Source organism: Vipera berus (assembly GCF_964194415.1).
Source record: "Vipera berus genome assembly, chromosome: 3".
In the NCBI taxonomy this organism is placed as follows: domain Eukaryota; kingdom Metazoa; phylum Chordata; class Lepidosauria; order Squamata; family Viperidae; genus Vipera; species Vipera berus.
Genome location: NC_138204.1, coordinates 37,065,437 through 37,353,794, shown reverse-complemented (window position 1 = coordinate 37,353,794; position 288,358 = coordinate 37,065,437). Strand labels below are relative to the sequence as shown.

Sequence of the window (288,358 nt, the reverse complement as noted above, 5' to 3'; positions counted from 1 at the left end):
ATAGTGGAGGTGGTTAATCGATTAACACAGATCCCACCTCCTCTCCCCATCCTGCTCCCGCCCTCCCCATCTTTTTATTGTGTTGCAGTGTTTGACTTTTTGTACTAACTTATGTGTATATATAATATTTATTAGATGCTGCTTCCTGCATATCTGATTGCTAAGTAAAGTATTAATCGGAGCCATTTGTTTCCATCCTTGGTTTCAGGCCGTATCTTTTAAACCAGGGGTGTCAAACTCGCAACGTCACGTGATGTGTTATGACGTATCGCGTCTTTTTTGCCATTGCCAGCAATGGGGTGGGCAGTTTTGCTATGATGCATCTGGCCCGCAGGCCGGCAGTTTGACGCCCGTTTCAAACTGTAGGTGATTATGTGCCATCAAGTCATTTTCAACTCTTAGTGACCACATACATTTTCTCCATGACTATCAATCCCTAACCTCGTCTTTCAGGTTTTCCAATCATGCACTCATCCCCATTGTAACTGAGGCCATCTGTCTTGCTGTTGGCTGTCATTTTATATCTTCCACTTTTTTTCAGCATGAAAGCCGGCTGGATAATCTTGGGCGTCACTCTCTCTCAGACCAAATCACGTCACAGGGTGTTGTTTGTGGAGAAAATGTAGGGGTGTGGGTCTATACATATGTTGTATATGGTATGTTTTAGGTGTGTGTCATGTATGTTTCACTTTGAGAGCGGGCAACGAAATTTCAGTTTTGATGTGTGCTGTTGTGCCCACAGTAAAAAAATGACAATAAAGATTATCTTATCTAAAATAGGAAATGGAAGGCATATTAAATAGCATACTGATGTTTCTTGTCCTGTATATCAGAGGTCCCCAGCCCCTGGTCTGTGGACCAGTACCGGGCCGTGGCATGGCAGCAACTGGTCTGCACAAAGCCCCATCTGTGAGATGCAGGCAGCACACAAAACCACGCACCCTCCAGTCTGCGGAAAAACCTCTCTGCATGGAACCAGTCCCTGGTGTCCAAAAGGTTGGGGACCTCTGCTGTATATAACTTTTTCATGTGGTCAATGAGTTGTTCTGGAACTTCCATTATTTTTTAAGGAGTAAGAATCTGAAATTTACCTATCCTACAAAGTGACATTTAGAAAAGAAAAAAATAGAGTTGGTGGAACATACGTTTTCTTTTTCTTTTTTGATAGAAATGTATATTTCTGCCATACTACAATACCAACAATATATTTTTAAGATTCCAAATATTTAGCTAAAGATCTGTGACTAACTACAAGACTTGGGACAGCTTTACTGAACAATCTAGGGATCTGACTAGCCCAAATGTACTGTAATTATTCATATATCTTCAGGTGTTTTTGAAAATGGTTCACTCATTTGAAAAAGATTCACCTTGTAATAGTTACAGGTAATTATAAATTACCCACATTTTAAAATACAAAGTAGGGGATGTTGTTTCTGAACCAATTACTGAACAAACACACTAAAGAAATATTTATGTATTTTAGGGAAAAAACAAGTGTTTGCTTAAACACATTTAAAAATGATTACATTACAATGGAATTAGATTTAGTGCTTTGACAATATGTCAACCTTTAACATTTAATGGTCTGGAAATCCAGAGAGTAAGTTCTTGAAATACCATACATTGGAAGGATGGTCCATTTTTTTTTTATCCACACAGCATCTATTGTGCCATATTAACTCTGGTATTCAGCTATGTCAGATCTAGAAATAAGCATAACTAAAAGTAAAATCAGATGTTACAGCAAATATAGCATTCTTAAAACAAATCACTTTGTCATCCAAATAAACATGAAGTGATATCAGCTCCAGAAGTTAAAAATTATTTTTAGCTGCCTCTGAATTATGTATGATCAGAATATTGACTTCATTGTTTCATCAATAATGGCCTTCACTGATATTCACAGCATCTTGCAATTCATTCTTGTTTTGTCCATGGAAAATAAGAGCCTAACCATGTCTAGGTTCTATCATATATTATATAGATGAGTCAGGACTTGCAATACACAATGATATTTTATGCAAACATAAAAAAGATGGAATTTTAAAGTCTCTCTAGTGAAGTTTGACTCCTGATGACTATATGGAATAGTATGAAGGTTGGTGAAAGGGGAATGATTTGTTAGATTTTTTTTTGTCCATAAATAGTCTTGTGATAGATACTAACTTCATTCAATCCTGCTTAGCTTTTCCAAAATCAGACAAAATTGGCAAATTGCTGTTACTTGCTATGATTGGGAATTTCTAATTGTACATACATTTCTAGGAATTCAAATGTGTTAGGCAACAAAGGCACTTTTTGCTTTCAAACAGTCGTTTAGAGAAATATATATATATATCAGGTAACACAAGAAACTGACCATAAGTTTCAGTGTATCAATTACATTTTCATACGGGCACAAATACTTCTGAAACAGTTAGTACAGTATATTAAACATTCTGAAACATTAAAAAAGACAATCCACACGACACAGCAGGCAACTTACAGAAGCCATTCATCCTATAAAGAAAACCATTTCCTTTAAAAAGGATCAACACTTTGTCCACGTTTGCATACTATTATCTGCTGTATCAGGAATATCCTTTTAGTAATGGAAAATGTTTAAAAATATTAAGCAGATTAAACACTGTAATCTTGTTTTCTATTCAGCAGTCCAGTAAATATGTATGGCATCTACAGCAAATTATTAGTGTAATTTTAACAGCATTATTATAATTGGTTAGAGGAAAAACGAGGACTGGTAACTGGAAGCCCAGCTTGCAATAATTTTTTTCTCATACCTAAATTTTAATTTGTTAGCAGAGTAAACTAAAAATCCAACTTGTTTTGGAAAGGACTTCTGCAGAATTAAATAAATCAGTGAGATTCTTTCCTAAAATAAAAGCAAAGATATCCCTGGTCAGCTGAGGAACATGGTTGTAAAAGTTATTTTAAAACATTATTTTTTAAAATCTGCAACCAACAGACACTATCTGCATGTACCACACTCTTATTCAAGACTATGCACTTATTTTACTTATACATCTGTTCATGATAATTTGTGAGCAACAATTCTATACAAATCTGTGTGCTTGCTTTCCTAAATTTCCTAATATAGGTGGTCCTCAACTTACAACCATTCGTTTAGTGACTATTTGTAAGTAACTGTTCAAAGTTACAACAGCACTGGAAAAAGTTACTTATGACTTTCTTAACTGCCTTGCTTAGCAATAGAAATTTTGGGCTCAGCTGAGGCTGTAAGTCAAGGACTATCTGTACGTGAGATTTAGCTTCATATTTGTCACTGCTGTGCATTTCAAATGTTCTGTTGAATCCTTTTTTTCTTAACGCTACAGAAAGATGAACAGTGATCTGGAAAAGACAGCAGACCATCAGGAATAATATATTGTTGTGGCCCAGGTTAACCACTACAACATCCTCTGCAAATGTAAATGCAGGAAATTTCAAGAATTGAAAGAAGGCAAGAATTACAAATGTTACCAACTGTGCTTCTCAGATTCATTGGCAAATATGCAGAACACAGAGCCAAAAATGACACTTAATATTCAGGCTCTTGGAATTACAATTTCTAAACTGCAAATGCTAACCAAGAAGTGTGATTTCTCAATAATTCTTTTAAGCCCAACAATTCACTGTACTTCTTTTTAAGTGGTCCCATGTTCTGTAGTAGTGCTTCTGTAATTTACACAGCTGGCCGACTTATAGAGATCAAGCAAATTTCACTATCTACCAGTGTATATGCCACATATCTACCACAGAACAAAGGAACCACACTAAGAAAAAATTGAATGCTATGTAGCATTGAGCAAAATGCAAGGGACTTTAAACAGTATCAATTTATTGCTCAGCTGACATCAATTTCTTGAGAAAATAAGCTCTGTTTTCCTTGTTTAATATTAACACATTAGGCAGCAGTAAAGCATATGAACACATTATTGTATGGTCCTATGTAATGCTGTATGAAATTAGCTTCAGATCAAGTATGTCTGAAATGATCCACTAAGTTATATATTTAGGAAATAATATGCCAACTTTCTTACGTGATGATTAGATAGTTTGGATTAGACTGGATAGTGGTTTTCTACCCAACTTGGAATGTATGCAGTAAAATGGCAATATTGTAAACTAGTAAACCACCACAAACAACCACAAACTCAATTTCTATTGAAGTCATTTCTGTCCTTCAATCAACCACATCAATCAGATACGTAAAACAGTCAAACAGACAGCTTTTATACACCTCACATTTTAACATCTACTTTTAGTGAAGGCAGTTCACTCACTCACTTGCAAGTGGGATGATACATGGGATGCAGGACTAGATTTTGGATATATAATATAAATAGTAATCCAATCAACTACTCCTCGGCATTAGAGAAAGGAAAACTCACAGCTCCTTTTCTTTTATGATAGAGGTACGGAAGCTACTGAGGAATCCAGCTCCAAATTTGTAAGGATAAATGTACAGTATCAGTTTAATCCTGCTATTAAGCAGCAGGAAAAATTAAATTCACCCTCTACTCCTCTAGTTCCATTTTATACTAGCTCTTCCCCTCTGGTTTCACTGCACAGCAGTAGCCTGGAGAGCTTTCAAAATGAACAATGCTAATTATTGATTCCCTAAATACATTTCTTCACTAGTAAGCCTAAAAACACTGTGCTTGACAAAGATATCAAATGAGTAAATAAGTTTAACTAAAAATAGAAGTGCAGAAATAGCTGGGATAGAACAGATTTTTTTTTCTACACAAACCTCATACGGCCATGTTTTATGACTGATAATGGAGTAACAGCTGTTGACAATATCCACAGCTAATGTGGTCCTGATGAAAATACCAGTACCTTCAAGCACAAGGTAAACGGAATGTATTGTATTTAAAAATAAATAGCAGTTAACTGCTATTTCCTCAGGAGAATCTTAATCTCAAAGTGCCTTTCAGTCAATGATGCAAAGAACTCTGACAACAAAGCCCAGTGATAGTAAATATTTTCTGCAAAAGTTCCCATATACAGTTCATTGGGAAGCCCAAATAGAATACAATAAAGCCAAGCATAGTTAATACTGGGTTACACAGATCAATGTAAGGAGTCAGCTTCAAACATTCAAGATGGGTCAGCTAGGAACCAGAGCTGCAACCTGCATGATAAGGATTAAGGTCTAGCTTGCCTTTGTAAAGAGGCACTTGATAAGCAAATAATTTTACTTTTGTTATAAAAAAGGGGCCAGAATTAAAGATGTTAGACTAGGTGTGATTAGTCTAATGTACAACAGGAATTTTTTACATAGGATAGGAAATGTGACAAATATTATCCTGGTTTAAAACGGTGTACAGGAAATCAAGCATGTTACCATACAATGCTGTGTAATGGCTTTTTTGGAATAGCATGATCATAATTCATTCCAGCCTTCTTTCCAGAAAATGAGATGTTATTTTTTTCAAGGCATTTGGCCTCTATAGTTCCCATATAATCAGTTTCTCTGTTTGAACCTACCCAAGAAAGAAAAGTGAAAAATTCCACACATAACGTATGAGATTTTCTTTGCATGCTCAACTGAGCAAAGAGGTAGATGTTCAGAAACAGTATCTTCTGGTGCTGATAGAATGTTTTAGTATTGATCAGTTGGCAAGTTGCACGATACTGGCCAAGGCATCGTCATGAAATGCAACACAGTGGAATTAAGATTCAACTTTGAACTTGGATGGATGATTCAAAGGCAGCTGAAATAAATGAATGTTTTGTTAGTTCTGTTCTATTAGACATAAAATATTATTAGTGCAGATTTATCTCAGAACGTCTCTCCAAAATCCAAGAAGAGCTACACATTTAATTCTGATTTCCAGAGACTGACAATATAAAGTACAGACAAATGAAATTACAGAGGCCAGTAGGCTTACAAGCACACGTCTTTTCATCAGGAGTGTTCTATAAAAACTGCAAGAACTTTCATTTTTATAAAATATAATGCAGAGACTTGGTACCAATTGCATCCATCAACTTCAATTGATCTGCAACATAATAAAGCAACATTCTCTACCAGTAATTATGAGAGTACCAAGTTACTTTTTGCTAAATCCTTTAACATAAATGAGTTTTGTAGAGTCATATCCAAGGTCTTATCAGCTTGATGGCAGAAAAGGATATAAATTTACAAATTGCCTTTAAAATACCTAATAGTTCAAAAATGTTATACTGTACCTCAGTGTTTCTCAACCTTGGTGACTTTAAGAACTGTGGACTTCAACTCTCAGAATGTGCTGGCTGTGGAATTCTGGGAATTGAACCCACAGATCTTAAGGTTTGCCAAGGTTGAGAAACACCGCTGTACCATATTTGTCAAACATAAGCTATCAGCTAGTCTAATCCTACCTCATCACATCACAAGACACGACACCCCCATGCAGCCTTGATTCCCATCTTCATTACAGTTGAGCCTTTTCATTCGATACTGACGGATTTCTCTAACCAATGTATAAAAAGCATCTTCAACACCCTGAATGGAAAGTTGAGAAACATATGGTCTTAAGTGAATTATTTCCTATACTTTATTTTCTCACATTCCTCCTGAAAAACTCTGTACTGAATTTACCAATAATGTTCTTCATTAATGTTAAAAATCCTCTATTCTTAAAGAATTAGGATTTTGCATCCCAAACATAAACTGCTTCTTACACAGCTATTCACAATTAAAAGAAATCTAAATGCCATAAGAACTTATTAAGTTCCATGCAGGTCTGTAACAGGAAAAATGTAGGAAAGTGGACTGCACTTCTTCAAAATTCAGCTGCTAGATTGGTAATTAATATAAATATGCAAATAGGACTAGGCAGTGTGGCTCTTAGAAATTAAAAACTGAAATGGCCCACAAGATGGCTGCGCCTACCCATAGGTGCTAATGTTTTCCTTCTCAATCAGATTTGTCCATATACCTAACAATAACTCTAGCTATTTTCTTGAGATATGAGCAGAAATACAAGAATTCATTACCTGTCTTGTTTTGGCAGATGTTTCAATGAATGGAATGCCATAGCTCTTTGCTACTTCGTGAGCCTGCTTAGTGTCTACTGTTCGTGTTGGTAAATCACATTTGTTTCCCACTAATACCATTGGTACATCTTCTGAATCTTTCACTCTTTTAATTTGCTCTCTGGGGAAAGATATGATGGGGAAAATGAAACTTTCTGGGAAAAGATATGATGGGGTATGTTAATGGAAGAGACAACACATACCTTCTGTGCTTCTTTCTGACATGTTTATGCTGTCATTGATGAACAGACCAACTAAGATAAAACTGATACCTGCCTTTGACTAGTGAAAAGGCTTGCAATCCTGAGGGAATTATTCTGCCAAAATAATGCCCTCTTCTCTATTGGGGGAATTAAATCCAATATTATATTGTATTATTTTCTAGACAAAAGGGGATAGAAATGAAATCAAATTATGTTAGTAAAAGATTTAGGTTGAAAAGATGTTCTTCAAGTCTATCTTATGCTTATTTTAATCAAGGGGTGCCCAACACCTGGGCCACAGCTTGTTCAAAAGTGGGCCATGCGAGCGATGGGCAAGCGTGCACGCGATGCTCCACTCGAGCGTGCGTGAAGCTCCACTTGCACAATGGAATGGAGTTTTGCACATAAGCACTCTCCTTGCACGAATGCAGGTTTGTGTGCGAACACTCTCCGCTAAAGCGCTCTCCTTTCGTGCAACTGGTTTCACGCACAAGCGCCTGCTGCTCACATGAGAGGTTTCGTGCGTGAGCCCAAGTGCCCTTCGCTTGCAAGCAAAGCTCCAATTGTGCGAGTGAAGGGCGCATGCCCCTCACATCAATGGAGTGGTGCACGTGTGCGCCTTCTACCAGTGTTACCCTGAAAATAGGACCGGGTCTTTTTTTTTTCCTTTCCAAAAGAGGCACCAGGTCTTATTTTCAGGGGATGTCTTACTCACCTCTGGCACCGACAGCCCTGACAGCTGGTCCACTTCTTCTGGGGCCAAAGGAACAGCTGCATTCTGCAGATGCATTCCGGCCTGCATTTTGCAGTCAGGCCTTTCCAGAAGTCCTATGCAGCTGAGTACTGAGCTATGGATTCAATCCATAGCTTGGCTCTTGGCTGTAGAGATTTTGCAGAGCAGAGCTATGGATTCAATCCATAGCTCAGTTCTTGGATGCAGTGGCCTTCCGGAAAGGCCTGTGACTGAGAAATGCAGGCCTGGCTGCAGAAAAAGCCGCAGAAGAAGTGGGCCAGCGAGGAAAGGCCTGGCTGCAAGATAAGTGGATGGGGGGGCAGATCCATACCCCCACCCTAGCTTGATTTTTAAGTGTGTGCCTCACCCCAAAACTAGGGCTTATTTTTGGAGTAAGGCTTATATTAAGCCCACCCCCAAAAAATCAAGCTAGGGCTTATTTTCGGGGTAGGCCTTACTTTTGGGAAAACACGGTACTTACATGTCCCCCGCCTGTGCTGGGCCAGGTCACCAAGGTGGAAAAGTTGGGGACTGCTGTTCTAATCCATTTAGTAATCAGATGTGCTTAATGTATCACTAGTGTCTGGTACATTTTCAAAGTTGCATTTGGCACTGATATACAGTATTAAGTAAAAAATCTTAGCAGTTACTAATCATTGCCTTACTAATCATCTCTCTTTTAAAACTATGACAAATACTAGACAATGTGCCACTCAATCTTATCTCTTGACACTAATATGGAGAACCTACCTGTAAAGATTTATATCTGCAAATGATTTGCTGTTGTTAATGGCGAACACACAAAGAAAGCCTTCCCCAGTTCTCATATATTGGTCCCTCATGGCACTATATTCCTCCTGTCCTGCCGTATCCAGGATGTCTAGCAAACAAGTCTCTCCATCAATAACAACTTGTTTACGGTAAGAATCCTATGGAAAATCAATGCAGTTTCAAAAGTAAATATCCAATCATTCAATGTTAATGAGCAAAACTATTTTTGAAATTATAATTGAGATAAGATGAGAAAGGGTAGAGAATCATAGTATCTTAAATTTTAAAAATTCAGTAATCTTATTAAACATATTCATATTTAATTTTCTCCCTATTTAATTTTTTTATACATCACCTAGCTTCTTTTGTGACATGGCTTATAACATCAAAGCTTAATATGGCTCATCCTTACTTTTATCCTACAATATCTTCTGCCGCATGCTTCCTAGCAAGTCTTTTCCAATTAATTTTTCAAGGCAGTGAAAATAAATATGAGACCAGCAACCGACAGCAAAAAGTGATAAACAACATGTTTAAGAATAAGTACAGCTTCCATAAACAGAATGAAAAGTAAAGTCTTTTCTGGATTATAACATGATAGGAAGGACAAAATGGTTTTACGTTTGAATTACATAGCAGTATATACATATACGTAAAACCTGAGTACTGAAACAAAAAACTAAAAAAGATGGGTGGATACTGGTAACTGTGTATATCTATAATTTATTATCTAGAAAAACATGCTTCTGGAGCACTGTAGCAGTAAAGAAAACAACATACACTCAGTATGCTAAGATATTAATATTCTCAAAACCTTACCTCAATAGTAGGATCATATTCATCTACAAAGTGATTCTGGATAAGCTGGATGGTCAGGGCACTTTTTCCAACACCCCCAGCTCCTACTACCACCAATTTGTACTCAGTCATTGCCTTCCTCAGGACCCTGTTAGTAACACAAATATATATTACTCTAGGTACAAATCACCCTCCGTTAAAATATCCTAGGGGCATATAACAATTATTATATATACTGCACCATGAGATGAGTGGCATATAAATTTGATAAAAATATATACTTCAATATTACATTTTTTTAAAAAGTAATTAGGAACAATATAGTTAACAAAATAAAACACAATTCACTTATCCAATCATAAGTAACAATGACCATCTTCATTACAAGGATCTGCAATGAATATATAAACAATTTTAGCAATTCATCACCTTCTCTTAAAATACAAAAAAAACCCTCATCTCATCTTTTCCTATACTACTTTTTTTCTTTTTATTCTCTTATTTTCTTAATCTCTTATCTCTGCAGTTTGTATTAAGTCTCTCTCTCTCTGTCTCTGGCCATGTTGGCACAGACACATGTCTTGGATAGACTGGAGTAAAAAGGGATTAATTTATATATCCAGGTCTTCCATTCTTTTAGGACAGATATGGAAAATATGCAGTCTACAAACTGTATTGTAGTACCCGAAAATTATCCCATCAAGATTCAATGCAAAATGATTTATTTTCAGTGATGCAACATTTTTATTTTACAGAATTATGCATGAGAATGGAAGCAAAAAGCTTAAACCAAAAAAGAAAAACAAAGAAAAATAAGGATCATATTGTTAAGAGATTGTCCATTCCAAATGTGGATGTTAAAAAGTATTGATATAGAACAACATTCCTTAGGACCAGTGCTTTTTTTGTAAAAGAAAAAGGTGCCGGAACTCACACACGTCATACAACCCGCCTTGCCTACCCTACAAGGTTCCATCCAAAAAAGGTGCCGGAACTCCGTTCTGAGTGTTCTATGAGAAAAAAAGCCCTGCTTAGGACTATATGGCACAAGTTTCATGAAGAGTTCAGATGTACCTTGTCACTTACTGGGCAGATCCTGAAAGTAGGATAAAAAAATTTGTGTCCTAAATTCCCAAACCTGAATCAATTCAAGTGATGGTCAATATCAAAAGTTCCTTTTGATATTAGGATACATGCTTCCTATCGCTCTCCTGGCAATTAAATTTCTATCAGGATAACTATTTCAACAGTAAAGGAAATAGATCACAGTCCTGGATTTATTGCTGAAATGGTTATTCTGATAGGAATTTGATAAATAGATAAATTTAATAGATAGTCCTATTTTCTCAAGATGTTCCAGAGTTCTCCAAATGGGGGCAGCACCTGTCCTAAAGTTCTGGGACAGCTTCTTTTTTATTTAAGCATGTATACACCACAACTAATGTGCTAAGCACACTGATTTGTGCTTTAGATTGTAAGCCACCCTGAGTCTTCGGAGAAGGGCGGGATATAAATGGGATTTTTTTTTAGAAAAAAACTTTATTCAAGATTTTGGGACCTCCTCTCTTCATCAAAGAGTCATCAATCTATCTAATCCATCCAGTCAATCCCATCATCCCTAATTAAGTACTGCCATTTATGAAGATTTTTTTCTCTCTCTGTCCTAGCACTAATATAATGCCTTAAATTCAGATCCTAAATCCCAGCAAAATAAATTATCCCTTTCCGCCCCAGCTACTCAGACTGGCATAACTGTGCCAAGTTACTCCCAACCAAAACAAATGTGCTATTCAAGACTACATTTGCAAAGTTTTAATAAGCACCCAAGAAAAAAATAATACTTTTGACATTTGGTGTAAGGTAAAGACTGAAAGATAACACATGAACAACTGATCTGAACCCAATTCTTAACTGTAAGGGCTACCACATACATTATTAGCCTTTCTGCTAAATAGGTATGTAAATGAGAAGTGTACATTGTATTGAACATGATATTATAACTTCTATGCCACCATGTCACCAGTGACTATAGGCAGTTTACATATATCAGATTGCACAGATGGTAAAATGATTCAAATTCATATTATGTAAAGAAAGAAAATTATTCAGTGGCCTTGTGTAAATTAGCAATCCCACATATTTTGTAGGATTGTTCCCACGGCAGGAAATCCCGTTTCCTTAATAAGACAAGGAACTTTAAAAAAGCAAACCATATTTTACCTTAGGGCTGTCTATGAAGCTAGCCACAATGGCTTGTAAACCACAGCTTATTATTGAGAATCATGCCAGCTATGGTTTGCTCTATAAACCATAGTTAAATAAAACCTGATGACGTGTGTGACTAGACTAGAGCACAAGCCAGCCTTACCGACCAGCTCCTGGCAGCTGGTAAGACTGCACTAAACCCTCAAGATCCTAGTTAGAGAATAACAAGCCTCGCAGGACCACCTCCATTCTGCCTCCCTCCCTCCACATGCAGCTGAATTGAACGCCCTGCCCTGGGATATATACTCCTTAAAGGGCATCAAGCACATATATATACTCCTTAAAGGGCATCAAGCACATCGGGCACACATCGAGGACAGGGAGATGGGATTCGAGCGGGAGCGACGGACACACCCAGCTCTGGTAGCAAATACCTTCCAAGGCAGCGCCTCCCAACAGCGGGTGGGGATCGACGAGAGACCGCGGTCTCTCCTGACCAGGGCACGCAGTTTTCACGCCTCCTCCCACCCCAGACTTGGAGAGAAAGGACTTCAAGGACACACGCACACGCACACATACACACTCCCTGCCCAACGGCTAGCAAGTTAAGTATGAACCTCTTACTTCACTTCCAGGCTTCGCGGTCGCCGGAACGCCCTTCCGACGTAGCACAGCGCTGGCGTCATCAACCGGTGCCGAACGTCTCGGGAGGGAGCTGTGCCTGGAGAGAGCTGGGGTCTGGCTACGGTCTAATAAAGGCAGCATCCGAACCCATTCTCTAGGCACCAGGGGTAGGCAACCTCGGCTCTTTTATGACTCATGGACTTCAACTCCCAGAATTCCTGAGTCAGCTATGCTGGCTCAGGAATTCTGGGAGTTGAAGTCCATGAGTCATAAAAGAGCCGAGGTTGCCTACCCCTGACCTAGGGAATCCTACCCGTCGCCGCCCTTCAGTGGTCCTTTTCTGCAGGGAAAGGATGACTTGCTACAATGACGAAGTGAAAGAAACTGTGGAAAAGAAATAGAATTATAGCAAAAAAATGAAATACTCTGTATTAGGGTCTACACCAGGGGTATTCAACCTCGGCTCTTTTATGACTCATGGACTTCAACTCCCAGAATTCCTGAGTCAGCTATGCTGACTCAGGAATTCTGGGAGTTGAAGTCCATGAGTCATAAAAGAGCCGAGGTTGCCTACCCCTGCTAGGCACCATACGAAGGCTTAGGACTCGCTGTCCAAGTTGGAGAGGTTAGGGGTATATTCCTGAAAGCAGCCTTGGGAAAAAAGTTTTTCTGGTCTCCAGTTACAAGTTCCCCTGCTGTCTTTCTTCAGTTTATGACAGAGTTCTCCAGGCTGCTCTGCATGCCTGGCTAGAATTCCCAACTAACACGGATCAGATTTGGAGGTACAATACAAAGATTATGGAGTCGTCTTATTGTGGGTCAGTCCGTTGCCCATGAAACCCAATACTATGAGTTCAATAAAGTCCGAGGAGCGTGTTCTGAGTGTGTAAATGCACCGCACGTATATCGGAGCTCATGGGATCTTGGTAATATACCGGTAGCATGTTGGTTTGCCGAGTAGTATTACAGTTCTTAGCTTGCAAAGAACAGCGTTAAGGATGCTTGAAATAAAACTACGCATTGCTTGTGCTTGTAGTATATTAGCCGAAAGGTGGCAAAAATGACTGGTAATATTTTCTTCTCTTTAGCAGGGAATATTCTATGTAGTAGTGATACAACTAAAGCCAGTAGTCTAGGCTATGCATTGTGCCATGCAATGGTTAGTGGGAACCCATCTGGTGAAGATTATGGCAAATGGAAAATTTATAAAATATATATTGAGAGAATCTGGATTGAAAGATGAGTGGAGGACCCAGATTGTTGGGGGCAATAAGCTGACTTTGTAATAATGCCGCTTGGGGTGTGTGTGTGAAAGCCCTAATAAGCAGGCATATACATAGAATGAAGGCTACTGCTAAGCTTGTAAGCCGCCCTGAGTCTTCGGAGGGCGGGATATAAATGGAATTTTAAAAAAAAATTGAAAACATCAGTAATCTGTGATATTCTGATGACAATGCTCTGGTCCCTGAAAATGTTAATTATCTGCAAGCTCAAATAATAAAAGTCAGGGAGCACAGTAAAAAGTGGGACTAAGATTAGATACAAGAAAATGAATGTCTACAGCAACCAGTCTTAGAATTAAAGTGCTGGATAGCGTCTTTTTTGGGATCAACCATTAACAGTTAAGGAACTATCAGTCATGAAACACACTACTGAGTATTCCTTGGTAGCATAGCAATGAATTCTTGCAAAGATAATTCAATGGCCTTGTTTCCATAGCTAAAGACCAGAATTGTGCAGGGAATGGTTTTCCTATGACACTCTGGAAGTTGGGCTTTGAACAAGAAAATAGAGTATTGATACTTTTGAACAACAAAAAACTCCTGAGAACAGCATGGAAAGCCAAGAAAACAAATGAACATCAAAGAAATCAGCCCAGGATACTCACTTAAGGTACAAGTGGGGTTAAAATTATAAGAACTTTGGAGATATAATGCAAAGACCTACCTCTCTGGGAAAATTGACAATATTGGAAAGGTGGCAAGAAAGAGACAAGCAGGAGGGTGGATGGACTCAGTTACAAGTAGCAATGGGTGCATTATTTGAAGACCCGAAGGACCAGGTTGGTGACAGATCCTTTTGGAGAATATTTGTATAGTTACTAAGAATCAACATCAACTTGATGGCACATAAGTAAATCTAATCAATGGGAATGATACTAATATGTCAAAGATGAAATTGAAATCAGTGCTTTCAATACTAATCTCTGTGTACGTCATAAATATTGGGAGAATGTTGAAAATTGTGACACTGTAATTGAAGATAATGGAATAGTTGTGTAGTTTATTTAATGTATGTGTAAAAACTTTATCCTATGTCCAGTGATTTGATAAGTGTTTCTTTTTACTAAAAGAAAAATTATATCAGGCCCCAAAACCAAGAAAGACATCCGGTTGTTCCAAGCAGAATTCTTTATTGTTCCACACCTAGACAGAATCTTGCCAAACTGAAGCACTGTTATTTACATCAGGCATATCTGGGAACTATTAGGGAGGGGGCTGTCTTCATCCTCTTTCTCACCAAATATCTGGACTGAGCTGTCTCTTATCCCTTCTCTCTTGTAATCTTGTAGTATTCAGACCACCTTATTCCTGGACACCCTCTTTCTTGTAATCTTGTAGTATTCAGACTACTACATTCCATCACAATTAGCAAGGGTATATAGAAAAATTATAGCTGGATATGTTACACTGAAAGGGAACAAGAGAACAGTGATCAATATTTGGGAAGACGAATGTTGCTTTATTTCAAATGGTAGGCAGTTTAGGGGCTATTTTCCTCTTTAGGTCATGGAGAAATGTGTGACTGAGAAAGTGTATAACACTAGGTTTGAATTTTGGAACATTTTGTGCAATTCAACAGTGAATAGGGAGGAAGAGGTACGTTGTTCTTTGGTTGTGCACAGGTAGTCCTTGTTCAATGACCACTTGTTTAGCGATCAGTTACAGCAGTGCTGAATGAGACTTATGATTGGTCCTCACGCTTGCCACCATGGAAGGATCCTTGCAGTTGCACGATCATGATTCAGGTACTTGGCAACCTGTTTGTAATTACATTGCAGCACTCCAGGTAGTGATCACTATTTGCAACCTTCACTGCCCCTTTCCAACAAGGAAGATCAACAGGGAAGCTGGCAAGAGGTCGCAAATGGCGATTGTGATATTGCAACTAACAACCATATGGGATTCCCTCAATGTCAACAACTGGAACTACCAAAATTGCTGGAATCACTGTAGTTGCATGACATGTTTTATGACTGCATTACTTAATGCAGACTATCAGGTTCAAATTACTGTTGTTAACTAAGGACTACCTGTATTACATGTAACAGTAAATAAGTAACAAATGCTTGTACTGAGATTAGAGATATGTTGACTGGGGATATAAATATGCATGTACTTTCACCTGTAGATGGTACTGGATAGTCCTTGACTTACAACAGTTCGTTTAGTGAACATTCAAAGTTTCAACAGCACTTCAAAATGTGAGTTATGACTGGTTTTTACACAACTGTTGCAGCATCTCCATGATCACATGATCAAAATTCAGACATTTGGCAACTGGCATGTATTTATGATGGTTACAATATCCTGGGGTCATATGACCTTTTGCAATCTTCTGACAAGCAAAATGAATGGGAAAGCCAGGCTCACTCAGTATCTAACAACTGCAGTGATTCACTTAGCAACTGTGGCAAGAAAGATCGTAAAATGGGGCAAAATTCATTTAACAAATGTCTTGCTTAGCAATAGAAATTTTGGGCTCAATTGTGGTTGTACATCTAGGACTAACTGTATTGTTGACTGAAAATCTGCATGATTTTCACCAGATGCTTGATGGATTTTATATGTAAAATAAATGACATGGTGTAATATGTTGTGTTGTTCATCTGAGGTTACATTTACCTACTTTTAAGAACTGCAAAGCACCTGATGATTTTTACTATGTCCTGATACATAAAACCATAGAACTCAAAAGATGTACTCAAAGGTGTATATATATTTATGGGTTATTGGCAGAACCATCCCCAATACATTGGCCTGCCTCACCTGGTTAGGCAGACCCTTTCAGTTCAAAGACTTTCAACTGGTAGGGTCCAGGAAGAGATCCTACTCTGCTTCTGCACCCGCCCTTTGGAATTTTCCCCAAGAGGTGAGGTAGGCCCCTACTCGCCTGGCCTTTTGGAAGTATCTGAAGACCTGACTCTGCCAACTCACCTGGGTTTCTCAGAGAAGCACACATGCAAATAGATGGGATATATTTACATTTTTTTAATTGTACGCTATCCAGGATCACACTGCGAGATGGGCAGTTTCTAAATTTGATGTATAAAATAAATTCCTGTTCCTGCACACTTTGAAACTATCTTTCTGGTACTGAATCCAAAGCACAATCCTATTAAATTAGCTTCAGGCTTGATCCAGAATTATTTTGATTTGGGATAAACATCTACAAACTCAATTATTGTAGCAAAAATCAGTATTCAATTTTTAATACTAACAATAAAGGTAAAGGTTCCCCCGCACATGCGTGCTAGTCGTTTCCAACTCTAGGGGCCGGTGTTCATCTCCGTTTCAAAGCCGAAGAGGCAGTGCTTGTCTGAGGACATCTCCGTGGTCATGTGGCTGGCATGACTAGACGCCAAAGGTGCACGGAACGCTGTTACCTTCCCACCGCAGTGGTCCTTATTTTTCTACTTGCATTTTTACGTGCTTTCGAACTGCTAGGTTGGCAGAAGCTGGGACGAGTAACAGGCGCTCACTCTGCTACGCGGCACTCGGGATTCGGCCCGCCAAACTGCCGACCTTCTGATCGACAAGCTCAGTGTCCTAACCCACTGAGCCACCGCGTCCCTTCCATACTAACAATACTAAGCCAGAAATTTGGATTATAGGTCGTAATTAGTGCAAGTTCAAATAATGGAAATTTGGTTGAGTGTGAATTGTAAATTGATACCAAGTCATGTTTAATACCCAATAACCCAATATTCAGTTAATCGGATGCTAGTGCATGTGCAAATGTGGTTGGAATTTTAGATGTTAATTTTCATGCGTGCAAAATGGAGTACAGGAAGACTAAGAAAATGTTATAAGTTTTAAAAAGAGTTTCATTAAGAGTTACATTGCCTGGTCATAAAAATGGGGGAAAGTCTCATTTTTTATTCAGGATCTTGAACATCTTCTAAAAACATAGAAATTGGCCAAGGAGGAAAGTAGGTGGGAGATATTTATGAAAAAGTTAGAAGACAGAGGCAAATTTTCAAAATCAGTAAAACTTTATTCTATTTCCATTCTTTGCCATTAACAGAAAAATTGGAGAAAGCAATGTTTGTTTTACAAAGATAATGCATCTCCCAGAGAAGAAAAACCCTAAATTGAGAATAGAGGTAACATGGAAAAAACACAGTACTGCCCTCTATTCAAAGTAAATAACTCCTGATCTTTTTGGTTAAAGTAATACTTAGACCAATCATTCAGTTTGCTTGCTTGATAAAGTGTGGCTGAGGGAAGGAAGGTATGGGGACGGGCTGGAAGGAGGGGAGAAAAAAAAAAGCACACAGACATCAACTATTTCACCTTGATGAAAGTCTCAATACAGCTATGGAAAGCCTAAGTATTCTTTTACAGTACACTGGGTGTTGGCTGCAAAAAAAATGTATTCACTTCAGGCACAACTTTTTATTTTTTGTTTTTTTAATCAGTAAAATAAACCGGGTTTAGAAGCTGCAGTGTTGTAAGCAGCAAATTGTGCATTGTTTTAAATATCTTTAAGTTACCACACTGATGGCACACTTTATCCTTATGAAATTCTGCACTATGCATGCTAATTGCAATTTTTAAAAAAAACTAGTAGTCTACTTTGGAAAATATGTTCAATGAGATCTAGGAGATAATGTTGCTTGCTAAATGGATCTGAATTTAAATGAGACATAAAAAAACATTAACATTTGGCCATCAAATAAATGTTTGAGTACTCATATAGGATTCTATATAATACGGTTACTGTATCTATCCTCACGAGTCTCAAAACTGGATGAAAATGAACAGAAAATCAGCCTTCCCTGCCTTGGTGAGGACAAAATAATTGAGACCTAAGGCATAGTAATACCTTGGCAAAATTGAATCAAGGAAAATATATGCATGTTGTGTCTATATATATATTTCTTTTCAGTGCAGAATTTCATAAGGTCTTCCAGAATAGAACTGTCTATAATATTTAAAGAGGCAAAGTAGATTTGCAGTTACCAGTTGCTTTAAATGCACCATTCAAAAAGCTTCTAAAATGTGTTAATATAAGGCGCCATCTTAGGTTCTCCAGGATGCAACTGTGCATATTTTAAAACTGTTTCATAAATTTATTTTTAAACATAACATGAGGAAGGTGTTAAAACTGGTGTAATAGCTCCTTAGATTTTGGAAGGGATGAATACAAGGATATTCAATACCCTTCACCAGACCCCACCCATATTCCAATATTAGTTGCTTTGAGACCAGTTAGTCGATAACACCAGCTTGACGAATCTTTCTCTCTGTACCAAATCCCTGTAAATGGCAAAATATATCATGAGTTTAAATTGGATGTTGAAATGAATGACAATGAAAGTAGACAGTTATAGGCATCACATACATTTTGCTACTGAGGTCACATTTTTCCCCATTTTGCTCTTATTTGTATTTATGCTATCTTCTAAAATGCCTCAACGCAATTTGTGGACCTGATATTTCCTACAATTAACCAAAAATGAATATAGAATGTTCCACACATTCCTATTTGCAGGTCCTACTTAGTGTATTATTTTCAACGGTCCAAAAAAATAAAGCATTGCACACCAAAGTCCTGACTAAAACCTAATTTGCCTATACTGGGCAAATAAATTCTGGTCAAGAACTAGTAACTTATTTCTAATTGAAAATCTTTGAATTGTCATTTGTGAATATATGCAGAAAGATTGTACTGAGCTTTATTGGAAACGTACAGCTTATAGAACTTTTTGCTAGAACAAGCCTTTTCCAATATATCATGCCAGTGTATATGTAAAAATGCAAATAAAAAATTAAATAAAACAGTATTTAATATCAGAGTTCAAGGACAAATATACTGTTTGATAGACACAGAAACAAAATAAGTTTGGCAGAAGCCAGATTAGTCACATGGTAGATGTAGAAGACAGTGCTCCGCAAATAATTCTATAAGTTCTAGAACATTCTGAACACACTCTACACAGTTGCATAACTCTTTACCTGTGACTCAAAGGGACTACAATAAGCAACTGCAAATTATTAACAAAAACAGTATCTCTAGAAATGTGAAAAATATCAAGAAAGAGCAAAACAAAATAGTATATTGGAATGGAATGTTTTCAGTGAATATAAAGAATCTGTCCACCTGAGGTGAGTTTTGATGGTCCTCTTTAACAGTTACTATTCCGTCAGATGTGGAAAAAGGACACAAAGAGATGCACGTCCTGTCTCAAAGGTCCCCTATTGTGGAACCAGGAAACCTCAGAAATAAGACCCACATCCTCATTATATCCTTATACTTAGCTATTATATCTATTTTTTGTTATTTTGAAGAACAAGATACCTTAAACTATGTTAATTACCACCTTCTGTGATATGAATGTTTATTTTAAAATAAGTCAAAGATTTTAAACCCTAACCCTTGCTGAAAACATACCCCTCAACAAATGGTGCAACTTCTTTTTCTTCAAATTTCTTCTCAAAACCATTTCCTCCTTTATCTGAAAACTCTTATTCAATTATGTTAGATAACTCCTGTCTACTCATGATCATACTTCTTTGTCTTTTTACTCCTACCCTTCCAAACAGCAATCATATTATTATGGGCTTAAGCTCTGGCTATTCTGGATTTAATCTCTCTGATACCCTAGCCCAGGGGTAGGTAACCGTGGCTCTTTTATGACTCATGGACTTCAACTCCCAGAATTCCTGAGCCAGCTGTTGAAGTCCACGAGTCATAAAAGAGCCGAAGTTGCCTACCCCTGCCCTAGCCCAATAAAGTGCTATATCAATGTTTATTCATCAACCATCACAAAATGTTTATTTACTGCTTTATGCTAGCTTCATTTTTCAGTCCCATCTGATTCTTCATTACCTTGATGGACATCACTTTGCCAAGAATATTTAGATTACTGCATAACACCAATTTGTTCCAGCAAAATAGCTAATATTAAAGGATTATAAGAATTATAGTTTAAAATGTTTCAACACTAAATTGTGTATTCCCATCCCATGTATACACTGGTCCATTTCAAATAGGAAATGTAAGAAGTTCATAAATTTATATCATTCCAATGACGTGGCCATCAGAAATAATGTCATTCTGTCATAGAAGCTGAAATTCCAATATTATGAAATATGGGCAAATTTCCTGTAACATACCTTTGTATTATCCGGTCCCCTTGGCTGACGAAGCACAGTTAGACGAGGAGCACTGGCATCATCCAAATTAATGCTCTTTAAACGATTAACAAGTCTGTCAGGGCGTGGAGCAGCTACAACTTTAGCACCTTCACTGTTAATAGAAACCAACCAAATCAATGGGAGAATGAGGGGAGGAGGGGAACAGAATTAACACATAAAAATACTATGGCTTTTGGTTTCTCCTTCTATAAAATCCTAAATGATTACTAAGTGGAGTAGTAAGATGAAAATCAGAATATTTGATCAAAGAAATGTCAAATTATTCTGTAATTCTAATAGAACCACCTTTGCAATAAGCATAATTGAACTGCCACCTTCACGTTTAAAATTTCAATAAAAGCACAAATAAGTGAAAAACAGATTAATTTTAAAAAAGACTACCGTATTTTCCAGCGTATAAGACGACTGGGCATATAAGACGACCCCCTACATTTCCTGTTAAATTATAGGGTTTGGGCTATACTCGCCGTATAAGACTACCCCTCTTCCAACGCACACCAAATAAAAATTTAAAAACATCAGATTTGATTTTAATGGCACAATAAAGAATGTTCTTCCTGCGTCAATTCAAGAAGTTCAAACTGTACCAGGAGTTGTTGATACAGTTTTACAGAGGAATTATTGAGTCTGTCATATGTACTTCTGTAACTGGTTTGGGACAGCAATCAAACTCCAACCAATAGTTAAGACTGCAGAAAGAATAACTGCAAGCAGCCTGACTTCCATAAAAGACTTGTATATTGTGAAGGGCAGAAAGAGGGCTGAGAAGGTATCTGTAGACCTCTCATATCCTGGACATAAACTGTTTCAACTCTTCCCCTGAAGATGATGCTATATAGGGCATTGCATGCCAAAGCAACTGGACAAAGAGGTTTTTTTTCTCTCATGCTGAACACCTAATTCTTACAGTGCTAATGTCTATTTATATTTACCCATGTAGTATGGCTTCATACTGAGTGCTTCTGTACACAAATTCCTTGTGTTTCTAATCACACACAAATAAAGATCAATTCAATTTGATTTGGAGACAAATTGCCTATCTGATATAAAAAGATAATCAAAGCAATGACTGAAAAGAAATGGTTACATTGCATAATCTAAATTGGTCATTTGAAGTAATGAGAAGTGAATATTGCTGTATATCTTTCTACCCCGATACCAGGGAGAAATATCTGATAGCATCTGTGGGAACTAACGAATGGTTGACTATGACAGTATTTTGCAGGATAAGAATTTTGTCAATGGGTGCACTAGGAATTTTGAAAGAATGTTGTATTAGCGGGCCTCTCAAAAGAAAAAAATATAATCAAGTAGAAGGCAGGATGCTTTCCTATATACTTGTTTTCAAAAGATGTGATGCTTTCTTGAAACATCACAACAATCAATGTTATATTTATCAGCGAATAAGTGAATTAAACAGAATATACTTTTTGTAAGCAAAAAAACATGCATTAATGCTGGTATCTATTAATCCACCCAAACTGATATAATGCTGCCAAGAAACGAACAGCTAATGAAATATTTTTGTAACATTTCCGAAATCAGGATTACCGTATATACTTGAGTATAAGCCGACTCGAGTATAAGCCGAGACCCCCAATTTCACCCCCAAAAACTGGAAAAAGTTATTGACTCGAGTATAAGCCGATCCGCCGTTCTGCAAGCCTCCGCCGCCGGCGGAGGCTGGATCCGCGCTCTGCAAGCCTCTGCCGCCAGCAGAGGCTCGATCCGCCATTTTGCAAGCCTGAATACACAGGAATACCCTGTGTGGCCGCGGCTCTCGGGGAAGCCCTGGCTGTCCGCTTCCTCGCTCCATGCTGCCATTCGGGGCCCGCGCGTTCCCCGGGCAAATCGCGGCACCCAGCAGGCGAGGAAACACGCCCGCTCCAGTCGCCCCCCCTTCCCTCAGGAGACGCGAAGCAAGTGACCGCCCGGAGCTTACCGAGGACTTGCGCGCGGCCGAGGCTTCGGTGCTTCCAGGATCGCGCGCACCTCTCCCAAGCCGCCGCCGTCCGGAGACCTGCCGAAGTTTGGGGAGGTTTGGGGAGGTGCGCGCGCACCTCCCCAAACGTCGGCAGGTCTCCGGACCTCCGCGCCCTGCCTGCCTGCTTCTTTCCGCTGCGGAAAGAAGCAGGCAGGCAGGGTGCGGAGGTCCGGAGACCAAACCTCCCCAAACGTCGGCAGGTCTCCGGACCTCCGCGCCCTGCCTGCCTGCTTCTTTCCGCAGCGGAAAGAAGCAGGCAGGCAGGGCGCGGAGGTCTGGAGACCTGCCGACGTTTGGGGAGGTTTGGGGAGGTGCGCGCGCACCTCCCCAAACCTCGGCAGGTCTCCGGACGGCGGTGGCTTGGGAGAGGTGCGCGCGATCCCGGAAGCACCAAAGCCTCGGCCGCGCACAAGTCCTCGGTAAGTTTTTTTGTTGACTGGAGTATAAGCCGAAGTGGAATTTTTCAGCCCAAAAAGTGGGCTGAAAAATTCGGCTTATACTCAAGTATATACGGTACTTAATTTGTTTCTGTGAAAAGAACAATACTGCTAATGATTAGCAGTTTCTTACCTAACACGCCACACATTACAGGCACTGAATTTCTGTGTGCGTTGATTGAAAATGACTGAAAACTCTACTTCATCACCAGCCTGCAATTCCACTCCATCCTGAACTTCTTTCACATGAAAAAAGAGTTTTTTGCTGTCACCCACTTCATAGTTTATGAAACCAAACTGAAAGAGGAAAGCAGGAACAGAAATAATCTTATTAATTGCACTATGTAAGCAATGTTTTCTACAAATGTTTCCCATACCCTTCAGAATGCCAATTTTGTTTTCCTAACATGACACATTTTAAGATATTTAGTAAAGGGCTTCATATCATAATAATTTCATACTTCCATCCAAATTAAAAATGTTAAATCTAGCTAAAAAAAGGAGACTTAAACAAAAGTATTCAAACTATTGTACAACATTCTTAATATAACATGCTAGCAAAATACTTAGAATTAACCAATACAGATTTTAGAATCCTACATGCTAGAGGGAGACGCTAGATGGTCAAGCTGGTTTTAGAAAAAGCAATAGGAGACATTAATTGCTAATGAACAGTAGATACCCCAAGAACACCCCCTGAAAAAATAAATATGTGTTTTATTGATAACAAAGGTATTTGTTCATATTGACCATGACTTTTTGCAGAATGTCTTTAGGACTCCAGGCAAAAAATGGCATATTGTAGATAGCTCTGTGAAAATCAGAGTCGATTACCATAGCAGAATGAAGGAGCAGCAAGCAGACCAGCTCTCCAATAATTCTTACTTGAATTACTGCCCACAAGTGCTCCAGTCAACTGCTCCTTGTGAGTAAATCACAAGAGTTAATTACTAAAAGTGTTTATACTTGTGATGAAAGGGAAAGTTACTTCATATGTTAAATTTCTTTTTCTTTACTATATGCTATTTTTTCTTTTCTATACGTTCTTTTTTTAGTTTGCATTATTTTTATTGCTGTAATTGTAATCTTTAATAAAATTACTATTTGGGAATAAGCAGGCATATACATAGAATGAAGGCTATTGCTAAGCACATTGATTTGTGCTTAGATTGTAAGCTGCCCTGAGTCTTCGAAGAAGGGCGGGATATAAATGGGATTAAAAAAAATATAAAAAATCTATATACAGGTCAGAAAGCAACAATCTGAATGCGACATTATGCATAGGTCAGCAAACAAGTTGTATACTTTCTCTATATTTATTCAACCTATTTCCTGAAAATACTGAGGGAAGCTGGATTGGAGGAAGAGAGGTATGACTTTAAAACTAGAGGAAGAAACATCAACAATCTAAACTGACAGCCGAAAATGCAAATGAGTGCATTGACAGCAAAGATACTGAAGAGCTGGATACCATCTGCTTTTTACAATCAACTATCAACAGTAAAAGAATCAGCAGTCCTGAAATACTCCACAGTATTTGGTAGAGAGGCAATGAAGACTTGGAAAATATATTCAGATATCAGAATATGCCTTAAATATGCATTGAAAACTTCAGAATCATACAAGTAATGGTTTTCCTTCAGATACTGTTTGGAAGTAAAAGTAAAAGCAAATTGGCTTTCTAGTTTGAACTTTGGGGCCAAGAAATCTCTTTAAAATACCATCAACAGCCAAAAAAAAACAGAACAAAAAAATGGATCACAGAACAAATTAATCCAGAGTTTTTATTAAAGGTAGTGCTCTTAACATAAGGCAGTTGTTAAGTGAGTTTTGCCCTTTACAACTTTTTTTTGCCACAGTTGTTAAATGAATCACTGAAGATTTGCAGGGCAATTAAGTAAATCACATTGTTATTAAATGAATCCAGCTGCCCCATTGACTTTGCATGTCAGGTTACAAATAGGGATCACATGACCCTGGGACAGTGCAACTGTCATAAATATATGCCAGTTGCTGAGTGCCCAAATTTGGATCATGTGACCATGGGGGTGCTGCAATGGTTGTTAAGTATGAAAAACAGTCATAAGTCACTTTTTTCAGTGCTGCTGCAACTTTGAACGGTCACTAAACACTAAAGTCACTAAACGGTCACTTTAAGTCAAGGACTACCTGTGCAGGCAGTATTTAACCATTATTTGAGTTAGCTTTAACCAAGTTACATTGATTTATTATGGAGGTTATTTTTAATGAAAAAACTTGAATAGAATATTTACTAATAAATATATGGTGCTTTGATGAAGAAATTAACAACATTATCATACATGTTTTCTATTTTTTCCATGTACTTTGTTTACTATGCAATCAAGGAAAACGTTTTTCACTATCTTAATAATTAATCCTGAGACAAAAATGCAGAGGCATAAATGCCTGCAAGTTCAAGCAGAGGTTTGGGAGTGCTGCAAAATTAATCTTTTTTCAGCTCTCTAGATGTGTTGGAATTAAATTTATTAATTTTCAACTAGTATGTCAAAGGCTGAATGAACTGGGAATTACTGAAATTAGCATTTGGGTTTGCTCTGTGGTAGCTGACCTATTATAGACTATATCTTGTACTGTGGATTATGTCTAAGGGAGAAAAAATAACCAAAATATAATATTACCATACATCTGTTCATATACCAGAAGTAGTAGCATTAACTTTCATATTTCGGTTAGGCTAGAGGAACAGGGCAGAGAACATATCCAACCACATCAGTAAGATGTTATCAGCTATTCATCAAGTTTAGTGTCTCTGCAGAAGCTTATGATCCCACATTACATGCTATCATCCATTTTCTCTCCCACATAACTGCAGGATAAGGAATCGTTATTTTATTATTTCTTTCCTTGTATGAAATCAAAATTGATATTATATAGCAAAAAATTCCTTCCAATTACTGTGCTCTAATTTGGCAGGCTTTCGGCGAAGGGGTGGCTCTACAATGCTTTCCTTCTTCATGATCTTGTACAAAAAAAGAAGGAAATACACCTTTTCAGACTAATGATAAGTTACAAAGGCTCATTCCACTTTCACATAAAATTACCTGTCTAAAATTTGGTAAGTAGTATCCTAATAAAAGGAAAAACTATACCTGATAATGACATCCAATTATGGCAATTAGATGCCAAAGTAAGCTATAAGTATTTCAAAAAAATAAAATAACTAGTAGAAAGCACTTAAATATGCTAGGCAACACTGGCCACAGCAAGAGCTATTATATACCTGAAAAAAATAATTCATCTAAGCAAGTAACATTTGAGTAGCAGTTTGGCTTTAATTAGGGACGCGGTGGCTCAGTGGGTTAGGACGCTGAGCTTGTCGATCAGAAGGTCGGCAGTTTGGTGGGTCGAATCCTGGTGCCACGTAGCAGAGTGAACGCCTGTTACTCGTCCCAGCTTCTGCCAACCTAGCAGTTCGAAAGCATGTAAAAATGCAAGTAGAAAAATAGGGACCGCTACGGTGAGAAGGTAACAGCATTCCGTGCCCCTTTGGCATCTAGTCATGCCGGCCACATGACCATGGAGGCGTCCTCGGACAAACGCTGGCTCTTCGGCTTTGAAACGGAGATGAGCACCGGCCCCTAGAGTCAGAAACAACTAGCACGCATGTGCGGGGGAACCTTTACCTTTACCTTTTTTTGGCTTTAATTTGATTATAGGAAGAAAACCCCACACAAACTAGCACTGATGTTACCTAGTCGGGTAATTAAATGTCTGCAAGCAAACAATCAAGCTCAAGGAATGCCAAGGACTCCATAGTTCAATGCTGAACTAAATATATTGTCTTTGGAATATATGTACCAAAATTGGAATATATACAACACAAGCTATGCATAAAGAATTATCTTACCTGTTCTTTCACACATTCTACAGTAGCTCTACGGAAAGATGTTATGTTGCAAGCCATTGTTTGCCCATTCTGACCAAAGATACAAAGCTGGAATTTCACGGTCTCTCCTTTCTGCAGACAGTCCCCTTTATTTGCCATGCCAACAATTCCAAAAGGATAGACCTCACCTTTCATTTCTCCTAGAAAAAAACAAAAAACAAAGATGTGCTTTCATTAAAAAAGTAGCTAATACAGATAGTCCTGAATTTATGACAATTGAGCCCAAAATTTCTTTTGCTGAGACAAAAGAATTTTGCTCCATTTTACAACCTTTTTGCCATAGTGATTCACTGCAGTTGTTAAGTTAGTAACATGGTTATTAAGTGAATCTGAGTTCCCCATTGACTTTGTCAGAAAGTTGCAAACATGATGATCACATGATCTCAAGACACTGAAACCTTCTTTAATAAGAGTCAATTGCCAAGCCCCTGAATTTTGATCATGAGGTTGTAAGTGTGAAGAATAAGACACTTTTTTCAGTGCTGCTGTAACTTCCAATGGTCACTAAATGAACTGTTATCAGTTGAGAACTACCTGTATTCTAAATAAATACTAAGTTCTGTGAATTTGTAGTTAGAGAATAGCATGCAAATCCTATTACAACTAATGCATATACCCAGAACAACATATTAAAGTTACAGTGAGGATACATATTACATACCATCCTCCATGACTTCAATCATTCCTTGGTATTCCGTTTGGCTAGGATCTACACTCCTGAGAGAGCGAATTACTTTACCCGTGTAACAAGTTGGGTCAGCTTCATCTGTGATGCCATTTACTGCAATAAAAGATCAATGACGCCATTTACTGCAATAAAATTACCAAGTTTGGCAAAAAAAAATCTGTATAATTTGATTGCATTGTTTTAACTTACTGACATAATGAAACAACTCAAAAAAACATTGAAATCTATGTTGAATGTGCTTATTAGTACTTTCCATCAAGTGTAAGGTCTGCTTTTAAAAAAAAATTCTGTTGCAACAGAAATTGACTGACTGACTGGCTTGTTGCCTGAGCCTGATATCATGGGCTAAGAGAGAATGACTGGCCCATAGTCAACCAGGGGGCTTTCAAGCTTAAAGTGGGAATAAACTCAGTCTTCTGATCTCTAGCCTGAGGGTTTAACTAGATCAAACTGGCTCTCAAGAACTACCGTATATACTTGAGTATAAGCCGACTCGAGTATAAGCCGAGACCCCCAATTTCACCCCCAAAAACTGGGAAAAGTTGTTGACTCGAGTATAAGCCGATCCGCCGTTCTGCATGCCTCGGAGGCTGGATCCGCGCTCTGCAAGCCTCTGGGATCCTGGGAGGCCTAATGCAAGCACCAGCCCGCCTGCCTCAGGTCTCCCCCACCCCCAGATACTGGGCTTCAGCACAGCTGGCTGTCTTGCCAAAGAGAAACATCTGGGAAGGAAAACCCTGTCTTACCTCTTTCCCAATTCTGCCTCTGCCCTTCCTCCTACCAAGGTGTTCTGGGACTAGTTCCCTAGCCTTTTGGAGCTTTTGGTGTTCGCCCATCAGCTGTCTACGGGGAGGCAACAAAGCTGCCTCTCTAGGCTTTGAGAAAAGGCCCCTTGCACAAAAGGCAGCTTCAGGATGAGCTTCCAAAAACCCTTTCCTTCCTTAACGCCCTCCCCACCTTCCCCCAGAAAGCCATATTTCTTTTTTTTTTATTGAAAATTTTTATTGAAGTTACAATATTATCCCCTCCCCAACCCACCCCAGAACCCCTCCCCCTCCCCCATATTTCTTCAATAACAAAAACATAAAAAGCTGGTTGGGATGTACTCGCTGATTTCCCCCCCCTTTTTTTAGATGCTAAAACTAAACTCTCCCTCTGCCTTCCAACCAATATCCCTTTTTAAAATCTTACCTTGGCTCCAGATGGAAGAGTAGAGGAACTAAGCTAGTAAGGAGAGAATTTTTTTCTGCAACTTTTTACTCCTGAAGTAGTAGTAGTAGTAATAGTAGTAGTAGGGATAATAATAATAAATCCCTAAAAGTTGTGCCAGAAAATGGAGGACGCTGGGTCTTTGCAAGTTTTAGCTGTCTGTCAGACTGCCTGAAAAGGGCGGCCTTCAGGCAGCCAGGCAGACAGCTAAAGCTTGCAAAGACCCAGCGTCCTCCATTTTCTGGCATAACCTTCGGAGATTACTTTAAAAAAAAAAAACAAAAAAAACCTTCAGAGGAAAAACAGCTGCAGAAACATTTTGTCTCCTTGCTGGCTTGGTTCATCTACTCTTCAGCCAGGAGGGAGTCCAAGGCCTAGAGAAGGAGAGCTTTGCAGCATCCCTATGGACAGCTGATGGGCAGACAGCTGAAAGAAGCAGGCAGGCAGGGCGCGGAGGAACGGAGACCTGCAGGTCTCGGACGGCGGTGGCTTGGGAGAGGTGCGCGCGATCCCGGAAGCACCAAAGCCTCGGCCGCGCACAAGTCCTCGGTAAGTTTTTTTGTTGACTGGAGTATAAGCCGAAGTGGAATTTTTCAGCCCAAAAAGTGGGCTGAAAAATTCGGCTTATACTCAAGTATATACGGTAGATAAAAACGGCTCTATTTCCTATTTACCGTAATAAAAAAACACTGGGCAGCTTAATTATTCTATTTATGTAATAATAAATGATAATTCAAATTTCCAAGATCTCTGATTAACAATATTTTATTAATAAGCCATCCAACAAATATTTCCTGACAGAAATTAATTTTCTTCCAGCTTTAACAACTCACTGGCCAAAACAAGGGCCTAAACTAGGAAAATTCTGTAGGCAACCTCCAAAAGTAGCCCTATTTAAATAACTATGTAAGGTAATCAAATATATTAGGTTAGAGAAAATCCACTATGAAGAAACTGCTTTTTAATCGGGGGTAAAAATGTCCCAACTTTCTCACAATACCAGAGCCTGGGGTCATACTAATAAGTTCAATAATTTAGGGAGGATTCAGGACATACTACAGTAAAACATACTAACTTTTAAAAATACAACACATTGCTAAATTGCGTAGATATAGTTACTGCAGAGAACTTGAACAGGTAAGACATACATACTGATGCTCATTTCAAAGCAAGTTTTAGCCTTTGAAGTGTACACACACACACACACACTACATAAATATGAATATATCCTAAGCAAAAAGGTTCCTCCCAACCTCCAAGTGAGTTGGTCTCTAGTTTACTGCAATGGAAAATCAGAAGTTTGCAGCTAGAATGGCTGTGGAAAGAATAGTTCACCATTTCATCCTTCATCCTCTTCATAATCATAAATTTACAAGTTTCTCTTTTTTAATGTCAGTAAAAAGAAAACAGCAGCAAAAGACAAATATTTCCTCCTGAGTAGAAAGATCCCTTATCCCCCCAGACTATTTGTTTAAAACAAAAAGCAAAAAAAAAGAGGGAACTTCACCTGCATGTGTCTTGTTCACTTTCTCTGCACTGACTTTGCTTCCTTTGCCTTTTGATAAACTGTATTCAACCATGTCTCCAAGTTCCAAGCTATCGATATCACCACAGAATTCACTGGAAACAATCACACAAAAATCTTGAATATGCATAAATACCTCCAGCAAAACAGCCGAACATTTAAAGTATAACGTGGAAATCAGCCACTAAGTTGTGCTTAGTGTTTTCTCAGGAAGCATCAATATTCAACTGTTACATAAATTTACATTTTAGAGCAGGGGTCTTCAAACTTGGCCCTTTTATGACTTGCGGACTTTATTGTTGTGAGCCGCCCTGAGTCCTTCGGGAGATAGGGCGGCATATAAGTCCCATAAATAAATAAATAAACTCCCAGAATTCCTCAGTGGGGCACGCTGGCTGAGGAATTCTGGGAGTTGAAGTCCACAAGTCATAAAGGGGCCAAGTTTGAAGACCCGTTTTAGAGAAATAGAATTTATAGACAAGTACCTTAAAGAACCTATTTTTGAAGCATTATTTCCAGTATCTTGATCTTATTCAGAAATATTAACCTATACCCTATACAATCATGCGAAAAAGTAATTATACCCATTTTCTTTTTTTAACCTACATGGACATAATATTTTATCTTCATTGAAAACAGTATATCAAAATAAAAATGACATAATCTAACAAAAACATGAAAACATGTTGAATAAATAATTGCAAACTCAATTTAGCAGAGATGCTGTTTTTTTAATGAAAAAAAAGTTAAGCACACCCTTGACTGCAATATTTGGTATTTGCGCCCTCAAGGAGGTTTATCTTATGCCTGTCAGTTTCTCACATCGAGGGAAGGATTTTCCCCCCCCCACTGCTTCAAGCACAATTTTTCAGCTATGGGATGTATAAGGGTTGGTGCATGCAAGGCCCATTTCAAGTCACCCCCAAGCATCTTGGTGAAATTTAATCCTCTCTCCACCCACCCCCCAGCCATTCCTTGGTGGATTTACTGAAATCTTTAGGGTCACTTATCATATTACACAATCCATTTTTCGTTGAGTTTCAATCTTCTAACAGATGGTCTCACATTATCCTCAAATATCCTCTGGCACAATGAAGAATTCATAGTAGATTCTGCGATGGTGAGCTGCTTGGGTCCTGAATGCAGCTAAGTAGCCATAAACCATAACATTTCCAACAATATGCTTTACATTTTGTATCAAGTTCTTCCGATGAAGTGCTGTCTTTAACAAAAGTGGCCAAACAACTCTATCGTTGCCTATGTTCAGAGCACATTATTCCAGAAGCCCTGGCTTTTAATCTTGCCCTGATGTTCTTTCTGGGCAGCAAAGGTTTCCTCCTGACACACCAACCATGTAGATCTGATTTGTGCAGCTTCTTTCTAATGGTAGACTCATGCACTTTGGTAGCAATAATAGCTATTGGTCATATGATAAAAGGGCCTCTCTTTAGAATTTTGCATTCTGCTCTTGGGTTGAACTTTCTGCGATGTCCTGGCCTGGCCAAGTTGGCAATTGTTTGAAATCTTTTCCTCTTATAGATGATCTTCCAGACAACAGAATGATTGGTGTTCAACTATTTGATGTCTTTAAATTCCTTCCCAGATTTGTAGGTATCTATAACTTTATTTCTGAAGGCCTCAGAGGCATTCAGAAATAAAATTTCAATGTAGGCATGATTATATCATACAGTTCAACAAGAACAAATCAACTGAATATCTGAGATTTTAAAGTACATTGTCCCTCCCAGATCCCCTAATACTGAACTTGGTCTAATCATCTGCACAGAATCTGGTGTACCTGATTATTTTAAATATTTCAGGTAGTGATAAATTTAGGGTGTACTTAATTTTCCCACATGCGAAATTTGCATTTATGTTTAAATTACACAACAAACCATAAAATGTAAATAGTGCATTTGTTTATTTATTGGCCACTCATCTTACCTCAGGGTAACTCTGAGTGCATGAAATTAGTTATATTATATCCTCTTTGTTAATATTGTTGAAATGAAGATCACAAGTATTTGTATGTTGAAATATGTTGAAAAGTCACAATGTCAATGGGGTCTGCTTTTTCACATGATTATACAAGTCACATGCAAATTCAACATGAAAGCCATTTTTGTATTATTTTCTCTTGCTACAATAATGTTTTCATTAATCAATCCAGTGTTTTACAGAACTAAGCCAATACACTGAATACTAGAGCATTCCGATTTAAAGGAGAAACAATTCTTAAAAGTAAGAATGCTCATACAGCAATTATCAGCAACTCCATAAAGCTGTATGTTTTTCAAGGATCTCCTCACCTAGGATTTGTATATTTTTACAATTTTTTTTCAAGTGTTTTTTTATATCTTTTATATAGTTGTTTTTATGCATGGTTTCATCCGGTTGTTGTTTGCTACCCAGAGTTGCCTTTGGCAAGATTGGTGGATATATAAATTATAAATAAATAATGTCATGTATGAAGCTTTACATGACATCTATCAGATTTCTGTATATTACATGGTATATATTCTGTGTGATATTTTTTATTTATACAGACTACCAAAAAAGAATATCTAAATTTTTGTCTATATTAAGGTTCAGTCGCATCCATGTTCAACTGTTATGTACAGTTGACAAATCCTAACATGGGATAAAATCAGACACATATTACCTCCTGATTTTAAGCTTCTGTTTCACAGCAGAATGTACGTATGCAATTATTTTGAGTCAATATTCCAATCCAGTATTAGCATTAGAAAAAACAAAATAGGCGGCTTGTTTTTTAACTAAAAAAGGAACAGACAAATCACTGCATAAAACAGTATCAATTCTAGATATATTATCTGTGGCTAAATTTGTGAATAATCCAATGAATATAAATCCACAGGCATTATGTTAGTGAATATTTACTTTATATATAACTGGTAAAAGTTTTGTCATTAAATCCTACTGAATTGTTTCCTGAAATATGCAAATGTTATATACTTTTCAAAAGAAATATTGTAGCTTTAAAAAACCGTCTTGTAAAGAGATTCTTTGTGGTATGTAAGAGATGCCACAAAGACTACATTTTCACATAATATAGTCAATCTTTACTAGTATCACTTGCCTGTAATGGAAGAAGATCTCCTTATCGTGATTGGCTGTTTCAATAAACCCAAAGTTATCCTTGAGAGTTGCAACATATCCCAAAAGTCTTTTTGAACTATAGTTTCTACCAAGCAGTCGAACAGAAGTAGCTGTTTGCAACCCAGTTCTTTTTACTTCACTGACTGTAAATTCAACCTGTATAAAAAATGTACCTATTAACAATAATAATGCTTTCTGGAAGGGTTAGACAGGTTACATGTACTTTATTGTAGTTTATCTCTATATGTTTCCTGCCTTCTGAAATAAAATGGCATATGGTCCTATTAGATCTTTCATGACTATTCCCACACTTTTTTTTACCATTAAAATATCAACAAGGAAAAGTTAAAGGAAGCCGCTTGTCTTACCATTTAACTCTATCAAAACAAGAGGGGTATTTTTATACAGACCAACTTTTACAATTTAATTTTTTATTAAAGAAGCTCATATAATTTGAAGATATTAGTAAAATCTAATTTTTATCTACACTTAATGTACACATTTATATATAGACCACTGTCTTATAATTTTAACTTTTATGTGAAACAATAAGAAACATAGGATTGACAATATTTTAAAGATATAAAATTAAAATAGCCTTGATTAGTTATTAGCAATACTGGTACAGAACAAATTACAAAAAATATTCCAATAATTACTTATGAATATATTACCTTATCTCCTATCTGAGGAGAAGTAGATCCTTCCACATCTTTAGCCTGATAGGGAATAGTCAATTTTTCTCTACAATCATCATAAGCAATTATTCCCTCTTCAGCTTCCTAAAAGGGGGAGAAACAAGAATGTCAGAAGTATTGTTCTTCAATTCATCCACTTGGCCAGAGTCTAATAATAAAAACATGGTTTAGTAACAAAATTATTCAGTACCAAGACAAAAAATGCAATTCGGGATATTCATTTATTTTTATATGACCTTTATTCTATAACAAGTATCTTTACTGCTAACAAGAATACACTAACATTGAAAACGTATCGTACATTTAGCCTGATCATCCAGGTAATTAAAAAAATCTGGTTCTGAAAAATAGATTACTAGTTTTCTTTGATAAATTGAACCTTTTAAATTAAAAAAGCGTTACATAAACAATTGCAAAGAAAACAAAATCTTATTCACGTTTTTTTCTTGCACTGTAACCATGAAACATCGACTTAGAAAAGGACAATTATCAAATGAGAAATGGGTTTATTTATTTAAATTAAACTATCATTATGGCTAAGGTAAACTTCTAAAGCTGAAATTAAAAATACTGTTCCACTTTGCTCTGTCTCAATTCTCTGAGGCAATATGTTTAAACAAGTATTTCTGACACATTAAATATGATACTGCAGTGTAATGTATTTATAGTACAATATAAGCTATGCACTTAAACTTATATTATTGGTTTATTAATTTGGGAGAAGAATCCTGATCTGAAGCATCACCACCACCAATCAAGACCATTCATTAGATGTAATATACATTTATGACAAGCATAGCTTTTGTGTCTATATACAAGAAAGCTGCAATGAACAAGAGGCATTAGACTACCTAGATTTGTGGTAATAGTGGGGGCAATATCAAGCTTTCATCATTTTTGCATATTAAATCTTTTCTGAACGGCAATTATACAGTTTGAAGAGTAGGAATAAAACAGAGGTACCTTTTCTTTGCCTTTATTGGGACTAGTGGATTTGACAGAAGTGGCTTCTTTTTCTATAGTGCCAATAAAACGATGATCTGATTGGGTGTGGAATGAAACTGTGCCCTTTGGTAGTTTTTTAATTCTTATAGCATGATTTCTTTGAGTAGACAGCGTATCCTGAATGGAAGAAGCAAGTTATTACCCAAAGAAGCAAAGCTTCCCAAAGCTTCCTAAATTCTACATAATTATGATTTTACTTACAGGAACAACAGTAAATTCCACTTCATCTGAAATGTGGAGCTGGTTACAATCTAAAATTTCACTGAAGTGAAAGAACATGCGGGCATCTCTATCAACACATTTAATGAAACCAAAGCCATCCCTCATTGCAGCAATCACACCCTATAAAACAACAGAGATATTGTTTATCACTATGACACATTCTTAGAGGATAAAGGCATTTGGCCAAATATCAATTCATACTGAAAATGAAGCAAAGTAAGACAATTTAGTTAAAAAGCTAGGATAAAAACCGTGACATAAAAAAGCCCATACCTTTAGTTTTACAGGCTTAGGCTTAAGGCCTATGAACACTGTTATGTCCCTAAGTTAAGTGTCCTTTGTGTCCTTACTAAGCTCCTAATTTAAGCATTTTTTAAAAAAATATTCTTGATGTTAATAGACTAACAGTCTCAATGCTGTATTTATGTCTAAGAATATATCTGGGGCCCAGAGGCATTCTTAGGAAATAAAAATGATTGGTGACTGTATCCCAGCTCCTTGTTGTGAAGCATATACAGCTGACTAGAAAGAAGGAAAATGAACAAATAAGGATGATCATGACCTAGGGCAGGGGTGGACAATTAATTTTCTCAAGGGATAACTTGAGAACCTAGGACAGCTGTGGAAGGCTGCCATCGCCCTCCCATCCCTGACCACCACTGCCACAAGCCAGACGATGACAACCAAAAAGGCTAGATATGGCTCGCGGCCCATAAAATGCTCAGGTCTATCCTAGGGTAACTAAGTTTTTACCAAGGCTGTTTGTATATATCATGATTTCAAAAAACCTGCAAAGAAAGCCAGTTTTATTATCCAACAATACACCTAAGCCGAAGCTAGAAGGATGTTGCTTAATGACAATCAGAGAAAAGTGTCACAAGCAGTCTTCCCAATTTGAATCTAATCTCCTAACCTGTGCAGTATACCAGCTCTCCAGTAGCCACACATTTTTACTATGTTCAATTCAATCCTAATTATATAGGGCCATTTATTTCAAATTACATTGCTTCTTTAGAACCCAGTTAAGACTAGTGAGCTAAATAGGTGGCAATACATCCATGCAAATAAAGAAAAAATACACATCCATCTCACAAATTATACTATAGTGCAGGGGTGTCAAACTGCCGGCCCACAGGCTGGATGCATCACGTGGAAGTCGCGCCCACCCCATTGCCAGCAATGGAGAAAAAGCTCCGATACATTGTGTGATGTCACGTGACGTCGCGAGTTTGACATGTCTGTTATAGTGGAGTGGGTAAAAACCATTAAAAAAGGATGAAGACATGTAATGGAATGCTTATTATTCTAAAAGGATGCAAAGCAAAGCACATTTTATAGCAAGACTTTAATTTGCAGTTTAGACACTGATAAAACTCCCTGGTGCTCTCTGAGCTTGGTTGTTGTCTTGCAGATGTTTCATTACCCAAATTAGATAACATCATCAGTGCTACTGATCAGCTACTGATGATGTTACGTAGCTTAGATAATGAAATATCTGCAAGAAAACAAGCAAGCTCGGAGAGCAGCATGGACCCCTCATTTCAACCCTGAGCTACCCTCCTTTATTGATACTTATAAACTCCATGCTTCAATTTTTTGTAACTTCTGCTCAAGTGCACAGCAATGCATCCTAGCAGATATTTCCTTAAGAATAAAAGAACCCTGAATTTATAAGTTGTTTTCCTGACCTCATCACTACAATCATCACTGTAAGAAATTTGGCACCATGATACAATCCTAGTAATACATCACCCAACATAGCTAAAAGGTATTATGCATTACATTTCCAGCTTCATTCTGCCACATTTCTTATTAACTGCTTACCATTTCTCTAGCCTCATTAGTGACTTGAAAAGTATTGGGAAGAACTTCAATATTAGTGGCTCGTTCCAATTTGTCACGCCGATCTGTTGAAATGTTGAATCTAACGTGGTCACCTTCCAAAAGTGTCACCTTTGATTTTGTATCTTTGTCCCCAAATGGAAGTTCTTTAGGAATCACAAAATCAACTTTTATGCGTCCAGGTAATGGATCATTCTAATTATAACACAGAAGAAATTGAGATAATGCTGATTGTACTCAACTTTCTTTTTCAACTATTCCCTTTTAAAAAATGTTTTCCCAAATAGCAAGCGTAATTCACTAGTCACTATTACCACATTTATCAGTCCATTATAACACACATTTAAAGTGTTTACCTGATTTTTGTTGGATGCTTTTGGAATTACTTTTGTTACAGTTCCCTCAAAGTGTTCAATGCTAATATCTTCAAAAATAACAGTCCCTTGAGGCAAAAGCCTTACATCAGTTGCAACTTCTTTACCCTATTAAAAGAACATTATTTATTTATTTGCCTTTATTGTTTTTATAAGTAACTCAAAGTGATGAATATACCCAATATTCTTTCCTTCTATTTTCCCTACAACAACCCTGTGAAGTGGGCTGGGCTGAGAGTGATTGGCTCAAAGTCACAATCAGCTTTCATGCCTAAGGCAGTACTAAAACTCAAAGTCTCTGCCTCCTGGTTTCTAACCTTGTGCCTTAACCATTAGACTTAACTGGCTCTCACTGAGATCATTAAGAAAAAATGATCAAACTCATGCAAAGCATACAAACTCTAGCAATAAGTCACACACGCATGTATATGTGTGCGTATACATACACACATATAAACCAGCAAATTGTATTAAGTTTAATTTTTAATTGTATTAAGTTTAATATAATTTAAATGTATGAAATTTACTCTTACATTTCTGTCTTTGATTGTGAACTCCACATCATCACCAGGCTGTAAGGCTTCTAGGTCACCTTTAAATTCACTATAGTGAAAGAATATCTCCTTTACAACATCACCTCTCTCAATGAATCCAAAGGCTTCCTAAAGGAAGATCACAATTATTTAGCCAAAATGCCTTCAAACATTTGTTAAGTTACCTGATACATCTAGTCACTACAGGTAGTCCTCAACTTATGACCATTTATTTAACAATCTTTCAAAGTTATGACAGCGATGAAAAAAGTGGCTCATTGGTCCTTGCACATATGAGTGTCACAATGTCCCTGCAGTCATATGATCAACATTTGCTTAATGGCTGTGGCAAAAAAGATTGTAAAATTAGGCACAATTCACTTAACGGCCACATCACTTAGCGACAATTCTGGTCCCAATTGTGGTCATTAGTTACTTAGTAATCAAAGAGAAAATGATTTTTAAAAAGATCCACAGCTAGAGAACATGTATGTATGATCTCAAACTCCAATGAACATTGGAGCTACATTACGTAAAATGCAATAATCAGTGGATGACATTCATACACGTGCACAAAAGTAACAGCTATATTAACATTAACTATTAATTTACAATGTTGTATACAATGAAAAAAGTAAAATACTGTATAATCATGGATGTAATCTCTGAACTATCTATAGTCCCTCATCTTACTGTGTTCTGTAGGCATTAGCAAGGACAAATGACAAGTTACTGGCAACATTACTTCTGCAGCAATCACATGCTGGCACAGTATCTGCAACAAGGTAGAACAGTGGCAGGGGAGATTGGGATTTTTCACTCACTGGAGTCACTCTAGTGGATTTGAGATCTGGCAATGCCCTAAACGTCTGAGTCATCATGGGCTGCACAAAAGAACCCAGTGGGCTACATGTATGAAACCCTTGCATGGTAAAAGGCATAAAGGAAGCTTTGTTGGATACAATACAGCTTATTTCCAAGCAAGGATATATAGGACTTACAGCTTTAGAAGAGATAAAATAAAAAATCAATTTTCTTCAAATTTCTGTGGCTAGTACAAGCATATCAGAATTATTTAATTCTATTACATGTAACTAAACTTAGTAAAGCATACCTTCATGGCACAAACTACTCCTTGACATCGAGCTTGTTTCTTTTTCAAAAGCATAATATTCCGAGCACTTACAGCACCAGTACTAGGAAGAAGTTAAGAAATATAAATATGAGTGCAACTCACTTATCTTATCAACTACAGAGAATCCTTAATTTTGTATACAAAATCCAGATTTAGAAACAACCTCGTTATAATCTTCAAAAGGAAATCCTGCTGCTAATCGAAATCTTTATTTACAAGATCAACAAATGTATTATGAAATAATCTCTTACGGAATATAGTATGGTTAAGAGAAAAGCATTCTAAATTTAAAATAAAATGCTTTGTGTTTGGGGAGGTTTGGGGGGGAACAGCACAAAAGGTTGTTTTATTTTCAGTTTGTGAATCTGTTGGAACTAACCATAATACATTTTTATTTAGAAATATTTATCTTTTGATTTTAATGCTTTTAATGCTGTAAGCCATCCAGAGTCACTTTGAAATGAGATGGGTGGCAAATAACTAAAATAAATAAAAATTCTGCAATAGCAGTCTCTGATGATGGCAACCTGTGTCAAGGAACAGCAGACTTCAATGATGGTTAGAGTGTGTACGTTAATGATTGGACAGGACCACTCAAACAGCTACATAAACGTCATTGCATTGGTTAGAATTTCTAACTTAACCTACTCCATTAAGAGAGTTATCCTAGGACAGGAATCAGCAATCATCTTCTGCGTAGAAGACCAAAGCCATGTCATTGTGATCTCTTCCTCATGGCTTGCTCTAGCCAGCACCAAGCAGGGCATTTGTTTCATCCACACTTAGGCAACTAGTAAAAACATTATCAAATGCCTGGCTGAAGAGATTATGAGTGCTTAGAAAAGCAGCCAAATGGACAATTTTTCTCTCCCTTTCTCTCACAGGCTGGGTGGATATATTTGTTTTTGGGACTATGGGTAGCCTGATTTTGGATAGCAGTTACATCTAGCCTTCAGGCTAAGTTGCTGACTCTTATTTGGTTTCATACATCTTTTCTAAAAGCAAATGTTGGTTCAGCGTTTGCAATACAAATATGACATAGTACACAGTTTGGGATACTATTTCTTTACTCATCTTCTCTTTATTCATAAATAAGGCGTACATGAAGTTCTAGTCACATTTTAAAATAAAATCCTGCAAGATTATAGATAGTCCTAAAAGATTCACAAACTGAGCTTTGGAACAAACCAGTCATTTCCTATGATTAGAAAGCTTAGAACGAACCAGAAGACGTCACATTGCTAGATCTTTGTTTGAAAATTATATTCTAAGTTTGCATCTAACAAGAACTCTAGACCCAGACTGAGATTACCTCAGTTACCCTTGAAACAGACAATAAATGTGCTTTATCAATTACTGTTCCAAAATACACAGTACTATACCCAAAAGATGAATGTTTCAGTTTATTAACCATGTTTCAAGTAAAAATACATTTTAAAAAAGAAATCTTAGCATTCCATCTAAAAATGATTTAGTACAATATAAGTTATCCACTTACTGTTTATTTGTATCAATTATAAAGTTTATTTTGTCTCCAGTTTCCAACTGAACATTTCCTTCAACATCTTCTGGGGTGTAGGTTAAGTAGAAGACTTCCTGTAAATTATAATTTGGTTGCATGAATATTTCACAACCATATTTAAAGTGAGAGAAATTATAATCTCCAGGTTAGTTTAAACATTATTATTATTATTATTATTATTATTATTATTATTATTATTATTATTATTATTATTAATTTTATTTATATACCGCCCTTCTCCCGAAGGACTCAGGGCGGTGAACAGGGCAAATGTATAAAATACAAAAAATACAAAAGTTAAAAGGAATTAAACATAATGCCCAAGGTAAAAAACAATAAATTTTGGAATTTAGAAAGTGGTCAGAAATTAACAATATTATAGAATTTTATAATAAATTTCAACAATGGAGTTGTTTTGCTAATGTTTTAACTGACCTTATATTTTAATATGTATTTTGAAAATATTTCATAATTATAATCAGTATGCTAAACTTTATGCATTTACATATCAATAGATTAATAAGCAATTTAAACCTTTGAAAGGAAATACATCTTTAACTGTCTATTTTGGTAAGTATTTTAGTTTAAACTACACTGGAGGATCAGTGAAACATTTTTTAGTAAATACATAATTTTTACCCCATTACGTTCGTAGCATACACTCCCTGTTGGACTCTGACCCGGGGCAGCTGGAGATTTACTCTCTAAGTTGTGAGGAACAGCACACACAACCTACCAGTCAAAAAAAAAAATCCATTTCTAATTATTTCTAGAGGCACCATTATGCATCAGACTTCTATAACACACTCAGGGATGCATTTAACAGGTAACCCATAACAGAATGCCATGCTGCAAAGCTTTTATCTTACAGTACTTTTATCAACTGTAAGAATTGTTCCTGGTTAGGTAAATTTCTTAATTTTTATGTGCTTACCAAAAGGAGGAAAAAAAGTTTATTTGAAAAAAATATTTAATGCAACTAAGGAGAGGCATGCTACATTTAATTCTATCCTTTTGATTGACCACAGCAGCTGAAAATGGCATGCATATTGAAAAGAAAACTAAAAAAACCCCTAAGAATAGGCACTAACTTGTCCATTTATTCGTTCTTCAGGTAAGGTCTCTGTTTTTATCTTCACCAGTTTAATTGCAATCGGTTTTCCAGTTCGCCGGTCAGAAGATACTTCAAATTCAACATCATCTGTAAACAAATTATATTTATAATGTATAGGCTTCAATTTAGTGGTAAAACCATGTCAAGATAACTTCTAAGTCAATAAAACACACACTTTCAAAAAATAACAATTAAAAAAATATTCTAATTTGAATATTTAATAGCAACTAAAATCACATAATATAATAAGGCTTCATAGGTTCATTTACACTTAGTTAATATGAAAAGCAAATGTGATTTTCAAAATAACATCTATACTGTTTGTTTTAACTTTCTGATTCCAGGGAATTTGTTTCTCATTAAGTTGTATACAAAAAATGTTGCATAATGTAAAAAAAATAAAAACAAAAATAGCAGATACCACATAGCTCAAATTTCACTAGTCAACATGTCCCATAATATGCATTCTAATACAATTCAAAATCCTGACTCAAAGGCTAAAAGCCTTGGTGGAGCAGTGGGCTAATGCCTCCTTAAGTAACACCAGCTGCCTGCAATTAGTGCAGGTTCGCATCCCACCAGGCTCAAGGTTGACTCAGCCTTCCATCCTTCCGAGGTAGGTAAAATGAGGACCCAGATTGTTGGGGGCAATTAAGCTGACTTTGTAATAATGCCGCTTGGGGTGTGTGTGAAAGCCCTAATAAGCAGGCATATACATAGAATGAAGGCTACTGCTAAGCTTGTAAGCCGCCCTGAGTCTTCGGAGAAGGGCGGGATATAAATGGAATTAAAATAAATAAATAAAATAAAATAAAACCTATGTTGCAATGCACATGTGTCCAGAACTCCCAAGTGTTTCTTCCTAGTTACCTAGATGACATGCCCTATCCTCCACAGCTGAATGCAAGCTCAAGGCATATTTAAGGTGTTCCCAAGAAATGTAACCTGTGCTTTCAAGTTGCTTTAAATCATACTTTGTCCTTTGAATCTTTGCACAGTCCTAATATATAACTGTTTCTTGAAGCTGCAGAGTGAAAGATACTAATATGCAAAACTATTGCCATTTCTCATCTTCTCACTTAGAAATCCTAAACATTCTAGAATGCTCTCTCCAACATGCAGTATGAAGAATAACTTTTTAGAAGATGTGTTCTTTCATATGATTAATCTGATCTCATTATATTTGAATTGAAATTGGATTTCACTTCCATTATCTGGCTGATGGTTCAGCCACCACTGTTTAGAGTAGCAATGTGTCTCTACAAGAAATTAGCTTTCTCACATACAAGGACAAACCTCTACTAGTTAATTAATTACCTCCTACTTTAAGCTCCTGTAGATTGCCATTATACTGTGAACTGTGGAAGAACAGTCTAGCTTGCCGTTCTGAACACTGAATGAATCCATAGGAGGCCAACAGTTTTTCAATAACCCCAGTTTCGCGCAATCCTGCAGAAGTACCATTGGGGTACCCGTTGTGTCCATTGTTATGGAGAAGGTTTGGATCAAAGCTCATCTGGAATTAAAAAGAAATGTGTAAATTCCTCTAAGGATATTCTCTTTTCCTTTCATACTGTTACTTGTTAGTTCTGGAAAAATATAATGTAAAAGCCGATGCTTAAACATTATCAAATAGGTATGTACGCTTCTAGCAATTTGAACAGATTTTGTGTGATGCTTTTCAACACCACATCCAAATAATAACTTTGCACTGAAAGTTATTTGCTGATATATTTCACATTTACACATAATATTAAAAACGAATTTCAAGTTATCCATTAACATCATTTGACTTTGCCAATGGAAGTAACCAAGAAAGCAAAGCCACAATGGTTACTAACAAATGCAATTTTAAGACATTTTCCAAATCAAATTAATATCAAGGCAATTTCCATAATTTACTCTGAACATAGCTAGCAGCTTAGTATTTATTAAATTTCAAAGCTAATTGTTAAGTTCACTGAATTTAAATACTTTTCTATCCATGGAGATTCATTAAACCCACAGAATATAACAAAAGTTTGAAATGTTAAGTTCTCATCAACATGTTACAATATTTTTTTAAAAATCACACTTTCAAAAAAACTTCAATCTCTTTGGCTATCAAGTTAAATTAAGTTCAAAAAGACGTTAGTATCAGAAGCTCCCTGTAAATATTTACAGTAACCATCTCATGCAAGTCAGAGTTCAAGGCAAAGCAGTGCCAAAATCATGCATACAGTTCCTCTGTATTTTACGCAGTTTCCTGTGTATCTGTTTAAGAAAACAAACTAACATTCCTATAACCATAAGGAGCTATTAAGTATTCAGAATTGTAAACATAAGCAGCTTTGAAATCTATTTGATGAATAGTCAATTATTCATTAAACTGAGACTGATCAAATTTAGGTTTTTTTAAATATTTCATTTTAAAGGAGAGGGTTGTCTTTACAGACAATGCTATGGATTAATTTGGGATGCAACTGCTGCAGATACAAAGATCCCACAACACAGAAATATTTAAATCTCTTCAAAAGCATAGAACTTTCTGATTTAGTGTACCTTGGAGAGTTGAAACAAATCTTTTTTTTTAGTTGAATAGTATAGGAACTGGTGATAATGTTAAATGCTATTGTCAAAATGTAAGAACAGAAAGCCCCCATACATAACATAAAATTACTAATCAAACTAAAAACCACAAATGTATAACTTACAATTCAGGAATAGCATCGTAAGATGCAACTTTTTCCTATGGAAATCATTGTTTACAATTTTGGCACCATCTTATTGTTTCCTATTATAAATATATCAAACAGACTTTAAGCCATTTGGCAATTTCAGAGATGGTGTGATTTTTGTAGAAGTTAATCTGCTGAATTAAAAAAAACCTGATATTTGACAAATGGTCCCATTTAATCCAGAACAGCATGAGCTGGATTAAACTTCATACCACCTCCAGAATGACATGACTGACATCATCTAGAGGAGAAAAACAATAATCATTTTTGCATAAGCTTAGGACAGAGGTCTGTTCATTTTGTTCACATCTGTAAGCCAATAAATTTTAACATCTTTGAATGCATAAAATGAAAATACAATCAACGTGTGTGCAAGAATACCAGGCTTTCAAAAAGTTTCTAAAACAGATACAGGAAAGCAAAATTTGAGAACTCAGCAAGTTTGCTCATTGGTTTAGATGAATTATACTCCTTAACCTGTTGAGATTTAATACCAGTGAGGTTAGAAGTGAGAACATATGCAGAGAAGAGTTAAATGCTAAGGATTCCCATGCTAAGATGGCATGTCTGTCAATAGGTGCCCTGACTTACAGATCTCTGATAAAGGGGGGTCCTCTTCGGTTTTTTAGACCCGGATGAAGTAGATGAAGAAAAAGGTAAAGGATGAGAAGGAGGGGGAGCTGCAGGAGGGGGGAGAGGATCTGATGACACAGTATAATGGTTCTCCATCTCATACAGCTGTGATAACATAGTACACAGTATAACTAGTCAATAATTAGACATCTTTAGCAATATCCAATAATTATTAAATCCATGTTTCAAGAGACTTAGCTGGAAATCAAAAGCAGTCAATTTAGATATCCTTATTGATCTGGTATTAGTGAAAATGTATGAATAAGCTCTATTTCTAGGTCAGTAATTTCTTTCCAACAATATTCTAGTTTGTTTATATTTTCAAAAATCCAACATGTGTCACTGGGAAGAAATATATGCAAGTAGTGGATTGAGCTAAAAGCTGTACCACCACTTCAAATATCCTTGCAGTATGGCAAATAATATATTCATTATTATTTTTCTTTTCCATTTTAACTATGAATTTGAGAACCATTATTAATTTTACTGGGCTACAAAAAACCCCAAACAAAAACAAACACATACTTATTATAAAAGTTGTGGCTGAATTTTTTCAACTGAATAAAAATCTCAAAGACTTCAGTAAGTGATAAACAGTGTAATTGAAGGGTTATAATTTATTATTTAGAATTAAGATACTAGTCTATTTTCACATCACTATAGAGACTATCATTCCTATTTCCTCAATCCTTAATTTAGGGGACAAATCATAGAAGAAACTTAGTATCAGGTACAAGCACTTTAAATTTGGTTAATTGAATTTAGTCTTAGGAAGAATGGCAAGTTAACAGCAAATCTCAGTTCTTCAGCAGCTTAAATATACACAGTATTAAGCAAATATCAATTGTATTGCACATAGATGAATTCAAGGGACAATGCTGTATCACTTATTTATGGCCTAGATACTAGTGAATGTATCATAGTAGTAATATTAAATCATACAAATTTGTTGGTCATGTGTTTGTATGCCAAAGTCCATAATATAAGACGTTTCTACATACATATGCAACATAAATTTTTAAAAAGATTAGGTCAGTAAATGAGGCAAAGGCCTATATCCTAGAATGATCCTTGTATTAAAACTATGAAGCTGCTTTATACCAAGTCAGACCCTTGCCCAAGCTAGCCCAGTGCTGTGTATTTTGACTGGTAACAGCATCCATGATCCTGAGCAAAGGTCTTTCCAAGTCCTCTGCCAGATGTTTTTAACCAGGAGATATCAGAGACTAAACAGTCATTTTCATGTGCTCTATCTCTAAGCTAAGATTCCCCCCCACACACACTTCTGAAAGTTCAGTTTCAACAGTTCTCAACTATTAGTAAATAAAGTACTAAGAAAGGTTTCTCATATACTTCAGGGTCATGACTATCTTATAACATTCAGAAATGTTAAGACAGCTAGCTCCCTCTACAATGTTTTCATACACCAAACATAAAAACCAAAATGCACCTCTTAGATGAAGGCTATCACCACCGCACTACATTTTAGTGATTACTGGCCAATTTTAAGAAGCTTGCTGGAGAACCAGCATAATTTCTGTACTTATAAAGGACCATGATACAAAAGGATTAAATAATTAGAAATATATTTGTTAAGAGGTAAAATTCCTATATAAGCAAATTTGACAGGTGTGGGCACTGCCTATTTTCAATTGGATACTTTTAAATTTTGAATCTGCATAGCATGTGACATCTATGTTCCAGGGTAGCTTTGCCTTTAAACAGCTGGAGAGGTAACCAATTGCCCTCAAACAGGAACTACGCCTGGCACAATGACCAATGAAAAGAATGATTGGGAAAGAGGAGTGAGTGTGAAATGATTCAAACCTGAAGCTAAGGATATTTTAGTCTACTCATAACTCTGGCAGGATTAAAAGGAGGCTCAGAGGTTGCAAAATGAGCAGAATTTTCTGCTATCTGCAAATTGGCCACACTTTTTATTTTGCTCAAATGTTGTTATATCACACCATCTGAGCTAATTTGGCTTTACCCTTAAGAATATTGCTAGTATGGCAAAAGAACTTACTGATTGGCCATAAGGTGATAAATTCAGTCCGACTGGAGATGCATTGCCCAGGTTGGCACTAACGTATGCAGTAGGGGGAGAAGACGGCATGGAAAATTCAACAAATTCTTTCCAGGTGCTTGCCATATTTTTACGCCTGTTTCAACTTAATTTTATAATGCTGCATGTAACAAAATCAAACAAGACAACCTTGTCAATGTATATCTGCCACTTATCCAGTGTCATAAAAAAAGCTGCCATTGTGGCAGCTTCCTAGAATATTAAGGGACTGATGTGCTAGTTAAGAAAGCATTAGGTTTTTGGTTTTTAGAGGGATTCTGAAATGAACAACACAAGCTGGTTGCTAACTGAACTCATGATTACTATTAATGAGTTATCTTCACAGCAGAAAATTCACATTTAGCCTACCAGCTTATGAAATGGAGACTCACTGACCGATACCAGTAACTGGGAGAAGGATATGGAGAAAGTTTGAGATCCAGATTTATAGCATTAGAGTAAACTGATTTCAAAAGCGAGAAACTGGAAAATAGTAGCAGAAAGCTTAATGAAATAGTTACAATAATAAGACTGCATTCCATGGTTAGCTCAACAAATACAACAAAATGGCACTTCTAAGGAATTTCAATAATTTAAAAAGTCAAGCATCATAGCCAAATGTTAAGATATGCTTTGATATTTTGACCAATGAAGACAAGATTTAAACAAAATGATTATTTAACTCATTTTATATGGCACTTTTAATTTGAAATATATTGCTGTTCAACACAGTACATGGACCAACCTCGCAGTGATATTCTAATATTGCACTTTCAGTAGTATTTGCCGATTCTTCGTTTCAGCACACGTTTCAAAGTTTGAAGATTGCTATTGTTAAAAAAAAAAAGAAATAGCAAGAGACAAGTGATCTATCAAGCTAATAAAGAATAACTGGTGCTGCACTGGGCAATTTCAGCACAGTACTGAAGAAAACAAATACTAGCAGCGTTGGGACGTGCTCTTTTGAAGCTGTTGAGTAGGCACAAACTTCTTGTTTCAGATCAAGTGTTGTGTCTTCAGTGTAAAGTTTACTCTTCTTTGGTCTTGTTTTGTTGTTACGATGTAATGTGTTCCTTTCCTGATCTGAACTTGAAGCAGCAGTTTCAGGTGGTAAATTCTATTCTGTTACACTTCATACTGGAGGAGAAAAAGGATAAACAAGTTTATTATGATATACTTTTTAGATGTTTCTGTACCCCATGAACATGATTCCACCTCTGAGAAGAAAAGTTTCTCACAAGAATTTCAGACATTACTAGTGTTTTAACCAAACTTCATGGAATTCAATTAAAAGCAAGTGTTGCCATTGCACTGAATATAAAACCAATTTTAAAAAGCATGTTTTACTGATACATATAGAACATTTACCCCAAGAAGCTAAAGGCATATTGCTCTAAACTCTCATTTTAAACTCATGTCAGCAGATTGGGCAAATGTATAATGACTGATCCAAAGTCACATGCTAAGTTTCGCGACTGAATTGGAATTTAACTTACATCTTGCCAATTCCCATCTATCACACTATCAGGATTTTTAGGTGAATTTTGCTATTTACTAAGTATGGTTATGGATCACAATTTTCTTATTTGAAATTTAAATGTCCACTTTTTCAGCATAACAGGTAAAAACAAGAGTAATTATAAATTTGAAACATTTTCTAGAGTCAATAAATGTAGTATCTATCAGAATCCAGGTAAGTGCAGATACCCAATCCTGTTTTTATAAAGCACTCAACTAACTACGATCATCTACAACTTAGCCATGATTGATTTTCTTTTTTAAAAGTGTCTTGTTTGGGACCTTATGTTTGGTTCATCAAGGCCTTAGAAATATCAGTATAAAAAGAAACTTTCGAAAAGATTTAAATTGAACCTCCGTTTTGTAACATGGAATGGCTTGATATTTAGGGAAGGTCTCCCCTAAATAATAAGAGAAGGGTAGAATATTGGTAATAATATAAATAGGAGACAGAATTAATGGTAATAGCACTAATGAATAAACCTCAAGTTCTATATATAAATATATATAGTTCAAGACATACATTTTAATACTGCAGACAGCTACTGAGATAGTCAGAGAAAATTCAGAAGCTGTTTACAAAAACTGGAAGCAGGGGCAGAAGTATTCCTTGAGCTCTGAGAAAGAAGGCAGCATTAGGCTGGCTTCTCACTGAGATACTTGGTTGTAAGAGTAAGGGGAGAGAAAAAACAGTCAGTTAATTAACAAAATTAATTTCTGTAGCGGCATACATTTTCTGTACTTATAAAATTAGTTAAAGCTTTATCTGTGTTTAATGTTTAGGTCGCTGGACAAGTTATTGATCTTCCAGCTATTGTAGTTTTTCTATAAAATGGGTATCTTCTGTTTGAATGTGTACAGCGATAGCAGTTTTGTGAAAAATAAAGACCTTTATGGCATCCTTCTCATATTCTAAATCCCAAATGTACAGAAAGTCTGGGGACATCTAATGCTTTAAAAAATAAATCTATTTTCTTCAGAGAAAACAGTTGATCTGAAAATGCTGATGTTCAGTCTGCAATGTACTATTATTGGCTATTATAGATACTAATAAATATTACAAAAAATCATAACTAAGAAGCAATCTGAATATAAATATCTTTTAACCTAATCCCTGTACTTAATATAGGTAAATAAAGTTTACCAATACATTTAACTAGTAAAATGCTTTCCTAAAAATAGTTTTTATGCTGTGATTCTATATTCAAACAGGGGGCAATGGTATTACAGATAATTTTATTGTCAAAATCTATGTCCCAGAAAAATAATATTTTAAAAGAGCAGCCCTTCAGAAACTGTTTACAAATTTTCTCTCCCATGCAACTACATTTTTCTTATACTCTATGTAAAGAACAGGATGCAGGATAGGATAAATTATGTTTAATATCAAAGGAGTTTTCCAAGCACCCAACAATCAACTGAGCAAGTAATAACTGAGCTGTTAAGAAACAACTGAGTCATTTAGCCAAAGGAAAAGGTAAAATATTTAAGATTATAATTTGGAAACAGAAGTAATCAGAAACAAATGCTAGGGAACAGGAAAGAAGAAAGAGGAATGACATCCTTATATCTTTTTCTATAAGCTCTGCTTAGTCCACTTATTTTGGGAAGCCGATAACATTTCCAATTGGAACTGTTTCATATGTTACTGAAGAAATGCCAGAACAGCATGCTTTAAAAACAATCCCAATAATTAAAACTGAAAAGTACCCATCTTCATATTTTATTTATCCCACCTTTATTACTTTTTAAGTAACTCAAGGGGAAAACATACATATTTCTACCTCCTATTTTCCCCATAGCAACAATCCTGTCAGGTGGGTTGGGCTGAAAGTGATCGGCCCAAAGACACACAGCAGGCTTTCATGCCTAAAACGGGACTAGAACTGTTTCCTGGTTTCTAAGCCAGTACCTTAACCACTATATCAAGATTGCTTAAACATTGTATAGGAATAGGAACTTAGACTAGACAGATCTTTTTAATGAAAATTCTATCTAGAACAGATGGGTCAAACTTGCGACGTCACGTGACATCACGCGACATATCGGAGCTTTTTCTCCATTGCCGGCAATGGGGCACAATTTCCTGGTGACGCTTCTGGTCCATGGGCCAGCAGTTTGGCACCCTTGATGTAGAAGGCGGCAAAATCTCAAAGGTGCTTTTTTCAGGAAAAAAAACTTATTTAGGGAAAAATTAAAGTAAGTGATTCTTACTTCATAGAAGTAGTCTTAGAATCAGAAAATCCTTCCTGCTGAATACAGAAAACAGAAGCCTAATCCCCTATATATTTACTAAGAGATAAATGTTTATGCCTAAATTCACCAGGGTTTGCCTCTAAGAAATATGACAACATAAATTATTTCCAAATACTTCCCACATCCGATGAACAAATCCAATGTTTTCTCAAAGCTGCAAAACCTTAGAAGAGCTTTCTGAACTTGTGCCTCTATTTTAAATTCTTTACTTTTAAACTCAGCAGCTATAAATATTCCTCTTGATGGTAAACACCCAGTGCAGTTGCCAAGCTTTCATTCAATTCAGTAGTCTCTAATACAACATGTGATCTTGAAGGATTAGCACATCAGTCAGAGAAGAGAGAAAGTTCAGACTTTTTCCCTTCTGAATATTATTTGATTCTGAGCCATGGATATTGATTTTATACCTATCTGCATAAGTAAATTAAATAATAGTATTGCTGATATGAAAAAGTTTTTCTGGGCATAGTATTCTTAAAGACAAATATATTTAGCTTAAATTACTTTAAAATATTTTTCAAAATATCCACCAAGAGCCTTGGTGGAGCAGTGGGCTAATGCCTCCTTAAGTAACACCAGCTGCCTGCAATTAGTGCAGGTTTGCATCCCACCAGACTCAAGGTTGACTCAGCCTTCCATCCTTCCAAGGTAGGTAAAATGAGGACCCAGATTGTTGGGGGCAATAAGCTGACTTTGTAAAAATGCGGGGGGGGGGGGGGGAAGCCCTAATAAGCAGGCATATAGGCATATACATAGAATGAAGGCTATTGCTAAGCTTGTAAGCCGCCCTGAGTCTTCGGAGAAGGACAGGATATAAATGGGATTTTAAAAAAAAATCCTTTTATTTGCAGTCTAAGTATGCTATTTGATATTACTTTATATAAATGAATAAATATGAAAAGTCTGTTAGGAATAAATGTAACTTTATTAAAGCGAGATAGCAAAAGCAAAAGCCTCTAAACTCCTATCCTATACTTAATTGGGAGTTAACTCCCATAGAATTCAGTAAGGCTTACATTGGAATAATCACACATGGGATTGTGCAATAAGGGTGTAACCATGGCCCACTGAATTCAGGGAGATTCGCTTTTAAATATAGCTGCATAGGAATCAGCTGTAATTAGATTACATGACTTTGAAAACAGGGCATTAGACTCTTTTCCCACTGGAAAAACCAGCAGAATTAGAGCCTCTGGCTTGGAAACAAAGTTAAACAAACTAACTCATCAACAAGAATGGAGAAAAATCTATTCTTTAAAATGGCAGCAAATTTCAACTTGTACTTAGAAATCATTTTCGGTCTACAAAAAATGTCCTTACCAATATATCTGGCATTTTTTAAAAAAGGTATATTGCAATAAAGTCTCAATAATTTGCTGTAAAATTAAAATCTTCTTGGAATTAGATTCCCAGGCCCCCAAATCTAGTGGCTTCCACCCAGCTGGTGTTCTGGAAAGCCATAAAGCCTTGGTTGTTCTCACAGGCCTTGGCTAAGAGGGTTGAAGCTTCTGAATGCTAAAATCCTGGATGTTAAATGGGAAGTTTGAGTGTCTGCTGGGTTTGCCATCTTGTTATTTTTTTTCTTTTTAGTGTTTGGTTTTCGTTGTTTATTATATTGCTTTTATCTTGCTCGTTATATTGTGAGCCACTCACACACAAATTGAATAATCAAATGATTACAAATTTCAGTAAGTGATCAATGTCCAATTGTATTAGTAGCATTCAGGTGGGAATCTTAACATTTTGAAAAAAAAACAGTTTCAACATTTACATTAAAGAAAATAAGGGAAACGTGAGTTACCACCCCATTTCCCCCTGTAGATTTACAAAGACGTGCAGCCACAGAATGTAGTCCTTAGGCAGCAAGATGGTGGCTCTTGTTACTAAGGGGCGATAAGATTAGGCTTTATATCCGTATAGTACAAAAGCCTTGCTTCCAGCAATTATGCTGCTGTTGAGAAACGTAGAGCGGAATCTAGAAATGAACATTCCGCTGCTAGCTACATAGTAGCTACTACCCCAACCGGAGATATTTTCCTCAAGTATCTGAGGCGTGTCCACTATTTACTCCCCTCCCCGACCAAGATATGGGGGGGGGGAGGGAGAGAGAGAGAGAGAGAGAGAGAGAGAGAGGAAAATGGCGGCCGCTGCCCCTCACACAAAGGAAGATTGACCGCCCCTTCCCCTCCCCACGTCCGCACGCTGCATGCTGGGAGAGGTAGTCTGCACGGCTAACTTCGCTCCGTAGACTGTAAAATACCAAGAACTCCATCCCCCAGCAGGCCTTGTAGCCTAATCTTTCAGAGGCATCACGATGGGAATTGGAGTGTTTTTCATCGCCATCGCCGCCACCAACACCGCACCCTTAAACTCAATCCCCCATCGGCCCCTGCGGGAAAAAAAAAAGGCAAAACGCGTCGCGCACACTGGGAAGCGTAGTAATGTCGAGCCTTGGGCCCACTCGTTTTCCGTCTCTCTCTCTCGGCCCTGCCTAAGGGCGAACCGAGGGGTTGGTGAAGAGAGCGAGCTTGTCTCGGCAACGTTCCTTTTTTTCTCTCTCTCGCTCCCTCTTGCTGTCAAATCAGCAGGCACTCCGTGGGTGGGGGAGGGGTCCCACCCGCACTAGACCGTTGGTCCCAGGGACTGTGACAGGAGACGTTCCAAGTCACTCCAAGATCCCCGTCTGTCCTCCACAAAGCCGCGATGCAGGACAAGAAAGGCCATTAGTCTTCCTCTCAAAGAACCTCACTTACCCCAACAGCTCAGCGCCCCCGCTCCAGCGCCGCCATGAGCAGCACGGCACAGCACGTAGGAATAAATCCCGGCTTCTCGCGAGACTCGCAGGGGGAAAGCAGGGTCGATGCACGCATGCGTAGGAATCCAGGCCAGGAAAAGAGGCAGGGGGAGCGAAGCGCAGAGGGTTCGTGTAAGTAGGAACATAGGGCGCATGCGTACAGTGCCGTTTGCAGAAGTAGCGCTGTTCTCGAGGAAGTTTTAACGCCCGCTGGTCGACTTAAGCATCTATTGATTGCTAAGCCGAAAATGGCAAGTCACAATATACTGAGCCACAAAGCGAGACTATATTTTGAACCAGTGTCTTACACTATCGTTTGCAAACATGGTTTCACTAAATCATTTGGTGATCACCAGTGAACAGTTTGAAAACGTTGACAGGTCATTAAAAAAAAGCACCACCTCAAAGAGCAGGTTCTCGGTCTTCGGGGAAGCTGTAAATTGTTAGGAACTTGCTATATTTTTTGTGGGGGTTTGTAAAGACTGAAGAAATGTTGAGCTTCCATCTGCCCAATTTAGGATCTATAGGTTTTGAAAATGCCTGTTTACATGTGAGAAATGCTCTTTGCTTTTCTACCTTGCCTTAGTTGGCAAAATGTATTAGATTTAAAATTGCAACACGGCTGTAATTAATAATTATGTGAGGCAGCTTATCCTAGGGCTTAATGCAAGGATCAGTTGGTAGTTATAATAATAATAGTAATAATAATGATAATAAGTTGGAAGGGACCTTGGAGGTCATCTAGTCCAACCCCCTGCTCAGGCAGGAAACCCTATACCATTTCAGGCAAATGGCTGTCCAGTCTCTTCTTAAAAACCTCCAGTGTTGGAGCATTCACCACCTCTGGAGGCAGGTTGTTCCACTGGTTAATTGTTCTAACTGTCAGGAAGTATCTCCTTAGTTCTAGGTTGCTTCTCTCCTTGACTAGTTTCCATTGTTGCTTCTTGTCCTGCTTTCAGGTGCTTTGGAGAATAGCTTGACTCCCTCTTCTTTGTGGCAGCCCCTGAGATATTGGATCACTGCTATCATGTCACCCCTCACCCTTCTCTTCGTTAAACTACACATACCCAATTCCAGCAACCGTTCCCTATATGTTTTAGTCTCCAGTCCCCCAATCATCTTTGTTGCTCTTCTCTGTACCCTTTCTAGAGTCTCCACATCTTTTTTACATCGTGGTGACCAAAACTGGATGCAGTATTCCAGGTGTGGCCTTACCAAGGCATTATAAAGTGGTATTAGTACTTCACTTGATCTTGATTCTATCCCTCTGTTAATGCAGCCTACCTAGCACTGTGTTGGCTTTTTTGGCAGCTGCAGCACACTGCTGGCTCATATTGAAGTGATTGTCTACTAGGACTCCGAGATCCCTTTCACAGTTACTACTATTGAACAAGGTACCAGCTATACTATACCTGTGCATTTGATTTTTCCTGCCTAAATGTAGAACCTTACTTTTTTCACCATTGAATTTCATTTTCTTAGATAGCACCCAGTGTTCCAGTCTGTCCAGATCCTCCTGTATTTTAAGCCTATCTTCTGGAGTATTGGCTATTCCTGCCAGCTTGGTGTTGTCTGCAAATTTGATGAGTTCCCCATCTATCCCCTCATCCAAATCGTTAATGAAGATATTGAAGAGTACTGGGCCCAGAACAGAGCCCTGGGGCACCCCACTACACACTTCCTTCCATGTAGATGCGGTTCCATTGAGGACCACACGCTGAGTACGGCCTGTCGGTCAGCTACAAATCCATCTGGTGGTAATGCTATCTAACCCACATTTTTCTATCTTATCAAGTAGTAGGTTGTGATCTACTATCAAATGCCTTACTGAGAGCCTTGGTGGAGCAGTGGGCTAATGCCTCCTTAAGTAACACCAGCTGCCTGCAATTAGTGCAGGTTCGAGTCCCACCAGGCTCAAGGTTGACTCAGCCTTCCATCCTTCCGAGGTAGGTAAAATGAGGACCCAGATTGTTGGGGGCAATAAGCTGACTTTGTAATAATGCCGCTTGGGGGGGGGGAAAGCCCTAATAAGCAGGAATATACATAGAATGAAGGCTATTGCTAAGCACATTGATTTGTGCTTTAAATTGTAAGCCGCCCTGAGTCTTCGGAGAAGGGCGGGATATAAATGGGATTAATATAATATAATAATAGATGCAGTTCCATTGAGGACCACACGCTGAGTACGGCCTGTCAGCCAGCTACAAATCCATCTGGTGGTGATGCTATCTAACCCACATTTTTCCATCTTATCAAGTAGTAGGTTGTGATCTACTTTATCAAATGCCTTACTGAAGTCCAAGTAAATTATATCTACAGCATTCCTCTGGTCCACTAATTTTTTCACTTGGTCAAAGAATGTGATAAGATTTGTCTGGCATGATCTGTTTTTGACAAACCCATGTTGACTTTTAGTGATAACTTTGCATCTAGGTGTTCGCTGATTTGTTGTTTGATTATCTTTTCCAGAATCTTCCCAGGTATTGAGGTCAGGCTGATAGGTCTGTAGTTTCCAGAATCTATTTTTTTCCCTTTTTTGAAGATGGGAACTACATCAGCTCTCTTCCAGTCCTCTGTTAGTTCCCCAGTGCTCCAGGATCTTTGAAAAATATAGTTCAGTGGTTCTGAGATCATGTCTGCCAGTTCCTTGAGAACTTTGGGGTGTAATCCATCTGGTCCTGGTGATTTGAACTTGTCTAGGCTGGACAGGTGCTCACTTACCATTTTTTTTCCTATCTTAACTTGCGTTTCTATTCTGTTTTTGATGGCACTGGTTTTGGTAGGTTGGACTGTTTTTTCCCTTTGTGTAAAGACAGATGCAAAAAACAAGTTAAATAGTTCTGCTTTCTCCCTATTGCTTGTCACCTTCTTGCCACTTTCCCCCACTAATGGACCAATCATTTCCTTCACTTTTTTCTTGTTTTTTATCATTTTTTGTTATTTTTGACTTTGGTTGCAAGCCTTAGTTCATTTTGAGCCTTAGCTTTCCTGACTTCATCTTTGCAGGCACGGGCTATTTGCTGATATTCTGACTTAGTTATGTGCCCCTCTTTCCAATTCTTATACTTGTCCTTTTTATCTTTCAATTTATCAGAGAGTTCTTTATGCAGCCATGCTGGTTTCTTTTGAGAGCTGTTATTTTTCTTCTTTGTTGGTATTGTACTAGACTGGGCCTTTATTATCTCACTTTTCAAACTTTCCCAAGCTTCTTGAGTTGTTTTCCCCTTTAGGATTCTCATCCATGGAATTCTTCCCATGGTCTCTCTAAGTTTATTGAAATTAGCTCTTTTAAAGTCCAAGACTCTAGTTTGGCTGTGTTCTATTGCTTGTGCCTCCAGAATGTTGAATTCCAATATTGCATGATCACTTCCCCCCAAGGTTCCTGTGGCTTCGACATTTTCTATCATTTCATCTCTGTTTGTGAGAATTAAATCCAATATGGCTAATCCCCTAGTTCCCTTCTCTACTTTTTGGGAGAGAAAGTTGTCTGCTAGGTTTGTCAGTAATCTGTTTGATCTTCCATTTGGTGCAGAGTTTGTCTCCCAGTTTATATCAGGGTAATTAAAGTCCCCCATTACTATTGTGATGTGCTTCTTACATACCTTAGTTAGCTGACTAGCAAAAAGTTCATCTATTTCCTCCGCTTGGTTGGGCGGCCTATAGTATACACCTATGGCAATGTCATTTTTTCCCCTTTTATATTGACCCAAATGTATTCAATTTTACAGTTTTCGTCATTGTGCTCTATTTCTGTAGAGATAACGTTATTTCTTATATATAGAGCAACTCCACCTCCTCTTTTGTTTAGTCTGTTTCTTTTAAATAGTTTAAATCCCTCTAGCTGTGTGTTCCATTTGTAGGTTTCGTCCCACCATGTTTCCGTAATGGCAACAATATCATATCTGCCCTCATTTACCTGAATTTCTAGTTCACCCTGCTTACTGTTCATACTCTGTGCATTAGTGTATAGACATTTGAGTCCTTTATGACTGACCCTGTGTTTACTTGCTGCATAACTTGTGGTGCCTGGCTTCCCCTATTTTCTTAGATTGCCGGGGACAGTGATGTTCTGTATCAATTAACTCACTGTCCCCATTGTTTAGTTTAAATGTTACTTCATTCTTGGGAAATCTCTGAACATAAAGGCAACAGCTTTAGAACACGTTGGCTAAATTCACACAATATGCTAAGGCAAAATGTTTGTTTTTGGCTTAGTGTACCTATAGTGAACCTATATAGTGGTTAAGACATTGGACTTGTGCTGCAGAGACTTGATTAAGCCAGTAACACTGTTATTTTAGGGATAAAATTAGAGACAGCCCCACATGCTGAGACTGTAGAGGAAAAGCAACTAGTCAATGAAAAAAAACTTGTAAAGTGTCAGCTATAAATTATGACAAAGGAAACTTGGTGCCAATGGCTCCATCACAAAAGCAAGTTTAGCACTGAAACTACGTTGCAAGCATGGATTTTTGGTGGCACTGTAGCCTTTTTCCCCCCTTCTCAAGTTTTTTTTAATGAACTAGGCGTCTAGGAGGCATAATGCAAGTATTTTGAATCCTAAGATTCCCACCATCGCCAAATGAATTTTTTAATCTAAATGAAAGTTTTGATCTGGTGTTAGATATCCCATAGTGGTAATTGCTTAAACTCTATTCAGATGATATTCATGATTTCAATTCTGCATGAAATATAAGAGCAAGGAGTCCTTTCCCTTTGCTCAGTTTCTCTGACAGTGTCTGCAGCTATCGTGTGAGCGTAGCACAATTGTCACAACAGGAATTCCAGCTCAAAAAGAAAACCACCATGTCCATACAAAGGTTTTGTCTTGCAAATAATTGTTTTATGTCTGCATTCAATTGTTCATACAGATGTTATCACTTGAAAAGAGTTTCTGTTAAAATATATGTAAACAGTTCTTAAAATATGGCTTATTTCAGTTCTTAAAATTTATGTACAATTATTTGGTTAAGTGTGGAAAAACAAGTTGCTTAGAAAAAAAATGCAAGCCCCTGTGTTACCTTCCCCTACTATTTGAGCTTTCCCCCCCAGCTTAGAAAAGCAGAGTTGTCAATAAACATAAAACCTTGAAACGGGTGTGGGAGAATGGAGTAGATGTCTGTATTGGAAGCTCTTCAGCCATCAGCAGACAGAAAAAATAGCCAAATAAAAGAAGGGATTTTCTTTTTCCTTCAAAGGGAGTGGATGGTCCAGAAGAAAAAGAAATGTAGAAGCACAGCAAAGCGTAACTATGTTGATGTGAACACTATGAGCCAAAAGAGCAAATAAAAAAATAAATAAAAATTAAAGACAGTCAAGCACAAAGAGCTGATTTGTGAGATCAAGAACAAAGTAATAATCTGTGATAACAACTGATAAGTTTCACATGAGAAAGATTTATGAACTGAGAAAGGGAAATTGCTATCAGGCTTCTCCTGATAACAGCAGAGTTAAAAGCTTCAATAATTAAAATTTGCCAGCAATTCTTATTTAAGCTAAGAAAGTGAGGAGTTTCTTCACAGCACTGTGATAGCAAAAAAACAAAAAAACCTCATCATGATCCAGAAATGAAATTCCAGTATATTAAATGTTAGCAAAAAGCAGAAAAACTAGTGATTACAGCTTTTGGGATGCAGATGGATTCTCTGGATTTCCTTGAACCTGGTCTGCACTAGGTTCACTACAATATTCAAAATTTTGAAACAAGGATTAAGCAGAGCTTGGAAGCATAGAAAATTTTTGCTGCACTATGAAAACTTTAGGGCTCACACTTCACAAGCAACCCAAGAGGCAGCTGTGAAATTTGATTTTGGTGTCTTATCTGCCATTTAGCCCCATATACATTCCCACTTTTCCCAAAATGAAGCAATACCCTCACAGGCATATATTTGACTTGGATGAAGAAGTGGAAAGGACTGTTAAGATTTGATTAAAGAAAAAAAGTAGTTATTTTGTGATGGCTTTAAAAAATATTGTTCCATGTTGGCAGAAGTGTGATTATGTAGAGAAATAAATACAGGTAACCAAATAGTTAATATGAAGGATTGTTTTTCTGCCTATGGAGATTCTGAGTCATCCAGATCATAGTTATCCCAAAAATGCCTTTTCACAAGGCAACCGGACTTTCTTATTTTTCTTTCTTTTTAAAATATTTAAACTATAGTTACAGTGCAGGTATAATTTTTCATTCCTAGCTTGTATCTGATAAAGTTCTTCCTGAGCTGTTAAAACGTACAGGCTACTTTTATAAAGTGCTGTTTTTGAGCTTCTGTCCACTTCAGAGTAGTGGCACAAAGCATTTGATGGGATAACAAACTCAGTTCATGGTACACCTTCAAGTTATTCTGGAAGCCCTGATATTCTATGGATCATATTTTAAGAAATAGTGATCATATTTTAAGAAACACTTTATCTTAGTGTGCTATGCAAATCCAGCTCCACCGGTTAATTTGTTGTTCAGCACATGAAAATGAGAGAAAATGTGGCTAATCAAGTAAACTGTGATGAAGTTATCACCATTATGTACACCATGAGCTATAGTCAATATCATGTGGGAGATTACTTCTAGACTGACACTAGGGAATAAAAATCCTGAAGTAAATAAAATTAATCAAATCAGAATATTGCATCGTATTTTACTTACAACTCTAACAAAGAGTAACCAAACATGTATATGGCAAACTTAAACTTGAAGAAAGCATCATAACAGTTTGACAGAATACTATATCCAATAATGACTGCTACTGATATAGGGTAGAGTAGTAATGCTCTTGGGCACCATTTTGACCCAAGATACTTCCATCAATACTCAGTGGCTCTCTGCTCCATCTCTTTTTGAAAAAAAATCTGGCCTATGAGCCAACATAATTCTAGCACTATAATTTATGGAAATGACAGTGGAAAAACTGGGATGGCAGATAATATAGTGGGAGCTACCTAACATCGAACAAATGATTTTTTTGATTAGCCATCTCTCCGTGGTAACTATTTTATAAGTAGGCAATCACCCATTAGAGCCATTTGTTTTTTAAATCCATTTAGAAGTGGTTGTCCTCTTCTTTATCATCAGGCTTCTCTATCCCTATTGCCTCCATCCTATCTAGATTCCTTATAATTTTATTTCTCTAGATCAGTCCTAAAGATCAATCCTGTAACTCTGTCCAGAAACAAGATGCAATGAGTAGCCATCCTTTCTACAAGCTTAATAAGATTATCTCCACAAATTCAGAAGCCACTGCTTCTGCTTAATCTTTAGCATTGGCTTTCTATAAATATGGTCTGTTACTGTGGGAAAAGCAGAAAATAAACAGTGCATAACTAAACATGCTATATGTTGGGTCTGAGCCATTATGACAATTATAAAATAGGCAACTGCAATGTGAGCCATTAATTGAATTTTCTACTTTCTGAGATACAGTTTTATTCTAGGAGTAGCCTAGTTACTGCAAAGTAATGCTTAGGTGCACGCTTATAAAAATGTAGGCAAACCTGCTTCTTGGGTGGCAGGAAGGATGTGTAGCTGGTTGCTTACAGGATGTGAAGAAAATAATTTGATACATAATATAAGGCAATGATAAATTTATTAGTGGCCATATGAAAGAATATCTTTCTGCTCTAAGTTATAATATGGCTTGTTTGTTTTTGGCTTGGTAAATAAAAAAGGGTTAAAACACTACATGAATCTAGCAGGCTTTTATACTTGCAAACTGGAATTTACAAGTTGATCACATTATTTGAGGAGTGTTCTATTGGTCCTCAATTCAGAGTCACATACCATTTTCAGAAATGTGAAGCTACAGCATCTCTTTAATAAATTTAATTTATAAATTGAATATAATTCTTAATGTCCAAGGATTTGACAAAAAACATTGATCTCAGTCAAATTTAAAATATGTCCAAAAACATCAAAGAAGAGAGAACCTATGGCCCTTTTCGTTGAAAAACTACTGTTTCAATATCCCAAATTATCAGCCATGATGGCTGGGGCTGTACAACAACATCTAAATGGCCAATAGTTTCTACTCCTCTGCCATAAATAATTCTCTGTACAAAAGTGTCTTAGCGCACAATACTACCTCAAGACATTTTATTTCAAGAAAATAATGAGCCAATATACATATTTAATAAAATGCGAGGTAAAGAGAATATTTTTAATTTACTGAATAGAATAGGCTGATAGTACAGCACCTCTGTAGATAATTACATTTACATCCTACGTGATATTTACAAAATAATCCAAAGTTTATAAAAAGACTGGGCAAATTGCAGTTCATTACAAGAGCTTATTGATTCTGAAGATGGCACTGAAGGCATATATTTAAGGCATAACGCTGCAAAGATATTGAGTTTGTTCAGCTGATTGCATTATGCAAATAGGGCCCACATTTTCAGAGTTTATTATCTGCTCAGTCTTTAAAGTAAAATTTTCAATCTGAGAACCTGAAAAAAACCCAAATGAATTTGATCAATTAGCCTATCACTCCTTTCCCCAAAACGTATGGGGCAAGAAGGAAATAGGCAAAATGACATAAATTGACTAGTTATGTTCCTAAAACTTAGTTGAACCAGGAAATGTGCATAGTACGTATAAATTTCATAGATTCTGTTTTACCATCAGAGAACAGATGCCCAAGAAATTTTAAGAGACATTGGTAATCTTCAATTACCAATCTTTCAAGAAAAATAATTTTTAAAATATTGGCAGGTGCTTGCAAAAAAGTAAATTCATCTTTTACAGGATTAATATGTATGACGTTTGTGCAAATGCCTACACACAAAGTAATCTTTATAGGATATAACAGAGACTTGTTTCCACGCATCTCTCCCTCTTGACATCCATGCACAGGGGCTTAATGTGGCTATAAGAAATTAGAAACAGATTCCTTGATCAAGTAGATATTGACAAAGACAGAAAAATAACTATTGTGGTTATGCCCCTAATGGATTATCATACTCACTGAACATTCTAGGTAGGCAGATATACCAGACTTTGTTATAACCCACAGAGACATCTCCTATGTGAAATAGTCATAGGCATGGGGACTCAACACTTTGGCATTGTATGTTACTTTCTGTATTTGTTTATTTATTTTATTTATTAAATTTCTGTGCTGCCCATCTCCCCTACAACGTGATTCGGGTGGCTTGGTTGATATTAAAAAATAGGTAATATGACAGTATATTTTTAAATGATACAATAAATGCAGCACCAAAAACAATGCTAGAAGCAGAAATTCTAGCATTAAAGTAGGAGTGCCTAAGCTTTGTACAACAGTGTATCCTAAACATAGTTAAGAACTGAATTCCAATGCAATTTAAGGCATGCTAAAATACTTCGTTATTTGCTCACACTAGAAAAGTTAAGATGATCCTTGCTCTATCCAACTGAGATTTCTAAAATCATGGGTAACCTAAAGAAAACGTTTATTTCACTCTTCTGCATGATTAAGCAAAACAAATATTAATCAAAGAAGGGGCCATTACAATATCCCTAACCTAAGCACAGAACTTACAATATAGTAACAGGCTTGGAATGGTTTCCAAGAGAAGACTAAAGGGAATTAAAGGAAAGTTCAGAAAGAAGCATACTCATTCCTGCAATAGAGTTTCCAATGTCCAGGATCAACTGTTCCAGGACTGAGGTTTTGTAACTTGAGATGCAACATCAGGTAATTCTTGCCTCACTTCAACAGGCTCTCTACTGATTGATAATAATTTTCGCAATTCTTTATTTTCAAGCTGAAAATTAAAATAATAATGTGTGATGTTAGTGACAAGAAATAATATAATCAGTGCCATAAAAATGTAATTTTGGGGACATCCATAATTACTTCCCATATATCACTCCTATCATCTTTCCATGCTGCTTTTTAAAAGATTTATCATCAGATAAATGTCCAACACCACCTATAAGCGCCATGGAAAGCAGACACATCGCTGGCTTTTCTTAGCTAGCAAGACAACTTTGTGAGGGGAATTTTACTGTTGGATGCTGGATCCAAGTCAATGTAATCTTTCTGGAACAAAGGATTGTTGAGCTCATCCTTGGGATTCCATAGCTGCTCTTCATGAGTAAAGCACCGAAACTGTCATTTTTTGTGATTGGCTTCTGAGTGAAGTAGCTGAGAGTCAAGATTTACATCAAACTCACTCACAAAGCAATCATTATGGACATTAAGCTGGAGCGAGCCTTATATCTTAAATCACTTTTTGGGGTTTTAAAAAATTCATTGCATATTGTAGAGATTAAGATTCTTCAGACTGGCAAAGTTTTTCATTAGATGATAACTGTAAGTTTAATTTTAAAAGTTTTATAGACGTGCTTGGTACATGGATTTTGGAAAATTAATAATGGATTAAGGGGTCAAAGGAATTTGGAACAATAGCTTTGATTTATTTAGAAGATACATTCTCGTAGGAAAATGAAATTGTTTTCATATTTTTATGACAAGGAAATTGTGAAAGCTAGATCCCAGAGCCAGAGGAGAAAGAAAATGGAGCAAAAATCCTTATTGCAAAATTTTGAATACCTTTCAGTTAAACTTTTGGACAGCATGGATCAGATGCTTGATAAAATTGACAGATCATATCCTAATGAAGTTGTAAAACAAGAACAAGCTGCAGTGGATGTTTATGAAATTAATTTGGAGGGGGATCTGAATGTAATACAAATGAATCTGATGGAGACTTAGAGATGAACAAACATTAGGAAACTGACTTGGATAATTTTTTTCTTCTGTATATACAAAAGAGCTCTGCTAAGGTTCGAAAGCACTTTTAAGAAATGGCAAATTAAAGAATACATTTTATTTATGGATGTAAGAAAAACCTATTAAAATTCTAAAGAATGTTTGCTTTGAAACACAGATGAGTAGCAAATTCTCTCTGGAATTCTTTTTGGAGGGGTCAAATAATATTTTTTTAAAAACAGGAAAGCTTTATAAGTTTGTCTTCTTTGTTCAAGGTTAAAAGAAGAAAATGTCTATATCTGATTTCCCTTACTGGATTTTTGTTGACAAAGATTGACGGAGTATTTACAATTGGTTCTTATATAGGAGATGAACTATGAGGAGATAAGAGATTGTTTTATTTAAAGACAGTGATAAGCTATTAACATTGTTTTTACCCACTGGGATGAAGGGAAAAGTTTTTTTTCCTGGATTATTTAATTATTTAATACAGCTTAAAAGTCATTATTTAAAATGTTGCATGATTCCAGCTTTTTGAATTATTACTTTGCTTTCAAAGCTATCCAAAGCACCTGAAAGTAGGATGAGAAGTAATGGATGGAATCTAATCCAGGAGAGAATCAATCCATAACTAAGGAGAAATTTCCTGACATTTAGAACAATAAATCAGTGGAATGACTTGCCTCCAGAAGTTGTGAAAGCTCGAACACTCTTTAAGAAGAGAATGGCCAATCATTTGTCTGAAATGTTATAGTTTTCTGCTTGAGCAGGGGGTCAGACTAGAAGATCTCCAAGGTCCTTTCCAACTCTTGTTATTCATTCTCTACAACTATGAAGCTACTTCAGTCTGGTGCATGTAATAGCCCTTAATAGAGAACAATCAATGCTCCTTTGGATGCTGAAAAATCACAAATACCTTCCTTTTTCAACAATCCCACACTTCACAGTAGTTCAGCACTTACCTCTAACTGTGCTAGCTTTTCTTGTATTTTATAATACTGGTCACTGTCAACATTAACTGCTTTTCTCATAACCTCTCCCATTTCACAGATCATGTCAATCTGACTCTCAATCTCCTGCAGATAGATTTGAAAACAAAATTATTCTCAATTAAAACACAGAAACAAATATTCATCATGAACACAAATCAAAAATTCTATTGTGAAGAAAGAGAAAAATAATGCTAGGTTGTAGGAATCGTCTTAATTAAATTCATGTTTGTCAACAAGGGGTAAACGGAGGATATTGTAACTAGGCTTCAATAAACCTTTTCACTAGACTGAGTTGTTGAAATCTTTCAGATTATAAAAATACCCTTAAATTGATGCAATTTATTAGAGAAAGTAAAATGAATGCTGCAGACAAGCAGTATACTCTAAACCAGGGCTTTTCAACCTTTTCACCTATTGTGCCACTTTTAGGGTATGGCAACATCCGAGTACCACCAGTAGCCTAGCAAGGTGTCAAAAACTTGATGACCAAAAAAAAAAGGAAAAAAAGTGATGAAATATAGGTAGTCCTCAACTTACAACAGTTTGCTTAGTGACTGTTCGAAGTTACAATGGCACTGAAAAAAGCACCCCCCAAGCCACAGCCAAGCAAGACACCTGCCTGCCCGACGGCGCTCTTCCTCCTGTCCAAGGTTTTCATTGTTGTGAGCATTTCTGTTGAGGATTGGCAGCAGGGGTGGGATGGGGGGTGTTTGGTTTTTATTCCCCAGGTCTGCTGGGTGGTTGCAGCAGGTTTGGTCACTTCACATGACCCTGGGACACTGTGACCGTCATAAATATGAATCAGTTGCCAAGCATCTGAATATAAATCACAAGCCCCTGGAGATGCTGCAACATTCCAGCTGATCAGTGCTTCTTCCGGGCTCAGAAGCACCAGGATCAGCACCGAGCTCCAGCTGGAGTCTGGCGCTGATCCTGGCGCTTTTGCTGAGCCCTGACAGCCCTGAAGAAGCGCTGATCCTGGTGCTTCCGCTGAACCCTTACAGCCCTGCAGCTCCAGCCGTCTCTCGCTTAGGCTTGTGTGGTGCTGCCACCGGTTCAGCTCATTCCCCTCCCCCACTACCACTTTTATAGGATAGTCGCGTACCACCTGCCAGGTGCCAATGTACCACAAATGGTACCCATACCACTGGTTGAAAAGCCTTGCTCTTAACAATAATCAGTCCAATATAAGGTTGTAAAAAAGTATCTGTAATCAGAAAAGTCCACCCAAGTCAAGAAAATTTTTAATGAATGACTCTGGTGAACTCTAAAGGGCTAATTTTAAGTAATCCATTTCTATTACATTTTATTTACAGTATATTTTACATTTTTAATATGCAGCACCATGACAGATTTGTGTCTTGGAACTACAGCAATTAAATAGGAACCATTGCCATCATACTCTTTCTAAATAATCCCGTCATTCTGCAATTCTGTTAAAATATATTTTAATTTTCTGGAAAACAGCTTTAAGACAGGCCCTATTATTATTATGTTTATTATTATTATCATTTTGCCCTGAAATATTTCTAATAGGTGCTTTGCTTATAAAGAATGTGGTCATGATCCAGTCTCGTCATTCAGTACCAATATACTCCATTTCCACTTAAGAGCTCAAGAGACCTACGGTATTTCTTCTTCACTGCAGTATCCACACATATTGCACAACCCCCAATTTTTTTTTGCAATGCATGCATGCATATTTGTATCCTCTTATAGCAAGGACATTTGGTTCAGGATATAGGATTGCAACTAATATGATACTCCAATTATTAATACTGCACTGACTATGTAACCATACATAAAGAACATTTATATTCTACAACCTAGTCTTGTTACCTCTCTTTAGCTCCATGACTGTTATTGTATACACCAGTTTAGGAGCAAACTGGAAAACAGGAAGGCTCTGGATCCAGCAGACGGGCACCCTCTCTTGTACATCTATTTTGCTTTCATGTTTTCCATAAGAAAATTCAAATATCCTGTGGTATATGGAATGCTGAGGAGTCATAGGTTTATAGCCACTTACTTTGAGGCAGGAATGTAATGAAATTTGGTAGTTTTTGTGGTATAAAAATAATTAACCATCCATGGTATTTACAGTTATTTGCTTTATAATAATGGCTCAGCTGCAATGTTCTTTCCTAGAAAGAAAAGGCACTTCCGAGATATTTCAGACCGTCATAAATATGAATCAGTTGCCAAGCATCTGAATATAAATCACAAGACTCTTGAGGAAAAAGTGAGAGTCAGAAGCAGACACTATAGGAACAGAGCACACATCCAAGCAACTCTACTAAATCTATTGTAATTTCTTACCGCAGACTGAGTCTGATGTACTTGCAAAACTGATTGGGCATCCACATCTTTTCTTTTCATCATGAGCTGCAGCATATGTTTTCTGTATTTGCTCATAATAAGTTCCAGTGCATCTTGATGCTCTTCCAAAGAGATCCATAGCTCTGAAAAAAGTGTAATTCCATGGTGTAACTATATTTGTAGTATACACATTGGTTCCTACTATTTGTTTGGTTACACTTCCATTTCAAATTCTTTCCCTGATGAGAGAGCATGGAAAGCAACTAGTCTTCTTTGATCAATGCACACTCTGGATCAGTATTTTATAATCAGGCAAATTTAGTTTATAGTCTAATCCTATGCATTTATTTGGGGACAAATTTCTGTTTTTCACTGAAACGTATTATGTAAATGTGTGGCAGGCTGTCATTTATATAACACAAGTTAATCAGTACGGTTACAATCCATTTTTCAAATAAGATACAGATTGAATATAACTTGAATAAAATTTGGGAGGTTTTTTGTTTTGGCATCCTTATACAACCAGCATATAATACCACGAAGAACACCAATAATAAAATGATTTTAAGCCAATATTTTTACATGGTTTGTTGTATAAATAAGAAATAACAAACTGAAATATGGCTCGAATTATACCCATTTTATCAAAGGTATTTTTTATCCCAGATCTCACGATACTTCCACTCTCAGAACATTCCTAAGATATTCTAAATTAAGCTCTGAAGTAAAACCCTTAATTAAATCATTACTTCTATAAAAATCATTCTAGCTCACAATTACTTCATTAGGATAATGCTCACCTCTATTTTCCTGTTGCAGATCTCTGATCTGAGTGTTTTCCTGAGATAAGAGAATGTGAGGTTTATATTTAGAGAGATCCTTTAGCTCAGCTGCATCTTCTTGATACTTGTAAAAGAAAAATGTTTTCTATGAGAACTTGTATACACAACAGCATCCATTAACTTGCATTGCCAATCAATTTGTGCCATTAACAAATGTGCACTCTCACCTTGTTTGAAAGAGTTGTACCAGCTTCTTTCATGGCTACTACTTTCTTATGCAACATAGTGGACTGATCAATGAGAGACTCAGCAGCATTATCATGATCTTTCAGCCTGTCCAGCAATGTCTTTGCATCTGTCAAGATCTTTTCTATTGTGCAGGCCATTTTCTGAGAAGACAGGAGAGAAAGAGAGAGAGAGAGAGAGAGAGAGAGAGAGACGAGATTCCAAGCTGACAGGATGCTATTTGGTGAGGGGAGGATTAAGAAATGAACAAATAACTTACACGCATTTGCTAAGAGATCTAAGCTTACATCAGGTTGTAGAACAACCCTGAATAAGAAAGTAGGAAGATCGCGCCACTGTTGCCCCAATTCAAGGCTTTAGGCTCAGGTATTAGTTACAACTCAGGACAACAGCACTTTCTATCTTTGGCCTGTACGACTCTAAGAGCGGAGGGGGAGAGACGAAGGAAAGGGAATAATGAGAAGGCTGTTCCCGACCGCTCACCTGGAAATAACGAGGCACCGCGTTAAACCCCCTTCCCCGCGATGTCCTCTCTCTTCCGGGCACACACCTGTGTGTCAGCCCAGAGCACCCGCTTGGCCACCCAATGTTGTATCTTAGCTGAAGGAACGAGGCATGGGTAAGAGAACCGCTAGAGGGCGCGGAGGTCACGGGCTAGTCCCTGAACCGTCGTCGTTTCCGGTGTAACGTTGGGTTTCTGAAACGAAGGACGTCACGGTTCTCCAAAGGCACTTCCGCTCCCCGATGATCCGGGTGAAGGGAAGGCGAAAAGGAGATACGAGCGTGGCATTATAATGTATACGCGCAGGCTGGGGATTCTTCTGGCGTAGCCTGCGTTTATTAGTAGCGATGGGGAAGGTTAGTGTCTGTACAGTAATACAATATCTCCAAAGTCATTGAAAAGCCCCCAAAGTAGCAGCCCCGGACGGATGTCTAAAGCGGACAAGCAATTGAGCCCGAGTAGAAGCAGATATAATGGTTCTGATGTGCACGTGGCAGCCTAATCAAGAGCAGAGTTAAAGTAACTCTTTAACTTTGATTAAATAAAATAAAAGTGCTGGCTAAACCGAAATGTTCTCTTGGTATATATATGAACACAGAGGAAGTGGATTTCAATGAATTATACTTCCAGGTAAATAGATAACAGAAATATAGTTGTGCTTGAGAAGCTTTAAATTTATATGACAAATTTGTCTGCAATATTCTTTGGGATGTAAGCTGTTGTATTTTACTGTCTTTATCCCAAGTATGTAATAAGACAAAATATTAAACTGAATCTCATTTCAGATAACTTTATTAATCAAATCTATGAATCACCAGAATCCCAAAGGATTATCAGTCGCTTGCGAGATAAAGTACACAATTAACAGGATACAATAAAAGTGCATAAATAAAACTGAAAACCATTAAAAAGAATAACATTAAATAAAACCAATGATAATCCATTCAAAATTGAATCGCAGCCCAAATGTTATTCAGAAGAGCTTGGTTCAAGTTGTTTTCAAAAGGCAGTCAGTTCCACCCAACTGATAGGCTAGTCTAAAGTTTAGTGCCACCACCGCAAAAGAAAGCCATATGAGCCTTAGCCTACTTCACTGCCCTTATGTGGGAGACAACTAGTAGTTTTTCCTAGGTAAGCTGAATTAGTTGGGCCAATTCCAGTGGGAGAATCTGGCCCTACAGATATGGTGCCAAGCTATGTAGGGCTTTATAAATTAGCACTAGCACTTTAAATAGCATCCAGAAGCTAGTAGCAACCATTGTGGAGCTTACATATAAGCCATAGGTAAATAAAGGTATTTGTCTGGCTGATACTAAGTATAAACCAATTGCAGCCTCCAAGTGATTGAAGGCAGCTTCAGGTAGAGTGTGTTACAGTAATCTAAATCGGTGGCAATGAAAGCATGTGTTAGTTGTAGTTTAAGGTACAATGACACACTTGCTATAGAAATTAAGACACTCCAATTGTCTAGGCAATATAGGAACCTCTAATTCTTTCTTCCACTCATTTTTTAACTTTTGCATATCAAGTTGATTTACTGATAAGAAATGTATAATAGGTTTTTTTTAGTTTTAAAAGATTTACCCAGTTATTCTCATATCACAGGTGTCTCAAAAGCTGAAAATGCTGCTGATAACACACAAAGTTAACCTATGTTGTAGCGATAAATATTGTCACTGAGTTACATCTGATAGATAGTTGTATCTTGGCATGGTGTATGTTAAAAATTCATCATCATCATCATCTTCAGTTGGTCCAAAGTCAATATTGCTGCTTTCATTCAATTTTTTCTTCACATTATTTTCCCCAATTTTTGATCTTGGATTTCCCCATAAAGTCGATTTAACATGGGAATAAGAATCAAATCTGGTTTTATTAGACATTACACTCAATAGCTTTATAATTGATATATTGTTTGGAGAGATACTAGAGTTATATTATATTTAGATCCTAATATCCATTCAATCAAAAGTGCTATATATGTATATCCCAAAATTGCCCAAATCAGAAAATTAACACCAATTGTTGGCTTCCAGTATTTAATACTTGATAATATGTAAGCTTGATAATATAGCTCCAGAGTCGAAAAACCAAATCGTCCCTCATTAATAGGTAATTTCATTTTCTATAAATATATTCTTCGAATCAAAGCTGAAAATATTTTCTGGATATTTGAACAGGAATTCCTCTCAGGATATAAATTAATGTGAGAATAATATTCATTTTGAGATCATTCATTTTCCTGAAAGGGTGAGTTTTAGTGAATTTCATTTATTCATATATATCAATATTTTAAGTTACAAAATATCTGATAAATCCTATCTAAGAATTAAATGTTGTTTCAGGATAATGGCCCAGAATATACACTTGCAATAAAAGAGATCCAGAAATCCAAATCAATTTCATATTCTATTAAAACCAGATGGTATTGGTGGTAATGAAATAAAAAAATACCAAGAAATTGAATTTTGATGTCCTTTCTAAGCAATAAATCTTAATGACCTACTGTAACCTACAGTACCATCATATATTTAAAATACAAACAAAAATATAAAATTTCTGTCAACTAAGTATCAGAGTAATAGTATAGATAGATATAATAATAAAAGTTATAACACCTTAAAACCAAGTAAAGAAGGAAGGAGAATCCCACAGTTTGGGTGCTGTTCCAAAAAGCACTTGTTCCATGCTTTAGCAATCTTGTGTGTCTTGGTGGCTGGCCAGTTAGAAGTCAAATTGAATAAAAAGACAGACTGACAGCATGCATGGACACACACAAACACATTCACTCTAATACAAAATGTTTTTAGAGTCATTTGGTCTGGAATGTTCAGTCCCCCACCCCTCAACCTGAATAAACAGGTTCATTATGGAATTGAAGACCGCAAGAAGTTTGTTGATTATTAGAATAAATATATACTCCTGAGCTACTAGCTTTATGTTTGTGTCCTTGTACTTTCTCATGCTGTATTGATTTGTTTTCCTCCTGTAACATTAAAAGCTGTGAAGTGCATAAATTATGAAAACTTTGTATATTCATTTGTTGAGTAAAATCAACTAAAAGTTTCTGAATAAATGTATACAAGACTGTAAACATACTATAGAAAAACTCTAGTGTAATGTCTTGGTGTCTTGCTTGAATTACATATGCTGTAAATGCTAAGCATATATATTCCTGTTGGGAAATATCATCAAAGAGTCATTTCAAGGGAAAATGTCTGCCTTAAAGCTAGTCTCAATGTCTGTATAATAGCAAATGATTTAACAAGGTGCTAAACAATTTGCCCGGATTAAAGTAAACCATTTTGCTTGCCTATTTTCCATCTAAAGACTTGGATCATATATTAAATTATTACATGCTTAACCATGGTTTATAAAATAAAAACAATTAGTTTGTTTAGAATGCTAAATCATAAACAACAGTTTTCAAACCACCAGAGTTCGATTCACCCAGTACACATTAGGTCAAAAACTAAACAAGTCTTATTATGATACAGCATCATGTATGAACCTGACTAAAATCTACCCAGATATTAAATTATCCTAAAGTACAAGGGTTACAGACCACAATTGTCCAGATATTGCTATGCATATTTATTTGATATTTTTATTAATCACTGAGGCTTACACTTTAGTAAATTGACATATACTAAATCTATTAAGTCAGCCAGTAACCAGGTCAATCTCATTGCATTATGATATGGTTTGTTTCATCATGGTTTGTTGAATAAGGTAACAGTTTTTGGCTTAAACAATACACTAAGCCATACACCATTGTTTATAATCTACAATAGCTAGGTTTCACATAATTCTTAATTAAAACCAAGCAAACTACTGAGATTATAGCAGCTGGAGTGTAAGCAATTAAAAGAATCTGCCCAATACACATTTGCAAGATTGTACTATGTACCTCATCTCTAATAGGGTCTTCTTTCTCCACCACAATTTATATTAGAGTGGCCTGTTCATGGAAGGAATGAGTTTGATGATGTAAGGAATGCTGTTTTTAAACCATTATGATGCCAAGAAACAAAAATTTGGCAAATTAAACATTTCTGTAAACAAAGATTTATAAACAGATCCCACTGCTCTATGTTCTCATTTGCTGTTGTATCTGAGGAGTTGATATGGCAAGTATTTTGCAAAAAAAGATGGCCTGAAATCTCTTCATTGCTTTGACTGTAAAAGCTTGTGTACAATTGTTCAGGGTTTTTTTTGAATAACTTGGGGACAAAAATTTTTGAAATAATCAAATGTTTCTCAGACAATAATGAGGGAGCATTTCTTTTCCATTAAATATAAAAGCATTGCTTTGTTAGCTTGAACATATGAATAAAAATATTTCCCATTTTGATTACAGCTCATAATTTCTTTGCTGAGTCCTCTGTGACTTAGTGTAGGAACCCTTTTGACCTGGCTCTGTATTTAAATGCAAGTGCGCATCATGGATTGAAGAACAATCACAGAAGTATGTGACAGAAACTGAAACAGTCATCTTTACTCAAAAGACAAAATACATAAACTATGGTCTATGTTCTTATTTTATATAACTTAAACATGGTTTACTCAACCCAGTTTTCTGGGTCCCTGTGAACACTAATGACTAGGTTCTCACAAATAGCCAACTTATGACACTAATGGCTAGGTTCACATTATGCTAGAATAAAAGGTGATTAGTTTTTTGGCTCAGTATGTCAAGTTAGCACGGCTAAAGAACTACCCCATTAGAATTTTTAATTTTATTTAACAATGTAATATGTCTTCTTCACAGAAAAGCGTCATCTGAAACAGTTCAAGTTTCTATATATGCTAAACAACAATTATTTGGGATTACACAGAGTATTTAGCCCAAACCACATTGTAGATTAATATATTGTATGACTTTTGTCACTGAGAGACACTTCACAGTAAGTTTCATAACTGAACAGGGATTTCGGTGCAAACTGAAGACTCAGCTAATTCAACCAGCATTATGAATCTTTGGTTCTGCAATTCTTGAAGAAAAGCAGTAGTCAGTGTGGCCAATGGGAGCAATAAGAACATCTCTAAATGCCTGATTACCCACCTGATCTAATCATTACAGCATGTGTGTACTGTTTACAAAACTGACCTACATTTGTTCATGCTCTAACTTGTGCCATTTCAAATGTTTTCAGAACCCTAATAATAAAAACCACTGAGCCTCTTATAGAGAAGCAGTGGGAGATAGAAATGAATTTCATTCAAATGAACTTTTATGAAAGACTTTGCTTTAGTCTTTCACAAAATCCTATCAAGTTCTTGCAGAACTCTAAGGATCCATGGAACATAATTTAAAACAGCCGTCTTAACTCTCAGCATTAGTTGAATTGTACCTGATTCACTGTTCTTATGGTAGGTACTGTATATAGCTGGATTGGTGTATTTACATGGCATGTCGGATCTTATCCTTGACCTGATAGGCCCTGGTTATCTATTTAAATACCATCTGGAATAGTGTTTAATGAATTCCAGGCTGAGATTTGTCAATATGTCTTCTTATCTAATATTCTTATTTGTTCCTTTTCATAGCAGACCTTTCTATTCCATTTAAAACACATTCATTCCAGACATTCTGTAACATGGACTGGAAACTTTGTTACTTATTTGCTAAGAGAAGATACTGTTACAGATTTGATGTCCTTGAAGCTTAATCTGACTTTGATCACTGACTGCTTTTTTCTTTATTTGTAATTACTCAAAACTATTTGTCTTTTAAAATAGTATGACTAAACCTTGAATCAAAAATTGCTCCAGCTTTAGACTACAGGGGTTTCATTCAAGCTGATTTTTAACAAAATTTTGTAGAATTTGATAGCCTACCATCCTTAAAAGAGTACAGAAAGTTATTTATTCATCACATTTCTACATCTGCCATCTCACCTAAGTGAATCAATTAGAAATTTAAATTATTCATGACTAATCTCAATCCCCAAGTCCCACTGATTTCAAATGGTCTGTTCTAAGACTGGATAAAACATGGGTTATTGAAACATAAATCATTGAATAAGCTACAGTTAGATTATTTGTACAACAATGTAAGTCAGCACCAAATCCATTTGGTTTAGCAAAATATGTGAAGTGAAGTTAATAAATTACAGGTAATTTTCAGTTAATAATGGTAATTGAAACCAGAATATATATATACACATATATACATACACACACACACACACACACACACACACACACACACATATATGCATTCACACACACACACATATATGCAAGTGCATTCAGAATACACTTGCTTAGTCCCAGACACGGAACAAATCTTATTTCCTGTTTCAGCCTAGCCCAAGGCCATCTACAGGCAGTAGCCACAGCAGTGGCAGCTCATATTTGTGTAAAAAAAATTTTTTTTTTAGCAAGCCAAAAAATTTTTTACACACACATACATATATATGAACCAGAATACGTGTGTGTGTGTGTGTATTATATCTATATCTATATATCTATATATCTATATATCTATATCTATATCTATCTATTTATCTATCTATCTATCTATCTATCTATCTATCTATCTATCTATCTATCTATCTATCTATAGGTATTGGCGTATTCGGTCTTTTCCTATGTAGGATTGAGGGTGTCTTGGTGACGTTTTGACGAGGTCCCACTCGTCATCTTCAGGCTGGTGTCATCGGTTTCGTGCTTGTGCAAAACCGAAGACACCAGCCTGAAGATGACGAGTGGGACCTCGTCGAAACGTCGCCAAGACACCCTCAATCCTACATGGGAAAAGACCGAATACGCCAAGACCTACATACCTATACCTGTGAAAATCTACGAAAACATATAGATAGATAGATAGATAGATAGATAGATAGATAGATAGATAGATAGATAGATAGATAGATAGATAGATAGATAGATAGATAGATAGATAGATAGAGATAGATAGAGATAGATATAGATATAGATAGATACACACACACACATACAAATACACACATACAAATACACACACACACACACACACATATATATATATAAAACTAACACAAACCAAGAGAGAATAAACAAGAGAGAAACAAAGTACAGAAATAAAAAGAAATAGAAAGAAGCTTCAAATTCTCTTTGCAGCAAATGTAAGTATGATTACCAAATTATCTCTTACACAGTAAAAAAAACCTCTTTTTTTAAATCCTCAAAAGCACAAGTCATAAGTGCATGTTTTCTGTTTCATGCAAAAAGTCTGCAAGGGGTTTCCAGTCAGCCATAGATGTAGATGCTGCCTCTTCTCTAATCAAGGAAATCAATTGAGCCATCTCTGCAAGTTCCATCATTTTGAGCAACCATTTTTCTATTGTAGGTAGTGTCAACTGAGACCAGAATTTCTGTCACTAAGTGATACCATTGTAAAGTATGATGTCGTGATCCCATCACTTAGCAACAGCAATCCCAGCAGTCCCTGTTGCTATTGTTAAGCAATTACTATGGGCTATTAAAGAGCTTTTTCTGTTTTTTGCTTATTGTACCCTTGGTGTAAACCAGAGGGAATGTAGAAAATTGACTTCTCCAAGTTTTTTCTGTTTAACTCCAAGAAGCAAATAGTTTGAAAGGGGAAAATATTTTCAAAATAGCATGGGTCATTGTTGGGAAGAATCAGTTATAGTTGTTGGTATTTTGATGTTTCAGTTGTAGCCATACTATGTTACAATTGAAAAAGCAGACAAATGCTTTTTTTTATTTATACAAAATAAAAAATTACTAAGCAGTACAACATTCAACTTTAAAAATATGTTGTGAAATTGATGTATATTTTTTCATGCTTCAGACATAGCACCTTATGTACATACATCCATACATTTCCTGGCACTTTTGAAGAAATCTTTGCATATAGAAATCATAGTATATATCCAGAAATTTGCCTGTGTCAAACTAACCCATATCCATGAGCCAGTTTAAACATATTACTACTTATGAGGCAAAAATAAGTATTTTATGCATACTGCTTTCTTCTGTCTTTTGCTTATCATACCCTTGTGTAAACCAGAGGGAATGTAGAAAGTTGACTTCTCCAAGTTTTCTCTGTTTAAATCCAGTTCGATTAAATCCTTATGGAAGTGTACAAAGTGAAAAATGAGGTTATGAGAGGTTAATGCTTTAATGCTTTTAATAACTTTTAGCCACTTGGCTGTGTTTTGTCAAATAAAGCACAAAGCTGTCTGAAGAAGAAAAATACAGATAGGAACAAACTAACTAATGCTTCCTCCAAAAAGGGCAAAACTACTATATGTTGGGGAAAAATATGTAACCTGGTAGTGAACTAAACACAGTTAACATCTTTTCTCTGTGTGCATTATACCACATATAGAAACTGTATGGCAGGCAACAGAATAAGGCTCATCAGTCTCAATAGTTCAGATGTTAAAGTTAATTCATATAATTGATTTTACTTCATTATAAAGCTAACAACGTACTTATTACAACTTATTCAGGGTGATCTCCAAAACCATGTTTGATTTTGACATACTTTCTTTTTCATTCTGGTGTGTCGGGTATTGATTGTTTTTAATGAACTAAACCAAATAAAACAGCAATGTTTGGTGTTATTTGTTTAGTCAGTCTCTATTTATATATCTGTATGATTCACATGAAGCTCTGTTAAGATTCAGTGGTAAAATTAACAAAACTCAGAAACTCAAAAACGATGAATACTTCTTCAAAAAGCTGTTTTTATTGTACAAAATGTGTGTGTGTGTGTGTGTGTGTGTGTGTGTGTGTTTAGAGAGAGAGAGAGTATATAACGACTTTGATGTAATATTAGAAACACAATAAACTCTCCCTGAATTTATGATAATTCTTCCTGGAATTACTTTGCTGTCAAAAATTTTGTTGTCAGGTTAAAAAATTACATTTCTTTATATATAACATTTTATTTATAAATTGCATTTATCAATAAATAAAATTATAAATTGCTCTGTTCATCCAATTTTGTGATTCTTTTAACAAACTGAGATACAGAACTATACTGGAATAACTGATCCTACTTTTGCACTGCTTTTGAATAGTATTCGAAGGGCCATATTCCCCAAAATAGTATGGCCAGTACTAAAAATAAAATTGATTTTATTGGATCACATTGGCATTTAACTAAAATTAGATATACATATCTACATAGATATCCATCAAACTATTCCCTCTTGGAGTATACAAGACTATGATGAGGATAGCAATAAAACAAAATTAAGGTATAAAAAACATAGTTAAATGAGTTTATACACCATTTTTTATATTTTTTAAAACTGATAAACTATGTCCACATGTGAATTCATATATTATTAAAATTATCACATCTTTGTTGATCTCATGACTTTTTCAGTTTTCCCTTCCTTTTCATCCAGTCACTCTTTGTATATATATTTTGGGATTGCATCCTTATTTATTCTACATGACCAAACCATATTGACTTCATCATACTGGTAAATTACTTTTGTATTAACACATTTGTTCATCACTCACTCACTCTTGATTCTATCTCTTCTTTTGTCACTACATATATTTTAAATACCCCATTCTGATTTAATGTTTATATTTCATTTGATAAACCCAACTCTCACTTCCATAGAACAAAGTGGGCAGAAGCATACTCATAGACAGTATTTTTTTTTTGCTTCTGACAGTCAGTTATTCCTCACAACAGACTATATGTTACCTAATACCTTTCTATAGCATTTGTACATCTTAAAATTTCTCCATTTCTCTACAATTTTCCAAAGCTGAAGAAAGAAGAGCAGATAGGACTGTTGTGATAAATATTGTTTGCATATGCCTTAAATGTGTCCATGCTAAATGAGATCCCACTAAGTGTAATTAAGTGAGTACAAACTTCAGATTGAGGAAAATGAAAGGAATTTTAAAATTGTAATCACATATTCACAAATGAAACCATATGTGCAAAATTAAGCGTATATGGAAGAATGTGCCACTGAATTAAATTTACAAAACAAAGAATCAGATTTATTGGATGCATTAATGCTTTCATGGACAACAGTCTGCAAGGAAATTAGGAATCTGGTAGCACCCCTTTCAATGTATCTACTTCTGAGTAGACCTGCATAGAATTGTATTGCATGTCTAGAATGTGGAACCCGTGAATATTTTAAAAGAGCTTTAAGAATCAAATATTCATTCCACGGAATTTCATTTTTCCAGCTAATTTAGAACAGGGTGACTTTTCAGATGTTTTTGAGTTCAACATCTAGCATATCTAACCAATGGTACTTTTACTTCAGTAATATGTGGAGGACCACAGGCTGCTTACCAATCAGGTAAGAGGAAAGATAGAATTTGCTTTAAGCATTACTTACTTAATCATTATTCAAGCTTTTACATAGAACTCAAAGTTCAGTAAGCATGTTCTGATTGTGACACAAATACTGGCACCCATGCATTGGTAGAACAGGCATGCCCATATAAAAGTGAATAGCTTTTGGAATGTGTGGTTTCATTCAAATTATGCTTAAGCTAGCAGCTTTTGAGTGATGTTTCAGGTTTCCTTTTGAAATCTAGAGGTACAAAAGAACAAAATCTTTTTCCTGAACAATTTACACTTTAAACAGAGAAACAGTGTATTACATTTCCCGAAAATGCAATTGCATAATAATTAAATATTCCAATCACAGTATGTACACTGTTTATTTTTGCACAGGTAGAATCTGAATGTAGAGTAAAAATGATAAATTAGTTCATTTTGCAACTTCAGATGTTTAGAAGCTATTGTTTCATAGTGTTTCCTGTAGCAGCTAAAGGAATTTTCCAACTGTCCATTCAACTAAGATATTCTCGGTACTAGTATGCCCATTGTGACTGGACTCATACACATGACTGTAAATCATAGCTTGTTTTATTTAGTACAAATTTAATGCGTTGTGTAAATCCTGCTAATTGGGGCTTAGTCAACAAATCAAGCTTCAGAAAATATTCGAGTCAGTCACATGAAATGGTTGCCATGTGGGCAATCACAAGTACCTAGCTACCAAAATACAAACAAAACTTTGATCTCTGACCCCTCCCCCATTTTATTCTTTCACAATGCTTTGGAAGAATCTGTGAGAAAGACATTGGAAACCCAGTATTTTCCTCTGTAGCATACTACCATCTTGTTTTTTAAATTAAAAAGAATCTAAAAAAAGTAAAATAGAAAACTTGTCTGAGTGCCAAGAAGCATTTCTGGCAGAATATGGCAGACCAGGTTCTTTTTTTTATGTTAAATCATTGTATATAGCTAAAATAAATATTGTTTCAGTGTCTTTTCCCCTCAAACCTATCCATGAGGTACAAAGACAGTCTACACTATGACATCAAATATCCACTGAAACATACCGGTAATAGAACACAGTTATAAAACCATATTAAACAGAGACTTTGGCTTATCTGTATTTGAATGTTTTAAATATATCTGACTTCTCTCTCCCCTCTTAGTTCTTGTGTTAATAAAATTTCGAAAAATATGTGATCCCTTCAAACTGAACACAAATATAATTTCAGAATGACTGTATCACATAGGATTCTTGACAGCGTCCCCGCTGTCTCCAAGCGGTGATGTGCTCCGACTCTCTGGTTTCAACCCGTGGTTCCGGGAACGAGGGTGAGCAGCCACCTGAGCTTAGGCTTCTGTATTTTAACGCCAGGTCCGTAGTTAATAAGGCTCATCCAAGATTTGGTTGAGGAGGAGCGTGCGGACCTGGCTTGCATTATGGAGACCTGGTTGGGCCCAGAGGGTGGTGTCCCTCTGACTGAACTCTGCCCTCCAGGTTTCCGGGTGCTCCACCGGCCTCGGGCTCAGGGTAGGGGCGGGGGTGTGGCGGTGGTTGTGAGGGAGACCTTATGTCCGCAGGAGGCCACCGTTGTCCAGATATCCGGGTGTGAGTCACTCCTCCTGAGATGTGGCCCTAGGGCTCAGTTGGGCTTGCTGATGGTGTACCTTTTGCCCAATCACGTAGCAGCAGCCCTGCCTGAACTTCTCGATATCCTCTCGGGTTTGGTGATTGAATTCTCCAAACTTATGATTTTGGGGGACTTTAACCTGCCATCCCTGGGGGGATCATCAGAGTTGGCTTCCATGACGGCCATGGACCTGATGCAAGTAATTCAGGGCCCAACTCATGGGGGGGGGGTCACACGCTCGATTTTGTTTTTCTATCTGGACGGTGGTTAGATGATCTGGGTGGGGGTTCTCCAATTATTATGCCCCTGTCATGGACCGATCATCATCTCCTGCGGCTGGCCTTCTGTTTCTCCACCCCCTGTTGCTGGGCCATGGAACCAACAAGATGGTTCCGCCCCAGGCGCCTAATGAACCTTGAGGAGTTTCAGGTGGCACTTGGGTCCCCGCCTGCCGCCTTCGCTCACAGCCCGGCCGATGCCTTGGTGGAAGCCTGGGAAAGGGCAGCCACGGAGGCACTCGACCGTGTTGTACCCATGCGGCCCCTGACCCGGCGCAGATCACAGTGGGCTCCATGGTTTTCCGTTGAGCTCTGGGAGATGAAGCGTCGGAGACAGGGCCTAGAGAGCTGTTGGAGATCCAGCCGGTCTGAATCCAACCGATTGCAACTAAGGTCCTCTACGAGGTCTTATCTCGCGGCGATGAGGGCAGCAAAGTCTAATTACTTTGCTGCCGTCATCGCATCCGCCCTGTTCAGGGTGACCCGCTCCCTCCTTAATCAGGAGGTGAGGGAGGAGCCCTTGCAGGGTCATGCCGAGGAGTTTAGCCAACATCTGGCGGACAAAATCGCTTGGATTCGGGCTGGTCTGGACTCCAACTGGGCAGAGTCTGACGGAGGTGACACGAGCAGTCTTGGTGATGTTATCTGGGAAGAGTTCGACCCTGTGACTCTGGAAGATGTGGACAGGATCATGGGGAAGCTGAGCTCCACCACGTGTTTATTGGACCCGTGCCCCTCCTGGCTGGTCTATGCGGCTCGTGAGGGGACACAAGGCTGGCTCCAGGCAGTGATAACTGCTTCTTTGAGTGAGGGTAGCTTTCCTGCCACCTTGAAGGAGGCAGTGGTGAGGCCCCTCCTCAAGAAGCCTGCCCTGGACCCGACTATTTTGAATAACTATCGTCCAGTCTCCAACCTTCGCTTTCTTGCAAAGGTTGTTGAGAGCGTGGTGGCGCATCAGCTCCCTCTGTTCCTGGAGGAAGTGGATTATCTGGACCCGTACCAATCGGGCTTTAGGCCCGGGTACAGCACAGAGATTGCATTTGTCGCGCTGGTGAATGATCTCTGGCGGGCTCGGGACAGGGGTTGTTCCTCTGTCCTAGTCCTATTAGACCTCTCAGCGGCTTTCGATACCATCGACCATGGTATCTTACTGCGACGCCTCAGGGGGTTGGGAGTGGGGGGCACTGTTCTCCAGTGGTTCTCCTCCTACCTCCTGGGACGTTCGCAGTCGGTGCTGACAGGAGGGCAGACGTCGGCCTCGAGGCCTCTCGTTTGTGGAGTTCCTCAGGGGTCGGTCCTCTCACCTCTCCTGTTCAACATCTATATGAAGCCGCTGGGTGAGATCATTCGTGGTTTTGGAGTGGGGTATCATCAGTACGCCAATGATACCCAGCTTTTTATTTCAACCCCAAACCACCCCAGTGATGCCCTCGATGTGATGTCCCGTTGCCTAGAGGTGGTTCGGGTCTGGATGGGGAGGAACAGGCTTCGGCTCAATCCCGACAAGACCGAGTGGTTGTACGTTCCGGCATCTTGGGAAATTCAGTCCATTCCATCTTTATCCATGGGGGGTGAGGTGTTACCCCCCGTAGATAGGGCTTGCAACTTGAGTGTCCTCCTGGATTCACAGCTCAGTTTGGAAGACCATGTAGGAGCTGTGACCAGGGGGGCTTTTGCCCAGGTTCACCTGGTGCGCCAGTTGCGACCCTATCTGCACCGAGATGCCCTGTGTACAGTCACTCATGTGCTCGTGACCTCTCGTATAGACTACTGCAATGCTCTGTACATGGGGCTGCCCTTGAGGACCACTCGGAGGCTTCAGCTGGTGCAGAATGTGGCCGCGCGAGTTGTGATGGGGGTCTCCCGATACTCCCATGTAACACCTCTTCTCTGCAAGCTACATTGGCTTCCAGTTGCCCTCCGGGTGAGATTCAAGGTGCTGGTGATTACCTATAAAGCCCTAAATGGCATGGGTCCGGATTACTTACGGGAGCACCTGCTGCCGGCGTCATCTTCCCTTCATCCTGTTTGCTCCCACAGAGAGGGCCTCCTCAGGGTGCCGTCGGTCAGAGAGTGTCGGCTTGCGGCCCCCAGGGGGAGAGCATTCTCTGTGGGCACGCCAGCCCTTTGGAATCAATTACCGGTTGAGCTCTGGATGGCTCCCGACCTTCACTCTTTCCGCCGTGATCTGAAAACCTATTTATTTGAACAGGCCGGCCTGGTTTAAGGGTTTGGGGTATTTTTAATTATTTATTGATAGGGCTTAATTAATTTTATTTTATTTTAAATTTTGTATGTAATGCTTTTATTGCCCTGTACACCGCCCTGAGTCCTTCGGGAGAAGGGCGGTATAGAAATTCAATAAATAAATAAATAAATAAATAAATAAATAAATAAATAAATAAATAAATAAATATGAAATTAACTTTTAAAGATTATAATGTATTTAATCATATATTTCTGACACATTGCATGAGTTCAACAGAGCCCAAAGTGTTTTGGTTCATTTGAAAAATACTTAATTTAGTGTAAGGTGTAAATTCAGCCATTCTACTAAAAAGAGTAAGGCATCTCTAAAATGTCCACATCTGTGTAGATTTGCTGTAGTTCTGTAATTTTCTAAGATCTTCCCCTTTCTTGAGTACTTCTACCTATGCTTATTATAAAGTTTATGCCTATTCTGAGAACAAAACTGGGACTAAAAAAATCCAGAAATAGTGTTTCATGTTCATATTAGTTAATTACTCTTCATAAACCTGGGAAGCATTTTAGCATGGTATTATTTATGACTTTAATATTCCTTGCACTGGTCAAACAAAGTTCTCCAAGATGAATTGTTTTAAAAAAGCTTATGCCTTATCTTTGATAAATGGAAGAATTAGAAATCCATCAACTTAGCTTGCTGACAGCTTTATTCTAATCTATTTTTTATAAAATGCTGACAAAATTATAATTTTACAGTAAAGTGTGAGTATTGATCTACACAGCCTTTACAGAAAACAGGTATGAAACTGGATAAATACTTCAAGTATGTTTGGAAAGAGTCAGTAAGAGCTGAGAATCCTCTCTAGCACCATGCCAACCCCACTCTCTCTGTTCACATATTAGAAGTATTCCCTTGTTCCCATCATCTTCCCATTATCTCCAGACATCCCCATTCTGCCTGGATGTTCCCCATCCTTCCAGAACAGTTTTGTGGTTGGGAATAATTTCTACTGGCTGACTGACAGCATTGAATATAACTCTGAGTGTTTTAAAGCTCTAGAATCAGCAGTGTTGCATCTGTTTACAATGGAGCATATTTTTATCTACTGTGCACTTTAAGGAAGTGCAGACATTCACCCACAAATGATTAGGAAAATCTGGTTATTTAATTTTTGACTCAAGTGAACAGAACCTCATACACTTTAATATCACGTGGTTCAACACTTGCTGCAGCACTGGAACAAACATTCACAATTCCAACAAGCCAAAGTCAAGTGGTTAGGCCAATTCGATTTAATGATTTACCCCTGTTGTATTCTGATACTCCACTATAACAGGAGGACTGTATAATGTAAGAAAGAACACAAGTTCTCTGTCTCACATTTATTAAATATTGAACAGATGACCTTGTAATGAGTCAAAAATTTCAGTAAACTAAATGGATCATAAGAACCAACTTTACACTGAAGTTAGAGCACTGGTCCTTTAATCCAATTATCTGGGTTCTCATACCACATATCCATAATGTGATTTGCTTGTTTGGGCTCAGCATATTTGCTATTTATCCACTTAGATCACACAACTCTCTTTCAGGTCAAACAGCATAAGGCTAAATGCAGAAAAGAGGTGAAAAAAGAAATTAAAAGAAAAAAGATAAAAGTAAAAAACCTCTATAAGTAAATACATATGTCCCTCAATAAACCATCTCTGCTTCCACAATGTCTGCATATTGTTTCATACATTGACTTTAAGTCTTTAAACACCTTTCCAGTTTTTTGGACCATTTTGTAGTTTATAGTTGATAAGAGGAAGACCACAAATTATTTGATCTTCCCCTTATAAACCAAGGTACTTTAGCAATCTGATATTCCTTCCTTCCATGTGGACAATCATTTCAAATTGTTTCTTTTGTACTAGTCACTCTTGCACTCAATCTACATTCATTTGGCCTCAATTTATTCAGCCCTAGACCTAATAGGCTTTTGCTTCTATATAACAAAATGGGTATTATTTATTTATAGCATTGTAATTTTGTCACGTACAGCCTGCATCTGCCTAGCTACAGAATATATAATAGAATAACAGAGTTGGAAGGGAACTTGGAGGTTTCTAGCCGAAGACCCTATACTAGGGGTCTGCAACCTTGACAGCTTTAAGACTTATGGACTTCAGCTCCCAGAATCCCTCAGCCAGCTATGTCTTAAAGTCTTAAAGTTGTCAAGGTTGCAGACCCCTGCCCTATACCATTTCAGACAAATAATTGCCCAATCTCTTCTTAAAAACCTCTATTATTGGAGCACCCACAAATTCTGGAGGCAAGTCATTCCATTGATTAATTGTTCTAACTATCAAAAAATTTCTCCTTAGTTTTAGGTTGATTCTCTCCTTCATTATTTTTCATCCATTGCTTCTTGTCCTGCCCTAAAGGGCTGCCAGAAAGAAGAGGGGGTCAACCTATGCTCCGAAGGATGGAAGGCTGAATCAACCTTGAGCCAGTGAGAATCAAACTGCTAAACTGCAGCCAGCCAGCAGTTAGCAGAATTAGCCTGCAGTAGTGCACTCTAACCACTGCGCCACCACAGCAACATTGTTGCTAAGTGAATCTGATTTCCCTGTTGATTTTAATTGTCAGAAGGTTGCAAAAGGGGATTACCTGACTCTGGGATTCTGCAACCGTCATAAATATGAACCAGTTGCCAATTGACTGAATTTTGATCACATGACCATGGGAATGCTGCAACAGTTGTGTGAAAAACAGTCATAAGTCACATTTTTCAGTGCTGTTGTAACTTTGAACGGTCACTAAATGAACTGTTGTAAGTCGAGGACTACCTGTACAAGATTCCAACTGTGGCCCTCTATTCGTTAACATAGGAGAATCTATTGCTCTATTAGGAAATTCTATGTTTAATCAATCCCCCCTTTCTGAAACCCCTGTGTTCATCATCTGGACATACAGAAATGAATCTATTATCAAATTCCATCATGAGTTCAACAGTTTCCATTCCACAATGAATCTCAACCTCAACTTATCTATGCAACAAGTCCACTTTGCAACAAGTCACCATAAATAAGCCATGTTATAACGGAAACTCTAGAAAGCTGGGAATACCTAGATTCCAAATGCTTCCAGATTTCACTTAAAATGAACTACCAAATCTGTCATCTACAGTCAGGCTATATCCTACAAATGTATTTATTCTAACCCATTTAACATATAAGAATAGAATAGAATAGAATAGAATAGAATAGAATAGAATAGAATAGAATAGAATAGAACAGAACAGAATAGAATATCTTTATTGTCATTGTGTAACTCACAACAAAATTAAGTGCTGTCCACAGTGCACATTGCACACAAGTATAAACCACAAATAGGAACATACATTATATACTCACATCCTTCACATTCTGTTCACCATTGTGTTGCCCCTAATATTGCACTTCAATGTTGCACTATACAGTGGTATTTAATATGGTTACAGTTCTGGGATAAAAACTATTTTTCAGCCTATTCGTGTTTGTTTTTATTATCTTGTACCATCTACCAGAGGGTAATAGTTCAAAAAAAGAATGTCCAGGATGAGATGAGTCTTTAAGAAAATTTTGAGCTTTTCTAAGACAATGGGAACTATACAGTTTGTCCGGGGGGGGGGGGGAGGAGAGGGCAGCCAATAATCCTCTGGGTAATAGTAATGAGCCCCTGGAGCGTTTTGCTATCTTCTACTGTTGCTCAACTGATGTAATTAAACCACACATTCAGAAAAACGAACAACTTACCTTACAAGATCAATAAGCAAATCAATAGAGCCAAATCAATTCCCAGGGGTAACCTATTTAAAAACTGACCACAGAAATAGAACACCACTGGTTGTCATCTACAGCTCACAACATAAACCATTCAAATATATTATTAATAAGCCACTATCCTTACTGAAAAATAGCACTATACTTTCTGCGTATGTGAGTATAGCAGGCTCATATTTTTGAATACAACTACAGAATCTGAAGCAGAGTCTTACTAGCAATAAGAAACAACACAACAATTATCCTATGAGAATTAGATGTTTTAACCGAGTAGATGTCTACTTTGTTCCCACTGATATCTTCACATGGTTTTCCTCTAATGTGATATACTTTATACCATTATCAGTCACCACCCAAGGCACTGTTTTGCAGACTTCAAAACTACCATCTTTGTAAAAACAAAATATTAACAGTATCATTGAGCAAGAGATTGCTGAACTCATATTAAAAGGTTTCAGGCAATCACAAAAAATAAACAAAATGTTCTTTTTTAAAAAAAAAGCACATTACAGTTGTTAATTAATAAAATGAGGGCAATCTGTCTCACATGTAACCTGCATCTGTATAACCAACTGATATAATGAGTCTTGCCACAATTAAAATTCTACATCAGTCTAGCCAACCTATGCACCATGAGATTTTATAATTTGTTGTTTAGAAAATGTGCTACTGGATTCCTTCTGATTCTCCACCCCTAGCCTTTGGTCTTTTTATTTTATATAACTATAGTGTTACCTTGGATTCCAATCTATGGAGCAGCCAAGAACAGATTTATATCAACATCCTTTTGGCAACCACTCAAATATTTTAAGATGGTAAATGAAGTTTTCTTATGGGCCCATTTCTATTCATTTTACCAGTTGACTCAGCTTTCCATCCTTCTGAGGTCATTAAACTAAGGACCCAGATTGTTGGGCACAATATGCTGACTCTGTAAACCACTTAGAGAGGGCTATAAAGCACTGTGAAGCGGTATATAAGTCTAAGTGCTATTGCTAATTGTTATTTATTGTTCAAATTCTTTTAGTTGTTTAAAGTTATCCAGTGCTGAGTCTTTGATGATATAAACTGGGGTGCATTTTGATAACTAACTTTCTGGATGTGGAGCCCAGTGGTCTTCCAATCCCAGAAAGTGGTCTTAGAGTGAATAATGAGCAGACTAAATAGCCTAGCACCACCATTTGAACTTCATCCCAGTTGCAAGTGAAGAGAAAGTCTTTTAAGGAAGTATATGTGAGCTTTGGTCTCATCTTATTTTTATAGTTAAATAATTTATAGTTAAGAGTTGAAACACCAGTCTTTTGCAGGGGACTGGGCTAGTGGGAGGGAAAGGGACAATGTGATTTCCCAAATTACTCTTTTAAATGATAGATTACAGCTGGATTCTTGGTGGGTTACCAAGACCAATAGATTAGGATATAATTTAATTTTTTGAAAGAAATATTTGTAATGAAAAACAACAAAATGACCACCAGTAATCAGTCTCCAGTAGCTGTGGAAAGCTTGCTACTTTGCTGAGATTTTGCCCTGGGTTTAAATGTTTGACAAGAGCTTTATAAATGAGCAGGAGAGGTGGTTTATGTTTCATTAATGAGGCTGATAGTGGTTAATTACCAAAGTGGCTGTAAACAAATCCACTACCAGATCAGGCAAGAAGGGTCAGTTATGCAGAGAAAAGATCCAGCTGGACTGAAAGAGTTTTCATTAACTCTTTAAGTACCAAATCTAAGAGCATATTCTATTGCCTATTATTGAAAGAATTCAGAAGCAGTCACATTACAGTGAACACATGGTGAGTTCAGACATCAGAATCTTTTCTAGAAAGTAAGGAAGGTAACTTTTAATATGATAAGTTAGGAAAGAAAATTTGTGAAAAATCAATCAAAACTAGCCCTGATGATATTACCTAGTTTGGGTAATGAGACATCTGCAAGAAAACAACCAAGCTCAGAAGTCAGCAAGGAGCCCTCAGGTCAAATCTCTGAGATGAGTAGCTTGGAGTTTAAATTTCCATTTTTCAGAGAAAGAGGATTTGTTTGCTTGTTTATGAACTAACTAAATTATTTTGAATTGAGATCTCAGCCCATTAGATTTATATTCTACTATTGTTCTACGATGTTACATTTTCATGTTACACTGAAAATGGACAATAAATTCACTGCCACTACTCAAAATGTTTCTCTTTCATTGTACTTCATTAACATAAATTCAAAGTATCATGAATTAAAAAAATCGTAAAAACTGAAACAAAAAGATAAAACACTCAACTTTAAAACAATTGCAATAAAATAGCTTTGAGAACCTCTTTAAAACAGGCAAAGGAAGCTATTTTATTGTTCAGGCACTTCCCCTGAAAAAGCCACTTCTCTTGTCCTCATAAACCCTTCTTCTAGCAAAAGGATAATAAAGAAAACCTTCAGAACTAAATGCAGGTATCATGAAAATTCATAATGGAGAAAAAGAAATGGTTAGGTCTCTAATGCCTGGGTGGGGTTACTCCAACATCACAACCCCTTTCATGGACAGACCATTATCTCCTGCGGTTGGGCCTCCGTCATGTCACCCCCCGCTGTCAGGAGGCAGAACCGACCAGGTGGTTCCGCCCCAGGCGCCTGATGGACCCAGATAAATTCCAGATGGCGCTTGGACCGATTCCCACCTCCCTCTCCCACAACCCGGTCGAGTCCTTAGTTAATGCCTGGCAACAGGCTGCTTCGGAGGCTCTCGACCGCGTTGTCCCTTTGCGGCCTCTGACCCGGCGCAAGTCCCGACTCGCTCCTTGGTTCTCCAAGGACCTGCGGGAGATGAAACGCCAGAGAAGGGGCCTAGAGAGCATTTGGAGAACCAGTCAGTCTGAGTCTGACCGAACACAGTTAAGATCCTTTTCTAGATCTTATCTTGTGGCAATGAGGGTGGCAAAGCGCGCCTACTTCACCACCCTCATTGCGTCCGCAGATAACCGCCCGGCCGCCCTATTTAGAGTGGTCCGCTCCCTTTTAAATCAAGAGACGGGAGAGGACCCCCTACATGGACGGGCTGAGGAATTTAGTAAATATCTGGTGGACAAAATTGCTCAGATTCGGGCTGGTCTGGACTCTGACTGGGCAGTATCTGACAAGAGGAAAACGATGAATTTGGCCGAGTACATTTGGGAAGAGTTCGATCCTGTGACTCCGGATGAAGTGGACAAGATCATGGGGAAACTAAGTGCCGCCACATGTTTGTTGGACCCATGTCCCTCCTGGCTAGTCTATGCATCTCGGGAGGTTACACGAGGCTGGCTCCTAGCAGTTATCAATGCCTCACTGAGTGAGGGGTACTTCCCTGCAACCTTGAAAGAGGCGGTGGTAAGGCCCCTCCTCAAGAAACCGGCATTGGACCCAGCTGTTTTAAACAACTTCTGTCCTGTCTCCAACCTTCGCTTCCTGGCGAAGGTCGTTGAGAGCGTGGTGGCACAACAGCTCCCTTTGAACCTGGAGGAAGCTGAATATCTAGATCCGTACCAATCGGGTTTCAGACCCGGGCATAGCACGGAGACGGCATTGGTAGCACTGGTGAATGATCTCTGGCGGGCCCGAGATAGAGGTTATTCCTCTGTCCTGGTCCTATTAGATCTCTCAGCGGCTTTTGATACCATTGACCACAGTATCTTACTGCGTCGTCTTGAGGGGCTGGGAGTGGGAGGCACTGTTCTGCGGTGGTTCTCCTCCTACCTCTCGGACCGTTCGCAGACGGTGTTGGCAGGAGGACAGAGGTCAAGCCCTAGGCCTCTTAGTTGTGGAGTGCCTCAGGGATCGGTGCTCTCGCCCCTCCTGTTCAACATCTATATGAAGCCGCTGGGAGAGATCATCCGTGGCTTTGGGGTGAAATATCATCAATATGCTGATGATACCCAGCTATTCATCTCCACCCCGAACCAACCCAGTGATGCCCTCGATGTGATGTCCCGTTGCCTGGAAGCGGTACAGATCTGGATGGGAGAAAACAGGCTTCGACTCAACCTGGCCAAGACTGAGTGGCTGTACATACCGTCATCTCGTTTAGTCCAAGAGGTTCCATCTTTGACTATAGGAGGAGAGATGTTACCTCCCATTGATAGAGCACGCAATCTGGGCGTCCTCCTAGATTCACGACTCAGTTTTGAAGATCATATTGGAGTCGTGGCTAGGGGGGCATTTGCACAGATTCGCCTTATATACCAATTGCGCCCCTTTTTGGACCGAGATGCCCTACGTACAGTCACCCACGCACTCGTTACCTCCCATATAAATTACTGTAATGCTCTCTACATGGGGCTGCCCTTGAAGACCACCTGGAGGCTTCAGCTGGTGCAGAATGCAGCTGCACGGGTTGTGATGGGAGCACCCCGATACTCCCATATTACACCCCTCCTGCGTGAGCTGCATTGGCTACCGGTTGCCCTCCGGGTGAGATTTAAGGTGCTGGTACTTACCTTTAAAGCCCTACATGGCTTAGGCCCGGGATACTTGCAGGACCATCTGCTGCCGGGAACAAATTCCCATCGTCCAGTACGCTCACACAGAGAAGGCCCCCTCAGGGTACCGTCAGCTAGGGTGGCGACCCCCAGGGGGAGGGCCTTCTCTGTGGGAGCGCCAGCCCTATGGAACCAACTCCCCCCTGAGCTTCGGATGGCCCAAAATCTCCAATCCTTTCGCCGCGGCCTCAAAACACTCCTTTTCCACCAGGCTGACCTGGACTGACAGGCATTTTAATTAATTATATTTAGAATTTTTAATTTATTTTTAGTTTTTAATTTTAATTTATTGCACAGATGATTTTAATTTTATTTTTATCTTGATTTCTGTACTTATTATATGTTTTGTTGTTAGCCGCCCTGAGTCCTTTGGGAGATAGGGCGGGATATAAATCCCATCAATAAATAAATAAATAAATTTAGAAGTTGAAAAGAAAACACTTTTCTCTTAGCCTAGAGAAACTCACCAAAGAAACCTATATAGAGGATAATAAAAAACACATACAGGTAATCCTCAATGTATGATCACAATGTATGAGCCCAAAATTTTATATTGTTAAGTGAGAAATTTGTTTGTTTATAACTTTTCTTGCCACATTTGTTAAGTAAATCACTGAAGTTGTTCAGTTAGTAACCTGGTTGTTAAGTGAATCTGGTTTCCCCATTGACTTTGCTTGTCAGAAAGTTGCAAAAGGGGATCACATGACGCTTGGACACTGTAACCGTCATAAATGTGAGTCAGCTGTCAAGCATCTGAATGTAAATCATGTGACTATGGGGATGCTGCAACGGTCATGAGTGTGAAAAATGGTCACAAGTCACTTTTTCAGTGCCATTGTAATTTCAAACAGTCACTAAGTGAACTGTTGTAAGTTGACTACCTGTATCTGACTTTTTCAGAAAAAAGGAGGCTAGTAAATCAGAGTTCATAGTAATCGAAACTATGTAGCTAAGCAGTTATATATGCTGAGGTTTCAGATGGCTCTCATTTAGTGTCATATTACCCAAAAGAAGGAGAGTAGAGTGTTTTTAATAGATGCATAATAATACAATTTCTTATAACTGTATGTGTCTATCTATCTGGGAAAGGGAAATTAACTTAGGTAATAAGGAAGGGTCTTTTTATCTAAAGAGAAGTTGCAGATTAATTTTCGATGTCTTGTGGAGATTCTTTCCAAGTACTGGGACTTCAAACAAACAAATAAAATATCAGGTAGATATTCAGATTTTTTTGCCTGAAATATAGAAAATACATACCTCTAATAGAGAGATAGCTCTACTCTTAAAAAGAGCTTCTCATCTCCATATAGATCTAGATTATAAAGGCTCTAATAACTGAATCAGCACACTAAAAAGCAGAGACATCACCCTGCCAACGAAAGTGCGTATAGTCAAGGCTATGGTCTTCCCAGTTGCAATGTATGGCTGTGAAAGTTGGACCATAAGAAAGGCTGAGCGCCAAAGAATTGAGGCCTTTGAACTATGGTGCAGGAGAAGACTTCTGCGAGTCCCTTGGACTGCAAGGCATTCAAGCCGGTCAGTCCTAGAGGAGATCAACCCTGACTGTTCCTTAGAAGGCCAGATCCTGAAGTTGAAACTCAAATACTTTGGCTACCTAATGAGAAGGAAGGACTCACTGGAGAAGAGCCTAATGCTGGGAAAGGTTGAGGGCAAGAGAAGAAGGGGATGACAGAGAATGAGGTGGCTGGATGGAATCACTGAAGCAGTAGGCATGAGCCTAAATGGACTCCAGAAGATGGTAGAGGACAGGAAGGCCTGGAGGAACGTTGTCCATGGGGTCGCGATGGGTCACACATGACTTTGCAACTAACAACAACAATAACTGAATAGTTATTAGGAGATGAAGTAAGGCATTTGATAAAGTAGATCACAACCTACTACTCGATAACATAGAAAAATGTGGGTTAGACAGCATCACCACCAGATGGATTCGTAGCTGGCTGACCGGCCGTACTCAGTATGTGGTCCTCAATGGAACCGCATCTACATGGAGGGAAGTGTGTAGTGGGGTGCCCCAGGGCTCTGTTCTGGGCCCAGTGCTCTTCAACATCTTCATCAATAATTTGGACGAGGGGATAGATGGGGAACTCATCAAATCTGCAGACGACACCAAGTTGGCAGGAATAGCCAACACTCCAGGAGACAGGCTTAAAATACAGGAGGATCTGGACAGACTTGAACACTGGGTGCTATCTAACAAAGTGAAATTCAATGGTGAAAAAAGTAAGGTTCTACATTTAGGCAAGAAAAACCAAATGTACAGTTACAGTATATGGGGTACCTTGCTCAGTGGTAGTAACTGTGAGAGGGATCTTGGAGTCCTAGTGGACAATCACTTGGATATGAACCGGCGGTGTGCTGCGGCTGCCAAAAAAGCCAACACAGTGCTAGGCTGCATTAACAGAGGGATAGAATCAAGATGACGTGAAGTACTAATACCACTTTACAATGCCTTGGTAAGGCCACACTTGGAATACTGCATCCAGTTTTGGTCACCACGATGTAAAAAAGATGTTGAGACTCTAGAAAGAGTACAGAGAAGAGCAACAAAGATGATTAGGGGACTGGAGGCTAAAACATATAAGGAACAGTTGCTGTAATTGGGTATGTCTAGTTTAATGAAGAGAAGGATGAGGGGGACATGATAGCAGTGTTCCAATATTTCGGGGGCTGTCACAAAGAGGAGGGAGTCAAGCTATTTTCCAAAGCACCTGAAGGCAGGACAAGAAGCAACAGATGGAAACCAATCAAGGAGAGAAGCAACCTAGAACTAAGGAGAAACTTCCTGACAGTTAGAACAATTAACCAGTGGAACAACCTGCCTCCAGAAGCGGTGAATGCTCCAACACTGGAAGTTTTTAAGAAGAGATTGGACAGCCATTTGTCCTAAATGGTATAGGGTTTCCTGCCTGAGCAGGAAGTTGGACTATATTACCTCCAAGATCCCTTCCAACTTTATTATTATTATAAAACTTTTATCCATAAAACATGATACTCAGTCTACTGAACACTCAAATTGACTGGCACTAATGGTTGACACAGGTTGCTGCCAGCATCCTAGGTATCAACCAGGTATCTCCTTAAAATGTAAGATCTTCCGAGTAGCACAGTTTTTTGTAGCTTTGCTGGAGTTATTGAAGGAAGCTGCAATTTCTTGATGTATTTTGCAAGGTTTTTGGACATAGTTCCCAGTGCCCCGATGACAATGGGTATCACTGTTACACATTTCATCCATAATCGTGCAGTTTTGATGGCCAGGTCATGATATTTCATAATTTTTTCCAGTTCCTTTTCTTCTACTCTGGCATCTCCTGGTACAGCAATATCAATCAACTGTATGCTTCGGTTCTCTATGACTGCGATATCTGGCATGTTGTGTTCCAAATGGCGATCTGTCTGTATTCGGAAGTCCCACAAGATCTTCACCCTCTCATTCTTGACAACTTTTTCCACCGTATGTTCCCACGACTTTTTGGACACAGGCAAGTCGTATTTTTTACACCAGGGCTTTTCAACCTTTTCACCCATTGTACCACTTTTAGGATATGGCAACATCCGAGTACCACCAGTTGCCTAGCAAGGTGTCAAAAACCTGATGACCAAAAAAAAGAGGAAAAAGTGATGAAGTACAGGTAGTCCTCGACTTACAATAGTTCGCTTAGTGACTGTTTGAAGTTACAATGGCACTGAAAAAATGCCCCACAAGCCACAGCTGAGCAAGACACCTGCCTGCCCACCCGGCGGCACTCTTCTTCCTGTCCAAGGTTTTCATTGTTGTGAGCATTTCTGTTGAGGATTGGCAGTGGGGGTGGGGTGATGGGAGGTTTGGTTTTTATCCCCCCCTCGTCTGCTGGGTGGTTGCAGCAGGTTTTGGTCACTTCACATGACCCTGGGACACTGAGACTGTCATAAATATGAATCAGTTGCCAAGCATCTGAATGTAAATCACAAGACCCTGGAGATGCTGCAACATTCCAGCTGATTGGTGCTTTTTCTGGGCTCAGCAGAAGCACTGGGATCAGCACCAAGCTTCAGCTGGTGCCTGGCACTGATCCTGGCACTTCTGCTGAGTGCTGACAGCCCAGAAGAAGCTTTCACTGAGCCCTGACAGCCTTGCATTTCCAGCCATCTCTCGCTTAGGTTTGTACGGTGCTGACACTGGTTCAGCTCATTCCCCTCCCCCGCTACCACTTTTCTATGATGGTCGCGTACTGCCTGCCAGGTGTCAATGTACCACAGGTGGTACCCATACCACTGGTTGAAAAGCCCTGTTTTACACAATACCCAGTGGATTAGTTTAGCAACTAGGTCATGTGTAGCTTTGTAATCAGTTTGCGCGATTTTGCTGCACTCACATATTAAATGTGAAACAGTTTCAACTTTGTTGTTGCAAAGTCAGCAATTTGGATTGTCAGTAGATTTGTGTATCTTTGCTTTCATGGCATTAGTTTGTAGTGCTTGTTCTTGAGCAGCCAGTATTAACCCTTCCATTTCTTTCTTGATGGTTCCCATCTTAAGCCATGCCCATGTCAAGTTGTTATCACATTTTCCTTCAATGTTTTTCAAATGCTGTCCATGCATAGCTTGGGTTTTCCATCTATTTAATCTGTCATCCAGCCGTTTTCCCTTATATTCTGCCTTTGTTTCTATTATTTTTATAATGCTCTCTGTTTTCACAGCCTGCATCAATTTTTCTGTACTTTGATTTATGTAGTGATTCAAACTTCATTTTTCTTCTTCTACAGTTTGGTGGATTTGCAGTAGCAAATTATTATTATTATTATTATTATTATTATTATTATTATTATTGTTGTTGTTGTTGTTGTTGTTGTTGTTGTTGTTGTTGTTGTTGTTGTATAACATCAGATGGTAGAAATTTACCTCACTGTCACATACTGATGTTTCAATTGTGTGTTCCAAATTTAGGGAAAACATCACGTTTGTGAATTCTGTTAATATGGTTGAATTAGCATTGTTTTATTTCCTCAATTTTCTTGGCTTACACCATATACCAAACCATAAACTAGCCTCAGGTGGCTCAATTTATGTAACATGCCAGGACAAAATATGACTAGCTAGCTTGCAATATGGTGTGTCATCCAAAAAGAACCTTAAGGTCATTCCATTAGGTCACATAATTGTACCCTAGTGCAATTATTCCACAAATTCCCTCTCTATAGGAACACCACTTAGAGTGGGGCAATACTATTGCTCTTACTCCCTTAATAGCTGGCTTCAGAGCAAAAGGGATGATTACAACTTCCAAAAAGAAAAAGATAAAAGCAAAAGAGATGATCATAACTTCCAAAAAGAAAAAGATACAGTTTCAAAGTGAAACACTCAAGTTGAAATTTTTAAAAATTTGTTATGGAAAAAGCACCTTCACCATTACTGTGTAATTTACTATTTCCATATAATGTTGAATTATGGGATTTCAAGCATTTTGGTAAGGATATGGGTACTAAAATAAAGTCTGTTGAGGTTAGTGAGCCTTCCTCCTAAGATTATAAATTACAACTTCAGTTATCATTATTTTAAGTCATATGTCTAGTACAAAGTACATGAAGTTGCTATTTTCAATTGTTTTGCTATTATTTTTTCCCATTCATTCTTTTTACCATAACATTAATGAAAAATATCAGAACTACATGGAGTATAGATAAAACATTCTGTAGTTCAAGAAACATAAATAAACATAGAGGAATAAAAAAGAAATAGTTAAGGTTTCATGGAAAGATGCAGTCTATTTTAATCATAGTACAGAAGAAAATGTGAAGTGACTTTAGTTTGTAATAATATGAAATATATTAGAGCAGTGGTCCCCACCTTTGTGGGGCCCAGTTGTGGGGGGTAGAGAGGAAGCGTGTCACCTGAGCAGTGGGCTGGCGTGCATGCATACACAGCTCAATTTGCACAATGGGTTGTGCTCGTGTGTGGCTCACTGCTAGCCTGCTGCTCGTGCAAGTCAAATTGCGTGTGCACAAGTGCATGCTGGAATGCCACTACATGGGCCAGTTCCAAATAGGCCATGTCCCAGTAGTGGGCTGCAGCCTGAATGTTGGAGACCCCATGTTAGAGTAATATGCAAAAAAATATCACTGAATATTTTTATTCCTGCCCCTCTTTAAACAATCTCCATCTTTGGTGAACATGTCATAAAGTCTCAGCTTCCGATTATCTATGTATCCTGAATAAGATTTAACTCTGGCACCCTATTGTTATTCTTTTGTAATTATTAAGGAATGAAATAGGATAATAATCTGATTTAACAAAATATTTGAAAATCTTCCATTATAATAAATGACATACACACACAAAAAAAAATCTAATGAAGTTATTGCACTGTTAAATGTTAAAATAATTAACATAGAGGAATTTTGAAAGTAATTATCTAAACTCCAATTTACAGATGGAAACATCTGTAAAATGTTTGGACATCTCTGCACACATGTAACATTCCTCTTTTCACCAAAAGGTGTACATTGAAAGCCTTGTTTCCAACTAACAGATTAATTTACATTGCAGTAGGGTGTCCGGAAACAGCTATATTATCAACCTGACTTGTCTGTTTTTCAGAATGTTAACCAACGTTAAGAACATACCACTCTCAGTGGATGCTCACGAAGATTAATTTTTTTTTATAGAGATACAGGAGGATTGTGACATTTCTGTGACAGTAATTTTTACAAAAACATATATTGAACTTCAGTATATTATGCATGCTCACAGTTAACACTGCAATAAATTTCTGTTTAGTATCAGAGTTGTAGGACAACAGTTATGATACCACAGAACATGATGCCAAATAACAAAGCCAGTAGTAGCTTCATTTTCAAATCTAGCTGCTCCACTGACTACAGTATAACTAAACTACAGTATATACAGAGATTAATTTGAAGAAACATGAATCGCTTGCAGACATGACCTTACCTGAAGACAAACCGAGATGGCTTGAGAAATTATGAAATATTGTTTCTGCTGGATTTTGAAATACTGGGAGTGTTTATATATTCTCTATATTGAGATACCCACACTTCTGCCCATCACCTTTGACTCTGTGTCATCTTAACTTAGAAATTCTGCCACCTTGATAAGTCTATATTACTTCATCTATCCATGCCTCCTGGAACTCCATGAAAAATCTTACTGTTCAGAGAGATAAAATATGAATGTGGTGGCCCTTTAAAGTATTTGACCCCAAAACATTTAAAATTATAAAGTTTTAAAACAACAGTTTAAATGAGGGTCACAAAATAAGTTGACAGCTGACCATCTTGATGAAGAATTGATGCAATTATCTATCTATCTATCTATCTATCTATCTATCTATCTATCTATCTATCTATCTATCTATCTATCTATCCATCTAACCTCTGGAACATTACATGTTATGCATTGTCAGGAATTTCAGCTACATTGAAGCAACTGTTATGACTAGTCTGGATATCACCAGGTATTTTTTTCAGATATATAGCTTCTAAGATTCCCAACTGAAAATCATCTATTCCATCTTCAACAAGATCATTTGATAAAAAGTTGTATGAAAAGAAAATAAGTAGAAGAAGAAATAAGAGAAGGGTTCAAAGTGGAGATAACATTATTTCTAGAACTCTATAAATGGAAAAATACACCATACTAAACCATCTTGAAGATGTTTAAGTTTGATTTAAACATATGTTAAGTTAGTGCATGGTGCAAACTAGCCCACTGTGGCTTATTAAACAAGCCATGTTTAAGAAAACATGTATAAGGAAAATCTATGAATGGGACAGGATAATATTAAAAGAGCATGGCAGGAATAAGTATTTTGTTATTTATTACATTTTTAATCCTCTGTTCATTGTAAAGAAACAGATGGTTTCCCCACCTCCTTCAACTCTGAATGGTACTATGAAATAAATAACAATTAGCCCAATGTTATCTGAGTAGAAGTCAGAATCCTGCCTTGTCTATTTCTAGTCTTAAATTCTGTCCACTATATTGCATGCTGCTTGCTGTTTGCCTTTCCATGAGAAGGTACAGACAGTCTGTGCTGGTAACGTGCAATGTTAACAGTGTGAAGCAATCAAAATGAGCATATGTCAAACTCTGAATCAGGACAACAGAAAAGTTGAGAGAGCTGGCTCCAGAGATTGCTGGGAAAATGTGACGTGTGGATCCCGATGGCCTCTGTCCCTGATGATTCAGTTATTGTTTGATTTATGTGATCTTGCAGCTGCCCTTGCTTTGACCCTGTGGATGGCTATGTGGGAAGCTTGTGTCTCTAAGATAGAGTGAAGTGCCGCTCTGTAATGCATTTGGAGCCAAAGTGAGTGCAAAGAAAGAGATAAATACAGAAAACCCTCTTTGCTTCAGATGGACTGAAAAGAAGGACGATAAGAGGACAGTTCCCTGGAACAAAGTGGTGTAAGTAATTTTATTCACTTATGCCCGAGAATTGTCCAATTATTTTTTTAAAATGCTATACTTTAAAGTCATTATGTCAAGTTTGTCATGTGACTTTCAAAATGCAGAACTTAATTACCGTATGATGAAAGATTCAGCTATTCATTTGCTTTTACTTTCTTTTCATTTTATTTTAATTATTTTCTTGGTTAGAAATAGTGTGGGAATGTGAGAATCTACGTCTCTCTCTCTCCCTCTATATCTATCTACAGAAGCAGGGTTTTCAACTTTACTTAATGGGCACATCATCTATGTTCTCATTGGATGAAAAGACTGCTGGAACATATTTAATTTTCACTCACATATGAATTACTTGTCTTGTCTCCTATTATTTGAGAATTGGATATTGAGGTATATAACATTGACATAATGAACATTCTAGTCTTTTAATGACAAGATATTTTGATTACTTTTTAAGTTACTCTGCTTGTCCTGTTCCGTTTTCTGGAACAGAGTGAATTAGTAAATTAACCATAGTAATATTATGTTTAATAATAAATTCATTAAACACACTGAAAAGAAAAATGGTGCATCTTTCCATTCTAAACCAACAATGAAATACACGAACTAATTTTGGTAAATAGAATTATTAGATACAAACATGGGATTACAACATGTAGACACTCACATTTTGTGATAGTAAATAAAATGGTGGCAATATTTATATTTCTATTTTAAAAAGATGTCTTTAGAAAACATTACAATGGAAATATTTTGGGATGTTCTTCCTAATATAAAATCTAAACTAAATTATGATGGAATGTCCAAATAAAAAAACAAAGATTTTTTTTCACTGGAACATTTCACTTTCATTTCATTTGGTTACACTTTCCATCTCTAAACTTTTGATAACTACTTTTCTCCAGAGTGACGACTTTAAAAAAATGGTAGAAAAGTATATGAAAATTTGGCATCATAATGACCATATTACGGTAACCACTGTGTTTTTGATAGCTATAAGTGAGCAGAATCTGTCTGTCTGTCTGTCTGTCTGTCTGTCTGTCTATCTATCTATCTATCTATCTATCTATCTATCTATCTATCTATCTATCTATCTATCGATATAGATTGATATAGATATAGATTATATAGATAGATAGATAGATAGATAGATAGATAGATAGATAGGTATAGATATATAGATATATATATTGATATCTTATTGATTGCAGGAGTCAGATAAATATATTTATCAGCATGTTCACTATTAATAAAACCAGCTGGAAAGCATCCTTAGAGTATATAAAATGGATGCAATAATGTTTCTATTTTACTAAAACTACTGGGCAATTATTACATGGAGAGAAAGCAAGAGAAATCTCATATGTGAAATGTATTGTAGTATAGTCATAAATACAGACAGTTATGGATGTGTTCAGTTAATTTATTCCTTATTATTAACATATTTGCTTTAAGGCAAAGTTTGCTGAGGACTCTTTTAAATGTACAAAAATTGAGAAAATGTGTTTGCTGATGTATTTTATGTACTTTATGCATGTATGTAATGTTTACTACAAACCATTACATACAAGAAGTGTGTGTGTACATGTATGAGAAAGAAGTTGCCATGTATGACAGGTCATATAGATTTATTTTATTTCTACAGATAATTCTCTATGTAGATTTTCCTTCATTTCAAATTACTCAAATCTTCAGAGGAATTCATTCCAAATATATGTTTTTATAATACTAATCTTAATTTTAGTCATATTTTAAAGTTTTAAAAGTCTTAATAGCATGTAAAGGAAAATATAGCAAAGTAATTAAACAACGCAAAACAACAAGTTCTTGAAACATTATTGATGACATATTGATCAGTTCTTCATATTTCTGTTGTCATTATGAAGCTTTAATGCTAAAGCACCAAAAAAAAACCTTAAAGTCTGAAATAATCAAAGTTGTCTATGTAAAATTAAATGTTTACATGATGGCAATAGTTTCAGTTATTTTTGTACATCAGGGTCTGAAGAAAGAGTTAGGACAAGTTCAAATCAAGATTTGAATCTTTTGCCCAAATCTGATGGTTTTGCAACTATAGTTTTTTCTTCCCAGGAAATAAGTACCCTACAGAAATGCAGGAAGACTTTCAGCTCAAATTCCTAAAATTCTCTCTGGTCAAGAAATTTCCCTTTTGACACTACTGTCAAAATATTTACGATAGATGTTAATGTACTATCAGTTCAAACATTCTGAAATACTCCCTGGGGGGTCTCCTGTGAGGCCTATGCTCTACATTGTGCAATAAAGCAAGCATTACATTTTTATTGCCAGTTATAATAGTTAACAGCTGCACAGTATCTTTGCAAAAAATTAAATAATTTTAGCCATAAAGTTTTAGTAATATTCATTACTTTTGAATGCTAAAATATTAAGGCTAGTATAGAATAAACAGCTTTTGACTTCCTTTGTATGAAAATGAATGGATCCTGCTATTTAACCTGTAAGAGACTTACTTTATTTTGTAAACTTCCGACATGAATATGTCCAATTGCACCCTATACCCTTATCACAACTATATCCATCTTTACTTAAAGCAAATTTAAAGCCATTGTTTTGTGAACCCTACTTACAAATGCAGAAATGCCAATAAATGTTTCCTTTGATGGCAAAGCAAGAGACAGCTTTTCACAATTTTCCCCTTCCCAGTTTAGTTCCCTGTATCAGCTTCACCACCCAGCTCTAGTATTGATTTCTGGGACTTATATTACAGGAGAATAAGAGTGGAGTAGGAAGAGAGACTCTGTGGCACTTGTTCTCCTCATGCATGAGATCTCTCCATTTAGCCACTAGGTTTAGCAGTAGCTTTAATTGCCTTTAAAATCAAAAGTAATTCTTTCATGGACTCCTCAGAAACAATGGAGGAAAGTTAGATATAAATTTATTAAGAAGATTATACAGAATGAAAATATTACTTGGAAAATCAGTTTCCAAAGAAAAGCTATTTTGGCTTGGGCAGCAGGAAGTGTCGGGTATTCAGTTCCTTGCCTGTGTGATGAATATGGTTCACAGAGCAACAGTCAAGAATTATACAGGCTATATAACTACATGGATCTAATGGTCCCATGTATGACAGCTAGATACATGCAGAAAGAAAAGCCCCTGACAGGCAGTTTGTACAGTAAGTAGTACTGTCTGAGGGAATTCTTCATAAACATCACATAACTTCTCTCCATTTAAGACAGTGCTATGATGCCTTGCAATTTGCTTTCTTTCAAGGCGGTTTTCAAGATGACAATTGGGGATTATTTTTTTCTCCTTTCCTAGCTTTTTTTGTACCCTTTCACTTCTTTTACCCACTCCTTCCCCTACTCCTTTCAGGGCTTGAAACCATGATGGTAGAAAAAGAAGTAGTGGAAAAGATGAACCTTCCCAGTCAACCATCCCATGGTCCATGAGAATTGGGTGACAAGATAATAACCCAGTGCTATTTACTGGGAAATTGTTTATCTTTTGGGACGTGATCCATTGAGTTGAGTACTGTAGATGGAAGTTGCCCAATACTGTAAAGTAGACTCTCCAAGTGATGTATGAAGTAGGCAATGGCTTTGGTAAAGGACCTGTCCTATTTTCCTCTATCAATTCCATAGATCAGAATTTGACAGAAGGTTAAAGCCATGAGTTGAACAATCTATCAAAACTCCCACCAACAGAGACAGCAACAGGGCAATGGTTTTTTTTTTCTATTGGCAGGAAATCAACAAATTGTTTTGACTTGTTTTACATTAAATTTGTAAGAGGAGCAGCACACACTGGCTTGATATTCGTCAAGATTAGAGCCCAGCTGTTGTAATAGAGTACATTATTGTTGTATACTTTTATGCTGTTTCATGGACCAGAGGAATCTATTTTAAAATAGTTGTTAACTGATACAGTGTCAATTATGCCAACTACTCAAATTGCCATTTCAAACACAGCATAAATTTGTTAACTGGCAAAATATTGATCTAAAATTCAGTATTTTGAAGGCTGTCCCTGCTACTTACTGCAAAGTATTTGGATTGTGGAAGAATTACAAAGTAGCTCCTTACTTTCCACCCATCCATTCTACTCCCAGATACTCAGAAAAAGGACACTTATAGTTACTTCGATTTTGCCACAAATGGATAGACAAGATTGGCAATTAAACACAAACTTAAAAACAATGGTCAGCTATGGTTTACAACTACACACCAAACCAATCAATCTCAGTCAATCTCCTTCTCTTCTGGCACAACTATTAGATGTTTTTGTAAACTTGCTTCTGTTTTAAATTAACAACCATTTCTTACTATATGTAAACCCAGAACTGTGATTACTTTTAATTAGGGATTCAAATTTAAGACATAAAGCAGAATTAAAAAATTCTCTAAAAAACCAGCAACACAGTCATCTTCCAGATAGTCTCATCTTCTAGATAGTCTGCATTTGGAACCCTGTGCACCTATTCCATCATTTCAGCCTGTCATAAATGATATTTTGATTTTTAAAAATGGAACTACTAGTGAAAAATAAAAAAAGTTCCTGTATAAAATTCCTTGTTTTAGGCAGGCCAAATCTACAGTAAAAACTTGTTTAAAAGACAATTTGTCCAAGTCTGTATGTAATACATCCCAGAAAGTTTGTTGATAATGGAAACAAGATTCTGGGCTTCTTTTTAAGGTCACAAAGAAGCAAGACAAAAATTTTCTTTGTCCCCTGTCCACTTCTCATTTTTTTCCTTTTAGTCTGAAAAATAAAAGTGGCCTTTGAGTAATTTTTCAAGCTCCACATTTCAAAAAATATGTATTTTCCTCCAGTCACATTAAAAGTATAATTTATGGCAATTATTGGAGACTCTTTGGTGTTTGCACTGAAGGTGGTGATCACATCTAACCTCTGAGCAGCAATCCATGAATCCTATCTTATGGAGAAAAGAATTGATCAATTCAGCTAGGAGTTCTTATCCTTTATAAGTCTTTCCGTTATATTCTGTATACATAATTAGCATTTTTGTTTCTCTCAGGCTTTATGGTGATTTTTTCTAAGTATAGGAATGTTAACCAGGATATTTTCTTAACTTCCAAATTAAACCTATGTTGGCCTTTTCCATTTCCTGTGGCAGTTTTAAAAATTATTGTGACCAGGGTGTTTAATTCTCTTTTTCTTTCTCTCTGGTAGCTAATATCAGGCATCTAAAGATTGGTTAACATCACCAGAATGGGAGGAGGTAGAACTGTTTATCTGCTACCACTGTCATGGGTGGTCTGTTGTTTTTGGTTTTTTTAAGCAAACTAGGCACATTACACTATAAAATATCAATTCCATTCGAGACCCTTATGACCCATGTCAGTTTATTACCAAATTTTAGCAGCAGAATTTCTGGGATAGAGGTTTCCAAGAATCATAAAATACCAACCCTATAAGCATGACTTGAGAAGGGAATTTATTAGAAAGGGATTGTGTAGAAAGAGGTCTTTTTGAAGAACAAAAATAGGTTATATTACATAAATTATATTTCCAACATACTTGGTTTAAACTTTTACAAGCAATATATAACAAAACAACATGCTGTGATCTCTGTATGCTCACTTTGCAATGAAATGATGTTCTCATAGTTCATCTACACACACACACAATTTACACAGAACAGTTTTCAATGGGGGCCTGATAAAGATTTTAATCAAATGTATTTGGTTGACTAAATTATACTTTAGAACCCCAAAGTTGCTTTTTCATGAGGCAACTGGACTTTCTTGTTTTCCTTTAGAGCCCTTCAGAGGATTGCTTTTTCCATTTCTTCTTTTCAGCATGTTTTATCTCTATAAATTGCTTCTAGAAAGTTTTCATTTTTGCAGCAAACCTTAGCTCTTGAACTTCAAAATAATTAAATGCAATCCTTTTCCTCAGGTCTGATTTTTTTTTTGAATGAAGCAGTGGGAACTGGAACAGAGCATGGCAAATACCTTTGTAACAGTATCTGATGGATACTGCCTTAGTGAGCCAATACAGTATTATGGTAAGTAAAAAAGAGAAATTACCAATAAAATATGGGTGTTAGTAAAAACAAGAATTTATGCAATTGTTAAATACATGTTCTGGGTCATATAAGAAGACTATTGAAAGGTTATTTAGGATGCCATTTTAGATTTGAGGGAATCAAAAATAAATTCCCCCTCCCTCCCAATACACAATCAATTCAAAGAAAGATTAAAAAATCATGTAGGTTCTTCAGATGATGAATTTAGTGAATATTTTAAGGCATTAATTCTTCTTAAAATCTTTTATGAATGTCATTTTTGTACTTGAAAATGCTGCATTATCCTCCAGATGTTTAGTCAATATCAATATCAAGGTCCTTCCTAGATTATATTCTTTAAATCACTGGGGATTGAATCTCCTTCAAGTATAGGACACTTTTAAACAGAAGATTCTCTTCCCATAGCCCTTCAATAGAACAGTGTTCCTGGGAAAATTGATTACATGACCACAAGAATGGTTACTAAGGGGCAAGTATTTCAGAGTAAATGGTTGTACTGTAAAATTCAGCTTACTTTAATTAAAAAAATAATAAAGATGAAAAGGATGTATTGTTTACAGTAGTTTCTAAAAGCACATTCCAAATCTGAAAATAATTCTAGCAATATACTTAATTTCCAGTTGGTCATTATAAAATGACAGTTTCGTTCACTCTGTTTCTTCCTTTTTTTTAAACTTTTGTCTCTTGGAATGTGTTTTCTATATTGTTAACTTCAACTATTAGAGTCATTGGATACAAGAAGGGTGGCAAATAAATTTGATAAATAATAAATTAATTAATTAACTTATGTTTTCACTGTTCATATGTAACCCAGATGTGGAGGTTGGTTTTTTTTTTAAATCAAATAGCAAAATTTTAATTGATATAGAAATATTACAATAGTTTACAATTAAACATGTGAAATTCTAAATTGTGATTTTTTTCAAAATAAACCAGATGTCTTACCAGACCATATCAGTTATCCAGTGCAAGACCTTGACTTCCAAGCTGCTCCTTACTGCCAATATTCAACTGTTCAGTTCCCTCCAGTATTACAGACACCATCTCCACAGACTCATTACAATTCATATAGTTTGGACTCTCAGTTCAGCGATGGTCAATACATCATCAATAATTGTGAATTTAGTAAACCCACCTGCATGGGTGCCCATCATGATGGGGCAGGATACCTTGGACAGAAACGACCTAGGCTTAATCATTCTGCCTTACGAATAAAAGGGCAAGAAGAGCTCTGTGTAGTCTGTGGAGACAAGGCTTCAGGATATCATTACAATGCGCTCACCTGCGAAGGCTGTAAAGGTAACAAGAAAATAATATTGTATCTTAAGTGGGACTGGCTTATGAAAAGCTTAAGAATGTGGTGCCAAATATTTATTATTTAAAATATTGGAGATGAGTTAAGAAGATAATGGGCAGAAATTGGTGCTGGAAATAGCAGGATTGTTAAGTACCATATGTTATAGAAAGTAAATTATGTTCTGTTCAATTGGAAATGACATAATTGGTAAAAATAGAGGCCTTTAGACAGTTTGATGGTATTAGAGTTGCAGGAGTAAAAAATCAAAACCAGGAATTTGGCGGCTATTCAGAAAATAAGTGAGCATACTGAAGATAAATAAACATTAATCTGGTGATTGTCAGATATTCCCCCCGCCCCCCCAATACAATCTTCAGCAATCAGTTCCCTGCCAGTTGTACTGATCAGGCCTAGTACTGACATGCAAGTGTTTAAATTTACATCACCTTTGAAGTTCAATAAGCAAATTTTCTTACTGAATTTCAAGGGGTGTGTGTGAACTTTTGTATTGAGAGGGAAGTATCAGATAATCTTCAGATTAAGTTTTTAATGAACGTTCTCAGAAATTCAGCCTAATCTATTCATGTGGTGATGGTGAGGGGATAGATAGGCCTTTCTAAGCTATTTAAAATCTAACCTGTTATAAATCATTGTAAGTTATAAAGCATAATTGTAAATAATTACCTTAATAACAATATTATCATATCCTACTTATAATATCCATGTAATTCAAAAGTAAGACCCCTTGAGTTCAATGGAACTCATTTCCTTCTAAGAAATTCTGTTTTAGATTTGTAAAAAAACTGTCATCTTATTTGTTGACATGCTATTTTTTTTGCAATATATTACCTTAGTATATTGCCGTTTGGGGCGTGTGTGAAAGCCCTAATAAGCAGGCATATACATAGAATGAAGGCTACTGCTAAGTTTGTAAGCCGCCCTGAGTCTTCGGAGAAGGGCGGGATATAAATGGAATTAAAATAAAAATAAAATAAAAAAATTCAAATACAGTAAGTTGATGATGTATAGTTTCTTTATTATTTGTCATAATCTGAAATAATTGTTGCCAGGATTTTTTCGACGGAGCATCACCAAAAATGCAATATACAGATGCAAGAGTGGAGGTCATTGTGAAATGGATATGTATATGAGGAGGAAGTGTCAGGAATGTCGTCTAAAGAAATGTAAAGCTGTGGGAATGCTGGCTGAATGTGAGTGCCAAAACTACTTTTCTCTTGTTTCTGATGTGCTACTTAGTTTAGGAACATTTCTGATAAGTTGTATATCATGGAATAGAATAAACTAACCAAATGTAGTAGTTGTTAATACAATTTCAATTTATGTGGTTTACAAAAGTGCCACAAATTTTACAACATAACTTAAATATCAACATAGTTCTTAAATATGCTTATGAATTTTGGTATAAAATTTTATAGGTTTGCTAACTGAAGTCCAATGTAAATCAAAACGACTTAGAAAAAAAAGTAGTTTCCTTTGCAACATCAAAATGGAAGACGAGGGAATGGACAGCAAGCATGTATCTTCTACAACCAAACCTTTAAAAGTAGAGTCATATCTTATATTTTTATTATTGAATTTAATTATAGTATTTAGCATTGAAGTAAAGCCTACTTTTTTTTTTCAAAGGTCCAGGAGAGAATGGAATTTACTCCTGCAGAACATGAACTCATTGATCATATATTGGCTGCTCACCAAAAATGCACAATTCCAATGGAGGAAGGAAAAAAGTTTGTATGTGCTTATAAATTAATATTACCAAGATTTCTTTTTTGAGAAGGGCATGATAGCTCAGCAGTTAAAGACTCTGAGCTCATCATTTGGAAAGCTGACAGCCTGGGTTTTGAGACCCAAGCACCACACAATGGGGTGAGCTCCTGTTATTTGCCCCAGCTCTTGCCTACCTAGCAGTTTGAAGACATGGAAATGCAAGTAAATAAATAGGTACAACTTCAGTAGGAAAGTAAAGGTAACAGTGTTCCATGCCCCTCAGCCACATGATCATGGAAATGTCTTTTGACAATGCTGGCTCCCTCGACTAAGGAATGGAGATGAGCATCGCCCTCTAGAGTTGGACACAAGTGGAAAGGGGAAACCTTTACCTTTATTTTTTGAAAAATGTGGTATTCCAAATTTAAATGGCTTATAGGCTCATTTTAAATATTTTAATTAGTTACAGAAAAGTGCTAATCCTGAAGAGAATTTTTTACGTCTTTCGGAAACAGCAATGGTTCATGTGCAGATCCTAGTAGATTTTACAAAAAGACTCCCAGGTAATACTTTTTAATACAGCATTTCACAAACTAGTTCTGATCAATCTATTTAGCTGACTCAAAATATGTACTAACTTTGGGTATATTACTTTATGCCAATTTAATCTCTATGGCCCCAGTGGCAGCACTTGGATAACTGGATTTGGAAGGAGAGAAATTACCAAAACGTCCTAGAGCACAGTGGCAAACTACTTACTTCATGCACATTTATTTTATTTGGAAAAAAAAATGTTTTCTGCCTGCATAAACAATTTGCATCAAAAATCTGAAAACATATACTTTTTTCCAAATCCACTTGAACATCTTCTTATCCACTTTTTTCTGCCCATCTGTTTACCATCGTGTTCTGTATTCATTCTAACTGTTTGTCCTATCTTCCACTTACTTCTGTTCCTGCAAATAGCCACTACTATTACTATGTAATTAAAATGCCCATCTACGTCTTGGCCATTAGATCTTAAATTGTCACTGATACCATGCATCTACTAGTGGCATTGATAGGGCATTCAAAAAAGTCAAGATAGTGCTTATGGCAGTGTAATCAAGGCCACATCCCTTTATATATGTATGCAGTATCAATGCATTTTAAAAAGCTTCAATTGTGGTGCAGTCTTGACTTTTCAACACTTCCTCTGGACACTGCTGCTCTATTGCAAGAATAAGTTTGGACCCAACTGAAAATACCATTAATTGATCTAATTAGCATTCCCCATTTTTTGATATTTTATGGATTATGCTTTTTATAACTATTGACCCAGGATATGTTGCAAAACAATATTTGTGGTCAAAGATGGGACCCAAAGTAGACAAAGATATCAAAATCAGTTTAAATATGTACCATCCCTATCCATTTCAATGAGCCTGGCCAACTTTAACCTACTGCTGTATCTGGATGTTCTTCTGGTGCTTTGATCATGGCAGTGCTACTGTCTACTTTTCCACTTTCTGCAAATCAGTAGCCCCTGGCATATTCATAAACTTCTTAAGCATTTGGAATTCCTTTCAACTCTACATTTAAATTTTATGTAGTACTGTGTTGCCCTGAAAATGAGACCTGGTCATATTTTTTTTCTTGCCTCCAAAAGAGGCAGGTCTTATTTTCAGGGGATGTCTTATTTTTCCCCCGATACCTCCCTTGCCTTGCGGTGGCGGCACCAACAGCCCCATTCAGCTGGAGTCCTCATGGCTGTTGGCCCACTTCTGCGGCTAGAACCTTCGTCTGCTTATAAATACAGTGCCTGGAGATGGAGCGAATTGCTTAGGTTCTAAACCTCCCATTCATAAGCAGACAAAGGTTCCAATCTCCTTCTGAGTGAAAAGTGCGAGGCACATCTGGATCACTGGTCTCCCCCCACCTCTGCCTCCATGCTCAGACTTACCTGCACTGCACCAAGGGGCTGGCGGGCTATGGCTGGACACCGTCTACCCCCCACATACTCATCTCTGCTTGTGCTGGCCACACCCACCTTCCCAGACTTATTTTTGGGGTAAGGCTTATATTAGGCCCACCTCAAAAATCAGGCTAGGGCTTATTTTTGGGGTGGATCTTATTTTCGGGAAAACACAGTAGCTACAGTATAAAATTACACAGGCAACTTGCCATTTTACATTTTCACAATGCACAATAATTTTAAAAATATTTGAAATATCTGCAATGATCTTATTTAGATTGTCACAGCATTCAGTATCAGAGCTTCTAAGATTACTACAGTTCTGGATGATTCACATTGGCTAAGTGGGACTGAGAAGTAATTTCTATTCTTTTTTTCCTTCTTCAAATTACAAGTGAAGAATGTTTCTGGGCTCTGGAAAGTTCATGGACCCCCCCCCTTTGATCTCTCCAACATAGAACTTTTATGATGGGAAAGCAGAACATTTCCAGTAACAATTTTCATATCTGAGGCTGTAAAAACTTAAGAGATGGAATCTAAAAAAATCCTTGAGATACTTTTCCAGACCACAGAATTACAGTCTTCAATAATAAAAAAACTTTTTTTCAGAAAAGGTAAGTAAATGGTAAATTATCCTTGGTGTAATTTTACCTTTTTTATGTTATAGGATTTGAAAGCTTAGCCAATGATGATCAGATTGCACTATTAAAAGGTTCTACAATTGAAGCCATGTTTTTACGCTTAGCACAATTATACAATGAACAAGGGATTGAATATCAGATACCATTTAATGAAAGTAAGTTTTAATAATAGCATTTTTATTTTATGTATATAATGAAGTGGCCCAATGCTTGCTATAAAGCTTGTCCCATCAGTGCCCTTTCTTTTGAATAACCCTTTCCTCTAACATTGTATTAAGGAATATTTTTTGTAATCCAACTTATTCTGTTAAAATATTTTTAAAAGAATATTTGGTTATTTTGTTCTTTACTGTAGATCATATAAAATTTTCTGATCATACTCTATGTGGCCAAAATAAAAGTGCTTATCCCACAGAAATGTCTCATACAGAAGAAAGTCCAACATCTACTAGTACAACAGGTAACTGGGCCTTGTGATATATTTAGTAAATAACTAAATAATTAATTTAAATATATCTAGTTTCAGAAAAGTAATTAAAATAACTTGAAAATTCTTCTACTGAATTTTTAATAGTGAAGTATCTCCCTGTCATGTTTTTGATTTCATCCAATTCGCTATTTGGATTTAGTGTTTTGATATCACCACCATGTACATTTTTACTTTTTTGAACCCTGGAATCATCTTTGGCTACTTCAACCTTTATTTGCCTTTTTTATAGTGTCTATTTTACTTTGTTAAATGTTTCCGTTATTTCACACCCTTGTTTCTCACATGGTTCATCACCCCAATTGTTAATATGTTCCGTGATCTACTCTTTTTTACTGACTTCTTAAAATTACCATTATACAATTAATAAACTATTTTTTTCTTGTTCTTATCATTATACAATTAATAAACCATTTAGTGGTTTTTTTCTTGTTCTTCCCACAATAGTGGATGAGTGGACAGTATGGGTGTTATTATTTTATGTTCATATAACTTTGAAGAACTTCCAATACATTTTCTCAAGTTTAACTTTGGAATATTTTTCTTGTTATTCACTATCTGGAGAACCCATTGTGTTTTACATTTTTTAAAATAGTTTGCTTCTTCATTTTTCATTTAAGCTTTTTCTTTAAGTTTTAAAAGTCTTACCTTTTGCCTTTTTTCTCTCAATATACTAATTTTCACTGGTTAATTTAGCCACCAATCTGATTCCTCTAACACAATTCTTTCTTATATTCATTGTGTCTACCACCATTAACCTATTTAAAATGCCAACAAACTTCCTCACAAAAATGTTTCTGAATTAATTTTACCCATTTATATTTAACTCAATATTTGTTTTAAAAATGAATCAATGATATATTATTTAGCTATCATCTCATATTTTCTGTTGTTTTTATAGGTATAACTGAGGAGTTTATCACTGCATTATTTTATTTCTACAGAAGCATGGGAGAACTTAATGTGACCGCAACAGAATATGCATTACTTGTTGCAACTACTGTGTATTTTTCAGGTAATTTTAGCAATTACTTAAAACAAAGTTCAAATTTTAAGAATGAGAACAGAAGTTTGATTTTTTCCCTTTTAGGACTACTATAGTTTTTCCATATTTTAATACACGTTTGATAAGATTTTTTCCAAATTAAGTAGTTTCTTTAAGATACAATACCATATTATCCCTATTCTGCTGAAATTAGCAGAAACATTAGTGTAAAAACCTGAATGGGGCTAAGACCTTTCTGGGAAATCTATAGCCAACAGCACAAGAATATATACAGTAGTATTGTCATACAAAACATGATTTCTACTAAAGAATCCAACACTGTCTTCTGGTAGCTGTCTTCTGATATTGCCTGGTAGCTGACATTGTGTCATAAAGACAAGCTGATTTTGGGTTTAGCTGCTCTGTAATTTTGAAACATCCTAACCACAGTTCAAGTAGTTATTATTTTACACAAAGTAGTAATACAAAATAATACACAAGTTATTTATTTTACACAAAATCATGTGTATTTTTATGTAAAATCATGCTCATATTTTTCAGATCGACCACTCCTAAAAAACAAGCAACATGTAGAAAAACTCCAGGAACCTTTTTTAGGAATTCTGTACAAATATTCAAAAATATATCACCCTGAGGAACCGCAACATTTTGCCCGTCTCATAGGGCGGCTCACTGAACTCAGAACACTTAATCATAACCACTCAGAAGTACTAGTAACTTGGAGAACAAGGGATCCTAAGCTGACTTCTTTACTTTGTGAAATGTGGGACTTGCACTGAAAAATTGCTAATTATATGAATTGTTACAAGGACATTTTTCTCAAACATGCTGTTCCTTAATTCTTACACTTTTATTTTAAGAAATCATTTATGTTAAATGGCTTATAGTTCATAAATCTGTTATGATGACTATTCAAAATATTAGCTTGTATTGTGAAAGCACCCACATACATTTTTGGGTAAGCAAAAATATTAAAATGTGTATGATTTATTGACAGTGTTATTGCCATATCTGAAGGATATATGTAAAAACAACTGTTTAAACTGTTGTCATAATGCATTCAGTTCTTTATATGAGCCATTCAGACCTCTAGTAACAGGTGGGTTGATTTTCCATATGGATATAGATTGGCCCTTAATGTAGTACTGACATTATTCTATTCCATGAATAAAGAAATAAAATGGGGTTATAGATAGAATGTTTTATACTGTAGTCCACGCATACATGGATACTGCAAATGTATTGACCTTGCAATAATTACAATCTGTAACTTATCTGAATACACTGCATAATTGTTAAATTTCCCATTATATATATATGTATTTGTATATATGCACGTCCCCAAGCCATGTCATTCACATCCATTATAATTCATCTTATTTGCCAAAGTGAATACTTATAATTAAATATTAACATTTATTAACATTATTTCACCTCTGTGAAATCATGTTGTAGATGGACCATTTTAGAACTATATTTTAGAACTGAAATGCCAACTTTTGTGTACTCCACTGAAAGTTTAAATTAAAAGAACTTCATTTCAATACAGCTAAGATTTCTAGTGAATTTGAAAAGGATACTGTACATAATTTTTTTAAAAAAATTGAGTTGAACTTAACTCCTGGAGAGTACTGTGGACAAAAACATTTCTTTCTCAGCAGTAAATGGAAGTGTCTTGTCACTACATTCCAGTTACTGCATTCTTCTGGGATGTTATTTTCACTGGGGCTTTTCTGGTCTCCCATCCAAAAACTAAGCAGGTTCCATCCTGCTTACCCTTTATTAACATCAGTCATGTGTGATTAGACACTGCCATCTGTATGGATTTTATACTGGATGGGTAATTCTGACTAGTATTAATGATATTAATATTAATTATTCCCAAACTTTTCATTTTATTTAATTACTCATTTGAAGTTTCCTGATAATTTCTATTATTGTAACTTTGAAAATATATATCTTAAAATTTTGCTGTTTTATATTGGAGATATATTTGCATGTTAAGAATTATTATTCATATTTAAAATATTATGTAAATGACATCTGAATATAAATCTAATATTTTAAATTTTGTTTAGTGCAATATTTTTCGGGTATATATTTAAGTCTAATAAATGCACTATCAGTCTGATTTTCTGCAGCAAATGAATTGATTTTATATGCTTAATTGGGTCAGAAATCTTTATTTCTAAAATACATTTGTACACGTTTAAAATAGTAGTCCTCTAATTTAAAGTCATATTGCGTTATTTCAAAATCTGGAAGAAATAAAACAGACCAAAAGCAGAACATTTTGTAATACTAGTTTCACAACTAGTACTGTAGCACAGAAAACTGCTGCTGGATGGTACTTTGAGGTTCCGTTAGTCCCCAGTTGAAATTTTTGCGAATAAACACCACCTAATTGCTCTTTTTGTTGGTAGAAAATACATTCACTGCACATCTTCATTATCCTGTCTGATTTGGTTGCGCGCAGATTCTCTAATGCTTCCCAATTCGGCGTCAATGAAATCGGCTTGCTCCGTTTCTAGATGCAAGTGGTGGCGAGACCTTCATTACTTTCTTTACACCATTTGCGAATGTTGAGTAGCCTTACCCATCTGAAAGGTAGTTAATCCTGACTAGCTATCGGCGGCTTTTCAGAACTGAATTCGGGACGGGCATCTGTTTGCGAAGCCACAGTTCTTTATGTCTAATAACGTATTTCCCCCCCCCCCAGTGCTTATCACAATGAGTCCAATTCGCTACATAGCTTTCAGTTTAGGTTTTGTGAGGACTTCGGGTTGTCTTCATCAACAAAACCGGGGCCAACTGTTCGAAAAGGATCGCGGCAGGATAATATACCTGCAAGGCGGCCAGATGATCTTCTGATTAACGAGATACCGATCATTCTTTATCTTTTAGGCAGACGCCCCGCCCCCTTCTCTCCCCCCTGAATTAACTTCAAACAAAAAGCGTTAAACCGTAGATCTGCGGCTCGCGCTTTTGCACACGGCTCTGGATCGATTTATTTCCCGCCTTTTCCTTCTAGATTTGCTCCAGTGCTTGGGTCGTTCCGCTCGGTGCTGCTGTTTGAGGTAATGGTCCATTCACGCACGGCTCTCCTGGGCTGGCCTAAGGGGCTGTATTTCCATCTCGCTTTCTCAGCGCCTCGCAACCTCCTTTGGTCACTTGTCTTAACGTATGATGTATTCGAGAGTAACATTTTATCGTGGCTGAGAACGGGATCCTATACCTGTGATTTTTATGCATGATTTTAGAGTATTTTTTTTAGAGTTTTTCGGTTATAGATGTTATTGCACTATAAAATAAATGTTTAATAATAAAAATATTTGATCGTTATTGTAACTTGAATGTGCCAATCAATAGCGAAATGCATAAACTATCAAGTTAAACTTGATGTTAGTAATGTACTATTTGGTATTTGCATTCATTGTCGTTGGAATGTAAAATGTACATTTGGTTTCATCAATAATGTTGACAAATGACACACTGTCTCAGACTAAAATATTACCTGAACATTATTATTTTTATGCTGATGGCTTTTCAAAATGATGAGAGATTGACACTTGATCTAGAAACCCGTGTCCTAGAGAGAGTAAAGCAAGAGGAGAGAAATATAGATAAGTAGAAAAGAAGTACATTTGTTTACATTACACATATTCCTAAACATATTGATACAAAAGTTTCTGAATATATTGGGAGTCATTTACAGGTAAATAGCTGTGGTTTTAGTTACTCTCCTGTTACTATACTTTAAATAAACACTTTATAAATTAATCATTTCTTGACAGTTTTGTTATTATATTTTGATTTAAAATAAGTTTTTGTACTTGCATCTTTTCCTCTAGTCTAGATAATGTTTAGACTTTGTGGTGTTATGTCCTTTCTGTCTGCTTCACCAGAATCAGTCTTGCTGAATTTGAAAACTACTTTTCTATTTTATTGGCACTATAATATTCTTCATTAAAATATTGAGAAAAATAGCAATCCTATGGAGATTTTTCATATATACTAATGAAACCTATGCAAAATTAACAACTTTATCCAGAAAAATACTTTCTAAATAGCTTTAATACCAGCTAAACATTTTACCATTTATTTTTATGTTTGTTAATTTATTCCATTTGTATGCTTTTGAATCTGCCAGAGACTCCAATGGTTTACAAAAATAAATCAACAATGAAAACATCTATGGTAAAACATTTTCCTTAACTTGAATTATTATAATAAAAATTCAGTATAATAAAACACTAGATTAGAAATAATGTTTTGTATTAAGAAATTAAAAGAACATATTTAGGCAATTCAAAAGCTGAGGTTCTAAACTAAGGAGATAGTATAGCTAAATGTATGTATCTCAGAAAAGTGGCTTACTATGATCTTATGTTCTAAGATCTTATGTTCTATGTTCTATGTATATGTTTATTTAATTGAAATTAGCTTTTTAAGCAATATATATTTTCTTATTTTTTATTCCAACTATTAAGTAGTAATAATTCTACTGCGTAATATTAGTCTACTATCTAGTAGTTGATTGTATAAGAGCTCATACTGATCTGCAGAGTATGAAAAGTTCAAAGAGAAGCAATCTGATACAATATATGCAATAAAGCATAAAACATTGCTAAATGTTATTTTGAGATTTGAGCCTGGTGTCTTTTTAGAGTGAGAAAGAAGAGAAATCTTTTAAATTTACATTGTTTGTACCACCAAGACTGAGTAACACCCAGGTGTCTGCAGTCAAACCACAAACAAGTACACGGGATGAGGGTTTCTTTCAGGTAAATATGAAAATATCCTTTTTTCTAAGTAGATGCAGAAAAATGTTAGTTTATCTTATAAAAACTGAAATATATTTGAATAGAAAAAAGCTTTTTTTTAAAAAAAATCAACACTTATTAAATATTTTGTGTGAAAACTTTGGAAATGAAATAAAGTATTTTGAAATTAAAAATTAACATACTCAATTACTAAATATTTGTCCCTAAACAGAAGTTTTCAATCAGTTCCCAAAAGTTTTCCTTCATAACCTGAAACTGCTTATCAGACAGAGGCAGCACGCTGGGTTAGAAAAATGAAGCTTGGATCCCAAAAATCCAGGCTTCCTTTTCCAGCCCAATGTGCCATTCTTCCTCTCCTCTGTGAGCTAGTCTTTCTAGTCTTTAGAAATGCTGCTTTCGCCAGCTTTCTGGCAATCTTTCTGAAAGGTGGACAGGCTGGAAAATCTTGTTATGCTTCAGAAAGATCCTTTTTGCTGAGTTTTGTTGATCAATAGAGAGTTGTGTATCAGAGATCAGAGGTGTGGAAAAGTTAGCATGTGTACTATTTCAATGGACTTAAATGCATTTAATATTAGATTGGATCCAGATCTATTATTACATTTTCTGAGACTTTAATAGTTCTAAACTTGTCCTGTGAAGGAATAATTCATTTTAACTGACTTTTTCATTCTGAATCATAATTTAATAGCAAGTCCTATTGTTTTCATGTTTATATATTTCAAAGCAGTATGCCTGTGAGTTACTATGTTATAATATATTACTATTTTCATATTTTTTTCAGAATTTTACTAATGGAACAGAAGAATATTATAACTCATCTTATGGGATGAAAAATATTTCAAAGCATATAGAAGTCATTGGTATGTTAAAGGATAGATTACTGGATTTAAAATTGCATTGTTTTATATATGTAATTGATAGATTTCCTATTGCATTTCTATTTTCTATATCTCGTTTTATTTTTCATTTATGGTTTATGGTAATCAGATGAACATATGCCCAGCAGGAAATATATATTGTAGTGTGTAGTATGTACTATAGTGTACACATACTATAGTATAATTAGTATCTTCATTCAATAGTATTTTAGTTCATTAATTTATTACATATACTAGATATACATATATTTTCCTTTTATCATGATTCTGAGAGTTTACAAACATAAAGCTGATAAAACCCATGAAACTTAGAATATAAACAAAATCCACTATATCAGATCTGACAAATACTATTAACAGATAAAATTACAAATAAAAATGGTAGCCCATTATTTAATAAGTGTTGAATTTTTAAAAAAACTTTTTTCTATTCAAATATTTTGTATTTTTTTATATATATATATATATGTATAATTTTTCTTAGTTTGTAGTTTTTATCTTTGTAATGGTAAACTAATGAAATTTATATATATATATATAGAATGGTAAAAAAATGTCTCATTTTACAGATCCTTCTCCACAGAAAGTAAAACTTGTTCCTGATGTAGATCAAGAGGTCAGTTAAGTATATAATACAAAAGTTGTATTAAAATTGGATTGCATTAATTTGGGAGTTTGGTTATGTAAGCAGTTGAAGAACTTCCCTTTATACACCTGTAGTGCACCCCTATTTTGGTACAGTATAGATATACAATTGTATACAGTATACAATTTCCTGAAAGGTAGTACTAAGAAATCATCACCTACAAGAAAAAAATAATTAGCTATAGAAAATTACTGTCATCTCATTTTTTTTGTTAGTAGTTCAATGTCCTTAATAATTTATGTAGTTTTGAATAACTGAGATGAGAAAACTATTTTACTGATAATCTTATGGTTTTTATGTTGCATATTTTTTTTGTATATCCAAGGCTAGGTTTAATGGCACATGTGAGTATAAAGACTAGATAATATGTACTTAACTAATTGTTGTTTATTACATTGGAACCTACTTTTGTAGAATATGGAGACAATGAATGAACTTTATTCAAGGCTTTATAAAGAAGCAGAAAAGATCAAGAGATGGAAAGTCAGTGTACAATATGAATTAAAGGAAAAAGAGAAAAAATTGCAAGAAAATAGAAAGATTATTGAAGCATTGCGTAAAGCCATTCAAGAATTACAGGCAAGTGTTTATTGTATTTTGAAATAGAATTCAAAATAAAGTAATAAAATAAAAATTCTAAAAACTTAATGTTTAAGATATTATGCAATTTTAAGATAAATTCTGTGAAAGTTTTATCATTTCTCCATTGTATGTTAGGGTAATTGCAGACAACTAATCTTTCTGTTTCTCAACTCATTCAAAAGTTCAGAGATTTGTCAAAGCTCTTTTTACTGATTGCACACAACAAGACACTATGATCATGGATATGTTTATATATTTTTGATTCTATAAAATTCACAGAAAAATGACAGTAAGACTTACCCTTTTCTACCAAGAGTGAACATAGAAAATTGTTAAATAATCTTTGTTTGCTGGGCTATCTCAGTTTCACACAAACATACATGATTTCTCCCCCACCCACCCACCTAGTTTTAAAAAAAGTTTGTATTTTTAACTTCGCCATGGTGCTATAATTTCATTCTTTCTGGCTTCTCTGCTATAGTAAGGTAGTTTTTAGGTCATATTGTCATGTCATTGCACTGGGATCCTAGAAGCTGGTAAGTGAAATGAATTGGCCATTCATCTCTAATTCTTTTTGCTTTTATGATAATTGCAGCTTGAAATATAATTTCCATGCTGATAAATAAGTCAACAGTGATGCAAGAATTTGCAAATAATGATAAGACTATTGCTACACAATAATAACATTAATTATATGATGCCATAACTGGATACAATGATGAGTATACAGTTATAGTACATACCGGCATCTCGGGTTAGCCAGGTCGTTCCATCATTAATGATGGGGGGTGAGGTGTTACCCCCCGTCGATAGGGCTTGCAACTTGGGCGTCCTCTTGGATTCACAGCTCAATTTTGAAGACCATATAGGAGCCGTGACCAGGAGGGCTTTTGCCCAGCTTCGCCTGGTGCGCCAGTTGCGGCCCTATCTGGACCGAGATGCCCTACCCACAGTCACCCATGCGCTCGTGACCTCCCGTTTAGACTACTGCAACGCTCTCTACATGGGGCTGCCCTTGAGGACCACTCGGAGGCTTCAACTGGTGCAGAATGTAGCCGTGCAAGTTGTTATGGGAGTTTCCCGATACTCCCGTGTAACACCTCTTCTCCGTGAGCTGCATTGGCTTCCGGTTGCCCTCCGGGTGAGATTCAAGGTGCTGGTAATGACCTATAAAGCCCTAAATGGCTTGGGTCCGGATTATCTAAGGGAACACCTGCTGCCGGCATCAACTTCCCATCCTGTGCGCTCCCACAGGGAGGGCCTTCTCAGGGTACCGCCAGTTAAGGAATGCCGGCGGGTTATTCCCAGGGGAAGGGCGTTCTCTGTGGGCGCGCCGGCCCTATGGAACCAACTTCCCACGGAACTCAGGACTGCCCCCGACCTTCGCTCATTTCGCCGGGATTTGAAAACCTGGTTCTTCGAGCTGTTTGGCCCAGACCAAGGGGTTTTAGTTTACTTTAATTTAATTGGGTTTTAGTTTAACTTCAGGGACTGTAATTTAATTAATAGTTTTAATTGATTTTAATTTTGTATACTATGTATTTTAATTTTCCCTGTAAGCCGCCCTGAGTCCTACGGGAATAGGGCGGTATATAAATTTAAATAATAAATAAATAAATAAATAAATAAATAAATAAATAAATAAATAGTATCAAAATCAGTAGATCGTTCATTACACTTCATTCTTGGGATTTCCCACCATTTTCATACAGTCTGGAAGAGCTTTTAAAGTATAAGCTTTGTTGAAAAGAAATGTGAATATGTTTTATTATATTCACCCACAATATTTGCTAAATTAAAATTAATCAGAATAACTTGTAGAAGTCAATCATAAGATACATATTTTTCAGGCACTGATTAACCCCAAAAAGAAATAATGGGATGGATATCCATGAATGCATTTATGTATTAATTTTACATATTAAAATGTTACAAGAATTCTAGCTTCTAGTTTGTTTCTATCAGCTAAAGTTTCAAATTAATTTGAAGATACATAAATGCATGTTGAGAAAACTGGCGTGGAGTTTCACAGCCTATTAACTGTGGCATAAAGACTCCATGTCAACCATTTTTAGACGATATTTCCTCATGACACAGCCTTCATCACAACCATACTGAGCCCACTGGAGCTGGTTTACATTACATTTCTCTTTAGCTGTTTCAGTTTTAAATCCATGTTTTCTCTTATTGTTTTGCTACATGTTTTGTCATATGCTTTTTCCTTGACACTTCACTGTTGATGTTGACAATGATTTAATTTATTTATTTGTTACATTTATATGGCTGCCCATCTTACTTGCAATTTTAATAAGTAAAAGCTACATATAAAAATAAAATGGGAATATGGTTTAACTACATACAAAATAATCATTTAATGGGCACCATAATTGAGATCTCCAAGCCCAATGGAAATTCAAAATTTTGATTGGTCAAGTGCTCCTACTAGCCATTTTCATTTGCTACGAAGACACATGCCCTCTCTCATTGCCCAGTACAACTGTCTATGGTAATTTTGGCTTGGTCTGCAAGAGAGAGATGGCATTTGAATTTCACAGAGACATGATACTTGGTGGGTATTTTGCTATGATCTGAGTTCCACATATACACGGCATTAGCATTTTCTAAAGTGCTATTAGACCTGTTTTTAAACATCTCTTTAATGGTACTTTGAAAGAACAATAGAACTATATTTAAAACAAGATTAGTACTGGGTTCTAAGATCTGGGTTTTAGCTATGTATTGCTGGTTCTTCCCCAAAAGAATACCTTACAGGTTTTCCTTTGTTTCTCCTATGAGGGTTATACACAGCCAGATTTTCTACTGATTGGAGAAACGGAGTGCTATTTGTATATCCCGAAGTAATTTGTGTTCTTAAAGGGTAGTTCCAGTGCTGACAACCATGGTTATTCACTGCCACTATTCTCTTTTACTACTGTAGCAATACTTATGGATTTGGAATATTTGGGAACCTGAGTAAAAGTGTTAATAGTCTGCTGGTTTCTATTTCTAGCCTGATTGACAAGTCACAGGCATAGCTCAGAAGTAAGGCTGAGGCAGAAGGGAATGGTCCATTACTCCTTGGAAGATGTATTCAGAAGTAGTCCAAGTGATAGGTTACTTATTGGTGTGGAACAACACCAAACCAGCAACTGTCACTAAGGGAACCTGTAAGCTGTCTAAAGTCTTTGCTCTCTACACGTATAACAAAATCTGGCCTATCACTTATTAAGGAAGTAATTGGTGGTAGTTTTGGATGTTATGTTGGAAGGAGAAATAAAGATTGTCTTCAGAGCAGCATAAATTGTACTAGCATACTTTCTGTCAACTTGAGGACTGAAAAAATGTACATTAACAGTCATGAAGAAATTTATATTTGGCAGTGACAATTTACTCAGACTAAAACATATCCTTTGCATCTTTATGACTTTAGTTTGAAAATGAAAAATTAAGCCTAAAACTTGAAGATGAAATACATGAAAACAATGAACTTCTAAAAGAGTAAGTAATATTAGTAAAACATTACTAAAATAAATTACTAATAAAATAATTTATGGAACTTAAATAATTATATTGTAGCAAATGGCAATACCCTTCTGATATTGGCTGATTTCAAACAAAGCTAAGTAATATATGAAAGCTAATCCTTGACTTCAAACCACAAATGGGACTGGAATTTGTCATTGCGGTTTTAAGTTGAATCTGATAGTACCATTTTTATGATCATTAAGTGAATCACTGCGGTAAAAGAACACTATAGTCGTAAGTGCAAACCCATTCTTCAAAATGTCACAAATCATGATCACATTACTGCAACACACTGCAGTTGATTAAAAATGCAAGCCAGTTGCCAAGAGTCCAAGTTGCAATCACATTAACATGGAGATGGTGCAATAGTCATAACTGCAAGGACTATTATAAGTGCAAGGACTACCTTTTTCAGCACCTTCATAACTTCAAATGATTGCTAAGTGTATGGTCATAAATCAAGGACTATCTGTAGTTAAATCAGAATGGAGCTGGAAGAGACCTTGGAGGTTTTCTAGTCCAACCCCCTGCTCAAGCAGGAGACTACCATTTTAGACAAGTGACTGTCCAGTCTCTTCTTAAGTTCGTGATGAAGAGCTCACAAATTCTGAAAGCAAGATGTTCCACTGATTAATTGTCCTCACTATTAGGAAGTTTCTCCTTAATTCCAGGTTGTTTCTCTCCTTGATCAGTTTGCATCCATTGTTTCTTGTCCTGCCCTCTGGTGCTTTGGAAAATAAGTTGGCCCCTCCTCTCTGTGGCAACCTCACAAATATTGGAATACTGCTATCATGTCCCTCCTAGTCCTTCTTTTCTCTAGAGTTGAATGGGAAATCATCAGGAAATCCTAGGGCTGTGGGATAGTTGAAGTGGTGAGAAAAATTCCTCACGAAAGTACACTATCGTTAATTTGTTATCAAGGAAAGACATAAATGTGTCCAGATGGTACCAGAAGTTAACCAAAAGTCACAGTGACATATCTTGCCAATTTCATTCATTCATTCATTCATTCATTCATTCATTCATTCATTCATTCATTCATTCATTCATTCATGTATGCTGCCATCTCATTAAAAGCAACCCAATTTAGGCTGTTTTGAAGTGATAAACCTACAACTTGACCAACATCTATCTCACCTATCTCTAATCACAATTTTTTTTTATTTTAATCTCATTTATATCCCGCCCTTCTCTGAAGACTCAGGGCGGCTTACAATTTAAGCACAAACCAATGTGCTTAGCAATAGCCTTCATTTTATGTATATGCCTGCTTTATTCGGGCTTTCGTCCCCCCCCAGCAGCATTATTTACAAAGTCAGCTTATTGCCCCAAATGAATCTGATATCTTGCATTTATCTCAAAGGCTATCTAATGAAATGCTTCTATTTTTAAAATATTTTTTCCCTCTTGCCAAAAGTGAAAAATTGTATTTAGTGAATTATTGTTTGTTTTCTTAATAAGTTTAATTTAATTTTAATTAACAATTTAATTATCTTAGATTTTAATTTGTTATGCATGATTCATCTACTTTTTAATGATTATTTTACAGACATTTTTGTGACTTAATATTGACCACATTGTATGCACAGTGTGTTTACTTTCTTTGCAAAGAAAAGAAAGTTTCTTCTGCGGCAGAAGAAACAGCTGCTCCAATTTCAGATTAATAATTCTTGCATGTGGAATGGGCTTCATTTTCTCAAACCATCAAGCATCATAGGATCAGATAGGGCTGGAAATGTTTCTGGTCTGGGATGTTCTCATTCCATGCTAAAAGGTTTTCTCTACTTTGGGGTGCCTTCTATTGGATTTGAGGGGGGAGAGATATTACAGACCACACTTAAGTAAACAGGTCTCTCTCTCTCTCTCTCTCTCTGTGTGTGTGTGTGTGTGTGTAGTATAGAACAGTGGTTCTCAACCTGTGTCCGTGGACCTATGAGGGGTGCGATTCACAGGGGGACCGTGCTTGAAAAAAAGTTATGATTTAAATCTTGAGTTAAGTCTTGGAGGTCTTAAAACATATTTAAAGGGGGCTGTGGTGAAGAAAAGGTTGAGAACCACTGGTATGGAGCAACCACAACACTTCAATTTTTAAAATAAATAATTTGTTATTGCTGAACAAGCCAATTACTTTCTACTCTCATGAAACCATGAAATCAAATCATGCCCTAATAGCATATTCTTTTTGATGTGTTGTTGTTTTCATCTCAGCATAGCCCATGAGTAAAGTAACCTCTACCTGATCTTAACTATTCTGGTGTTAAACTAGCATTTTGTCTTAATTCTGACATTACCAGGAATAGCTGGAAGTTACACCTGATCAGCCTTTACTACTCTTGTATTACCCTTTAATTGGATAGAAGTGAGAAAACGTGCTGCGATTGGGAAAAGAGGCAATAGAGGGTTGGCTACAAGTTGATAGAATAGCAAATTTAATATCAATAGTGTTTTCTGCTGGTGAAGAACATGTGCATTTCTTCTCAGCCATGGAGAAAGGTTGTGTGATAGTTATGAATAAGCAAGCTTCCTTCCACAACAAAGCATTTTGTTAAAACAAGCAAGCAAACTTAAAAATTTATGCCCAGCAACACAAATCTTTCCCTCCCCTTTGTTAGGCAATAGGTCTTTTACTTTCATTGAAATTCAATGAAGAAACTACTCCCAGAAATTTTAAATTGCTCTTTAAAAAAATTTCTTTGTAAAGCAAGGAACTATCAACATAATGTTGTTAATATTATCTTTTCTCTTCAGAAACAATGCTACAAGACATTTGTGCAACTTGCTCAAAGAAAAATGTATGCAATCAGTGGAGAAGTGCAACAAATGTAAATATACTTGGCAACATTTATCTTTTCCATAATATAAATCGCAACAAAAATGCTGCTATTTTACTTAGTTATATGTGAATAAAAAAAAAATGAGGTGGTTCTTCACAAAATGTTTTATTACATATTCTATTATGTAATAAATCTTAGTACCTACATTGACTTAAAAGCAAATAACCTATTCATCTACCCATCCTATGCTTAACCAAGTAAACTATTATGTCATCCTTATATTCAGAATTACTACTTGGCTGGTCAGTTCCTCAAGAACTATAATACCTAAATAGGAGTTTACCTATAAAGTAAAAAAGGCGTTTTAAATTAAAATTGTTTACTTGGTTAAGCATAGGATGGGTAGATGAATAGGTTATTTGCTTTTAAGTCAATCTAGGTACTTAGTTCTTACATAGATAGATTTTCTCTAAGAGGATCTGTTCCCAATCTCATCCTTCATGTCTGCCAGTGTAATTGAGTGTATTCATATTGCTGCTAGTGGTCTTCTTGTCTTTTCTTCCACTTTTCCCAGCATTATAATCTTTTCAAGAAATTACCATATTTTTCGGACCATAAGACGCACTTTTTCCCCCCCAAAAAGATGGGGAAAACGAGGGTGCGTCTTATGGTCCGAAGGTGATCTATATGGCCAGCCCCAACCTCCGCAAGTGGAAAGCAAGGGAGATTGCCAGGAGCACGAATCGGCACGTGCTGAGAAATGCCGATCTCGCACTCCTGCAATCTCCCTCGCTCGGTTTCAGCTTCCCTTGCTACAAGAGAAAGCAGGCTGAAACGGAGCGAGGGAGATTGCCAGGAACGCGATCTCGCACTGCTGCAATCTCCCTCGCTGTGTTTCAGCCTGCTTTCTCTTGTAGCAAGGGAAACTGAAACCGTGCGAGATCGCGTTCCTGGCAATCTCCCTCGCTCCGATTCAGCTTGCTTTCTGCAAGAGAAAGCCGGGCTGCAGGACTGCCTCTGTGGGTACTACTCTAACACAGAGAGGGAAGGACAAAGAGGGAGAGAAGGAAGGAAGGAAGGAAGGAAGGAAGGAAGGAAGGAAGGAAGGAAGGAAGGAAGGAAGGGACAATGGGAGAGGGAGGGAAAGAGAGAAAGATAGGGAGAGAGAGAAGGAAAAAATAGGGAGGAAGAGAAAGGGAGAGAGGAGAAAGAGGGAGGGAGAGAGAGAGAGAGAGAAGGAGAAAGAAAGGGAAAGAAATAGAGGGAGAGAGAGAAAGAGGGAGAGGGAAAGAGGGAGAGAGGGAGAAATAGAGGGAAAGAAAAATAGAGAGGGAGAGAAAGGGAGAGAGAAAGAAGGAGAAAGAAAGGGAGGGAAATAGAGGGAGAGAAAGAGGGAGAAATAGAGGGAAAGAAAAATAGAGAAAGAAGGAGAAGGAGAGAAAGAGAGAAAGAAAGAGGGAGGGGGAAGAGGGAGAAAAAGAGAAGGAGAGAGATAAATTAAATTAGTAACATGATTGTTAAGTGAATCTGGTTTCCCCACTAACTTTGCAAAAGGCGATCACATGACCTGGAACAATGTGACCATCATAAATATGAATAGATTGCCAAGCATCCGAATGTAAATCACATGACCCTGGGGATGCTGCAATGGTGATAAGTGTGAAAAATGGTCATAAGTCGCTTTTTTCAGTGCCCTCGTAACTTTGAACAGTCACTAAGTAAATCGTTGTAAGTCGAGGACTACCTGTACTTTATCATTTTTTTTCCTTTTTGGGGGGGGTGTCAAGTTTTTGACACCTTGTTGGGCGACTGGTGGTACTCGGACATTGCCTTGTCCTAAAAGTGGTACAATGGATGAAAAGGTTGAAAAGCCCTGTTTTAGTATACTGATACTATTTGGTTCAGAATATTTTTTTTTCTTGTTTTCCTGCTCTAAAAACTGGGTGCGTCTTATGGTCAGGTGCGTCTTATGGTCCGAAAAATATGGTAAGTCTTCATATAATATGTCTTTAAGTATGGTAATTTGAACGGGGTCATTTGTGCCTCAAGGGAAAACTGGTTGATTTGTTTCAAGAATCATTTTTTGCTTTCTTGGTAACTATGATATTCTCAGAAGTCTTCTCCAACATCAAAGTCCAAAAATGTCAAGAACATAGGTAGGAAAGCATTTTTTTTAATAAAATGTATAACAAATTGATAGGACAATCAGAAAAGCCTGCTTTATTATGACAGATTTTAAAATACTCTGTCCTAAACACTCAACATTTAATCCTAATTTAATTCTAACTTGAATTATTTATTGATATATTTTATTAGACACTGTAACATTTTTTATTCTACCATATCATTAATTTTTTTTAAAGATGAATGTGAACGAGAAGAAACCAGACAAATGTATGTGGATCTTAACAATAACATTGAGGTAATACACTGACGTTAAAATACTTAACATAAATGTTTAGACCTGTAGTTTAATAATGCATCTGTAGCTGGACCCTGAGGCTATTAGATGTTCCTTTAGCTAGGGATGGAGGAAATGCTACCTCAAAAAGCAGAAAGTGATTGTGGTCATGCATCAATACTTAAGTTGCTGTAGCCTTTCCCCCTTAATTTTTTTTAAAAATATAGTTATGAAAAGCTCAGTGAAAATATAGTTGACTGTATTCACCAGCGAGCAGTGGTGGGGCAAAGGTTAGAAGGCAGTATTGCAGGCTAATTCTGCTGACTGCCAGCAGTTCGATTCTCACTGGATCAAGGTTGAATCAGCCTTCCATCCTTCTGAGGTTGGTAAAATGAGGACCCAGATTGTTGGAGGCAATATGCTAACTCTGTAAACTGCTTAGAGAGGGCTGTAAAGCACTGTGAAGCTGTATACAAGTCTAGATGCTATTGTGATTGCTATATTTGACTAATGTTTATTTCATTATTCTGGCTTAATATTATGGAAAGATTTTCTTGATTTATTTCCTTTATTTATTTTAAAAAATGAATGAGTTGTTAAAGAGAATAGCGTTTAAAAATGTACAGTGACTAGTCCTGAAGATGGAGAAACTATTGCAGGCAAATATCAGTGACTGAATATAATATATCATGGGACATTATTGTGTGCAATAAATATTAATGTTAACTCTGAATATCTTTATAAAATGTGAATATATTAACTTCTTCTGGAACATTTGTTTTTATCCAATTTTATTTACATTTTTAGAGAATGATAAAGGCTTTTGAAGAACTTCGTGTACAAGCAGAGAACATCAGGCTGGAAAAGTATTACAAAAGTAAGAATATCTGGCATATGTGTGATGCATAATAAACTACCAAACTAAAATAGTCTCTAAGATTTGGAGAATTTTTGATTCTCTACGAATGCCATGTAAGTCATCATGACCAATTAAAAGAGAGTTGCAAAAATGTAATTTTGGTTTTGAAATTATTGCCTCCTGTTTTTTTGTGTTTTCTTTATTATAAACACATATAAAGCATATAGTGGACTTAACTCTGTTGAGACATTAATTGACATTCAAAATGTGGAACATATTGCAAAATTTATATGTAGAATTTATCAGAGGTTTCTATTGTTTGTATTCCTTGAGAAAAGGAGTCTAAGTCCTGCCCAAAGTGAGACATTTTGGCAATAGCTTGGAAAACCTATGCAGCAGGTTTTCCCATCCAGCACAAGCCTTCTGTCTTGTTCCTTCATGACTTTTTATCAGCTCTCATCTTTAAGTAGTATTGCTCTGCTATCACTTCAAGACCTGGTGATACATTTTGGAGCAGGTTACCTATTTGAGGTTGCAGTGAAATCAGTATGAGATATGATTAGCATACAAAAATACAGTATGTCAATTATCTTATTTTAAATGAAGTACTTTACTATATAGATAAAATGTCTTATTTCTTTACTAATTTAAATAATAATGTAAATTATTGTTATTTTGGAAGTAAAAGAAGCAGCTGATAAAATAGAACAGCTTGAAAAAGGACACAAGAGAGAGATAAATTCCATGGAAACAGAGGTTTGTTTTATGATTACATATTTTTGTTAAATCAGTTATAATTAATGTATATAAATCAACATATACATTTATATACATTATAAATTATTTTTCTTTATAAAACTTTTAGGAGTATTTTGTTTTTATAAAAATAATATATATTTGGAAGTCCTTAACAGAAAATTATAGTTTTCTCCTAGAAGACAGTCACAATCAGTTGTAAAAAGAAAATAGTAAAGAGATGAGTTAATGCATTTGAGAGAAAGAAAAGGTGGTGTTAAATTATTGAAATCTCCATTCTACGTTGGATGGAAGAGTAGCAGAATTTAAAATATATGTTTTGTTAAAAATCATAGACTTCCAAGATCCATTTTTATCATCAACTTCAACTCCCCTGCTTGGTTTATGAATCCCTATTGAAGCATCCCAGATAGATTCTTGTGTATTCTTTGCTGGAAGATAAATGAAGTGGAGTCAATTTGTGTCATGATAACTGTAATTAGTTCAAAATGGAAATAGCAGAATAGGGAAGCTGTAGCAAAATTTTGTACATAACTCTAAACTATAGTGAGCAATATCGACAACTCTTCGGATCACATTAAATCTAGGAATAGTATGCTGAAGATTGTATGCATGTATACATATACTCACATGTGCCAAAAAAATACAAAAACTGTCCCATCTTGGAGTGGAAAAAGACATGACTTTCTTCTGATCAGAAAGCAGAGATAAAAAAACTTTTCCAGTCCACTAATAGTCTTCATTTAAAATGTCATTACTATGAGAAGTAGGAAACCAGCTTGGTAATGAAATTAAATTCCTTCTTTCACACACACAGTTTTACTATATTACAATCTCAATTTTTTTTATTTTCTTAAAGCTGTAATGGGCAGGAAGAGAGTTATGTTTTTGCATCTGAATTGATAGTGGATGCTAAAATATCTTCTGACTGAAACCACTGGTTTCCCACTTAATCAGGATGACTAGCTGAAGTTGAAATTTTATTTCTCTCTGTCCTCGTATGTCATAGTCTCCACTGCATTCAATTCAGTGGGGAGATTGTGATTTCCCCATAATAAAAGTTGCTGTTGTACTTAAAAAGCCTGGGATAGTGATTTTTTTTACTGCTGAATGTGGAGGGACTTAGCTCTATAAGTCATGGAGAGATCAACTGTGAGTTGTTTCATTCTTAGTGTACACCTTGTCCTTGTTTGGTATAACTTCAGAAAAAAATCTGTTCTATTTTCGTTTTACTGCTTGTGTCAGGTACAAAGGATCAGGACTACATGTTAAGTTGCAGTTTAGAAGATTTATTGCTCAAGCCTATACACAAGAATCTAGTCAACTAATGGTCAATACTAAATTGGCGCCAGATAGGAATTAACTGAATTCCGGGGTGTGTGTGTGAACTTGTGGCTGGATTGCTTATGCAATGTAATGACTCCAGACTGATTCTGGCTCTGCCTCTTCTCTTATATCTTGTCATATAAAATCAAGCTCTATGTAACAAGAATATGAAACTCAAATGGAAATTTGCAGACATGATTTGTCAATTATTTATTTTATTAGATTTCTATACTGAAAGAAGAAAATGGTAAAAAAGATAACAAAATAAAGCAGACAAACAGTCAGTTACAAGAATCAAGATTGTTAATACTTGAATTCGAAGAAATAAGAAGTAAGTATTTTTATTGCCATCCTAGTTGTTTTTTATTATACAGCAAACTCGATGTCCTTAGAACATCTGTTTTTGTTCTTTGAGACCAATAAATACATTTGGAATTTGAGAACAATGTTTGGATAATACTATAAATTAGTAATGATATTGCCAATCATATAATGTTGTGCAACTCCTCTTTTTGTTTTGTGTAAATGTATATATATATATATATATATATATATATATATATATATATATATATATATATATATTTCAATTGATTTATCTCCTCCATTCTTTGTTCTGTTTCTCTTTCATTCTGCTTCTTCCTTCTTCACCTCATTTCTCAGCCAATGTATAATCATGTTTTCTGCAAGTACTTGGCAAACACATTTTCACAGTATTGCACCATTTCCCCTATATTAGAGCCTAAGAAAAATTCCATGGATGAAAATCCTAAAGGGGAAAATAGATCAAGAAGCATGGGAAACTGGAAAATATAATTATAAAAGCCTAGTTCAGCACAACACCACTGAAAAAGAAAAACAAATTGAAGACGAAACCAGCATGTTTGCACAAAGATCTCTGATAAACTGAAAGACAAAAAGGACAAAAAATAGAAAAAGAGACATATTTTTTTATTTATTTTTAATTCCATTTATATCCTGCCCTTCTCCGAAGACTCAGGGCGGCTTACAAGCTTAGCAGTAGCCTTCATTCTATGTATATGCCTGCTTATTAGGGCTAACTAATAACTAAGGCAGAGTATCAGCTTATAGCCCAAATCTGCAAACATGAAATCAGGAAAGCAAAGGCTCAGAAGGAACAAAGACTTGCAATAAAAGTCAAAGATAATAAAATTTTCTTTCAACATATAATGACGAGAAAAAAGTCAAGGAAGCAGTAGGTTCACTTAAGAGAGAAGATGGCAAGGAAATAATTGGAAGACAGCAGAACTGCTTAACTCATTCTCTGCATCAGTCTTCACTCAAAAAGAAACCATAACCCAACCTACCAAAAACCTAACTGTACAAGACAGATTAGAAATAAAAATTAAAATAAGCAAGAAAATCGTTAGGGAACACCTATCTGATCTTCATAAATATAAGTCATTAGGGCCTGATGGAATTCATACCAGAGTTTTGAAGAAGCTGGTAGATGTTATTTCAGAACCATTGTACCATACCTTTCAAAAATCCTGGAACTCCGGGGAATTAAGAACTGATGTGGTTCCCATCTTCAAAAAAGGGGGAAAAACAAGACCCAGGAAACTACAGACCAATCAGCCTAACATCAACACCTAACAAGACACTGGAAAAGATAATCAGAAAACATCTGCCTACATCTAAAAACAGATTTATAACTAAAAGTTACAAGTACATATTAGGTGAAACCTGATTCAAAAACAGTAACTGTGAGAGGGACCATGAAGTCCTAGTGGACGATCACTTAAATATGAGACAACAGTGTGCAGCAATGACCAAAAAACTAATACAATCCTTGGTTGTATAAACAAGCATAGAATCAAAATCAAGTGAAGCATTAGTACTGCTTTATAAAGCTTTAGTAAGGTCACTTCTGGAATACTACATCCAGTTTTAGTCACCAGATTACAAAAAAGATGTTGAGATTTTGGGAAAAGTTCAGAGAAGAGCAACTAAGATGATTAAAGGCCTGGAGACTAAAACAATATGAAGCAGGATTTGGGTTTGGCTGGTCTAGAGAAAAGGAAGAATTAGGGATAACATGATAGCAGTATTCCAGTATTTGAGAAGTTGCCACAAAGAGGAGGGAATCAACTTATTTTCCAAAGTACCAGAGGGCAGGACAAGAAACGATGGAAACTAATCAAGGACTCCTGTGTTTAATAATAATAATTATTATTTTTATTAAAGAGTTTTACAAAAACAAAATTTTACAATATATCCCCAAATCCCCCCCACCCCAAACCCGCCCACTTCCCCTCCCCCACTTCCCAGAGCTAAATACAGGATTATAGTTATAATAATCATATTCTAAATAAAAATTATGCATAATATACAATTAACCAAATTCATAATGTGCTTTAACTCCCCTTTAACATAACTACATACAAAGTACCAATAACAATATTTATTTATTTATTTATTTATTTTAATCCCATTTATATCCCGCCCTTCTCCGAAGACTCAGGGCGGCTTACAATTTAAGCACAAATCAATGTGCTTAGCAATAGCCTTCATTCTATGTATATGCCTGCTTATTAGGGCTTTCGCCCCCCCCAGTGGCATTTTTTTTACAAAGTCAGCTTATTGCCCCCAACAATCTGGGTCCTCATTTTACCTACTTCGGAAGGATGGAAGGCTGAGTCAACTAAAATCTACTCATAAGCTAAATGGAACTTTTTAGTCCCATATTTGTTCTGAATATAATCTATCCATCTCCTCCAAACTGAAATATATCTTTCCTGTGAATGATCTTTCAAGTAAGCAGAAATCTTAGACATTTCTGCAAGATTCGAAACTTTAAGCACCCATTCTTCTCTAGTAGGCAAACTATCCTTCCAGTATTGTCCCACCAGTAACCGTGCTGCTGTTATCATATTCAACATCAAATTAGTTTCTTTAACATCACAATCTACAACAATACCCAATAAAAACAATTGCGGAGAAAACTATCTTTCTCTTAAAAATCTTTTGAATGTTCCACCAAATTTTAATCCAGAAAGGTGGCTTCTAAACTACCACATCTCCAACATTTAGACTGTAAATTAGGATACATGTTAGACAACTTCTTGGGATCCAGATGCCATCTATAAAACATTTTATAAAAATTTTCTCTTAAGTTTTGAGCCTGAGTAAATTTAACATTTCTGACCCAAATTATCTCCCAAGTGTCCAACGAAATTGGTTCCTGAATATTTTGTGCCCACTTTATCATACAATCTTTAACTAATTCCGTTTCCGAATCCAATTCAATTAAAGCATTATATATCCTCTTTATATGTGCACAATTTAAATCTCTAATTTGTTTTACTAAATTTTGATCTGTAATTGTGATGCCAACCTTTTGGTCTAACTTCCACCTAGCTTTCAATTGGGTATATTGAAACCAAGAGTAACTTATGTTTTCTTGTCTTAACTCATCTAATGATTTAAGTTGCCAATCATTCCCTTGCAATCTAAGTAGTTCCTTATAAGAAACCATATCCAAACTCACTCCCATAGATACGCCCTCTATCGCGTGTCCAGGAATTCCCCAAATCGGTATTTTATAATTTAACTTTTAATAATACTTTTTCCAGACATGCAATAAAGCACTTCTAAGAATATGGGATTTAAAAGCCCTGTCCACCTTCTTATCGTAAAGCAAATATGCATGCCATCCATATACCAAATCCCATCCCTCAAGATGAAGTATTCTCTTATTAGTTAAATTAAGCCAATCACTAACCCACGTCAAGGCAACCGCATCATAATACAATTTCAAATTCGGCGCCTTGAGTCCCCCTCTTTCCCTAGCATCTTGTAAAATCTTAAATTTAACTCTTGGTTTTTTCCCCGCCCAAATAAATTTATTAATACCCTTCTGTCATTGATCAAGGTTGGCATCCTTTTTCAATATAGGTATCATTTGAAACAAAAAGAGAAACTTTGGCAGAACATTCATTTTAACAACTGCAATTCTTCCCAGTAATGATAATTGTAATTTTTTCCAATTATTTAAATCCCTTTGTACCTTCAACCATGTTTAATAATTATTGTATAGATGAGAATCCTCTGTATCTTTTTTGTTCTTTTTGTACTCTTTGTTCTCTATTACCGTAGTTTGTATTTGTGTGTGTATGCATGATTAATTCAAAAGACTCCTTTCCACTTCTAAAATACTCTGGATTTTACTGGTGTTTTAACTACCAGTGTAAAATAATATGTATTGGACATCTGCCAAAGTACAGAACTATATTAATTATAAAAAGGCAGCTTGAGATAGGTAAGAATCAAAAAGGGTTATAATATTTTGCTTCATTTTTCTCACTGCTTGGTTTTTCTAGCTTTTGTTTTTGTTGATACTCCAATTTTATCTTCTCCATTAGCTTGGATGATCAGTTGAGTGGAATAAGAAAGCAGTTGTCATTGAGGAAGAATCAAATCTAATGCTGCTGACTCTTCAGGATTCATGATCTACTGTCCACAAGGGGGCAGTAATATGTAGAGAAAGAATTAGATTTATTCCACATATTCCCTTTGTTAACAGTGTTCTTGGTCTAAAACAGGGGTGTCAAACTCAATTTCATTGAGGGCCGCATCAGCATTGCGGTTGCCCTCAAAGGGCAGGGTGGGTATGGCAAGGGTGGGCGTGGCTAGAGTGTGTATGGTCTACTGGGTGGGCAAGGCCAGCTCTACATCGTTCACATCAAGGCTGCCTATGGGGGCCTGGGCAGGAGTGGGACAGATCTGAGGGTCTCTGGCAGGAGGAGGGTCTCTGGGCCAGGGCCAAGGCAATGGGGGCCGTTCCGTCAGTGTTTCCAGGATGGCTTCGCGGGCCATATGAAACCACTTTGCGGGCTGGATCTGGCCCCCGAGCCTTGTGTTTGACATGTCTGGTCTAAAAGATTAATCTGAAGTCATTTCCTTTCTCCTTTCTCCCCTGGCACAAATGCATAGAACTTGTGCTCTTTGAATTTCTTTTCTGTTACAAGTATAAACCCCACCTCAGTTATTTTAAGTTAGATTCCTGCTTACATGCTCAATCGCACCACTTCGGCAGAACTGGTAGCTAATTTTTTATTGCTCAGGCCCAGAATGGACTTCTGGAAGCAGCATCCACACACAGAACCGGTTGTTCACATATTTGAATCCCACCACTGGTCCAGCTTCCAAAAGTCACTTCAACGGCTTTATCAGCCTCTATTATTATAAATTACTTTTCTCACTTTTGTTGCTACCTACAGATCACAATCTTTCTTTGCAATATAACAATATAATCTCCTCCTCCTCTCTTCTTCCTCCTCCTCCTCCTCCTCCCAAACAGCAATGTCCTAGACTGCATCTGTCCTTTGCTTGAAGAATGCTTTAAATCTAAAAACGTTTTGCCAAGGAAGCAAGAAGGAGCTACAGGTTGAACTTTGCTATGTGCATGCCACTGATCAAAACAGATAAAAAATATTGTTTTTTAAAACAAAGTTTTTAACTTTGGGTAGGATAGCTGTAGCTGATATTTAAGGAAGCTTTAGGCAAAGATCAATGAGGGATATGTTTGGTTATTATGTTTGGTGTACATGTTGACCAATACTGCTTATTTAATTAAAAGCATACATTTTCTCTATACATGATATATAGTATAACTCTGGCCTGTAAACTTTCCTGAAAATATTTTATATTTTATTTTTTGCATTTAAAATTCAGAACAGCAAGATGAGATAATAAAAAAAGCAGAAAGCAAGCAACAAATCTTGTTGGCAGAACTGGAAAATACTACACATTCTTTGGAAGATACAAAGGTATCTTTGATACAATAATTTAAGTTCAATAGTAATACTGAATATAAATGAGAAATCCAGGATATAGTTTAAATTATTATGAATATTTCCATTTAGTAGAATCTTAATTATAAAACATCACTACATATAAGTTGAAAAATGTAATTTTTTAATTCTTTTTAGAATACTTGTAACAATTTAGAAACTGAGTTGCGAATTACAGTAAAAACATTAGCAGAAGTCACTGAAGAAAAGGAATTGATTAAAAGAGAATTTGAAGAAACTAGAATTCTGCATGCATCTGTTACTGATGGGTTCCAGATTGAAGTTTCTAATTTGAAGGAGATGCTAATGAAAGAGGAAAATAGGTAAAATGGTTTTCTGTGTAAATTTTAAAATATAATTGTGACAAAGGGAAAACAGAAATCTCCCTATAAATAGGACACAGCAGCAAAGTATTTCAGACTTTGCCTGCTGAGCATAAAGGATGGTTGATAAAGGAGCAGTGGTGGAGGTTGGAGAAGGTCAAGGGAGATGGCAGATACCAAAGGTTAACTAAGAGAAACGTAAAGAGAGGAAGCCTCTGGATTCCCTTAACAGGCCTGTACATACAATGTCCACCACCCTTCTACACTTTCTGGCCTTGATTCAATTCACTGTCCAGCAGAGACCAGTTTCTGCTAGCTGGAAACTCTTTCTCAGTAGGAAAGAAAAGGCTTCAAAGACTACATGAATAAGAGCTGCTTAAATCCCCCCTCCCTCCCCAGGCTGAAAAGCTTATTGAAACTTCATAAAAAAGCAGGAGAGCAAGCTTCAAACTTCCACTGCCAGAACAATTTATTTTTTTAGTTAGGCATTTTATTTTTAATGTATGTTGAGTTCTTTGTTTGGACTACTTGGGCTCCACAGAATGTTTTTGTTTCAGATCCTGACCTTGAATGACAACTCTGACTCCTAAAGACTTCAGCAAGTTCTTTGCAACTTTGGGGAGTCCAGTGTTCCTTTTCTGTTATTTGCAAGACAGCTCTCCATCTTTCTGTTTACAAGGGCTTCTACCATAATACTATTATGAATAATTATAGAGAGTTTCATAAAATGAATTTGTTTAATTTTTATGCCACTCATCTCTCCTATAAGGTGACTGTGTGGCTTGCAAGTTATCAAATAAAATGTATTTAATATTTTAAGATTTTAAAACATTAAAACTACACATGTGGAACCAGAACCAAGAGACGAGACAGGGATGAGGTCTTCTTATCCTGTCAGTACGTCTAGCAGGGAGTACCTTCCTTGGTGCTCCAGGTCAACCGGCAAAGTCAAGTATTGATACCCTTCTGGAAGGCCAGGAGAGTGGGAGCAGTTCTTACCTCTGCTGGTAAAATGTTCCACAGGCATGGAGCAACAGCAGAAAAGGTTATTTTCCTTGAACCCACCTGCTGGAGTACTTTAGCAGACAGGATCTATAGCAGGCCTCTTCAGATGGCCTGAATGGGGTAGACCAGGGGTCAGCAACCTGAAACAGTGAAAGAGCCACTCGGAACCGGTTCCCTCACAAAAGGAAAAACTGGGAGCCGCAAAAAATGTGTGCGCATGTGTGTACATGCGCGCATGTGCAGAACAGGGTTTGACTTAAGAGTGGAGCCAAGGCGAGATATGCACCTACCCTGCATATTTGAATTGATTGGTTGAACTTTTTTAGTCCCACTTTTTTTTTTTGGACTGCACATGGCAGAGGACTGGGAGCCACAGGAGACGGCTGAAAGAGCCGCATGCGGCTCCGGAGCCACGGGTTGCAGACCTGTGGGGTAGACTAATCCCATTGAGGGAAGATGGCTTCTCATGAACTCTGGACTGATGCCATGTAGGGCTTTAAAAGTAATAACCAACTTCCTTGGATTGGATCTGGAAGCAAACTGATAACCAACTCATATAATAGCAATGTTATAAATGCAGCCTTAGGAACTCCCAGGATTGTGTGCCACTGCATTCTGCCAGCTGCTTCTTTAAATACTCTTCAAGGGTAGTCCATTATAGTGCATTACAGTAATCCAGCTGAGATGACTAGGCATGAGTGACCATGCCCAGGGCTTCATGATCCAGGTAAGGGTGCAATTGGTTCATAGCATGAAGTTGTTCAGAGGCCTTCCTAGTCATGAGAGTTGTGAATCCAGGAGGTTCCCCAGGTTAGACACTGGATCAGGAGTTGTGCAACTCTGTCCAGAATTTATGATGATAACCAAATCCTGAGGTCTCTTTCACCCTTTGTCTTGCCTGGGTTCAACTGAAAGCTGTTGTCCTCCATCCAGATCCCTACAGCTTTCAGGCATGGAGAAAGGGCAGCCAGAGCATCTCTTGGATCACCAGAGATGGAGATATAAAGCTGTATATCATCAGCATACGGATTGTATCTCATCTCATAATGTGAGATGATCTCACCCAGCAGTTTCATATAAATGTTAAAAAGAAGAGTACTGAGCCCTGTGGCATTTCATAAAGAAGAAGCCACAGGCTAAATCTGTTGCTCCTTATTAACATTGATTGAGCTCAGCCTTGGAGAAAGCTGAACCAATGCAATATTGTGCCTCAAACTCCATAGCCAGCCCAAAAGGATACCATTGTCAATCATATCAAAAGCCACTGAGAGGTTAATAGAGAACAACAATGATGAAAACTTTCTTGAATGCATTTGGGTCAATATAAAGGGAAAAAATGACATTTCCATAGTTATATACTATAGGCCACCCAATGAAACAGGAAATAGGTGTTGTGGCCCCGACCCCCGCGCCTGTCCTAACCGAGGAAGAGGACTCAGGATGATGGGGAGGGACTGGCAAGGCCTCCCTCTCCGGGGCCCTCCTCTCTGGCAAGGCCTCCGTCTCCATCTGAAGGTCGAGGAGCAGCCTGGGAGTAGCCAGGCTGGGACGGAACTCGAGCAGCTGCAGCAAATACAGTCTAGTGAAGATGACTCATGGCTAGACCTTCGAGAAAGACGCAGTGCCAAGCGTTTGCAGCAACATAGGTTGAGTAGGAGGGCCAGGGAGTAGCTGAGTCATTGAGCCACACCCCATAAGGTACAAAAGGGTGTGGCTGCTCTCAGAACTTTGTGACGAACAATAGTTTAAACAACTTCTGGTCACATCTTTGGAACTCTGCTTCTTGTTTGAAACCCTGGTCTGAATTCTTGGCAACGCTTCTGTACATCTGCTTCTGGACTGTTTGTTTGGACGTTATCTCATTCCAGCTGACGTTTGAGGTAACGAGCCTATTTTGCTGCCAAGGCCTTATCAGAAGGCAATTAACTAAAGCTTGTAGAATTGACTCTTACTAGTCGTGCCTGCTTGTCTGTTTTTACTCCGGGAGGGGGGAACAGAACAATAGGTGAACTTTTTGCTAGTAATTTAACTAAGATGTAGAAAGCACATCACAATAGTAATGGGAACTTTATCCTGACATCAACTGGGAGACAAACTTCACCAAGTGGAAGATCATACAGGTTCCTGAAAAACCTAGCAGACAAATTTGTCTCCCAAAAAATAGAGAAGGGAACAAGGGGATCAGACATTCAACTTAATTCTCACAAACAGAGATGAAATGTTAGAAGGTGTTGAAGCTACAGGAACCTTGGGGGGTGTGTGATAATGTAGTATTGGAATTCAACATTATGTAAGCACAAGCAATAGAACAAAGTCAAATGAGTTTTGGTCTTTAAGAGAGCTAATTTGAATAATTAGACCTTGGGAAGGATTCCATGGATGAGAATCATCAAAGGGAAAACAACCCAAGAAGCTTGGGAAATTTTTAAGAGGCCAGCCTACCATAATACCAGTGAAGAAGAAAAATAATTCTGAAAAGAAACCAGCATGGCTGCATAAAGAACTCTGATAAATTGAAAGACAAAAAGGACAAGTATAAAAAGTGGAAAGAGGGCAGAATATCAGCAAATAGCCCCACCCTGCATAAATGAAGTGAGGAAAGCTAAGGTTTAAAATGAACTAAGGTTTGTGACAAAAGTCAAAAATAACATAACTTCTTTCAACATGTAAAAAACATCAATGGAACAATTGGCTCATTAAAGGGAGAAAGTGGTAAGGTGACAAGCAACAGGGAGAAAACTGCTTAACTTGTTTTTTTGCATCTGTCTTTACACAAAAGGAAAAAACAGTTCAACCTATCAAAAATAGTAAAAAAAAACAGATTAGGAATACAAGTTAAAATAGGCAAGAAAATGGTAAGTGAGCACCTGTCCACCCTAGACAAGTTCAAATCACTAGGAGTTCAAATCTGGATTACACCCCAAGGTTCTGAAGGAACTGGCAGATGTGATCTCAGAACCACTGAACTATATTTTTAAAAGATCTGGAGCACTGGGGAACTACCAGAGGAGTGGAAAAGAGCTGATATAGTTCCCATCTTCAAAAATAGATCCAGGAAATTACAGACCTATCAGTCTGACCTCAATACTTGGGAAGATTCTGGAAAAGATAAGCAATGAATCAGTGAACACCTAGAGGTAAACAAAGTAATAACCAAAAGCCAATATCGGTTTGTCAAAAACAGATCACGCCACACAAATCATATTGCATTCCTTGACAAAGTGACAAAATTAGTGGATCAGAGGAATGCTGTGGATATAATTTACTTGGACTTCAATAAGGCATTAGATAAATTAGACCATAACCTACTACTTGATAAGATAGAAAAATGTGGGCTAGACGGCATCACCACCGGATGGATTTGTAACTGGCTGATCAACTGCACTCAACATGTACTCCTCAATGGAACTGCATCTACATGGAGGGAAGGGTTTGTTTTAGGCCTGTACTCTTCAATATCTTCATAAATGATTTGGATGAGGGGATAGATGGGGAACTCATCAAATTTGCAGACTATTTACGTAATACCAAGCTGGCAGGAATAGCCAACACTGCAGAAGACAGGCTTAAGATACAGAAGGATCTTGACAGACTTGAACATTGGATGCTATCTTACAAAATGGAAGTTCAATGGTAAAAAAAGTAAGGTTCTACATTTAGACACGAAAAAGTGCACAGGTATAGTAGGTGGTAGCTGGCTCAATAATAGTAACAGAGGGAACGGAGTCCTAGTGGATGCTCACTTAAATATGATCCAGCAGTGTGCTGCAGCTGCCAAGAATCCAACACAGTTCTAGCCTGCATTAACGGATAGCATCAAGATCACATGAAGTGTTAATAGCACTTTATAATGCCCTGGTAAAACCACACTTGGAATACTGCATCCAGTTTTGGTTGCCACTATGAAAAAAAGATGTTGAGACTCTAGAAAGAGCAATGTAGATGATTAGGAGACTGGAGGCTAAAACATAAAGGAACAGTTGCTGGAATTGGGTATAAATTGGGGTGCACCAAGGCCTTCTTAAATGGTACAGGAAAAAACCCCTCCTGTAGTGATGCTTTAATCCAGGTTACCTCCTGAGGCTTTTACCAACCAGGAGGGATGGGAATCTAATAAGCAAGTAGTTGCCTTAACAGCCCCAAAGATCCTGTCCAGTTTCTCAGGTCCAACAGGATCAAGCAGTTCCCAGGTAATGTAGCAAATCCATTTCCCAGGTACCTCCAATGGACCCGTTCCACACTTGGATTCAAACTGAGAACGGATCTGAGCAATTTATCCATTAGGTGTTGAACAAATTCCTCTGCACAGCCCTATTTGATTGTCTGAATTTCCCCCTTCCCAAGGAGGGACCAAGTGAGTAAGACTGGAGAAATAGTTTTCACCACTCTTATCACCTTGAGTTGGCCTTAATTGAGGCTGTGACTCATGTCCGGTCCCTCTGCTCCTCCATAAACCACAGAGAGTTTCAGGACCAATAGACCAGGAGAGGATGCACAGGCTTTATACTGTCTACAGCCTCAGCCACCACCTGATTCCAGGTTGCGGCCAAAGCCCCCACAGGGCCATGCAGCAGAACCCCCAAGATATCCCTTAGCTCTTTCTGAAACCTGAGCAGGTCCATTTGCCACTGGGGGTGAACCATTCAAATAGGACTGCCTCCCTGTGTGGCAGTGGAAAACCTTACAGCCACCAGGGCCTGGTCTGTCCACGACAATGGATAATTATGTATCTTACCAGATCACATTGCCATGGCTTTGACAAGAAAATTATATCCAGAGTGTGACCTCTATCCTGCATTGGCTTTTGGATGATCTAGAATAAATCATCCCATCAGAATGAATATTACAAACTGTTAAGTCTGGTTTAAGAGCTAAATCCAATTGGGTATATTAAAACCTCTGCTGTGATCTCTAACTCTTAGCTCTCATGTAGCATGTACTGAAAGAGGTCCCATCAGTTTTGTATTCTGGTCCTCCCAGCCACAGGGCACAGATTTGCCAAATTCCTCATACAACGAATCATAGAGTGAGACTACAAAATCAGGGAAATGGCCCAAATGGTCCCTTCCCTATGCAACATCATTCTCCTGGAGATATGATTGGCCCTTGTTGCTTTTTATTTTTTCCAAAAAGTCCAGAAAATGTGGTTTATTTCAGGAGCCCTGAATGGAGACGGAGTTGATCAAATGAATGATCTGATTGTTTTGCTGCTGCCATTTGGTGTTGGGTAGGGTTTATAGTTTTTATGTTTTGGTTTTTAATGTAAGCTACATGGAGTTACATGTGAGCTGGGCAATCATATACTTTTGTTTAATAAATAAAGAAGGTTTAATTGATCATAGTGTAGATTTTGCTTATATATGTGTGTGGTAAGATAATCCTTGAGTTATGAATGTGTTGGAACCTACCAATTACATTTGCAATACCAGAGGATGTTAATTGAATCATGTTAAGTGAACTGGCCCCCATCCAGGTCACCATAATGTTTTCAGTAAATGAATGCATGGGTTGTTAAGTGCGCAGGAATTGGGTGAAGGAACAAAACCCCATGCCTGCAACATCCCAAGGCCTCCCCTCAATCACTGAGATATCCCATGCTCTGCTTCCCACAGCTGCTTGGGAAACCTCTGCACCCAGTTCCCCTGTCACTGATTGCTCACTTACCTTTCAAAGATCTCCAGAGCTCAGGATTCCGGGATAAGAAAGGAAGACAGACTGTTCCATTGCTAAGCCATGTGGCAGAAAAGTGGCTTTCTTTTTCTGAGATGCTAGAAAAACCTCCCTGTTTTTTTTGTCACTAGACGCTAGCCTTCCATGCCACAGCAAAAGCAAATGGGGAGGGAGAGAAATATTTCCCTTCCTTGCCATTTGCCTTTAGTCCCTTGCTATTGGTGGCTGGAGGGGAAACAAGGAAGCAGCCAGAAATCTCTTCCTTTAGAATAAGCTTCTCTTAGATGCTGGTCTCTGCAAACTAATACATGCACAGCTAATGGTCGATGGAGGGAAGTGATGAGTTTTCTGGCTGCTTCCATGATTTCCCTCCAACCACCAATAGCAAAGGACCAAAGATAAATGGTAAGGAAAGGAAAAATGTATTTCCCTTGCCATTTGCTTTCACTATGGAATGGAAGGCTAGCGTCTAGTGACAAAAGGAAAACAGGTTTTTCCAGCATCTCAGAACAAGATGATGTCAGGACCCACCTCAATCCACATCTTAGGAAATAAGAACTCTTGGATGCAAGTTTAGTCCAAAAGGAAAATGTTTACTAGGATGGAATCGATTGTGGGAATACAAGACGGAATCTGAGAAAAGTTACATTTCAATCCTATATAAACCATTCCCATTCCAGCCCCTCCCCTCATCCATTTGGTCAGGCTGTCGTCAGTTGCTAGGTGTCAGGTCCTTCCATGGGAAAGGGAACTCTCCTTGGTTTTATGGTTATTGCTTTCCTTTACAGTTGTAAATGAAGATACAATCCAGACCTGTCTGTCCCCCCTCCCTTCCCCAGTAAAACATCCCCTGTTGTTTGAAAATCGCTTTAGTAACCATCCTCTCCCCCCCCCTCGGAGAGATGGCAGAATCCCCAGAAATAGCACGTTGTTCTACCTATACAATTATGAAATGTGATATAAATGGATTCTGACAGATGACTACTTTTCTGCCACGTACCCTAGCAAGGGAGTAGCCTGTTCTCCTTTCCTACCCTGGCATCCTGAACTCTGGTGATCTTCAAAAAGTAAGTGAGTGATCAGTGACAAGTGGAGGGGACTCAACGGGACAGGATGGGGGAGAAATAGGGAAGGGCATGCTGTAAAGTCTGCAGTCAGTCATAAACAGAAATGACTGCAGGAATACTGCAACATTTGCAATTTCAGGACCGGGTTATAAGTTCTGTTGTACCTTTGAACTGTCATTAAGTGAGCTGTCATAACTCGAGAACTACCTGCACTTTAGATTGTTATAGGAAAAACAGTTTACTAAATACAGAATTAGAATGGTCACTTAACCACTCTGCTGTATCTCAGCTTTATAGCCATATTTATTTATTTATTTCTGCAATTCAATGAATTTTTAATGGTTATATAATAACACATGCTGAAGTTATTCATTCACACATAATTATTTTTTCTTTAACAATTCATTGAACATTTTAATTTTTTTTAAAAGGAAAAAGGAATTGAGAGATGCCTCAGATGCATTAGTTTTGGAACTCCAGAATAAATCATCTGAACTAGGTATGTTGAAGAACTGAAAACAGAGACATTGTTCTTTAGAACTACTTGAAACTGTGATAGTGTTAATTTTGTGTATATCAATTTTACTGTTCATCTTATATCATGGTCACACTGCATTAATTATTCATTAAATCAATTTATATAGCCACCCATCTCACAAACAAACAACTCTGGGCGGCATATAACAGAGCTAAAAATAATAAATAAATATATTAAAATACTTTAAAAAGTATATAAAAACTAAATAAAAATAATAGATGAAGGAAAGTTTAAAAATAGTGGAGCCATTTCACTAGTTCACCCATTTCTTGGAGCCCCCAGACCTGCTGGCAAAACCAGGTCTTGGGAAACCTCCAGAAGTTCAACAGTGGCAAGGCCAAACTCATCTCAGGGTGGAGAAGACTCCACCAGTGAGAGGCACTACAACAGAAAAGGCCCGCTTCCTAGAGCCTGCCAAGTGTAGCTACCTATGGAACAGACTCTTCATCATGCCCCTTCTGCTGCATCTGGTAGGACAGGCAGATGAAATAAGGGAGAGGCACACAGGTAGACTTCAAGTGACAATGGCAGTTGGGAACAGACTTTGTCGCTAATGATGCTGTTGTAAAGTGATACCACTTTGCTTAGTAGCAGTGATGTCTGCAATCCTGGTGGTTATTAACCAAATCTCACAGTCATTGGCAATTTCCTGCCAACTTCCCACAATCAAAATCAGTGGGAAAACTGGCAGGAAGTTGCAAGTCTCAGGCAGGCAGGTGAGTGGCTGCTGTTGAGTGGAAGAGGGATCATGGAGCTGCAGGGATGATGTGAGAGGGTGTGAGGAAGAGTTGCGAAGAATGTAAGGAACTGCATGAGAGGTGCGGCATAGGTCATGGAAAGTGCATAAATGTGCAAAAGGGTGCACAAGAAGCATAGTATAAAGGGTTGCTCAAGAGGCTTGGGGAGGAGGGTGTGCAAGTAGCACAGAGGGGCTAGGGGAGGCTGCACGGGTAGGGAGATTTATTCCAGCAACCTGGAACCTTCCCTGCCAGTTTCTCCATTGATTTTTTACTTTTTAGCCTTTTTTGTGGCTTTCTGAGCATGTTAATGCATTCACCTATGGATTTTTTCAAATTTTAAAGAAATATGAAAAATATATAGGAGAATGTACCATTGAGTTAAGGATTTTTGAAAGCTCAGTCTTCTGGTTTCTTGGAAATATCTGACTATTCAGATTTCTGTTATTGCTTCTTTAACCATTCAGCCATCCATCCAGCCTCTTTATTTTGGTCCTGTTCACATTTTGTCTTGAATATACCCAGTTTTTATGTGAGATCCTGAGCACATTATACTTATCTGAATATGGTCCTTGATTGAAAAGAAACAAATGTGTCTATCTAAGAATGAATAGAAATTTAAAAAATAAGTATATGTAATTTCATAATTGAAAATACTACATTATATTTTTTTATGTTTGAATTAATTGCAGAAATGATGACCAAGCTGAAAATTGATAAAGAAAAACAAATTGAAGAATTGGAACCAGTCTTAGTAAGGGATTTCTAATATATTTCTAATATATTTTCATTCCACTAGCTGACATCATTACATCTTTCATCTATTGAGAATTATGTCTTAAAACCTATTTGGTTTTTTTTAAGAAAGCACACAAACTATTAAGAGCTGATATTAAAGGGTCCTGATGTGAATTAGATGCTCAGGCAATCCATGTAGGTAAAAAATGTTATCTAGGAAGAGACTTGCCATCTCCTTTGCTGTGGTACAGTGAATGAAATAAAACATCTTGGTGAGAGTTTTCATTCCCACTAATGTGGTTGGGATTTTTTTGGACAGAGGTAGCTCAGTGATGAAATTAAGGGGCATGGCTTGCTAGATCCTTTGTATTGCTCCACCTACTTATGGAAATATGATCACCAAAAATCTCAACTGATCAGATAAACCACACTGAGAATACTGCATTTAGTTTTGGTCACCATATTATAAAAAAATAGATGTTGAGACTGCAGAAAAGAATAACAAATATGATTAGGGAGTTGGAGGCTAAAACATGAAGAATGGTTGCAGGAATTGGTATGTCTAATCTAGTAAAAAGGACTGGGGTGACATGATAGTGTTCCAATATTTGAGGGTTTCCACAAAGAAGAGGGGGTCAACCTATTTTCCTAAGTACCAAAAGGCAAGATAAGAAACAATGGATAGAAACTAAACAAGGAGAGAAGCAACCTAGAACTAAGGAAAATTTCCTAACAGAACAATTAACCAGTGGAATGGCTTGCCTTCAGAAGTTATGGGTGCTTCACCACTGGAGACTTTTATAAAGAGACTGGACAGCCACTTGTCTGGAATGGTATAGGGTCTCCTGCTTGAGCACAGGGTTGGACTAGAAATGTCCAAGGTCCTTTCTAACTGTTCTTCTGTTATTCCCAAAGAGCTAAGAGCCAAATCAGCCTTCAGTCCTTGGTATGCAGGAAGAGGCCCAGGAGGGATCCTCCCTAAACCTTCACAGGATGTATCTGATAATTATGCAGGGTGTGTTTTAATCTGAAAAAGATTTCTGTGTTATCAGCAGGCAGCAATAAAGAACGCTGAGCAGTTTATTGTGTTGTTCTTGGTTCCTTGTATCTGACACTTACCCTCTTGATATTCTTCACTCATTCCTCTTGGAAATACATATACTCAATGATATGGCAGCAAAGCAGGACTTGGGAAGGGGTGCTTACAATGTTAGTATAAACAGAATGGTTGTAACAGTAATAAAATTAACACTTTGTTCGTTTTGTGCCAATTTTTAATTTACTTTAATTTTTGAATAGGAACAGATCCAAGAATTTTTACATGGAAAACAAATTCTTGAGAAGACCATTGAGAAATTACAAGAAAGAGAAAGAGAGTTAAAGGACACTCTTCAGACAAGAGAGGTATTGTAAGTTCTGATAGATTTTGATGTTTACATATTATTACAAAAATATAGCTTGAAATATCTTCCTCTTTACGCTTCATCAAGCTTGAATAGCAGATAAGCCTGAAATTGGAAGCATACATTTCTCTCTTTATGACTATCTGCATGTACTCAGTGGGTATTTCTTTATTACTTTTATGTCATTGTCAGAGGTTTAGAAGTGGCAAGGTATGCAGAATTTTTAATGTACAGTTCTCCCATATATGACCAATAATTGTTTTTACTGTTCATAATAATATGTCAGAAAAAAGTTACTGCACAATTTCATATAGGAACTATCTATCTGGAAGCAGCTAGTGACACACATATCATCTCCAGAGCTTTAATAGCTAAATTAATGTCAGACAGGCCACCATTTAAGTTGTTATTAGGAAATATAAAGTACTTGTGTTCAGGCAGTCCTTGCTTAATGGCCCTGTTTAGTGACCAACTGAGGTTATAGCAGTGATGAAAAGATAATTTTATGACCAGTTCTCACACTTACAACCATTGTAGCGTTCCCATGGTCACAAGATCAAGATTTGGGTACTTCATAATTGACAGGTATTTAAGATCATTACAGTGTCCCCAATCACATGATTGCAATTTGTGCACTTCACTGTCAGCCTCCAAAAAGCAGATTAAATAGAGAAGGCAGAATTAAAATCACAAATCACAATAACATGATATCTCACTTAACAACTGCAAGTGGAATGAAGTCATTAGCCCATTGCAGTCACATGATGTCTTACTTAATGAGTATGTCATATAGCCAGGGTTTTGTGGTTGTTAAGTGAGGACTATCTGTATGTGGCTATTTATGGCAATTTAAAATTTCATTTATGTTTGTAATATGAACAGTTAGAACACATAATGACCACATTTGGGACTTGAATTTTAGCTAGAAGTCAGTGGTTGTGATCAGATTTGATTTTAGTTAGGTTTTATGACGATTGTTAAGCAAGTCACTGCAGTTGCTAAATGAATCAGTTGTTTAGTGAACCATGTGGTCATAAAGGCAAACATGTTTTATTCAATAGGCTTTTTAAACCAGAAAATGCCAAAAAAGTTATATTGTTTAAGTATGCTAATGTTATTGTAAATGGTATGTTGTAAAAGTACATTCATGCATTGTTACCTGCAGAAAGAAATACATGATTTGGAAATGCAATTGTCTGATGAATTCAAAAATAAACAAAATTGCTTTCAACAACTTGAAACACTGAAAGCAGAGCTTGAAAAAGAAATGTACGTACTTATATTAATATATGGTTAACATGCTATTAGTTATGAAAGACTTTTATGATTGGTTTACATTTAATATATAAAGGACATGCAAGATATAAGGTAAGGTAAAGGTTTCCCCTATTATTATTACAATAACATAACATAAAATAACATAATGTGTAGAGGTTTCCCCTATATAGTCAGGAGGCGAGGCTCATCTCCGTTTCTTAGCTAAGGGAGCCAGCATTGTCTGAAGACATTTCCATGATCATGTGGCCAACTTAACTAGTATATGGAAATGCAATGACTATATGCCAAGGCTCATGGAATGCTGACCAAATTGGTACCTATTTATTCTACTCGATTTGCACACTTTCAAACTGCTGGATGGACAGTAGCTGGGGCAAATAATGGGAGCTCACCCCAGCGTGCAGTGCTCAGGTTTCAAACCTGGATTGTCAGGTTTAATTGTTTAACTGCTGAGCGATCATGCCTTCAATATGCAGGATATAAATATCTTAAATAATATATATTATTATGTTACTCTTAATATTTTACAAGATTGTTTTTATTAAAATAATTGTACATAGCTATTGTTTGGAAGGTAGTTAAATAATTTACTAAGGGTAAAGCCAGAATATAAAAATTATTACTTCTTTTTTTAATTCCAATAATGCTGTGGTTTCTGGATGTAAGTAAATTTGTATTTTGAAAACAGTTACTGAATTTGTTTCTTTTACAACTTTTTAGCATTTCATTACTAACATTTTCATAATGCTGAACTATAATAATATATCTCAAATGATGAGAAAACATACAAGCATAAAATTTGGGGGAAATTGGGTTTTGCAGCTGCTGTTTTGAAGTGACTGCCAGTAGAGCACACAATTACTAGCATTTCCATTTTTCTCAGATGCTTTTTCAAAAATGCTGGTATGATTAACACTATGATGGATTTTACTTTTACTTTTGGAGGAGCTCTTTACAGCCTTTGCTGCCTGTCCACCATCTTGGCTCCTCCACTGTGAATTATAGTTTTATTTAGAAAGAAGATGGGATGGATTTTAAATAATTGCCCTTTAAGTCCCATAATATATTTAGATGATATAGTACTTTGCAAAAACCAAAATCCAGTGCCCTTTTATAAAGGTCCAGATTTTCCAATCTCAGAAAGATATATATTTATTTAATTTGTTTTTGTAGAATCAGTCTTAAAGTTTTTAAAATTTCAGAAGAGCCCTAAACCCTGACAAGATTTATGCCCTTCCAAAGCTGTTGTTGAAGGGAAATTGTGGGATTCCCATCTAAAGAAAGATACTGTAGGTTCTATAGTGAAGGAGTTCTGAAATATTAATCCACATTTTTTTATATTGCCCTTATTATAAATGTGTTTGGTTGCAGCTAGCTTATTCTCTAGTTATATTTTGAGGTCAGCCAGATTCATTCTATTTAGAATTGCTACTGTTTGATCATTGTGATTTTATTTCATTGAACATGTCTAAGGTCAGTTGTTTTGTTTTTTGCGATTTGTAAAGTATGCCATACTTCGACAATATCAGTTTTACAGTGGTTTTTAGCTGCAATCTCAGAATGTGTCTGTTTTTTGTTTCTAAATTGGTCAGTGAGCATAATAACATTTGGTATTATTACTCATACAATTTTAAAATGGCATTATTTGATGAATAATTTCTTTCAGAAGTACACATAGATGTGGTCTTAGTATGAAACTTGTCAATTTAAAGAAAAGTATTTGTAGTGGTTTCTATGCTAGGTGACATTAAATTGCTATTGGAATCAGAGTTCCTTAGCTGGTCTTATATCAATGTTAGATCTACTTGGTACATCTTGTTCCATGATGTTATTTCAGAGTAATTTTATATTAAAAAATGACAATATAAATAATTGTTTCTAGTATTATTATTTTAACAGCCTAAAGAATAAAGAATTAAATATGGAGTGGAACAAACTTTTATTTGAGAAAGAACAAATTATAACAGAGAAAAAGATGGTGGATGATGAACTTCAAAAATGTAAAGATAATATTAAGGCAAGTTCCTGACTATACTTTTTAAACTAAACCATCTAGCTATAGATAGTTTTTGTGCCAGTAATTGTTTTTAATTTCAGAACTAAATTATAATTGTGTACTTCCAATGCATCTTACTGTGCCTTCACTGTTTCCTAAACATGGATAAGAAAGGAACTTAAATGACTGTTTTTTTTTAAAAAGACTGGGAGGTGATCTGAGTGAACTTCCTTTCTTTTTCTTCCATTCAATCAATTTTTAGAGACTGCTCTGACAAGTTTGTACAGTTTTCTTGGCAAGAAAAATTATTTAAAGTGGTTTGTCACTGCTTCCTTCCAAGGGCTGAGAGAAAGTAATTGGCTCAAGGTTACCCACCTGATTTTTGTGCCCAAGGCAGGAGTAAAACTTATGGTCTCCAAAGTTCTAGTCTGATGCTTTAATATATATATATCACACACACACACACACACACACACACACACACACACACACACTCACACACACAGACATATATACTTAATTTATAGTAGTTTTGCATTTTCTACATTTAGTTACTTGTCTTTTTGTTCAGAATGTTAAAAATACAGATGAAGAAGCCAAAAATCAAATTAACGTTTTAAAACAAACAAACCTCCTATTAAGGTAAGCCAGAATAAGAATGTTTACTGTGGTATGTTCAATAAAATTTAAGTTTCAAGTTACTATATAATGTTCTTTTTGAGAATAGATTCTAATTTCATAGTCCTATTCTTACAATATTTACTAATGCCTTTTGCTAATGTAAATTTGTATGTATGGATGGATGTGTGTATATATGTCTCTCTCTCTCCGTGTGTGTGTTTGTGTGTGTATGCATGTATATGTATGCATATGTATAGCTTTAGAATTAAAACTGCCTTGTTGTGGCGAAGGGGCTTGCATAATTCAATGAAGCTATGAGCTATGCCGTGCAGGGCCACCCAAGACGGGCAGGTCATAGCAGAGAGTTCTGACAAAACGTGATCCACTGGAGAAGGAAATGGCAACCCACTCCAGTATCTTTGCCATGAAAACCCCATGGACAGTACCAAAAGGAAAAAAGATATGACGCTGGAAGATGAGCCCCTCAGGTCGGAAGGTGTCCAATATGCTACTGGGGAAGAGCTAGTACTAGTAGCGCCCGAAAGAATGAAGCGACTGGGCCAAAGCCGAAAGGACGCTCAGCTGTGGATGTATCTGGTGGTGAAAGGAAAGTCCGATGCTGTAAATATTTTTTCTCCATAGGAACCTGGAATGTAAGATCCATGAATCAAGGAAAGCTGGACATGGTCAAACAAGAGATGACAAGACTAAACATTGACATCTTAGGAATCAGCGAACTAAAATGGACAGGAATGGGTGAATTTAATTCAAATGACCATCAGGTATACTACTGCGGGCAAGAATCCCTCAGAAGAAATGGAGTAGCCTTCATAGTCAATAAAAGAGTAGGAAAAGCAATACTGGGATACAATCCCCCAAATGACAGAATGATCTCAGTTCGAATCCAAGGCAAACCATTCAATATCACAGTAGTCCAAGTCTATGCCCCAACCACCGGTGCTGAAGAGGATGAAATTGACCAGTTCTATGAAGCCCTACAGCACCTTATAGAACTAACACCAAAAAATGATGTCCTTATCATCATGGGGGATTGGAATGCTAAAGTAGGAAGCCAAAAGATAACCGGAATAACAGGCAAGTTTGGCCTTGGAGTACAAAATGAAGCAGGGCACAGGCTGACAGAATTTTGTCAAGAGAATACAATGGTCATAGCAAACACTCTTTTCCAACAACCCAAAAGATGGCTCTACACATGGTCATCACCAGTCGGTCAACACAGAAATCAGATTGACTATGTGCTCTGCAGCCAAAGATGGAGAAGCTCTTTACAGTCAGTAAAAACAAGACCAGGAGCTGACTGTGGCTCAAACCATGAGCTTCTTGTTGCAAAATTTAGGTTTAAACTGAAGAAAGTAGGGAAAAGCACTAGGCCACTCAGGTATGAATTAAATCATATCCCTGTTGAATATACAGTAGAGGTGTCAAATAGATTTAAGGAATTAGATCTGATAGAGTGCCTGAAGAACTATGGACGGAGGTTAGCAACATTGTACAAGAGGTAGCAACTAAAACCATCCCAAAGAAAAAGAAATGCAAGAAAGCAAAATGTCTGTCTGAGGAAGCTTTGCAAATAGCTGAGGACAGGAGGGAAGCGAAAGGCAAGGGAGAAAAAGAAAGATACACCCAATTGAATGCAGGATTCCAGAGAATAGCTAGAAGAGATAAAAATGCCTTCTTAAATGAACAGTGCAAAGAAATAGAAGAAAACAATAAAATAGGGAGGACTAGAGATCTCTTCAAGAAAATTGGAGAGATGAAGGGAACGTTTCATGCAAAAATGGGCATGATAAAGGACCAAAATGGCAGGGACCTAACAGAGGCAGAAGAGATTAAGAAGAGGTGGCAAAATTACACAGAAGAACTATTACAAGAAGGAGCTTAACGTCCCTGGTAATCACAATGAGGTGGTCACTGACCTCGAGCCAGACATTCTAGAATGTGAAGTGAAATGGGCCTTAGGAAAGCTGAGCAACAATAAAGCTAGTGGAGGTGACAGTATTCCAGCTGAGCTATTCAAAATCTTAAAAGACGATGCAGTAAAAGAGCTACACTCAATTTGCCAGAAAATTTGGAAAACTCAACAATTTAATTTAATTAATTTAATTTAATAATATTTATATACCGCCCTTCTCCCTGAGGACTCAGGGCGGTTCACAGGGCAGAGTAAAATACTAAATACAAACGTTAAAACAAGATTAAATAATTGCCCATATTAAAACAGTTGGAATCAAGTTCTAAAACACCAAGTTAAAATTAAAACACAAGACTAAAAACCCCACCAATCCCCATCAGGCTAGGCCGGCTTGAACAAACAGAAACGTCTTGAGATCGCGACGAAAGGAGCGAAGATCGGGCGCCATCCGGAGCTCTACCGGTAGCTGATTCCACAGCTCCGGAGCGCCCACAGAGAAGGATCTCCCCCTGGGGACCACCAATCGACATTCTCTGATCGGTGGCACCCTGAGGAGGCCCTCTCTGTGGGAACGCACAGGGCGCAGGGAGCTTGATGCCGGCAGCAGATGTTCCCTAAGGTACTCCGGCCCCATGCCATGAAGGGCTTTAAACACTGTTACCAGTACCTTGAATCTCACCCGGAAGACAACTGGCAACCAATGCAGCTCACGGAGCAGCGGTGTAACGTGGGAGTATCGGGAGACTCCCAACACAACTCTCGCGGCTGCATTCTGTACCAGTTGGAGCTTCCGGGTGGTCCTCAAGGGCAGCCCCATGTAGAGAGCGTTGCAGTAGTCTAGACGAGAGGACACGAGCGCATGAGTGACCGTGCACAAATCATCCCGGCTAAGATAGGGCCGCAACTGGCGCACCAGGCGAACCTGGGCGAAGGCCCCCCTAGTCACAGCTCCTATATGGTCTTCCAGGGTGAGCCGTGAATCTAGGAGGACTCCCAAGTTGCGAGCCCTATCTACGGGGGGTAATAGTTCACCCCCCATAGCCAAAGGTGGAACATCCGAATAAACCCGGGATGAAGGTATGCAAAGCCACTCAGTCTTGTCGGGGTTGAGTTGGAGTCTGTTCCTCCCCATCCAGACCCGAACCGCCTCCAGGCACCGGGACATCACGTTGAGGGCATCACTGGGGTGGTTTGGGGTCGAAAGGAAAAGTTGGGTATCATCAGCGTACTGATGATACCCAACTCCAAAGCCACGAATGATCTCACCCAGCGGTTTCATGTAGATGTTGAACAGGAGAGGCGAGAGGACCGACCCCTGAGGAACTCCACAAATGAGAGACCTCGCGGTCGACCTCTGCCCTCCTGCCAACACCGACTGCGAACGTCCCCGGAGATAGGAGGAGAACCACTGTAAAACTGTGCCTCCCACTCCCAATCCCCTGAGACGCCGCAGCAAGATACCATGGTCGATGGTATCGAAAGCCGCCGAGAGGTCTAATAGGACTAGAACAGAGGAATATCCCCTGTCCCGAGCCCTCCAGAGATCATTCACCAGCGCGACCAATGCCGTCTCCGTGCTGTGTCCGGGCCTGAAACCCGATTGGTACGGGTCTAGATAATCCGCTTCATCCAGGACCAGAGGGAGCTGATGCGCCACCACACTCTCAACAACCTTCGCAAGAAAGCGAAGGTTGGAGACAGGACGAAAGTTGTTTAATACAGCTGGGTCCAAGGCAGGCTTCTTGAGGAGAGGCCTCACCACCGCCTCTTTCAAGACGGCGGGGAAGCAACCCTCACTCAGAGAAGCCGATATAACTGCCTGGAACCAGCTGCGTGTCCTCTCCCGGGCTGCATAGACCAGCCAGGAAGGGCACGGGTCCAATAAACACGTGGTGGTGCTCAGCCTCCCCATGATCCTGTCCACTTCCTCCGGAGTCACAGAATCAAACTCCTCCCAGATGATATCGACAAGACCGCCAGTGTCCTGATCGTCAGACTCTGCCCAGTCAGAGTCCAGACCGGTCCGAATCCGAGCGATTTTGTCCGACAGATGTTGGTTAAACTCCTCGGCACGACCCTGCAAGGGATCCTCCCTCACCTCCTGATTTAGGAGGGAGCGAGTCACCCTAAACAGGGCGGCCGGGCGATTATCTGCGGACGCGATAAGGGTGGCGAAGTGGTTAGACCTCGCCTCCCTTATCGCAGCGAGATAAGACCTAATGTAGGCTCTTAGTCGCAATCGGTCGGATTCGGATCGGCTGGACCTCCAACCGCTCTCTAGGCCCCGTCTCCGACGCTTCATCTCCCGAAGCTCCGCAGAGAACCATGGAGCTCGACGGGATCTGCACCGGGTCAGGGGCCGCAGGGGTACAACTCGGTCAAGAGCCTCAGTGGCCATCCTTTCCCAGGCTTCCACTAAGGCATCTGCCGAGCTGTGAGCAAGGGAGGCAGGTGGGGACCCCAGCGCTGCCTGGAACCTCTGGGGATCCATTAAGCGTCTGGGGCGGTACCATTTAATTGGTTCCAAACACCCACGGCGGGGGGTGGCAAAACGGAAGACCAGCCGCAGGAGATGATGATCGGTCCATGACAGGGGCATAATAATTGGAGAGCCCCCACCAAGATCATCTAACCACCGTCCAGATAAAAAAACTAGGTCAAGGGTGTGGCCTCCCTCATGAGTCGGTCCCGAAATTACTTGCGTCAGGTCCATGGCCGTCATGGAAGCCATGAACTCCCGAGCCAACTCAGATGATCCTCCCAGCGATGGTAGATTGAAGTCCCCCAAAACTATAAGTTTCGGGAACTCAACCACCAGCCCAGAGAGGACATCGAGCAGCTCAGGCAGGGCTGCTGCTGCGTGACTAGGCGAAAGGTACACCAGCAGCAAGCCCAACTGCGCACCAGGGCCGCATCTCAAAAAGAGAGACTCACACCCGACTATCTGAGGAACAGTGGCCTCCCGCGGACACAAGGTCTCCCTCATAACAACAGCCACACCCCCACCCCTACCCTGAGCCCGAGGCCGGTGCAGCACCCGGAAACCTGGTGGGCAAAGGTCAACCAGAGGAATCCCGCCCTCTGGGCCCAACCAAGTCTCCGTGATGCAAGCCAGGTCCGCCTGCTCACCCTCGACCAGATCACGAACGAGAGGAGCCTTATTAGAGACGGACCTGGCATTCAAATACACCAGCCGGAGCTCAGGGGGCTGCACACCCTCACTCCCGGGACCTTGGGGTAGAGCCAGAGGGTCGGAGTGCCTCACCGCTTGTAAGCAGCGGAGAGGCCTTCCCTGAGATCGATACGGCCCTCTGCTCCTACATCTGCTGCCATTCCCTGATGTCGTGGGAATAGGTAGCCCCACGACCAGCCCTGGAGCCTCGGAGGTGACCGACCCCCGCTCCTCCCCCCTGCGATCTCCATCGGCCCTAGCCAGAACAGCGGTAGTTGGATAGCCCCCCTTATCCAAACAACCAAAAGAACCCTCCCGCCTCCCTAACCCCCTAAAAATTTTTGAAAGAAAAATAATCAGGGGCCTCTTATTAGGTCTACGTCGAAGGCCCCTACCCGTGCCCAGCCAACTCTCAGGGTCCCAATAAATGGGCCCTTCCTCGAGGTTATAATCGGCTGGCAAGGCGGGTCGCACCCAGGAGAGGGGAGCACCCCTGAGGGCGCACAAGTCCGTGGAAGAATATTTAAAGGAAGGCATAAATAGCAGTCCGGATCGCAGGCAGTCCATAGATAATAGTCCATAAGGAGGATCTATTCAGAGAGGGAGTCCCAGGCCTCCGTCCAGCCGCTGCCACTCAGCTGGATAAACCCCCCGGGCAGGCCTGCCACCGTCCTCTCACTACGGCCACAGAGCCAGTTCTCGGGGGGGATGGAAGTCTGGAGCAACCGCACTGGGTATGGCCTGCCCCATAGAGCTCTCACCTCTAGGGGCAGCAGATGTAAATTCAGCCATCCTCTCACAATGGCTAATACCCAGAGTTCTCTGTCCTTTGGGGTATAAGGGGCAATGCGCAATCGATTGTGAAAACAAAAACAAGCCATCATAGTCAATTCTGGTAAAAGCCAAGTCCCCCGTTGTCCCGTCATTCCTAGAGGTTGTAACTGACCACCAGTCCATAGGCCCTCAGTTCCATAATTATTGGGGCCTTCCAGACTGTGGTCAACAAAGATTGGCTCCCCCAGGTCCATTAAATTCCCCGCCGGTCTTCCAAAGTCCTTCAAAATGGCCCAAGTCCACAAGGCTCCACTGGGCTCCACCGGAATCCACCGGCTAGCCCAGGATTGGCCACAGTGGCCACAGGATTGGAAAAGATCAGTTTACATTCCAATTCCAAAGAAAGGCAGTGCCAAAGAATGTTCAAACTATCGCACCATTGCACTCATTTCACATGCTAGTAAAGTTATGCTTAAAATCCTACAAGCTAGACTCCAGCAGTATGTGGATCGAGAACTACCAGAAGTACAGGCAGGATTTCGAAGAGGCAGAGGAACTAAAGATCAAATTGCCAACATACGCTGGATCATGGAGAAAGCTAGGGAGTTCCAGAAAAACATCCACTTCTGCTTCATTGACTATGCTAAAGCCTTTGATTGTGTGGATCACAACAAACTGTGGCAAGTTTTTAAAGAGATGGGAGTACCAGACCATCTTATTTGTCTCTTGAGAAACCTATATGCGGGTCAAGAAGCAACAGTGAGAACTGGACACGGAACCACTGATTGGTTCAAAATTGGGAAAGGAGTCCAGCAAGGCTATATACTGTCACCCTGCCTGTTTAACATATATGCAAAGCACATCATGAGAAAGGCAGGGCTAGATGAATCAAAAGTTGGAATTAAGATTGCCGGAAAAAATATCAACAACCTAAGATATGCAGATGATACCACTCTAATGGAAGAAAGTGAAGAGGAACTAAAGAGCCTCTTGTTGCGAGTGAAGAAGGAGAGTGCAAAAGTTGGGTTGAAACTAAACATTAAGACAACCAAGATCATGGCATCTGGCCCTCTCAATTCCTGGCAAATAGATGGGGAAGAAATGGAGGTAGTGACAGATTTTATTTTCCTGGGCTCCAAGATCACTGCAGATGGGGACTGCAGCCAAGAAATTAAAAGACGCTCCTGGGGAGAAAAGCCATGGCAAATCTAGACAGCACACTAAAAAGCAGAGACATCACCCTGCCAATAAAAGTGTGTATAGTCAAGGCTATGGTCTTCCCACTTGCAATGTATGGCTGTGAAAGTTGGACCATAAGAAAGGCTGAGCACCAAAGAATTGAGGCCTTTAAACTATGGTGCTGGAGAAGACTCCTGCGAGTCCCTTGGACTGCAAGGCGATCAAACCGGTCAGTCCTAGAGGAGATCAACCCTGACTGCTCTTTAGAAGGCCAGATCCTGAAGTTGAAACTCAAATACTTTGGCCACCTAATGAGAAGGAAGAACTCACTGGAGAAGAGCCTAAGGCTGGGAAAGGTTGAGGGCAAGAGAAGAAGGGGACGACAGAGAATGAGGTGGTTGGATGGAGTCACTGAAGCAATAGGCATGAGCCTAAATGGACTCCAGAAGATGGTAGAGGACAGGAAGGCCTGGAGGAACATTGTCCATGGGGTCGCGATGGGTCAGACACGACTTTGCAACTTACAACAACAAAAAAAGTAAAACACCTTTTATTGTCCAATACAAAACAGGATAGATGTTACAGTCTTATGTTATATATTGGAGTGACATATCAATTTTATATAGGTTGGTTGTGAATGTTAAACTGGGAAACTGGTTCACAAGCTAAAGATGGCCATTATTCAGATATGTATATATTTCTTACATAGATTAATAAAGAAACACCATATTCCTGATTGTTCAGATTTTTTTGTATTGAAAGTGCATAATATATACACACAAATGTGGCATAGTGAAGTAGGTTGAGAAGAGTCAATTTGCCTGTCCAAAAGAAGTTGTGAAGGGAATTAATTTAAAAGGGAAGAAAAGAAAGGAAGATCCAGAAGCAGAAGAGCTTTGAAGCTCTATGGTTCAGCTTCCTTACTTTGTATTTCAAAACAGCTCTTCCAATCATTTAGGCAAATTTTGTTGTGAAGGAGGCTTGTTTGACACAGTCTTCTGTCTTCTATATCTTTCTTCTATTTCTCTAATAGGACTGATTTACCTAAAGTTTTATGGTCCTGTGAGAAATTCCAATTCCAACCTTTAATAATTTGGACTCTTGTGGGAGGCATACTTTTTTTGAATGTGGTACAAGGATGGAGTGCATAATAAAAAGTAAGAGCAAATAATAAAAACATTAATCCTTGAACTCTCAACCCATCTTGCCAATTCTTCAGGAGAGTGATTAACAACTGGTTCTCCCTCTTACCTGTGCCAAGAGTAACAAGGGAAAGGGTGGCAGAGGGTTTACAATTGCTTCCTTGAATCTATCTTGCATAAATGGTTAATTAATCGGATTAGAGCTGGAAGGGACCTCCTGCTCAAGCAGGAGACTCTGTACCAGGGGTGTCAAACTGCCGGCCCACGGGCTGGATGCATCATCCGGAAACCACGCCCACCCCATTGCTGGCAATGGCAAAACTGTTCCAACATGTTGCGCGAGGTCATGTGACGTCGCAAGTTTGACATATCTGCTCTATACCATTTCAGATAAGTGACTGTCCAGTCTTTTCTTTAAAAACTTCAGTGATGAAGCACCCACAACTTCTGAAGGCAAGCTGTTCCACTGGTTAATTGTCCTCACTGTTAGGAAGTTTCTCCTTAATTCCAGGTTGCTTCTCTCCTTGATTAGTTTCCATCCATTGTTTCTTGTCTTGCTTTTGGTGCTTTGGAAAATAAATTGACCACCTCTTCTTTGTGGCAGCCCCTCAAATATTGGAATACTGCCCTCATGACACCCCTAGTCCTTCTATTTCTAGACTGGCCATACCCAATTTCTGCAACCATTTTTCATGTTTTTGTCTCCAGGCCCTTAATCATCTTAGTTGCTCTTTGCATTTTTTTCAAATTCTCAACATCTTTTTTGTAATGTGGTGACCAAAACTGGTTCCAGTATTCCATATGTGGTATTACTAAGGATTTATAAAATGGTACTAATACTTCATGTGATTTTGATTCTATGCCTTTATTTATACAACAAAAGATTGTATTAGCTTTTTTGGCTGCTGCCACACACTGCTGACTCATGTTTAACTGATGATGTTTAATTGATTGGCTCATGTTTAATTGTGAAAAAGCTATTGTGAGAAATAGCTGAATTCTGTTAATATAGATTGAAGAATCACTGCCCTATTCTGAGTTGCCATGTATTTTAGAGAAACAGAAAGTTGTATACCACTACTCCCAATTCATATTTATAGTGTATATTGTGTGCATTATTTGGCTACACTGATAGACTTTGATTAACAATCACTTGTTCAGCAAAAGTTAAAAATTATGATGGTGCTGAAGGAGTAGTACTTATAATCCATCCTCAAAATTCTGGCCATCTCTGCAGTCACTCTCATGATCCAGACACTTGGTGTCTCATGGTCATGTGATTACATTTGTAACCTCTGCCAGCTTCCCACAAGCAAAGTCAATGGGGAAGCTAGCAGAGACGTAAGTGAAGTGTCATTGGTGCTCACTGAGCTTCATTGTTTTCTTACAGATGTTTCATTATCCAAACTAGGTAACACCTTCCGTGCTAGTAGGGAGTGGAATTTACTTTCATTTTCTATTCTAGTGGCTTGCCCTGTTTGTGTTGGTGGGAGGGGCCTTGGTGATGTTTTCGATGGGCTGTTTACCGTTAGCTTGTTTGTCAGTATCTCAATTGTAGTATTGTTTGCTTCATGATTGTTAGTCTAATATTATACTTGGTGTTAATATCTGCTCATTTGGGTTTTGATTGCTGATAAGGTGTTTTGGTCTTTTGTTCCCCTTTTTAGCTTGTTCATTGTTTCTTTTGAATGGAATGCAGATGTTGTTTATGTCTTTGTCTTGTTGCTAGATGATTTGTCTTGAGTGTCAGGCTTCCAGCAATTTCTGGTTTTGTCTTGGTTTAGAATGGTCACAGTTTCCCAGTTGAAGCTGTATTTAAACTATGATTAAGTCTGTCCATGTATTGTGAAATTAAGGAATTTTCATGAACACCAACTAGAAGTCGGAAAACATGATGAAAACTCTTTAAATTCACAACATGTGGATACATTTAACCATAGTTTCAACTAAGGAACTGTGACCTCCCTAGACAAATTAAAATCCAAAAATGCCAGAGAATTCCTGGAAACTTGGAAGCCTGGATCTCTAACCCATTATATTTGTTATGGTCCTTTCTAACTAGTTCAGAGGTTCCCAACTGGGGGTGCCCTCTTCCAGGGGGTGTGAAAATTTGGGTTTAGAAGTTTCAAAATTATAGTGTATATGCATAATTTGTTATTTTGAACTTTTGTAAGGTGCAAGAATATATCAGAAGCATTCTAGGGGTGCGGGGTATAAAAAAGGTTGGGAGCCGTTGCCCTAGCTTTACTAATATTATATTTTCAGATATCAGACAAAAGGAACATGGGATGCTGTATCATTCCCTTGCCAAAAGCCTTTCTAGCATTTTATTTGAACTATTGAACTAAATGTTACTTTCCTGAAGATTGTATTTCATTTAATTAACAACTTAAATCAGAAGGTCCTTTCTCTGTTACATCTTATTTAGGAGTAAATATGTCCTGATGGATGTTGCTCTTTATAATTTTCATTAGGGTAGATCTTCACAATTTGGATATAGCAGTACGTCTTCACTAGCATCTCTAATAGTGATTGTTCACTTAAAAAATGCAATAGATAAGGGGGCAGATAACAAAAGGAAGGTTTTGTTATCTGTGCAAGCATGATCACACAATATATCATAATCTAAAATTATTAGATGAGTATGAAGATATCCATTTCTGCATGAATTTAGCAATGTCTTCATTGTAAATATTTTATAGATGCAGAGAAGTAATTGCATTTATTTTTTGTTACATAGCAGTGAATTAGAGGAAGTAAAGGAGAAACTAAAACAAAAGGATGAAGAAGTAAAAAAGAAAGTTGATGAAAATGAAGAAAATGTATGATATCACACTGTTTAACATAGAAATGTTAATATATGCAAATTATGATAAAAAGTAGTACATAGTATGTGATTCTTTGCAAAGAATGAATGCTTGTGTAAAGATATGAAGATTCCTGTGCAGAAAAGCAAGTTTCAATTACCTTTATTATATTGATATGAATTGGGAATATATGATGAAAATTATAAAAATAATCTGGTGTAGTGGGACTGGGATATGAAAAAGTATGTGTGGAAAAATGTAGAGATGGGGTCAAGACTGTATAATTGGTGTAAGAATGATCAATACAACAAAAGCCCAAATCATTGGTTCTATTTCCAGTTATATTTAGTGCAGTTTCTGAGAAACAACATGGAGAATTAACATATTTTGAATTTGTTATATAGATATTTATATTTATTTAATTAAGAAGGGTCTATTATAAATGTGGCGCTTTCATCACAGTTTACTTTAAAAAAGCATCATAGTTTAGAGACTACCAAAAATATTATTACGTAATGATTCATGAATCAAATGGAAAGGAAATGTTTATCAAACAATGTATTAGTCCTTCAAATGCCATTAGAAAATTAAAAAAATATATATCTCCACATCTGTTAAAAAAGGTTCTCATAGTTTTAAAATAGAATAATGAAAATAATAGTAAATTTTATAATATATTTGTCAACATTTATAATATCTTTCTAGGTTAGAAATATTGAAAATGAAATTTCAAAAAAGGAAAAACAACTGAAAACATTAGAAAGCAAGGTATGAAAATGTAAAAATCTACCTATCAGGCTTTATATGAATTTCGATATTTATCCATTTTTTTGAAGTTTTTCAGGATGTATCTTTGAATCAAACAGAAATGTATTATTAATTAATCACTGAAAATGTTTATTGCAACTTTTGTTTTTCTATACATTTAATACTTGTAATCAAAAGTAATAAATGAGTAAGCATTCAATGTACACAACTCATATATCTTCCTTTGTTTCAGATAAATATTTGGGCACATGCTTAAATTGCATTTAATCTCAACAAATGGTTTGGTTTTTATATTGAAGATAAAACAGTTTTCAGACCTGCAGTCATAGCAAGTTTTGAATAAACCATAATGAGAAGAAATATTTCAAATCAGCTATCCAAACAAAAGGATTACATCTAGAATAATTATGTGATATATTATTACTGTTTGAAATATGTGTTAAATACTTTTAGGTTAATACTTTAAAGAAGCAGATTGAAATGAAAATCAAGAATATTGAAGCACTACAGCAAGAAGTAAGAACTGATAAACATATAAGTATACATAATTCTTGTATAAAACATAGCATATACAGTATCTATTAAATTTTTCATTCAAATTTGCCCTATTAAAGTTGAAGACTAAATGTTTCGATCAAATCAAAATACAAATATTTTGTAAATATTATAATTTAACTGCATGTACATTTTAAAAATAAGTATAAAAATTACTAAATTGTCAATGGAATATGGTAATTCAAAATGTTATCTCAGTTCACATGAGTAGCTTAAAGTTTATTCTGTAATGTGTTAGAATAAATTCTGGCTTTGTATGGAACTGGTAACTAAAGAAGTCCCTTCCCCTTTTAGGGACAAAATAGAAGTGGGAATAAAGTAGATACTTGTATTAAATATCTGTAAAATATGTGTGCTATATATGCATGCAAGAATGCTTTTTTTTCCTTTAAACTTTCAACTATTCCACTTGTAGGGAAAAATGATATTTCAGGCTATGGTATATTATGATTATGTTACTACAATGCAATGACGTTTGATCTAGATTTAATCTGGATTCCATATTATTAACCAAAAGATTTCTATAAACATAAATGAAAAATAGGATCTGAAGATAGCAAGGATACAGCAGGAGCAACTCCTTGTGATTGCTGATTGCTTCTTAAAAGAACTGCACTTTTTCATGGCTCACATGATGTTGGGCAGAGTTAATTTTATTATAGCTATAATTGCATAAATATTGGTGTATAATTAAATGTATAAATAAATTTTTCATTAATAATTGTTACTAGAATAAAAGCTTGAAAAAAAACCTTGCATCTGAAAGCAAGCAACTGAATATTAGTGAAGGAAAGGTAGGCATACCTATTTTTTCATCAGTAAAAAAAATTGTAAGAATAATACAAATTTGAGGAATTAGATCTGCAAGGTATGGTACATGATGGCATTTAACAACAAAAAATGAATTACCATTTTACTACTATGGCCTTCTCAGGGATACAAAGTTTAAACAATAATTAATCCATTATTTCATGTCCATCTCAATTCCTCAACTACTTTGGGATCCCATTTGGAAATCGTTAAGATTACCATATTTGAGTTGCAAAAATCTATAAAACTTAGGAATATATCACTACTTCTGTAGTTTTCTGCAAGGAAAATGCAGAAGCAGAATTCATATTATAGAAATGTACGAAAAGTTGATAGGAAGTAAATGATGCTGTTTGGACATAGCCCTTGATTATTATGAATAGGAATAAACTTGTTTTTGTTTCTCTTGAAAGGTGAATAATTTCCAATTAGAGTTAGAAAACATAAATAGGTTACACAAAGAAACAAGTGACAACTATAAAAATGAAATTGAGATGGCTAAGACAAATGAAAAAAGACTTCTCAAGGAGGTGAGAATTGATGTTTTTGGTATTTTATAGAACTGCACAATTTACTTTGCCATACTTGTATACAGTATTTCATTGTATGGTTTGTGTTTATGAGTTCTTTAAAGGTTCACTATTTGTTAATGTTGCTTTGTCTTCAAAATGTTCTCAGGAAATAAGATGTAGAAGACTGATATGGGATGAGTGAAGAAGCATTATATTTCATCTTTACAATTAATTTTAGAAGCAAATTTCTAAATTTTGGGAAAAGGGGGAAGCTGAGATAGTTCTTAGAAACTTATGCAAAATTGTATATAGAGAGAGGATTTAATGAAACAATGAATGCCATTTTAAGCCAACAACAGCAAACAACCTTTAGCTTTAATCTTTGTCTCTCTTCCATTCCTATAGACTCATGGCCGTAACTAGGATGTTGTAGTCTTAAACTTTAATCAAAACACTGTATAGCATCAAAGTTTTAATAATGAGAGCAAGAATAAATGCTTTCTTCTCACATCTACAGTTTGATAGGGGACAAAATAAATATCTTTTAGGCTTCTCTTTGGAAACAAAGGTAATTACCATATTTTCCGGTGTATAAGACGACTGGGTGTATAAGACAACCCCCGACTTTTGAGAAGATTTTCAAGATTTTTCGTCTTATACGCCGGAAAATACTTACATGCCAGTTGCCAAGTGTCCGACACAAGCCCGATTCAGCCCCGTCTGATGCAGATGGTGCAAAGCCTCCCTTTTGAAGCCCAAAGGGGCTTTTCCTTCCATCCACCCTTTGGAATAAACGCAAGAGCTGCGTTCACACGACACGCTCTTCCAGGCCAGACTCTGCAAACGGCACGCCAGAAGCCGCGACCACTGCGGGAACTCCGAGTCCCCGCCTTTCGGCAGCCTGCACGGCTGAGCGCAATCTGGCTTTGAGAGTACATTTGCAGACGGAGCAGCCGCTGCGTCTGGAGCCAAGCCCCACCCAGGAGGTGGTCGGCCAGGCGGGCCCGGAAGACGCGCTGGAGAGCCGGGCTTGGGGCGGCCATGCCGAGGCTGGCTGGCGAGGGCCGCTACGTGGTCTGCGGGCAAGAGGGGCGCCAGGCCACCAAGTACCGCTGTCCAGACTGCCGGGAGAGAGAGCGGGTAGCAGGGCGCGCTCTGCTTATGCTCAGATGCTGCTTGGGCGAGGGGGAGGGGCTTCCTGCTGCTCCCGGGGTCTAGTGTTTGCAAGGGGGAGGGGAAAGGGCTTAAAGGCTCTTGGGGGTGGGAAGGGAGAGTCACGTTGGAGGGGGGACTGGACTAAGGAGGCTTGAAGTTGCTTTGCAAGAACGGGGGCGCTTGATTGATTTATGTACTATTTTCTGGCGTATTATTATTATTATTATTTAAACCTATATACCGCCCTTCTCCCATAGGACCCAGGGCGGTTCACAAGGCGATTAAAACAATATAACAATACAAAAGTTAATAACAAATTAAAATAAATTATCCTTAATTAAAATCTAAAACCCTTAACTCTAATTAAAAAACCCAATTACAATAGGTTAAAAATTAAAAGTTCTCAGTCCTGGCCGGAAAGCTCAAAGAGCCAGGTCTTCAGGTCCCGGCGGAATGAACGAAAATCTGGGGCAGTCCTGAGCTCTACGGGTAACTGGTTCCAAAGGGCAGGTGCGCCCACAGGGAAGGCCCTCCCCTTGGGTGTCGCCCTCCGGCAATCCTTTGTATAAGACGACTGGGCGTATAAGACGACCCCCCAACTTTTGAGAAGATTTTCATGGGTTAAAAAGTCGTCTTATACGCCGGAAAATACGGTATCTGACAATTTCAGTACAAATTTCAGCTTATATTGCTGATAAAATACAATAAGGTCTAGTGTAGGGCAAAAGAAAGTATTACTATATTAAATAATGAGTTCATAAAATGAAAAGGGAGCAATATTACAAACAGATCACAACTGCAAAATAACAAAATTAACCTTGCACGTGCATCAGATGCTTCTCTGTCCAATCTCAACTTATTCCCATTTTCAAGAAGAGAAAACAAAATAGAAAAAAGTATTTATATCCCACCTTCCTTCTAATTTTATCTATATCACCTACCTAGTGAGATAAATTGGGTTGAAAGTAAGTGATTGGCCCAAAATCAACAAGTGAACCTCTGTAGATAAAGGTAGATTTAAATCTGAATCTGTATATTCCTACCTTAACAACTACATCACACTGGTTGTAGGTATACATTGGGATGTTTTTTGAATTTCTGTGTTGCATTGTTGAGTGTCTCTTTCTTCCCAGAGGATGATGCCTGGCTTTGAGTTCAATAGGAGAGTAAAAGGCATCTCATTTCAATAACAATAAGAACAAAAAACTTACTGAAAATAATAAATATTCCTTTTATTTTCCCTTGTGTTTACCAAAGATACAGATTGAAAAGCAGAAAAAAAAGTTAGTGCATTATCAGTGAAAAAGTTAATAAAATGGAACAGAAGCTATCATTATTATATCTGGAATGGAGGCCTTTCTTGCACTAAGTTACACTGGATAATTTTGCTTTGTACCTGGCCTTTCCTCTTTAGTGATGGTCGTTGAGAAGGTTGTTGAGACACTTTCAACTACAAAGTGTCCCAGAGGAAATGAATTATCTGGTTTTTTAGGATTCAGGCACCAAAATGGGATTGAGGCAGTACTGGTTGCTCTGATAGATGACATTTATTGGGGCTGGCTGGAAGGAGTGCACTATTTATAGGTCATATTTTATAGGTCATATTTAATTTGTTGATGGCATTTGATTCCTTAGCCATGTATCCTACTGATATATCGTTGGAAGTTGGGAATGGAGACATATTTTAAGTGGTTTTGCTTCTGCATTAGACAGAAGTTCTAGATAGTTGTCGGGGAAGAGTGGTCTACTCCTTGGGCAGTCCCTTATGGGCTCTCCCAAGTATCTATTTTTCCAACTGTTGTTTAACGTCACTATGAGACTGCTGGATAAGTACATTATCTCAGTTTGGGGTGACATATCACTAGTACATTAATGATACTCAGTTGTACATCTATACGTTGAACTAAAAAGCTGTCAAGGTATTGATTGGCTTTACCCTGATGGCAGTGAGCATCTGGAAAAGATGAAACAAGCTGAGGTTGAACTCAAACAATACAAAATTGTTACTTGTTTGGAAGTTATCTAGTTCTTTGTTTCTTTTTTAAGTCTGAATGGGGAGCCACTCCTGAAGAAGCAGCTTTGTGATATGTCTTCCTAGATTCCCAGCTATTGGTGGATGGGCAGGTGGAGGCTGTGATCAGGAGAACCTTTCTCCAGCTTTGCTTGGTGTGTCCATTGCAGCCCTACCTGGAGCAGGAGTTTGTAATGGAAACTCATATCCTCATCACCTTTGCAGTGCACTCTGTATAGGAGAACATTTCAATATAAGCTACAGCTGGTACAGGATACAGCAACTCTTGCACTGAAAAATAAACACTATCATATTAGAATCATATCTCCAAGTGTCTTCAGTATTATTTTGGAACATTAAAGCCATTAATGGCTTGGTTCCTAGATTCTTGTAGAACTGTTTTTTATGAGTAAAAATGTATGTATGGGAATGGCGTAATGGAATAATGGGACTCTGGCCAGAGTTAACCTATAGGGGATAAAAATTTAAGGAATAATAAATAATATTTCAGTTATGTTTCCCTCCTAAGGATGTATAGTAGTAGCTCCATATCAAATACAGTCAGGATAGATTCAAATTCCAAATGCCTGTTTGAAGCTAAGGTTGCCTTATATTGATTGGTTTTGTCTGAGCATCCAGAATATATGACTACTGAAAATTACTATATTAAAAATATAGATAATTCAATGTATATTAGTTTAATTAAATTCATTTAATCATTTTCTCTCATTTAAACACTTTCAGTCATATATTTTGTCTTGTTACTAGATAGAAACAATGAATTCTTTAACAAATGAAGCAGTGGCAATGCAGAAAGAAATAGATATTCGATGTCAGCACAAGATTACTGAAATGGTAGCACTTATGGAAAAACATAAGGTAAGCATAGTCTTTTATTTACATATAAATGATAGATAATACAATGTTGACCAATACCATGTGCTCCCATAAACCTTCACTGGTGCAGACCAGGCTCCCTATCTCATTTGTTTAAAAACATGTTAACAATATTCAAGTTGAAGACTGGTATTTTGAAGGCAAATCACCAATATCTAGCATCATATGTATTTATAGGAATTCCCTTGAGCTCCTGAAATTGGTAGGAAACATCTACAGAGATTATTTCACTTTCTAATAAGTGATTTGTCCCATGGCCATCATAACAGTTATTTTATAAGAACAGAAATAGTTTATCCACCACCTGATTTTAGAATTTCCAATGTGTCCAAAATGTTTTGACCCTTAAAATAAGTTTTGTTCAATAAAAGGTACATGTGGATAGATGACACTGTGCAAAAATCAGAAATTTTAAGTGCTCTTTTGCTTCATGTAGTGTAAAAATAAATAGTGATATTGCCAGACAAATTATTCTTTAGATATCCACTAATATAGAATACAGATATTAATTATAGAACTAATCTCTTCTCTTCATATCTATTATAAAATGCTCAAATATTACAAAGAATTGAATTATAACCACTGAGGTCCCTTCTAATTCTGTAGTTGTATGATTCCAGATTTTTATCAAGAGCACAAGGTAATTAACTGATCCTGTTTTCTGTTGATCTGGTAAATAAATTGTTGGTTGCTGCTTAGTGTCTGTTTAATCGGTCTTTTGTTTTCTTAAATAAGATCATTTGTAACTTCAGTATTTATCTTTCAATCAAGAAACTGGAAGGCATTTTTCTTCTACATTTCATTTGCCTTTTTTTTAAATAAGTTTTTTATTGATTTTCCAATATTACAATAGTATCTAAAAAGCAATGTGGTGTCTGGGTTACAATAGTTCCATTTCGTACAAATACATATTATTACAAATCTTCAATTTATTATAACCAGAATTTCCTCTCTTTTTTCCTTTGATACATATTATCTCTTATCTAAATAAACATACTTCTTATTTTTATCCATCAGTTATTAAGTAGTTTTCTTACATTTATCAATACTTTAATATATTTTATATTTTAACATTCCATTTTTAAGACATCAAACACCTTATATATTTTTCCAGCTTTAATTTTGCATTAATATTAAAATTAAACATTTGAAAGTTCTCAATTTTATATTTCTTTTTCTTTTTCTTTTTTTGTATATATTTTATTTTTATTGGTTTTTTAACAGAACATAAATCATTCAGTAATTAGTAAACAGTATGTTGTCTGAGTAACATTTGTAAAACAATCTTTAACAATTGATTTCTATAATCTATATTCCATATGTTAATTTCAGCTGATTTCCCCTTTCCCCAAAGTATCCTTCTTTGCAAACATTAGATTAAAACAATTCTCATTATTTTGATAAATAACAATTAAGTATATAGTTTTTCCTATTAATCATTTTAGTTGCCTTATCATAAATCCTGTTACCGTACTTATTTCAGTTTATTTTTCCCCCCAATTTCTAAATATTCTTACTAGTGAAAGTTTTCTCTACAATCAATTACATTTACATTGGTGGATTTAATTCTATTTTTTCCATATAAGCCCTCTCATACTTTTATATTTCTTAAGCAATAGATAAAAGAGTAGAAAGAGAAAAGAAGAGAGAGACGAAAAAGAGGAGGAAAAGAAGAAAGAAAAAAAAGCAATGAAATACAAAAAATAACATACTACTTAAAATATGTATCCCTCTAACTTAATATATATTTATTCCCTCAATTTCTTATTCTTTTTAATCATAGCTGAGAATATATTTAATCTATTTAAACTTTAAGCATTCCATTCAATAGATCTAATCACCTAATCCTTTAACTCTAATTCAAAACACATTTTTTATTATTATGCTTTTCTTATCAGTCACATTTAAATACCTAAAACGTTTGCTTTGTTTAAATCATTTCAGCTTTCTTTTTTTTTTACAGAAAGGAAAAAAAAAACATTGTATTAGTTAAAAAATTCATCCCTCTAAAAGTAGTAGTTTTTCCATTTCTTTAGCCATATTCAAACAAATGTTTCTTTTTAAAGTATTCTCTCTGATAAGTCCCATCATCTATTTTCTTGGTTTCCATTTTAATCTTTTTTCTCTGGCCAGTGCCTTTTTTAATCAATGTATTTTGCTGCATCATTCGTTTCTCTGTAAAGTATTTTTTCTCATCTTTTTTCTTATCTTCAAAGTTGCTTGGGCGCATTAAAATATCTCCCACTTGAATTAAATCATGATTTTTTATTTTATACGGTTCCATCTTTAAGTCACTATCCTCAGAATTATGTTCAGTCATCTCTGCTGTATTTTCCTGAGAAATTTCTTGGAGTGAGATAAAATTGGAGATAAGTTGATTCATACTCTCAAAGTTGTTTTGTAGTTTAAAATCATTGTCCTTTGAAATGGTTGCCGCTTGTCATATATTTCCTCTTATGAAGTATTCATTGTCTCAGGTTTGTTAGTCTCACTTTATTTACACAGCTGTACTTATTAAGAACTTTGAAGGTCAGAGACAAAAATCCTCACCCACCAGTAGATGTCAGCATTTGTTCATTTTTCAGGTCTTTCTAGTCTTTTTTTTCTCTCTAAAGGGTAAGTTTTGCCGCTTCCAATAGCTAAAAGGAGGGAATAGAAACCCCTTCCTCTTTTTTCCCCCCGGAGATCTCTTATTTTTGGGACTTTCTTCTTCGGGAAAATAGGTAGGATAGAGAAAATCAATATTCTTACCCAGATTCAAACATACTGTTTAAAATCAGCTTAATATAGAGCTTATGACTTCCGTTGTTTTCAGCTATGGCTAGACAAAGGAATTAGATAGCCTTTTCTTCTGTTGGTTTCTGGAAGGCTTCTCCTGGACCGTTCAGGGAGACCGCCGACTCTCCTAAGTCTCTGGGATTTTCTTCCTTCATTCCACCTCTCCGGGGTGGGTTCTGGCCCCTTTAGGGTCCCCAAACAGAAAATAATTCAGCCGAAGGGTTTGGCATTTCAAATCTTCTGACTGCTTCGCTGTAAACAGGAACAGGAAGTCTCAATTTTGTATTTCTAGGTGACCTCCCTTCCCTTTACACACTTTCTAATACCTGGCGATATAGATACACTTCTTATCTATTTCATTTCCATATCAACAAGTTGATAAAACAATATACGTAATATTCTTATAATTTCATTATAATTTCCACATATTAAAAATTAGCGAAAAGTTTCTCCCATTTCAACATTTAATACATCCTTTCATCTTTCATATCACTACATCCATGTATATTGATTACATTTATATCGCTCTTAAAACACACACACACACACACACACACACACACACACACACACACATATATAAAGGTAAAGGTAAAGGTTCCCCCGCACATGCGTGCTAGTCGTTTCCGACTCTAGGGGCCGGTGCTCATCTCCGTTTCAAAGCCGAAGAGCCAGCGCTTGTCCGAGGACGTCTCCGTGGTCATGTGGCCGGCATGACTAGACGCCAAAGGCGCACGGAACGCTGTTACCTTCCCACCGTAGTGGTCCCTATTTTTCTACTTGCATTTTTACGTGCTTTCGAACTGCTAGGTTGGCAGAAGCTGGGACGAGTAACAGGCGCTCACTCTGTTACGCGGCACTCGGGATTCGACCCACCAAACTGCCGACCTTCCGATCGACAAGCTCAGCGTCATAACCCACTGAGCCACCGCGTCCCTTCTTATATATATATATATATATATATATATATATATATATATATATATATATATATATATATATATATATATATATATATATATATATATATATATATATATATATATATATATATATATATATATATATCAATTTCATTTAAACAGCTCAGTATTTCAATTGAACAGTTAATATCCATACATCTGAATTTGTTTTTATTTTTTTGTTTTTTAATTAGCTAGTATTTTAATCTACTCATCAAAACAATCTCTCCTAATCCAAGTACAATCCTGTCTAATCTCGTATTCCATTTCAGGCCTCTTAGATATGTACATTCTTTTTCAATCTTATTCTTGCTTTTTTCCTTTGCCATATGTTTTTTTGCTTCTTTGCTTCAGGGTCATCAAAGAATTCTTGTATTGTTATATTGTATTGAAGTGGTCCTTCAATCTTCCTTTTTGAAGGGTTGAGGGGTCTGATGAAAACACCAAATCCTCTCATTATTTTCATCTCTTGATATAGTTGTTCTGGACTATATAATTTTTCTTTCATTCGTTTCTCATTTTTATGTTCAAGTGTCTGTGTTTGTTGAGTAGTTAATTCTTCCATCAATGTATTTAATTGTTCATTTTGTTCTGTTGTGTTGTGTCCCAATAAATTATTAGTTTTAGTCAAAATTTGAGTTTGCTTCTCCAAGACGCTTTCTGGTTTTCCCCCCAAAAGCTCTTATTTCATCGCCGGCTGTAGACAGAAACTAATAAGTTTGGTAGGATATTTTCAACATAGCATAGATTTGTTTTTGCATTTCTTCCATGGTGGAGTCTCATGTCTGGTGCTGAAGGCTAGTCTTATCTTGTTTTTCTAAGGAGCCAGCCAAATCTCTTCTTTCTCTTTTTTTAAAAAAGAGTATCAAATTTCAATTTCAAGTTTGGCCACTGAGTGCCCTCCAAGTGCTTAGAGAGTTTCTTTTCTGTTTCTTTTAGGGGGGTATCTGTAAATCTCTTTCAATTATTTCTTCTATTGTGGAAGAACAAAGCCAAATTTTCAAATACGAGTAGGAGCTAAGAAATAGATAGTCAAAAGCTTTTAGTCCGCAAGTTATAAAGTTCTAATTGAGATCAATTCATTTTTTTCAACTTTTTTTAAAAACGCCCCTGGAGGCTAGATTGCCGCTCTCTTGAAGGGAGCATTGAAACTCCCCCCTCCTTCTCCACAGGGGGCAAATTACTTAGCAACTTATTTAGGTGAAAGGAAGAAGATTGGGATATCAGAGAGGAATCTTACCAGTCTCTTCCACGCTGCTTTAATGTTGCCTGGTGATAAGTGTGATTTTGGCTGTTTGCAGCCTAGTAACCGGCCATGTTGCTATGGCCGGTCTTTTGTCCACCGGTTCGAAGGGAATGCAGGCACTAATGGGGGGGTTGCGGTTCCCCCGCGTTTCTGCAAAAGCCCCTTCTTGCTGGTCATCCCTCCAGGGTGACTCTTTGGCCCTTTTAGGGGCCCCCAGCGATGCGAAACTGGACGTGGAAGATGAGACCCATCCTCCAGATGTCCATGTCTGGTGCGTAGGCAAACCGGAAGTCTCATTTGCCTTTTTTCACTGAGCTGGAGTGATTTATTCTCTCTGAAATGCAGGCAACCCACTTCTCTACCTTACTTTCTAGAAAAATAGCATTGCAAATGACTCAGGATATTACAGGTAGTTCTCAATCACATAGTGATCTTTTGAAGTTATAATGAACCTCCCCACAATTCCTTATTACAGTTTTGAAGTTCTGGTAGCCACTCCCTCCCATTTTGGGTACTTGGCAACCAGTCTACATTTATATTTTTAGCAGCGTTTCATAGTTATGTGACTGCAATTCATGACTTTTTTCCGCCAGAAACCCATGTTTACTTCTGATTTACTTAGGTACAGTGAGCTTGCTTAACAATCATAATGCTCACTGAAGGACTGCGGCACTAAAAAGGTTGTAAACTAGGCATGATCACATGATGACCCATTTAAAGACCAGCACAACTTAATCATAATTCAGGGCTCAGTTCTGGTCATAAGTTGAAGACTACCTCTCCCTACACCTGGCTTTGCAATTTGAGTCTCGAGAGTGAGTTTTGACTTTTCTCTCAGAAGTTAAGCAAAACAATAACTTGTAAGAGGCTTATAAATTTAAGATCTTCACTTTTCATTTCTATTACATTTGAATTTTTGAATTTTATTGAATTTATGTACCGCCCTTTCCCAAAGGACTCAGGGCGGTTTACAGGGTATATAAAACATCAATACAAAATTTAAGAGCAATTTTAAATGATTAAACTAAGTCCCTGAAAAAATATAAAACCCCAGTTAAAACCTCCAATTAAAACTCAGCCTGGGCCGGAAAGCTCGAAGAGCTAGGTCTTCAGGTCTTGGCGAAATGATCGAAGGTCGGGGGCAGTCCTAAGCTCCACGGGCAGCTGGTTCCAAAGGGCAGGCGCCCCCACAGAGAAGGCCCTCCCCCTGGGTTTCATCCGCCGGCATTCTTTGACTGGCGGCACCCTGAGAAGGCCCTCCCTGTGGGAGCGCACAGGATGAAGGGAGCTTGATGCCGGCAGCAGGTGTTCCCTCAAATATCCCGGACCCAAGCCATTTAGGGCTTTATAGGTCATCACCAGCACCTTGAATCTCACCCGGAGGGCAACCGGGAGCCAATGCAGCTCGCGGAGCAGAGGTGTTACATGGGAGTAACGGGAAACCCCCATCACAACTCGCGCGGCTGCATTTTGCACCAGCTGAAGCCTCCGAGTGGTCCTCAAGGGCAGCCCCATGTACAGAGCGTTGCAGTAGTCTAAGCGGGAGGTCACGAGCGCATGAGTGACTGTGCATAGGGCATCTCGGTCCAGATAGGGTCGCAACTGGCGCACCAGGCAAACCTGGGCAAAAGCCCCCCTGGTCACGGCTCCTATATGGTCATCAAAACTGAGCTGTGAATCCAGGAGGACACCCAAGTTGCGAGCCCTGTTTTCTGCCAGGGAGTTTAGAAGGAGGGCAAATCTTTTTCTCTTTCACTTACTTTTAATTCCCTGTTCTGAGTCTAATTCTGTTAGAAAAAGCCATTTAGATCAGCTTCTGGAAAGAAGAAATTTAATCTAAGCAAGGAACAGTGAGTAGTTACTATAAAGCAAACTGTTATTGCAGAAAAATGAGGGAAAGATATTTGAATAGTAAACATTAGCAGTAATGAATAATTGTACCTTAAAAGGATTAAGCATTTTTCTTACTTCAATCATTCCTCTGACCATAGGAAGAGAACCTTAGAATGTTTTCTGAGCCATCATCTTGAAAAGGAACATATAATTCTGGGACTCCTTGTATTATTTTACATTTTCCCCAATTTAAATATGCCCTCCTATTTGGAAAATTGAAGCATTGTTTTAGTGTGTCACAATCTCTCCCATATCATATTCCATTAAACTGCTCTTCCTATGCACATATTTTTTTTGAAAGTGTCCCTATTAAACATATGGGTCTTATTTCCAAATTTTGAGATTCTATGTTTACAGGGCAGTTAAATGTCAAGTAATATAGCCAGTAGAACTATATGGCTTGTTCTTATTAGATAGGGAGAGGTGTCTTTCTTTTTCTCTCTACACAGACATCAGTATAAACATACATGCATTCACACACCCACGTGCACCCCCTCTTGCTAAGACGTTAGTGTAGCTGCTCTGTCATTTCATCTGCCAAAGTGAGTCAAAAGTGCTTTTTATTTTTGCTTATGTACAGATACCTAATAGTTGGTCTTCCACATGTTTGATATTCCCATGTCCCGGCATAAAAAATGAGATGAAATATATAGTTTCAGTTAGGTGGCCTCTGCCAGGCACAACAGTTTTAGCTGTGAAGGCATACAGAAATGTGATGGTGCATTTGCACTGAGGTTACTGCAGCAGAATATTCACCTCTGAAGGCTCCTTTTCCTTGCAACTTAGAATGTCCACACAGAAAGTATTCTGCTGGCATAAGAACACCTTTGCCTAATTTAAACATGCATCAGGCTGGTGGTTTCCATTATGAAAACATGTCTTCAACAAATGTTAAATGTGTCACCTTCACACCACAACAACTAAACTGTAAATGAGCTTAAAGAGGAAACAAAGAGGAAATTTGTTCTTTGTGGTGAGTAAGTTGAGTTACTAAAGAGTCTGTATAACTGATGCCAAACTTTTAATCAAACTGATTTATATTTGAATAGTCAAAATTCTATGACTTACAAAACTTACAGAAAGAGATCCTTTGTTTCCAATATGTTTTGATCAGTGATTAATAAAAGTGGCCTTATGAAAAGAGCACTGTTCAGGATGAATAGAGCAGAAGAATGGCCTTGTCATTCCCTTTGCTCCACAGAAGGGTTTTACATGCATGTGCAGCACATTAATAGACATTACTTTTCTTGAAAAGGGACATCTGCTTGAGGCAGATTGATTTCAGTTAAGCACTTCTCACTGAAAAACAAAAGTGGTATAATCTCCATAGTAAAAGTTGCTGGTCAAGATAAATTGTTTTTTACTCATGATGTAATGTACTTAATTATATATATATTTATAATTGAAATAATATACAGCTATTTCCCACTCCCTTAATAATTATATCCAAATGCTCTATTATTTTTAGTTCAGTTCTTAATGATATTGCACATTAGGGACATATCACCATGGAGAAAATTTATGAGGTCTCTAAGGGTTGATGATGATTTGATGGCACATAATCAGTATGGAATGTAATCCATTTTTAACTACTAAATATCTGTTCTGTACAGCACCAATATGATAAAACGGTGGATGAGAAAGATACAGAATTAGAGTTTCATAAGACAAAACTGCAAGAACTGTCATCAGAAATAGAGTCTTTGGTAAGAATATCTTGTAAGTTATTTTCAGACTGATGTAGGTGCTTCAATTTTCCATTTTTTTCTGAAGTATTTGCATGGCCATACTGGTTACTACGTGGATGAAAGAACTCTCAAAAATTTCAGAGCAAAACTGCAAGTTTTAAAATTTCCTGGCAAAAGGCAACAATAAATCACGTGTTTTTGCTGTGAAAATTACAATTAAATTAAAGTTTCAGTTAAACATTGTTTTCTTAATAGTTCTTTTTTCTGACATATTTACTCTCTACTGCTTTAAAAGAAAGTGATGAGTATTTCATAGGATCTGTCCCAACTTTATTTCTCACATAATTGTTATTCACAGAAAAATGAACTTTCTTGTAAGAAAAGTGAAGTTTTTTCTCTTCAGGAGCAGCTTAAAAGAGAAATTAGTGAGAAGGTATGTCTTCTGAACTTACAATAAAGATACACTGCTGTTCAAATAATGAATTCTTAATGTTCTTCCATATGACTAGACACTAAAATATAAATCCTAATTTATTGTATTAGAATGAAAGATGTCATCCAGCAGTAATATGTATAAAATATCCATTTAATAAACCTGTATCTGATTTTTAATTACAAATTAATTAATAAACTCATCACATAACTGAAGGAAAATGTTAAGAAGTAAATACATTTTATTACTTTTAATAAAAAATAAAACATGTTTGAGGGGTCTTCGGTGCTCTCTGAGCTTGGTGGTTTTCTTGCAGATGTTTCATTACTGAAACTAGGTGATATCATCAGTACATTGATGATGTTATCTAGTTTTGGTAATGAAACATCTGCAAGAAAACAACCAAGTTCAGAGACCACCAAGGACCCCCATTATTTCAACCCAGAGCTCCTTTATTGATAAAACATGTTGTTTTAACAGTACTTTTTAACATGGTTACTAAACCAAACATTATTAAATATATTATGAAGCATACTGTATTCAGCACTGCATGTTTTATGGAATACCTTTACAACATTTTAGATAAATGTAGCATCTTCAGTGAATTAATATCATTGAAATTATAGTAAAAGTGGAATTTGTATAGTGGTTTGCCCTATTTGTCAATCATGAAGCAACTTTTATGATTTTTAAAATATATTTTAAATATGAAGAATAAAAAACAAATTAAAGGCTAAGACCTAAAGTGTTAGCAAATTTGGAAAAATCTGAAGTGGACAGCATTCACCAACCATTTTAAATAAATTATACAATACAATCAATAACTTGGAACAATGATTGAATCAAGGCAAGCCAATTCTGTGCTGGCTTTTACTAATTTTACACAATTAGGTATGCTGATGGTTACCGGTGTATCCATTCAACTGAATTAGAAAGTTAATGAGGCTTATTTATCAATTTTCATTTGCTAAATTTTCAGCTGAGAGTAGATGTTAAAGTCCCTTCTGAAGTTAAATGACTTCTTAATCAAAACACGTTGCATTTTATGTAAAAAATCCTTTTACTTGATTTATTTTTCTTTTTTTTACCTTCAGGAAAACCTAGCCAGTGAAGCAAATCAGGTAAGGAGAGCATGCAGATCATGGCTTTAGAATTCTTTCCAACTCTTTCATAATAGTATTGTTCAAGATCATGTGGCCAGGAGGGAGGAGGGGGGCTTAGAGCATTTAGGATTTTTTTTTAATTTCGCTGCTACCTGGTTTGGCTCATTTTATTAAACTTAATATAACTTTGCTGACTTATTTCCTCCAAATCAAATTTAGTCTTGATCTGTTCAGCTTTCAAAGTATGATCATGCTTGATCATTCAGTTTTCAGACACAGGCCTATTGATAGACAGGTAAAGTCCAGAGTTCCTTAAGGTAATTTCTTTCCCACATTCTGTTTTGCTGGAAAACAGTAAAAAACATAAATTGAGTGATTAACTTTTTTGTCACAATTTTTTATACTCTAAAGTAATTTTATCTTACAAGTTAGATTAATTCAAGTTAGTTGAATTTATGGTTTCTTTTTATTATTTTGTACTGTTCTTACTATATTTAATTTTAGAAACTACAGGCATCACTTGTAGAAATTCCTAAAGCTACTAATTCAGACCCTCAGTCAGTTAACTCCCAAAAGAACATATATCAACATTTTATACCTGTTAATGAGAACTTAGAATATACAGAGAAGTCTTCATGGACACCTGCCAAGGTTTGTTTCTTAACAAATTCATTTATTTCCTTTTCATTTATTTTAGATTTACAAAGACAGATAGTGTGAAGCTGGTTTTCAAATATTAACCATTTAATATTTATAGAAAATGTTTTTAAAATATATTTTTTATTTTTATTAATTCAAGCCTTTTTGGTACATTAGAATCATTAAGGCACCAGACTAGAAATCAGGAGATTATGAATCCTACTTCTGCTTTAGGCACAAAGTTAACTGAGTAACTTTGGAACTGTAACTCTTGCCTTAGAAAAGAGACAGTGGCAAATCATGTCAAAAAATATTTCTAAGAAAACACAAAGGGACAAAAGAAAAGCAACAAGAAAACAAAGAAAGAAAAATGGGGGTGGAATAAAATACTTACATATGAATATACATATAAATATAACCTCTAACTTATAAATATTATCATTTTTTAAAGAAAAGTAGTGGTATTGCAGTTGCATAAACATTACACTGAAGTGATATTTCAAGTGCGAATTCAAGAAAATGAGATTTAATACAGTGATGAAGAAAAACATAAAAATTTAAAAATAAAAAAACATAACTGTGTTTTCAAGAAAAGGCATTTAAGCAACCCCTCTCCCTTTTGTTATTTTCTCTTTTTCATGAGTATTAATGGGTACATATTTTTATTATTTTTAAACATCTGCAATTATTACTTATTTATTTAGATTCTTTTAATTATGTTTAAATAGTTTTCTTCTTTTTTCCAAAATATTCCATCTTAATTTGCCTTATGTTATATATTGTAAATAAGGACGCCATTCCTGTTTAAATGTGGTTAGACGTCTTTTATGAATATATACAGTCAATCTTTCCATTGTCACATTTTCTTTGATTTTGGACTTTCAAATCTTGCATTGTCAGCAAGGTTTGTTTTCTTTTGCAATATTGTGTGTGCCGGATTCTTGTCGCTGTTGGCATATACCTTAATAAGCTGTGATACGTTTTCATTTTGCTTTCTAGGATCAATATTTGTAGTTTTCACTAAAAAAATATTTTAAGTATTTTCTAAAGGCAATTTGGTATGTTTTTTTCCAAAACTTTTGAGTCTTTTTGCATGAATGCTATATATGGCATTCAAACAAACACCAAAAAAACAAAAAAGGATTACTTCCAACTATCTTCAATACGGATACAGTTATACAATTAAATACACTCTTGTTTTAGTTTAACCAAAGAAAACAGATTCAAAACTGAAAATATAAAGGTATACATACTAAACAATCACTTAATAATTGCAATAGTGTATAATATAATCTCTTAATCTGAATTAAATATATAGCCCATACATATATCATATTATGAATTCCAAAAGTAACTATATTGTTAGATTGCTAATTAAATACTATCTGTGTTTAATTAGTATAATTAAAGTTTTAATTATACTAGTTAAAATTAGAAATTAAAAACTAATTTAAATACTAAATAAACACACACATACATATATACATGCATGCATAAATTGTATAGTGTAATGTAATATAACCCTAAGAACTCCTCAAAAGGTTTACAGCAGGGGTGTCAAACTGCCGGCCTGTGGGCCCGTTGCCTCATACAGAGGCTGCGCCCACCCCAGCAACAGCAATGCAAAAAAACTCACGATACATTGTGATACATCATGTGCTGCAGCAAGTTTGACATCTGTGGTTTACAGGAATACTACATATTTGAATTTTTTTCACCGGGGGGGCAGTCTTACTGGGATTATTGTTGTTGTTGTTGTTAGTTGTGAAGTTGTGTCCAACCCATCGCGACCCCATGAATAACGTTCCTCTAGGCCTTCCTGTCCTGGGATTATTATTACTTTGATTCATTAGGATGTTTCATATCCTCCCTAGAGTTCAAGTCCTCTGTATATGCACAAACGAAAATGTTAATTTGCTATTACCTTGTGGAATCGTTTCAGATGCCTTCCCTCATAAACTGTAAGAACTTGTATCAAGTGAGACATTTAACATGTTGCTTAAAACGTTTTAAGAACCTCTTATGGTTTAGCTGTTTAAAAGCTATCATAACTTGTTTCTAATATTTTATTTTTCATAGACATATACTGTAAAGACACCACCAAAATCTAAACTGCTAAGAGAAAGCACCAATTTAGTTTCAGAAGGAAGAAAAAAGAAAAGAAAAGTTATTTTGGAATTGGATTCTCGGTCAGACAGCTCTGACAATACTGACCTCCTGGTATTAATTTAAAAATAAGTCTTGCTTTTTATTGAAATGGCTGGAAACATGTACAAAAAATAGAATTATTTTATTAATTTAAATAATATTTAGTAAGTTAAATAGCTTCAACTGTTTCAGTTATTCATGATTTTTAAATTATTTTTAGAGCAAGAGCAGGGCATTTCATCAGGGCTTGATTAAAAAATTATGAAAAGGAAGTTATAAATGAAGTGAAAATATTTTTAAATTGTAAGGTTAAAGGTGTAGATGATATGACTGGAAAAATGTAAATACCGTATTTTTTGGACCATAAGACGCACCTGACCATAAGACGCACCCAGTTTTTAGAGCAGGAAAGCAAGAAAAAAAATATTCTGAACCAAATAGTACCAGTATACTAAAACAGGGCTTTTCAACCTTTTCATCCATTGTACCACTTTTAGGACAAGGCAATGTCACCCAGCAACGTGTCAAAAACTTGACACCCCCCCCCTAAAAAAGGAAAAAAATGATAAAGTACAGGTAGTCCTCGACTTACAATGATTCACTTAGTGACCATTCAAAGTTACGACACTGAAAAAAGTGACTTATGACCATTTTTCACACTTATGACCGTTGCAGCATCCCCAGGGTCATGTGATTTACATTCTGATGCTTGGCAATCGATTCATATTTATGATGGTCACATTGTTCCAGGGTCATGTGATTGCCTTTTGCAACCTTCTGACAAGCAAAGTTAGTGGGGAAACCAGATTCACTTAACAATCATGTTACTAATTTAATTTCTCTCTCTCCTTCTCTTTTTCTCCCTCTCTCCCCCTCCCTCTTTCTTTCTCCTCTCCTTTCTCTCTTTCCCTTTCCTTCTTTCCCTATTTTTCTCTTTCCCTCTATTTCTCCCTCTTTCTCTCTCTCCCTGTTTCCCTCCCTTTCTTTCTCCTTCTCCCTCTCTATTTTTCTCTTTCCCTCTATTTCTCCCTCTTTCTCTATTTCCCTCCCTCTTTCTTTCTCCTTGTCTCTCTCTCCCTTTCTTTCTCTCCCACTTTCTCTCTCTCCCACTATTTCCCTCCCTTTCTCCTTCTCTCTCTCCCTCTTTCTCTCCCTCTCTTTTTCTCTTTCCCTCTATTTTTCCCTCTTCCTCTATTTCCCTCCCTCTTTCTTTCTCCTTGTCTCTCTCTCCCTTTCTTTCTCTCCCTCTTTCCCTCTCCCTCTTTCTCTGTCTCCCTCTATTTCCCTCCCTTTCTTTCTGCTTCTCTCTCTCCCTCTTTCTCTCCCTCTCTATTTTTCTCTTTCCCTCTATTTCTCCCTCTTCCTCTGTTTCCCTCCCTCTTTCTTTCTCCTTCTCTCCCTCTTTCTCTCTCTCCATTTTTCTCTTTCTCTTTCTCCCTCCCTGTCTCCCTCCCTCCCTCCCTCTCCCATTGTCCCTTCCTTCTTTCCTTCCTTCCTTCTTTCTTCCTTCCCTCCCTCTTTGTCCTTCCCTCTCCGCGTTAGAGCAGTACCTACGGAGGCAGCCCTGCGGCCCGGCTTTCTCTTGCAGAAGGCAGGCTGAAACGGAGCAAGGAATGCGAATCGGCCGATCTCGTGCTCCTGCATTCTCCTCTGCTCGGTTTCAGCTTTTCTTGCTACAAGAGAAAGCAGGCTGAAACAGAGCGAGGGAATCTCCCTTGCTTTGTTTCATCCTGCTTTCTCTTGTAGCAAGAGAAGCTGAAACCGAGCAGAGGAGATTGTAGGAGCGCGAGATCGGCCGATTCGCATTCCTTGCTCCGTTTCAGCCTGCCTTCTGCAAGAGAAAGCCGGGCCGCAGGGAGATTGCAGAAGCCAATTGCAATCTCCCTTGCTTTCACTTGCGGAGGTTGGGGCTGGCCATACGGATCACCTTCGGACCATAAGACGCACCCTTGTTTTCCCCCCCACTTTGGGGAAAAAAGTGCGTCTTATGGTCCGAAAAATACGGTATATAAAATGGTTGTCTGAGCAAGAGAATCTTTTATTGACTCTCAATGTTGCCAACATAATAAGGAAGTCTAAGAGATACAAGCAACTTGTTTCAGAGATTCTTTGCTTCTGGTTCGTTAAATTTTTCCCATTGATGGATTCACTTTATTGTAATTTTTTTTGCAAGCCCTATTGCACTTTTTGAGAAGGGGGTGTTGCATTATCAATAGAATAGGGAAATATGATGAAGAACACAAAGAAATGTAAGATCAAAACAAGGAAATAACGTAGAAAGAGCTTGGACTTGCAGAATAATGCCAAAGATGAACAACAAGTTAAACTAGAAGACTTGCTATAGTGCAACAAGATAAGTGAGTTCAATTTAAATTTTTATGCCTCTTAATAATCTGCAGTATTATTCAGGGAAGGTGAAGAACTTGTATCTCTTGATACAATAAGAAAATGGGGAATATGTGAATATGTGAGAGTTGAAGTTTCTTGTACTGGTGTTGATATTGATTTGATGTACCATGTGAATAAGCAATACAGTACACAACCTCTCAAGGAAAGTGGGCTGGCAATATAGAGATGACAAAGATTGGAAAAACAATTCATTTTTAACTGCTATTACCATGACCTGGGGAGAAACTTTCCCCATCCAAACAAAAAATATGGTGCAAATTACTGCAAGTGGGATGAATGGGAGCAGATAAAATTCTTTTCACCCAACTTCTTTGATGACAGATTAACCAAAGTGACCTAATGAACAATTAGTGGTTCTTATCTATTCTGGATCTAAAACAAATATAACATTTAAATGCTCTTTCTTCTTGCAGGAAAGATGGATATTAGGGGTGTGGGAGATGGCAAGGGGAAAAAGGTTTAAATTATTCCAGTACATGTTTTAAACTATATTGATATTCATCCTCTGCTAAAGGGACAGTATTCTATTTGAGGCAGAGGGAAACAATGGCAATTGGAAAAGAGCATCAAATATATTTGTTTCCAAAGAAGATAAGCTTGTATGAAGAATCAGATTCAAGGTCAGATCTAACTAAGCATGAATCCCTGGAACAAATAAGGGAGGGACAGCTAGAATGGAGATTAGAAGAAAGGGAAAAATATTTCCAATCCAACCTTTATCAACCTGTTCTTACCTGAACCAAAATAAATCTTTTATTTATTGGAAATAGTAAAGGGCTCATTAACAACAGCTGCCATTTCCAATTAATCATGTAAAACTTTAATCCCAATAAATTATAAAAAGTGGCACATTAACTACTTAACTAAAGGTCAGTGAGAAAATAGATCAGAAGACAAAATCAGGTTAATAAGGGAATTAAAAGGATTTAGCTCTTAATTGGTAGCTATAGATGGAAAGTAAGCAACTATAATAAAAATTTTCCCAAAGGAAAAAAGTGAGTCAGTAGACACAAATAGGTGATACTGAGTTCATTCTTATTGTGTATCAAAGAAATATTGTGTATCAAAGAAATATTGAAGGCTATAATTGAAAATCTGAGGGGAAAAGTGCTGCTTAAGTAGAAGAGAAATAAATACCATATTATACATAGATGATGTAGCCATTTATTTTAGAACACATACTGAATGAAAAAGAACTCTTAAAGTCCTGGTTCTCTAAAAAGAAATTGGATATTAATCACAAACTATTAAAATTACATTTTTGCCAGAAAACCTACACACATATCTCGTGAATAGATGGGCATCTTAAGTATCTGGCAATGGCATTTTTTTCTGGTAGTAAAAAAGCACATGTAATATATTCTTTCAAACATGCAGAGAGAACTGCAACTGTCAATCTTCAATTCTGAGATATGCACATAGTAATTATATTCCAGCTGCCTTTAAGACATTTCACAAATATTTTAGGTCGCTGATTGATAATTTTTTAAGCTTGGAGATTCAGATGTGAAGATATGTTCCTAAAACAGTTTTATGTCTTAAGGGGAGGTGGCATCTGCTATCAATGTAGCAGCCATCAGTTGAACTCCCCTTTGGGTCCATAGGCCAACTTGCAGAGCCAGGTCTTTAGGCTCTTATGGAATGATAGGAGATTGGGGGCAGGTCTTACCCTGGCGAGTAGGATGTTCCAAAGGGTGGATGCTGTGGCAGAGGAGGCTCTTCTGGTAGATAGTAGTGTTCTTTGACTGACGGAATCCACATTAGACCTTCTCTGCTGGCCTGGGTAGGTCAGGCTAGACTTAGTAGGACAATAAAGTTCACATGTATCCTCCCCATACAAGTTTTTTATTTATATTTTTATATCTATATTTAAAAGTTTTATATTTGGTTATCTAGAAAGTATTCAGATAAATTGTCAAACTGTAATTTATTAGGATTACATGAAGCAGGTGTCTTCTATTAATGTCCATTCAAACCCAGAACCTCAGGAACGGCTTTGCCATAGGGAGCAAATATGCCTCCTAAAATGCTATACATGGTTCTGTTTCTTGTAGTATGCATTGTATTCTTCACTTAGAAATTATTTTTCCAATATCTAAGGATGTCATTCACAATCATTGAATTAAGTGAAATGAAATCTGTGTTTATGTAATAAAAGGATGGTCAACTGGGCATATTTTTTATTCTTCAGTGCTGTAGGATTCCAGTTAATGAATTGGTATTTGATACTATAACTATGATACTATCAAAATTCCCAATTAATTTATCTGGAGTTCCTTCCAGACTTTCTGTAAGCATTCAGTGTTTTCCTCCAGAATACACCTACATTGTATTTGTTCTTGATTTTAATGGTATTTGTTTACTTTTCTCATTTATAATAGTCTGCTGAGACTTTATTAACTGATTCCACTAGAAATATTGTTTAGAGAACTGCATTATGCTGTTACGTTTATCAACTGTCTGAATTATACTGTATATTCCAGGAATATTGGAATATGATTAGGTTATTTTTTTATTAGAGATTTGGGGGACTTATTCATTCTAATATATATTTCATGTCCACATTTTTATTTACTATACACAGAAGCCTTACATTACATGTGAAAGCAAAAAAAAAAGAGTTCTTTTTCCCCCACCATTGACTAATAGTCCTATAATGCTAAGGAAGCAGTGTAGGCAATGAAGATTACTATGGAGGAGATGGCAAAGGTTATATCTTCTTTCCTACTATGAGTTTAGATCACCTTCTTTGTGAACTGAGAAAGAGAAAGAATAGTACATTCTAATGGCTAATAAAACACCCTAAATGAGATATAATTTAGTTTTTGTAGGATCTAGTGAAACATGAAAGAAGAGATTCAGTAGATGGAAATATTTACTTTTAACAATTATTTTTCCCCCAAGAGTATTGTAACAGAACAAGAAATGTTTAAAAAGCTGAATAAAGATTATTCAGAATCTTCTCATCTATGTATCAGGACACCAAAGCAGGTATTAGTAATTCCCTGGAAGCCAAATTTGACCTCAGAATAACTACTTACCAAATACTAAGTCAAGCATTTTATCTATAGATTCAAGCTCCATCTATTCTGAAAACTCCAGGATCTTCGATGAAACTTGCCACTGTAAGAAAGATGCGAGAGGCAGGATGGACTGCAATTTCCAAAATCGACAGAAGAAAAAAAATGAAAGAAGCTGGAAAGCTCTTTACTTAAACCAAATATTTTTTCTTTTTAGAAGAATTAATTGTTCAGTTAGCTAATATATTTAAATTCAGTGTTATTTTTCTATTAATATTGTGTGGGCACATAGATTGACATGCCCTTTGAAGCTGTTTTGCAAAGTGTATCCCAATATCTAATCCCAATACCAGGGCTAGCATGTTGAAGAGGCTAGCATGCTGTGTCTGTATTGTTTTCAATATATTTCTAATGATATTTATAGTGAAGCCCATCTCATTCACACATGTCTACTTTCTACATTTTGTTTCAATAACTAGTTTTTACAGTAATTTATCCCAATTGTTTTGAAAATATTTTATATGTTGAACAAAAGTTTATCTTATAAAGCAACCTATTTCTTGTAGATACAGTTGTATAAGAGGTATACACATCCCTCCCTTAAGGATTTGATATGTGAGTAACTAAGAACAATTATTAGTAAGCAGAATATCCTATACTTTTTCAGTAGAAAAGTGAAGCAAGATTTCTTCCCTTAACCCTTTGTTAGTCTTCCCATGTTTTCTATAAGTTGAAGTTAATGTAACAAATAAGAATGTTACCATTATTATTATTGAAAAATATAGTTTAAAAATTATAAATGTTTAAGTTATTTACTTAAGTACAGTACTACTAATGAAACAAGCTCAAGTTTTTCGAAGTGGGAAGCAAAATATTATAAACTTATTGGAAATACATTGTGGTAATAAAATTATTTTATTTTCTCATACTGAGTTAAGTCATATTCCTAATCGGCACAAGGATTTAGCCACATCCCAAAACACAATCCTTTATAGCCTTTCTAATGATCCTGAATGCTTTCATAAATTGGGATTAATATCCAAGTGGGTTTTTTTCCAGGAAAAAAAATGTCCAGGTTATTTTAAAGTATAAATAATAATTTTGAAGCTCATCTTCATGCCACCTCATGCTAAGATTAAATTAAATTTTTGATGCATTTTCATTGTCAACACATAATTTGGGGAGTTGTCTCATCATTTTGGAGAAGGAAAAGCATTCTGATACTACAAATATGTCTTCTGAAGCAGCATAAATGTTCACTGTAAAAGATTTAAGCAAATTATACCATTGGGAAAATAGTATAGATACAAATAAGCAAGAATTACTGTCTTTATTCAGTAAAGTATTTTAAATCCAGAATATCCAAAGTGAATAATCAATATTCATACTAGATTACAAGGAGTCAAGTGTGGTCAAAACAACAAAAATGTTACTGTAAAAACAAACTTTTATTTGAATCCAACTGTTGCCCATGTTTTCTACTTCTCCCAGTACAACACCTAAATTCATCCTGGGATTTTCCAGAGGTCAGGTAGCCAGTACTCCATATGTTTTAAAATGAAAATATAAATGTGTCTTGTACATGAGATTAGTATCAAATGTTACAGGAGCATCTTAATGAGCAAAGATGAAGAATCTTAGCAAAGGAAAGGAATATACATTTGAACTGTTTGATCAGGGTTAAAACAAATACTACAGTCTGGACGTTTTGCTGAAATTGGACAGAAATAGTAATCATGTTTGGATTTGTGGATGGATAAAGTTCAAGATACAGGAAGAAGTGATTTTTATAATGTAATATCAAGTTGCTTATACTTGTGTGGAAGTAATTTTTTCTGCACTTTTAATCTCTATTCTTTAATTCAGTTTGTTTTATTTTTGTACTATTAAAATCTTTAATAGTATTTTTTAAAAGAAAATCAATACATTAAAATACTAATAATATAATCATTCTTTAACCAAAAAGAATATTTGATTTAAAATACATTTAATTAGTTCAATGAAGGCATTGTAATGTGTATAATCAATTATGATGTCTTCCTTTTCTCTATTAAGAATACAAAGACAACCTTAGAATTCTGTGTCTTATAAAATTGTCAAATAGGTGCATTGAAGTAATAGGTCAGTGCTACTTAATTTAAAATAAGGAACACGGTGGCTCAGTGGGTTAGGACACTGAGCTTGTCGATCAGAAGGACGGCAGTTTGGCGGGTTGAATCCTGAGTGCCGCGTAACAGAGTAAGCGCCTGTTACTCGTCCCAGCTTCTGCCAACCTAGCAGTTCGAAAGCATGTAAAAATGCAAGTAGAAAAATAGGGACCACTACGGTGGGAAGGTAACAGCATTCCGTGCGCCTTTGGCATCTAGTCATGCTGGCCACATGACCACGGAGACGTCCTCAGACAAGCGCTGGCTCTTTGGCTTTGAAATGGAGATGAGAGTTGGAAACGACTAGCATGCATGTGCGGGGGAACCTTTACCTTTACTTAATTAAAAATTCAACAAATGGCCTCAGTCTTTAGAACAAATGTTGAATTTTCTTTCAGCCTTAATGTTAAAGCTAGCTTACGTATGATATTGTTTAAAATGTGTATTTTGATCTTATATTTTCATATATATTGTCTTTGCACTGTGCCTGTATGGTGAGTCTGAAAGCTTGTCTTGGATGCCTGGATGTTCACACGTTGGTCCCATCCCCTGCTTTTTTGTTCGTGGCTAGGTAGTTTTCACTGCCACTATCTAACTTGGGGAGGATCTGACTTGTTTTGCCTTGCTGGAAATGAAAATCAGGAGTGGAAACTGCTTTTCCAATATGACTTCTAATTGTGTAGTTTAAAGTTATGTGACAGGGTTTTTTTCTTTCAGAAACAAGAGCATCATTAGGAAGAAGGGAGGGAGGGTAATTCTAATAAATGCAGAGTTGCCTTGCTTGGTGTCAGCAACTAGAAAATCTACAAGTCAGTACGAAAGAAAATGAAAAAGAGATGCTCTAAGTAAACCACAAGATGGTGCTTGTCTGCTACAAATATAAAAAAATAAAAGAAAATTGAACCAAAATCAACTTAATATTTCAGAATTCCAGATTTTATAGAAATAATATAATTTCATGAGTACCAATTTCCTCATTTGCACTGAAACAAGAAAGACAAGATTGTTAGCACGGCATATGGCCTCCATGGTTCTCTGCGGAGCTCCGGGAGATGAAGCGTCAGAGACGGGGTCTAGAGAGCGGTTGGAGGTCCAGCCAATCCGAATCTGACCGATTGCAGTTAAGAACCTTTATAAAGTCTTATCTTGCGGTGATGAGGACAGCGAAGTCTAATTACTTCGCTGCCCTCATCACGTCTGCAGATAATCGCCCGGCCGCCCTGTTTAGGGTGACTCGCTCCCTCCTTAACCAGGAGGTGAGGGAGGATCCCTTACAGGGACGAGCCGAGGAGTTTAGTCATCATCTGGCGGACAAAATCGCTCAGATCCGGGCCGGTCTGGACTCTGACTGGGCAGAGTCTGACGTGGAGGAATCGGACGGTCTTGAGCATGTTATCTGGACTGAGTTCGATCCTGTTTCCCTGATGATGTGGACAGGATCATGGGGAGGCTGAGCACCACCACCTGTTTGTTGGATCCGTGCCCCTCCTGGCTGGTTGATGCGGCCCGGGAGGAGACACGAGGCTGGTTCCAGGCAGTAATAACTGCTTCTTTGAAGGAGGGTGTCTTCGCCGCCGCCTTGAAGGAGGCGGTGGTGAGACCCCTCCTCAAAAAGCCTGCCCTGGACCCAGCTGTTTTAAATAATTATCGTCCAGTCTCCAACCTTTGCTTTTTGGCGAAGGTTGTTGAGAGTGTGGTGGCGCATCAGCTTCCTCTGTTCCTGGAGGAAACTGATTATCTGGACCTGTACCAATCGGGTTTCAGGCCCGGACACAGCACGGAGACGGCATTGGTCGCGCTGGTGAATGATCTCTGGCAGGCTCGGGACAGGGGTAGTTCCTCTGTCCTAGTCCTATTAGATTTCTCAGCGGCTTTTGATACCATTGACCATGGTATCCTACTGCGGCGTCTCAGGGGGTTGGGAGTGGGAGGCACCGTTTTACGGTGGTTCTCCTATCTCCTGGGCCTCTCGCAGTCGGTGTTGACGGGAGGGCAGAGATCCACCCCAAGGCCTCTTGTTTGTGGAGTTCCTCAGGGGTCGGTTCTCTCGCCCCTCCTGTTCAACATCTACATGAAGCCGCTGGGTGAGATCATTCGTGGTTTCGGGGTGGGGTATCATCAGTACGCTGATGATACCCAACTTTTTCTTTCCACCCCGAACCAACCCAGCGATGCCCTCGCCGTGATGTCCCGTTGCCTGGAGGCGGTCCAGGTCTGGATGGGGAGAAATAGGCTTCATCTCAATCCTGCCAAGACTGAATGGCTGTGCATATCGGCATCTCGGGTCAACCAGACCATTCCATCTTTGACGATGGGGGGTGAGGTGTTACCCCCCGTTGATAGGGCTCGCAACCTGGGCATCCTCCTTGACTCCCGGCTCAATTTTGAAGACCATATAGGAGCCGTGACCAGGGGGGCTTTTGCCCAGGTTCGCCTGGTGCGCCAGTTGCGACCCTACCTGGACCGAGATGCCCTACGCACAGTCACTCATGCGCTCGTGACCTCCCGTTTAGACTAGTGCAACGCTCTCTACATGGGGCTGCCCTTGAGGACCACTCGGAGGCTTCAGCTGGTGCAGAATGCAGCCGCACGAGTTGTGATGGGGCTTTCCCGATACTCCCATGTAACACCTCTTCTCTGCGAGCTGCATTGGCTTCCGGTTGCCCTCCGGGTGAGATTCAAGGTGCTGGTAATGACCTATAAAGCCCTAAATGGCTTGGGTCCGGGATATCTGAGGGAACACCTGCTGCCAGCATCAAGTTCCCTTCGTCCAGTGCGCTCCCACAGGGAGGGTCTTCTCAGGGTGCCGCCGGTAAAAGACTGCCGGCGGGTAACACCCAGGGGGAGGGCCTTCTCAGTGGGTGTGCCTGCCCTCTGGAACCAGCTGCCCGTGGAGCTGAGGACTGCCCCCAAACTCCATTCATTCCGCCGGGACCTGAAGACCTGGCTCTTCGAGCTCTCTGGCCCAGGCTGAGAATTTTAATTTTAATTTTAATTGGGGGCTTTTACTTTTCCAGGGACTGTTGTAATTTTTTTAATCGTTTTTAACTTTTGTATTTCTTGTTTTAATTACCCTGTAAACCGCCCTGAGTCCTTCGGGAAAGGGCGGTATACAAATCTAATTAAATAAATAAAATAAATATAACTCAAAAGATTTAACTTTAACGTTTCTCACTAAACATTCTTACATTTCCATAGATAACAGTTTCCTAAAACATTTATTTATTCGTTTTATATAGCCTCAAATACATGAGTGTGGGTAGCTAAATAGCAGGAAATTCACAAGAATAGCAAATAGCAAACACTTTTGTAGCTTGCCATAATTTTGTGAGTATCATCAGTTCCTGTAGTCTTACAATTTGATGCTGACCAGAGTGCTGATCTAACTTCCTCTTCTATTATTAGAGCTTGTAAGTTGGGAATATCTTCTTAGGTACTTTGGAGGTTGACACCTCTATAATATTTCAGTGTATTCCTTCAATTTTTCTTTGATCTTTGAATAAATTACTATCTGTCCATTGTTATCTTTTAGCATACCAATTTGAGATTAGAATGACTTGATTCCTTTAAAAGATTTTCCTTTCCCCCCCCCCCCCTGTCCATTTCTATCTTCAATTTATTGAAATATTGATTTTCTTCTGCCAGGTCTCTGTTGCTCTTTGTTAAGTCCCTTCCTAATATTTTTTTCTTTCTTGGCTTTGTCTTCATGTATTTTCCACAGTTCTGACATACTGTGGATAAAGAGTTCTTTGACAACTGGTCTTTCTAAACTGCTTTAAGACATTCTGGGTAAGATTCTGCTTCCTGTCAACTTACTGGATTTATATTCACTTAACATATGATCCAATAGATGTTTCCCACTTCCTATTCAAATGTAATTCTTTACAGGAAGCAAAAGCAAAAATGCTTATTTTTTCAGTAATAATCTTACATTTATGCAACATTGTGATATCTTTAAATTGCCTGAATATTTAATATTAATCTTGCATTTTCTGTAGCATTTATCTCTGGAGCACATCTATTGCTTATTATTTCAATTGGATGGGATTACTCATTTGATAGTTATATAGAAATGGTAGCTTCCATTTCATGAAACTGTAAATGATTGATGTCAGTGAGTAGGTTGTTTTGGTTAAAAGAAAGGTTAGAAATGAATGATTCACAGTTAAATGGCAAGGACCAGCTGTCATTGATTGGCATTTTCAAATTTTAGTGACTCCTGGAGAAGTCATTAATTTAATAGATAGTCAGCATTAAATAGATTTGAATTAAGTTTGTCAGTCATAGCAAGATTAAATATAAAACTGATTACATTGGTGTAGGTCCTGGACAAAACTTTTCTAGAAGAGAATTCTGAGAATATCTGGAGAAAAGCAAAATACAGAAATGTAATGTCACAGCCATGGATAATGTTGCCATATGTTGGAATCTTGCTTCTTTTTGCTAACCATGAGAGTTCATCTATCATAGAAAATGAAATTATTCTTTAGTGCAGAAAACTAGAAATTTTTGAATGAGGTGGTATGAGTGATATTAAATGCCACATAAATAATAACAGTTATTTAACATTATTATGAATATTTATTTTTATAATGTTCAAATATTTTCTACAAAAGCTTTGGATACTCAAAGGTATACCCAGCTTCTTTTATTACAACTTAACTTTGCAAATTATCTTGGAATAAATGCTAATGGAAATAAATAAGGAAATGTGTACAATGCGGACACTTTAAAAAGTTTAAAAATTATAACCTCCATCATTAAACTTCTCAGTATTCCTAGATACCATAGACATTTCCAGAAATCAGCCTAATAATGGTCTATAATTATGCTGGAAAATAAGTCAGGAGGATGATTTTATAATTATATTTGCTGTTCCACAGTTATTTCATGTAATTTTTATGAGTGTTCTATTGAACTAAACAGAAGGGTTGACCAATATTTTCTAAGAACTTTCCTTCCTCCCCCACTCCCTTCTCATACTCTATCCATTTCTTTTGTGTTATATTTCTGAGTTTATATAATTGTAATAGTCACATTCTTCATAGCATGCTTGCTATGCAATCAACAAGAAAGGATAAGAAATAAATTAGTGCTGGTCTCAGACATTCAATCTACTTTTCTCATGTAGGCAAATTTTCTAATAAAAATATTATTAAAGGTTCTAAGAATAGAATAACTCCAATTCCCTGTGATCAGATGAACTTACTGTTTTTCTAAATAAATAAAAGTGCAGAAAATCATGTGTTTTTTAGTTGTATTCATTGTGTATCAGAATTTTGACTCCTTTATTCTATATACACCCGTCACTGAAACACTTCATTATGTTGGAGATGATGTCTGTACAAGAGTTTATGGGCACTTCCATAGGGCAATGTTTCCATTTTCCTATGTTCCTCAACCAAGGAATACTGAAAACATAATATGCCAATCAAATTGTCCCTTCACTTGACCAATAGGAACCTAGAAGCAGTGCTATTTTACAATATGTCATGTCCACGCTGCTTCTTGACTTCATGAACTGGGATTTATTGTAGAGCATCTTAATAGTTGAATAACCAAATCTCATTGATTCCACACAAAAGGATATACACATAAAGATCCAACAGTTTGCTAGCCTGCTTGCTCTTCTGCGCTGTTTGTCATTTGGGGCTTTTCACCTCTGCTAAAGCAAGCCAGCATTAAAAGACCTCCCGTTTGGGTGAGCAAAAATGAGAAATAGACTTCCCCAACTTTCAGAATGTCACTCATGTAAAAATACAGATGACCTTTTGCAGTTTGGCTTGCACCACAGCTGAGCCAAGAATAAATCACCTTAGCTGCCAACCTCAATTGATGTTAAATCCCAGAATTCCACATTGGTTTTTGACCTGGCAGAGCTCTGGACTTGATCAGCTAAGTTGTATAAGCTCAGCTATGGTATGGCAAAATACTTCAATCCCAATAGAGTGGCATGTACATAGACTCAGAAATACGTATTTCTGTTTTATGCAGAATAAAGAATTTTAAAGTAATATTAAGTACAGTTCAGTTGCCAGGCAGAGATATTTTAACTCCACTTGTTCCAATTCCATTTCCTTGAAATGAGCCCTGTATGATTCCTGCAGTAGATATTACTGAGATTAGAAGAAACAATTAATGCAATTATATAAACAGTAGATCAGCCAGGAATTAACCTGGAGAATATAAAATGCACACCCAGCGCCTGAACTGGGCATTATCTCAGAAGCAAACTCAAAGACAGGGTGACTGCATGAAGAAAAGACTGCAGCCAAGAGAGTGATTCTCCTTTCCTGAGGTGTTCTGAGATTGGACAGCCCAGCAGAGTTAATAGGTATGCATTCCTAGCTTTATATGCCTCTGTGAATCTAGAAAAAAATGTTTGTAGACATGTAGTGTTCAACAAAACAAACGATACATACTGCTTTGTTTTCAAGATGCCACAAGATAGGTGCATTTTGGCTGTAAAATAAAATGATTATCCCTTAGAAGCATTTTCTTAAGCAGGATTTTGTTTGATGTGAGGGAGGATTTTTAACAAAAAGTATTCACTATACTGTCAATGCTTGATTTACATCATCAGCATTTGATCTGTCATTAAACTTTTTTCTGTGTCAGTGGCTTTACTAGTTTACAGGTTCTGGATATAATGTTTGAATGAAGCAGAGTGTGTGTGGAAAATATAACAGCACAGAAAATATCAAAATCTGAAACCATTTCAATACATTTGAACAATGAGATGAAATTCAATATAAATTTTTGTATTCTATTTTTATTGTGTATTGCCCTGTTCACCACCCTGAGTCCTTCGGGAAAAGGGCGGTATACAAATTAAATTATTAAATTAAATTAAATTAAATGAATATGAATACCTGCATTTAGGAACTAGATATACTGTATGTGGCATAAATATTGGTCACATTGAATAAACAATTGCCTACATGAGCTTGATATTATTTGGCAATATTTGGGGTGTATGTGTGCTTGTGAAGCTGAAATTAGAGCACTAATTATTCAGGTGTCACATGTTGAGAACATTGACAAATTAGAAAAATGTTCACCAGAAATCAGCTTAGTATGAAATCAAACATTACAAGGAAGTCAAATGAGGACCCAGATTGTTGGGGGCAATAAGCTGACTTTGTAATAATGCCGCTGGGGGGGGGGGGCTGAAAGCCCTAATAAGCAGGCATATACATAGAATAAAGGCTATTGCTAAGCACATTGATTTGTGCTTTAAATTGTAAGCCGCCCTGAGTCTTCGGAGAAGGGTGGGATATAAATGGGATTAAAAAAAAAACTTGCAAGGATCAGCTTTTTCTTTTAAAATATTAGAGACAGAATAGAGAGAATGACAGAATAACAGAATAGAGAAAAGAATAAGAAGAAAATATTGCTGTCTTCCAATATTGGAAATGCTGGAGAAGAGTTGGGACAGTTTCTTCACTTTCTGCTTGGCCCATTGCTAGTATGAGCCACTCACCACTTACCGACTCAGGATCTGATGGCATCATCCTGCTCCCACTTCCAACCCATTGCACACTGCGTCCATGTTTTCCAACTCTAATCAAAACAGCTGGTTTCCAGTGCTTCATTCGTAGGAAAAGGCTGACATTACCCCTCTTTCCCCTCCTTCCAATGGCTGGTTGCTGCCCTGTACTGGTATATTTTGATGGATTGTCAAGCTGCTATTTTCTCCACATTTTTTAAAATAATGTTGCATTTCATTCAAAGGCCTGTTAAATCAATAAATTGTCTCAACCCTAGAAGCCCATGTTCCACTAAAATCTTATATATCCCAGTGGGCACCTTTTCGATTGCTGTCCAAGCTGAATGAAACATACTTCTCTTGCTTTCCCACTCCATGCAAAATTTCTGTTCCCTTTGTTTAAATATATATTTGTTCCTTTGTTGCCTGAAGATGAACGATAAGTTCTTTCTTGTTAGCAAAGTTTCTATGGAGTTAGAGAGGAAGGTAAGAACTACAATCAGACTGGCTTTCATGTTCTTATTATACACTGGTGTCAAAGCAACAGTGTTACAGCATTACAACAATAAGGGGGAAAAGAAAACTGTGTGTATGTGTGTGTGTGAAGGCATCCATGTATGCAAATGTCTGGGAATATAGAAATGCTCTAATTATTGGCTGTGAATATTTTGCATATATCCATTTTCAGACCTAGTTTTATTATTCTGAGCCTTAGAAGTGCAGAATCCTGGTGATAAAATCAAGATGAAACAGGAAGACAACCGTAATGTGGAGGCTGCCTAGATATTTATATTAGAAGAAGCTACAAATCTACCTAGGGGAAAAAATACCCCTGGTACATTTCTCATCTATGCATGGCTGGCTCAGGAATTCTGGGAGTTGAAGTCCACAAGTCATAAAAGAGCCAAGCTTGCCTACCCCTGATCTAGTTTAATGATACTTTCTTTTGCTTTATCTTTATATCCAGCATGAATCCTGTCCTTTCCATCTCTCTGCCCCTAGTATTTGCCTTGACTTTGGGGCAAAGTCTGGCTCTTTGTATCCCTGTTGACTATGTCATCCATGTGGAGAAGAGAGAATGCGGCTACTGCTTAGCTATCAACACCACCATCTGTGAAGGATTCTGCATGACCTGGGTATGGTCTTGTAAGATATTTCTGAGTCTTTCCTTATAGTTCTTCTTGAGCATATGTCTGAACATGGATATTTGGGGCTTTGGGCTGACTGGGACCACAGTGTATGAAGTGGTAACAGAAAATGAATGGGATTATGTTCTGCACTTTAGAAATCCAGAACTGGTTCTTTCATATTCTATTTATTTAGGTTAGCACCAGAGTTTTTTTGGATATCTGACTTGGAAATGGTGGGAAAGTGAAAATCAGCTTTGAGGGGAAGGGTGCTATAAGCTTCAAAAAAAAAAAAAAAGATACGGGCTGATGTTGCTTATCTTTCTTTAAAGCAAATGTGCAAAAAGTGTGTACAGTGGCTGTATGTGACCTACTGGCATGCATTTTATGTCTCCCCCTTAGTGACATTGCACCCCAAACTTTGATTTCTTTCTGCATTTTTTAAAAATTTGGGGAAAAGATGACATACTAAACTGTGTGTCTTAAGACTTAGCACTCACATGTAGAATGGAGTCCTAGACATGTCATACAAAGCCTGGTGCTCTCCCACAAGTGATAGTTTTTCACTGCTGCTTTAAGAGAATAAATAGTGGGAAGAAATTTACAAGAATAATTTGTAATAATAAAAGAACATAACTTGAAATTTCTTTTAATATGACATCCCCCTTCATGGATGGTTGTTTATTATTTTCTCAAGTTGGGTCTAAAAAGTAGGTAGTTAATATGCAGAATACACCAGGATTTCAATTTTTCAGATATTTAAGCTACTATTAGAGAACTGTGCTTCTTTCAATATATTGTTGACCTTCTCCAACACTTCCAAAATTCCTTTCTTTCTTCCTCTGGGACAGGGGTCAGCAACCTGAAACAGTGAAAGAGCCACTCGGAACCGGTTCCCTCACAAAAGGAAAAACTGGGAGCCGCAAAAAATGTGTGCACATGCATGTACATACGCACATGCGCAGAACAGGGTTTGACTGAAGAGTGGAGCCAAGGCGAGATATGCACCTACCCTGCATATTTGAATTGATTGGTTGAACTTTTTTAGTCCCACTTTTTTTTTTTTGGACTGCACATGGCAGAGGACTGGGAGCCGCAGGAGATGGCTGAAAGAGCCGCATGAGGCTCCGGAGCCGCGGGTTGCAGACCTGTGCTCTGGGAGAAAGACTACATCAAAAGCCATTCCTTCTAATCCTAATTAACTAGGACATTAGTTTGCAAATTGTAGAAAAACTAGAACAGATTCTTCCAATAAATAAAAAATCAAAACATGTTTGAAGAACTGATTATCTCTGATAGTTACTATCTGTCCAGTGAAGTCCAGCACAATGAATGCACTACAGGTCTGTTTGATAAAGTAATGTAATCTAGAAGCAAACCTTAGCACTTGTCCTCTGAAACAGCATGCCCCTCCAGAGGTCTGTATGGCTCCCTGTTTGATGATGTTCAGAAAGTCACTGAAAATGTAATTTTTCTCCCAGACCATGCTGTAGAGTGGTGATTGAGCCTCATATACAGTATTTTACTGTTTATACAGATTATCTTCTGGACCCTTATGATGTGCTTCATTTTTAAATTATTATTTTTTAAAAATAGTAAGCCACAACAACAATGTAAATAACAATGACTAAATAGCTTAATTTATTTATTTATTTATTTATTTATTTATTTATTTATTTATTTATTTATTTATTTATTTATTTATTTGATTTATATACTGCCCTTCTCCCGAAGGACTCAGGGCGGTGTACAGGGCAATAAAAATAAGAATACAGGATACAAGATTTAAAGTTAAATGATTGTGCCCAATGTGGTAAGTTAGTTAAAATAATGTTAAAACCCCAAACCCATCAGGCCAGGCCGGCTTGTTCGAATAGATAAGTTTTTAGATCACGCCGGAAGGAGCGAAGGTCGGGGGCCATCCGTAGTTCAGCCGGTAAGCGGTTCCAAAGGATTGGTGCGCCCACCGAGAATGCTCTCCCCCTGGGGGTCACCAGCTGACATTCTCTGACCGGTGGTACCCTGAGGAGGCCCTCTCTGTGGGAGCGTACAGGACGGAGGGAAGTTGACGCCGGCAGTAGGTGCTCCCGTAGGTAATCTGGACCCATGCCATGTAGGGCTTTGTATGTCATCACCAGCACCTTGAATTTCACTCGGAAGGCAACTGGAAGCCAATGCAGCTCAGGTGTAACATGGGAGTATAGGGAGACCCCCAAAAGAACTCGTGCAGCTGCATTCTGTACCAGCTGAAGCTTCTGAGTGGTCCTCAAGGGCAGCCCCATGTAGAGAGCATTGCAGTAGTCTAAACGAGAGGTCACAAGTGCATGAGTGACTGTACGCAAGGCATCCAGGTCCAGATAGGGTCGCAACTGGCACACCAGACGAACCTGGGCGAAGGCCCCTCTAGTCACAGCTCCTATATGATCTTCTAAGGAGAGCTGTGAATCTAAGAGGACACCCAAATTGCGAGCCTTATCTACGGGGGGTAGTAACTCACCCCCAATAGTAAGAGATGGAATAATCTGAATTTCCTGAGATGCCGGTATGTACAGCCATTCAGTCTTGTTCGGGTTGAGTTGAAGCCTGTTCCTCCCCATCCAGACCTGGACCGCTTCCAGGCAACAGGACATCATGTCGAGGGCATCACTGGGGTGGTTTGGGGTCGAGATGAAAAGTTGGGTATCATCAGCATACTGATGATATCCCACTCCAAAACCACGGATGATCTCACCTAGCGGCTTCATATAGATGTTAAACAGGAGAGGCGAGAGGACCGACCCCTGAGGAACTCCATAAACAAGAGGTCTCGGGGTCGATCTCTGCCCACCCGCCAACACCGACTGTGAACGTTCCAGAAGGTAGGAGGAGAACCACTGAAAAAATTGATGGTTCTATAGTAGAATCCCTTGAAATTTAGATTTTTGGGATAAGACTAATTAAAAAACTTGACATTTCCTTTTACAGCCCATTTGTGCTCAAAGTCACATTGGTCTGACAGTCAGTTCTCCAGAGTTTCTGCAGTGGATCTTCCTAAGTCTTCTCCAAAGATACACAGTAGGTGCTATCCATGAGCAATTGCCCTTCCAAAGTGCCCATTCTAAGCACATTCTTTTCTAATAGCTCAAACAGTTCATAATCTTTTTGTACAGGATCAGTTTTAACTGTTTCCTCATTTCAGCAAGATTGCTGTTGCTTGACTTTTAGTTTGAAAAGCTCCTATAATGATGAAAGGGTCCTGCTAATTTCAGTTGCATAGTGATTAGGAGCACAGTGGAGAGCAGAACCCAACTTTATCAGCATAATTTTAAACAAATTCTATTAGGAAGACAGAATAACCACTGGCATTTTGTTACAGGACAGCAATGTTAAGAAGCTACTGCCCCGGAGATCGAGTGCCCTATCCCAGGATGTATGTACATACAAGGACTTGGTGTACAGGACCGTGATGATACCTGGCTGTCAACACCATGCTGTCTCTTATTATTCCTATCCTGTGGCAGTGAGTTGCAAATGTGGGAAATGCAACACTGATTACAGTGACTGTGTGCAGGAGGCAAGTGGCGCTGGTTATTGTGCAATGTTCTAGAACGGGTGTCAAAGAGGCAGGCCCATTGGCTGGATGTGTCACGTGCAGGCCATGCCCACCCCAGCTCCATAAAGGCAAAAAACATCGCGATACATCACAATATATCATGTGATGCAATCAAGTTTGACACTTGTTTTAGAAGCTACATAACCCTTGAGGTCTTGATTCTCTGTATCTTTCATGCACAGCAACAGCTAAAGAGCAGCAACAGCTAAAATAAATAAGTTGGCTAGCATATCCATGAATTTGATCTGTCCAATTATTCAATGACAGAACAGTAAAAAATAATAGGCTGCTCGTTTTTGTGACTTTCTTTTTTCTTAGGTTTCACAGGCAAAAGAGTCAAGAATAAAAACAACCCCTTTTTCTTTACTACAGGTCAGAGCAAAGACTCCATGGAATGAAGTCTTAAGTTCTGCTTTCTGACCAGAAAAACTAGAGTTAACCTTTCCCTACTATCTCTATCTTCAATGACCAAGAACTTAACATTTAAATAAAATTTTAAAATAACATATACTAAAATCCTTAAAGACAAAAAGTCCTGTCTATTTGAAATATAATCCTTAGCATGCTAGAGAAAGCTCAGTGCAATCCTCAGAAGAACAAAATGCATATAGATTGTTGTGCACTGGTTTGAGCATTTTTATTGTAGCAGAGTAAGTGCAGGGACATAACACTGTTTGTATTATCCTTGGTGCATTGTACATAGTGTCCTGAAATCAACATATAGTTCTTTAGGAAGAATGACACCCCCACACTCTTGAGCTTTCTCAGACAAGCTCAGTGATAATGTATATATATAATAATTATCTATAACAGCTAGAATGTAAAGTCTGTTAAGAAAAAATGCTTAGTTTACTGTATAACCAACAGTATAAATAGGCTTTAAATTTTCAGCTTCCAGTTAAGTTACATTTGATTCTTTTTATATTAATTTTATTAAATATTATAATTAAAAATATGAACACCAATACAAGCTAAAAAACAAAATGAATAAAAAAATAGAAAAGAAAAAAATAAAGAAAAAGATAAAGAAATGAATTCCTCCTTCATCACAAATATAAACAAATTTTCTAACATTACCTTCTCTTGAAATGAAATAATTCATGCCTTCTTCCCATATCTTATCTCTTATCTATAAACAAATTCTTAAAACTTCATTTTTCTGTCCTGATCAAGTCCATTGATAATATATCTATTTTAAACTTGATAAAATAAATCAACTTTATATTCTTTCCTTTTATTTTTAACAATCTTGCTCTTTAATCCATTCCAATAGTGTCCTAGAACTTGAGTTTTTTTCTTGCCCTTCTCACAAGTCTTCAAAACTGTTAACAATCCTCTTTTGTAAATCCAATATAGGAAAGTTATTGACATCATTATTTTGGTTTGTTATTTGTATATCCTCTTTAATTATAAAGACAACAGCTGGTTTCATTTGTATATCTAGGGTGGCATCTTTTTCCACATAATTCTAGTACTCTGTCATTTTTAAATCCACTTTCAAATCATTCTTTCCCAGTAAACCTTGTTCCTCTTACATCTTTTAAACAAGTCTATCTATAATACAAACACCCCTACATCTAAGCTTCTGGGTACATTACTCACAAATATCCTTTAACATGACCAATGTAAAAGTGTTTGGCTCCATTCTGTAATATTTAAATATTAATCTTTAATTGTAATCTTCAGTTCCTTCTGGTTCCCTCTAGTGTATAACCTTCAAAATCCTATCATTTTTTAAAAAGAATTCAAAATAGCAGCATTTTCCCATGGGAAGGATTCTTATTTCAAACTTTTATTTCAAATCCATCTGGACCTTTAGTAAGTTTTTAACTTTCAAAAAACAATGTTTTAATCACCTTTTCGCTGATTACTAAAAAAAGATTTTTTTTAAGTCCTTGTATTTAAAAATTCTTTCATTAAGGATTGAAGGAAATTCTCCTGGTGTTATAAAACTTATTGTTTCAAAGTTTCCTAATAGTTGAAAAGCAGATAACAAGCAATTTCCAAAAGTGATTAGAAAACAAATTATGCAAACCCTGTGTTCATAAAAGAGTCTACTGCAGTTTGGGCTAAGATAGTGTTCCCTTGTCTCCCTGAGCTGAAAACTCTCAAGATAATGCTCTTGCTGTCTCCTCACAAGGAACAACTGTCTGGAGCACTTGTGGATGATCCCAAGTCCTCCTTGTCCAAAAAGAAATTGCAAAGAGCTGGTCCGCTCACTGGCCCTTCATTCTTCAGCAGTCATTAGCTCTGCTCTCAGCGGAGCTACCTTTGGTTCACCTTTCTTCCCTAAAGTCTTAAATTATACTTGATTTTAAATGGCAAATTTTCCATTTTTATTAATGGCTTATAACTTTTTAAATAATAAATTTAAGGAACTAATTTACTTTGTAACATTTGGATTGTTTAAGTTATTTTGAATTAAGTTACCACAGGAACCAGATTCTTTACTCTAGGTAAGTTAAAAACACAATCTATAAAAATTCATACGTCTTTGTTCCCAATTAAGTGAGATGCTAGCAGATACTGTATACAGCAAATGGGTTAAATTATCAACAAGTGGAAAGTGGAAAGACAGCAAGTGGGTTAAATTAGCAGCATCTATGGAACTCCAGGAAACTAAATGTCTAATTCATTTTTCAACAGTTCAGCAAAGATTTGGCCCCACAGATTGTTCTTTCTTTTCCTGTTCTACTCATATATACAAAACATTTTCCCAGATACTTCTTCAATTCTCTGTTTATCCAAAGTACCGTATTTTTCTGTGTATAAGACACTATTTTTTCCTGCAAACACCCTGTTCCAAAATTAGGTGTGTCTTATACAAGTGCAGTGTCTTATACACGGAAAAATAATAGTAACCTCCGCAGCCTAGGGCATGCCTGTAGGGGTTGCCATGCCTCCTGGTGCAGGTGTCAAGCCCCTATGGGCTTACCACTAATGGGAGGGGGGAGGGGGCAAGATCGTTGGCTGGCCGAACTTCCGGATTTGCCGGCTCAGCTGTTCGGTGCTCCGCTGAACAGCTAATCGGTGCGGAGAAACTTGCATGCCAGTGTCTTATACAAGGGTGCGTCTTATAGACAGAAAAATATGGTAGTTATTCTCATTCCACTCTTGGAATTCTTGTTTCCTAAACTCAGACATGCCGCTATCTTACACAGTGTTTTATGACTGGAATTTTACAAAGGCTTTGTCTTTTTCATGCTTAATAACAGAAAAAAAACAATTGTCAATAGACTGAGCTGCTATTGTTTCTTGACTGGTGGTTCTTGTGATTATATTCCAGGAGGTTCTATGAATGAAAGTCTATGGGGATAATTTTCCATTCTGGCATAGATTTATAAGAAATTCTCCAAACCCAATGACATAAACCACTTGAGCTATACCAAAGAGAGGTGCAATGACAAGAGCTCTGCAACTAGCCCCCTTTAGAAAGGCTGAAGGACCTTCTTTTATCCAAATCTTCCTATGGAGACAAAAAAGTAAACAAGACATAATTGGTTAAAACATTCCGCAGTGTATTACATATTTCAGCACATATTAAATATTTAGCAACAACTTCTCTATATGCATTTATCAAGACTTTGCGTATATGTAATGCTTTGAACAAAATAAATCTTACAAAAGAGTGGCATCATACCAAGAAGTGGTATGATTCCATCTTTTTATAAGCCAATTCAAATATTTATGCTTTTGTGCAGAACTAATATGGAAAACTAATTCTGAATTGTAATATTCCACATGAATAGGCTGTGTGGCACCACATGTAGCCTGGACTGAATCATATAAAAGTTGCTTTTACATGTTATAACTGTGCACTTGGAGCAACTGGTTACTCATTACTTTAACAAGATTTGTATCTTCTACAGAGGTCTCAGGGTAAATTAAGGGCAACTGAATATGTGGAAGCCAATACACTGTCTTCAGAATTAAGAAATGTGAACTGTTTTGTAAGCTTTACCTTGCACAATCTATAATTCCACTGTAATTCTCCTCATTTCTTCCTTTGCCCATTGACTGAAGACGAGTTTTTATTACTGGAAAAAAAATTTAAGACATATGTTGGTCAATTAATCAACTGAGTAAGTGATAGTTCAAAATGTGTCTATTCCATTGAACTATTATTGTATTATGAAAGCAATAACCTTCCCTATATAAGAAACTCTTAACAGATAAAAATATAAATTAGTTTTCATAGATCCTCAATTAATAACCTTTTCTAATATGTCCCCATGACAAAGTAACCCAGAGACAAGCCTAGAGTCATTCTTACCATCACAGGGGTTCACAGATACAGCTGCCACTGAGCCAGCTATGCACCCAGCAAGAAAAGAGTGAAAGAAGCTTGTTCTCTGCCCCAGGGAATTTTGTCCTGCTCTATTCAAATGGGCAAACAGTGGGAAATAGATGACAGAGAATGGAACATCCCTGAAAGACAAAATGTATTCCTTTTTCAAGCAATGCAGAAAACTAATCTGAGAATGAAAAAAAAAACTTAGGAAAACAAAATCATTACCTCAATAAAGTGGCTCCAAGACCCTTATAGAGTCCTTTGATCCCATGAGTTTGTAGAAGCTCACTTGCTATTTGGGTGGCAGATACCTTCCTTAAGATAACCACAGGTCCTACATTGTATGCTCTAGTCAGGATAGGGTTGACTTTTACAAGATTGCATCCAGGGGTGGAACAAGAAACTTGGCTAACAATTTGCTGAGATGCTGAAATGAAAATAGAAAATACATAAGACTTGTTATTTTGACCAATCTCACTTGAACTTAAATCTGAGTATTAGACTCCTGAGAATCTATTTAACTACTTGTAATTAAATGAGTCTGAATGCTCAGATAAGACCTATGTTTTAGAACAACCCCTAATTCCCTTACAGCAGAGGCATTGATGAATATATTTAGATTCATATATCATTACAATATTATCCAAATTCCATGCTCCCTTTTTCCAATCTTCTCCCAATAGACATAAAGAAGAGAATATAGCTGGTGGGGTAGGACCAATGTATGTAGCCCTTTTTCCAATTATAACAATTCTGTGGTTTTAGACTGCAATTATGACAAAGGATTTGGTTTTGACAAAGAAATCTTTGATTTATGTGATTGTTTTGATGATACTTCATCAAGTCAATATTAACCCTTAGTAATCATTTAGATTTTTCTCCAGGAGTGACCAGTTTGTTAATCCTTTATTAATTCATTTTAACTTGTCTTTTGTCTTTTTCTATTCTCTTCAACCATACAAAAGGCACTGCAGATTTTCTACATTTTCTAATGCTATCCTGCCACTTGATTCACTATTTTATAGCATTCTGGGTTGTGTTGTGGCACTGTAGCTACCATGACAAAGATGATAGTTTCAATACAGTTGAAACTATGACTGAATTTGAGAGATGGTACAGAGCATATTTTTTGCATTATCTTCCAAAGTAAAATGGTGTAATATGTAACAGTTTTACAGTGAAATCCCACATAGTAAGAAGATTAATTTATTTCTCTGAGTTCAGTGTAATATATGGAAAGAAAGAAAACATTACCTAGTCTCCCTGCATCCTGCAGCTGGATTTTTAGCATCTCCATAGGAGTGGTGATAATGACCTGACAAACTCCAGCACCACAGCCTGCTAGCATCTCTTTGGATAAAGAAAGAGCTACCCTGAAAGAAAAAAAAAGAATCAGAAGATTTGTCAAACATATTACTTTACATTAATGTGAACACCACAACAGTGAAAATGGGCTGTGTAACAGAGATGCACAGATTTTCTCCAATGGAACAGAATTTTTTAACAAAAGAATTAAAAAATAAGTAATACAAGAAACTTCTCCATTAAGCCCCTTTACTTGCTTCACCTTGTGTGTGTGGTTCTGTTTGTCTCTCTAGCTGTCCCTACTAAGGGAATGACCCTATGTGTGCTCACTGTAGGCTAGTCCTGGCATTCCCTGCTTTGTGACTGCCTTCACTCCTGTGTAGAGCCTTTCATGTTTCTGTATCCAAAAGGAATATGGTTGAGGATAAAACTGGGGCTTCTATCAACAGTGCTGAAAATGTCTTCTCACTTGTCTGTGAATAGCAATGTCCCTATAAAATGGTAGCATTTCCAACAATTTTAATTAACAATTAACAGTTCTTTGGCAAATCCCAAAGAACTGCTTTTCTGATATATAGAACAGAACTATAATATTTTCTCTTTCCTCTTTTACTTCCATTTACTTAGTGCTTACATTATCTTGTTTCAAAATATATTATTGTTCGCCTCTTTCAAATGTGATTGTACAACTAATCCCATTGGTGGCATTTATAGAATAATTAAACTAGTTGTTATTACATTATTATTATTTTTAAAATATGCCTTGATTAAAAAAAACTAATCCAGGAAAGTATATGTTAAAAATATTAAACATGCACTATAAAAATATAGAACTTGAAACTAGTTTTAAAATCTCAACTCAGCTATAATGGATGTAAGATAAAGTGATACTCAAGTATCTGAAATAACATACCCTTCCTTGGTAAGAAGGTATCTAAAATAGTCATTAGCAGCCAGTTTGATAGCCTTCTCAGGTGTTACAAGGGTCAGGTTCACTGCTGCACCTATAATTAAACATATTTATGTTTAATTGATATAAAGTGATTGCATTCTTCAGTTAATGATTAACATTACTCTATAAAAAAATTCCACGCCAGTCTGGTGCAAAGTTGAGTTCTCGTTATTATAAAGAAAAGAAAATTAGAATTAGAATTAAGAAAAGGAAGGCAATAATTTCAGAAACAATGAAAGAAGAACCTTCAATATTTACTGGGAATAAATTAACTCATTGTATTTCAAATTAGCGATTCCTCACGTTCTAAAGCAGGGGTGTCAAACTGCCGGGCCACAGGCCGGACGCGTCACGAGGAAACCGAACCATCCCATTGCCGGCAATGGGGAAAAAGCTCTGATACATCGTGCGATGTCATATGACGTCACGAGTTTGACATGTCTGTTCTAAAGAATGTAGTCAATTTGATAAGATAATTTAAAAAGTAGCTTTTTGAAATGAATTTCCAAAAAATTAATTAACATAGTTCCATGAAATATGTTTGCTTTCAGGAATGCTTAATAGTTTATTGTAACTTTTACTACAAACTTTAATTAAAACAAATAATCAAGTAATTTAAGTACTGGTAGCCCACCAAAAAGAAAATGATGTGTCTTGGGGAAAGTCACATAGCTGCATTAAAATGGATTCCCTTCTCCCACTATCATTTATTGTCTTTTATGTCTATATGTGTCAGTTGGCAAGAGAAGGATACAAAACTGGGACATAAGCCTGAGATGTGGGAATCTCCCAAAGATGGAGGGATGGAAATTAGAGTTAGATTAACCTCACAAAAGTTGAAGAAAAATACACTTTATTTAAAAAGAAAAGGGAAAAAGTAAACATTTTTAAAATTGTAATCTTTAAAAATGTAATTCTGCACTGATGCAGAATCTGAATTATATAATTGCTCAATTTATAATATACAACAATTGGGAAATTGGCTGAACTGAAAACCCAAAACCACAAGATTGCACTGATTTGTTACAATCGTTGCACTTTAAATTTTATCAAAACATTTCTCAGGGAAATATTATCCTCTTGAGAGAGTTGAAAAAAATGTTCCTCTATAACTAGATTTATGCATGAAAGACTAAATGCTATTCAATCATACAACTTGTATAGAGATATAAAGAAGATTGAACTCTGATATGGACAGGAAATGTAAATTTAAAATACATTCTGCCTAAAATATTTATTCATTACTTAAGAATCACCTGAATGCTGAAACCAAAGTTCTCTCCTCCCTTTTCCCGGACTTTCCCCGGGAAAGTTGTTGGGGAGATGTTACACACCAGTTCAGAAAAAGCAACTTCTTTTCTTTTTCTAATTTTAAAAGAAAGCTAGCTTTTTTAAAAAAAAATCAGGAGAAGCATGGTCTACCATATCTGAATTTGCTTTATAACACAGAAGTCATGCCTCTTCTCTTGAGAGGAAAGAATTCATATAAAATATTATTTTTCTGAAGGTCCCTTAAACAAGCTCCTTTTGACTCCGCTCTGGACTTTTGACCTTGCTCTAGTCACTCCACTCTGTTAACAAATCATAGTTCCAAAAGTATAAAGTAATAAATTAATAAATCCATGTATGCAACCACTACCATCTTCACCATCATTAGCATGTACACAAAGCAATTATTTGTTATTCTTCCTCTCTGTAATCAACCCAATCCAAAATATTGCTGTCTTCTGAGATGAAGAAAAATGGAAAAGAAACGAAGACCTCAGAGTGTGAGGGGGAAAAAAAGGCTTTGGCCATTTCAGCACTCTTTGAAAAGAGAGTGAATCTTGAGTGGTTGTTGTTGTTGTTAGTTGCGAAGTCATGTCCGACCCATCGTGACCCCATGGACAACGTTTCTCCAGGCCTTCCTGTCCTTGAGTGCTTGGGAACCACCTAAGATGGGTGTCAAACTGCCGGCCCGTGGGCCGGACTTGTCACAACAAAACCGCGCCCACCCCATTGCCGGCAATGGGAAAAAGCTCCAATACGTTGCATGACGTCATGTGATGTCGTGAGTTTGACATGTCTGACCTAAGACAAATGCTTGGAAAGTGCTAGTCACTGTTATATAGGCAACTGGAGGGCAGTAATTTAGATATTGCTGAATTAAATTTCCCACTTTTCCTTACTCCTGGGCTTTCTGGTAGTTCAACAATTTCTGGTTGGCTCAAATTCCTTACTCCTGCTATATCTGAACTGACACTCTGCAGTCATATGTTCTTCCCATTAACTGGACTCCAGTGCTAAGTTCTAGAACTCCTGGCAAATTTTTAAAAAGCAACTATTTTTTTTGCCTTTCTTTGCTTCTGTATTTAATCTCCGAATAATAAAATTCTATTCACTTTTACTTAAAACTACTGGAAACATAGGTTACTACATTAGAAATGTATTCAGAAGTGCATTCTAATAAAATGAGTACAACTAGGCATCAAAATTAATTCTATTACTAAACATACTTACCTCTATACATGCCAAAATAGCCTTCTGAACGTAAAGTTTTCATTAGACAATCCAACCTGATCAGAACATCAATAAAAACAATTCATAAGTTTTTACATACATTGTTTGGAATACTTTCAACTATTGTTTTAATAACTATCAGTCTTTCCAATGATATCTATCCATATTTATATATAATAGAAAAGTCAATGTACGCTATATAATTTTTTTTGTTATTTTCATATATGACTTCCAAATAAAATACGAGTACAAATTAGCATTAGCAACAATGAATAATCTAATGCCAAGTATGGGAACATCCACTATGATAAAAATTACTATTTGAACAATTTATAAACATAGTAATATCAGTAGTATAGTTACAAAAACCCAATTTAAATCCTAGCTATTGAAGAAGTTTCCTATCTTAGAAATGAACAAGATTTAAAAGGGCTTTTGAACAATATTCCATGCAAAACAAGTTTTATTGGTTTGAGATGTTTTTCTAAAAGTCACTTACATGCTTTTGTAGACTTGTTGTCCACTTCTTTGATTCTGTAGCCTAGTTTTAACCAAGTCAATTGGAAATACACAAGTAACACCTATGACCCCAGCAGCTCCTCCATTGATGAGTTTAGCCGGCAAACTAAACAGAAAAAAGTATAGTATAAGTGTGTAATATATAATTACCACTGCTCCTCTCTTCCCCTAACCGAGGGGTCTTCAAACTTGGCCCTTTAATGACTTGCGGACTTCAACTCCCAGAATTCCTCAGCCTGGCACCCTGGCAGAGGAATTCTGGAAGTTGAAGTCCACAAGTCATAAAAGGGCCAAGTTTGAAGACCCCTGCCCTAACCTGTCACTTCCCTATTCCTATCTATGCAAAATCAGCTGTTTTGTCCTTTGTTTTGCTGCTTAAGAGCATAATCAATAAGAAGTAGCAATAACAACTTTTAAATTTCATGATTATTGTGGAATAAATTGCCAATGCTTCAGGTTTGCTATACATTTTTCTTTCCCCTCTAATTTTTTTTACACTCCAGTAAAAAAAATATCTAGATAACTATATTAGCCTCCAATCTTGCAATTACTTAAACCTTATTTACTTCCATCACTTTGCCCCCTCTTGCATTTTACACAGAATTTAGGCTACCATAAACCAACATTTTATATCTTTGATTTGACAACTATTGATGTTTATATTGAAGCTATCTTTAAAATCCAGAGAGACATACCTAATCTGTTTCTCAGCCATTTTCATCTCAAAAGGAAGAATGCTCTAAGTTTTCTTTGGTCAGTGAAAATAATACAAGCTGCCGATCAGAAGTTGGTTCTTTGAAGAGACAATTCTGTCTAATCTCTGCAAACTGAACCCATACCTTAAAATCCGTTAGCTATTCTATAAATAACTCAGATGTATCTCATTGGCTGTTTGAGCATAGAGGCATTTCAAATATGCCAAACCATCTCAAATTCAGTATGACAAATTGGAATACCCTCTCACAACTGCTATTACACCAAATGTCATCAGTTATTATTAATATCCAGATGATTTATCTATGCCATGAAGATTCAACTGCCTGAAATTATACAGAATAGCACTTTGATGAATCAAGTCACTCAGAAATTAATTTAAAAACAAATCTTGACATGTGTAATACATTCTGTCTTAATTAAATGACAACAACAACAACAACAACAACAACAACAACAACATAATAATAATAATAATAATAATAATAATAATAATAATAATAATAATAATAATAATAATAATAATAATAATAATAATAATAATAATAATAATGGATCTTGGAGGTCATCTAGTCCAACCCCCTGCTCAGGTAGGAAACCCTATACCAGACATGTCAAACTGAAATGTATCGGAGCCTTCTATACCATTTCAGACAAATAGCTGTCCAGTTTCTTCTTAAAAACTTCCAGTTTTGGAGCATTCACAACTTCTGATTAATTGTTCTGACTGCCAGGAAATTTCTCCTAAGTTCTAGGTTATGTCTAATTGTGTCTCAAGCTCTAGAACTTGGTTAATCCACTTTTCCCTTTCCTGAAGTGTTGATCAATAGCTGTGTGCAGAAGTGGTAGATCTTCTGAAATGTTGCATGCCTGCCAAAATATACTGCTCAAAAAATATATATAAAGGGAACAGAAAATAAGACATCCTACTATTAAATACAGTACATTGTGTTGTTTAAGTGTTCCCTTTATTTTTTGAGCAGCATATTTCCTATCATAGAACTACTATGGCAGGAAAAGCTGCAGATTCAGGTGCACTCATTTACTTTGGCATTTTATTTGCAGTTGGCAATTACATTATGTTATACTTATTGCTGGACTGAAGTAGGGACTGCTCTGAAAGCGGGTCCTTTGATCCAGCACCTGTAGATTATGAACAAGGTTGAAATGCTGCTTCATTATTAGAAATACCTTATTCTATTGTTATTATACTAGCAATTGTCCCTTTCTGAAAGCCTCGCTGGCTGAAGGGGTGGGAAACCTGGGGGAACGGGAGGAAAAATATCCAATTGTCATTGGGTCACAAAGCACCCAACTGCAAATGGCAGATGACACCAGTCCATCATATTTCCCAATGACAATTTTTTCTTCTTCTCTTGCTGTCAACCCGTCAGAAAAATGCAGCCTTCCGAACGGGGGCCAAGGAGCAATGTTTGCACTTTTCCTATAGAAACAGCCCTCCACCAGCAAATACTTTTTTCTGATTTTTTTAAAAAAATCTGTTTAAGCATCTACTTCACCACAGAATGACAGATACAGAAGTCAGAGATGCAGCTTTCCCAGCTAAGCCTCTTTTGGTACGTTTTAAGAAATATTTCACTCCATTCCTAAAAAATCTATTCCGGCTTTTCTAATGCAAGAAAGCTTTCATACCCCTAAACGCGATTTTCCTTGCATGCTAGTGTCGACTTGGGAGGGGTTGCGAGACAAAAAAAAACGTAATGGAAATGAAATGTGATCGTACAGGCGCCCGTGAAAAAGGAGATCCCATTCCAACTCGGTCTCCTCGGGTCAGGTGACGGACAAGGATTCCTTTCCCTTCCCGCGCCCATTTACTCACCGGCTGCCGGGCTGCATCTTATTTGATCATGGGATTAAAAAAAGCGGCCAGTGGGTTCTCTCCTCCCCACACCACAACAAAGGCGCGTCGCGATTGGCCGCAGCAATTACAGCTCATCCAATGAGAAGACGTTCTATGTTTCGACTCACTCTCTACCCTTTCCTATCTTTTCCAAGTGTCAGTTCTTTGGAAGGTCTTTTTGGCTATTAGGCAGGGCTGCTTTACAACAAAAAAATTCCTTGCAACTTTTCCTTTTGTTTAAGCCCCACGGTCATCTCAGTACTCCAGCCTGTTGGCTGCATTATCGCTGAATAATCGTGTGTTTTTTTTCTTTCGTTCTCCACCCGGCAGTGTCAGTTGCAAGCGCTCAAATTTACTTAAGAGTAAAGCTCTGTAAACACAGATTTTACTCCCGTGTAGTTCTTCCTTTTACTCAGTCGTTCCCTCACTCCCCAGATACGTTGAATCATACGTTTCATGATTTTTGGTCACTAACCATTTGGTTAGAGCCGATGAGAGTTTAAGTCCTGAAAAGCAGTCGATCGACTCAGCAAGTCTTATACAATAGGCTACAAATTCATTATCAATACTTTTATTCCAGCTTTTGAGATTGAATGGCTTGCGCGCGGGGGGGGGGAATGGGAGGTAAGTATATTATTGACGTCAAAACCTGTGTAGATTTACTTGGTACTATGATTTTGGTCTAATAAAAGCACTGACTGCACATTGCTGTTGGAATTTTTATTAATTTCTTCATTGTGAGATACTGAATGTCTGCAAAAACTTATTTTCCATCATGAGGTGGTAATTTTATTGTAAGTTTTCATAATTTTATTGACAAAAAAACCAGGCACATAGATTTTGGAATGTTTATGATATTCAACACGTTCTCATTCTGAGACACAGACTTTATGGTTTCTATTGCCTCACTGATGGCTGGGTTATGCTAAAAGTTCCAACTCATTTTCTACCACTGGATGGAAAAACAATAGTATGGAAAAAGCTGCCTTCTTCTCAAGTCATCACACCCTAGCATCACATCACATTGGCAAGTGTGGTGAAGATATTTAAATCCTCCCTCCCAAAGCTGTATATTCAGAAGCTGTCACGTGGTTGTAAATTTTGCTGTTGTGCAAGACCGTGTGCTTAAAGTTTAATAAATACATAAAGTAAGCAAGTTAAATAAAGACCTTGTGTAATCAAACCAAGTTAATTAGAATCTTGGTAATTGGTTTTTTTTAAAAGTCTGCTGTGCTATTGGAAATTTCTACAACTTGAGACAGGTAAACTCTTGTCTGTTCTTTGCCACTACCACCACTTGCCATATAATGAATGGCTCAGCCCCCAAATGTTATGAATCATTCAGATTAAGCCTTCATATAGGCAACTTGTTATAATTTTGTTTTTCAGAGAAATACTACTTTTCTTCGTAGTAGGGATCCTCGGGCTTTAACTGGAACAGGTAACCTGCTGCCCCAGATTCCCATTTATAACCCTCAGAGCCTTCACTATCAGCAAAGCTTAAAATATTACAAATATTAGCAAGGTTAAAATAAATCCATAAATTCCATCCTTTAAACTCTTTCCAAATGGAAATCATTATCCCTGCCCACTGCTGTGATTTCATTATGGCACTGGTCATGCCCAGTGGGGCAGAGGAGTAGAAGCGAGATCCCCAGTCAAAAATGGTTGTGCTTCCCTGCTTTAATAGTTGTATTATCTTTCATTTTAAGACATACTGTAATATCAGTATGGAAACAGAAAATATACAAAGATGTAAAATGACAAAAGATGCATGAAGTAACATATTTGTGGGGGAAAAATACAATCTAAACAAAATATATCTTTACATTATACACTGTGATTTTTGTAACATTACAATCTCTAAGGAAAACAAATCCTTTGAATGTAGCTTTTTAAAAATTGTATTCATAACAAACTCAATATTGAAGCCAATATTTATCTAGAACACTACAAAAATTAAAAATACTAACATTTGACTTCCAGCCAAAAAGCCCAGGCAGAGCAAGGAGATATAAGATAGTGTCAGATGAGGAAAGAGCAGAAACTGACACAGAAGATTAAAGACCCATCTGTGAGTAATGATATACTCAAGTAGGTTATTAATTTCAAACAGCCCAATTTCAGCAACTAGTTTTCATCAATACCTGATATATTCAACTAGTTTCTGCTAGTTGAGGATTGGGTGTATATTTTTGGTTCCACTGTGAACTGTGGAATAGGATACACATTAAGGGAAATCTAGCTATACCAATAAAAGTGACCGTGGATATGCGGAGCCTCGGGATCTATTTTTAGTTCTGGTTGGGGTGACACTACCTCAGACAGACCTGGTGTGGAACTTGGGGTTTCTTGTAGGACTCCTGCTCAAAGATTTTTTGGCAGTTGTGGCTAGGAAAGCCTTCGTACAACTTTGTATGGTGCACCTACTGTATCCTTTTTTAGATTGTGTGGATCTGTGTTCAGTCACTCACATTCTGATTATTTTCTGCTTGCATTATTGCAATACATTCTACATGGGGCTACCCTTGAAGAACATTTGGAAGGTACAATTAGTCCAAAATGCAGTGGTGCAGACAGTTTTGGAGGCCCCTAGGGTGACACATGTTGCATTGGCTACCAATCTTCTGAGTACAATTCAAGGTATTGGTTATTACCTTTAAAGTCCTTTATGGCATGGGTCCAGGATATCTGTGGAATCGTCTTTCCTGAATGGGATTGGTGCACCCCACTCGTGTTGACAGAAGAGGCTGACTGTGGATCCCATTAGCCAAGGAATTTCAGCTGGTGGGATCCATGAGAAAAGCCTTCTATGCCATGGCTCCTGTCCTTTGGACCATCTTGCTGAAATCCGCCCCACCCATTTTAGAATGTAGGAAAAACCTAAAAACCTGGTTATGCTGATTGGCATGGGGTCCCTGACTAGAGGTAGTTGGTACACTGACAGAGAAGGTGCCCCACCTCTTTCCTCCAAACCCTTGTTTTTTTAGCTTGTTTTAATTTTTGTAATTTCAATCCATTTTTATATTTATAATCATTGAATGCTTGTTTTATTTTGATGTAAGCCTCTCAGAGTCAAACCATGAGACAAGTGGTAAATAAATTTGCTAAACAAACAAACAAACAAACAAATAATATATTTAGCTCAGGAGTCGAACTGTGGAGTCCTTGGTGCTTTATAATCTTGGTTGTTTGCTTGCAGATGTTTCATTATCAAACTTGGTAATTTCTTCAATGCAACAGTGGCGAATATCTGTAGCTCAGCTGTAGGATGAGGGTGACGGTTTGTTCTCCAAGCTTGTGGGTTGGTTTTTGGATGTTTCATTACCAGGCTTGGTAACATCTGCGAAGTTTAGGGGATGTCAGTGTCACATACCTAACTCACACCTGACCCATCCCCCTGCCACCAGTTTATCTCCCATTGACCCTGACCTGATGTAACCTCTCCATCACAAGACCCATCACAAGCCTCTCACTAATGACTCATAACTGACCCATCACTTGACACATCCACACCTGAAGCCCTTATAAACAGAACACTGACATTCCCTAAACTCCACTGAAGTTGTTACCTAGCCTGTTAACGAAACATTCGGAAACCAACACACAAGCTCAGAGAACAAGCCTTCACCCTCAATGTCTTCAGTGCTAGAAGGGAGTGGGGTTTGCTGTTTATATACAGTAGTTTGCCTTGAGTTAGGGGTGTTGTTTTCTACACAATTTGAATAGAATATTTAAGGGTACCTTAAAATTAGTAGTTGGGTTGTCTACCAAGCTCCATTTTACAAGGCATTCTATAATTATAAAGTTGTAGAAAAGGTTCATTGTCTTCTTTTGATTAACCTAGTAGTTTTTAATAGTATTGTAGATAGCAGCAAACAGAATTTTCTGTCTTCTTATAAGCAAGGCAAGATAAAAGAATCATTATTTATGATCTTAATAGGTGGACAGATTGATACCAAACAATATATATGAAAAATGATTGCCAGTCTTTTTGGAAGTGTACTGGTGTACTTATTGTAAAGTAAACTAACAAATACCCCCCACTCATTACATTTCATTCAGATTATTTTTATTAGATTTCTGCATCAACTTCAGTAGAGAAACAGTGATAAAATGCATTAAGAAAACAGAGTAAGTTTCAATGACATCAATTGATAATAACATTTACAATGATTACATGGGAAAGATGCTTAGTCTCCCATGAAAACAGCTTGATGCATGATGTTGCTAGATAGCAGAAACATCAGAAAGGAGGAGTATGTTTATTTACACTTGTATCAACATTTGGAGAATTAATGAAGTCTTTTGCACAAATTCTAAAATACACATTTCAAGGAATGAAAATACTAGTTATGTACAACTACTGCAATAGAAAGTAATGTATTCTTAAATAAAATAATGGATTCCACAAAGGGAATCTGCAGAGTAAGTATACAGCTATCTTCAGATGCTGGATCTTTCTGGCCTTGCTCGATCCATGCATAATTGCTGTGAGAAATGCAATCCCAGTTCTCCAGCAGATATAATCCAGTACTCCCTAAAGGCAGTGAAAGGTCTAAAATTCAGAATAATAATTCCCAGAGTTACTGAGAATTTGTATTAAGCAGGACAGAGCATCTATTAGATGCATAATGTGCCCATGGCTTTCTAAAGAACAAAACTAGGATGAGCTGCTGTTCAAAAGAAGGTTTAATAAGTGCTTTTTAAAGGCTCAATTTATTTGCTCCTTCTCCTATAATAAGGCACTGCTTTATACATTTGCAGTGTCATAGTGCTGAGGTAGCCTATATATCTATAGTGTAGGTATAATAAATGCTTTTTTTCCTGAAGACCTTTGGGAGAATCTAATCCTACAACCTCCACATCTTTCTGAAACTGTTGCCTCTAGTATATTTATAATGATAATTTGTTAGGATACAGAAAGACTGTATTCCTTAACACAGTTGAGAAAAAAAGGAAGATGTCAAATTTCAGTCAGTGAAGTAGTAGCACAGTTCAAAGGGTTTGTACTTCACAAAAATTAAAATGGCATCCATGTGCCGCAGTAGTGAGTCATCAGGAATATCTTATACTGTATCATATAAACTTGGAAGAGAAGACGTGGGCTAGTTAGCATGGCTTTGGGTCGTTCTTAGCCCACCTGACTTCTTTCCTCTTAAGTGAAACAACTTAGAAAATGTATATGCCATACACATAATTTATATGCTATAGAAAAATGTAGTCCAAGAATTAACCCTTTCCAACATTCAAGATATGATGTTTCAGAGATGTAATTCAGTGTAAGGGACTACCCACCAAAATGACACTGGAAATTGTAAGATCAGGAGAATAGAGCCATGGTGTTTTTAAAGGCACTGGTAAGATTTTTTGACAGAGAAAGAATATATTTAATTCCAATCTGCATCCAAACACATATTTTTTTATTATTTTTAGGAGTAGATGATCTTAAGACAAATGTTAACAATTATACTCATAAAAACAAAGACAGTGCTATGCAAGCAAGGAGATGGAAACTCACTTCACTAAGCTTCATGTTTGATTTTAATTTCAAAATTCTATTTATAGAATTGGTATTTTGTCCTGTTCTTCAAAAGGCACTTAAAAGATAAAGAAGCAGCCAAGCAATAATAGATAACTTTTTGGAAGCGAGATTGGTTTCTCTAATGAGTGCAACAACAAAATTTGCCAACACTCATACATTTTTTTAAAGCAATGGCATATGTGTATGGAGGAAGGTCTCCTGTTTTTCCATTACCAGACAGTGCATGTGTTTTCCAATCCATTGTCATAGCTATCATATTCACCTCCCTGCCTTCTCGTCCTGGTGTTTAAGCCACAGCTTATTTATCAGCATTGTTTAGCAAGGAGGTCTGAGGTCTATAAAGGACAGCCATTTCATAAAAATCACAAATGGTCACCAGCAGACAATTTGGAACCATTTATGACCTGGTACTTGTTCATTGATACTATTTGGGGGCTAGTACAGGGAGTTGGTGTACTTTCCCAGCATAATAAAGGAGAATATTTGTAGCTCAGGGTTGACATGAGGGGTCCTTGGTGCTCTCTGACCTTGCTTGTTTTCTTGCAGACATTTTCTTATTTGAACAAGGTAACATAATCCGTGCCATCACTAGCACTGGTGATGTTACCTAGTTCAGGTAATGAAACATCTGCAAGAAAACAAGCAAGCTCAGAGTTTCCCAGCATAAAAAATGCAGCTACCAGAATAAAACTACACTTCGCCGGTATTTACAGCAACAGCTCACCCAGCTCTTCTAAAACCCAAATGAGAAGAGAAAAACAATCAAAAATGAAAAACAGGAGTACAGATTAAATAGAATTTGTCTTCTGCTCCTGATGTGGAAAATTTGGAACACAGAAGATTTTTCAAAGTCTTTCTCAAAGAATTTCCCAAAATTATCCATGCCAGTTACATGGACTGTCCTGACGCAGCTTCCCAAAGACTTCTAAAGCTAGAATGTAGAACAGGAAACAGGGCAACAACATTGCCCTATGCTGATGTGCGATCCAGCTGAATAAGCCCTGAGTCTGCATGAAACACAGGAGGGCAAATAGAAGAGGCAGGAACAAAGCAGAGCTGAGGATTGTAGGACAGGGCGATCTCTATGGAGACTCAGAAATTTTTCCAGTGTTTCACATCCTGTTTCCCTTTCTAGGTTGGTTTTAGATTGCTTCTGGTCCAATTTGAGAATGGCTGGCATAATAATGAAAGAGATGTCAATTCTTAAGGATATTTTGCAGGTAGTCCATGACTTATGACCACAAGTGAACCCAAAATTTCTGTTCCTAAGTGAAGCATTTGTTAAGTGAATTTGCCCCATTTTATGACATTTCTTGCCACAGTTGTTAAGTGAATCATTGCAGTTGTTAATCTGGTTTCCCCATTGACTTTGCTTATCAGAAGGTCACAAAAAACACATGACCCTGGGACACTGCAACTGTCATAAATATGAACCAGTGTCCAAACATCTGAATTTTGATCACATGTACCTGGAGATGCCACAACAGTCATAAGTGTGAAAATGGTCATGTCACTCTTTTCAGTGCCGTTGTAACTTTGAACAGTCACTAAATGAACTGTTGTAAGACTAGGACTACCTGTATTTTAAAAGAAAAACTAATTTCACGGGGAAATCAATTTTCAGTCCTTCTGCTTTCTTTTTATTCTGGAATAAAAATTCCAAGAAATCATTTTCAAAACAGAAAGTTAGCAGAAATTGATTCCAGACTCTTAATTTTATGATAGTTAATACCAATGACCTTTCTAAAGTTAAAAATTATTACATACTTATTTCTGTTTCTGTTGAACATAAATTTCTGATAGGAATTACTCCAGAACTGATGAAACTGCTTCCTAAGTAACCAGGCAGTTCATTTACTGTAGGTTCTCAGACCGCTAGTAATATCTTCTCCATTATATGGACTTCAGGAAAATGCCAGCATCCAACTGGTCTCAAGGGCAGTTGTGAATTAGGCATTTGATAGCTTTCCTTAGGTATATCCCCTATCTCTTGAGTTATTTTCTAATGGGTGCAAATAACCTATCTGGACTAAGCAATAGAGTTAATTGAAATTTGTTGGAGAGATGGCGTATAAAAGACTGAGAAAAAAACAGGGAATAACTCACACAACTTGGGGCACTTACCCCTTTCTCTCTTCGACACACATACACACACACACACTTGAGTAACTCCCTTTTTAAAACCCTGTAATCCCTTAATTCAGGGTAGAGTTGGGACAACTGGATGGAGCAGAGCATTTATTGCTGGATGCCCCTCCTGATGCCTAAGTAGAGTTCTCGGCACACTGAATTTCAGATGAAGACCCCAATATGAAAGGTTTCCCCTGAAATCAAATATGCTTTGAATATATTTTGATGAAAAATGTGCATGAAACACATAAGAGGGTGTTTTATTAACAATTGAAAATTTCCTAACACATTGTTTAAGATGGCCTGTTTCTAGTTAAAAGATAAACAACTAAATAAAAAGAGACGGAAAGACTGAATTATTGCTTGAGTTCTGATTCTTAAAATTATAGCTTGTCAGGAAAGGGACATTTAAAAGTTCTCACAATGCACTTTCCATTTAAGTCACTGGTAGAACCCCACTGATTGTAGTACAGTATATTAAGACTGCACCACAATGATTTGCCTCTTGCTAGCTTAATTTTACCAAATTATTTTTAATATATAATTTAGTAGAAATTAATATAAACAAGACAAAGCACAGTTATAAGCTATAAACAGCCTTGAGGTATTTTAAGAGCATTGTATCATTTCTACATTTATCCAGTTTTAGATAGCCATGCCATGACTAGATAAAAGTTTGATGTAGTTAAAATAACATGCAGCAATTAGATTTTCAGAGATAAAAAAACAGAGTGTATTAAAGTACACCTGCTCACCTCTCAATGTTTTAATTTTAGCTCTATAGCCAGAACACTAAGGACAGGGTTTTAATTTTATGACTGATTTTGGCATGTGCTGTAAATATTTCTGGCAGGAACAAATAGCTTTTCTTGGAGCACTGATTGGCTGCACTGATTTCTACCAATCTGAGAACATAGATAAAGCAAAAGACTGAACTATGAAGATTAATTTGTCTGATATAATTTGTTTAGATACAGGATTTAGGAAAAAATTAAACATGTAGAGTTTCTTATCTTTCAATATAAGCTTTCTGCTTCTTTCCAATTGTATTAGTGCCCACAGTTCAAACAACTAGAGTGAAGCTTAGTATGAATTCTGTGTCTGGGATGGTTGCATAACTGTCACCATTATTAGTTATTATTCTTGACAATCATTAATGACAATTCCTGTAATGTAATGCTGAACATTTGTTCATGGTCTTCAGGAACTGTCTATATTCTCCTATACACCTAATCCTGATGTGAAGTACTTGTCTAATGCTTTTGAAGTTTGCTTTGAGCTTCAAAATGCCATACAACTGCCTTGCGTATTTGTGGATAGACATGTTATTTTAAGAACATTTCTTTTAAACACACAAATATGCATACACAAATTGAGTTAATTTTTACCCAAGGTTGAGAAGTATTGATTTCAATGAAAGCACATGGCTAACTTGGATTGAAACATAAAAATAATAATAAATATTATTTTTATATTAGGTATGTTCCCTATTGTGTAAACCAGCATTCAATTGTTATAACAAATAAAAGGTTGCAAACAGCATTATGGTTATTATAGTCTCTGTGGCAAATAACTGAGCTGCATTCCTAAGGGTATTAATGAAAGGGTAAGTCCCAGTGAACAGGAATTGATTTTGTATCAACATACTTTAAGGGATATGTTGCAGTGGCATGAAAGGATATGGTGTGCATTGCGTAATCATCATAGTAAACATATAAAATAGTTTGGGCATCAATTTTAGATTATGCTACGGTAAGGTTTTCTGGTCCATATTAAAAATAATTAGGACAATAGATACGAAAAAACATTTGGAAAAAATAACCCAAGCAAGGAATAGTTTTTTGAGTGAAAGTAAGTTCCTGATCAAGGTATCTGGTCATGTTTTAAATAGACCCTATATAAAAACATGACTGGACAGGATATCTTGGTCCCAATAAAAGTTTGGGATTTAGCAGATCTCTGCTAGTTTGGTACTTTAACTGATCTCTGCTGGTTTGGTACTACCTCTTGGTTTTTGTTCTACTTTTCTTTAAAAAGGTCAGATAATTCCCCATCAATCTCTATCACATAAATAATTCTGCATATAAGTAAATATATAAATACACACACTCTTCCAAGGGGAGAGCTACCAAGATGCAGAACACATTCTTTAAATATAGTTATCCATAGGAGAAGTGGCAGAACCTGGAGCCAGAGTCAAAAGAGGAATCAGCCTAGAATCTCTACATACCCACAACTGGACTAAGTCCCCCTTCTTGACTTCCTTTGACCATTATCTAAAGTCAAAACAGTGCTACCCATTACTTGAGTAGATTACTTGCATAGGCAAGAGTAGTAATAAATCACTTTAATTGCAACTTCATATGTAGTCCTAGTCTTTCCTGCCTGACATTATCTTAAATGGCATATTCCAAAGACTGAAAGAAGATAAGACAGAGTACTCATTTCCCTAAAGAAATTTGCTTCTCCAAAAATGATTAGTAAAGAGGACCCCATTTTGAAAAACCTTTTACCAGGAAAAGTACCCAAGTGTGTGTGTGGCTATACACACATGTGCATGCATAATATACATATTGCAGAAATATGCATGCAGATAAAGATACTCACAAAACATACATACAATAAAAGGAACTGTATATACAGCTATAAGTGCATCAGCACCAAAACAAGCACACATACGTACATACAGGGCCTATTCCTCCATACTTGTGCAAAGTCATACTTCAAATAAGTTTTAGTTTTAGATACCACTGATCGCCTTGAAAAGGAATTGTTAGCCTATTTTATTGCTCATATCTTAATTCTTTAAAAAATTTAAATGCAATCACAGGAAGCTCTTGAAACTCATCATACACCCCTCTTTTCTGTCAGTTGATTAACTTCTAATTAAAATAGATTACAGTTGTTAAGTTGAGTGGGCAAGCACTTCTTCAGAATTGTATTGCAGCTTTTCTTTCAGTCCTGGGTTCAAAGTTACATGATACAGGAAACCTTCTAAAGCATGTCTCTTGTATTTCGGATAGCACAACAAAGGACCATGCTGAAGACCATGCCAAAGATCTGAAAGATGAGAGCATTATTTTAAACTTAAAAAATGCAACATTTGTCACATATGAGCAAAGTTTCAGAGAATGTGAGTGGTTATTCTTGGGAATTAATCTCTGTTCAAGATCACAGTATGATACTACAAGTATTTTATAAGTTTTTTTCTCCTTATTTTTCAGGAAAAACCCCCAAATGTCCAGATATTTGGGCTGTTGGTTTGATGTCTGAGCTTGGCGATTTGTCTGCAAATGTTTCGTCTCCATTTGGGGGGTGGCATCTTCAGTGCGCTTTGAACTATGCTCGTCTGTCAGAGCACTGACCTTTACATACCTTTTTGTGTGATGTAAATTGGTGTGGGTGCTATTTGTCCAGATGTTTCTGAGTCATGGTCTGGTTTTGAGCTAGTTGATTGGCTGGTTGTTGTTGCTGGGCCATAGTCTTCAAACCAGGCCAGTGCTCTGAGAGACAAGCACAATTCAGAGTGCACTGAAGATGTCCTCCCCCCAAATGGAGATGAAACGTTTGCAGCCAAATCGCCAAGCTCAGAGATCAAACGAATGCCCAACTACCAACCCGAGCTACTAACATTAAAATGCTTATCATCCAGGTATCTACCTGATTCTATTTTATTAGTATTATGTTCCCAGCCAGGTCTATGTGAATTATTCTGACTGGCAAATGAAACTCTGGAGGCTCTTGGTGCTCTGTGAGTTTACTTGTTTTGTTGCAGATGTTTCATTACCAAACTAGGTAACATCATCAGTGCTACCAGAGATTTTGCTTTAATGCCTGATCTAAGGTCCCTATCCCAGAACCTACCTACATAGATAGATGTAGATGTAAATAGGTACATAGATGACCGTTTATTTTAAATTAAATAGCTAAAAGAAGTTAAAATATATATTTTTTATTTTTAGTGTTGTGTCTTTTATAATTTAAAAGTAAAAATAATAAATAAAACTTGTTTGTTTATATTGTTTTTAGGGTTTTTTGTATACCACCAAGAGTGTGAGTGTGGTGAGCGGCCATATAAATATGATGAAATACATGAAATAATGTAATGAAGTAATATAAATATGGATCATTAAAATTTGAAGAAAGTCCTTTTACTTCCAAGATCCTGTTCTTGGTTGTGTGGAAGCAATTAACATCCATATTTTTCACCTAAAACATGCCATTTACAGAGAAGGATCAGGATTGCATTTATTTATTAATTATATGGCACATTCACATCACAATTCGATCAAAACACAAGGGATAAAATACAAAATATAAAAAAGATCTAAAATATTATATCTAGATTACTGATATACTTTTTTGCTTTTTTAGTCACAGCCAGAAAATTAACAGTCTCATTATAGGTTCTGTTTTGGCACTCTGACACGATGTGTTGGAGAGTTTGTTGTTTGGCCACATAGTCATAATTCAGTGATAGTATTATGACTATAATGGTCAAGGAATCTTACATCTTGCATTGCTTTTAGAGCAAATTTTTCAAATCTCAGATGTATGGACTTCATCTCCCAGAATTCCCGCAATCAGCATGCCAGATGAGGTCCATACAAGGGAGACTTACAGTGATTCTCAGTTCTCTTTAGTAATCTGCTATAATTTCAGTGTTTTGGAAAGATTTCAGGTTTGTGTAAATACAGTGTTGTTGATGATGACAACAATAGTCTATACAATCAGATAATTACTTACTGTGATTCCAGCAATTGTAATCCCAACAATGCCAAGTAAATGAAGATTTGAATTAACGAGAGTCTCTATTTCAGTCATACAGTTCTGTTCAAAACATGAAAGACATTAAAGTCTTAAATCCTTTCCTAAATTTATTAATATGAATTCTCAACAACCACCTCTACCTGTGGCAGATTTTTTTAAATCTAGCACCTTATTATCTCCTTTTCCTGTTTTCAGCTCTTTTCTCTGATCCTAAGAGATGCTAGAACATCCTTCCTGCTCATTGAAAGCAGCCTTGATTCACTGAAATAGTATACACAGGCATCTGCAGAATGTCATGATACAAAGTATGCCTCTTATGTTTTTGATGCAAGCTTCCTCTTTTGCCTCCCATGCAGATGCCTGCGACTTCATTCTCTTCTTTCCCTGGATTTGTGCCTCTCTAGTTATGCAGTGCAATTTTCCAGGTCTACACATAGAGTCAGTCTATGAATAAAAATACTGGAATACAGAATTGCACTGTATCACAAAGTGGTGTGTGGCATGCATGGTTAAGCTTATATTTGCAGGCAGGAAAATCAGTAAAGAGAAACTGAACTATATAGCATACATTATCCATGACAATCATATAATGTAATTCTATTTTCATTGAAAATAAAATTAGACTGTCAACTATGTATTTGTCTAGTTTATTTTGTTTGAATTAGCTATGAAAGTTCACACAACCAAAATTAAGTTCATTTGGTTAGGTCTGCCATATAATTCTATTTGGACCCAGCTCTAAGTACTTTCTAAGAGAAGGTCACCAGGAAATTTTGGCTCAGGAGAAGAAATCAGATTAAACTAAACCTCTCATGAAGCTACTCAGTAAGAGTGAGGGAACCAACATAATCTGTTAATCCTGCAAGTTGCATGAATAATGTAGACATCCTTGCATGTACAGGTAGTGCTTAATTTACAACAGTTTGTTCAGTGACAATTGAAGTTACTATGACTCTGTAAAAAGTGACTTTTGACCATTTTTCACACTTTGCAGCATCCCCATTGTCATGTGATCAAAATTCAGACACTTGGCAACTGACTCATATTTATGACTGCTGCAGTGTATTGGGGTCATGTATCACCTTTTGTGGCCTTCTGACAAGCAAAGTCAATAGGGAAGCCAGACTCACTTAACAATTGTGTTACCCAATTTAACAACTGCAGTGATTCACTTAACAATTGTGGCAGGAAAGGTTGTAAATTGGATCAAAACTCACTTAACAACTGTCACACTTATTAACAGAAATGTTGAGCTCAGTTGTAATCATAAGGACTATCTATACATGGTACATATTAACCAAACAATAGAATGTAGGTAATTATTTTCTTTTTTAAAAAAAATAAACAGCAAACTATACATATGATTACACTGGGGACATTAACCTTTTTTTCTGCATTATGAACTGGATGAGGATAATTCATCCACACTGCTACTTGCCATGGCATGACAAATAAATTTTTAAAAAATTTTGCTCTTATTTTTCATTTTAGCAAGACCAGGAAACGGCAATGACCAGTTCTGACAACCCAGGAGGTTACAAGCAAATTGGAAGGGTGGGAGAAGCAATTGGCTGCAATAAATACTGCTTGCTTTATTTTGCAGTCTTCTTCAGATATATGCATGTGTCTATAATTGGCAAAGCAAACAAATTGCTTACAAATCATCTTGCTGGCATCCTACTTTTGGTGCCAAATGGCTCCTGTCCAGGTCATCTCCTCTGCCTCTGGAGATGATATTCCCAACATGTCTCACCCCATTTCCAGGTTATTTTTGACTTCCCTATCAGGATGACATGACAGAGGATGACATGACAGAATAGAGGCACTTACTTTAGACGACACAATATCTTTTGGACAGGTGGGTTTTACTTGAGCGTCACTGTCTTTCCCACAACATTGAAGCTGGAGGGAGAGAGATAAGATATTACAAATCTTCCCAAAATAATCATTTTCAGATGATTCAGAAAAATCCAAAATACGCTTATCACAATTATATTATTCAAAGTGTATACTTATTGCAAAGTATAACATGAATTAATAATTCCAATCCAATTTATAGATACAAAGGAATCATCTTCCATTCAAACTTGACTGGTCTGTATGGTTATGGATATTAGAGTTGCCTCAGTCTGGCTAGTATTCCACCTTTAACCTTGTTTGAATTAACAGAACTACTACACTGGTTCTCATATAGGTATGTGCATATGTGCCTGGTGTTCAGTAACCGTATGGTAATAATATGGATAAAAATTAAGCCCTTTTGTAATAAGGGAGACAGCTCAACTCCAAAGGCAAGCTCAGCAAACTTAGATCTGGAAGCAAATTCATTGCAGTGTTGTTTGTTTGTGGCATTTTTTTAAAAAAAGAAATTATTTACACACATGCACCACGGAGAATAGACTATTGCACGTGGTGAAGTAAATTTTTAATGCTTAGCAACACTCTGGGTAGAAACTTCAGAGGAAAGTTTTTGGGAGACTTTATCCAGCACAGAGGCAAAAGAGAGTAAGCATTTGGGTTTCCTTTTCCTTTCTAAGAACCGTGAGCAACAGATCACGCTTTGGGAAACATTGATCTACATCCTGCTAAGGAAAAAGTAAACTTAGCAAATGATGTCAGAAATATATGTGGCACAACATTATCTCACCATTGTCATGAGTAAAACAGACTATATTGGTACAGATAGTCTTGCGAAAACCAAGAGAATTATAATAAAGTTTTTTTTAAGGAACGGTGGTAGAAATAGTTTTATACATGCTACCTTAACTGTCAGGATGAGTATAATAAATGCATACAGCCTCTATGCCAGGATTCTTATTATGCCTTCCCGGTAATGATGCCTGCAGTGTTTTCAAGATATCACATGTGACTTAATGAAACTTCAGGGCTTTACCAAAGTCTTCCAGAGGAAATGTCCATATTTAGGAAGATTTAGAAAAATGTGTTTACCAAGGTCTGGAGAGATTGCTGACCATTATAGTAAATTAAGAAATCACAGAAATGACTGAGAAATCAGGTACCACATAGAATCTAGCTTGATTTAAATAAGAATAAAAATTCCAGAAGGAGAAAGACAAACATTATGCAAACTGAATCACTGGATTCATTGTCAAATCATAGTATTCTGAAATCATCTAAAAGCAACATTGGTGAGCACAATTTCTGAATTCATATTACTCACTGCATCATGAAATCTGATGAGTGTTTTGTTTTTGCTTTGATCACTGATGTAGTTTTCATAAGCTTTCTCATAGATAACTTGGACTTCGTTGACTGCCTGCAGAAATAACAATCACAGTAAGCAGACATCCTAATTAGATATGAAGGATAGTGAAGAAACCAGCAGAACCTGTGGAACCAACTTCCCCTTGAGCTCCGGATGGCCCCGGATCTTCGGTCCTTTCGCCGCGGCCTTAAAACATTCCTTTTCCATCAGGCTGACCTGGACTGACAGGGATTTTTAAAATGTTTTTAACTTATTATTGGGGCTGCTAGTTTAATTCTTTTTTAACTTTTGTATTATTGTATTTTTATTATTGTTAACCGCCCTGAGTCCTTCGGGAGATAGGGCGGCATATAAGTCCCCAAAATAAAATAAATAAATAAATAAATAAATTTCAGTAACAGGAAACTCATGGCTTTCCTCCAGTCCTCTGGTTCTTCTACCACTTGAGAATGTGGTAGCAACAAAGAGGGCTGCAGTCGACCTTAGGGTAGAAAGTTTTATCTATTTGGAGAAATAGACATGTCGAAGAGTAAACCCAATTTGAGAGTACAAGAAAGCAAGCCCTAGGCTTCAGCTGGGGTACAACATGACTGATGGATGGGGCATGGTGGATAGGATGCAAAAGGAAATTGGGGAGGTTGGGTAATAAAAAACATTGCCACACCAATGACTGAATATGCAATTAGGAAATATCAGATCTGTACATTAGCCTAGGAAGTCAAGAAAAACCTTCTCCAAAGGAAACAATAAAACCCCTTTTCTGTATATTTGCCAAGATACATTCATGAAATCACCAGAGTTTGTGTTTAATTTTTAAGAGATTTTACAGTTTTAAACTATTTTTCAGTTTAAGATATTTAGGGTAGCATGTGGTTAAGCATTTCATTTACCGTTTTCTTGCCCAGAAAAGCAAAAACCCCTGCAGCGATTTCAGCAGCAAAAATCACCAACAAGCAGGTAAAAAACTACAAAAGAATGGAGATAAGAATAGAGGTTAAACTTTTATGGAAACTTGAAAGCAGCATGTAAATCCACTTTTTGAGATTTAGAAATAGTAGTTTTAATAACAGAAATACTTTACATAGGACAAGATTAATGATGCAAAAGGGAAGGTTCTAGTATCTAGTTCAACTTTCCTTAAATAAAAATAATTTCAACCTTTAAGGAAAGTATGGGATAAAAAAATATCAGAGAAGTATTTCTAACACTACAATATATCCAAAGCCTTTGTAGTAGAGTTCTTTTTATGCCTTGCTCAAGTGGTAAGTCTCACAAAATTGAAACAAGACAGATTCTAAAAAATTGAATACTGAATTGTAAATTAATGCTTCATGAATTCTTATAACCACTTAGATAGAAATATGTCCTGTGAAACTGACTGTGAATTACTTCTGACTAGAACTTTAGGGTCATGATGGGTAGATAATAAAAGGACCTCCAAGTTACTGTATTTATACAAAAGGTTTACATGTTCCACCTCCCTCTTTCTTCCAATATACAGCAGATTGATTTTAATATAGATGTCCTGGCTTAAAAAACTGTAATTTATTTAGCAGGATATGATGTCAGATCCACCACTCTTTTGTTTTTAAGTCTCTTTTTCTTTTATGCCAGCTTTGATCTGCTCTCTGTTATGTCAGAAACAGATCTGTTTTTAATACCAGTCTGCTAACCAGGATCTTAATTTACAGTTTGATGTTTGAATTTAAAAACAGACTTTCTTGTTTTGGACTTGGAATAAAGCAAAATACAAATACTTTAGAAGAGGGACTTTATGTTCATGACTGACTTAATGTACAATGATTTTGCATCTAGAGAGAGCTCATATCGTCTTACTGTACGTGTCGATTACTTACTGCTCCAAGCAGGCACTGAGACTCTCGTGCTGCTCCACAGCATCCAAAAAATCCCACTGCCATCATCAGTACTCCTGCTCCTATCAGGACATACAGTCCTATAAGGGAAGACAGAATAGGCAAAACAGCCATAAATAACTTTTTAAAATTCCAGTATTGTAGACACAAAAGTTGGATGAATGATTTCTCCAAGGGAAGAATACATTTTCCAGGAATTTCTCAATGGGAGGACCCCCTTCAATCAACAATCTACTACTGAATCTGGAAGTGGAAGCCTGGTGTCCTCCTGATGTCTTATTTTGGGATTTAATTGAGGCACGGAGAGCTAGAAACAGTACAGTGAAAGACAGGACACTCAAATATGTCTCTAAGCCACCTTCATAATTAAACAATTCAAATACACCACCCTGCATCCTTAAAATTTCTCACAAACTCTCTTCTGAGATGAATATGGGGGTCTCTGAAGGTATGCCTGTGCTATAGAGCTGCAAGCTTCTCAACATAACACCTAAGGGCATAACTCTGGTTTCTTGATGATTAGTTGAAGGCTAATCTTCTTGCAGTTCAATGGATATATAAAATATAGCTCTGTTCTGATTGAGTAGCAGAGCCTCTGTAATGCTACACTTACGGAAAGGGTTGACAAGGTTGAAAGATGGTGTGTCACACAATTTGTTGCCACATGGCAAAAAAATAAATTGGGGAACTAAGTATTGCATTGGCAGCCATCTCTCTGTTGCTCTTTCCTGCAATTCATATTTCTTCTGAGTACTATATAAAATACAGCTAATAAAACACTGAATTATTTTCATAGTTCAGGTTTCCATCTTTACACTTTATTTAATGCTCTCACCTGTGTGGAACTATACATCTTAATGTTTTCCTCCAGCTTCTTTTTCCAAAGACTGTGTTACCCAAACTATTCATGTGTATCTACTCAAAAGTGGAATAAAAATATAGCACAGAATTTTAAGAAAACAAAACAAGTATTCAGGAATGTTTTTATAAATATTTTAGTTTAACCTACAAGTAGGGACAGAGGCCATTATTCTGCCGTTCATAATGGAAGTCAAGTCTTCTGTGTCAAATTAATTAAAAAGTTTTTAATTCTGCAACATTTCCCAGCAGTTTGTTCTTGCCAAACCACTTTATTGTATTATTTTCTGCCAAATAGGTGACCTTTATAAATTTCATTAATAAATACATTAATTACTTTTCAGAGAGACAAAAAATATAACAAGTTGCAAAGAAAAATATAACAAGTGAGGTATTCAAGATAACTCAGAGACTATATAAACTAAACAAAGGCTCAAAATCTGTCTTGTAATAAAAGATTATTCTGAATAGAGCATGTAGTCCTGTAGATTTATTCTGAATAGTCGAAGTGAGTTAGTGGATAGCTACCAAACACTTTTTCCTAATAAGCAACAGCTTAGTACTAAATATTTCTGAAGCATAAAAGTAAACCAAGTATCAAGGGCTTACAATGATGCAATTTATGGTCTTGGAAATGCATAATGATTAATAATTAACTCATTTGAAATGAACATCTTCATGCACAATTTTAGGAATTGAATGGTTCAGCAATGTGCTTTAGGAAATACAATAATCATCTTTCAAAATCACACAACTTAATGAAAAAACGCTGCTGTTAAGCTAATGGCAAACCATGTTTGCCCTAATTAAACTTCTAAGAGCCCATTTCAACTTTGTTTGCACTTATTGTGAACGTCATTGCACTTACTTGTTCAAAATGGTCATGCCGTATTTCCCTCCTATTAATCACATTGAATGCAAATATGAAAACTGAGCTGATTTGGGAGTACACAGATTAAAAAGGTGGGTGATTATGTGAAAATACCTTTTGAGGTTGCAGGTGAAATAGGTGCAAGGCTCAATTGCTCCACAAGATGGCGGAATATACTCACTTTTTAAGAGGTTATTTTCACGATTTTTATTTCAAATGAATTTGTTAAAAATATGTCATTTTTTTCAAGGACTAAACCTGCTGCCATAACACAGAGAATTTATTTTGATTCTTCAAAACAAGTTTTAGTTCTACCTATATTATGCATAAATTAAATAAAATTACTCTGAAAATCTAAATGCTTGCAACCTGAGTTTTGAAGCCACTTTCTAAAGCATATACTTACTCTAGCAGATATCTTTGGTATATGTATACCTTGTTATTTCCCAGAAAGTTCTGATCTTTGCAGGATGGACTATTTTTTAAATACTTTTTTTACCCCTTATCCTTTCTTTTCCTCCTCATTACTCTGTAGAATCACTGGCACAAGCTTTTTAATCACATATTCTGTTTTCCAAATGCAACTGAACATTACCAAAGACAAAAACATGACATATGAATAATTTGACAATTTTTTTAAAAAAAATGTTTTTGATATTATATAAATATGATGAATCTTGGACAAGGGTCATGGCTGCTATTTTTGAAGGTAATAGACATTACAACAGTCACTCTGACAAAGAATGTATTTTAACCATTTTAAAATATACACTGCCTTTTCCATGCTGTAAATCAGCAAGCTCAAGCTGGCTGCCTTATCAGCAATTTCATTTAACTCCAACTGCTTCTTTAAAGTCAACCATGGAGCATGGCACTCCTTATATGGAAGAGAGGGTCAGCTTGAAAAATCTTGCTCCTCAGCCCTTCACTGTGGCCTCTTAAAATACATAAGCTCACCATCTGTGGTTTAAACACACTGTGAATGATAAAAACAAAATGTATGGGTCCAAAATGACTTTATCTTGTTTCAGTAATTTCTCTCATTCATATTTTCCAGATGATGTCACCATGAATGGAGGGAGGGATGCAACTCAGTACCAGGCTCTATTAGAACTTTGCAAGGCAGATCAAACCTGTTGAAGAGTGCTAATTGGCCACTCTTTTTATTCTCTGTAGATAGCTCTCCCTAGAGCACCAGACCCCTGCTCTTCCAGGAGAGAATGGGGTTGGTGAGATCCCTATTGCTTCCTGTTAGCAAGCCTTAAGAGAAAGCTTTACCTAAAAAGGACAGTTTAGCTTAGTGATTTATATGCGTGAAATGCCAACAGCTACACAAGTAAAGGGCAACCTGGTAACAAACTCGGAGTGTACAGAGCAGGGTATCATGCATTAAACCATCATTCAAGGGAATAAAAGAACTCCTACTGTAGGGAAACCAAGGTTTGCAGGGGCTGCCATGAGCAAGGAGAGCAACATAGGCCATTGAGCAATTACTGTTACACTTTCTGTTCAACATTTCATAGATTTAACAACATTTTTCTTAGTACCTCTGCTCCGTGGCCATCGTCATTAAGGTAAAGGTACACAAGAAATCAAAAATTATTTGATGCATGAGAATAACATTCAATAAGTTTAATTATATTCAGATTTTAATTTAATCTAAATAGAATTAAATTTTTTATTTGCCCATTTCCTCATTTTTTGCCCTGGTCAAATATAGCTTGAATATTTGTGGCTCCTCTCATGCTATCCAAGAGCCGAATGTCTCTAAGTAGGTAGCTATGGTGAAGATGCACACCATCTGTGTGACAAGCATCCTTGGAAGAGCCTCTGTGGTGAATAAAATTGCCTCATGGCCATCTCAGCTCTATTTTTTTTCAGTCCTTGCAAAAAAAAAGGGGGGGGGCTTATTTCTTCTTACATGAGATCAAAGCTTTTCCCCCTTTGATTTGCTCTTAGCAATAAGAGAGTCCCATCTAAGTATGGCAGAGACATCAGTTGCCTTGCAACAAGGCTAAACATCTAGAAAGAAAGAAAAAGAGTAGATTGTATGACGAACGAAGATGAAGACAGTCTTTGTACCAAATGGTGAATGCAGAATTCCATCTCACTGCACTGCTTATGGGATGGTTGGATAGGACTCTGCAGCTGCGCAGTGTGTAGCATTGTTGGCAACATGAACTACTATATTGCAGACAAGAAAGCTGGGCATTCATTGTTTCTTCTCTGCTTCAGAGCTCTGTCTCTAAGGTGACATGCAAACTTTCAGCTAGTGTTTCCACACATAATTAACCTCAGAGGAAGTTTCCTTGTTTATGCAGCTGATATCTAATTTACTTAAATCCCGCAGCACCAATTACACCATGTCTAATGATGTAAGTCCTTCCTAGCAAAGCTAGCAACTGCAACCATTGTGAAGAGACAAGACAACAAACAACTAAATAAGGAGCTCTGGTTGGTTTTTATATAAGCTGATTTAAAACAAAGCAAAACAATGGAAAACATAAGACATACAATATTTATTGTAGCACCTTTATAGATGCATGGAGACAAACACCAACATCAACACTTCCAGTGTTCTTATGTTCCATCAATAGAATATAATTTGGAATATGGAAGGAACCATTTGTCTTGGTAATTTGGAGACAATTTGGAAATATTGGAGACATGTTGCTCAGATATGGACATTATAAACTACTGGCTTCTTATGGCCTCCAACTCATCATTGTCATCATGAATTGCTATTGTTAATATTTCAGTAACTGTTGTCTCCAGAGTTTTCAGCATAAACCACTAAATAATAGACATACATTTTCCAGCTAGTTATTGAATTGAGTAATTTAAGCCACAAAAACTTTTCCTGAACCAACAAACCAAAAATGTCTCAAGTTCCATCTTGGTTTTTCTAATGACATTAATATGTCACTGTCCTCACCATGGCCTTTGCTCCCAAAAGGGTGCACATTATGCACAAGGAAAAGTCTCTTTCCAGGGAGCTCCAGAACATTCACTTTTCTTGTTAGACCAGCTATTCAGATTGTGAAACAAAAACTTTCCAGAATGAAATTCCCTTAACTAGCATGTTATTTATGGTGTTCCAGACATGTTGCACATAATTATGGGTATGCATGTAGGTCCGAACTCTGAAGAGTTATCCTCTACTATCCTAATAGCCAGTCTGTAAGGTCAAATTGCATGGAAGAATTGATGCTTTTGAATTGTGGTGCTGGAGAAGACTCTTGAGAATCCTTTGGACTGCAAGAAGATAAAAATCAGTCAATCCTAAAGGAAGTCAACTCTGACAGTTCTTTGGAAGGAGAGATACTGAAGCTGAAGCTCAAATACTTTGGCTATAACTATAACTCCCTCCTGTGTTTTTGCATGCTCACGTTTTATCATGGCAGTGCTATGAAGCTGAGATTTGCTAGTAGCATACAAAAAAGAAATGATACTACTATCTTAAAATTATTGGTTTCAGCAATTATTTTCTTCATAGTGGATACTTTTCCACGTTTTATTGCCAAGAATTCTAAATAAATTTCTGGAGCATAAACAGCTCCCACAAATGCAATTGCATACAAGAGGCAGATATTAAAAGAGGAATTAAGATTAAGATTTCTCATTTTGAAAGAGAATCCAGAGACTTAAAATGGCTCAAGATAATTAGAAGCAAGATAATTATATTTCTTTTCTCTGTTTCCTCACAATTCTGCTAGTAAATTAGAGAAAAAGATTATATAGATTTATTTGTGTACTTATTTAACTGAAGCAGGATTTGAAAGCATTTTACAGAATCAGATCACAATTGTAGAAAAATATTGTACACATATTGTCTCAAAACTTCTCTATGCCTGTCAAAATGTCTCTAATTATTATGTCTCTAATATAATTAAAGATTTGGAGTACAGCACTCTAGCATGTGTGTTACCACAAGTTTTTATTTGGGCATAGTTGAAGTGACTTGGTGGGGATGAACGTATGTGATTTCTCTACCAGGCCAGTTCTACGGCAGCCAGATTTGTTCTATTAAAAAAAGGCTCCTAGGGAGCTGTAGAGAAATTCCTATATCTCTCTGCTGTTCTCTAGTAATGCTCTATTTTTCTGCACCCACAAAATTGATAAGGAAATTGCAGTATCCTAAAAACTGCATTGTAAAGTAGCCTTGCAGTAGTAGCTTTAAACGATTAATTAATTTTCACTGTAGTTCTTTTGTTGTGGAAAAGAAGGAGGACAGACTGGGACAACCGTAGCAGTGTTTTATCAGAACAACTCAATCCACCTTTTCAAGTAGGCACTGGGACCCAAACAGCATGTTACATACTTTGTTTGAAATGACATCATTTCCCCCCCCCCCCTGTTTAATCGTGTTCTATTCTCAGAGACTGCCTAGACAAGTCCCTGCAGTTTGCTTGGCAAGATTATTCAGAAGAGACATTACCTCTTTCCTAGGACTGAGAGAAAGTAAGTTGCCCACAGTCACCCAGTTGGCCAAACTAGAACTCATGGTTTCCCAACTTACAGAGCCCGGGTTAAATCTAACATGAAACCTAGGTCCCAACCAAATATCTTGCCTCTTTTCAAAACACTCCTGCTATAAAATACTAGACTTGTTCCTAATTACCTAAAGTAGAAAGCTACTAATTTAAACATATGTCTGCAGGAATTACCTTCAAAACTGTGTTAAAGCTGATTAAATGTAAAAAAAGTATGACAGGTTGAAGATCTGAAAGTAAATAATATTTATTACCAGATTTACATATTATCCTAAATTCTGCCACATCACAAGCCAGTGTAACTTCTTGGCATCTTGTAAGAGCCAATTCTGGTTTCTTCCTCTTAGTATCAGATTTCATTTGGCTTTCACAGTTTGCAAAGTCAATAAGCAGGGTTTAATCAAAAGTAGTAAAGCACCGAATATAATTTTAACTTGAGAAGAAAAGGAAAGCTGCAGTGGGGCTGGATGAAACAAGATGAAACTTGCTCTTATTTTAGCTACACTTTTGTGTAGGCACCCACTTCCAAGGAGGATATCTGTTAGCTTTGAGGGCAGACATGACTTCATATCCTAAAAGCACAAGCTGTTCCATTAGGTTTTTCTAAAACAAACACCAGCAGAACAGGCTCAGAAAAGGAAGGGTAGCCACTCCCTACCTAAGGTTTTACCCAGAGCAAATCTGGCAACAAGAAATAATAAGGTGGTAGAGAATTGTGGACATTCTTCCCAAATAAGCCCAACAGAGGAGGTAAGAAATGCTAAGAAGACTAGGAAGAAGAGCCGTTTCTATCCAAGTATCCCCAAATGTTTTGGTTTGGTTGTTGATTAATGTAATATATATCTTTCAATAAAATGAATACCCACACAACTTTATCAAAAAGTGCCTGACCAGGCAAACCACTACAGCACAGCTAACAAAAGCTCTGAAAAAAAATGACATTGCCATACATCAAAAGCATTTCAAAAACAACCACATGGCATCGTCATTGCATCCAAAACCAACTAAAGATTTCACCATAGTTTCAGCTAGGAAACAGTGAGTATCCTAGACCAAGCTAAGTTAATAATAGAGTGGAAGGTTTGGAGAGTAAGACAGCAGTTATAGACAGATAATTGGAGAAAGAATTGGAGAATTGTGAGGAAGAAGACAAAGGCTCAAATTCTGCAACAGCATATTAATACAAGATTGAAGACTGATAATACAGGAATAATTGTCCTAAACAAAATTCCTATCAGACCTCTGGGTAAGGGAAAAGAATACTCTCTGATTATAATCCCATGAATTTGGTTTACAAAAAGAAATTTAGTTCTTTTAGAGGAAATTAAATGAAAGCAAGAATGGTTTGGGGTACAACCAAAGCTTATATGAGAGATTATTTTATACAACAAAAACTAAACTCAAAAAGAAGAGGCAAGGGAAAGCACAGGCTATTTTGGATGAGATAAAAAGAAGAATTAAAGAAATTTGCAGAGAAATATCTCTCATCAAATTAAACTTTTACAGTAACAGACATTGATGTTAACAGTAAGAGAAATGGAAATAACAATGAAGTATGTAAAGCAAAAAAAAATTCAATTTGCAAATAAACCAGGGAAATGGTTGCTGTATAATCTAAGAAAGGAAAAAGAAAATTATATTGAAAATTCAAGGGGGAAGTCTGCCTTAACAGATAATATGGCTATGCAAAAAATGTTCCATCATTACTATCAGGACATGATGTTTCATAACTATAAAGGACATTATATTTCTTCAATATTTATAAAAACAAAATCTACCAAGGATTACAGAGAAACAAAGGCAAATTATGAATGGGCCTATAACAGAAGGGAAGTTTCTAAAGCTATTAAAAAGATTAAACCAAGAAAGGTGGCTGGACCAGATGGATTATCAGGTTTTTAATGTAAATGTTTTGAAGATACGGTAAACGTTTCAACCTCTACAAAATAAGATGAATTCTATTTTACAGGAACTTTGAAAGAGGCTAACATAGCACTCATATCTAAAGACAGACATGATTTGGTTTAATAAGAAATTACACACCAATATCATTACTGAATAATGATCATATGTTTTCCACAACATTTGTAGCTGATCGATTGAAAATAATTTTGGAAGAATTTATTCATGAAGATCACTGTGGGTTTTTAGCCACATTGCTGTTTTTTAGCCAAAAGACCAAGTACAATGTTAGACCTGTGTTGGACATTGTGCAATATTTGACATAATAAAAAACAAGTTGTGTTCTCTTTTTTTTGATGCAGAGAAGCCTTTTGGACTGGACTTTCATAATTAAAGTTTTAGATCAGAGGTCCCCAACCTTTTGGGCAGCAGGGATCGGTTTCATGGAGAGAGGTTTTTCTGTGGACCAGAGGGAGTGTGGTTTTGTGTGCTGCCTGCAACCCATGGATGGGGCTTTGCTTGTTTGTGCGGACCGGTTGCTGACATGCTGCAGCCCAGTACTGGTCCACGGACTGGGGGTTGGGGAACCTTGTTTTTTAGAGCATATTAATTTTGGAGACAAATTTATAAAATGAGTGAAGTTGAAAGCACAAATAGAAAGCACAAATTTTTGTTAGTGGAGATCTAAGAAAACAAAAGGAGCATGACAGGCTGTCTACTCTCTCCTCTCTTCTTTATTTTGGTTCCTAAAATTCTGAATAGAGATATACAACATGAGAAGAGGATAGTAGGAGTAAAAATTAAATAAAAGATGACATGAAAATTTGGTATTGGTTTTGGAAAATCCCTTAAAGTGAGTTGAAATATCAATGAACAAATAAAAAAAATGGGTCATTAGCAGGTTTCAAGATTAACAAACAGAATACAAAGATGTTAAGAGAAAATATGAGCAAAGAGCAAACACAAGAGCAAACATAAAACGTTTTATAGATGGCATTTGGATCCTAAAAAGTTGTCTTGTATGTATCCTAATTTACAGCCCAAATGTTGGAGATGTGGCAGTTTGGATGCTACTTATTTTCATATCTGGTGGACTTGTAGAAATATAAAAGCTTTTTGGATTAAAATTTGGTGGAACATTCAAAAGATTTTTAAGAGAAAGATAAAGTTTACCCCACAACTATTTTTATTGGGTGTTATTACAGATGGTGATACTAAAGAAACTAACTTGATGTTGAACTTGATAACAGCTGCAAGGTTATTGGTAGGCAATATTGGAAGAAGGATAGTTTGCCTACTATAGAAGAATGGACGTTAAAAGTGTCAAATTTAGCAGAAATGGCTAAGATTTCTGCTTATCTGAAGGATCGTTCACAAGAAAGATACATTTCGGTTTGGAGAAGATGGATAGATTATATTCAGAATAAATATGGGACCAAAAAGTTCCATTTAGCTTATGAGTAAATTTTAGATTGTTATTATTATTAATAGTTCATTATAGCAGAATTTTTATTAGTTTTAATTATATGGTATTATTATTATTTTTAGTATTAGTATTGTTTAATAATTTGTTTATGTTTTTATTATTACTATGTTCACTTTTATTTTGCTTGTATTTACGTTAAAGGGGAGTTAAAGCGCATTATGAACTTGGTTATCTATATAGTTGGGTAATGTTAGTTAGATTATGGATTATTATACAGTATTTGTAACCCTGTACTCAGCTCTGGGAAGTGGGGGAGGGAGAGGGGGGGTTTGGGGGGGTTGGTTTTGGGGATTATATTGTAATTTTTATAAAAACTTTTTAATAATAAAAAAGAGCAAACAGAACTGATGAATAAAACAGGTTTTAAGATGGACAAGAAGATAAAATAATTGGGTATTACTCTGATAAAGATGAATTGTATGTTATTTCAAAACATGCTATGTTAAAATATGGAATAAAGTAAAAAAAAGTAAAAAAAATGTTAAGGTGGGAGAAGATACAATTGTCATAATTGGGGAGAATTTCTCTGATTAGGATGAAGATTTTGTTATTTTTGTTTCATACCTGTTTTGACAACTAATGCATAGATCTTGACGTATGACCAAAATGGAGCCCAGAATTTTGATGGCAAGTCTTTGTGGTCATAGGTTGAGGTATCACATGACTGGATTCAATTTTATAATGGTTGTAAAGTGAGTTTCTATGGTCAGAAAGTGAATAATATGGTTGTTAAACAAGCCTGTTCTTCTTAATGTTTTTTTTGTCAGAAATTGGCAAAAAGCATAGGAAACTGGCAAAAAATGCTGTACGTTGGGATCATGCTGCAAGTGCCCAAAATGCAATCACAGTACTGTGGGAGCGGGACGAGCAGGAGTTGTAACTTCAAGGATGGGTTGTACATGGATTTTTAAAAGTCTGTCATAACTTTGAATGATCATTACACCACTGGTTGTAAGTTGACAACTACTTGTTTCAATTAAAGGCAGAAAGAAGTTTTGATTTTGAGCAGTGTAAGACTCAGTTTGAAGTGTACAAATGATGAACATTGATAAAATGTATAAACTTCAAATTAAAATTTGAAACAGAAGAACAAGTGAAAGAATGTATAATAAAATGGGCTAAGAATCTGGGTTATAACATACAAACAGAACAGTGGGTGAATATGTGATTGAAAGGACTGATATTTATATTGTTATAAATATTATATTTTAATTTTTGTAAAATGATGGTAAATCATTGGTATGTATCACCAGAGAAACTGCTAAAATGCATAAAGGTACTCAAATTTATGTTGGAAATATGAACAACAAGATGGGACATTTTACCATGCTTGTGGAAAAAAAACTATAAAATGTTGGATTTAAATACATACTAATATATTAAATACTAATTCCAAAGATTTTAAAAACTAATATACAATTGAAGACAAAGAGAGCCTTGGTGGAGCAGTGGGCTAATGTCTCCTTAAGTAACCCCAGCTGCCTGCAATTAGTGCAGGTTCGAGTCCCACCAGGCTCAAGGTTGACTCAGCCTTCCATCCTTCCGAGGTAGGTAAAATGAGGACCCAGATTGTTGGGGGGCAATTAAGCTGACTTTGTAATAATGCCGCTTGGGGGTGTGTGTGAAAGCCCTAATAAGCAGGCATATACATAGAATGAAGGCTACTGCTAAGCTTGTAAGCCGCCCTGAGTCTTCGGAGAAGGGCGGGATATAAATGGAATTAAAATAAATAAAAATAAAATTTTCCTTTGGGGACTGATAAATAGTTAGGAAAAGACATGGCATTTTGTTTTGATACATAATAACTGCAAGGAGGTTATTGTATGCACAAAGTTGGAAACACTTGAAATTACCCAGACTGGAGGAATGGATAGTGAAAATGATGGAACTTGCTGAGATGGCCAAACTGACATCTTTGACCAGAGAACAGACATTATCGAAGTTTATTGTTAACTGGGAATCCCTTATAGACTTCTTATGTGAAACGGAAAAAAAGGAATTATGATCTATGCTTTTGATGATTTGAAAAAAATAGATGATTGAAAAATGAAAATCATATTGTAACCATGGTGTTGGTTGTCAACTTTAAAGCCCTACATGGCTTGGGACCAGGTTACCTGAAGGACTGCCTCTTACTGGTTACATCCACCCAACCCTCCAGAGTGGGGAGGCAAGGAATGTTGTGGATCCTTTCTCCTAAGGACACAAAAAAGGGCATTCTCTGGGGTGGCTTTCTTTCTTTGGAACATCATCCTCAATGAAATTAGACTGACCATCATTTTGAAGCTCTTTTGCAAGGCCCTGAAGACCTGCTTTTGCCAAAGGGCCTGGGAAACCCAAAGTGAGATGGAGTCCATCAAGTGCCTTGATTGCTTGCTTGTTGTCATCAGTGGGATGGGGGTGGTTGTTTTTACTCTTTGTATATTGAGTTTTGATTTTTTGTAAGCCACCTACAGTCACTGAAAGTGACTGGCAGCCATATAAATTCTCTAAATAATTAAATTTTGGTTATGATCTTCAAGTCCTTACATGGCATGCGTCCGGGGTACCTCGAGGACCACCTGCTGCCGGCGTCAACTCCCCTCCGCCCTGTGCGTTCCCACAGAGAGGGCCTCCTCAGGGTGCCTCCGGTCAGGGAATGTCGACTGGTGGCCCCCAGGGGGAGGGCCTTCTCTGTGGGCGCTCCGGCGCTATGGAACCAACTGCTGGTTGAGCTCCGGATGGCATCGGACCTTCGCTCCTTCCGGCGCGGTCTGAAGACCCACTTATTTGAACTAGCTGGTCTGGCCTGATGGGGAACGTTAGGGTTTTTAATGGGTCTTTTATTGTTATTGTATTTTTTTTAACTGGGCACTGGTTTAATTCCTTTTTAATTTTTGTATTGTTATTTATATATGCCCTGTTAACCACCCTGAGTCCTTCGGGAGAAGGGCGGTATACAAATTTAATAAAAGTAAAAGTAAAAAAAAAAGTAAAGTAAAGTAAATAAACCTTAGAGTAAGAGATAACTTTATACTTTTAACTTCTGTAAAGAAAATGGGAAGTTATTTCTTTATATTTTCTTTCTTGTTTTTTTACATTTTGGGTTTTCTATTTTTTCTTGCACTCTTTCTTTTCTTTATTCTAGATATTGGTTTCTTTAAGTTTTTTAACTTTATTAAAATCTTAATAAAGTCAGAGCAACAAAATAAATAGCATCACTACTAAGGGACCTCAGACCCCATAAATATGGGTCCTGATCTTCCACTCCAATGCTACCTACAATGAGTACAATTGTTTCTGTTACTTGAACTGGCAATCAGTTGTCTACTCCAAGTAGGGTTAACATATTTGGACTGCAAACCTGTGGAGTTTTTTGTCTCCCTTTGCTGCCATTTCATGGATCTCCAGATTTGTGCAGCCCAAATACAACAACCTTTATTCCAACATCTATTTCAGGTAGCAAATGAGAAGCATGAGTGGAAGGTGGAGTCTGAGCCCTAACTGGTTTCTAACAAACCAACTTGTGCTCTCACAATAAAGAGTTGATTTAAAGTCATGCTGCTGCTGCTGCTACTAAAAACAGCTGGAAAGTGGAACCATGTGCAAAATGGAAAAACCATTCCCCCATTGTGTTCTATGATTCCTACACTGGAATGGCCATATACGCAAATTCAAATGTATAATTTATCATTCCAGTTCTACCAGCAGTTGCCTCTGTATCAGAAACAAGTGCTCAGGAACAATACCAGAAAGGAACTATCACAAAGTTTTCCAAGGTTGGCTGTTGTGGCCTCTAGAAAGTTGGACTAGCAGCACTAACATTGGATTCACTGGGAATACTACTCCCTCTGATTAGTGTCAGATCTTCAGAGTTTTAGGAATAAAAGTTTAAAGTCTTACTCTGTGAGATCTAATTTAACTGTGAAATCATCAGCTCCTCTGATATTTTAAATAGCTCATTAGAATTGGTTGAGATGGAAGGCTAATTTATTTATATCCACCTTTCAGAAGGGAGCTCATACTGCCTGACACCCTTTGTGGAATTTAATTGAAGTCAATAAGGAATTTTATTCCACCTGGCATGTCCTAACCTGTACACTGCAATTCATGTTTGAGCTATTAGCACAGCTGCCAGCCTGTTTCCAAGGGGACGGAACCGGTAGATGGAAAAGATGAGCTTTTAGAATAAGGCCAGGAAAGAGATCCAACAGCAAAAGCCTACTTTGTGGGCAGTGATGGGACTTTACATAGCAGGCATGTGCCAAGTCAATGGAAAGTACAGGACTATAACTGTAAATTATTGTAAAGTTAAAAATAGGGCAGATCTAGCAGAACCTGTTCATAAATACACAACAGACTAAAAGAAGGAAGCAAATTCCAGACAGTTTCTAACAGTTATAACCAGTATTTCATCTAACTATCAAGCTAATCAGATATTAGCAAAATTGACCTGAGCAGGAGGACAAACTAGTAACTTTTTAAATCTCACATACCAGTATCTCATTTCACAGCTTTTTCTAGTAGCTGTGTTTTGTTTTGTCCTTCAGCCATAGAATTTGCTCTAAATGTTTATTAGCTGACCAAGAAAAGTAGGTAAATCTGCTTATATTAAAAAAAGGGGCAGAGAATCAATAGCCCCCAATGCCAGCATTCCTAAGTTACTGGATGTCTGAGAGTTAAAGTTCAGCAACCTCAGATTGGGCAGTTTTCCCATTCTTGTACTAAACAAAATAGAGGCTCACAGTAACGTGAAATTTTACACAAGATTTTGCAAATGTAAAACTACATTCATGCCAAATATCAACATACAATTTATAAACATTTGTAAAATTTAGATTCAGTCTAAACCGGACTGTATTTTTTTTAATGAAATAAGTGTTTTTGTTGGTTTATTAATTTATTTATTTCTTGACTGTCCAGAGGGACAAAGGCACAGGTCTCCTCTCCTTTTATTTCCACGTTCATTCTCAGTGTAGGGTGAAAAAAAGTGAATGTCTGAAAATCATCCAATAAGCTCTGTAGACATGTCTCTGTGGGAGATTCAAACTTTGGTCTCCTGTTCAATAACTTAATCATTACACTCAGTCTGAAGCAAACTAGCTGGGCATGCAAAGCAAGTGGAGATGGCAGGAGGAAGCTTGGGAGCCCTGAAAAAGGTATAGCTGTTTAATGATTTGGAGAAAGTTTTTTTTTATTACATTGCAATGTATTTATTTCAAAGATTTGCACAGCTCTACTTTACTAAAATAACTACTGGCTATGAGAAAGTTCAGGTGGAAGATAATTTTCTCCAGATACTTCTGAGTCTTTAGTTGGCTAATAAAACTAGGCACTTGACAAATTTGTCGGCTCAGACTCATGTTTTTGTGAGATGAGCCTTGTGGTTAAAATACTGGACTTGTCGACCAGAAAGTTGGCAATCTGAGACCCAAGCACCACATGACAGGGTGAGCTCCTGTTCTTGCCCCAGCTCCTGCCAATCTAGCAATTCAAAGGCATCCAAATGAAAGTAGATAAAATAGGTACCCCTTTGGTGGGAAGATAACAGCATTCCGTGCACCTCACTGTGTAGTCATCCTGGCTACATGACTACGGAAGCATCTTTTGACAATGCTGACTTCCTCAGCTAGGAAACAGTGATGACCACTGCCACCTAGAGTTGGGCATGATTGGGCAGAGGAAACCTTTTACCTTTTTATAAGTATGATGCACCCATGAATTCTGCAATGTACTGACCACTTCTGAAGTTTTTAACAAATTTGTCTTTATGGGTAATGAAACTAAAACCCAAACCTTCATTGTACATGATAGCTTGTCTAATGGGAGGCTTTTCATGCAAAAAAGTTGGAGACAAATCAATATATCCAGGATTTAATAATCCATTTAAGGAGTTTGCTTCAGGAAAGTCATACCATATCAAAGAGGATCCATCTAAAACCAACCTACTACATCCGTATAAATACGAAGTCTGTGATTTTTGAAAACATGATAAAAAAAGATACCCAAAGAAGGAAATGTAACATTATTTTGGACTGATTTCATTGGAGGTGCTTGGTTTTGTGAAGACAGTGAATAGCTATACCACTGCCAATGTAAATAACTAGGAAGAAAGATATTTAAGGTAACTCAGCAGATTTACCTCTCTCTGACACATGGATTGCCTGTTTTTCTTTCTTTCACCAAACTTTTGAGTAGTTGCCTTGCAGAAACACAACCACAAATTACATCAGGCTGTTGTCAGTTGTAATGGGCCAAAGAACATGAAACAGCACTGCCATTGATAATGGTAAAATAGCAATGTTTCCCATTCAGATGATGAATTGGGCTGTTAGGCTCCAGAGAAGAAGCAATAGTAGCCTTGGTGCATTACAAAGGTAGCCTCAGGACACTGAATGCAGCCATTTGGCCCACCTTTGTGGAATTATGGATTCTGGCCATCTGTGTAGGCATCCTTATAGACTTTTTTTAATAGATAATTTTATAAAGTCTTGCTTCAATATATGTAATACCGTGTTTCCCTGAAAGTAAGACCTACCCTGAAAATAAGCCCTATCTTGATTTTTGGGCATAGGCCTAATATAAGCCCTACCCCCAAAATAAGCCCTAGTTTTGGAGTGAGGTGCACACCTAAAAATCAAGGTAGGGTGGGGGTAGGGGGTGAAGCTGCCCTATGCACCCCATACCCACTTACCTTGCAGCCAGGCCTCACATGAATCAACACCTGCCTTGCGTCGTTGGCCCACTTCTTCTGTAGTGCTCCCCAGCCTGCATTTCATGGTCAGAGGCCTTTCTGGAAGGCCTCTGATGGCAAAATGCTGGCCAGGGCTGATTCTCAGCTGCAGAGGCATTTCTTTCGGCCACAGAGGAAGTGGGCCAGCTGGGTGGGGCTGTTGGTGCCCCCGCCAGAAGGTGAGACTGTGGAAAAGAACCCCCCTCAAAAAATAAGACCTGGTGCCTCTTTTGGAGGTTAAAATAAAATAAAATAAGACCGGTCTTATTTTCAGGGAAACATAGTACAATAATACAACTGATAGTCAAGAGCAAATTTCTACAATCGCTGTTGATGAAGAAATGGTCAAGAGCTGAATTTGATTTCTAATTATGCTTTCTTTCAAATTTTCATTGTTGATGAATTATTTAATACAATTTTCCTCCAGGGCATCATTAAATAGCAATCTTGCCAGACAGATCACTATGACCAAAATGAGACAATGTAGGGAATATTTATCTTGAACTTAATCATACCAAAGCCATTTTAAAAGAACAAATACTTATCAAGTTATTGATTTCTTTACAAAAGTAGCCTGCCACTCTACTATTAAGAATTATATCTTTTGCTCAAACTTTCCTGGCTAATACATTTTTCTTTTGGTTAATATCAAAGCTATTAAAGAAGATAAAAATCTGCTTGGAGATTCTCTATATGTCATCTTTTTACCCTTAAAAATTCCTATCAAATACAAAATTGACAGGGCTTTGTTAGGTCTGGCATCTTGCCTTTAGATCTTACTATCAAATTTATCAAACATTGTTTTAGTACAATCTCATTTTATAGTTGAGTTTTATCCTGTTTTTATTTTTATTTTTTATTATATAGTTTTGTTTATTTTTAAAACATCTTCTTAGTTATCTCTAGTGTTTCTGTTTAAGAGTAAGAAAAAAATATTTTAATACTTAAATGCTCTCTGGAAGAAGTGTAATTACACTGTGGTCCCCAAAGTATTTAGCTATAGTCCATAATAATAAAGCTGGCTTGTCCTGATCTTGGATGACTTAACTCACTTAAGAACAAAACATTTCTTGAGCTAACATCTATATTTTTTGTCTGGAGTGTCAAGATACTGAAATGAATTGCTGCACTAAGATTTCTTTCTGCAATATTGTAGCCCGGAGGATGAGCTTTTGTGCTCTCACATGCCTATGAAGAAATCAGATATTGCTTTTTATTTTGATCGGCCTTTAATATTACATCTGAGCATTAACTGCATCTATAATACCAGCTATAATCCATTGGAACTTCACAAGCTTGCTTCAGAAGAATAGGGGGATGGAAGCAATTCTACTGTACCTCATATAGCAGGGGTGTCAAACTCAATTTCATTGAGGGCCGCATCAGCATTGCAGTTGCCCTCAGGGGGCCAGGTGGGTATGACCTGGGTGGGCGTGGCCTACTGGGTGGGCATGGCTAGAGTGCATATGGCCTACTGGGTGGGCGTGGCCAGCTCTACATTGTTCGCATCAAGGGTGCCTATGGGGGCCTGGGCAGGAGTGGGACAGATCTGAGGGTCTCTGGCAGAAAGAGGGTCTCTGGGCCAGGGCCAAGGCAGTGGGGGCCGTTCCCTCACTGTTTCCAGGATGGCTTCGCGGGCTGCATGAAACCACTTCGCGGGCCGGATCTGGCCCCTGGGCCTTGTGTTTGACACGTATGTATAGTAAAACCAAGCCAATGTGTGTCACTCTCCTTTTTTGTTCTGATTTTTCCAGTAGATGTCCCTTGAAACTAGGAGTCAAAGAAGGCTCTTAGTCTATAGTTCCCTGAAAACAGAATCTTGCTAACAGAATAAATAGTCATTACAGTGAGTAGAAGATTTAACAAAACATGGCTAGAAAAAATATTAATAGAAATGCTTTGCATTGTGGAATCTTGAATTTAAAGTACTTTATTTTGGAATTTCTCTGGGGGCTACACTTAAAAATATCTATAGTGTGTGTGTGTGTGTGTGTGTGTGTGTGTGTGTGTGTGTGTGTGTAAGTTTGCTAAAGCACGAGACCTCTAAAGATATTTAGACATATTTAGTAAATAAGGTGATATACAGCAAACAAATTATCTTGTGCAGCACAATTCCTTTACAGATAACCAAATAGAGCAGGGGTGTCAAACTGCCGGCCTGCGGGCCAGAGTGTCACGGAGAAACCGCACCCATCCCATTTTCGGCAATGGGAAAAAGTTCCGATACGTCACGCAATGTCACGTGACATCGTGAGTTTGACATGCCTGAAATAGAGGAACCTTCTAGAATCACTATTTTGCCAGTAAAGTAGGTCTCCAGTTGTACTGGGCTACAGTTTGCATCAATCCTGGCCAAAATTGCCATAGATGACACAGAGCAGGACCAGGCTGTCGTGTATCTGTTTTTAATTTGGAGATCAAACAATCTGCATCTACACTTAATGGTACTTGAGGAAATTTTCCTGAGGGAGGTTTATTCAAAATACTCTTGACAGCAATGAGCTCTCTGTTTTAATAAAGCAGGCACAAAAAAAGTTAAGCAAGCAAACAAAGAAAACATGGGTAAAATACAGGACAAAAAAGAGCAATCCTCAGAGTGCCTGAATTCTAGCAACTATTAATATATTCTAACTAGCAATTGGGATTTTATATATTTCTCCCTGCCAGGTTTACAGTCAGATTTGGAAAGATACAGAAGATTAAAGTGATACATATTAACAATGCAAGCCTCTATATCAGGGGTCATCAACCATTTTGGATTGGCGGCCCGGTGGAAGAGGGAGGGGCAGGCACCTTACGTGCACATGCGCAAACATGAATGTGGTTACATGTGCATGCACATGTACAAACAAGCTGTGAGCATGCACAGCATGCAAACATGAGCACAAGGCTCTCAGTGACGGCAGTACCTGTGTGAGGCTTGTCATACCGCCACTACCAGGGTCTTGGCGATGCTACCACCAGCGCAAGGCTCACACTGTGGCTGGCACTGATGCTGCCCGTGGTGCAAGGTTCATGCTGCCGCCCTTGCACAAGGATTGCACCGTGGCCCACAGTGATGCTGCCCCAGCATGAGACTTGCACCCCTGTCCCTAGGCAAGTATTGCGCCACGGCTTGCAGCAATGCTGTCCTGGCACGAAGCTCATGCTGCTGCACCCACACAAGGATCGCACCACAGCCCCAGCGCGAGGCTTGTGCCGCCACCCTTGTGCAAGGATCATGCTGTAGCCCACCTGCCACTTATGGCGCTGCTGGCGGTGGCACAGGTTTCATGGTAATGCTGCTGTCTGCATATGGCATGCCACCACCCACCTGCTACATGCAGCGCTGCTGACCCGCAGTGGCAACACTGCCACCTGCGCGATACTAGCAGCGCTGCCACTACCTGCACAACACTTGTAGCAATGGTTGGCACATGAGGTACTCATGTGGCCTGGGGGCCACGAGGCCATGAGGCCATGGCCCGGTAATGGGCCGCGGCCCATAGGTTGGGGACCTCTGCTCTATATGATATTTAAGTCTCACTGAGTTCAATGAAGCATATAAGTATGTGACTGTAATTTCAGACTTAGATAATTTAGAATAGAATAGAGTTGGAAGTGACCTTGGAGGTCTTCTAGCCCAGCCTCCTGCTCAAGCAGGAGGACCTATACCATCTCAGACAAATATCTGTCTAGCCTCTTCTTAAAAATCTCCAGTGATTGAGCACCCACGATTTCTGGAGGCAAGCTGTTCCACTGGTTAATTGTCCTCACTGTCAAGAAGTTTCTCCTTAATTCCAGGTTGCTTCTCTCTTTGGTCAGTTTGCAACCATTGTTTCTTGTCCTGCCCTCTTCTTAGTGGCAGCCCCTCAAATACTGGAATACTGCTATCACGTCTCCCCTATTTCTTCTTTTCTTTAGACTCAAGGTGTTACATGGAGCGAGATTTATTTGAGGCTTAATTAGACATGGAATTCAAGAACGGTGTAATACCCCCCCAATTTAAACAAAGCATATCTTAAACTTCATACTGATTAAAAAAAATATTTGGACTACAAGATATTCTAAAACAATTCAGTTCAATATCTGCCCAGAAATCAAACTATGTTGAGAAACTGTTGCTAAGGGCATTTGTTAGAGAGCTGCCAATTCTTGGATATTTTGTTAGATAGATAGATAACCTTTATTGTCATTTTTTTTACTGTGGGCACATTGGCACACATTAAAAATGAAATTTAGTTGCTTGCTCTCAAAAGCGTACAGATACATAACACACATTTAAACATGCTATATACAGCATATGTAAAAACCTACACCCTTACATATAAATAACACATAAATATTAATCACTGTCCATCTTGATTTGTGTAATATGTTACATCTAATGATCCTTTATCCTTGAACGGCTGGGCTATGGGACTTTACTCTGTAAAAAAACACTTAAGCTCTCTCAACAGTGGTTAGAATTAGGCAAGAGAAAGAAAAGCTTTGTTACAGATGCTTTTATTGTATTCATTATTTCAAGATGCATAGTTTTGAAATTCTAGTTTCACTTTATTCTGCACTGGTCAGAATTGCTGTCTAGCAGAGTGTCCAGTTCTGGACACTACATTTAAATATGTTCAGAAAAGGAGTAATGAGAATAATCAAAAGTCTAGAAACTAAGTCCTATAAAAGTTCTGAGAAAAACAGGGAAGATAAAGAATATGATAGAATTTTTAAAATCCTGACAAAAGTGTCATCTTGAAGAAGGTGAAGACTTTTTCTCTATTATCCCAGAGGACAGGATATGGAATAATGGATGTAAATTACAAGAAGATGGATTTAGAGCAATTCAACAATGAAACATATTACTAGGAAGGTGATGATTTGAGCTCTCAACTGATGGATGTATTCAAGCAGAGGCTCCTCTCATGGAGATTTTAATTGAATTCCTGCACTGAGAAAGGGATTGAATGTAACATTTTAAAGGCTATCTTCCACCTCTTTGATTCTCTGTTGGTGGTTAAAAATCTCTATACATTGATTTCATTGCCTTATGTAGAATTAATTATAAAACGCAGTTTTGATTTGCTGCAGGAACTTTATGTAGGGTCATATAAGTAGTTTTGTTTGTTCAGTACTAACTTTTAAAGATATTGTTTAAATGCATTATAAAACAAGTGAACTACAGAAACTATAAACTAATCAAAAGTGAAAGTTAATTAATCCTAGAAGGGAGAACAGATGTGTGACGTCTAATTGGTGATGGTGATAAGAAAAATTGTTCTCTCTAAAGCTAAATCTTTTGAGAATGTTGTAAACTGGTTTAAAACTAAGATTGGTGTTCTATGAAAGGAAAATATATAACCTGTCTATGGATGGAATTTTCAGTGAAAAACATGTGTGAAAAAAAATTAAGAATCTCTTTCCCCATGAAGTGTACAGTAGCTTCATATCAAACTGAAGCCTCAATGAGTGAATTTATTAAAATGAAATAGATTGGGGGAAAAATTAAGGAAAGACAAATTGCCAAATTATATTCACGCCACAGATATCCAACATGGTTTCTGTTACATAGCTCTTGATATTGGCAGATGTGCATTTCTTGACTCTAAAAAGCCGGTACACCCAGCCAAAGCTTCCAACCTTCAAACTTTATACACCTCCCATGGCTCTTTCTGTACATACAAAGATAAGAAAGTTGCCAGAGAATGTGGACGTATATGGGATTATTCCAGTGACTTTTTTTTTAAAAAAGGTTTTGCTTCCTGAAAAACTTTTGGTGATTATGATAGACCCCTTCAAACTGAACACAAATATAATTTCAGAATGTCTGTATAATATACAAATATTGAGAAATATGAAATTAACTTTTAATGGCTATAAAGTATTCAGTTGAAGGTTTCCAACATGCTGCTTGAGTTCAACATAGCTAACAGAGTTCAAAACACTAACAGTGCTTGGCTGCTGATTTTCATTTGTACTCAGTGTCTGATGTGTTTCACCATAGTGTTCAACAAAAGTCACCCAGCATTGATGGGTTCTAGTTGTCCTGGTATCATTTTTCCATTGCAATAATGTCCTGGTGAAGAAATTTTCACCATCTTCATCACTGACTGCATTTGGATTTGGGGGGAAAGAAGCCCCAGGGTGAATGCCAAAAATGCAATGACATGTTGCACTTACAAAATTGTAAGTGGTTTGGCAACCAGCTGAACATAGTTTGGTGCTCTGTAATTGCCAAGAAAATTCCCAATGACAGCCTTGAATGCTTTTCAGGTGATTTTCTCTGGTCCCACTAACAGATCTTTGAACCACTTGTGATATATCTGATCTGTGGACCAACAAAAATGCCTTCCTTAATCTTGGCATCAGTTATATTTGGAAACATCTGTCTCAAATAACAATAATAACTTCATTTTATTCATTGCTTTCACAATATTTTTCATCATCAGTTTTATGTAAAGATGAGGCAAAAATATTTTTGCTGGGTCAAGAGTGGTTCATATGCCATGTTTTTCTGTCCTGGAACCAAATTCTTTCAGAGTGGCCATTTCTTTTTAATGTAATGCAACTCTCTTGCATGGCTATCCTATTTGCATATTTAACAACAGTACTTGGTATATAGCTGCAGTCCAAGCAGGAGAGCCGCTATTTTTAGATCTCCACAGATATTTCAGTTATACTTGGTGTGTACTGGATGTGCTTCAACAACATTTCCATGTTTTCATATGTCTCTTTCATGTGTACGGCATAGCCAAAAGGTGTTATGTTTACAGCTGTTGTGTAAAACAGAAGATTTTGATAATAGTGTGTGATAGGTTATTTTCATGATTAATAGTCAAAATATACACCAAAGTATTCAGGAAGCAAAATCTTTCTTCTCCAGTGTGATTATCGTTGTTGATACCAAAGAAAAACTATATTTATACAGTAATACTTGATATGGAACTTACCCATATAAAAATATTCTGGGGAGGCCTCATCAGTTGCTAAATCTCTTATAACATTTCCAAACCGCAGCCATAGCCCAAATGCGATAACAGCTGAACCTGCCAACTGGAAAAGCAAACCAAAGGTTAAGTGCTGAAGGAAGATGGATGTCAAGCACAGAAAAATCAGCAAACAGTTCCTTGTTTTTCCTGGAGACTCCAACAGCCATTATTCCAGAGCCTCATCTGCTCCCTACAATACACAGATGGTTGAATGCCATTCACAGACCAAGATCATACTTTTGTGCACACCAGGGTTTATTAACCTTTTTTGGGCCAGAGTACTCTCTGAAAGTCTGATAAAACTACAGTATATACAGTAGATAAAATGTATCTACTGTATATACTTTCAAATAAGCCCGTCCTTGAGTAAGCCACGGTGGTGCAGTGGTTAGAATGCAATATTGCAGGCTATTTCTGCCGATTGCCAGCAGTTTGATTATGACTGGGTCAAGGTTGACTGAGATTTCCATCCTTCCAAAATTGGTAAAATGAGGACCCAGATTGTTGGGGCAATAAGGCTGTAAGGCACTATGAAGCAGTATATAAGTCTAAGTGCTATTGCTATTGGTATAGCTAAGTCAATCCTCAAAATGTTCATATGTTATAATTTTCACAATTGCCTTATCTGCAGAAAATCCACAGATTTTTCATTTTTCATAATATTTTGGTTAAACATGTCAATTTATCCATAAATTGGGTTTATGTATGGGATGCAAGCATGTATGGGATATATGGGTATTTTTAAAAAAATTATGGTAAATATTATGCTTGCACATAACCCCATACATGGATAAGCCAAACCCAATTTTGGAGGTACATTTTGGCACCTAAAATTTGTAATTATATAATATATAGGTTAAATTTGTATTGTAAAGGAAACCAATTACACTAAAACTGTTAAATATTCTTAAAATGATATATGTGTAATATACAATAATAATGTGTCTGCTTCTTTATTACTCCATTAACTGCATAACTCCATTAACTGAAGGAGCATGGTGGCTCATGAGGTTAGAATGCTGGGCTGATAATTGGCAGGCTTGTGTTCAAGACCTGGTTGCTGTCATGGGGTGGGGTGAGCTCCCGTCACATGCTCCAGTTCCTTCCGACCCAACAGTTTGAAAGCAGGCAAGCACATGTAGATAAACGGGTACCGCTTTGGTGGGCAATTTCCCAGGGACACAAAAGGAGCCACCACCTGGGTGTCCCCCAGGCAATGGTGATGTCAGTGGCAAATCCTTTTATCATGGAAGCACTTTGGTGCTTTGGCGCTTCCAACATGGAAACATGGAAATAGTAGTAGTAACTGAATAACAAGACAATAATGTAGTCCTCAATTTATGACCATAATTTGGACTGGAATTTTAGTTGTTAAGTGATGAGGTCATTCAGTGAGTCATCACATGACAAGGCTTTTATTTTACAAGAACTTTTACTATAGTTGTTAAGTGAATCCAGCTCCCCTAATTGACTTAGTTTGCCAGAAGCTGGCTGGGAAAGTCACAAACTGCAATCGGAAGATGCTGCAACTGTTATAAATGCCAGACAGTTGCTAATCACCCAAACTGAGATCATATGTCTGTAGAGTGATGCAGTGGTTGTAACTCCAAGGGCAGGTTGTAAATCACTGTTTCTCAGTCCATCATGACTTCAAACCAAAATTATTAATACATATGACTAAATTAATTGTATGTTCCTTTTAGCTGTATAATCTTTCCTGCAGCAGAAACTAATATAGACTGGATTTGGCATTTTTATCCACTGAGTCCTTCCCAAGGATCTGGGACAGGCAAATGTTGTTATTCAGTAATATTAAAGGTATCATGCAGAATGTAAGCTATTCCAAATGAAGCTGCCTTTTGCAATTGATTGATGGTGCTTTTGTCAAGTGGTGCTCCAGATGTTTTGAGGTGCGTATTACTATTCGTACTATATTTGGTTTCTTTTGCCGCAATTCTGTCTCTCTTTGCAGGTCTTTATATTTTGTTATTTTCTCCAGTTTCCCCCCCCCTTCTATTCTGTGCCTCTACTAAGCTATTTCTTGAAGCTATAAATACAAATTATGTTGGAACACAGAGGTTGAGTCTGTTTTACTCATCCTTTTAAAGTGCCCACTATAATCACACTGGCGGTCAGAGCTAATGCCTCTGCTCTTGAGCTCCACTTATGAAGAGGAGATTGAAACATTCTTACTAAATGATCAATACTCAGGTGTTTTAAAATGTAATAAAGCTATCAGTGCCTTTATGGATACTCCTTTCTCATTCTCAGCATGCCTAGCTTGGCTTTTTTATTTTGCCAGGAAAGCCCAGGCAATCCTTTGATTATCATAAAGACTTGAGACAGAGAATATGCCTCTTCCAATCAAATGGGGGAGGGGGGGAAAGAGAAAGAAGGCAATCCCATTTTCTCTCATGGCACAGGGTGACTGAACAAGAAACAATGGCTTGTGCTTTTGCAAAGTCAAACAACACACCACTTTGTGCTGCTGTTGAAATCCCAGCTGCAGCTGAGTGACACCAACCTCACAAATCTGTACTTCTTTACATTGCAGTGGAGTTATGTCTCACCCCTTTGAGAAAGGGGGGCATCACCCTCTGAGGTGGGGATGGGCCTACATCAAGCTTGGAATATGTCCCTTTTATTTTGACTGGATTGGTACAGATATAGGATCACTAGCTCTGTCCTGAGGCCAGGAACACATGATGTCATCCTCCATACAGATTTTTCCATCTATGCATCAAAAATAGTGTTTTCTGACTTGTGCAAGCACCAGCAATGCTGTTTGGCTCACCCTCTCCATTTCATTTCATTGTAGGGAAATGCTACCACTCTGGTTGACTGCCTTGTGCTGTGGCAGGAAACCTCTTGCGTCCAGTTGTTATCCTCCAGGGCCATTTTATTGTGGTTGTCTGACTCCTCCTGGTGAGCTTCTTTTTTTTCCTCACTTCACTTCAGACTTATTTTTTTTAATTTTAATTCCATTTATATCCCGCCCTTCTCCGAAGACTCAGGGCGGCTTACAAGCTTAGCAGTAGCCTTCATTCTATGTATATGCCTGCTTATTAGGGCTTTCACACCCCCCCCCCAAGCAGCATTATTACAAAGTCAGCTTAATTGCCCCCAACAATCTGGGTCCTCATTTTACCTACCTCGGAAGGATGGAAGGCTGAGTCAACCTTGAGCCTGGTGGGACGCGAACCTGCACTTAAGGAGGCATTAGCCCACTGCTCCACCAAGTTGGTGAAAAGTGACCAGCTTGATACAACTTGTACAATCTGATACAAGTTGCAGAGTGGTGAAAGGATGTATGTTTTAAAGAAAGTTCATAGGTAGATATCAAAAGACTGATTATTCTTTTCTTACAAGATCACTGATGATAGTGAAAATGTAGTCCTCCCTCTCTCCCGTTTTAGCCGAACTGATCAGAAGAATGGAAAAACAATAATTTTCTTTTTCACAGTAGACATACCAGACAGGAAAGTGGAGTTTCACTACCCAACTAGATAACATCTTCAGTGCTAGAAGGGAATGAGGTTTGCTTTTTTGTTTATATACAGTGGCTTGCCCTGACAGCATTGGTGGAGGTATTATTTTCTACTTGGTATCCTTGATAGGACTGTTGTTTCCTGCTTCATTGTTTGTCTGGTGTTAATCCTGGCATTAATTCCTGTTTATCCGGGTGTTGATAGCTGGTGAGGAAGTATCCTGGTCTTTATGTTTTCTTTTTAACTTTTTAAAAATATGGTATATACCGCATATTTTTTATGTCAATGTGCCCTTTGATGGCTGATTTGTCTGACTACCAAGCTTCCAGGAATTCTCTAGTAGTTTAGAATTTAGCTTGGTCTAGGATGCTCAGGTTCCCAGTCAAAACTATGATTAAATCTGTCCATGAGCTGTGAAATTAAGCAGTTTCCATTGTGTCTTCTGACTGTTAATTAGCATTCATAGATAATGCTCTGCTAATCTTCTACATGTCTGTCCTACTCAGTGGCTGTTACAGCCCTTACACAGTATACTGTAGATGACTCCTGTTTTTTCTTATTGGGCTACTGGACATTTTCGTTTTCTTAAGGAGTTTTGGAGGATTTAGTTGCTTTTTTGTACTGTTATTATACAGTACTGTTATATTATACTGTTGTTATTATTATGGTTGTGTCTGAGATGTTTTTGATATATAACTGCTAACTTTTTCATAGCTTTAAAAACAAGCACCGCCATACGTGAGAAATGTTTAAAAATGATAGCTTCTGTTATATTATTCATAAACCATTCATAAATGTATTTATGAATACTTATTTATTTCTACTATTCTCCAAACCTATGAACTGCACACTTAATTTTCAAAGTACCTGAAGGCAGGACAAGAAACAGTGGGTGGAAGCTTGTTAAAGAGAGATCCAGCCAAGAAGTGAGGATAAATTTCCTGACAGCAATAACGGTTAATCAACGGAACAGCTTGCCTCTTAGAATTGTATCCATCACTGGAGGTTTCCAAGAATATACTGGACAACTATTTGTAAGGACTCCTATCTTGACCCAGTGTGTGTGTGTGTGTGTGTGTGTGTGTGTGTGTGTTGGATTAGTAGACCTCAAAGATTCCTTCCAATTCTATGATTCTATGCCTCTTTTGCATATGAAACCATTCCTGATTTTTCCCTAAGGTTTCATCATTTCAGCACCTGGATTTACAAGTCTTACATCTTTATAGTTTTGTCTTAGAGTATTTGATTAAGGCATCAGAAATCATTGCTGAGCCAGATTTACCAATACATTATGATCTTCCTCCGCCCACTTGAAGTGTAGGAACCTCATTTTTCCCCAACATAATAGAGCATTTTAACTATATCAAGTACATTGTATGAATGATTGCTATTCCTTGAGAAACAATGAATTATGTTTCAAAAGTAGAAATATGTGTTACTGCCTATAAAGTTTACCCTCAAAAGGACACAATTTTAATGGAATAATACATGTTTGAATCCAAAATAATCATTTTGGCTTATCCAGGCAGAAACCTGCTTGGAGAGCTAAGCTTTTCTAACGTCTTCAAAAGAGACTTCTATTTTTCCCCAGTGATATGGTTACTAATTCCCTGAACACAGTAAAAAAAAATCCCAGTTCCCTCAACTGCAACTAATATGTTTATTTTGCTTATAGGAACAAAACCCCTTGGTGGGCAGACAACCGAATATTCCCCAATTGTACAAGCAGCAAACTTGTCTAAATGGATTCTTATTACTACTATTTCTCACATAACACTATGGTTCCATCATACTCTGCTACCTACTAAGCTCTAAAGGCAACTAGAGCTTCCCTACTATGCAAGTTATTTTGTCTGGCCCCAGGAAAGTTTTGATTATAAATTTTACCTAAGGAAATCCTTCTCAAGGAAATTGCAAGCAAGTTGCTGAAAATATGTCTGTTACAAAATCAACCTTTACCAGGCACTACACTGAAAGGGATTTCAGATTTCCTAGGAAAATGAGAAAATATTCATTTAATGATTCCAATCACCACTATGCTCACAGGACCATACCAAGGTAAATATGAGGTCCATTTAAAGTGGAGAAGACTATCAAACTTCTTCACTAAAGTTAGTGTTTTTCAACCTTGGCAACTTTAAAATGTATGTACTTTAACCCCCAGAATTCTCCAGCCAGCACTGGCTGTGGAATTCTAGGAGTTGAAGCCTACGTATCTTAAATTTGCCAAGATTGAAAAGCACTGTCTTAAAATGTGAGGTGTAAAGATTCTCTTTCTTTTAATACAAGCCTTTCATGATAAAGAACCTCAAGCAGATTTTTGCTTCAGTCTTCTCATTAATACAGTAAAATGGAAATTAAATACTGACAGGGCAGGCCATTAGTATATAAAATGAGAGCAAACCCCTTCTAGCACTGATGTTACCTAATTTGGTAATGAAACTTCTGCAAGAAAACAACCAAGCTCAGAGAACACCAAAGACCGCACAGTTCAATCCTGAGCTAGAATATTCTCTTACGTTGGGAGATTTAAATAGTAAGATTAATAGAAAAGACATACTTTCCCTCACACAGTCCCATTATTCCAACCTGTGATAAACAATCTATATCTTTTTGTTTCTTTTTAAACTGGCCAAATCTTCTGCCCAAAGCCGTTTTCTATTATTCAGGCACAATCTCCTCATTCTCATTCCACAACTCCCCACATCCTGCACACCAACTGCAACTAACTTTGTGTATAATGCTTTTTATTCAAGTTTCTAGTGCAGCATTCAAGAATTTTCTCCCCGCATATTTTATCCTCACAAAAAGTTGTTTTTAAAGTAAGCTATTGGCTTATCCATGAGAATTCAGATGATTTAGGAATAGATGTATTGAAATTAGTATTTTCAACCTTAGCTAAATATTCTAACCACGGTGCCCCCTTCCCCCTCACACACACTAATGAGGTACACTTCGAGAAGTCAAAGGTCTTCTGTTACAAATATCCATATTCATCCACTTGGAACTTAAAAAAAAATCATTTGGCAATATTATTTTCTGGATTTTTATAGAATCTACTTCACTACTTCTTATTTAGAACAGTTTGTCCTTCCTGTCTCTTTGTTAATTTACACAATTAACCTATTAAACATAAGAATATGACTGGAAGAGAAAGAATTTGCCAGTAGTGAAAGAAATAAACATTCCTTATGGCAGTTTTATTATTATATTCTTAGAGAAACTGAGGAATCAGCAGGGGCTAAACTCTCTTTTCTGGCAGGCTTCTCTGCAAGTGCAGTGTAGAGCACTTTGAGCAAGCTCTAAGGGTGGTGGTGGTTAAATGACCAGCCATGTCCAGAGCAATTACTCTAGGTATATGCGGACAGACTTTTGCAGGTCTGAAATCATCAGGAAGGTGTCTCTGTGCTCAGTTGCAGATTTGTAGATAAGCAGAAGTTGAAAACTTACTATCTAATTTTATTTCAGAAAAGCTCAAAAGAGAATGCTGCTCTGTTTATTTTTTCATTTATGGAAGTATGCATATTTCTAATTATAGTTATATGTCTTTAACTTTCAGAAAAGGGGGGAAAAGGCAATCTGTAGCTCCTCCCCCCACATGTATTTAAAGGTGTGTGTGTCTGTCTGTGTTTCCAGTTAAACTTTGCAAAAGCATTTGTCTTTAACTTTCAGGAAACAGTAGATTTAAATGATATTTTCCCCTGTTTTTCAGGCACTGATTTTAAAACTTAAAATGTAAAATATAAAGTTACAAAACATAACTTTATTGGGGCTTTACTTATTTCGAAAAAGGACAAGGATTACCTACGGTTGATATATTCAAGAGGAGAGTTACGTTAATCATTAATTGTAGGGCAGCTTTAATGGCATTAATTAGGGTCAGATCTGGTAAAAAATAAATAAGTGAATAAAGTCTGTAGCTGTATTTTTTCCCGTGCATTTAAGACACTGATTTTAAAACTTCCACAAAAAATAATATTTCATCAGAGCTTTCTTTATTATAAAAGTGCACAAATTAGGGGTTGCTTAAAAATAAAGGCTTTCAATAGAGAGGACCTAATGTTACTAGGGGTCAATGTACTCCAGGGGAGACTTAGCTTAATCATCAACTGTAAGGGCTGGCAAGCAGCTGTTCTTGATGGCATTGAGTAGCGCTTCCTATCCAATAGGCATGTGACCTGGAGACAGGGCATTGGATGGAGTTTGTTTTGATAGTGTCACTGGTTAAACAACCAGATAAGTTCTATGTACTATAGACCAGGGGTGTCAAACTGCTCTCCCATGGGCCATTTGCATCATGCAGAGGCCACATCCACCCCAGCTCTAACAATGCAAAAAAAGTTGCGATATGTCACAACACGTCATGTGATGCAGCGAGTTTGACACCTGTGCTATAGACTATTTAAGAATACATTTTCAGAGTGAAAAGCAAATTATACCTCTGTTCTCTTAGTACAGGAAGTCCTCAATTTAAAACCATTTGTTTAGTGACCAATCGAAGTTACAATAGCACTGAAAAAAGTGACACAATTGTTGCAATCATGTGATCAAAATTAGGGCATTTGGCAACCAGCATTCATTTACTATGATTGCAGCATGCCAGGGTCATGTGATCACCATATGTAACCTTCCCAGCTGACTTCCAATAAGCAGTTACTGAGGGAACCCAGATCCACACAATGACTGTATGATTCACTTAACAACTGCACCTAATTGCTTAACAACAACGGCAAAAAAGTTTGTGAAATTTGGGCGCAACCCATTTAACAACTGCCTTGCATAGCAATGGAAATTCTGGTCCCAATTGTGGTCATTAAATTGAGGACTACCTGTAACTCCTTTGGTATACTATTATTTTTCTTATGTGCCATCAAACTCTTCTGGATTTTTAACAACTATATAGATAGATTTTCTCCCTAACTTGGTTATTTAGGTCTTTCCATTGGGCACTCATTGCCACTTCAATTGAGTTCATCCACCTTGCTGCTGGTCATCCTCTTCTTCTCTTTCCATCCACCTTTTCCAGTGTTAGACTTCTCCAGAAAGTTATATCCTCACTCAAAGTGTCTGAAGTAGGATAATTTGAGCTTGGTCATTTATTCCTCAAGTAAGAACTCTGGATTGACTTCTCAGATGATGCATTGGTTTGTTTTATTGGTGTCCCTGATATTGTCAAGAGTCTCTCCCAACATCAAAGTTCGAAAGCCAATGTTCTTCCTATCCTGTCATTAAAACAATGAATCTTCACTTTTGTAGGATATCACAGAGAATACCATGGCTTGTATGATGCTGAACTTTTGGTTACAATTCAGGCTAATTAAAAAGCAATTTTTTGTGTGCCAGGCAGAGACAAAGGGGGCATGCCAGGCAATACACACTTAAAACCAGCAATTTGGATTTGGAAGAAAAAGATTTTTTGGAACAGGTGGGGATATAAATCTATCTTGGACTCCTTAAAAGAATCTATCTGCAACTTCTTAAATAAGAGGCAACTTTTCCTGGAATCATGTGGCTGCTGCAGTGTTATCCTGGGAAAGGAAATGGTCCATATAAGGACTTAACCATTCCCCCACACTCCAGAATATCTTTTTGCTTTTGTATCCTAACACAACAAACAGTATAAAAAGAGAGTGCATTAAAAAAATATTAATTAATAGTCAAAAAACAGCTGTTTCAGGTAACAGAGAAAACAGCGATCTGTTTCAGGTAACTATAGAAGAATGTATTTCATTAGATCATAGAGCAACAGAATACAGGCATTTTTCCATACAAACATAATGTAACTAAAATGCATACCTTTCTAACAGTAAAAAAGACAACAAATTTACACCATCATATACTTTGAGAATATGCAAAATACTCCAAATTCTTTAGAGTAGTCCTGGTAATTTGGGCCAGTATTGTTATGCCTAACACAACTGTACTGAAGTGCAACTGAATCACAGAATGATTTGTCTAACACTGCATCATGATTATTAAAAAGCAATTGTATAGTTGGTCCTAGTGTAACCACCCTAATTGGGATTTGAGTTTTCATCACCAAATGGTTGTTAGATGACACATCATGTGGCCACACCACTTGGCAACAACAGCTTTGGTACTCGTGAATGAAGGCAAATATACGTGTCCCAGGATAATGTTGCAGGATCCCATCTGGGTCAGTCACTGGGACCAGAGGTTTAGTCTTCTGAGCTTTCAGGCTTGGAAGTCCAAAAGCTCAGAAGATTAAACCTCTGGTCCTGGTGACAGACCCAGATTGGATCCTGCAGCTTTGGTATTCTCAGTTGCTATTGTTAAGCCAGGACCACACTGTCATTAGGCAAGGGCCTTATGCTGCTCCTGTCTTGCTGTATTTGCCTCCTCTTCAAGTCCCCACACCCCCATAACTGCCTCATTTCTGACCTTTTGACTGCCCTATGCTCTGCCTTGCTAGATCTAGCTACTGTATAATACTAAGAGTTCCTTCTTTCAAAGAACAACAGAATAGGATTCAGACAAGAAAAGGATCTAGAAAGTTCTTTTGTCCCAGTCTGCTGCTGGTTTTAAAGTCCTGAGAACTGCAAGGAATGTAGATGGACATTTCCTGACTAAACCCGAATTTGAGATCCTCTGCTCCAAACTGGCACAGTTAGGGTGAAATTGGCAGGAGGAAGAGTAGTCAGAAACATTAGATATAATTACTTTCAATGCTGCTTTATTTAGTTGTCTAGATTCATTTTTGTTTATTTTCATTGTTTAGATTTCTAGTTTTCATATAACTTGGTTTAGCATTCAATTCCCCAAGGATTTATTCCATTGCATGTATTAAATATAAAAATACGTTATTCAGTGTTGGTTCAGTGCTGGATTTCTACTAGGCCAGTTTAAAACTGCTTAAGTCAATTCACCACGATACAAGGCAACATGGAGCCATTTGTTTAAAAGTTTATTCCTAAGGAGGGTGAGGAAGGGAGATTCCAGGAAGGGAGATTCCAGAGGCCAGAAATAAGGGGGTGGCATCTCCCAACTCAAGAACAGGTGAGGGTAGTCCAATTACCAGTCCTGAGTAGAACTCTTACCTGGGGAAACAGTTCCATTCACACACCTCAAACTTTACATAAGAAAGGTGGAGAGCTCAGATCAGGTTGTAGCATTCTATGACAAAGCTAAAATATTCACACTTTTTCCTGCCTTGCCCCTCTGCATCAGTCTGCAGAGCAAAGAAGGGGAATCCAGCTTCTCCTTTGGAGAAGTAAGGAAAGAGAGGTAGAACAGATCTTCTTATGTTTGGAATAAGAGTAAGCACCACCATTTGCATACAGTGGCAAAAAAATCAGGAGTCTGGCACTGGGAGTTGTGCTGCAGATCCTAATCATCTCAATTCATTCAAAGAGCATTATAAACTCTCCAAAGTTCAGAGACAGAACAACCATCATGTATGTAGAGGCTACTTTAAAAATCCATTTTTTAAAAACCAATTGTGCCCCCTCCCTGCTGTTTACCTGAATGATCAGTGCAAACTAGGGGAAAAAGAGAATGAAATAGAATAGAGAAGGAGGTGGCAGGACTCATTTTCAGAGCAAATCAAAAAATATTTTCTTCATATTTGAAATTCACTGACTGGTTTCCACAATATGAATTAACCGAAAATAGCTTTCTGACATTTATGGTTAAGACTGCTGTAGAAAGTCAACTACTGTCTTAGCAAAGGGGAAGACAATCCATGAATTATACGGCAGGAATTTTGGTGGCACATTTTTTATCTTCAGAATTAAGAAGCCTTATTCTCAAAGAAAATGAAAAATATGGCTTTACTCCTTCCAATGACATCACCCTATTGCTAATTGTTTTCCTATAGCCTTGCAGAAGGTCAGGAGGCCCCAATCCTTAAATGATGCCCACTTTTCTTAGCACACTAGCTGAACCAGGTTATTATATGAATATAGTGGGTTGGGAAAGCATTTGGATATCCTCCCTTCGTATCAGATCTTCAGATATAGGAAAACAATAAAAAACCCTTCTACCTTGGTGTTATGCTGGAAATCTTTGGGCATCACAATAGCTCCAATAATATACATCCATCCATTTCTCAAAGTCGTAAATGTTTTTCTGTGGGTGGCCCATTTTGGTGATAGGCTAAGCAGAAAGTTTGAATCTGTTCTTACATGTTTTTTCTTAAAAACAAACCAAACCAAACTTGACTTGTCCAAACCTTTTTACCTCCCAGGTTTCTGAATATCATATACTATACATCAAACAGATGCAACTTCATCTGAGTGCCTCCTTCTGAAAGCCTTACAGTTCTCACTGTGCTTAAATGGATCAATGTCATTATTTGAATGAGGTGCTGCTGCTCTTAAAGCAATGTAATTATAAGCTCCTTTGCCACAAAATATGTAAAACCCATCGCTTTCAAGAACATAAGAAGAACCCCAATGAATTAAGGGTCCATCCAAACGTTACACTGACTATTTACCTGCCTTTAGGAGTAACAGCCCTTTTATACAATCACTTTCTAGCAAAGAGAATTTGAAAAAAATGTTATCTGTGATTAAAGCTAATTATCTTCCAGGACAGGCATGAAGTTTTCGAAACACGAGGCTTCACAAATAACTAATAAGTCTAATAAATGCTTTGAATAACAATATTTTGTGTAGAAGGTTATGCAGACTGGTAATGATTTTCTCAGTATGTGCTTTGAGGAAAACAATAGAAGCATTTGTGAGACTTCTTTTTAGAGTCAAATTTGTGTTTAGCACCTACCTAGCCACTTTCCCCCCCTACATCTTGGTGGAAGAGCTCTAAGATTTAGGATGATACCTAGAAATGATACCTAGAAACCTTCCTTGGAATTAAAATAAAATTTATCTAATGCTTAAAAATCAGAAGTGAAACTTATTCTTAATCCTAGTGTCTGATTTGGGTATTACTCTGCTGTTTCATAACAATTCTTGTTGAGATGTTTATTACCATAGGAATCCTGTTCTGAGACTTAGACTCCCCCCCTGCTTTTTACGAAAAGCAAACCTGTTCTTGAATGAATGATCCATTTATTGTCAAAGTACAACCATGTATACATTGAGATTGGCTGAGCCTCCCTTCGTGCACCCCCCCACAACTCACAGTGACAACAAACCCACCATCTTGTTACACCATGTGAGCTAATTGCACATCACACCGGCCTCACAAGTCTATCATACATAAAGTTATTTCCCGTTCATGATGATGTTACCTAGTTTGGGTAATGAAACTTCTGCAAGAAAACAAGCAAGCACAGAGACCACCAAGGACTCCTCATTTCAACCCTGAGCTACAAACATCCTCTTTTATTGGAAAGCAAAGTAATACCAATATTAACAGACATCTTTGGGGTGCAATCCCAAAACAAATGGAGACCACTTGAACGCCATAAGCACTGAGAAATTCACCATCAGTCAATTGCAAAAGGCAGCTTTACTCAGAACAGTTTACATCCTGTGATTAAACATCAACATCTGTCTATCCCAGGTCCAGTTATAAGATTCTGTTAATACTTGTATATCTGTTCCAATAAAAGTATTTTAGATCTACATGGAATTGGTTTCTTAATCTAATTTACCTTATAGAACTGAGCAATTAACAAACATCAGCAGAAATAAAATCAGGAAGGCTAAAGCACTAAAGGTTTGCATTTGAGAAAACAACAAAGAGGGGTTTTTTTGGCTATGCCAGTAGAGAAAGAAAAGAAAGGGAGGAGCTGGCCCACCGCTACGAGAATGTGACAACAAAGGGCAGAGATGGTCAGGTCATGTTTTGGACACCCAAAAGTTACTCCACTGAAGGTATGGACACATTACAGATTTTTTTTTCTTCCTAAGGGAAATTTCTGGATCTAAAGACATCAGACAGTCAGTCACGCCCTGGTCACCTCATGCTTGCCTACTGCATTGTAGCCAGATTCTGGGTACATTCAAGAAGCTGGTCACTACCTGTAAAGCCCTATATGGCATAGGGCTTGGATACTTAAGGGATTATCTATCTCTCTAGTATATGCTTGGCCAACCCAATCTGGCATGGAGAGCATGCTCCAGGTTCCACCATTTAAACAATGCTATCTCTCGGGACACAGGAGACTTGCAGCTGTCCTGCCCTCTGGAATGAGGTTCAAACAGCCCCACAGTGCTGTGATTTCAAAGGGCCCTGAAGTTGTTGCCTTTGGCCAGCATGACTGAAATCTTTCCATTTTCTTCTTTGCTCTCAACTGGATTTGTTACTTCTGTCATCTATTTTGTTTGTTAAACACTTAAAAAACACACACAGTTGTAAATGGCCCAAAGTCACTGGGAGATGGGTGGCATATACAAGCCCACTACAGAAAAATTCCACTGTAGCTTTATCCTTGTGTATTAGTATGCTACATGAAGTGATTTTTTAAAATTTGGTTTTGAGAGTAACAGGAAAACAAAAAATAAATTGAAAAAATAATGTATAAAAATGGTTATAGAGTAAATAAATCATCCCTTTTTAAAAAATAAACCTTTGACCATATGAAATATTAACTGATTACAGTTCCAGCTCATAAAAGGAAAATGAAAACACTGTGATTCAAGTTTTTTCTAACATTGAAGAGTTACTTTTTGTTAAATTAACCTCTTTAATAGCTTAACATTTAATGAATCTTACCCACTGATAGGTTAATTTGTGATATTCCAATTTTTTATTCTGAAGTTCTTGCAAATAAAAACCAATATTCATGTTAGTAGTACTTTATTTGAAAAAGTACTGTAGACTTAGAATGATCTAAAACACATTCTACCATTTTTGCAAATTTAGGAAACTAAAATTCCTCTTATATTAATCCAGATAATTTAAAAGCTTAACTGGCAATAAGCTGATCTAAAAGTATTAATATCTCAACTTAACCAAGGCTTCCAAAAAAGCACAAAGTAAAAAAAAAAATAAACACCTGTTACTTTCAAAATACTAACCCCTGCCATGTTATCAGATTTAAAAAACTTTCTAATTGTTTCCATAGCACAATGTCCTTCTCCATGCAATTACAACAGTCTCACTGTAGCACATTGTCAGCCACGATTCATAGGCATGTTTTTCTGTCCACACTGCTGTGAGGTAACAAGATCAAGCTGAGCAGTCATTCTCCATGTTTGTTTAATGGGGTGTCACATCTTTTTGTTTTCAGCAAGTCTTTGCAAAGAACAAAAGAAATGACCAAAGTCCTTACTTTACTCCCATATTTCATCTCTACAGACATATATTTCAAAGGAGCTGTTAAAAAAAGAAAGGCCTGGGTTTTCAGAGGGATAGCTATGTTTGTCTCTGAAAGCAGAAACAATGTGGTGTCTTGTGTACCTTAATGATAAACAAACTGATGATGATGGGTGTAAGGGTTTGTGATTGACATTCCACTTCATCAGATAAATGGAGCAGTTAGTGAACAGGAGAGAGGATGAATGCAAGAGCTACTGCCAAGGTTTTGAGGGGTTGTGTGTCAAAGGAGAGCACTGTCTGTGCATCAAGCAGGAAAGAGAAAAGAAAGAAATGGTACAAACTATTAGGAATCCTGCAATGACCAAAGGATGTAATTTTGTACATGGCAATGGCAGGCAGAGCCCTGGAAGTCTTTACATTCATATTTCAAAACACCAGCTTTCTAGGTTTTTTGAGTAGGACTGTAAGCTCAAAACATATGGAAAAAAATTGTTAAAGAACTGCAACCAGGAATGGCATCCAGGATTTCTATATGCGATGTGCTGGGATTTGGTACATTTTCCCCTCTGCAGTAGAATAAACTGTATTATCTGTATAACCTTAATTGGCACAATTAGCTGAGCAATCTCAACTCTTTGTTTAGCTTTCTGGATTTGGGGTGCCTGTGTGTGTGTGTGTAAAAATGAGCTTTGAATAATTCCTGTTTCAGATGTCAATGAAACTGCAGTTCTAAGCTAACCTGGCCACTGCAAGCCCATTTTCAAGAAGGGAAAGACAAATACAATATATAGAGTAAATCAAAGTTCAGGTCCCATAGGCTTATCACAATGTTTTATTTTTTCCCCCAGAGAAAATATTCCTACTTTTAGGAATATTCAAAGGCCATGTATCAAAGCAAATTTACAGAAGAAAATGGCAATGAATGTAAATATTGGATGTAAATTATATAATAAATGTTTATGGTACTCACTTTTGGTATACCCCTTAAAGATATTAGAAAAAGGGTTTGCATATACGTTCAGGATGCTTTTTTCATTGATCCCAATCTAATTCTCTACTTTTTAAGGGGTAAAAAAGGAGTTATAAACATAGATTGGTTTCAGTTTACCTGTGACAAAATTCAGACTTTTCTGAATATGAATGTTTATTTATTGGCAATAGTATTTTGTAAGTACAACATTAAGGCTGTAGTGAAAAGGTCCCTTTGAATTCAGAGGTTACATTTGATTAGACATGCAAAACCATATACTGTTGGCCTATAGTATTTCTATTTATTCCATTGATCGCTGACATGATGCAAAGAGCCACAATCAGAGCCTCCAAATCTAAATATGTAATAGAAAGTCACACTGGGCAAAAGAATATTTATGAGATCCATGTTTATGTAACCATACTGTAATTGGGTACCCATATTTATAAATTCAATAATGACTTCCTTATGAATTTTGTTTTTGTTTCTCTTTAGATTGGTGATTAACTGCACTGTTCAAGCACAGAAAGCCACATAGCTCTAGAACATGTTGATAGCAAAGAGTGTCAAGGATAAACAAATGTGTCCCATTTTGGTTGTTTATTTCCTTTGTTTTTTTAATAGTTTCAGTGAAGGGACTTTTTTCAACTGAAATAAGTAGAATAATAATAAGTAGCATGAAAGGATACACAAGTTATAGAGTGATATTTACCAGCAATTAACATGTTCGATTCTTCAGAATTGGGGATAAAAAGTGAAACGACATTCTTTTATTAATGGAAACAGTCTGGCTGAGACACATCAAAGCACTGGATTCTTTCATGCTCACTAGAAAATTTCAGAAGCTTAATTCCAACACTTAGCAAGATAAAAAGCAAACTTATGTTAATTATATAGCTTAAAATAAACTCAGCCTCATGGTTATTCCTCTACTTTTGTTAATAGAGCTGTTGAAATTAACAGATCATAAATGTGATCACAACGCTGAAGGCAGAATATTAGTCTATGGGACATATGAGTCTCAAAAAAGACTCTTGCTATCCCCCAAAGCTAATAATTGATAACAGAACTTGACTGCAGATTATAAATTAATGATGTTATCTGGGGCTATATAAAGATAACCAATTGATGCCAGTGAAGGAAAGAGCCTTCCATGCTTATTTTCCTCCTCAACATCAGAAGCCTTCTTCAGTTAAAAAAAATAACTGAAAAATACTACAAAAAATAATCTAAAATTTCAGTTTACATTTTTTTAGCTAATAAGGGTGGGTTAAACAGTCATGATGGTGGCCACATGATCAAAGCTCCACAACTCGGTGCAGTGGTGGCTGTCATTTTGACTTTTTTTGACCCCTCAAATATATCCTTGTTTAAGAGAGATATCTTGGGCAAGGAAGTATTGTAATAAAAGGCAAACTAAAATCTTTCGTGCCCAACCTTTCAATAAATGATTGTGTACTGTAGCAGCTTTCCATATCTGCCCACCCCTGAAGTTTTAAACTATAATTCCCATCAACCCCATCTAGCACTATCTTAAAGTAAAGTTATCAGTCTGTGTTAGCATTATTTAAGGGAAAAGCAGCCCTGATACATTGTAGCTTGGCTTTTTTGCAGTGTTTTGAGGAACACTTAGATACAACATTTCTATTTAAAACTTGTAAAAGTGGCTTTTGACCAACTTCAGATAACAGGAAGAGGAATCCTCTATTCCAGTATTTTGGGGTCACACCATTATTGGGTAGTTGTTGGGAAGTATTGACAAGCTGATCTATATGTCCTAGAGAGCTATGAGGATGAAATTATTGTTAATGCACCCAGATTCCTGGCAGTCCCCACTTCTGAACTGCGCCCAGCATTGTTGGCAGCCTCTCCCTGCCCTGGCTAGGGAAGATGGGAAATGTTATACAAGACAAGGTGGCTTTTGGCATCAGAGGTGATACTGAGGAATCCCCAGTGTTGCTAGCTTCTGAGGAAGGTCACCACACACCTCAGTCCATCGTATATAAAAGCTTATTTTCACACAATCCTCTAGTTTGCATGTGCAACAACTACTGCAGAGAGAGAGAGACTACAGAAGTGGGGCTCCAACATGAAAACACGCCTACTTTTCCCGATGCACACATGTCCTTTCATTGATTCCCTGCTGAGCCCCCACGTTCCATCATCGCTATCCTTTGTTTTTCTTATTTCGGATTGCAACCCAAAGACGCGACGCCGCGGGACTCTCGCGTGGGAAAGGATGCTCGGCTGAAGGGAGCAGCGGGAATTCGCGGGTTGGGACGGGCGCGAGGTGCTTCCACAGCGGACAGCACCGGACAAGTAAGCCCGATCAGTCGCCGCCCCAGGCGGAGGGAGAGCCTGGCACGAGGTCGTCTCTCTCAACATCACGCCACAGTTCCTGATCAACAGCGCGCACACATGCACGTATACACATGCACGTATAGACATGCACACACTGAGCCGGCACCCCGATCCCTCACACCCCTTAGCCCCCGAGCTTCGCCTTCTGCTCCTCCGGCCCCGCACTGACCCAGAAGATGAAGTTGAAAAGAAAGAGCAGGAACTTGATGCAGCGCATCCCTCCTTGCACTCGCCCCATGGCAGCAGCGGCTCTTCCTCGCGTGCTCGCTTCCTCCTTGGGCAGCAGCAGACAACAACCCCGGCTTTCCCTCTCGCCCAGAAGCCGCGGCAGGCGCCTTTAGCCCTTTGCCGCTTTCCAGCCGGGGAGGGCGCAGGGGCGGAGCCTGCGAGGAGGAGGCGGGGCGGAGCTGCGGTTGTTTAGGAACCTTTGACCTTCCGCTCCCAACGGAGACTTCACCCGGACTCGGTTTCTAACGTAAAATAGGCTCGAGGGTGCTGAGAAACGGCCAGCTTTTTCTTTTGTCTTAACTGGGACGGGACGAAGATGCGCTTTGGCGGGAATCGTACCCGCGTCGAGGCAGAATTCTGCTCATGGGAACCGCCTCCAAGATTACATTTTGGCACTAGACTCGTTCCTTCCTATCACACCTCCTTTGCTGTCTTCAGGATCCGTTATATATAAATACCCTTGCGTCTGATAACTAGGCTGGGAATAAAAGCTACCCTGTCCTTATAGCAGCTGTGTTCCCACAACAGCCAGTCAAGCAAAATAAATTCAACATTTTAAGTCTGGACTGACACCCGGCAGTTTATGGTTCAGTCGATCTGCAGAAAACTGGATTATTTAAGCAGACTGTAGTTAAATTCCCGTGGCCCGGGACAAAAGTTTGTAGCTGCAAATTGATGCTGTTCTAAAATGTTTTTCTCATATTAAAAATAAAAGGTTTCAAAGCTTTCTGCAAATAGATTTTATTTTCCTAGGGAGGAAAAATGGCTTATAGTGTTATGCACAGCATCACTTTTCTACCAGTAACAAATTTTCATTTTACACTAATACTGGATAGCACTAAAAGAGGTCACTGTTTTTAATGAGTATATTTTTAAATGGGAAAATAGTCTCAGCATTCAGTTGAAGATGGATTTGTATGCCTAATTACCACAATAATAAAGTCCATGGTCTAATATTTCAATTAAGACAGCAATTGGAACACTTGATTTATTTGGGGACTTACAATAACATTTGAGGACAGTTCCATCATGTCAATGTTGACTCCTCGTGATTGTGTAGACCAGGGGTGTCAAACTGCCGACCCGCGGGCCGGAGCATCATGGAGAAACCGCGCCCATCCCATTTTTGGCAATGGGAAAAAGTTCCGATACGTCACGCGATGTCACGTGACATCGCGAGTTTGACATGCTGGTGTAGACAAATCCCTTGCAGTTTTTCTTGGCAAGGTTTTAAGAAGTGGTTTGCCATTGTCTCCTTCCTAGAGCTGAGAGAGAGTGACTGGCCCAAGGACACCTAGTTGGCTTTGTGTCCAATGCAGGGTTAGAACTCCTAGTTTCTTGCCTGGTGCCTTAAACACTACACCAAGCTGGCTCTTATAATAACTTAATAACCACATATTCCCATTTAAGAAAAACTTGACCCATGAAGACAAGTTCCGACCACCAAGCCTTATCACAAAAAGGGCTACAGATGACTGCTGAATCACCCTGTTCTTACCTCTGCTGTTTTTAAACCATGCATTTGGAAGGCAGGGAATAATGGCTTGGATTTCCTCTCAAAAGGGAAACACAGGACAGGAAAGAAGGATGCAACTGCTTGTCTTTCCATCATCAAGGGGGAAGAAAAAAATCTCCATGGTGGCTGCACAGCTGGATATTTGGACTAGCTTGCTTCATGGTGGGGCATGGCACTTCCTGGACCAGATGTGACATTTCCCTCATCTCTGAGAACAAGTGATTCCCAATTTAGGAATCATTAGCTGTACTAAAATGTTATCATGCTGACATCCCTCTTCACCAGCACTGTGGCAAAATAAAGGCTAGCATGGAATTTGATGGTCTAAATTTTGTAGGGACTCTGTACATTTAAAACAGATTATTTAAAAAGATATTTCAAATTGTTGTTTTTCAGGGTTGTAGAAGGCAGTGGATCAGAATACAAATTGCATGAACAAATGCATGAGGACTAGAATGCCTCAATATAGTTTAACTGTTGTCTATTTCAAAAAGCTAGGAATTAAATGCTTTGCTTTTGCTTCCCTTGCTAGGAGAAATGTTTTAATATATAAGATATAAGAATTTGGAGTCTGCACATAGAAATGACAGAACATAATCTGCAATAGTTTATAAAGGAGGCTGTTTTGTGCTCTAACAATCCTATGTGGTTTGCTTCTTGGAAAATGTTTCTGATAAAACTGTTCTGCAACCTGGGAAGTTTCATCATCTGGCATGTAAATTTGTCTAAATGTTAAAGCCACATCCTTATATAGACAAACTACCATTAAAAGGATCAGCCCAGTCTTCCTGTATATGCATGAAATCATTGTTGGCTTATTCTTAGTAAAGGCACAATTTTAACAGCACACAACCCTCATTTACAGTTTAAGTCTAAATTTTAAAAAATCCTTAACAAAGAGATATGAAGGACATGAGCAACTTGTATCATTTAATGATATTTAATCTGGCTCTAATAAACATTGCTCAACAACTGAATTTGGTAGATAAGTTCTATAGCTTTTCCCACATGATAAAATCATTAAAATCCACTTTCTGAACCCAAAAGCTTATTCAGAAGATCAGTTACAGAATACAGAATAATGAAGTTGGAAGGGACCTTGGAGATTTTCTAGTCCAATTCCCTTTCCAAGCAGGAGACCCTATACCACAGGTCTGCAACCCGCGGCTCCGGAGCCGCATGCGGCTCTTTCAGCTGTCTCCTGTGGCTCCCAGTCCTCTGCCATGTGCAGTCCCCCCCAAAAAAAGTGGGACTAAAAAGTTCAACCAATCAATTCAAATATGCAGGGTAGGTGCATATCTCACCTTGGCTCCACTCTTCAAACCCTGTTCTGCGCATGTGCGCATGTACGTGCATGTGCACACATTTTTTGTGGCTCCCAGTTTTTCCTTTTGTGAGGGAACTGGTTCCGAGTGGCTCTTTCACTGTTTCAGGTTGCTGACCCCTGCCCTATACTATTCCAGACAAATGGCTGTCCAATCTCTTCTTAAAAACCACACAACTTCTGAAGGCATGCTATTCTACTGATTAATTGTTCTCATTGTCAGGAAATTTCTCCTTAGTTCTAGGTTGCTTCTCTCTTTGATAAGCTTCCATCCGCTGCTTCTTGTCTTGCCCTCAGGTCCTTTGGAGAATAGATTGTCCCCCTCTTCTCTATGACAGCCTTTTAAATATTGAAAGACTGCTATCTTGTCACCCCCTAATCCTTCCCTTCTTCAGACTAGACATATCCAGTTGCAGCAAGCAGCCCCTCAGTCATCTTTGTTGCTCTTCTCTGTACTCTTTCCAGCATCTCAAAATCTTTATGTATCCTGGTGACAGAACTGGATGTGGCATTCCAAGTGTGATATTACCAAGGCAGCATACAGTGGTACTAATACTTCACATGATCTTGATAATATTCCTCTGTTGATGCAGCCTAGGAAAGCATTGACTTTTTTGGCAGCTGCAGCACACTGCTGGCTCATACTTAAGTATTTGTCTCTAGGACTCCAAGACCTCTTTCACAGTTATTGCTATTGAGCCAAGTTTCATCTAATCTGTACCTATACATTTGGTTTTTCTTGCCTAAGTGTAAAACCTTACTTTTTTCTCTATTGAATTGCATTTTGTAGGATAGGGCCCAGTGTTTAAGTCTGTCAAGTTCTTTCTGGATCTTCTAAAATGTTGACCCCTCCTCCTAGATTGGTGTTGTCTGTAGGATCTTGGAAGTGATGGAAGATGCACCATTTCTTACTATTAATACAAATGCTGAGTCTACCATAAAAAGGGTGAAGAAAAGTAAATGTCTTGTTGCATACAAAGAGAACATGTGAGTCAGTTCAACAGGAAGTTGAAAAAAAACACAAGGTGAATATGAAAGTTTCTTGTTAATGAATGTAGTGGGACTTTCCAGCCCTTTTAGTTTGCACAAAAGATAATTGAAATAACAATTATCTTTTGAGAGAGCTCATTGTACGATTATGTCTGACATGGAAATACAGAATTGTTCCTCCCTTGAAATCAGCTGATATACTTATTCAGAATAGATTCTGTATACCTCTTGAATGGTATTTTCCTGTTTCTTATTATCTGATTATACCTTTTCATTTTGCTATGTCTCTTTCAATCTGATAATTCTGTTAAACATTTATACTTATTTTAATTTGTTTTATTATTGTGCACTGCTTTGATAATGCATATGCATGAAATAATACACCAACAGTGTAAGTATAAATCATTAGGTAAACAGATCTGACATTTCAATTGTGCTAGCTTATTTAATTTTGTCTCATATTTTCTTCAGCAAATGTTGAAGGGAATGTATGTGCCTTTCTCCTCCATAGCTAATCCCTGTTAACAATCAGTGTGTTCATTAATAGAACACAATTGCTGCATTTTCATAACATGCTGTGTCCAAATCAATAAACTATAGTATGACTTCACAAAATGGCCTGATACACCTGAAGAGCTAAATTGATTGCTCAGTTTACACAACACTCTGAGGTATGCATTATTTAGCCCTACTTTAGCCTGATTGAATATATTATATGAATCTGGGGATGTGTGCCTTTTCCTTACAATAACCCATGAGATGGAAAGGTGGAGATAGAGAGAGGAATTCATAGATTTACCTAGTGAGTCTAATGTCATGGCTGATTATATATTGATTCTGGATGTGGATCTGATTCTGGCCAATCCTGGTTTAGTATTTCAGGCACCACTATCTGCATGCAATTAACAGGAACCTATTCTGGTAATGGATGGGATGCAAGACTATCATGAAAAAAATATGAACGTGTTAGTTTCTTAATGTGGTGTTTTTCAGCTCTATGGTGCTCTGAATCTCTCTACATATGAAACATTATTTTTTATTTTTTTTATTTTAATTCCATTTATATCCCGCCCTTCTCCGAAGAGTCAGGGCGGCTTACAAGCTTTAGACAATGCAGATACATCTGCTAATTAATGCATGTAAAGGAGACTTTTCAGACCATATTTTGGGAATTCCTAGAGTTATATACAAAAAAGCCCATAATAGCAAATAGTTTTCCCAAAATAAAGTTTTTCCAATTACCTTGTTTCCTGGCTCATGCACAAGGGAAGAAGAATTGGGATGTCCTGGAATAAATGTACTTAGGATTTGGGGAACAACTATAAGCACTTGCTATTAGCATACACTCTTTATTCCTTTCAGAAATTCTTTGTGAAATGTGGTCTTTAGCAGATACACTAATATTGAAAGGGCTTCCTAAAATCTACTGCCTATCACAGTGAAGTAAAATTAATGCTATTAAACATGGGCTGCAAAACTCCAGATACCCATTGGATGGCATAAGGAAAGGCAGAAAACTTAATTCCTTGATTGCATCAAATGTGCTACTTGTCCTCCTTGCGCTTTAAACATACAATGGTATGAAATTTGTTGCTTTGATGTCTGGGCTGGTGCAGTCCTTTCTATTTTAGTGTGGGGAAAGTTAAGAAAAGCAACTAATGGATTGCTCTGGCCGTTTCCCTCAGGCCAAGCATTGCCTGCTAACTGAAAAAGATGGGTGGGTGCTTGGAATGACATGTTTCACCCCACTGAATTGCCTTAATAACAGGAGACAGTAGTTCATACCTGTGACTCATCAGGCTGTTTTTGGACACAGGTAAACCTTCGTCCTAAATTAGTCTGGCTGACAGGTTGCAGAGTTGGAAAAGACTAAACCTGACAAAATCCTCCCAGAGGATAAGAAGAGGCAATGGAGGAGAAAACTGTCTGACTGAGGGATCTCTGGCTGGAAAGATCAGATCTAAGCATCAGAATCTGCAACATGCTGTAGCCTCCAAGTCTGTGACAATGGTGTCATTGCTCAGTGGGAGACCAATGCACTGAATGGCATGAAAGTACAAGCAACAAGCCTGGGCTCCTCAAAAGTAAAGCGATTTCTCAGAGTGGATCACTGTCTCTTAAGAGGTAAAAAGTACCAGCTATGGTGGCCTCTGCATAAAAGACTTGGACAGAACGCAAGTGATACAAATCATGTTAGATATATTAACTGCTATCTCTTCTGCTTATGTAAAGGCCTGAAGTTTAGTTTGCTTTTTGACTCTTCTTTACATTTGTTCTGATTTTCATTTTAGTCTCTGTTGTTTTAAATCCTATGTTGGACTTGGATCACCAATACAGCTTTCTCAACGTTATAAGTACCTTTTGCATCCTTGCTTTTGTTCTTTTTATTGCATCTCTTTAAAACTTTATAGGCCTGGGTATATCATGTGGATGCATGATCTGAGAACAGAGTTAAAGATATATTTGCATTTACTATATAGATCCCTAATCCTTTAATAAACAAAGGCATATAGTTTTATATATGTATCTATGTATGTAAACATAGGGACGTTGTGGCTCAGTTAGGACGCTGAGCTTATCGATCAGATGGTCAGCAGTTTGGTGGGTCGAATCCCGAGTGCTGTGTAACAGAGTGAGTGCCTGTTACTCGTCCCAGCTTCTGCCAACCTAGCAGTTCGAAAGCACGTAAAAATGCAAGTAGAAAAATAGGGACCACTACGGTGGGATGATAACAGGGTTCCGTGCGCCTTTGGCGTCTAGTCATGCCAGCCACATGACCATGGAGACGTACTCAGACAAGCACTGGCTGTTCGGCTTTGAAACGGAGATGAGCACCGGCCCCTAGAGTTGGAAATGACTAGCACGTATGTGCGGGGGAACCTTTACCTTTAACCTTTACCTTAATAATCTGACGTACTCGGACAAGCACTGGCTCTTCGGCTTTGAAACGGAGATGAGCACCAGCCCCTAGAGTTGGAAACGACTAGCATGCATGTGCGGGGGAATCTTTACCTTTACCTTTATGTATGTAAACATATATAAGTATACATATGTCTATATCTGCATATCCTTGTTATTTAAGCCTTCTCTTACCTCTTTTTTGAATCAGTTTTGAGATTGGGTGGCTAAAACATTTTTACTGGCCTTTGAGAGTTTCCTAAGATCTGGGCATTGTGCCATTGTGTCCAATGAATAATCCAATCTTGGCCCTTGGACAGGACAAAACCACCTTATTCTTTCAGTGTGTCTTGGCTTAAATTAATGACTATATTCTCTGTGGTCTGAATGCATGGAAAATTAAAACTTTGGCTTTCCTTCCTAAACATAAATAAGAATTTGATATACTGCTAAGATTGGTTTCAGTGGTATATAGCTATACCACTGAATACATTTGAACAAATGTGTTTTGTGCTCTTTTTAAAAAAAATAACCTATAGCCATAAGTTACCACAATCATTGTTATTGCGCAAAGGAAATTGTGGTTTTAGTTTCCATTCTTGTAAGACAGATTGTTATTTCTAAGAAATACCTGTTTTCAAAGTCTGCTTATGCTCATACACTATATCACACCTCACTATTCTTCCTAAAAGCATACAGGTTTAGGAACTTGGGTAAGGGTTCCTGTCCTATGTCTTTCTGTACATTCCAAAGAATAGGTTTTTGCCTGAGCATACAAGGCACTACATTGAAATTGGGCTGAGGGGACCTCAAAATGGAATTCTATCATTTAATTTTTCTAAATCACAAAGACTTCAGTGCAGTTTTTAGTTAAGGAAAAGTCATATCCACAACTTAAAAAAGCACTGGAAAGTTCTGTTCTATTATAGATGATCTTCTCTAAAACTGACTTCCAGTCCTGCGTAGAAACGCAACAGTCGGGTTTGGGACTCCGTGCCCTTTGGCTGAATTTTTTCCTGTTAGGGGACCCTAAATGGGCCAGAAGCTGCCCCGAAGAGGTGGCAAAGAAGGAAGGAAGTCCAGGCGACTTTGGAGAGATGGTGGTCAACCCGATCAGTCCAGGAGAAGCCTTCCAGAAACAAACAGGAGAAAGGCTAGCCTAACTTCAAAGTCTAGCCCAAGCTGCAAGCAACTGAAGTCAAAAGCACTATTTTAAGCTGATTGTAAACAGCGCATTTGAATCTGGGTAAGAACTTTGATTTTCTTTTTTCTTTTTCTTTTGTATATATTTTAATGGTATTTTTTAACATAACATAGCATTCCATTCCGTAGATCTAATCATCTAATCCTTTAACTCTCATTCAAAACACATTTTTTATGCTTTTCTTATCGTCACATTTAAATAACTAAAATGTTTTCATTTCAACTTTTTTTTACAGGAAGGAAAAAGAAAAAAACATATTGTATTAATTAAAAATAAAATAAAAAATTCATCCCTCTAAGAGTAATATATTTCAAAGTTTTTCCATTTCTTTAGCCATATTCAAAAAATGTTTCTTGTTGTATTTGTTAACAAGAAAAAAAATCATCTCTCTAAGAGTAATATATTCCAAAGTTTTTCCATTTTTAGCCATATTCAAACAAATGTTTCTTTTTTAAGTATTCTCTCTGATAGGTCCCATCATCTATTTTCTTGATTTCCATTTTAATCTTTTTTCCCTGGCCATTGCCTTTCTTAATCAGTATGTTTTGCTGCATCATTTGTTTCCCTGTAAAGTATTTTTTCTCATTCTTTTCCTTATCTTCAAAGTTGCTTGGACGTGTTGAAATATTTCCCATTTGAATTAAATCATGATTTTTTATTTTATACAGTTCCATCTTTAAATCTCTATCCTCAGAATTATGTTCAGTAATCTCTACTGTATTTTCCTGGGAAATTTCTTGGAATGAAATTAAGTTGGAGATAAGCTGATTTATACTCTCAAAGTTGTTCTGTATTTCTTTGTAGTTTAAAGTCATTGTCCTTTGAAATGGTTGCCGCTTATCATATGTTTCCTTTTGTAAAGTATTCATTGCTTCAGATTTGTTACTCTCACTTTGTTTGTTGTTGTTAGCTGCGAAGTCATGTCCGACCTATCGCGACCCTATGGACAACATTCCTCCAGGCCTTCTTTCCTCTACAATCTTCTGGAGTCCATTTAAGCTCACGCCTACTGCTTCAGTGACTCCATCCAGCCACCTCATTCTCTGTCGTCCCCTTCTTCTATTGCCCTCAATCTTTCCTAGCATTAGGCTCTTCTCCAGTGAGTCTTTGTTTACACAGCTGCATTTTCTAAGAACTTGGCGGTCAGAGAAAAAAAATCCTCACCCACCAGTAGGTGTCAGCGTTTGCTCATTTTTCAGGTCTTACTAGTCTTTTTTCTCTCTCTAAAGGGTAAGTTTCGCCGCTTCCGGTAACCAAAAGGAGGGAGTAAAATCCCCCTCCTTTTTTTCCAGGAAAATAGGTAGGATAGAGAAAATCAATATTCTTACCCAGATTCAAGCATGCTGTTTAAAATCTGCTTAGTTTAAAAGCTTATGGCTTCCATTGTCACCAGCTATGGCTGAACATGAAGTTAGCCAACCTTTTTTCTGTTAGTTTCTGGGAGGCTTCTCCTGGACCATTCGGGGAGACCGCCGTCTCTCCTAAGTCCCTGGGATTTTCTTCCTTCATTCCACCCCTTCAGGGTGGGTTCTGGCCCCTTAGGGCCCCCAACAAAAAGAAATTTCAGCCGAAGGGTTCGGCATTCTGAATCTTTAGACTGCTCGCTGGAGAACAGGAACTGGAAGCCAGAACTTTGATTTTCTCTATCCTACTTATCACCTTTCCTCAAGGAAAAAAATAATCCCCAAAAGCAAAAAACCTCCGAAAGTGAAGGAGGGGATTTTTGCCCCACACTTTTACTTAATGGAAGCAGTGAATTAAACCTTTTATGGAAGACTAAAACATATTGAAATGAAATGAAATGACTATAAAACCTACAGATGGATAAGTTTGAAGTTACTGAATGGATAAGATTCTCATTTTAAAGACAATCTGTTCATTTTGAAAATTTGAAAAATAAACCAGTGCATAAACCAGTCCTGACATCTAGTGGTGGATGAAGACTATGACAGCTATGGCTTTCATGCAGGACTTGGCAAAATCTGGAAAAAACTAATCTCTACTTGTGACCTTCAAAGCTCTAACAATAGAGAACAGCTGTGACAAAAAAGAAAACAATCTGGGCTGCAGACAAAGTGAGACTTACAAACTTCAGGGAACAAAAAAAAACCTTTTTTGAACTTTCTGGATTACAAGTATCTATTTAACTCTGACCCCAAAGCTATTTACAGAGAAAAGAAAATTTGGATTCTTGGTCATCATGGAAAATCAGAGATTTATAGAAAAAAACTATCAAGGAAAAATAAACACTTTTGAAGAGGAGACATATGATATGTTGCAACTAATTCAAATAACAATGATTTTAAACCACAAAGAAATCCAAAATAACTTTGAAAATATAAACCAATTCATCTCCAATTTAACTTTACAACAAAAAAAATCCCAGGAAACAACAACAGAAAATGAACAGATAAAACAGAAAACTGAATACAAATTTGAGGATAGAGACTTAAAGATGGAACCTAACAAAACAAAGAAGTATGATTTAACCCAAGTGGAATTTTTTTTTACAAGTAATACTGGATTTGGAAAAGGCAATTTATACTTTAACACCACAAAACCAATTTGAGGATAAGAAAAAAGATTGGACAAAATGGACTGCAGAGTTTCCAGGAAAAACACTAAAACTGGAGAGTCAAAAATGATAAGAGAAGCAGAGAGAAAAAGAAAGAAAAAGATTTTCAACAAAAATGAATCGGCAAATGCCTCTCACAAAGATATTGTACTTGACTTACCTTTTATATCTACAGTAACACCTACAAGAATATGTAAAGATTCTTTGACTCAGCAGAACATATTGATTAAGAAAGATACTGAGCAAAAGAAAAAGGCTAAAGTGAAAATTAAGAAAATAGAGGATGGGGCCTATCAGAGAGAATATGTAAAAAAGAAACACCTGTTTGAATATGGTTAAAGAAATAAAGATTTTGGATGTGAATTTGACTTTAAGAGGGAAAAGCCCCTCAAGTAACATAGTACTTTATTTTTCTTTTTTTGATTTTATTTCTTGATATGAATAATATGAGTTGGAATGACTTATATAAAGGAAGTGTTTTAGATATCTAAAGGTGATTGACTTTAAGAAAATTTCAATGGATTAAAAAAGTGTTTTGAATAAGAGTTAAAAGACTAGAGGACTACATTTATTAAATGGAATATTTAAAGATTAAATATATTTTTAATATTTTTAATATATTTTTAATTATGGTTAAAACAATTTTTTTTGGAAATAAATATGTATTAGCTTATAGCAAATAGGGATTTTAAGTAGCATACTATCTTTCTATTTATTTTTTATTATTATTCTTTTTTCTTTTTTAGTCTTATTTATTCCTTAAGAAAGATAAAAGTATTGGGTTGGCTTACATGAGAAAAAATAGACTTAAATATTTAAATGTAATTAACTTTGAGAAAATCTTAACCAGTAAGAATGTTTTGAACATTGTGGGAAAAACAAATGTAAACAAGAACTGTAAACAGGATCTATGATGAGACAACCAGAATGACTAGATAGAAAAGGAATATTATATTAATGTGATTATTATCTGTAGAAATATTAGAAAACGTTTATACTAAATCATCATTCATTAAAACAACAAGAATTGTATTAACTTAAGGTTGGTAAAAAAAGTGCTACACTCAATTTGCCAGCAAATTTGGAAAACTCAACAGTGGCCACAGGATTGGAAAAGATCAGTTTACATTCCAATTCTAAAGAAAGGCAGTGCCAAAGAATGTTCAAACTATTGCACCATTGCACTCATTTCATATGCTAGTAAAGTTATGCTTAAAATCCTACAAGCTAGACTCCAGCAGTATGTGGATCAAGAACTACCAGAAGTACAGGTAGGATTTCAAAGAGGCAGAGGAACTAGAGATCAAATTGCCAACATACGCTGGATCATGGAGAAAGCTAGGGAGTTCCAGAAAAACATCTACTTCTGCTTCATTGACTATACTAAAGCCTTTTATTGTGTGGATCACAACAAACTGTGGACAGTTCTTAAAGAGATGGGAGTACCAGACCATCTCGTTTGTCTCTTGAGAAACCTATATGTGGGCCAAGAAGCAATAGTGAGAACTGGACACGGAACCACTGATTGGTTCGAAATTGGGAATGGAGTCCGGCAAGGCTGAATACTGTCGCCCTGCCTATTTAACTTATATGCAGAGCACATCATGAGAAAGGCAGGGCTAGATGAATCGAAAGTTGGAATTAAGATTGCCAGGAGAAATATCAGATGATACCACTCTAATGGCAGAAAGTGAAGAGAAACTAAATAGCCTCTTATTGCGGGTGAAGAAGGAGAGTACAAAAGTTGAGTTGAAACTAAACATTAAGAAAGTGGAGGCCAGCAGAAAGTAGCTTTCTTCAAGGCTGATACAAAGTAAAAGCGCTCTGTGCTCAATTTCGGTCACCCCCTTCCCACCCAGACCGCACCTTCAATCAGTAACTCAGGCACGGTAGCCCCCTCCTCTTCGAGAAGCCTCATCCAACTCTATGCGGGGGAATGCAGAAGACAAGGAGAAGAAGGTGAGGCCAGGTGAGAATATCGGCTGGGTGGCTGGGGAGGGGCGATCATGGCAGTGGCATTGGCAGCTCCCCCCACCCAGCCCATTTCCCCAGCCACCTCCATACAATGCCCCCCACACCCCATCTGACCCACGCACCTTCTTTCCAGCAGTCCTCCGTCTCTTCCTCCGCCACTGCTACGTGCAGTCCCAAGAAGAAAAGGAGTTTGTGGGCAGTCCCACAAACAAAAGAAGTTTGTGGGCAGTCCCACAAACAAAAGAAGTTCAATCAATCAATTTCAACTTTGCGAGATTGATTGAACTCCCACTTTTTTTTGTGGGACTGCAAATGCCGGAGGAGGACTGGGAGCTGCAGCAGAAGCTGAAAGAGCTGCAGGCGGCTCCAGAGCTGTGGGCTGCTGACTCGTGGTCTAGACTATTAGCATGTTCTTTGATAAACCCTTTGTCTGCTATTTATAGACACCATTGCACTGAAGTCTGATCTCTTAGATTAATTTTAAACATTACTGGGCAATCATTCCAGAGCAATATTCGTTGTTACAGAACCCAAAATCACAGTTTTGCTTGTAAAAGGTAATGATCCTTATTTCCTTTTGGTGAGTACAGCCTTTGCTTTACATATTGTAGCTGCTATTAGGAATTCTGGACTT

General features: G+C 37.2%; 8 protein-coding genes across 16 annotated transcripts; 3 read left to right on the top strand and 5 right to left on the bottom strand.

The window, feature by feature from the left end:
- Positions 1 to 1,462: 1,462 nt before the first annotated feature.
- On the bottom strand, positions 1,463 to 12,329 carry NRAS (NRAS proto-oncogene, GTPase). Of its 3 annotated transcripts, none has more exons than XM_081324553.1 (6): positions 12,174 to 12,329; positions 9,556 to 9,682; positions 8,716 to 8,894; positions 6,991 to 7,150; positions 6,373 to 6,496; positions 1,463 to 5,723 (listed from the first exon to the last, which is right to left on the bottom strand). In XM_081324553.1, exons 1-5 carry the CDS (start codon positions 12,314 to 12,316, stop codon positions 6,377 to 6,379), a joined length of 729 nt encoding a protein of 242 aa, XP_081180679.1. In that variant the 5' UTR covers positions 12,317 to 12,329; the 3' UTR covers positions 1,463 to 5,723; positions 6,373 to 6,376. The 3 variants fall into 3 exon arrangements, with proteins under 3 accessions (XP_081180679.1, XP_081180680.1, XP_081180681.1); XM_081324554.1 differs by having other exon boundaries at positions 9,556 to 9,925; positions 12,174 to 12,285; XM_081324555.1 differs by lacking the exon at positions 12,174 to 12,329 and adding an exon at positions 11,755 to 11,959.
- A 5,290-nt stretch (positions 12,330 to 17,619) lies between these two features.
- On the bottom strand, positions 17,620 to 54,176 carry CSDE1 (cold shock domain containing E1). Of its 6 annotated transcripts, XM_081323146.1 has the most exons (22): positions 54,086 to 54,176; positions 48,304 to 48,695; positions 47,520 to 47,679; positions 45,452 to 45,598; positions 43,461 to 43,659; positions 42,121 to 42,230; positions 41,669 to 41,761; positions 41,006 to 41,103; positions 39,487 to 39,568; positions 38,373 to 38,501; positions 37,822 to 37,947; positions 37,448 to 37,660; positions 35,603 to 35,743; positions 35,360 to 35,518; positions 34,373 to 34,480; positions 33,679 to 33,854; positions 30,561 to 30,673; positions 27,818 to 27,937; positions 27,118 to 27,296; positions 23,362 to 23,525; positions 20,766 to 20,898; positions 17,620 to 18,905 (listed from the first exon to the last, which is right to left on the bottom strand). In XM_081323146.1, the coding sequence occupies exons 3-22, from the start codon at positions 47,643 to 47,645 to the stop codon at positions 18,858 to 18,860; spliced, it is 2,664 nt and encodes an 887-aa protein (XP_081179272.1). In that variant the 5' UTR covers positions 47,646 to 47,679; positions 48,304 to 48,695; positions 54,086 to 54,176; the 3' UTR covers positions 17,620 to 18,857. The 6 variants fall into 6 exon arrangements, with proteins under 6 accessions (XP_081179272.1, XP_081179273.1, XP_081179275.1 ...); XM_081323147.1 differs by lacking the exon at positions 41,669 to 41,761; XM_081323149.1 differs by lacking the exon at positions 45,452 to 45,598.
- An 8,021-nt stretch (positions 54,177 to 62,197) lies between these two features.
- On the bottom strand, positions 62,198 to 69,751 carry SIKE1 (suppressor of IKBKE 1). Of its 2 annotated transcripts, XM_081322869.1 has the most exons (7): positions 69,637 to 69,751; positions 69,135 to 69,296; positions 68,926 to 69,031; positions 68,126 to 68,268; positions 65,777 to 65,890; positions 63,715 to 63,864; positions 62,198 to 62,984 (listed from the first exon to the last, which is right to left on the bottom strand). In XM_081322869.1, exons 2-6 carry the CDS (start codon positions 69,291 to 69,293, stop codon positions 63,748 to 63,750), a joined length of 639 nt encoding a protein of 212 aa, XP_081178995.1. In that variant the 5' UTR covers positions 69,294 to 69,296; positions 69,637 to 69,751; the 3' UTR covers positions 62,198 to 62,984; positions 63,715 to 63,747. The 2 variants fall into 2 exon arrangements, with proteins under 2 accessions (XP_081178995.1, XP_081178996.1); XM_081322870.1 differs by lacking the exon at positions 69,637 to 69,751 and having other exon boundaries at positions 69,135 to 69,340.
- Positions 69,752 to 106,693: 36,942 nt separating this feature from the next.
- LOC308666159 (bile acid receptor-like) lies at positions 106,694 to 114,709 on the top strand (the record flags this gene model as incomplete). The annotated part of the gene is made up of 10 exons (XM_081324741.1): positions 106,694 to 106,796; positions 107,754 to 108,116; positions 109,185 to 109,325; positions 109,551 to 109,678; positions 109,762 to 109,866; positions 110,306 to 110,405; positions 112,464 to 112,592; positions 112,793 to 112,897; positions 113,826 to 113,939; positions 114,471 to 114,709. Exons 1-10 carry the CDS (start codon positions 106,706 to 106,708, stop codon positions 114,707 to 114,709), a joined length of 1,515 nt encoding a protein of 504 aa, XP_081180867.1. The 5' UTR covers positions 106,694 to 106,705.
- Positions 114,710 to 116,948: 2,239 nt separating this feature from the next.
- Positions 116,949 to 189,882, top strand: SYCP1 (synaptonemal complex protein 1; the record flags this gene model as incomplete). Its single annotated transcript, XM_081325442.1, has 31 exons — positions 116,949 to 117,007; positions 118,081 to 118,127; positions 118,598 to 118,714; positions 119,496 to 119,574; positions 120,162 to 120,208; positions 120,653 to 120,817; positions 124,251 to 124,318; positions 127,094 to 127,167; positions 129,483 to 129,541; positions 130,328 to 130,397; positions 131,062 to 131,135; positions 138,416 to 138,600; positions 146,774 to 146,841; positions 148,310 to 148,371; positions 149,655 to 149,759; positions 150,924 to 151,027; positions 152,936 to 153,053; positions 153,604 to 153,674; positions 164,594 to 164,675; positions 165,366 to 165,428; positions 165,882 to 165,944; positions 166,715 to 166,777; positions 167,207 to 167,323; positions 171,240 to 171,350; positions 179,861 to 179,953; positions 180,294 to 180,368; positions 181,463 to 181,489; positions 181,976 to 182,122; positions 184,190 to 184,330; positions 189,572 to 189,658; positions 189,739 to 189,882. The coding sequence occupies exons 2-31, from the start codon at positions 118,089 to 118,091 to the stop codon at positions 189,880 to 189,882; spliced, it is 2,718 nt and encodes a 905-aa protein (XP_081181568.1). The 5' UTR covers positions 116,949 to 117,007; positions 118,081 to 118,088.
- Positions 189,883 to 198,087: 8,205 nt separating this feature from the next.
- On the top strand, positions 198,088 to 204,036 carry TSHB (thyroid stimulating hormone subunit beta; the record flags this gene model as incomplete). The annotated part of the gene is given in 4 exon segments (XM_081322450.1): positions 198,088 to 198,098; positions 198,100 to 198,168; positions 200,291 to 200,459; positions 203,806 to 204,036. Coding segments are annotated over 4 exon segments (480 nt in total).
- Positions 204,037 to 204,238: 202 nt separating this feature from the next.
- Positions 204,239 to 214,409, bottom strand: LOC308664841 (mitochondrial glutamate carrier 1-like). Its single transcript, XM_081322385.1, has 9 exons — positions 214,304 to 214,409; positions 213,589 to 213,714; positions 213,090 to 213,145; positions 210,552 to 210,642; positions 209,588 to 209,706; positions 208,559 to 208,760; positions 208,316 to 208,470; positions 208,004 to 208,079; positions 204,239 to 207,508 (listed from the first exon to the last, which is right to left on the bottom strand). Exons 1-9 carry the CDS (start codon positions 214,327 to 214,329, stop codon positions 207,349 to 207,351), a joined length of 1,011 nt encoding a protein of 336 aa, XP_081178511.1. The 5' UTR covers positions 214,330 to 214,409; the 3' UTR covers positions 204,239 to 207,348.
- Positions 214,410 to 226,612: 12,203 nt separating this feature from the next.
- On the bottom strand, positions 226,613 to 275,349 carry TSPAN2 (tetraspanin 2). The gene is made up of 8 exons (XM_081324109.1): positions 275,185 to 275,349; positions 256,971 to 257,073; positions 233,711 to 233,808; positions 232,745 to 232,819; positions 231,810 to 231,905; positions 230,459 to 230,530; positions 228,605 to 228,688; positions 226,613 to 226,918 (listed from the first exon to the last, which is right to left on the bottom strand). The coding sequence occupies exons 1-8, from the start codon at positions 275,251 to 275,253 to the stop codon at positions 226,853 to 226,855; spliced, it is 663 nt and encodes a 220-aa protein (XP_081180235.1). The 5' UTR covers positions 275,254 to 275,349; the 3' UTR covers positions 226,613 to 226,852.
- Between the last annotated feature and the right edge of the window lie 13,009 nt (positions 275,350 to 288,358).

Excerpts from the sequence above, each read along its gene's own strand:
- SIKE1 (XM_081322869.1), bottom strand. The coding sequence starts at position 69,293 with ATGGCCTGCACAATAGAAAAGATCTTGACAGATGCAAAGACATTGCTG. Across the intron at positions 65,891-68,125 it reads TACATCAGACTCAGTCTGCG|GAGATTGAGAGTCAGATTGA; the intron begins GTAAGAAATTAC and ends ATCTATCTGCAG. Across the intron at positions 63,865-65,776 it reads AAAAGCTAGCACAGTTAGAG|CTTGAAAATAAAGAATTGCG; the intron begins GTAAGTGCTGAA and ends TTTAATTTTCAG.
- TSPAN2 (XM_081324109.1), bottom strand. The coding sequence starts at position 275,253 with ATGGGGCGAGTGCAAGGAGGGATGCGCTGCATCAAGTTCCTGCTCTTT. Across the intron at positions 233,809-256,970 it reads CCCAGAATATTTTTATATGG|GACTGTATGTCCTGATAGGA; the intron begins GTAAGTTCCATA and ends CTTCCCTTATAG. Across the intron at positions 226,919-228,604 it reads TTACAATTGCTGGAATCACA|ATCTTTGGCATGGTCTTCAG; the intron begins GTAAGTAATTAT and ends CTCATCTTTCAG.
- LOC308664841 (XM_081322385.1), bottom strand. The coding sequence starts at position 214,329 with ATGAAAATGGCTGAGAAACAGATTAG. Across the intron at positions 209,707-210,551 it reads TACCTTCTTACCAAGGAAGG|GGTAGCTCTTTCTTTATCCA; the intron begins GTATGTTATTTC and ends TTTTTCTTTCAG. Across the intron at positions 208,471-208,558 it reads CTTGGAGCCACTTTATTGAG|GGATGTTCCATTCTCTGTCA; the intron begins GTAATGATTTTG and ends TTTGTCTTTCAG.
- NRAS (XM_081324553.1), bottom strand. The coding sequence starts at position 12,316 with ATGTGTGCGTGTGCGTGTGTCCTTGAAGTCCTTTCTCTCCAAGTCTGG. Across the intron at positions 9,683-12,173 it reads GGGAGGCGCTGCCTTGGAAG|GGTCCTGAGGAAGGCAATGA; the intron begins GTATTTGCTACC and ends TGTTACTAACAG. Across the intron at positions 8,895-9,555 it reads AATATGATCCTACTATTGAG|GATTCTTACCGTAAACAAGT; the intron begins GTAAGGTTTTGA and ends GATTTTCCATAG.
- CSDE1 (XM_081323146.1), bottom strand. The coding sequence starts at position 47,645 with ATGGCAAGCACCTGGAAAGAATTTGTTGAATTTTCCATGCCGTCTTCT. Across the intron at positions 41,762-42,120 it reads AAGAACGAATAAATGGACAA|GTTGTGTGTGCTGTTCCTCA; the intron begins GTTAGTGCCTAT and ends TTTGACTGGTAG. Across the intron at positions 38,502-39,486 it reads GAGTAGTTTGTGCCATGAAG|GAAGCCTTTGGATTCATTGA; the intron begins GTATGCTTTACT and ends ATCTTCCTTTAG.